This window comes from Chrysemys picta, chromosome 5, assembly GCF_011386835.1.
Source record: "Chrysemys picta bellii isolate R12L10 chromosome 5, ASM1138683v2, whole genome shotgun sequence".
NCBI lineage: Eukaryota > Metazoa > Chordata > Testudines > Emydidae > Chrysemys > Chrysemys picta.
The window spans coordinates 68,928,122-69,216,479 of record NC_088795.1 but is presented as its reverse complement, the minus strand read 5'-3'; the positions used below and the strand labels follow the sequence as shown (position 1 = coordinate 69,216,479).

General features: G+C 40.1%; 2 protein-coding genes across 3 annotated transcripts; one reads left to right on the top strand and one right to left on the bottom strand.

Annotated features, from left to right (window-relative positions):
* Positions 1–16,937: 16,937 nt before the first annotated feature.
* Positions 16,938–19,442, top strand: LOC135983670 (SRRM2 protein homolog rsr-2-like). The gene is made up of 2 exons (XM_065596523.1): positions 16,938–17,857; positions 18,928–19,442. The coding sequence occupies exons 1-2, from the start codon at positions 17,314–17,316 to the stop codon at positions 19,440–19,442; spliced, it is 1,059 nt and encodes a 352-aa protein (XP_065452595.1). The 5' UTR covers positions 16,938–17,313.
* A 36,543-nt stretch (positions 19,443–55,985) lies between these two features.
* TLL1 (tolloid like 1) lies at positions 55,986–252,091 on the bottom strand. 2 transcript variants are annotated; one of them, XM_005307446.5, is made up of 22 exons: positions 251,200–252,091; positions 250,364–250,982; positions 162,178–162,288; positions 155,298–155,378; positions 151,612–151,764; positions 149,410–149,527; positions 134,480–134,658; positions 128,952–129,057; positions 125,346–125,470; positions 113,817–113,932; positions 107,007–107,109; positions 105,177–105,293; positions 103,756–103,901; positions 97,280–97,475; positions 95,553–95,678; positions 91,532–91,692; positions 88,419–88,599; positions 78,376–78,501; positions 77,293–77,420; positions 69,351–69,564; positions 61,620–61,870; positions 55,986–57,981 (listed from the first exon to the last, which is right to left on the bottom strand). In XM_005307446.5, the coding sequence occupies exons 2-22, from the start codon at positions 250,518–250,520 to the stop codon at positions 57,847–57,849; spliced, it is 3,030 nt and encodes a 1,009-aa protein (XP_005307503.1). In that variant the 5' UTR covers positions 250,521–250,982; positions 251,200–252,091; the 3' UTR covers positions 55,986–57,846. The 2 variants fall into 2 exon arrangements, with proteins under 2 accessions (XP_005307503.1, XP_065452596.1); XM_065596524.1 differs by lacking the exon at positions 251,200–252,091 and adding an exon at positions 80,956–81,078.
* Positions 252,092–288,358: the final 36,267 nt, after the last annotated feature.

The window sequence follows — 288,358 nt, the reverse complement described above, 5'->3', positions numbered from 1 at the left end:
TTCCTGAAAGGGTCTCAGTGAAAACTGATAAAAACTTCATAATTTGGCTTTATAATCCTAAATTATTACCTTTTTTGGATTCAGGCTGCCATTAGAATTTTCCTGGTGAAATAAATTACATAAATAAAGGCCAAAGAGGAATATCATGTATGGTTAGATTTATACATTGCTGTTCAAAAAGGATGATCTTCCAGCAATCAATTTTGAAACATCACAGAAACATGGTTTTCATTTTACCTTTTAAAAAAGAATCAAATGGCAGCATAAAGGAACGTGACATTTCAGGTATTGGAGCACCTAAACATAACCACAGAAGCAACGGTGCTTCTTCTGCCATTATTTCTGCAGCAAGATTTCTCATTTGCTTTCAGTTCCAGATTAGTTTCAACACTCTCCCCACTTCTTCCCTCTGCCTGGCAAGAAGTGAAGATATCTGATAAGTGATAATGCCTGGTTTAAAGATGTGTCACTCATTTCAGAGTGACTAGCTGAAGAAGATAATGATTGTGAACAAACTGGCTATCAGATTTCCAATAAGTGAAGGTCAGGCCAGCATCCCTCTGTACCTAGTTTGCTGTGCAAACTTAGTGACAGTTTGAACTAGGATGCTGTTTAAAAGTAAACCAGTTTAGTGGATTAGCTAATGTAAATATTTTGAATAAACTGGTCTATGAGTCAAAAGAAGCAACTTTGATCAGAAGGCTGTTTTAGTGTGGAGGGGAAATATTCATTCTCCCCAATTAAACATTTTATATATTTTTTCTAGTATCCTTCCATTTTTACCAAGTACTTACGAATTTTTTGCTATAATTCTAGGGGTTTCTCAAGAGGAAACATGAATATCTTTTCTTAAAATATAGTGAAAGACTACACAACAAGAAAGATTGCTTTCCTGTTCTGAGCTGAAACCATATTTATTTTACTCTGAGGCAGTAATACAAGGCAGAAACCTTGTAGCACACTCAAATCCATACTGCACTTCGGGCTTCATGTGCAGCTGCTTCTTTCAGCTTTAATTTAATTTAATTTTGGTTAGAACAAACACCCCACAGATATAATCCCAAAATGCCATCTTTAATTATTCTCGATTTAAACTTTTTCCTCTGTGGATGTCCAGTTTAAAATCAGCACCTTTTGCATATTTAGAAGAGTCATGAATTTTCCTCCCCTCTTTCCTCTCTGTGTTCTTCCTCCATTCCCAGAATCCCTGGTAAGAGCTGACACACTGAAAATTAATTATCTTTCAGACATAGTCTGCATGAGGAATTAAGACATCAGTTGTGGGCTGGAAATCCAGCACTTGCCAAACCATCAATTTGTGCCCAAGCTCTTGACCTAGCTGTAGTGCATAAAGATTAGACATGATATTTGTTAGTGTTTTAGTCACACTGATTGACAGCTATGACTTTTGCACATGAATTGGTGTTTGGATACTCGTACATACAGAACAATTACTTTGACATTCTCATTAACTGGTTTAATTTTAAAATGTTGCTTTGCTAAAAAAAAAAACCCTCTTGTGTATTGTAATTTCTCTTCTCTGTCACTCAGAGTGTCAAACGTGTTTTTTCCCCCTAAGCACCCTATTCTCTCCAATTGCATGCTTACGCTTCTTTCAGGGAATTAAACCTTTTACTTTACTGCACTTAACTCTACTAGCTCATGGTGGCTGCTGACGACTGTCATTCCTGAGACTATAAAGAGACATAGCCCCAAGACATCCTATAACAAGAGAAAACAAATGGGACACCACAGATAGCAGAAAGTACACTTTCCACTCATAAAACTGAAGATGATGGACAGGAGTCATGCTTAGCTCTTGCAGCAGAGGAAGGATATATAGGAGGTATTGAAGAGGTGTGGTGTACTTAGTTTTAACAGCCTCCAACTTGACACACACTAAAATTGTTCCAGTGCTAACATGTCACATTACTCCTGCCCCGATTAAGCCCAGGGCAACACTATAATCTGAAATCCAAATTCAATTTTATTCAGTAGTTCAAGTATCCCATTTCCTCTCACTCAACAAAAGAAGGCACAAGCAAGATCTTTTTTTAAGCTAAGTATTGAATGACATAGACTCCCAAGAGCGGAAAACCATGGTACAATGAGAATCATTAAATGAAATGGAGGGCAACCCCTTGAGGTGAAATTCTGGCTCCAATGAAATCAGTGGGAGTTTTATCATTGATTTCAATGGTGCCATAATTTCAGCCTGGATATCTCACCATTGGGGAATAGTGCAAGAAGTTACAAAACAGTCTTACAAATATAGGTTGATCCTAGTAGCTGGTAAGTGGGCAGAAACACACATTGCTTGAAACACAGAGAAAAGGACTACATAAAAATGTTCAACCATGTCTATGTGCTGAACACTCCCATAGATACAAATAGCTGATTTGGTTGTGACAAACTTGGTTGACATACACTGTCTGAAATTTACTCCTGTGTGGAAAGCCAAAACAAAGCCTATTAAGTGGGATTTTAATTGTCTCATAAGCCTCCTTCTATCTCTCTATATGGGGTGAATTTCACCCTTTCAGTCTAATGATGATGGACACATTCTAGAATACAGCATGGTTGCATATCGACTTTTGCAATGTTCTTTGGCAGATGCATTGGGCGCAGAACCGTATACCTATGTACACACCATTTGCTACAACTCTGCTGTCAGTCATAGGCTCGTATATGTCTTTGTACAATGTAGCTTCTGGTGATTATGACGAGATAGTGTTTGTACACTTCTGTGGGCAAAGTTTGTTATCCTGCTGCTGGTTTCTTCACATATAATGTTGCAGATTTTTCAGCTTGCTTGCTCTTCCTCATGTATTAGCATCATAAAACCCTGACTTAGTATGAAAAGGATGTTTTCTTAGGATCATTCATGTTCAGCCTGATTTTGAAATAAGACCAGTTGATGCAGCAGCTTATTTTTTTCACTATCCAGAGATGATATTTGGCTTTTTAGCTATTATATTACAAGTGTCATAATAAAAAAAAATGTCATGTCATCTATTCGGCTGTCACACAGCTATGGGGAAGCATTAACACAGTGGCCAGTGCCCCCTATACCTAGCAAAACCACAAAATACAGTAGGGCTGCCATAAAGCATTTGCTAACAAGCTTTTTCTCAGGCTTTTGAGGTTTATGATACAGAGTGAATCCAGTAATGAAAATAAAAAAGCTCATATTACAGCAGTCATGGAAGGAAATGAAATCCTGAAGATATTCAATGCCTCATTAGGTGTTTCTTTAAAAGTAATATGTAGAGGACACTTAATTATAGAAAAGATTCAATACATATTTCTCACAAAGTCAGTGTTCAGCAAAAGCTGATTCCCAATAAGTCCTGTTTCTGTAGGCTCAGTAAAAGTTATGTGACCGCCTGCTAGGGGAATTCTTAATCACATTTATGACATATAGTAAATAATTCAGAGCTCTTTCTGTAAAATTTTCAAAAAAGGGACACTACAGTAAATTTATGGCTGTGGTTCTGCCGTGTAGTCAACTCTCCCTTCCATAACTGCAGAGTCCAGGCCAGGACTTCTGCTGAAGGATTTGCGGTGCAACACTACGCAGCATAGGTTGTGTTTTATTAGTCAGGAAGCTAGTAAGAGCCAGAAAGAACTATGGGTCTGGCCATACTCTGAGTAAACAAGACCCTCTATATTAATTATGGGACAAATGAGTCTCGTCTCATCTCTACCATGAGAGACACTACAGGTTCCTCTAATAAACTGAAATCTTCAAAAGTGATTTTGTGTTATCCTGGTAATATTTGCTAAGGAAATCCTACCGGTCTTGGGCACTCTTGTATGTGTGTGGGTGCGGGAGGGGAGTACGCATATACTACAGTAATGAAGGCCATATAAGTACCTGCATAGACAGAGACACTTATTGCATTTCCTACGTGTCCTGTTGCTCAGGACCTTTGTATGCTAGCTCTCAGACTAACCCAATCAAAGGAATTTTAATTAAATGCTTTAACACTTTGTACACTAGCTAACAATAAGATCAATACCACCGAGCAACTGGTTAATACCTAGAGGCTGGAAGATAACATTGAAGGGGATGTTGTGGCAGGGAGGAAGCTAGGACTTCTGAGAGCGCTTCCCCCCTTCTGAGTACCTCCCCAATTCTAAAATCTGCGCTCTCTCATCATAACTTGCCTCTCCCTTCTACCGCTTCCTGTTGCCTCCCTCAGGCTGGGAACCAGAATGGGGAAAGTGGTGCACAACAGAAACTGAAACGGATTAAAGAGCTACTGGCATGGATCTCAGAGCAGTCCTGTGGACAAAGGTCAGCTAGCAGATAAGGTTAACATTTCCTGCCTGCAGGAGAAGAGCCTTTTCCATTGCTCATGTCATGAAGGCGTGTGGGTGGCTAGGAAGAGGACCACATTTAATGATAATGGAATATGGAGCCTTTCATTTTAGGTCACTGATTCATATCCAGCCCTGTTTGGCAGTAGCCTATAGTTATTACCAGCTGGTAGCTAAATGAATTGGTCCTCTGTCTAATTCCTAGTGAAAACTAGTACTGTTTACAGATAAATTCAGCATCCCACATTGCATGAGGTGACACCCTCAGCAGAGTGGCCAAGGACTAAGTGGACATTGATAATAAATTACCATCTCTCCTGTAGAGGTGGTCCCTGCAGTAGGAATTTGAAGCATGGTAGTGGGGAAGCTTGCACTGCTGCTTTTCATATTGTATCTGTTGTGCAGGTAAATAGAGGCTTTCAATCTCCAGGGCTGCCAGTATGGCACCTTTCATAGATGTTAAGCCCAGAAGGGACCATTATGATCATCTAGTTTGACCTCCTGCATAACAGAGGTCAATAGATCATCCAATAAATTCTGCATCAGTGTGACAGCTGCTGTTTGAGCTCTAGCATCTTTTAGAAAGACAGACCATCTTAAAGACTGAAAGTGATGGAGAATCCACCACATCCCTGGTAAACTGTCCCAATTCTTAATTACGCTCATTGTTAACAATCTGCACCACACTTCTAGTCTGAATTTGACTAGCTTCATCCCTAACCACTGGATCTCATTATGCCTTTTTCTGCTAGATTAAAGAGCCATTGACTATCAGAAATCTCTTCCTCACATAGGTATCTGCAGACTGTGATCAAGTCTCTACTTAATCTTAAACTAAATAGATTGAGTTTCTAATGTCTCACATTATAAGGCAAGTTTTCTAGATATCTTACCATTCTTACTACTCTTTTCCAACCCTTTCCAATTTTTCAACATCCATTTTGAAGTGTGGACACTGGAACAAGACCCAGGATTCCAGCAGTGGTGACATTAATGCCATATACAGAGGTGAGACAAACTTCCTTGCTACTACTTAATATTTCTTGCTTATGCATCCAAGGATTGCATGCCCTCTTCAGCTACAGCATTGCACAGAGAGCTCATATTCAGATGGTTAGCTACCATGACCCTAAACTTCTTTTTAGTATCCTACATTCCAGGATACTGTATCCCATCTTGTATGACCTACACTCTTTGTTCCTAAATGTATTACCTGGCATTTAGATTCATTAAAACACACACAGGTCTGTCTCATCTTACGCTGGGGTTACGTTCCGCGGTCAGCGCGTAAAGCGAAAACCGCGTATAGTCAAAATTACATTGAGTGTAATGGCGTGAAGAATCGCCCGCACTACAGGAACAGTATTTAAATTGTTATTTTTCTCTTTTTTTGTTTTTGCCGACCGTGTAAAGCTGAATTCACACATGTTAAATGCGCGTAAGATGCGATAGACCTGTATTGCTAAATGAGCCCCCCTTACAAACAATCCAGATTGGTCTGTGTAAATTACCTTATTATTACTGATCATTATTTGCCAATCCACCAATTTTTGTGTCATCTGCAAAATGTACCAGTAATTATTTTATATTTTCTAATAGATCATTGATAAAGATATTGAATAGCGTTGAGACAAGAATAGAACCCTGTGTGATCCCACTAGAAACACTCCAGTATGGCTGCTACTCTGAATCCAGTATGGTGATGATTCTCCATTTACAATTATTTTTGAGATGTATTGATCAACCAGTTTTTAATCCATTTACTATAGGTTATATTGATTTTATATGGTGTTAACTTTAAAAAAAAAATCAATGTCATAGACGATCAGGGTTGGAAGAGACCTCAGGACGTCATCTAGTCGAAACCCCCTGCTCAAAGCAAGACCAACACCAACTACGGTAAATCATCCCAGCCAGGGTTTTGTCAAGCCGGGCCATAAAAACCTCTAAGGATGGAAATTCTACCACCTCCTTAGGTAACCTTTCCAGTGCTTCACCACCCTCCGAGTGAAATAGTGTTTCCTAATATCCAACCTAGATCTCCCCCACTGCAACTTGAGACCATTGCTCCTTGTTCTGTCATCTGCCACCACCCAGAACAGCCTAGTTCCACTCTCTTTGGAACCCACCAGCAGGTAGTTGAAGGCTGCTATCAAATCCCCGCTCACTCTTCTCTTCCACAGACTAAATAAGCCCAGTTTCCTGAGCCTCTCCTCGTAAGTCAAGTGCCCCAGACCCCTAATCATTTTCGTTGCCCTCCGCTGGACTCTCTCCAATTTGTCTACATCCTTTCTGTAGTGTAGCCCAAAGCTGGACGCAGTACTCCAGATGTGTCCTCATGAGTGCCAAATAGAGGGGAATAATCACTTCCCTCAATCTGCTGGCAATGCTCCTACTAATGCAGCCCAATATGCCGTTAGACTTCTTGGCAAGAAGGGGACACTATTGACTCATATCCAGCTTCTCATGCACTGTAATCCCCTGGTCCTTTTCTGCAGAACTGCCACTTAGCCAGGTGGTCCCCAGCCTGTAGCAGTGCATGGGATTCCTCCATCCTACGTGCAGGACTCTGCACTTGTCCCTGTTGAACCTCATCAGATTTCTTTTCACCCAATACTCCAATTTGTCTAAGTCACTCTGGACCCTATCCCTCCCCTCCCAGCTTAGTGTCATCCGCAAACTTGCTGAGGGTGCAATCCATCTTATCATCCAAATCATTAATGAAGACATTGAACAAAACCGGCCCCAGGACTGACCCCAGGGCACTCCGCTTGATACTGGCTGCCAACTAAACATTAAGCCATTGATCATTACCCGTTGAGCCCCACGACCTAGCCAATGTTCTATCTACCTTATAATCCTTCCACCCAATCCATACTTCTTTAACTCGCTAGCAAGAATACTTTGGGAGACCATATCAAAAACTTTGCTAAAGTCAAGGTATATCACATCCACTGCTTTCCCCATATCCACAGAGCCAGTTAGCTCATTATAGAAGGCAATCAGGTTTGTCAGGCATGACTTGCCCTTGGTGAATCCATGTTGACTTTTCCTGATCACCTTCCTCTCCTCCAAGTGCTTCAAAATGGATTCCTTGAGGATCTGCTCCATGATTTTTCTGGGGACTGAGGTGAGGCTGGCCTGTCTGTAGTTCCCTGGATACTCCTCCTTCCCTTTTTATAAGATAGGCACTACATTAGCTTTTTTCCAGTCGTCCAGGACTTCCCCCGATCACCATGAGTTTTCAAAGATAATGACCAATTGCTCTGCAATCACATCAGCCAACTCCCTCAGCATTCTTGGATTCATTGCATCCAGTCCCATGCAGGATTAAGTCAAATACGTTACAGAAGCTTAAGTATATTATAGCAACACAATTATCTTCATCAAACTGAAAAAACATATCAAGTTTGTTTGAAAAGACCCATTTCTCCATAAATCTATGTTGACTATTATTAATTATGCTACCATCCTTCAATCTTTTACACATTCTGTCCCATATCAGCCTATGCTTTTCTTTTAATACTCTTGTGTGTACATATCTGGTTCTCATGATTTTAAAATGTTTAATAGTTGCTATTTAGTATTCTCCCATTGTTACTCATGGAAAAGAAAGTATTTCATGATCACTGGATGACCTGAATACACCATCCTGATTCTTTCCTAATACAGAATAGAAATATGTATAGACTTCTTGTCCCTTTTCTGCATCATAATTGACAATTTTACTATCCGTATCTAGTATCAGACTGTAGTGGGGCTGCTGCCCCACTCTCTGCGAGTTTGGGCTGCAACTGGCCAGTGGGCCTGCACAGATAGGGAGCCAATCAAGGAAGGCCTTATAGGGAGCCAATCAGGGCCCAGATTGGAGGGAGCCAATCAGGGCCAGGCTCAGCCCTATAAAAGGCTGCTCAGGAAGAGCAGCAGGCAGTCTGTTCTAGGCCTTTGACAGAGGAAGGTCTGTCTCTAGAGCTGGGAGACTAGTACCTGGGCTAGCGTAGTGCTGGGCAGGCCTGGAGGAGCACAAGGTAACTCCAGCCTGGTGCCTGCCAGGCTGCAGGCCCTGAGGGGAAGGGCCTAGCCGGTGCGAGGGGCCGAAGGGGAAACGGCCCAGGGATGTGGACAGATAGAGGGAGAGAAGGAGGGCAGGATGGCTGCCACTAGAGGGTCCCTGGGTTGGGACCCAGAGTAGTGGGCGGGCCTGGGTCTCCCCCTCCCCCCTTTCTCCCTTGCAGTACACCCAGCCATCGGCCGTAGGGAGCAGCCATCGTAGATCCACCAGATCCCTGACAAGAAGAGATTAGACTCAAAGGGTGTGGTTGGTCATGGTGGCTGGACATAGAAACTGCTGATCATACCCCCCCCCCCCCAGAAGGGGGTGAGGATGGACTAAGGGACACAGCTGGAGGGCAGTATCTCAAAGAGGATGCCATGCGCTTGGGAGCAATGCGGGTCCAGACACGCCAACTGAGGGCGAGATGATGGATGGTTCACCACGAAAAGGGGGTGCCCCACTAGACAGAGCTAATTCCTGGAGCAACCAGTAGGGGGCATCAGGTGGTGAGTCCCAACCTTGTGCAACAGTCCTACAGGATTTTTATAGTAGATTAGTATTTCATTAGTTCCCAGTATATTAAAATAATTCATTCTCATTGTCCTTAATCTTACTGGCCATATACTTTCATTGATGATTTTAGCTTATCAATTATCTGCATTTCTGAATTAACAATTTGTACTCATCACTATCAACTATGCCATTTTTACATTTGTTATATATGTTTGTTTTTTAATAATGGCTATATTCACTCCCCTTTTAGCCAAAATATTCTATTTAAAATAAATAGACTACTTACTATATGATTGCTGAATTGTGTTTTTATTTTTCCCTGGAATCTAATAAAACACTCTTAATCAATTTCCAATTATCACTCACATTTTTGTTTAAACATTTCCTCCTATTTAGTTTTACTAATAATTGTTTTCAGATTTGGGAAATTGGCCCTCTAAAAGTATCTAGTATCGCTATTATGGGTTGGAGAATGTTCTGTTTGCACATAAGAAATGAAACTAGGTCATGATTAAGGCTATGATTTAGTCATGGGTATTTTTAGTAAAAGTCATGGACAGGTCACGTGCAATAAACAAAAATTCACGGCCCATGACCTGTCCATGACTTTTACTAAAAATGCCTGTGTTTAAATGGGAGGAGGCACTGTGTGTGTGGAGGGGGCTTCTGCTGGAGGAAGTCAGGGGGACAATGTTGGGGGGAGGTTGCCTGGGGCCAGCAGCTGCCGGGGCCCACAGACTGCAGCTGCTCCAGTTGTCTGGCTGGGGACTGCTGCCCGGAGCCATGGATGCTCTGGCCAGCTGGCTGGGAACTGCTGCCCCATCTTCCCCCTTTATTTTCAGAATGTTTTGTCCACTCTTCTGAATGTTGCAAGCTCTAAATTCACACACAAAAAATAAAAAAAAATTAATTCAGTTGCAGAGAGATCTAGAGAAATAGTGAGCATGTATCTTCTTAGCTGATACCTTTTTAAACAATGTTTCAGTACATTACGTTGTTAGGGTGATTTCTTTCATATTAGTCTGGACAGAACATTACTTTGTGGGATTTTAATGAGTCTGGGATTTTAGCGTGACCAGTTATTGAGATTTGGCATCAGTATGCTATACAGGACCAGCTCCACATTCTGAAAACTGCCAAAATTTGGGGTGTTTGGATGTGTGGGGTTTGTTTGAGCCAACATTTGATGAAGACTTGGTATTTTCTACAGTAACATTCCCAGCTGGAGGTAATCAGATACCAGCATGAATACTCCACAGTAGACACTAAGTCAGAGTGATTTACAGGGTAAAAGGCCTGAAAAATTAGGCTTTCAGTTTTTGCACTGAGCTAAAGGAGAAGCTCCTGTAGTTGACACCAAGAAACACTTGTCTCTTTTGCATTCAGCTCCTCATAAAATTATAAGGTATAAAAACAAGGATGAATCTTTCAGGAAGATTTTGGTGCATTGGAGGGAGTTATGTCTGTAACTAAACAGTTCAGGATTCCAGCATGACCCTGATAAAATGTCATGAAAATAATTAATGGTGTAATACATGTCTTTTAAAATTAAACTTTCAATCATGTTTAATTCCTGTGTAATCCTGGTATTTAGACATGAATGTGTGAAATTCTCTTTAGAAATACAAATGCAGATTTTCATTACAAATTATCTTACTACGTATAGTTTATAGGCGATCGAAATCCATGCACTATGTGTTTCTTTATTTACATGAAAATTGACCACCACGCTTAGACTATATAAGTATCACTGAATCTCCGTTCTATTAGCTGGAATTCTTCATGACGACTTTCCTTCTAATAAAACCTCTAACTATGACATATTCTGAGGGCATGTCTACACTTGCCATTTAAAGTAGAAAGTCCCTTTTTTGCACAAAACCTACACTTGCCAATGACTTTTTGCAGTGAAACTCAGAAGTTTCACCGGAAAAAGAAAACCACCTCCATGAGAGGTGTACAGCTCTTACCAGTGACGCTTTTGCGGTGATGTGCAAGTGTAGACATGTTTTTCCTGTTTACACAGCTTTTAGCCTCCTGAAGATATCCCACAGTGCCTAGGTGACCACTCTGGCCACAGCTCTGCTGCTCTGATGCCAGGTAAACTGACATCCACCTCTCCCCCTGTAAAGCTCCAGGAACTTTGAAACTCCCCTTCCTGTTTTCTTGGCAAGTGCTCACTTATCTGGCCAGGTGACAATGCCTGCTCTGCAGAGCAAACAATCTCCTGCCTGGAGCAATGCTGAGCTAGTGGAGCTGATCAGTGTTTGGGGAAAGGAGGCTGTGCAGTGATCCAGGATGCCCCGCGATCACCCCCCATTCCCACAAGATCCATCATCAAAATGGAGAGAGGTGCACTGTGAGATAGCTACCCTCAGTTTGCTGCTCTCATCCTCTATGGAAGTGCTGCAAATGTAAATACTTTCTGACGCCTGTGGAAGTAAGTGAGTACGCAAACCAGCGCTTTTCTTTCACCGGTTCACTATCACTATTGAAACTGAGAGCATAAAAACTCTGCAAGTGTAGACATAGCCCAAGTCTTTTGTTGGCTAAGAGTTTAATGAAACTTTCTGAGTTCAGCAAGAAACATGTAACTTAACATCTGACATCAGCTCAGATTTTTAGGTTTCAAAGTTCTCACCATCAAGCATACATTCAGTACTTTAACTTGAAGGCTAAGATTCAGACTCTTCAACATCAAAGGCAATACTTCAGAGAGCTTTTATTTTGTCACATATGCTCTGGCTGACACAGCTAGAACAAAGGCTTTTCTAGCTCACCTGAATTTGTTTGTTGTTACTGAATTGCAGTATTCAATCTTAAAAAAAAATTAAATCTTCCTCTCTATGCCACCCCAACTCTCCTATTTTCTTTGGCTTTTGCTATTTCTTATGTTAACACAGAGAAGTTAGATAATAACATACTGTACTCGGGCTGAAAGGTTGCAACATAACACTACTTTATTGCTTACAATTCGGAGTGATAACACACAATACCCCCAAAACATAGAGACACACAAATCAGGCTGTTCCCTAAATCAGAGAGGCATAATTTACTCTACCTTATTGTAGGTGGTCAGTCTGCCAAATGACTGCTGCTTACACAGTTCCCTACAAAGCCCCCCTGACTGCAAGCAGGACCAGGGAAAAAACCCTGAGAATTTGAAGTTATAGATCATAAATTATAATACAGTTTTCAACACAATTAACTATTCCTTGCCCATTTCCATTTTTGATCTGTTATTAAATAACTTGTCTGACTCTCCCATTGTTTGTTCTGCCAATAATTTCCTGCAACTATAAAAATGTAATTTAAAAAATATACAAAAATGCTTAAAAATATTATCCGTAAAAAATCATTAAAAAAAATTCTGCCAAGCCTAACTAAAGTCTTGATGAAACTGTAGACCTATTAAAGCATTGTGCTTGTTGAAGCAATTGTCTGCATTCTTCACTCACCTAAGTATGTTTCTTCCCTCTGACATACACTGCTGTTTTTACACTAAATAACATCTTAGCATATGAACAGAGCAGAATTTTAACATAAAGAGATGTTCAGAGCCACAGTCTGGCTTTAGATACATGTGCATCACATTCACTGACTTCAATGAGAGCTGTGTATGTACCCAAAACCAGAATATAATCCTCTCTTTTTTTAGGTCTGAATATATTATTCAGACTAGTCATTGCTTATTGAGAGAGCTCTGTACTGTGTGATGAATCTCCAGCTGGATATTTTAAACCCTAAAAATTGATAGGGAAATATCCTAAACACTAGTCTAACCCAGCATGATTGATTCTATAGGATCTTCCCCCTACACATTTTCTTAGCCTGCCATAATCTCAGTGAAAAGTGCAGGCCACATTAGGATAATGCCAAAACTAGTCGCCTCTGCCAGAGGAGTGTGTGTTATACAATGGCCCTTGGTTTCTCCATCCTCTCTTACCTCCAATCCCCACATGCAAAACAGGGCTGAAGCTAAGCTCCTAAATTCTGGAGGAATGGAGTTCTGGTCTATGTTGAATACCAGGTGAGAGGACTCAACTAATGGAGTTGGTTCAGCTGGTTCTAGGGGCAGCACTGTAAATCTCTCCCTATTCCTAGTCCTCCTCCTCTTTGCCAGGACCCATTTGGTTCTCCCCGCCTCAGCACCTTGCTCTGTCCTGGATACTGAAACTCTACTTTGTGTCAGGATATCAGTTGTGCAGGACACCTAAGTTTTGCAGGAGTAAAGTTCTCATGTAGCTGAATCCCTGTTTACTGAAAAGTTTTGGATGACCCCAGACATGATCAAATAAACAGGGTTCACCTGTACCAGCCTTGAAACAGAGCAATTGTGCAAGCTTCTCTGTGGTATGGTAGTTGCACTAACTGCTCTAGAAGCTGGGAAGCCACAGTCCAAGTCCCAACTCTGCCAATATCTCATTGCATGTCCAAGCTTCTTAATCACCTTATGCATCGGTTACACCAACTTTGGTAAAGCATTTGAAGTTCTTTAGATGAAACACTATCAAAAGTGAAAATATTATAATGAGAACTTCTTAAGTAGATGAGAATATATAGCAGGAGAAGCTGGAGCAGGAAGCTACATTACAAGGAAACATCTTAGACTGCGCCTTGATTAAATAACTTGCCTGTCTTTGTGTTTTGTACTGACGGCTTCTGGTACAGGTCAAATATGATTTTCTTTAGGACATTATTTTCTGTCACTGAACAGAACATTGCTGCTTGAGAAAATCCATTTCCCTGCTGTGTATCATTTCTATTTCCACAAATAAAAAGAACATTTCTTATCCTGGTTAAATGTTCTTACTACAAGATTACATGTTCTTAACAGCATGTACTGCATGCTATTGATTGATCAAGAACTATGCCTACCTTCTACTGTGGGAGTCATTTTTTAAAAACCAGAATTTCTCTCTGGTTAAAAGCATACAGTGCAGGTTTTTGACTGTATTTTCCACCTCCTTGTTTCCTTATTTCTGCTGTTTAACAAGAAAAAGGTTGAGATGCTGTTTCTCATTTATCTTGTTATTAGGCTGCCCCCCATGTGCAAGCTCCACAAACAGCATTTTTCTCCAGAGAATGGAATTTAATAGGCAAAAAGTACACAGTGCCCCTGCTGAGCCCCCCACACACAGAATAGCTTGTGTTTAGACAATATCACTCTTATCAATTAGCACTTTGACAATTAGCCAAGAGCAGGGTGCAGGCCCCCTGCAGCAGCTGATGCAGAACTTTCAATTAAATCTTTCTATTTCCCACAGCCCAGCGATGAATTAGTTATTCACTCCAAGAATGCCGGTGGCGGCAGTGATAGAAACAAAGATATGGATTAGATTTTAGTAATGAAATGCTTAGTCTGAAAGGGAAAACTATAGGGGAACGACAAAACAGGACAGCCCACAAACTTCTTGGGATGCAGGGCTGGCTCCAAGGTATAGGTTGCCCTGGGCAAATTAGAAAATACTGGGTTTGATTTATAAACCACCTTACATCTACTCATGGCTAGTTGCGGGCCTTTAGAGTACTATGCTCTTGCAAGTCCAAGTTTCTCTATACATCTATGGTGTTGTGTACACAACGTAGGTGCACATTTTCTGACTGAAAAGAGGCCTTGTGTGTGTATATATATCTGTTCCTCTAAGCCCTTGCTGCCAATCACACACTAAACATTTCCTGCTATTATGGTCCCTTAGACCAGGGGTTCTCAAACTGGGGGTCAGGACCCCTCAGCAGGTCACGAGGTTATTACATGGGGGGTCGCGAGCTGTCAGCCTCCACTCCAAACCCCGTTTTGCCTCCATCATTTATAATGGTGTTAAACATATAAAAAAGTGTTTTTAATTTAGAAGGGAGGTCACACACAGCGGATTGCTATGTGAAAGGGGTCACCAGTACAAAAGTTTGAGAACCACTGCCTTAGGCAGAACTAGACTGATGTTTGCTGACAAGGCCTTTGCCCATTTTAATCCTAAAGACATAAATGGTTAGTAAGTACAAGAGCACCTTTGAATATGTTTGAAGACCACCTAGCACAATGGGCTCCAGGTCCGTAGCTCGGGCTCCTAGGTGCTTTGGTAATACAAATAATGACATAATAATAATTGTTTATTTTAGAGAAGGTCAGGTACATGTATTATAGGGGGTATTACTGCATAATCTCTTTTTTTTCCTCACAAATGCGAGAGTGATGGAGCCCTTAGGTAAAACTAAGTAGGAATGGCCAATCCAATCAGGGTCCATCTGAGTTCGCTCCCTTTGTCATAGGATTTCACTCAGCACTGCTGGCAGCTATTTCACTATGTCTGTGCTTATGAGAGGCAGCATCACATGTTAGTGCTGGGTGGAAAAGGAAAAAAACTCTTGAAAAAAATCCTCAGAACTTGTCACAAGAATGTCACAAAATGCATATGAAAGTGTCATTTAAATGTGATTTTTGAAAGTTTGGGAGAAGTTTTAAGTGGGGGAGGCTGTGTGTAGTGAAAGGCACTCCTGCCAAAAGGCAATCAAGGTGAATAGCATTTAAAGGGGGAAAAGAGAAAATAAAGATAAATAGTTTAGCATTCTGAGTGAGGGAATTATTGGATATTTTTGTGTCTTTGTTTTCTGTGTAGCTTGAGACTTCTGGATTTGCTGGGTGTTGACTGATTCTTTTCCGCTACCCAGAATGCACAGGTTCACAAACAGACTCTTGACCTGAAGAAGTATGTTGTTTATTTGTTGCTTCAGTGAGTGATCAGTCCACTGAAACAGGGCACAGCACAGGGTTAAACACAAGCACACACCCACAACTCAGGCTAGGTCTATACTACCCGCCTGAATCGGGCGGGTAGAAATCGACCTCTCGGGGATCGATTTATCGCGTCCCGTTGGGACGCGACAATCGATCCCCGAATCGGCGCTCTTACTCCACCAGCGGAGGTGGGAGTAAGCGCCGCCGACAGAAAGCCGCAGAAGTCGATTTTGCCGCCGTCCTCACAACAGGGTAAGTCAGCTGCGATACGTCGAATTCAGCTACGCTATTCACGTAGCTGAATTTGCGTATCTTAAATCGACTCCCCCCTGTAGTGTAGATGTACCCTCAGTTGTTTACCTGATCAGGCTGCAGACTCAGTTCACCTGCGTGTTCTCTTTTCTTGCCAGAGAAACAGACATCTTTTCACATGTTCCAAACACAAAATATTCATTCTACATATCACATACTGCACCAGGCTGTTCTGATTGCAACAAACCTGAATATTACAACAAGGATCCCATTTGCAAACAGTTTGTATTCAGCCTTCCACATTTTCCGTGTATGGTGGTTGGAATTTTTAATTTCAGATGACATTTTACAACAATTAGATGATTCCGCCAGTTTAGCTGATCTCGAGTGAACACAGAGAATGTGTAGGGGAGGGGAGAGCATAAGTCTACTCTCGATAGTCCCATGAATATATTTTTGATCATTCGCATCACATGCATGTCTCTCATAAAGGGAAATTACTGAGAAGCATTCAATGAAGGTTACAAAGATCAGAGTATATGCGAGGAAGAAAGGTCTTACTGTTAAGGCACTGGAAAAGAACTTGATCCTTGTGTGCACCTGGGCATGTCACTCACCTTTCTCTGGCGCTCAGTCCTGTATCTGTAAAATGAGCATAAAACTTCCTTGCAACCACTCTTTGTCTGTTGTGTCTATTTGGCCTCTAAACTCCTCAGGCAAGGACCGTTATTTACAATGCATTTGTACGGTACTTAGCATAATGGAACCCCAATATCTGTAAGAGTCTCTAGGCATCATCACTGGAATCTAATTAAATAATAATAAATGCATCCTCTTTTCTCTTATGAACCTCTTCTCTTTTAATAAAGATTGATTTTACTCATCATTTTCATTCAGGCAACCACACATTAGTGGGCTCACTCATTTTAGCCCCCCGAGTTTACCATCCCAACTTTCATGCCTGTCTGTCTCCTGGTCCTATACTGAAAAAACTTGCCTTCAGATTGAAAAGAACATTTTCAGAGTCATCAGTGCCATTGTGAAGTCAGACAGAGGCCTGGTCTACACTACGACTTTAATTCGGATTTATCAGCTTTAATTCGAATTTACCCTGCAACCGTCCACACAACGAAGCTATTTATTTCGATGTAAAGGGCCCTTTAAATCGATTTCTGTACTCCACCCCGACGAGCGGAGTAGCGCCAAAATCGATTTCAACATTTCGAATTAGGGATAGTGTGGCTGCAATTCGATGGTATTGGCCTCCGGGAGCTATCCCACAGTGCATCATTGTGACCGCTCTGGACAGCAATCTAAACTCGGATGCACTGGCCAGGTAGACAGGAAAAGCCCCGCGAACATTTGAATTTCATTACCTGTTTGCCCAGCGTGGAGAGCACAGGTGACCACAGATAGCTCATCAGCACAGGTAACCATGCAGGCTGATAATCGAAAAAGAGCACCAGCATGGACCGTGAGGGAGGTACTGGATCTGATCGCTGTATGGGGAGAGGATTCAGTGCTTGCAGAACTTCGTTCTAAAAGACGAAATGCAAAAACTTTTGAAAAAATCTCCAAGGGCATGATGGAGAGAGGCCACAATAGGGACTCTGATCAGTGCCGCGTGAAAGTCAAGGAGCTCAGACAAGCCTATCAAAAAACAAAGGAGGCAAACGGTCGCTCCGGGTCAGAGCCGCGGACATGCCGCTTCTACGCCGAGCTGCATGCAATTCTAGGGGGGGCTGCCACCACTACCCCACCTGTGATCGTGGATTCTGGGTCGGGGATAGTCTCATCAGCGACGCCTGAGGATTCTGCCGATGGGGGAGAGGAGGAGGAGGAGGAGGATGAGCTTGCAGAGAGCACACAGCACTCCGTTCTCCCCAACAGCCAGGATCTTTTTCTCAGCCTGACTGAAGTACCCTCCCAAGCCTCCCAAGCCAGTACCCAAGACTCTGACCCCATGGAAGGGACCTCAGGTGAGTTTACCTTTTAAAATATAAAACTTGTTTTAAAAGCAAACGGCTTTTAATGATTACTTTGCCCTGAGGACTTGGGATGCATTCGCGGTCAGTTCAGCTACTGGAAAAGTCTGTTAACGTGTCTGGGGATGGAGCGGAAATCCTCCAGGGACATCTCCATGAAGCTCTCCTGGAGGTACTCCAAAAGCCTTGCCACAAGGTTTCTGGGCAGTGCATCCTTATTCCGTCCTCCATGGTAGGACACTTGACCACGCCATGCTTGCAGCAAGTAATCTGGTATCATTGCCTGACAAAGCCTGGCAGCGTATGGTCCCGGTGTTTGCTGGCATTCAAGCAACATCCATTCTTTATCTTGTTGTGTAATCCTCAGGAGAGTGATATCACTCCTGGTAACCTGGTTGAAATACGGGAACTTAATTAAGGGGACAGAGGTGGCCGTTCCTACTGGGCTGTTTGCCTGTGGCGGAAAATAAATCCTTCCCTGCAGTTAGCCAAGCGCAGATGGGAAATTGGCCCTGAGTTTTTCGCGTTTGGCTAGCAAGGATCTTCCCTGTTACCAGCCACGCGGTGGGGGGAGGGGTACCGTGATCATCCCAGAGAATTCATGGCGGGAGGGGGGCGGCGGCGGGGGGGGGGGGTGTTTAGTTTGGTGCCTGCAGGGATCTTCCCTGATACCAGCCATGCGGTGGGGGGGAGGGGTACAGCGATCATCCCAGAGAATTCATGGCGAGAGGGGGGGTGGTTAGTTTGTATTCTGCTGCTGCTGAATGTTAACAGAAAAACCGCAGCACTCTACAGGCTATGCTTGGTATGTGGGAAAGGAGGGCGCAGAAGCTGTAAGACAATGGCTTACCATGGCCGCATGCAAGCCGAATTCTGTTGCCCAGACCTGTGATCTCTAGCAGCAAAGCCACAGGCACTCAGCATTAAGAGGCAAAATGCGACCTTGCACAGAAATCACATGTGCTATGTAATGTGAATAGTGATGGTCACCGTGAAAGAGTATAAGCATTGTCCTGCAAAATGTAGCTTTTTAAACAATTCTCTCTTTTTTCCCCTCCCTACAGCAGCTGCAAATTCCTCAAGCCTCCCTCCTCCATCCCGAAGGTTATCACAGATAAGGCGTCGTAAGAAGAGAACGCGAGACGAGATGTTTTCTGAAATTATGGAATCCAGCCGCAGTGACAGAGCTCATCTGAATGAGTGGAAGGAAACAGTTTCAAAGTATAGGAAAGAAGCCAGTGAACGTGAGGACAGGAGGGACCAACGTGAGGACAGGAGGGACCAACGTGAGGAGAGGAGAGACGCTCGAGATGAGAGGTGGTGGCAGGAAGATCAGAGGAGGCAGGATGCAACGCTGGGGCTGCTGCGTGAGCAAACATACATGCTCCGGCGTCTGGTGGAGCTTCAGGAACGGCTGCTGGAAAACAGACTGCCGCTTCAGCCCCTGTTCCACCCTCCCCACTCCCCATGTTCCGTATCCTCCTCACCCAGACGTGTAAGAACGCGGGGGGGGAGGCTCCGTACACCTTCCCATTCCACCCCAGTAGACAGTCCAAGCAAAAGGCTGTCATTTTTTTAACCTTTTCTTAGTGGCTTTTTCCTTCCCAGCAATCCTCCTCCCAAATACCACCCGGGTTCCCTCCCTCTTTTTCTAATCTATTAATAAAGAATAATTGATTTTTAAATGATAGTGACTTTATTTGGTTTGAAAGAAAGCTGGGGGAAGGGGGAGGGTGGGTTCCTTACAGAAAATCAGTCAATAAAGGGGGCGGGTTTTCATGAAGGAGAAACAAACAGATATTTCACACTGTAGCCTGGCCAGTCATGAAACTGGTTTTTAAAGCTTCTCTGATGCACAGCGCTTCCTAGTGTGCTCTTCTAATCGCCCTGGTGTCTGGCTGCGCGTAATCAGCAGCCAGGCGATTTGCCTCAGCCTCCCACCCCGCCATAAAGGTCTCCCCCTTACTTTCGCAGAGATTGTGGAGCACACAGCAAGCAGAAATAACAATGGGGAGATTTCTTTGGCTGAGGTCAGAGCGAGTCAATAATGATCGCCAGCGACCTTTTAAACGGCCAAATGCACATTCTACCACCATTCTGCACTTGCTTAGCCTGTAGTTAAACAGCTCCTGACTCCTGTCCAGGCTGCCTGTGTACGGCTTCATGAGCCATGGCATTAAGGGGTAGGCTGGGTCCCCAAGAATAACTATTGGCATTTCAACATCCCCAACGGTTATTTTCTGGTCCGGAAAGTAAATCCCTTGCTGCAGCCCTTTAAACAGAGTAGTGTTCCTGAAGACGCGAGCGTCATGAACCCTTCCCGCCCAGCCCGCGTTGATGTTGGTGAAACATCCCTTGTGATCCACAAGTGCTTGCAGCACCATTGAAAAGTACCCCTTGCGGTTTATGTACTCGGTGCCTTGGTGCTCCGGTGCCAACATAGTGATATGGGTTCCGTCTATCGCCCCACCACAGTTAGGGAATCCCATTGCAGCAAAACCATCCACTATAGCCTGCACATTTCCCAGAGTCACTAACTTTCGTAGCAGCACCTGAGTGATTGCTTTGGCTACTTGCATCACAGCAGCCCCCACAGTAGATTTGCCCACTCCAAATTGATTCCCGACTGACCGGTAGCTGTCTGGCGTTGCAAGCTTCCACAGGGCTATCGCCACGCGCTTCTCAACTGTGAGGGCTGCTCGCATCTTGGTATTCTGGCATTTCAGGGCAGGGGACAGCAAGTCACAAAGTTCCATGAAAGTGCCCTTACGCATGCGAAAGTTCCGCAGCCACTGGGAATCATCCCACACCTGCAACACTATGCGGTCCCACCAGTCTGTGCTTGTTTCCCTTGCCCAGAATCGGCGTTCCATGGATAGAATCTGCCCCATTAACAACATGATCTCCAAAGCACCGGGGCCCGTGGTTTCACAGAATTCTGTATCCGTGTCCGTGTCCATGTCCATGTCAATGTCCTCATCATGCTTGTCACTGCGCTGCCGCCGCCGCTGCCTCCTCGCCTCGTTTTTCTGGTCCTGGCTGAGCATAAACTCCACGAGAACGCGCGAGGTGTTTACAATGTTCATGACTGCTGTCTTGAGCTCAGCGGGCTCCATGCTTGCCGTGGTATGGAGTCTGCAGTGTTCACCCACCCAGGAAAAAAGGCGCGAAAATGGTTGTCTGCCGTCCGTTGCTTTCATGCAGAGAGGGAGGGAGGGAGGAGGGAGGGAGGAGGTGAGGCTGTACCCAGAACCACCTGCGACGATGTTTTTTGTCCCATCAGGCACTGGGATCTTAACCCACAATTCCAATGGGCGCGGGAGACTGCGGGAACTATGGGATAGCTATGGGATAGCTACCCACAGTGCAACGCTGCAGAAATCGACGCTAGCCCCGGTACTTGGACGCACACCACCGAATTAATGTGCTTAGTGTGGCCGCATACATTTCGACTTTATACAACCTGTTTTTCAAATCCGAATTATATAAATTCGGATTAATCCCGTAGTGTAGACATACCCAGAGTGACAGACGCGTCGCCTACCACCGGAGGGTCATTTAGTGAACTACACAAATCAAAGGTGAAAAATGTGAGGCATGCCAAAAGCATACTTGCTCTCTTAGCTGGAGATGCAGAATGGCTGCTTTCCTCTTACAAGCGCTCAGGGAAGTGACTCTGTCCATGCAGAATCCAAGAACCATATTTGGAAAAAATCTCACATTGTAATTTATATACCTAAAAAAACAACCCGTGCAGTTCATTACTTAAAACATTTCTTTTTGATTAAGACTACAATCATAAAAATGTAATTAATCTTCATCTAGCTTTCTTGAAATGCTTCAACCTCATCATTAGCAAAGGAATTGCAAAGTAAAATGGGAAACAGCAGGTGGCATTTTAGAGCACAATTTTAATACAATCTTGCATACGTACAGTCATGCTATAGTGAAATGGTAATCATGGGCTACTTAGCAGGACAAAGCAATAATTATTCCCTGTTTTCTATGCTAGCTCGGCTAACTCAACAAGGCACTTACCTCAGCTACCAGAAAGAACCATGCTATCAGTATAGCTTTGTCATTTCAATTTTTCATACAGTGTGTGTGTGTGTTCTGTATCTCACTACAGTCTAATCTCCCCAGTCTCCTGCCATATACATTAGTTTGTAGCAAATCCCTGTATATCAAAAATGTCAAACATAATGAAAAAGGAAAAAAAAAACACTAAAGAGAAAATTGGCCACAGACTTTCTTAACGGTTTCCATTCTCCCAGGCTTTGTAGGCTCTTTTGGCTCACCAACCAAACCCAAGTAAACGCTACTGGTAAGAATTCTCCTCTGTCAGTTATTGTTATTCTGTCCTACTTTAAGCTGTTCTATCTTGCTGGGATAAAAAGACCAAGGGTTGTTCAGATACAAAAAAAATCAAACAAAAATCAGAAAGTGCCAAATAGACTAGTCAAATAATAAGAAGCAGCAATAGTTGTTGCTGCATTTGTTCCATTTCAAAATGCTTTATAGCATTTTGGTAGCTTGGGGAATTTCTCTTCCCACCAGAAGACAGCAGGGCATCCTAGGCAAAAATCAATCTCTCTCTGAATTGGTGAAGAAATATATAAATACTATGAAAGGTCTATGTATTCAAGAAGAGATCTCTATCTACCTAGGTGTGGTTATACTGTTGAGAGAGAACTGGATTTGACATAATCCGCAGCCATCTTCTGCATTTAACCCCCCACTTAAACTGGAAACGAGGACACCACAGAGTCAGGAGAAAAATCTGGCCTTGCTTAGGCAGACAAAAACAGCTGCAAGCCGCAGTTTTACTGACTGGAATAGATAAAGTGAAAGGACAGATTCATGAGAAGGAGGGGAAATGTGAAAAACTGACCTTGATTCTGGTTGTGTGTGTTTATAAGGTTTTTTTTTTTTTTTTTGCTGAAGCTGCTTTCCTGATAAGGAGGATAATTAATTGTTATTGGCTGTTGCTAGGGAAATTGTTAACCTATTAGGGGCTATTATGAGTTATGTGCTTTGTTCAGAGAAATTCTATAATGAGTTTAATTAGAAAGTGTGCTTTGGAGCAGTGCGAGGGAACTTTTCTTTGGGCAAGGAACTGACACCTATGCTCCCCAGCAGCTCGACGGAAGGAGGGCCTCTAGGAAGCCTGGCTGTTGATCACTCTAACCATCTCAGACTTTGGGTAATTATAAATATTTGGGGTGCTCTGAATCTACTGCTACAGAATATATGTGTGTGTGTGCTTGAGATCTAATAAAAGAGGCGTTTTTATGTAAAAGCCCTTGCGTTTGTACCCATCATTTATCAGACAGAGGAACTGTGTCCCCATTGATTTATTCCTGACACCGCATGGAGAGAAACAGTTAAGTTCCCACTGCTTTGGATCCAGAAAACACCAGGTAACAATGCAATGTCCAGCACCGTGGCATGTGAGCATCTAAAAATGGCTTTGTTTCACTAAAACTCTGAAGAATATCCTTAACATCAAGCATGAGCTTCTGTCCATCCCTATTCAGGAATGCATTTAAGCACATGCCTGAGTCCCATTATAGTTCTAAAGGTCCACCTCTACTTAAGAGGGGTCATTAAAGTTAAAATTGTAAACATATTCATTAATTTAAAGCAACATTGTTAGATCATCGATTGTAGTTAACCAAGAAATTCCCTAAAAGCCCTAACTGTGAACCTGAATTCCCCTTCTCTGTCTCTATGTAGGGATATTGCTATTTTATAAGTATTGTAACAATTTTAGAACCTGGTTATGCCATTAACATTAAATGAAAATGTAACATTCTATACACATCCCTCAGTAAATTTCAGTGATTGCTGTACTCTGCCATCTGGCGATTCAGATTTGAAATCTCCCTTCCAATCTCTATTGAAATTTGGATTAGAGCTTCCAATTTTGACCTCTGACTAGTTCTAATATGAAGGTAAAAAATGTGTAGTTTGGCCAAAGTCATCAGTTCGTAACAAAACATCAAATTATATCAGGCTTTCCTGAGAACTACTTTAAATGCAGTGCAAAAATGAGCCTAAATAATTCTAAAAGTACAATACATATATTGATAATGAGAAATTACCACCAAATGATTGGATCTGGCACACACTACATGTGATTCACCCTACCTGTTCTCTTTAGATGTGTTTCAAGTAATTCTAATGATAAGAGATTTATTAGGCACTTATTATTTTCTGGGGCTTCTTTTTACTGTGTGTGTGTGTTTGAGAGAGAGAGAGAGAGAGAGAGAGATGTACTGTAAATTGTTTTATTAAAACTTGTGGCATATTTACTTCAGCAGCAACATACTCTGTTTATTCTTCCAAGCCTAGTCTGTTTTAAATATGACTGTGACTACTGAACTGATTCATTGCCTGATGCATGTGCCATCTGGTATCTGTGCATGAAGAAAAAACACACACTGCCCTACATCCACATGTACAATTCCCACTGACCTCCATCACAGTTCTTGCAGTGGATCCAGGGCAGTTATAAGTCTTGGGAGTCATTACCCCATACAGATGTGTGGAGTGAAAATACATTCACAAAACAGTGTAATTTTAAGCCCTATAGAAGTTGGATTTTGTTCTCTATAAAAGACGATGATAAAAAGTACAATATTAGATCAAGTTTGTACAACTACCAACAGAAGACAGTGCCCACTCTTTTGGACTACAGTGGATGCTTTGTGTATTTGAAATGGCTGCAAGGGGCTCATGGATTTTAACAGGGCTGAAATAGTTTGGATAGAAAGCTCTTTTGTGCCACCTTGTCTAGGAAATCTGTAAATAATTTTTGAAACTCTTCCCCTTCTACAGAAATAAAAACTACATATGATGAGCAAAAAATAGATGACCTAACCAACTAAAATGCATGCTCTCTGGCTCGTGCCTGTGCACTTGGACTGGCTAAGTAATAGAGAAACTGCCTACTTGCAGTGATTTGTTTTTTGTAATCTTGAAACGCCTTCAGCTCAGAGTCTGTATGAGAAGGAAGTTGAGTTTAATTCACTGCAGTTAGTTATTGTTCAGGATAATTGCTACAGTGGAATAGTACCTTTGGGATGCGTGTGTGGAGATAGCTGTCTGATCCTCTCTAGGAATGCAACTTCCCATCTTATACATCTTATACATTACAGCAAGAGGAGTAAAAAGCTCTTAAAAGTCCAGATCCATGAAATCTTAACTGTAAAAGAATCATTCTGAATGAAAGCAACATTGTTAAGCAAGATCTCCACTACAGTTGTGGTCAATACTCACTGCATTGCAGTATTTTCTATTTTTATTTGAAAAGATCAAGGGACAATTTTCCCTAATGACTACATCCTTGAACCCTGCAAACTCAATATTCCATTTGGCACTGGAGTTTTTAGCACTGAACATTATCCTGGCACTGTCTCTATGTTGGCCAAAGGAACCTACACTTTGGTACCTGTTGTTTAGCTGGAAGCAAATGGTTCCCCAAGACAAGCCTCCCTGTTTATTTGAGGAAAAAAAAAAAAGTATGGCCTGGACTTCCCTTTGACCCCACTTAGCAGCTGCTCTTGAGATACTATTAACAGCTTTCTGTGCTTCAAATGTAATGTAGGTGCATTAGTAACAACTGGGCAAGCGTGGAGGGACTCAGTGGGTAATCTAACGTCCCCTTTTTATAGCAGTATAGGCATCCACTTTATGTGACTGTGTGAGAGCAGAACATCCCAGTGTGAAGGCTACTGAGCTGACTGAAGAAAACAAATCAGCCTGTGAAAGAGAGAGTAATTTTGAGAGAAATACTGGCCATGGCCACTAATGCCCTGGTATAGCTGGAGGAAGAACTAAGTTAGAGGCCCGTGAAGCAGCAGATGCAAAGGCATTAGGTAGATTTGGAAAGGTACTAAAGGAGGACAGGAGGCATATCAGAGATCGTCATGTAAAAGACTCCGCAGGTTTGGCAGGTGTGTATGCAAAATGGACTCATCTTTTCAAGTCAGAAACCTCAACTCACAGCAGAATTCAGGAAACATTTTGGGACTACCTCTTCTCATTCCAAGCTCCCCTTTCTGCATTAACATACTAGAGGTGCTACAAATCTATCTATCCAGTATTTATACACTGTTTATCTTGCCAACAAACTCAGACAAACAGAATTTCTGTCAAGCACACAATATAAACAGAATAGACAAGATGGTCTAAGACCTCACCACCTTCAGAGCTCAGTGCAAAACTAATTCCTTTGACTTACACCTTATTGCCCCCCTCAATAAGTTCTTTCCCCTTTCACATAGACACACACTAATAGACTACCAAACAACCTGATAAACTACTCAAGCCACTTCTCTTACAGGCTGGAAAGAAAGACAGAGAGAGATTGTAATTTTTATTTCTGCTTTTAATACCTGAGAGGTGCTTATATACTAGACTGATGGAGACCACATAAGTAGATAGACGGCTGGATGCCTGGGGAGAATTTGGGATGGAAATCAAAGAAACCCAGAGAGGAGTGGAGTAAAAATGGGTTATTTGAAAAGCCAGGAGTGAAATCAAAGCAAATGATTTTTTTCAAAGGCAATAAGCCCATTAGTTTGAACTTGTCATCAGGATAAACATTTTGCCACAGCAGCAGCGTGTGAATGGAGAAAACAGAGAGTTGGAATGAAGCAGCAAGTGTTTTCTTGTATCTTAGTTCCCTGCCTCAGGGAGAAGAGAACCCGTTTGGAACACACATTTTCCTACAAAGAAAGCAGACTCTGGAATTTCTACCAAACCTCTGCAGTCTTAAAGTAACTATTGCTTAATGCATATCTCATAAAAGCAATATTATTTCTCAAATAAATGGAAGCACCTTTCATTCCAGTTCTGTCATCCTCCATTCATTTGCACACACTTTTAGAATGGTTAGTCTAAGACAGAGCAAGGTATAGGTGTTCATCTGCTTGCATAATAGTAGCTTCACTGATACTATGATTTTTATTTCTTTTGACATACATATTCTTTCACAGCACGTAGAGACATGAAACAGAGCTCCTACCTTCCATCAGCTAGATTCCCCATCATTGCACTATTTCTATACTGCTCTGTACACTACAAATCTTCTAATGTGAGATTAGCTTTGAAAATATTCATGACCACAGAGATAAGGATATCCTTGTGCCTTTCCGTTTTCTATAGAAATGCAATGGCTTAAATGCAAGAAATGTTTTAAGGAAAAATGCATCATTCTATGATATACTCACACAGCAGTGTCTTTTCATACAAAACAGTTTCTCAGCATGGCTAGAGCATGACTTAGCAGTCATCATGAAATAGCCACTTCTTTTTAGGAAGAAAGAGCAATAGTGACATCTAGTGCAGTAGTGCTGCATGGCAGGGTTTGGAATTTTCTTCCAGGTTTTTATTTATTCTATTGCAAAGGCAAAAGTTAGGGCAGGAAACTTGTCAAGATCCAAACTGCACCAGCAGTACAGATTAAAGGATCTGATCCAGAATTAAACTGCTAAGTGGTACATTGGGAAATTATCCCAGATTTTAAAATCTCTCCTCTTCCATTAGAAGAATGAACTGTCTATTTTTTTAAAAAAATGTTATTTTATGCCTGAATATGTCATGATTTCCTAACAATGGTGCAAAGACTAAAAAGATTCATAGATTCTGAGGCCAGAAGGGACCTTTGTGATCATCTAGTCTGACCTCCTGTATAACAGAGCATTTCCCCAAAAGATGCTGAGATCTCTCACTGGATAGCCTTCAATTCCACAAGTGATAACTGCAAAGCTTCCAGTGAACTGTTAAGCCTAGTGGGATGGTCTTATTGAAGATGGCCCTTTCTGAAGGGTATCTTTGTAATAAAAGGGAGTTGGTCTAAACCAAAACTTCATTAACAGTTGGAACAAAAGTATCAAATCTCTCCAAGTTTTCTACGAGCAAGGGAAGGTGCAAAGGGTAGAGAGAGATAAGACTATAGCAACTAAGGGTATGTCTGCACTACCCCTGTTACAGCATGGCCGTGGCCGCGCTGACATGGGCAGCATAGTCATGCTTTATCACTGGGGGAGAGCTCTCCCGGCGATAAAAAAACCCCACTCCAAACGAGCAGTGGTAGCTTTAATCAGATAAAGTGCGGTCTATACTGGCGCTTTTCAGCGCTAAAACTTTTGTCACTCAGGGTGGTGTTTTTTCACACCCCTGAACGACAAAAGTTTTAGCGCTGAAAGTGGCAGTGTAGACACAGCCTAATCCACCCACATCATTTATTGGAGTGCTGTCTATCACCTACTACCTCTGGAGTAACCACAACTTACAGCCACCAAATTCTTTTTATGTGGTTTTTGTTATTTAGGACTAGTCTACACTGGCAATGTTAAAGCGCTGCCGTGGCAGTGCTGTCACGGCAGCACTTTAACATAGTTTGTGTAGTTGCGGCAGAGGGGTGCGGCTCCCAGCACTGGTGCACTGTTTACACTGGCGCTTTACAGTGCTGAAACTTGCTGCGCTCGGGCGGCTGGGTGTTTTTTCACACCCCAGAGCGAGAAAGTTGCATCGCTGTAAAGTGCCAGTGTAGACTAGCCCTAAAATGAAAGCAAATTCCAAACAATCCAGCTCACAGTGAATAATAGGGACTAGTGGCTAACAAGTAGAGGGAAGGAGATAATGCATGGGGACATACAGTCTTACAATCCACCAGGAAAATGACCATATACTAGACCTATGAGAAACAGCTGTGTGATGTGAAAGGCCACCACTAGTGCCTCACAGGTGTTGAAAGGGGGAGGGAGTGGTACCGCGGAAAATGAGGCAAGAATGGAAAGATTCTGAAGCTATGATTGTAGATTCATAAGAATGTGTAGCTGATAAGAGAAGTCTCAAGCCCAATAAGGGATATGAGGTTAATAAAACTCATGTTCACTGTTACAACATTAAACAGTTGTGTGCTCCGGGGCATCATGTCAGGTTATCACTGGTTTACTCCCGCTGTAACAAGCACCATCAAAAATCTTTTCCCTCCTTTTTCAGGGTCTTTAATAACAGCTTAAAAAGAAATAATACTTTATCCAGCTAAAGGGAAAGGGATCAGGGCATATTGGTAAAATGAAAGGCTTATTCAGAGCATTTGGAATTTAAGAGCCCTATCTTAAGCCCCTGTTTGATACGTGTTCTTAAAATGCTTTTAATGATGGTATTCACTGTGGTTTTGGAAGGAAAGAGGATAAGTTAGTTTAGATCAGGAGTGGGCAAACTACGGCCCGCGGGCCAGATCCGTCCCGTGAGCCGTTTTAAGCCAACCTCCGAGCTCCCACTCGGGAGCAGGGTCTGGAGCTTGCCCCACTGTGGCACTCCAGACGGGGTGCTGGGTTGGGGGCTGCGCCACACAGCATGGCCCTGCTCCAGCTCCTACATGTTCCAATGGCCCCCTCTGGCGCTGCCTGCAGACGGGGCAGCTTGCAGAGCCGCCTGGCTGCGCCTTCACATAGAAGCCGAGGAAGGGACATGCCACTGCTTCTGGGAGACGCTTGAGGTAAGCGCCGCTTGGAGCCTGCACCCCTGAGCCTCTCCCCATACCCCAACCCCCGTCCCAGCCCTGATGCCCCTCCCACCCTCTGAACCACTCAGTCCCAGCCCAGAGCACCCTCCTGTACCCCAAACCTCTCATGCCCAACCCCACCCCAGAACCCACACCCCCAACGAGAGCCCTCACCCTCTCCCGCACCCTAACCCCAATTTTGTGAGCATTCAGGGCCCGCCATATAATTTCTATTCCCCGATGTGGCCCTCAGGCCAAAAAGTTTGCCCAGCCCTGGTTTAGATGATCTGGAACTCATGTGGTTGTTGAAGTCCGATCCTTTTTCCTTTAAGTCAAAACAAGACAAATACACACACAAGGGAAGAGAGGAACAGCAAAGACAGAAAATGCTGTTTCTGCCTCTGGGGCTGACTTTCACTTTCACCCTCATTGCTGGAGAAACACAAGTCTTATCAGGCCCAGCGAACTGTGACTACCATTGGGGCTGTTTAAAGTATTCCTTTTAGCTGCCTCAGGTCACAGCGCTGTTGCAAAAAATGGAGTTGTCTTAGCAGCTAAGCCAAAAGAGTCTTTTATTGGACAGAAGGCAACCGAAAGACAGGAAAGATGAGAAGTAAGTGGGAAAGGAAAATGACATGAGGAGACCGGATGACAGCAGGAACCCAAGTCCGCATCTTAGGTGTGTTCAGGATTTAGCTGAAGTCAGCAGAGATGGAGATGCTGTCTGCTTCTCTCTCTCTCCAGCCTGGTCCACTCAGGGTGCATTTTAGGATCAGAATGATGAAGGTCCACCAGTGTCCTGGTAAATCCTGGGCATTCTGTGTGAAACATAAAGAGAATGAGAGCCAAGACATAGAACATTCAGATTTTATTCCTTCCTTCACCTATACTAGTCTCTCTCATGAAACACTATCTGAAAGTAGGGTTCCCTAAGTTCCTAGACATAATCATACTACAGCATTCCCTATGTAAGGCTATTTATCATATCACTGGGTTCCCAGTAAATGCCAGCTCTTTCCAGTCCATCCCTCCCACTGTCCCCAGATAAGCAATGTCCACAAAGGAGCTGCAACCCCATCTCATTCAAATTAACCAAAAACAATCATCAAAATGTGATCTGTAGCTCTAAATATTTTCTTCTGTTTCTAGAATCTTTCAACTCATTGTCAGGCCAAACAGTGACTTCAATAGAAGCCTTGAAGATGCTATTTCAGAATTTTTTTTAACTGAATCCAGTTTGTAATAGTTTTTGTATCTGTTTCTGACTTTCATAAACAATTCTATGCAACAGTTTGAGCTGGACTTTTGTTACCATGGGCAACTTAGTGTACAGGCCTCTGCACAACAGGGAGTAACTGGTTTCCCACTATAAACCCAAATTTTATCCCCCACCCTCATTGCCTCAAAAAACAAAAATAAAAACAAAAAGACATGATTTCCACCTGAAATTTCTAATGCGTATTGTCTAGACAGAGGAAAAGGAAGCTTGAGGTTAATCAGAAAAAACACTTTTTTTTCTTTGAAAAAAAAAATGAGAAGAATTTCTATTGCAATCAGCTAACTTTTTTGGAAAGTAATTTATTTTATGTTCCCCCAAAATAGGCTTCTTCTAGAACCTCCATTGCTTTTCTCCTCAATAAGAATTAGTGCCTCTGGGTAGCTGATTTTTAGAGTTATTTGCCATAAAACTTTAAACTTTCATACACTCTGCCATTTCCTGTTGAAGCTTATAACTTTGACACCAAACCCTCTAGGTGTGAGTGCTTATCTAAGATTTCCTTTAAAAAGTCAATTTCTTGCTCTTTTCTTTGCAGAGGCCGCATAAAAAATATAAACAGATCTCCAGTTCTAGACTGAAAGTTTATTAGAGTAGTGTTTTCTCTCTGCAGCTGCATCCTCAATTGTCATGGTAACCCACTTCCTACCACAACAGCTGATAGCTTAGCTGGAGTTCCCACTCCTACCTGCCAGCATACACTCCATCTCTATCCCAACAGGCAGGACAGGCAGTGTGGAATCTTCAGGACACTCTCCCTTCCCCCAGACCCTGCTTGCAGAAGAGTAAGCATTGTCTTGTGGTTTCAGCCATTGTAACCACAGCGTAGACACAGTGTAGACACAACTTACATTGATAGGAATGGTTTGTCTGTCTACGTAGGTAATTGACCTCCCTGAAAGGCTGCAGCTAAGTCGATGGAAGAATCCTTCCATCGACCTAGTGTTGTCTACACAGGGATTTAGGTCAGTTTAACTACACCGCTAATGGGAGTTTGTGGATTTTTCAGGCCCCTGATTGATGTACTTAAATTGACCTAATTTTCTAGTGTAGCCCAGGTGTAAAAGTCAGACGTTCTATATTGAATTCCTTGCTCTGCTACAGGTTCCCTGAATGGACCCTGGGCGAGTGACTTAATCTCTCTGTACCTCGATTCCACATCTGGAAAATGGAGAGTGCTTCCTCTGATGCCTTTTGGCTTGTCTATTTAGAGTGAAGTCTGCTCTGCATCTAAAACTTCTATCAACTTAGTTATGTTGCTCAAGGATGTGAAAAATTCACACTGCTTGGAGACATAGTTAAGCTGACCTAACCCCAAGTATAGACACTGCTAAGTCAACGGAAGACTTCTTCCATCGCCCTACCTTCCACTTCAATGGGGTGGATTTACTACAGTGACAGAAAAACTCCTTGTAACTGTAGCAAGTGTCCGCACCACAGTGCTGTAGTGTAATGCCGTAGCTGTGCCGCTGTAGCATCTATAATGTAGACAAGCCCTTAAGCTATTTGGGACAGGGATTGTCTCTTACTACAGCATCTAGTACGATGGAGCCCTGCTCTCAGCTGGGGCCTCTAGGCACAACTGTAGTACAAATAACAAAAAAGAAATTTTACAGCCCCTGCAAGGGGAGCAGGAAAGCATTTACAGAAGTTTCACCCAAGGTGCGACAGAATTCCCTATCAAGCACCCAATGCTAGTGTGGTTTGGAGCCTAGAATGCACTACTGCATGTAGATCTGGAAGTTGTTGTAGCAGCCACTGGTAGCAGTGCTTCACTGGAGGGGATTGGGATGCAGCCTAGGGAGTCTCTCTTTAGCCAGTTGGGGTTCTGGAGGGAGTAAGGGAAAGACAGGGCTCACCTCTCCTCCTCCCCATTCCCAGTAGGTGTCATCTTTTCTTTAGCAGAACACCACTTCCACCCCACCCCCCCCATTCAGTCTCCACTTTATTTAAACCTTTCAGTGCCACAACTCATGCACCTTCTCCCTAGTCACTCTCCAGTATACATAATCCTGGCAATGCTACAGCACAGGCATAACCTTCCCTCCTCCATTCACTCCCCAGAAGAGCAGCACACTGGCCCTGGGTCACTGACCATTTGAAAAGACACTCTTGTTAACCTCCAGGATTGGTGTGTGTTAAACACCACTAGGAAGCTAGGATTCTCAGGTGTCTCATGATGTAAGGGAGTGTTTTCTAGCCCATATGTTTTGTGAGGGTGTTAGATATTAAGGTCATACAATTTCTACTAACTTTAATTGGGAGCTTTAGTAGTCACCCTAGAACTGACAGAGCTAGAACCAATGCTGTGAACTAGCTGAAATTTTCTAGTCCCAGTATGCTATTAAGTATTTATCTATAATTCTAGAAGGAGGAGTGTTTTGTTTTGGTTTGGTTATTTTATTTCAAAAGTAAAAGCTAGAAAAGAAAACAATCTGCTTTCAAAGTGAGGGTGCTGGCTAATTCATTACCTCCTTTTTTCATCTGGTATTTTTATAAATTGAGATTGACAGTGTAAAACTTTTTAGAAGTGTCACAGACCTTCCTTGTTCACCCTTAGCTATGAGGTGACTCCCTCTCCCAGCAAAGTCTGAGAGGTTGTCCAAATCCCAGGCTGTTGCTGTTGTCACTGCAAGCAGGTCCTGTCTCCATGTTCAACATGCACTACAACTGCCACTATGACAAGTGTCACATAGCATTCAGGAACAAAAATACTGAAAATAATAATAAATAATAATAATAAATTATCTGTCACTGATGCTTTAAGGGTCAATGATTTGTGACATGCCAGGACAGAGAAGCACTTTGTCAAATCACATATCCTTACAGGGGCAACACAGTTGTTTAAACACTGCTCATTTGCTGCTATCCAACAGACTTTGAAAGGGGAAAGGATGAATTGAAAGCTTTGTAGGCGTGTGAGAAGTGGGGATGGAAAAGAGTAAGACAGAACGGAGCAGACTGAAAGAGTGAGGGAGTGATGTGACAAAGATAAAGAGAACAAGGAGATATTCAGGAGAATTAGCCTTGAAAACTGCCATGTAAATAGGACTGAAAAAGCTAAATAAAGGGGTCATATGACCATCTGATTTTTTTTAATATTCTGACAAGTTTGTCACCCTAGTTATAAAAATCTGTGCCCTAAGCAAAATTAAAAGCAGGCTCTGTTTGTTAACAGCACAACAAGTAGTAAATCATAGGACAGCTATAACAAACCCAGAGAATGTGTTTCCCTAAATTGTATGCAAGGTTCCATGCACACATGCTTGCCAGCTGGTCAATAACCTCTCTCCTCAACCAGAACCTTACTGCTTAATGGAATTCTAAATTAAATCCTCAGCATCCTCTCGCTGATTTCACCATAGCAGCCGCCTTTCACTGCTCATGACTCATTAAATCTGCTCTCAGCAGGAAGCAAGGCAGGCTGACATAGAAACCTTTGCACAGGCCCCTCGATGTTTAACGAGTGTGAAGCTTTCACTTTTTTTCTTTTTATAATTGATTGTTTAAAGCTTTCACTTTTAAATCCTGCTGTGCCTGAGATTGTGACAGTTTTTAAAATGTAGGTTTCCCTTGTCGAGTGTGGCATGCGCTAATGGTTCAAGTTATCTACATGACTGCCTCACAGAATACACAACCTCCTCCCCTCCTTGAGACTTTTTTCATTTTCCTTTGATGTCACTGCGATCCTACTTGCCAACCATGCTCACAATCTGGGCTCATATTTGACTAGACGCTTTCTTCCTCCCACTTCCAGGCTTTTGTCATATGCTGTTCTATTCTTCTGATACTTCTGCCAGGTTGATGCCTTCATCTTCATCCCTGCCACCAACCCTTTACCCACATCTTGGACATCTCTTGCCACAACTACAACTTCCTTAATCTTTCTGGCTTTCTCACATCTCATTTTAATTTCTCCAGTGTACAAGACACACAGACTTACCTAGCTAAATTCTTGATCCTACTCTTTCCAATAACTTCCCTTTCACTGTCTGCATCAAATTCAAGGGTCTCATTTTCTCCTTAAAGGCCCTGTGCATATCTGTCCCACCTCACAGCAAAAATGCAATGAAAACATCAGTTTTGGATGGGGGTTGCTTCACTTCCAGTACTGTCCAGGAATGTGGGGGCATTGTGGGACTTTGTGCCCAATAATCACCTCTTTTTAAATCTGTAACACTTTCATCACTCAGGTATTATACAGCAATTAACAGTGTTTCATGATATTCTGTATCAACACTTCTACTATTTTTGGACTCTTAGCTGATAAACAGCTGAAAGGTGCCTTCCTGCTTAAGGGTGTGATGTAGTATCAAGCCCCACTGTATGCCAACATGATTTTATTTTTCTGAGTACCAAACATTACTCCAGAATAAGTCCATTTTGCCAGGGCAAACTGCTCAAGGCTATTGCATGCTAAAGTATGCTATATCTGTGTTGACAAAGGCAATCTGGAGGTACTTTGAATACAAGAACTGCATGCAGTGCACTTCAGCAACTAGGGATGTGCTACCATTGCGAAACACATTTCTTGGGAGCATAATACATTATATGGGTAGTGTACCAGGATGGAACTTGGCATGAAAAATTTTGGGCTGGGGTCTAAATTATTGTGCCAAATTTCAAAGAGACTATTTTGGCCCTTTTGAGTTAAACAGTAAAGACAATATATATCTAATACCTTCAGATGTCTTGTTCTTATGTGCTCACTGTCTTTTTTTATTTAATGGCTATTTTTCAGGACATTAGCTTAGAATGAGGCGTTGCATCTCTGAATTAATGCAAGTTGTGTCATTTAAAAATGTACTTTACTCTAAATGTGTACCAATTTGATTTCTAATCAAATCTTATAAATATATAAGATCTTATATATAGACAAATCTTATATTGTCTGCATAGACAATTCCTCTGATCTCTGATTCTCAGACACACAGGATCTTGGATTGGACAGCATATCGCACTCTGCCTGCTACTCTGACCTGCCCATATATAGAATGTAGGGGAACACAGAATGTGCGATTGCATAGGGTAACATTTTGAAAAAATGCATAAGGGGCCTGGGAGGCTAAGCCTCACTGCAAGTATAGAGGATTTAGGCTCCTGAATCATGTAAGCATTTTTGAATTTTTTTACTCACAATATACTTTGAAGGAAGGATTTGATGTGGCTGTGTATTTCAACAATTTACAGCTAGGAGTTTTTGGAAATTCCAAAATATTTACCTCTCCTCTTGTAACAAATGCATATCCCCCTAAAGCATTGCTGTGGTCACAGTGCTGCATGCTCTGGCCATCTGGAACTTTGGTATGGTTGTGGGGATAAAACCTCAGTCACTCTTGCTGCAGAAGCTTACCACTTACGCTAAAGGAAAAGCTCTGTGTGACGGGTTGGATCACAGAAACCCCCTTGGGAGCTGCCACCTGATGTGCAAAGACTACCCCTGCTTCTGTTTTCCCTGCCAGCTCAGGACTCCAGCACCCTATCTTGCTGAGCCAGACACTCCCGTCTGGCTCCAGACACAGATCCAGGGTCTGAATCTCCTGTCCCAAAGCTGCAAGTTTACCTGAAAACAGCTCACAGTAGTGTGCTTGTCTTTAGCACTCAGATGCCCAACTCCCAATGGGGTCTAAACCCAGATACATCCGTTTTACCCTGCATAAAGCTTATGCAGGGCAAACTCATAAATTGTTCGCCCTCTATAACACTGATAGAGAGATATGCACAGTTGTTTGCTCCCCCAGGTATTAATACATACTCTGAGTAAATTACTAAATAAAAAGTGATTTTATTAAATACAGACAGTAGGATTTAAGTGGTTCAAAGTAGTAACAGACAGAACAAAGTAAGTCACCAAGCAAAATAAAATAAAATGCGCAAATCTATGCCTAATCAAACTAAATACAGATAATCTCACCCTCAGAGATGCTTCAGTAAGTTTTTCTCAGACTGGACATCTTCCAGGCCTGGGCACAATTCTTTCCCCTGATACAGCTCTTGTTGCAGCTCAGGTGGTAGCTAGGGGATTCTTCATGATGGCTCCTCCTCCTCTCTGTTCTCTTCCCCCCTTTATATATCTTTTGCATAAGGCGGGAACCCTTTGTCCCTCTGGGTTTCCACCCCCCCTCACTGGAAAAGCACCAGGTTAAAGATGGATTCCAGTTCAGGTGACATGATCACATGTCACTGCAAGACTTCATTACTCTTTTGCCAGCACAGACATATACAGGAAGACTCACAGGTAAATACAGCCATCTGCAGACAATGGGAGTCATCAAGATTCCAAACCATCATGAATGGTCCACACTTTACACAATTACAATAGACCCTCAGAGTTACATTTTATATTTCTAGTTTTAGATACAAGAGTGGTACATTTATACAAATCAGATGATCATACTCAGTAGATTATAAGCTTTGTAATGATACCTTACAAGAGACCTTTTGCATGAAGCATATCCCAGTTACGTTACATTCACTTATTACCGTATTTTCTCTAAAACTATCTCAGTTACATTATATTGACTTATTATCAAGTTTTTATAAAACCATATAGACTGCACAACGTCACACTCTGTTAGATGTATAAAGCAACAAAGAGTCCTGTGGCACCTTATAGACTGTCTGTTAGTCTATAAGATGCCACAGGACTCTTTGTCGCTTTTTACAGATCCAGACTAACACGGCTACCCCTCTGATGTTAGATGAATGAGGTTTATGAAACCTAGTCAAGCAGTTCTGATTCTAACCAGTAGAGGGCATTGTACATATGTACACCAACCAGCTCATTTACTACAAGTTACTGCATATCTCATGCAATTGTGCAGGTAGGGGATGATTTTAAAAGGTCCTAGATTCACAGGCATAATGCATATATTTATAATGATCCAGCCATAAGCTAAGTAGTTAGTGTAAGTCCCTATTTTACAAGTGTGCTTAAGTTTTCATTGCGGTCTAGCATTAAGAACAGAGACTGCTGAATTACAGTTATCAGTTGACCACCCCCCCCAAATTCAAAGCTGAAAAAATAAACCCTGAATGTATTTAATCTTTGATTAGACAAATACCTTAGTCAAACTAATCATGACACAGGGGGGAAAATACTATACTTTCAGATAGCTTGGCACCAATGGAAAAACCAGGCCCTTGGTTTTAAGAGGTACTTAATTATCTGTAGAGCCATTCACAGTCATTATATATGAGGAAATTGTCTTGTCTGCTTTGGATATAAGCAAGGGTAAACTTCTCTATTTATGGCATTGTATTATATTGATTTAAGAGCTGTTTGCTTTTAGTTCTCATTTATAAATCAATCAATCTAAAGTTCTGATCTGAGCATGGTCATGAATTTGAGTAAGCCTTGGGATAAGCAGTTGTTTGTGCCTGAAGAAGGAAGAGAAATTTCTGTTCAGAGTAAATGAAGATAGTTTGTTAAGGTAATGTAAAAGTATGTACATATAACAGTATGCATTCGTTCAACCTTTGGGCTCCCCCACCCGCCATTCCCTATCCTGCTTTTACCTGCAGACAGAGAAACCCTGCTAATTTATAATAATCCCATTCTCCAACATCAAAGAAGAAAATTCATTTAATTAACACTGAAGAGAAAAGGTGGTGGCGATGTAGAAACAGGATGAGAAAGAGAGAGACAACTTTTCAAAAGCAGTTTTTGAATTCTGGCTTACAATTTTACACATCGTGTAATCTGTTGTTGCTTTACACATGTAAAGCACAAAACATGGGACAAAAATTTTCACATGAAAAAACTTGGACATGAAAAATTGTGAGTACAATTTAAAGGCTGGTTTAAGGTCCTTTGCAAGATTGGGTGAGAAATGCATGTAGGGTTTACACAGACCACACACATAAGCTGTGGATGCCTAGGACTTCATGTTTACCACGCATCCATTTGGAATTTCATAGCAACAGCAGGAATATAAATCTGCACCTTCTGCTCCAACAGCACACGCTCCCACTACCATAACTAAACGAGAATCTTTATGTTGTAAGTAATATGATAGACAACTCAAACTCTAATTTTATCCAGTAGAGGGCAGTAGTAAAAATGCACATTAGTCAATCGCTGCATAAATCGACAGTGTTTTCCCTTTGGATTGCAAATTATTTTGGATTTTTTCCTAATCTTTTTTCTTTCCCTGCAACTAAATTGCTACATTTAAAGTGGCACTCGCACCATCAAAGAACACAGCTTTTAAAGGCCTTTATTATTTTTAAAGCAGTATTCACACCTTGACTTGGAGTGACTTCATTAAGGCCTTTTTGTGATCTTTAAGAGCTTAACTATGGCTTTTCACAAGCAAGGGGCATGGTGTTGTTACACTGTCCCAGGAGAAGGGACATCACAATTAGAGCTGGGTGAAATTTTCCATGCAAAACCTTTTTTCAGCGAAAAATACAGATTTGAATAGTTGAATAGTTCATTGAATTGTTTAGAGAAAAAATCTGAAAAAAATCATGTTTGACATGAAATGCTTCAATCTCAAATAACTTTGATTGTAAATTCTCTGCAGTTGTACACAAAAAAACCCTGTTAAAATCTCCCAAATGAAACATTATTTTGTTCTGGGTCAAACACATTTTTTTCAACTTTTTCTGTTTGTGGAAAAAAATCAAAATCTTTGTTTCAGGTCAATCCAAAACTAATTACAAAAAATCAGTTTGGCCAAAGAACTGAAAAATAAGTTATTTGCACAGCTCTAATTGCAGTGTTCCTCCATGTCTCCTGGCTGTTCCAGGGAGAGTATGAATGGCACAGGTACATACTCAGTGCAGCATATAGTCCCTGAGGAGCTCTCACAGCTCCATCTGTGGACATGTAGGGTGAATGGAACCACCTGTAAAAAAAGGAGGGAAATATGAGCTTTGCTGAGACTCTCTTGCATTGCTATCTGTGATGTCATTAGCTGGTATACGGGGTGTCTTATGCCCCATTTTCACCATGCTTGTGGGTCACCATTTGGCTCTAAATATTAAAATAATAAAAATCCTTCTTTACATTAATACTGCTAAAGCTGTATTAAAGTAACATGGAAACTAGTTGACAGTCTCTGATATTAGGCTTCCATATACTGTACCCTCAGAAAAGATGTCACTTTTTCAGCAAGATGGCTAGCAGCACGGGGAAATTCAGATTTGACACTTCAGCCAATGCTTACTTTTGAAATCTAATTATCAGGGGGCCACATTCCATTTTCAGTTATACCCAAGTACCTTTTGACTTCAGGGGGTTTGCACAGACCTAGCAAAGCCAACCTGGTTTTAGTATATTCAAAGGAGAGGAAGATCCTTTCATTGTGTGAACATTCAGAATCTGGTGCTGGAGGGAAATGGGGCTAGATTTCTCTTTTTGTATTGCAAATAAGTGATGCCTAAAATTTTTGGGGGGAAATTCTGCCCTCCATTACTACAGTGCAACTGAGCTGAAAGGAATTGGAATTTGGCCAGTGATACTAATTTTTAAATAAATACCAAGCGCCTTATCTAAATTTCATAATCTCCAGACGTAAGAGCCTCCAACAATTTTAATATTTCCCCAATTACAATATGCAGTGTTGAAAATATTGCTACAAAACTCTTCAACTGAAATCAGGCCCAGAGAATTTTGGAATGGGGCTTAAACCATTTCAGATAATAAATCAACAACAATTCCCTTTTTAATTCTACCCATCTGCTATGTGCTATGGCACCAGGTACTGTACTCATCAAAAGCAGACAGGAGAGCTATAAAGAAATTTTACCACTTTCAGTTCTTTCAGTCCCTTCTTACTACCTCAAATTTGGGCTGAGGGGAATTTTGGTGACCTCAAATCCCTAGTAATCTCAGCTAGAAACATTTGAAAGTGTTAATGAGATTTATGAGACTCAATTTTAATTAACTTAATTCAAACGGACTGCTTGATTCCTTTTTCCCAATGCCCCTTCTCTCTCCACTACACCTGTGGGAGATGATCACTGTATTAGCGATTCTTAATCCAAATGGCTTTACCAACTGATCCCCAATGTGTCTAGTGTAAAGCTGGCTGAGCCAATGCCCTAGCAACTTGCTCTGCTTTCCTGAAATACCCTTGATTAACTCCCCTTCCCCCGCAACCCATAGAAAACAATTAGGCATGAACAGCAGGGCATTCAGGCTACTTGGACATCATCCAGCACAGCTTCACATCTAGAACAGGAAAGAAGTCACCATATTAATTTGAAGACTAGCTATCTCAAAGATTATAACAAGATGCTTGTTTAGCTGAAGACTTCAAGAAAAATTGGAGGTTACAGAAATTGAAGGTGTGTGTGTGTATTTGGATTGGGTAAACTGTATTCTTTCATCACTGGGGAAGAAATGCATTCCAAAGTTATTTAAACACATTCAGCTTAAGCCTGAAGTGATTATTTATGTATTTGTAATAGCATTACACACCGGATTATGAGTTAAGTGGTTAACAGATGGGAGGACTGCAATTTCCAAGTTCTTTTGTTAAAAACATTTCAGCTATTCTTCACCACTCTCCAAAGTGGCATTTATATGTTAAAAGACCTTTGACCTGATCCTGCAGTCCTCACTCAGTTAAAAATCCCTGAGTTTATAAACCCGCATCGCGGCATGCCTACCTGTTTCACTGATGCATGAGTATAAATATCAAGCAGAAGCATCTCAAAACTGCCTTCAAGTCTGATCACAAAGGTATTCATTCCACACATGAGCCCCAACCACCTCCTTTAAATGCCTGGCAAAGCTCTCATTGGCTCCCTATGGGAGCAAGAGGGAGCCCCAGCTCACTAACAAGGAAAAGTCCAAATTTCAATTAACATTTTTATGCTATTTGCAGCCTAAGGCGAACCTTTACTGAGGGATTTTTTTCTTAAACTTGAGTGATCTATGAGATCAAACCCTCATGCAGAGGTAATTGCCACATTTTATGTTGTATTGTTTTAAACTCTTAACAAAATTGAAACTGGTGCTTCATGAAAGTAAATCTCAGTAAAGATGTTCTTTTTTTAACCCATTCCACTTAATAAAATGGGAAATGACTAGCACTAAAAGAACAACTAGAAGTATGTGTTTGGGAGATGTAAGAAATACTTCTTGGAATTAGTTTACAAGTCAGAGGTGGGTTTGTTTTGGCTTATTTGGCTTTTACAACTTATTCTAATGTATTGCTGGAGTACGATCAGCTAATCATGAAACCCCTGCAGAATTACATATCTGTGGTTTGTGTTTTAATACAAGCTTTCAGCACACCCAGAACAGTGCTCTAAAAACTATTCCAAACTAAAAACCAGCACTGGCAAACAAGGTGAGTCCAACAAGTTGAGTGAGTCAGGTGGTGAAAAAATGTCCAAACATTTTAGTTCCTGCAGAGCTTCAGCGACTATCTATACTGCATTCAAGCATCTGAAAGCAAAACATTAGCTTCCTATTCAGTCATTTTCAAAGTTCTTAAGTATACCTCCTGCTTTTTGGAAAGACAGGATAAATGAAAGAAAATTGGGAATAAGTATAAATAACAACTCAGTTTCCCCCCCCTTCCACTAGTACACTAATTCTGTCAAAGAATGCAGGGCTGGAAGGGCATCTCAAGAGGTCATCATCATCATCTCCCCTTGCTAAGGCAGGATTAGGCCGGCATCTGAAACCTTATGGTTGTCAGCTCTTCAGGGAAGAAATGTCTTTTACTTTTTGGCCAAAATGTTAACCCCCTGCTTTCCTTCTTGTGTATTTACCTGTATATATTCTTGTGCATTCTGTCATGAGCATTTTCAAAAGTTTTCTTTGTTGCTTATTTTTTAATGAAAATTAGATCAGATAAATGCACATGCAGGTCAAGTGCTGTATCTTCTGGGGACTGTGAGGGTGCACCTATCTTGGATTTTCAAGAGGGTTGTTAGGAATCATGTATTTTTTCCAAAATACATTCTCAGTATTGCTCCATCTTTCTGTTTCTATGGAGCTGGTTCGTGAAGTCCTGTTGATACAACTAAAGTAACACTAACTTAACTTGCACCTTTTCTGCTGCAAGTATAGGAACATGTTCACAGATAATTTAGCTGAATTTTTATTTGCTGTGTAAGATCAATTCTTTTAATCAGAAGTTCCCAATAATGTTTTAATGGAAGCTATGCAGAAAGGACTCTGGGGTGTGATCAAGCATTGCTATGGGAAAACATTTTTCTGGTTTGTATGCTACTTGCTAAAGGAAATCACTGGCTAATGGGAGGGGAGTCTGGGTTCACTGGAAGGCTGTTTGCTATGCAGGTTCTAAATCCACAAATACTGTATGTTTCTTTACAGACCAACCAGACCAGCAAAAACAGAAACCCACTAGTTGTTGCCTCCACCAGCAGTGGCGTTATCTTGCCAAACAAGAGATCTTATACAATACGGTGAATGGCTGTCTAATATAATATGCCCTGGAGCTCTTTGAAAGGATAAATGGCAATATTAAAGTCAGATGGTGTGGGTGCGCAAAAGCTCACTGGTGATCAGGGACTTTGACAAGGGGCATTCTTGTAGCAGATAGCAGTGTAGGATGTTTAAGAGGCCACAAGAGGGTCTAGAAGATATTAAGAAGATGTGGAGAGCACTCCCACCAGGATGTAAAGAAGAGTGTGGCTGCGGCTAGGAAGGCAGTTTTGACCACAGATTAAGGCCCGAGGCTCTTTCAGAAGAGGAGACAATGGAGGTCTGGACTGTTCATGGAAAAAATATCCATGGAAAGGAGTACTGGACACCACTCATGCTTCCAGCAAGGTGGCAAGAGTTCAGAAATTGTGCTATGATGTAATTTGTGCACTGGATTGTGTGCTTTGCATTTTAAAACACTTTTATTCCAATAGCTTCTCCTTATCCTGCTCCAGGCTGCCCTACTGTACAGAGAACGTAGCCAGAATTCTGATTTTTATTAACAGTCATCACCTTATGCCGAGGCAGCAAATCCTCAGCTGTCTTCCCCACTCCCATTTGAGCATCAGCCAAGATTGCTTCTTTGTGGGTAGCTGTAGCCAGATGTTTAACCCAGTAACTAGTGTCCTTGAGGCTTGTAATGGCTTTGCCTCTTCCTGTGTGGATAGAATTTGTGGTAGTCTGTTTTTCATATTCATCCAAGAACACTGGAGCAGAATCAGCCCCACAACCCAGCACTGGACAGAAGATTTAAGGCCCACCAGAAGCATTCACCAGCTAGCCATGAATGGGTGACAGCACTTGTGAAGATGAGGAGATAACATAAGGGTAGAGGATGAGCCATCACAATACCCTCACTTCCTTCATCAGGCAAAGCAGTTCCCCACCCCATGGACCTGAGTACAGATGAGGGGAGATCTGCCCCAGTATTAAACACCTGCCCCACAGCATACACCCAACTGGAGAACAGTGTCACTTCATGCAGGCTCAACAACAACTGGAGCATAGAAAACACCTGGCACTGCCATATTGGCCCAGCGCCTCCTCCCCAACATACTATAATGGGTGCAGGGCTACAACAATAGGCTCTGCAGGAACTGAAAGCACCGACATAGAAGCAGAATGCCTGGGCCAAAGTGCAGCTGAGAAATGGTGTGTGTAGACCACAAGAAGGGGGTGGCCAGCTTCCTGTGGCAAAGGCCATAACTAATGTGGCTCTTTCCTTGAGGGAATCTGCAAGAGTCAGTGAGCTGCTGACCAGAGCAATATGTGCACACTCTATCCAACAGGGTGCCCACTCATGTGAAGGAGCCCAGTGAGTGCACAACCCTTCAAATATGATCCTTTTGCTGACTTATAACCTACTAGCATCCCCAAATGCATTGCTCTCTGCTACCAGCACACTTGGGAGAGTCACATCCCCCTGTCCAGTCTCTAAGACAAGTCTGCACACATCTGGGCAACCAGTACATGAAGGGTACATCCCAACAGGTCCCTGCAAACAGGTGCAGCTACTGTGCAAATGAGAACTTCTCATTCCCCTGGTCACTTCTTCTTCTTTCTTCCACTTTCTGGTACAGTTCATCACACCTTGGTACACAGTAGATGGGCTCTTTCAGATTTGGTTATGGGATAGGAGGTAGTGAAGAGTGAGTTCATTTACACAAAAGAAAAAAGTTGTCAGAAATGCAAACATATCTCTATTAAGATTACAATTTACTCTTAGCCTATAAATTACTTGGCATCTATTTCCTTTGACAGTTAAAGATTACACTGAATGTCAGAGATGTCTTATTAGTCAATCTGTGGTGTTGAAAAACAAGCCAATGAGAAGTAATGAACCCTTTTAATTCAGGAAGGATATTGGGTGATAAACTGTAAGGATGAAATTCTGGCCTATACAACTCCTTTGGACGTCTGTGTAGCACCTCATCTTGACAGCTGTACAAGAGACTAAGAAAACTGATTTCTCATGATCCCCGGGCAAATAGAATGATTGACAGGTAGATAAATAAAGAACTAGAGTTCTGAGAAATATGGACAAGACTATCTGAATTACAGGCATTGAGAAACACAGAAGGCGGCCCATTCCTAGCATGGCTGAAATACAAACTAAAGTATACAAAGAACAATAGTAATTAATTCTTAGATTAAACAACCATCAGAAGAAAGGGAGAAGAGTAAATTATTTTAAATCATAATGTTCACCAAACTCTGATTAGGAACCAGTAGTCTTCAGACAAGAGCATAGATCTTCTCTGAAAATTGGGCTTCAGTAAAATTAGAGCAATGAGAAAATTATTTGTTTCTTGGTTCTGAAGCTAATAAGGTGGTCTAACAAATAAATTGCACCTGGAAAAAAAGGGTGATGTGCTCAGAGTACTGAGACACATTCCTGAAATGAAGCCCCTTGGGCATAAAATATCCTCAGTCCCTAGATGAATATTTATTATAATTCATTTAGATTTCTCTGAATATGTACAAAAATACTTTTCTGTTCATAGTAGCTTTGAAGATTAAGAAGTGTGGTAGGGAAAGGTATAAAAGGACTTCTTTTTGAGCTATCTTCAAAGAAAAATTAACCATAAAACGCTCTATTATTGCATTTTCATAGAATAGAGATCACAATGACCATAGAACATTGGTGGAAGGTACTGCTGCATATTTTACTGGCATATACTTCAGCCATGACATAATGATTGCATGTGGAAAAATCCACAGTGTCCAAGATACGGTATTTCCAAAGGCAGTTTTATATTTTAAATAAAGATTTCTAAGAGAGACTAACTATCCTGCTGTCTACAGTAGGTTTCATAACTGATTTTGTTTGCTTGTTTTTGTTTGTTTTGGTCTCATTTAGCCATGTCTTTTTTTCCTCAATAAATTTGAGGAATAGTAAATATACTGTTGTATGAAAGCATCCCAGGTAATTATTTTTTGCTTTTTTAAGCATTTCTGTTGTTAATACTAACACCCTGCTATACACTTAGTAAGTATAAATTTAATTTCATATTTGTAGATTATATTTTCTTTTTAAGGGACACCCAGCAAGAAGACCAAAAATCAAAGTTGAGCATGATCCCTGGGTTAAGTCCACCACATTTTCTGCAATCATTTTTTATGTATATTTGTTTACAATGTATAGGAGTAAGATAGTTAAAATGGTTCTCTCCACTCACCGTGCAAATAGCACCTCTATTCCATATTTGTAACCACTGAGCTTCCATTATCACCCATCATGACCTCTGCTTTGCTGTGTGTATATAGGATAGGGTTGTCCTGGATCCAGATGAGAAAGAGATCAGGGGAGGAAACTCCAGGCCTGTTGTGCTTCCATTTAATCACACACCTCTCGAATGGATGACATATGGAATGGTGCCCTGGCATGGACCATGAGAGTCTGTGATATATTGATGTCTCTATATTATCATCTAGGGAAATCTGAATTCACTGGATTTAGAACAAAAGCAAATAAGTACATGATGTTAATGCCTGACTTTTGAATTCTGGCAGGCTTTGCCATCCATCCACCAAAGACTAAAAGATTTAGAAAAAGGTAATGGATAATGAATGTCTCATGAGTAGAAAAGGAAAGAATAATGTACCCATTTCCCACAAAACTTCTGCAAAATTATTGTCTCACTGTCTGAATGTCTATGGAAATGTGGGAAGGGAGCCCATTAGTGTGCTAGAGGGAGCATGGTTGAGTGGATTGACAACAGGACTTTTCTTGCCTTGTTTAAGATCAGTCCTGTCAAATTGTTTCAAGGTGTGAGGAGGCTTTATGATGTGGACAAAAGCTGTGTGATGGTTTAAAATGCCTACCACGTTCATTTGATTTATTACATGAGCCATATCATAAACCAGAATGCCAGGAGTAAAATGTTGGCACATCATGAACACATTGTACCAGTTAGCCCCAGAAAATAATTATTTAGTTTTTACATATATATGATGCATCTATCTATAATCTCCAGAGGGATTTAAAACAACAGTTAAAAACAGTCCAGGGCATCAGTGAACCAGTGCTACAGTAGCTACTGCAAAAATAGATTTCCCCAACCTCTTACTGCTTCAGACACCCCCCTGAAGAAAAAGTCCAGTTAAACAGATTGGTATGATCTGCAGTTCAAGAAAACTGAGTTTTCTTAGGAGCAAAATAAAGAGCTGTGACCCCATTCTATAGACCTCCTGCCTCACCCTTCAAGACAAACATATTTGGGGACTATCAGATCAGATATTTCAGATAATCTCAACTCTCCAGGCAGGGAATGAAGACAGAGAGGCAGATAGTCTTTAAAGTGCACTGGAACCAGATCATAAAAAGGAATTTATAGATCAACATCTTGAATTATTGATTCAAGGATTATGCCCTGATCCTGCAAACAAATACTTAACTGTAAGCATGTGAGTAGCACCAGGGAGTACTATTTCTTAAAGTGAAATATGTGCAATAAGTTTGCAGGGGCAGGGCCTTAATGCAGAATGAAATGCTGCTGCTGTTGTTTTTTTAAAAAACCACCTAAAAGCCTTTATACTGAAAGTTCCCAGGCATGTAAAAGCAGAACAGAGGCAATTCTCAAAATTTCAATGAGATCTTAATGAAATAAGATGAGGCAGCTAATTGCATTAAAACTAACTCATGTTTAGTGAATCTGTCCCAGAATACCCTCCTCAAAACACAGATACTTTGTTTCAGACGTTAAGGAAATACACAGAAGCAGCAAAGCCAAAAAAACCCCCATGCCACCTACCATAATTTTGTTCAAGATTTAATCACTTAGTTGGTATGAACAAGATCTCATTTCCCCAAGCCCACTTTTGCAGAATTAAATACAGCTGTATGGAGAAGATCATTTCACTCAACGGTATTTCTAATAGGAAAATAAAACTAAGTTAAAAATGATAAATGCTTTTCTGCGTAGATTTGTAGTTCAGCAAAGATATATGACAAAATACAAACCAAGCAAGGGTGGCAATGTAGTTTGGAGAATACTCTAGTTCCTTGACAAAGCTGTATTATTTGTGCCAAAGGTTCATTTCATTAAGCACCTCTGATGATGTGATGAGTTTAACTGCATGTCTGATGTATCTGTCTGATTTCCACAACTTTCTTTTTTTTTTTTAACATAAAGAAAGAAAACAGGAAACTAAACAACAAATATTAAGTATTCCCAAGTCACAAGTATTTAAACCATGAGTATTTAACATGGGTCTATAAGAGGCATATACCTCGCTTGTTTCTGGATGCACATCAGACAGTAAGAGTATTTGAACACTATTTCTAGAGACCATTTCACTTGAAACAATCCATCTTGCTTAGGATGTGCACAGCTGTTCTTCATTCAACAGCTTCACCCACCACATGGGATTTTCGAACAACCATTGGGATATTTTCCATGATCTTACAGCAATGAAAATCATGAACAAAAAGAAAAAAGGCTTTCTCTTGTCTTTCAGAATTAATGATACCACCACATTTAATCACCACTCTTTCATTCTTCAGCTGTCTCTCTCTCTCTCAACAGCGCTTCTTGTTTTCAAATTCTGCTTTGACATTTTAAGCCTCGAGTGGTTTATTAACAGATAGATCAAGACAAATCCAAATAATTTACAACAGCAAAATACGAGAAACTCGAAAGCTGTTTTTCTTGCTACTTGCTCTTTTTCAAGGTCATTTGTTTTCAAATCTCAGATAAAAGTACTGAATTTGTATCTTCCCTAGTCAGCCTCTTTCAGTAAATGGAATATATATATCATATTCAAGAAAGGGAATACAGCAAATTTTTTCACTGTATATAGAATTTTAACTAAATGAGGCGTCTTATATCAAACACTCTGAGGTCTGGCTTAAATGACCACTCAAACGAGGGACAGATAAAACACTGCTTGCCGAATACAGCAGGTCACTCAGTAGGCAAGATACTGGGATCTGGCCAAGCACTAAATGCAAGTTGTGGGGGAGGGGGTGATGCAAAGGTGGCTTACTGCACTCCCAGCTCATAGTGCCACTACCTATGTGCCAGTCGTTCCCAACCGTTCTAACTTGAGTTGGCTTCCAGTGGCTCAAAAGGGCCATTACAACAGCCTATCAGAGGGATACCCTGCCCAGACTCTTTTCTCCCCATCCACAAACTCGGCAGCAACTACATGGAATGGGGTGGGGATAGGAGTCACTACAGTGCACCTATATCACAGGAGGTTCCACTGGGGGATCCTCTGACATCTGGTTACGGTGGCTGTTGGTCTACCAAGAATGAGCAGAGTGGCACAAAGCTATTTTAACAATACATATTGGAGGATCTGACCTAATATGTGTTAGGTGAAACTTTGATGTTGTCTCTTAAGACAGGATGAGGCCTAATAAATGAATTTTAAATGATATCAAACATTAATCTCACTGTATCTTGTAATTATGTAAAGAAAACAGATTCTTATATGACTAATAAAGCAAGTCATTATTTATTATCTGGGTATGCATTTTCCTGCTTTAAGTATAAATCTGAATGCTACCTTAACTACAGATCCACTAAGGTCCCTCCTTGATAGTCAAAACAAGATTTACTAACTGCTGATTAGCCATCTGAAAAGATGGTAACTGTCACCAGAACAGCTTAACATTTGAAATTTGATAAATAAGTAAGAATGTCATTTATTCAAAATTATACAAACAAAAAGCATCAAGTCTTTATTGGTGATGACATATGGTTCAGGAATATCTGAAAAACTAATGCTTTTTAAAAAGTGTGCATCTGAAAGGTGTCTACATTCACTTTGCTAGTCACTATTATAGTGTTACTTCTGGAATTAAAGTGTATGATTCTGTCTTTAATGGTATACATCAACATATCTAAGAATTATGCACTTTATGAAGTCATTTTAATTTATAACTCTGCTCTACAAATGACTGTTCTAGGATAGAAAAAATAAAAAACCCTTAAGAGACATAGAATACCTACTTTGTTATTAATAGTACATTAGATTATATATTCACAATATTTCCTGAAATTTGTTTCTAGACTCTACTGTAGAGCACAACACTGTTTCCCTTAGTATGCCTCATGTTAGTCCAAAGAGTTCTGACAAATATGTTAAAGTAGAAGTCCCTTTCACAACATCTAGCATTTCTTCTATTCTTCTTGCATACATTTAAAAAAAAAAATCAAAGATACTCTCAATTTGTCTAACACATCTTGAAGTCTTTTCTTAGTTTTTAAACAATGTAAATTCTCAGTTGGGATTTGCAGTTTAACCTCGTTGTCCTTGGTGTGGTATGACAGACATCCCTTGATCAAAATTCAGTTTCATGCTTCTGGCAATTCTGTGATATCCAAGTGTTGGATCCACCTATAAACTCAGCAAACTGAAGAAACAGTGGGTGTGTATGGGGAAGGGGGGGAATAGTTAACTAAACTCAGAATTAAAAATAAGTTACAAGACTGGGTGGCAGATCCTCCAGTTTTCAGAAAATGCACTGATAATTAAAAAATGTAAATTGAAAGTGTGATACACTTGAATAGAAAAGAATAAAAATAACCTTAAACTGAGTAATTTGGTCTATAACACGTTATTAGTGGGCAGCATGCTGCCCCTTGCATATTGTTGTCTAGTAACAGAACTTTGGCAATATCTGTACCATTGGGGATAAGGGTTCCATTAACTGATGAACTGGAACAGAAGGCTAGACCGATGTGGGAGCTGTGAATGGATGTAAAGTATTTAAATACCTGTTAGTGTTTCATGAGTACACAGCAATCCAAAGATTTCACTAACCTTGGACTATATTACTCACAGGCAATTTCAGGCTCTTTTCTTCGAGAATAAAAATAGTGTTAAAATTTCTCATAAGGCTTTCTATGCTTTTACAGATAAATATTATACAAATGTATACTTAAAATGTGGAGACTTTAAAGGATAAATTTTTAGTGACTAATAGTGGGAGGCAACAACCTCCAATTATTAATAGGTATATTACCACACACTAAGCTAAATATGTACTCATAAAACTTCCCCAATATAAAGGTTCTCCTCACATCATCAGAAAGATCTTTTAGCTGTACAGCTGAAGCCCATTTTTGAAGGTTTTGTGAGCTCAGAGTAGCACTGAGTCATGGTAATGACCATTTTATGTGCCGTAGAGAAAGTTGGGCCCATGGTGTTGCAGTCCAAAGGAAGTCTCAGGGTGAAATAGTGCTCTGATAGTAGAGCAGCACTCTTACAGTGCCATGTTCCCCTGAAAGTCCCATCATGTAAGCTAGAGAACAGCCATCTATATACCCTGAGTCAGACTACAGGCAGTAGCTGAGAGTAGGGAGAAGGGCTGCCTCAGCAGTTTAGCAGGTTAACCATTTTTTTCTTTTAGCTGGAGAATGTCATTTTTTTCAAGGTAGGCTGTAATGTTCCTGGCCTGACGTGGCTACTGAAAATCATATCGCTTTTCAAGTTTGGCTCCTAACTTAACCCTATGATGCTGAGGTGACTTGCAAAGACTTGCTGTACTATAGGATTAGGGGTTTTTTTTTATTTTCAGTATTAATATGGTTGAAATTTCAAAAGCTGTATTGTGCTCTCTTTAAAATATCCAATGCAAAAGTGCCTTTTTTTAAAGGAAGTCAGAATTTTCCTAGAGAGCTCAACATGGCTTTATGATTAAGATGGAGACTGGGGAAGGGAATTCTATTCATGGCTCTACCTTAAATGTACTATGTGGCTTTGAACAAGTCACTAAGAGCCAAATTCATACAAAAATGTGTCCTTTAATTTAGAATGCCTCAGGTTTTGGATCCCCAAATTGAGACATCGAGGCCCTGATTTCCAGAGGTGCTGATCACCTGGATTTCCCTTTGACTTCACCTCCTTATGCCTATTTTCTCATTTGTAAAATGGGGGAATAATACTTATCTCCCTTATGGGGATCTTTTGAAGCTAAATTCATTAATTTGTAAAGCACATGAAGAGTCAAAAATGAAAAGTGCTATATGAATTTAATCCTGCACCACTCAAGTAAATGGAAGCTTTGCCATTAAATTGATCAGGTGCAGGATTGAACCTTATAAGTCCAAGCTATTACTATTGTCATTATTTAGTATACTAATCGCTTGATAACTAGAGCTGGGCAGAGAAAGACAATTCTGATTCGCAGAAGATTTTGTTATTTCAAAATCTGGTTTCATGATGATTAGGAACAAAACTTACTCAGTGGGTCAGGTAAGGTAAAGAGTAAGGTATTTAATGCCCCTTTTGCTTCAGTCTTCATTAAAAAGGTTACTTGTGACTAGATGCTGAATATAAGAACATAAGAACGGCCATACTGCGTCAGACCAAAAGTCCATCTAGCCCAGTATCCTGTCTTCTGACAGTGGCCAATGTCAGGTGCCCCAGAGGGAATGAACAGAAACACGTAATCGTCAAGTGATCCATCCCATGTTGCCCATTCCCAGCTTCTGGCAAACACAGGCTAGGGACACTATCCCTGCCCATCCTGACTAATAGACATTGATGGATCTATCCTCCATGAACACAATTAATATTAACAACAAAGGGTAAAGAACATAAGCCAGAATAGAGAAAGAACAGGTTAAAGAATATTTAGCTAAATTAGACATATTCGGGTCAGCAGGGCTGGATGACATTCATACTACAGTTCATAAGAACCAAACTGAAACAATCTTGGACCCATAAGAGATTATCTTTTAGAATCCATGGAGGAGAATGATGTCCCAGGGGACTTGAAAAGGGCAAACATAGTTTAAGCATCTTTAAAAGGGGGGACTAAAAGGACACGGGGAATTATAGATCAGTCAGCCTATGGAAAGATACTGGAACACAATTACACAATCAATTTCTAAGCACCTAGAGGTTAAGAGGATAAGTAATAGCCAAAATGAATCTGTCAAGAACAAATAACACCAAACTAACCTAATTTCCTTCTTTGACAGGGTTACTGACTTTATCTTAATTACAACATGCATAAGAACATTTGTGTTACTTCAACTCTCTCTCTCTCTCTCTCTCTCTCTCTCTCTCTCTCTCTATTTGCCCCATGAGCTAAAATTGAGACCTCTAAGGGGAAAAATTGCATTATGGCATTAATTATGCTAGTAAGGAAACGATTACTCAGGATAAGCCTTTTTTCTTTTCTTTTTCTTCTGCACATGGGTTGGGTTGCAAGAACTTAGCTCACCATATAATTCACTGACTTGAAAACAGATCATTTTTATGTTGTCTACAGTTCAATAGTAGTTTCAGGGATGACAAAGAGTAGTGACTACCCTACACATCTAGCTAATTACATAAGCCTTCTTTAGCATACATGGAAGCAATATAGTACAAAGCATTCTAATGCATATGAAAGATTAATTGGAGGATTAGCACATCTGTTACACAAAAGTATTGGTTTTAAACTGTACGTGCCTTCACTCAGCCTTCATGAAATAAAATACTTATAATGTAATTCAGCCAAATTCCATTAATCATTGCATCACTGCAACCCCCTGGGCTTTGAAAAAAGCCAATGGTGTTGCCAGGGTAAACAGAGGGCAGAACTTAGCCCGCTGAGATCTCTTTCTTTTTATAAATTGACTACGTATCTCTTCATTCTAGTGTAATTATATTTTTAATCTTCTGCGGGTTTTTTGCTCCTGTCATTGCTATAACTTTTTTTATGCTCAGATTTCATTCTTCACATTTATATCTAATTAATTTTACAAGCATTTAAATGAAAAACATATTAGTGACGCTTTAATTTAGACAACTACTAACTTATGCAATCACATATGTCTCCATTACCTTACTCTCCCACTCTTACTCATGGGGCTTGATCCAACATCACTGAAGTCAATGGAACAGTTACCATTGAGTGCAGTGGACATTTGATCAGTATTGTCTATATCCAGCTCTCTGGAGCAGGATCTATGTTATTTGTTTGTACAGTGCCTAGTACAATGGGATCCTAACCCCAATATGGGATCCATAAATTCAGCACAACAAAAATATTAATAAATAATGACAACAACAACAGAAGGGCTGGGTGACCACTCTCAAACTGCGGCCACACTCAAATTATAATGAGAAGGTGTGGCACGGGGACTACAGGGCCAATATATAATGCTTCATCTTGAGCCGAACAGAAATCGCTCAGTTCAAGAGTTAGCATGGCTTTTATTTTATGAGGTCAACAGCAATTTCCTCCATTTTATAAAAATTAGGCCTGGCCCTTGATCTCCTGGCACATTGCCAATGTAGCCCTCCAGTTTAACAAAGTTTGCACTCAATTATTTTAATTATTTAAGCTTATAAAAGTTAAGCTTTTTTAAATACAAAACCAAAGTTATAGTAATGTTAAAGATCTGATCTGGCTATCACCCCACGCGTAGGTCACTGTATAGTACTTCGCCATATCATGGTTCTCAGAACAATGTGGGATTATTCACCAAATGTGTAATACATACAAGGACAAGTTGAATAACTACCTTACCCCAGATTAACCTCACTTATGTTAGTTTCTGTGCGCTCTTTAGGACTGATGTAACAAAATAAGTTGAATTCAATTGCCACTAGTTGTGTATTTTTATATATATATAAATTAAGAGGTGAAAACCTTCCAGGGATATACTCCCCCTGCTTATTTGGACATGGAGTTAACTGGATCAATTACAATTCTTCTACAGGAGGACAGGGCCAAGGCACAATGCCTAAGTGTTTGGGCTCTATTACGAAGAGCAAGGAGGGGTTAGGGAAGTGAAATGTACTCCCCTAACTCAATGTCAAGAAGCATAGCAGCCCTCTTTCCCCTCTTACACACACAGTTGCTATTCCAGTATGTGTGTCAGATCCTCCGTGCCAAGTATGCGCAGTGATGGAGCTAATGGATATGTGGAAACATAGCTCCTGTGCAGGGCCGGCTCTAGGCACCAGCGTTCCAAGCATGTGCCTGGGGCGGCACTTTTTAAGGGGTGGCATTTTGGCCCATTGAGGGTGGCACTTTCAAGGGGTGGCACTCCGGCTGTTTTGTTGTTGCTTGGGGCAGCAAAAAACCTGGAGCCAGCCCTGCTTCTGTGGCTGCTCCAAGACTGTACCCCAGCTCTCGCATATTGTAGCTTTCTGGATGGACCCATCTCAGTTTGCTCACTTCTTTCCTCAACTTGCCCAGTCTAAACTGTCTTCCTCAGAATGGAGGTGACTGACCACCCCAACTGCCCACTGGAGATTCATGCATGAAGGAGCCCCTCCCTACATAAACCTGGGATGATCCTACCAAATAACTGTCATCATCTTGGGCCAAGTTCTGTTGCCAGAAGAAACTTCACCAAGTGGGAAAACATGTAGCATGTTGGTGGAGGAGAAAGGAGTGAAATTCTCCTGTGTGGTTAGGGCAAATGCTGTTCAGTCTACACTACACAGAACTTAGTAAGAAAATATTGAGATGGGACCAGAGGGAAAAAGTTAATGAGGGAAAAAAGATGACATGGAATAATGTGGAGTGAAAAGAGCCCAGCAACCTGCCCTTTACCCCCTCCTTAAACCCTTCTTCTACTCCTTTAAATACATTATTTTAATAAAATGTTTTCCTAAGCCATTCCGGAATAGAACAAACTATGCCAGTATATTGTGCATTGAAGTTAAAGCATAGTTTTCTGCTACGTTAAGTTTTATGACATGAGTTTGTACGGAAAGGTTTTAGGAGCAACTCTGTTCCATTCTGCCAGTTTATGTTGTTCATTTCTTCTTGTGCAAGCACCCTGAAAAACGATCCATAGAAAAGTAAAGCCATGCAATATTTAAAAAGCACAATTATATCCAAAGGAGGAATAAAAACGATTCATTCTTTGAACTTCACTTGTGAGAGTTTTCTGGAAGGGAAAAGGGAGATACAGCAACATAAATCAGTGGTTAATACAGCCAAAGACGCCTACACATCTGTTTAGTTTTTATTTTTGTAAAAAAAAACAAAAAAACCCACCAGATTTATTAGTGCCAGTGAATGTTCATTGTAAGGTAACAGGAACTAAGCTAATCTGAGTAGCAACTTACATCAAAGGATATCAAAATAATATTTCTTGTAAGTGAAACATAACATTTCATTTTAACTCTGTTCTTGCTGACTAGAAGTCCCACTTACCTGCCTATGAAACCTTTAAGTTGCTACAGTCAAACAGGGTTCTGGTAGAACTTGGCACAATTTAACTGTTCATCCATACAACACCTCTCACCTTTCTGGAGCACTCATTCATACATACTTACATAATGCATATACATCATGACTAAAGCCATGTATGGCCTAAAGCACATAGAATAGTTCATTCTAAAATAACATATTTCTACATCAAAAGCAGGTCACTGTATTTACAGCAGATGATCTAAGCTTTGCAGATGGGCTTTTGCTTGAAGATCTTTTCATTGACATACATTAAAACGTTCAAGTTGTCAAATTATTTATCAAATTAAAGATGTATCTACAGGAAGATCTGTTTGATCATGTGCAAGAATTCTAAGGCAATAGTAGTAGTTGTTCCACAGGACTAGTGCTGCCATTGCAATGATCTCGTCATACGTGTAATAAGTCTTTATTCTTCAGATGCAGCCAGGCATAGTGAGACATTCATGATCTGCAGGTTGTTGGCTCAAAGGTCTAAAACGTCTTCATTAAGTGTTTAATATTCATGGAATAGCACCATAGAAATTCTCTTTCAACAACAAATCCTGTTTGTTTTTTGCCATTACAGAAATTCTTATTTTCAGAAAACAAATTATACTGTTCTTTCAACGGGTTGGGAAACGTTTTTTTTGGATAGTACTTTCAGCTTTGTTTCTGATTAGCTAAAATGGATAATTAGCTCATTCATAAAATGTTCCAAGGAAATACAAGTTAGCAGCAGTTATAATTTTACTACTGAAAATGAAATCAGTAATTGGAGTTTCAGATGATTCTATTCATGATTATTTCTGTTTCCCAGTGGATAAAGATTTTGATTTACAACAGGTCTGTTAAACATTAACTCAGTCTCTTATCTGGCTCAGTGCAAAATAAGAGCACATCATCAGTTATAGCTTACTTAACCAATACACTTGACATTTTCAATTACTTACTATCCAAATTCTGAGTGTACTAATAATGGCGATGAATAAAATGTTTCAGACTTTTCAATATGCTGGTAAAATGAAATCAATTACGCTTCAGGAGATGTGATTTTCCAGTTTCAAAATATTGGTAAACTAACAGGAGAGATGAATCCCTACCAAAGTACAAACCAACCTCAGAAGACTTTCCCATTTCATATCTCCTTTTATGGCCTTCGCATGCATTGTATCCTTGATACAAAGCCAAAGCAATTTCAATAATATATAAGGACAGTTTTCTGTGTGTGTGACCTGAAGGAGCATTTTTTCTCCTGGACCAGATAATTTTCAGAAGGAAGAACAGTCTGCAAGGTCACTTCCACTGAATTTAAGTGATTGAATCTGCAAGCATCTATACAAACATCAAGCTGGAAACAAAAGCTTTTATAGTTTCCCTGGAAGCATGCAATGCCCTTTCACCAGCTTTGCAGAGACAGTCAAGCATGGAGCCCACATGTCATCACCATGTCCATTCCATTGGGATAGGTGAAAGTTTCATTGTGAACTAAAATGTTTCTGGTCATATACGTTTTGCTTCCAACTGAACCCATTATATAAAACATTTGTGCTAATAATGTCAGTAAAAAAATACGGCTTCCTTCCTCTCCATCACACTAATTCTCTCTTTCTTATTTTCTGGCATAGAGGTTCTTGCGTTATTTTTTGGTGTGAATGCTATCTTGATATTTTATACTTTTGTATCGTATATGAAATCCTTTCTTGTTGATTGTATCATCAGTATGAAAATGGAGTAAAACGGCATCCCCAGCTGAATAAATTTCTTCTGGTGGCTAGAATAAATAAATACATAAGTAAAGTTATTTTTTTCACCTTTTACTCTATTAGTTCTTTTTCAGATAAGATCTTTTCCTATGGATTTTTTCATTCCTCTTTAAGCAGTATAATTTAATAGCACCATTCACAGTTGATAGAACCAATACCACCACTCAAAGTGGATACAACACCTTTACACAGGCAGCACTAGGTCTTAGTCTAACATTATAAAACAATGCAGCAACAAATTTCAGAGACTCATACAGCATTTTTCCAGACCAACATAGTGAAAAATGGAATAGGACTATACATACTGGAACAGACTCATGGTCTATCTTGTTCAGTAGCCTGTCTCTAACAGTGGTCAGAACCAGATGCTTTAGAGGAAGATGGAAGAAACCCCACAGTAGGCAGAGGTGAGATAATCTCCACTCCAAGAAAGCCTTCTCCTAGCCCCTAAGAGGATAACCCTGAAGTATGAGGTTTTAACCTTTTTTAGTATTAACTATTATAACTGGAAATTCTTATTATCCATCCAGTCCCTCTTTGAATCTTAAATTCCTGGCATAAATGACATCATGTGGCAATGAGTTCCACAGCCTAGCTATGTGTTGTGTAAAAAAGTATTTCCTTTATCAGTTTTGAATTTGCCACCTTTCCATTCTATTGAATGTTCCCTTGATTTAGTATTATGAGGCTGGCAGAACTGAAGCTCCCAATCTATCTTCTCTATACCACTGATTATTTTAGGTAGTTTTATCACATCTCATTTTATTCATCCCTTTTTAAAGGGAAACAATCCCAATCTTTTCCGTTACTCTTTATGTGAAAGTTTTTCCATGCCCCAAATCATTCTCATCACCCTTTCCCGCTCTCCCTCTATTCTGCTGTATTTCCTATGGGGTGACCAGCAATGTACACAGTATTCCACATGAAGATTAACCACTGATTTATATAATGGCATTATGTAATTTTCTGTATTGTTCTCTACCCCATTCTTATGGTAGCCTAACATTTTGTTTGCTTTTTTCACTGTAGTTGCACCATGATCAGAAGCCTTCGTTGAGCTGTCCACAATGATGTCCAGGTCCTTTGTCCTAAGCTACACTCTAAGGGTATTAGTAGTTCATGTTTTTTCCTCTAATGTTATTACTTTGTATTTATCAGTATTGAATTTTATCTGCTATCATGTTTCCCATTCACCTAACTTGAGTAGGTCTCTCTGAAGTCTCCTCTGGATAGACTAACTTATATAATGAAATTATAACAATTCAATACACCAAAACATAGTTGGCTAAATTCTGCTTTCCACTGTACTGTACAAATCCAGAGTAATCTCACTGAAATCAGAGGCGATAGTCTGGAATTATACGGCCATAATGGAGAGCAGAATATTGTCTAATTTGGATGCTCTGCTAAAAATCCATCCTAGTACAGTAAAGTCTAGAAAAGCCAGATGGCAACTAAACTGTGTAATGTAGACATGACAAACTAGAATAGCTGGCCTCAAGAAAACTAGTCATGGGTAAATTTTTAAAGGTTAACACATTCAGTGCAGTTAGAATGCTTGTTTGGAGTGGATCCAAACTTTTAGATTCCTACTCTTTCTATCTCCACAATCGCTCCTACATACCACAATTAACCTCTCTCCCATTCATGACCACCCCTATCTTCTGATGATCCCATTGCTTAGCACAGCAGCTCTATTGGGATCTGGTTTATACTGAATTCAAATTTTGCCCCACGTGAGGCTGTGTTCCCAGAGTGCCTATTGTGCCCTTGACTGCATAAGGTTTGTAATTATTGGTGGTCACACTAGCACTGCAATGAGATCAACAACATATGTATAACTGTAAATACAGACAATAGAGACTGAGCAAGCAGAAGGCTGGGACCCACTAGAGGGTCATAGCTTAGGAAGGATTCTATTATCTATAAGAATATTGCAGGGTAGGGAAGTGAGCTTCAGGTGTGTTGGGAGTCCAAAAGAAGAGTTAGAGTTTTCTGAAACGTGCATAAAAGGTTTGAAACTAGGTCAAAAGGTCTAGGCCATTTTTTTTCTGAACTACCTCTCCCTTTATTAAAGGAGGTTAGTTTAGTATAAACTAAATATAAAACCTGGAGCGTGCCACTTGAAAAATATTTAAGATTTGTATTAATGTAGCCTCTGCTGTTCCTTGTACTGACAGATCAGTTATACAAATGATGGACAATAACACATCTGGAGCTTTTATACTACACTATGATGTGATCAGTTTCATTTTTATAGCAGGTAATAGCAAGAAGGATGAGATGAGTGAATAGCTTTAGAGAAAGCTAAAACAGTCAGAACATTTACCCCATCATAAAACTATGAATTGTGTCATCTGGAGGGTGGAACGGGGCTCTGTTCTGCCACCTTTACTCATATTTTGGGACTACTGATAAAGGTACTGAGGTACTGCTCAGTGTAGAATGTCAGAATTGGGCCCCTAGCAGTAGTTTTGTTGTTTTGAGGGTTAGTTAAGGTTCTATCATTCCCTCAAGCTTAATATGCTTAAAAAGGGGTTGATTTGGCTCTGTTCAGAGCAAGTCAGCCTGAGGTTGACATCTATCTGGATCCCAGGGCCGGCTCCAGGCACCAGCTTAACAAGCAGGTGCTTGGGGCGGCCAAAGGAGAGGGGCGGCACCTGCAGCAATTCGGGGGCGGCAGGTCCCTCACTCCCTCTAGGAGCGAAGGACCTGCCTCTGAACTGCCGCCGCCGATCGCGGCTTTTTTTTTTTTTTCCAATTGCTGCCGCCGATTTTTTTTTTTTTTTTTTTTGCTTGGGGCGGCAGAAATGCTGGAGCCGGCCCTGCTGGATCCTCATACTTCATAGGCCCAGACTATTCTTGGTCCCAACATGGCTGTGCAGGGGAGTAAATGCTACCACCTCATGTCGGATCTTGTCAAATCCTGGGTCTACGTGCAGTGAGAGAAACAGAACAAGAAGCAAGAGCTGTACACCAGATACTTACCTTCTTTCCCTGTGAGCAAGTGGGTGGAGCCCTGACTCCCCTTTCCTCAACACACTGGGCCTGCAGAGCTAGGCCAATGCAAAGGGAGACGTAAGTTGCACCCTTTCAGGGGGGCAGTAAGTTATCTTCTCCCAGGAGCCACAATTCCTTTTCAGAGATCCTACTTGGATGGCACAGTGGCACAGCTATGCAAAACTGCCTACTTAAGCTAAAATTATTCTCTCATTCTAGGCCTATATTTCTTTAGAATCAGGTTAGAAATCAGAATGGAACAAGAGAACAAACCATGTGACAGACGTTAGTCACATTGCTTAATGCAGTACTACAAAGTGCCCAGATATTAAAGTGACGAGTGCAGTATAAAAACCTATACAGAACAGACTAAACAATTTTACTTTCAACTTCATATGCACTAGCATAATGATGCAATACTCTGGCTACAAAGACCACAGAATACTTATTGACTGAAAATATTTCAATGGCATATTTTTTGAAATCATAAAAACATATCTATTGTTCCCAGATTTTGGAAAAATATTTTATTTATTTTTGACAAAACCTACAGCTTGGAGAAAACTACCTGACAGTGACCCTGTAAGAATTTTTATTTTGTAGCTTTTCTGTGCATAAATATAAGCTTCAGTTACTGATTACTTACCCCCGATCCGCAAAATCGACCAAGTCTCACACCTGTTGTATCATGGCCATCAAAGAGTTCAATGTAGTCATAACCACAATCTGCCTCTTCTTCCACCTCAAATGTCTGAAATGTTAACTCTACTCGGTAGCCACGCTCTGATACTAACAACCACTCACAGTCCATTTGAACTGGATAGTTGTTGTCACCAAACTGAGCATGAGAGTACAGATCTCTAGGCTTCGATTCAGCTTTCAGTCGACCACCACACTCTGCATGAAGGAAACAAATAAAGAATAAGGAAAAGCTTGCTTCAGTACAGCTCATCATTCCCTTTTCCTGTAAGGCTAGCCTTGCTCAGGATGAGTAGGTCCTTACCACACAAATAGATCTATGGAAGTTAATGGGACTACTTTGCACAGTGAGGTACTACTCTGAATAAGGGTGGCAGAACCTGGCCCATAATGTAAAATTTATTTTTTAAAGTAAATGGACCCAATTCTGCTTACTGTGCCTGAGTAGTAATTTACAACTTCAATGGAACTTCTTGGCTATAAGGTACTAAAAGGGAGCAAGGAAACCCTTGTGCCCTGCTAAGGTCCAAATGTGGAACTGAATGTGAGGTGAAGAATCAAAATGAGAGTCCAAAAAAATTTAAATTGTAATAAAATACTGCAGAATTCATTCCTTTCCTCTTTTTATAGCCTTAGATACATCATTTCCCGTTATGTAAATAACTTTTAACAAAAGAGGACAGCAAATTTGCAGAGAATGTAGATAAACTGTGTGATATCCTTCATAATATACATTTGAGATGCACATAAGGGCAGCCAAATCAAACTTTATACTGGGGCATTACATACTGTATGTCAATATTTTCATAATATATCTATTTATATGACTTAGTAAATTTCTAATTATATGGGTTAAGATACATGTTGCTTTACAGATTCACTCAGGTGTAGCTTGTCAAAAAAATTCTGAGTTTAAAAATGTGTATATTACAACATTTTATAGAAAAAATGGTTTTGAAAAATGTTACATTTCACTTCATGAAAAAGAATGTTAAGACCCATAAACTGGGCTACAAATAGTTTGCTTGACAGAAGCAGCTATTATTGTATATTTGAAGATCAAAACATAACTATGTTTACTTCTTCTGTCTAAACATTTTAACTAGTTTCAATTAATAAATATTTGTTCATTATACATTTTCATTGTGTTTAGCTTTCTATACTACATCAGTGAGTTAAAGTTAAAGGCACTATTTAAAAGCAGCTAGGAATACATGTAAAACTGTATTTTGAAAAAAGGTTTGGCTGGGTTCTTTTAATTTTAACACCTATGGAGATTTCAATTAAAACAGATCACTTATTTTTACAGGTTCATCTGCTCCTTATTTCTCACCAGGCCACAATCGTCTGCTTATGACATTCATTTCTACAGTAACTATAACAAAATCTGTTTATGTTAGGATCCTGCACAGCGGCATTAAATTTTATGATCAGCTAAAACAAATCCCAGAATCCAAACACAGCTGAGCTCTGGACAAGAGAGGAGCTGGTCATGAACTCTGTGGATCAGGCCCAACTTTAACAACAACAAATTGTGATGTCATATGTTAAAGATTCTGAATTCAGGCAGGAAATAATACTGGGAACACATGGATGCTTAAAACTGCATTTTTATAGTATTAATGAAAATATGTCTATTGAGAATCAAGGGAAGCAAAACAGAAAATATTATATAATATGTAAGTGGAATGATTCTATTAAACTTGATTTATAGCTCAACATAGGATTTTAAATTCTTCTAGACAAGCATGTATTAGAATAAACAGTAAAGTGAACCCAGTTGAGGCGTCTCATCTGTAGCTTTGATAATGCACAGTTGTGAAATGGGAAAAAATGCACACAAGTACACATGTATGAAACCTCATGAAGGTATCCCACCATAGCCGATTCACAGGATACACATGTATGAAACCTCATGAAGGTACTTGTGTGCATTTTTTCCCATTTCACAACTGTGCATTATCAAAGCTACAGATGAGATGCCTCAACTGGGTTCACTTTACTGTTTATTCTAATTTACTGGCTACTTCACTTTCTTGTGAATTTAGTTACATTTTTGCTTTTGACTGGAATAAGAGGGTTGTAAGAGGGTTTACACATTTAAGACATAGAACAGCTGTAAAAAAGGAATACTTTTAATCAACTGTATGTACTGTTTCCCCCAGATATGCTATTGTTTCTATGAGGTTAAAAGAAAGCTCCATCCATATTACCAGCTGCAAAAATTTTAAAGCAAGAAGAATTTCTCACATTTATAAAAGGAGAACCAATTTAAGAAATAAAGAGGATTTTTTCACAAGATCTTAAGTGTACTTTTCCAAAGTGACTGAAGCACTTAGGAACCTAAATCTCATTAGAAATCAATGGATTTAGGGCCTGAAGTGCCTATATCATTTTTGAAAATGCACACCATACTCCAGTCAGCCTTTGAGATGGAGAGGCTTTCTCAGGGCCATTAGGGGAAAGAAAACACTTGGCTCCTGTAAGGATTGACCCTTTCTTGTTTCCTCCCCTCCCCATGGGCACTCAGCTTCCTTGTGAGCTTGAGAAGAGTAGGAAGGGGGCTCCTTGACTTGCAAGGGTGCAGCATAAGCCTATTGGTTCCCATGCACACAAGCAAAGGGCTTATAAACCCTTCACCCTGCCCAGGGTCCAATTCTGCACCCTGATCAAAATCCGCCCCCCGTACTCACTGTGGGCATCATCCTAGTCACCTTTTTAGCCAGATTGGCCTGGGCAATGTGGGTTTTTTTGTTTTCCTCTCAGCAGCCCAGGAACCAGTCGATAGGTTGCACTGCAAAATTCATGTTGTTGCAACTCAGCAGGTACCCAGTGCAGCTAATTGTTCAATGGAGGGTCCAGTTCCCTGATAAACTGGAATTGGAAGTGGACTACTAGAAGGGTTGTCCTAAAAAAGGTGGGGAATTGAACCAGGACTCCTAATGTCTGGTACAGCAAGGAGACAAACCCACTTATATGAAAAAAGATGGTAAGGTCCCAGCAGTGGTGCTGAGACCATGCTCACAGTGTGGAGGGCTGATGGCAGCCCTCTCCCAGGTGGTATGGGTTACAGAAGGAAGGATGACCTGCACCAAAAGAGCTATTGCTGGATAGTTCCCAGGTGTGTTATTCAGTAAATCTGCAGCCTAGTGTCATTCCTGGTGTCTTGTCTTTCTTCCTGTGCTGTCGAGGACAATGGGAGTTATACTATTTGGACACTTAAGCACTTTTGAAAACTTTACTCTAGGACTCATTTATATTATGTCAAAACTGTGGTAGAGAAACTGATTTAAAAAGTTGTTTAAAATGTGTTCAGGCTAATGCAGTTTAAACAGTTTGCTCTGTATGGAATTATCACAACCATTTAAAAACAATGTTTAATCTCCTGGTAGATGCATGCTTTTAAAAACATGCTTCTAAATAGATTATACCCCTTTATTATGGGCAGGAATGCATTAATTTTACATTATGAGTACATTAATTTTAGTTAAATACTATTTTTTTAATTTGTGCTGCAGACATGGATTTATAGTCTCAGGAAATTAATATTTTAAATCCACTGGAATTGTTTAAGAAATTGAACATATTTAGCTCCCAAAATACTCATCACTTCCCAAGTCTGACAAATGCAAACAAAAATAAAATGCAAAAGAAACCCCAAACCCAACCAAAAAACAACTATGATTGGAAATCTTGCATTAATTCACAGGATCTGGGGAACTGCATATTTAATATGAGTCAGCAATGTGATGCAGTTTCAAAAAAGACTAATATCATTCAGAGACATATTAATAGGAGTGTTATATATAAGACATGAGAGGTAGTTGTCCTGCTCTACTTCACCCTGGTAAGGCCTCACCCAGAGAACGGTGTCCAATTCTGTGTGCCGCACTTTAGCAAAGATATGGATAAATTGGAGAGCATCCAGATGAGAGCAACAAAAATGATAAGAGGTTTAGAAAACCTGACCTATGAGAAAAGGTTAACACAACTGGGCATGTTTAGTTTTCAGAAATGAAGACTGAGAGGGAGGCCTGATAACAATCTTCAAGTATGCTAAGGGCTAGTATAAAAAGTACAGTGATCAGTTGTTCTCTATTTCTACGGAAGGTAGGACTAGACACTCGTCCGTTAGATATTAGGGAAAACTTTCTAACTATAAGGGAGTTGAGCTCCCGAATAGGTTTCCAAGATAAGCTGTGGAATTCCCACCTGTGGAGATTTTTAAGAACAGGTTGGACAAACACCTCTCAGGGATGGTCTGGGTTTACTCGCTCCTGCATAGGGGTTTGGATTAGATGAACTCTCGAGGTCCCTTCCACACCTACATTTCTATGATTCTATAATTGTCCAGAAAATCTGGAAGGGAATACGAAGTTTAGTGGCATGAGTTTTGGATTCCGTGTCAGACTGCTCCTTCTGAGATTACTATATGACTCCTGGCCTTGTGCCAGGGAGTGTAAAGCCAGAAGATTGTGTCCAGTACGGAGAGAGGGAAATGGCAACTTGAGCTCTTTCTGCCTGGCCTTGCACAGTCACGCAGGGTTAGGTGTAACGCCGACAGACCCTGGTCGTCGGCAGGCAAGATTGAATCTGGTGACTCTGGAGCTTAGTGCATGAGCCTCTATCACATGAGCTAAAAGCCAACTGGCTGTTAGCTAAGGCTGTAGAGCAGACTCATTTTCTCTCTCTCTCTCTAAGTGGTCTCGGTGCCTCTAGATGGGACAGAACATCACACCCAGGTGGTGTGGGGGTTACATAGGCATGATCTTTTTACTACCACCCCTGATCTCACCCACACAATCTAGCCTTTTTAAATTAAATATTATTTATTATTATGTTATGGAAGCAATAAAATGAAGAAAAATAATATATGCTTTGAAAACTCCTTGATTATATATTCATAAATGCAATGTCCATAAGGATATTTATTCAGACAAAACTCCCACTAAAATTAATGGTTATGCTTTCATCAAGACTGCAGAACAAAGTCCGTATTCTGTACAAACAGTACATACAAACTGTATCCCTAAACACTTCTTCACTATGCTATCAGTTAACTTAATGGACATTTAGGAAACATTTTCCTTCAAAAATTAACTTTGAACTATATATGAGCAAAAAATGCACCTTTTTTATTCTACATTCTTAAAAAGAATCAAGCAGATTTTGTTTTTCAACATTCTGAAGGAAAACACTGTACCTGTGTTGAGATATCATACACAAAGTTTCCACATCAAGTTGAAGTTATAAACCTCTTCAAACAGACATTTATAAGGGAAATACCTGCAAGCCATTAACTGTACAAAAATTATTAGGGGGTTGGGGCACATGACTTACGAGGAGAGGCTCAGGGAACTTGGCTTATTTGTCTGCAGAAGAGGAGAGTGAGAGGGGGGTTCCAAAGAGGATGGAGCTCATCTGTTCTCAGTGGTAGCAGGTGACTGAACAAGGAGCAATGGTCTCAAGTTGCAGTGGGGGAGGTCTAGGATGGATATTAGAAAAAACTATTTCACTAGGAGGATGGTGAAGCACTGGAATGGGTTACCTAGGGAGGTGGTGGAATCTCCATCCTTAGAGATTTTTAAGGTCTGGCTTGACAAAGTTTTTGCTGGGAGGATTTAGTTGGGGTTGGTCCTGCTTTGAGCAGGGGATTGGACTAGATGAACTCCTGAGGTCTCTTCCAACCCTAATCTTCTATGATTTTATGTAGCAATGTAACTGGTAACACTTAGAAATACTGTGGGCATAGATTTTAATTTCCTTTATGTAATGACTACTGCAATTGTGTAAATGGAAAGAAGCTACATAAATCAGTAGTATTACAACACCCATCTTTACCAATAGTTTTGGTTTTTAATTATTTACTGTAAAATTGTAATAAGGACCAATCAAACCTTTTATATATAATTTTGTGAAAATCATAATGGTCATTGTGTGGTAGAGAAGACTGGAGGGGGTAATACAAATGATCTGGTAGGATTTGGGAAGGATGAAGTAAAGCACATGATACATTTTTCAGTCCCTCTTAAGAGTTAAAATGTACATGTGTAACACATGTGGTTGTAGATATACAATTGTAGCAGATACAAAGGGAGATAAGGAAGGGCCTGATCCAGCAAACACATCATGAGTGTACTACTAAGTGTTTGCAAATCAGGCCCTATAACAAGAAAGAGAAGTACACTGAATGTCAGGTTAAACAAAGCTTTCATTTTCCAGCATCAGAACACAAAAGGTGAGAGAGAGCCCAGGCTCTGCCAAAAGGAGAAATTAATCACAAAGTATCAAAAATTATTTCTCTGCAAAAATTCAAGGAGAAAAAATCTAATTTGAATTTTAATATTAATTTACAATGACTCGATAGTTGCACACACACTTTCATGTTGCATGTGATGTTTTAGACAATGTTAAACTACATGGATACAATATAGACTATTCATCCTTATACTTAAGATTAGGGATTTTTGTGTGTCAGCAAAGCCTTAGTATGCTAGAAGTCATATTTATAGAATATCCACTTTAGTATGCAGTTTACAAAATAATCCCTGAGTAAGAATTGATTGTGGTAAATGAAGAAATATTATTTCTACTGTAGAGATTGGGGAAATATTATTCTCTTCTACTCTAATGTAGGTGCTGGAACTAGGGCTATTGCTGCAACCCTTGGCTTGAAGTGGTTTCCATTGTATACGGGGTTTACAGCTTGGTTCAGTGGCTCTCAGAGCCCCCACTCTACAAACTGTTCCAGCGCCCCTGCTCTCTACTATTTTCGAATGGCTCCTCTTCCCTTTACAAACATGTCTTGGAAGTTACAATTTTTAGAGTCACCACTAGGGGTCATTGTAAGCCAAGCAACTTCAGAAAATTAATGTTTGTAACATGGAAAATGTCCTAAGCAACCGATTAATGGAATTTCAAAACATATTTTGAATTCCAATAATTCCTATCAAGCACCGAAACTAACTGCTAAGTCTGAAGGAGACTAAACTTTTTAAAACCTTGTTTATTTTAGCAAGACTGTCAATTTTCTTTTGCTTATTTTTTACCTTTGCTTACCATTCCTTTTTTAACTGTAGAAGAAATAGTGTTACCTGTTAACATAAAATCCCATGTTTTATTTAAAGCCATAGAAGACAAAAATCAGAGACTATTTTGGTACACAGCACACTACATTAAAATAGCTCCACTGGAAATGCAATTAGAGGCTGTGGAATCTTTTATAAGTATAGTCAGTTATGGCATTAATTATAAGAATACAAATTTCTTAAAAACCTGTTTCCCAAATCTGCTGAATTTCAAAAGTAATCATGCCTTTCCTTAGGAAAGAATTCACCATTGTCTTGCTTTTGGCTTTTACTAGATCTTTTTCCAAAGTAACTGATTACTTTTTAATGACTGTCCAGGAACAACATTAAGGTTAAAAAAAGAAAAAAGAAAACAATCCAAAACAAAACAAAAAATAAAGTAATAAGATGGCAAAAAAGAGTTAATTCTAGAATCCTGACAATATTTCCTTTCATCTCTGAGTTTAGATTTCATCTACTGCCACCAAGGATTTGTTCAGATTTATTCGTAGCACTGATTTATCTACTAAACAATTGCTCATAGAGCGAGAAAATCCCAAATGTCTCCATCCAGGGAAAATGATCAGTAAATGACATCCTGATTTTCTAACCTGTAGAGTGTGTGGCTTGGAAGCCTTTTCTTTGTACTGATGCATCAGAAACAAACCGGAGGAACATTTTATTTCCAGTAGCCACAAGAGGATCTGGTATCTTATTGCCACATAAACGTCCCAGAATTGGTGACTTTTCTGTTTCTCCATCAAACACTTCCAAGTGGTCATAAGCACATTCCTGATGTTGTTCAATCTCAAACTCATTAAAGGTCTGAAAAGAAAGCAAAATAGTGTGTTAAGAAGGACTCCAATACATATTATATCTTATACATAATAAAAATGAACTGTATATAGGTTTCCAGCATGCAGTCTGCTTGCAACTGAGAGCACATGTAATTTTGTTGCGGTTATAAGCTTGGACCTTTGAATGACATACTCACTCTAAGGAAGCAGAGTAATAATAAAGACAATAATTTTAACGTTGGCAGGGCACCGCTTCACATGAAAGGGATTAGGACAATTGTGTCCAATCCATGGCAGAAAAGAGAAAATCTGGAACACCATAGGCATTCTGTTGAATTCATACAATTAGGTCCTAGGATTATTCCAAATTTCACAGAACATCCAAAACCAGCCAGAAAGTAGAAAATCTACTGGTTCCTTTTATAACTGGGGCCCTGCAACATCTGTGAGACCGTTGTGCTTTTATATATGTGCTTCTTCAATGCAGTTTAAACCAATGAAAACGACATTTCCACATGGCCTTTTGTAAGTAAAACATATACAGCATGGTCCTTTGAAAATTATGCCATATAAATCAATTTTTATAACTACAATATTGGTTATATTTAAGGCTTCACTCAGCAAATTAAAATCATCTTTCTCCAGGAAATCAGTCTAAGAAAGCTGCAAAAATGGTTTTTGAGTGAATTTGTAAATAAACCCCAACATAACTCACTTTTACTTGTCACCAACTCTCAAAGAAAGAGGAACATTGCTGCAGTTATCTTAAAGTTCACAAATATTACTTACTTTCAGGTCTGTTGTATATTTCTTCTCCACACAGCAACATTTATTTTAGTGTTTATCTGAGCTCCTAGAGACTCACAACTCTCCCCAATGCCCTGGAGAGTGGAGTACAGTTGTCCAAGATTTTAAAAAGTGACTAGTGATTTTCTGTCCCTCAATTTTAGGGTATCCAGCTGAAGATACTTTGAAGGTGTCTGATTCGCCGAGTCTGGCCCCTACTCTCTGAAAATCAGGCCCTTTAAACTGGCTGAAGATGTGGGCACCTGAAAATTGAGGGACCCAAAAATCACAAGTCACTTTTTACAATCTTAAACGTATTTGTCCACAGAACAGGTAGCTCAAAGGCAGTGGGAGTTTCTGAACCATATCATCAGAACCTAATAATAAGGGACCACTTCCAGGAGCAAGGAATAGTTCAGTCTCCAGATCCTTCTGGTCTTCTCCACTGAGACTGCCACCTAGTGTTCCAACTCATGACAAGTGTGCTATGTATGTGATATATGGATGCTTCTCTATTCAGGACTGGACTGAGATCACCAAGCTTATTACAAATGGGACATCAAAAAGCCATGAGATATAACTTCTGGTCACTACTGACCTGTACTAGATTTGAACGAGAACCCTAAGGATGAAAGGTCATAGAGAACTATGTATAAGCATTGAGAGGCTGAAATACTTCTCTGAACATTTTCATTTTAATTAACCTTTAAATTGAAAGCTCATTCAGTTCAGTGGAATTTATTTATTATTATTATTAATAATTAGCAATCTTATGGTTCTCAAACTATGTTTTATTAATACAATAAAATATCACAAAAGCACTCTAGGAATTAATGCTCCTAATTGTACTCAGTGTATTTCCAGCAAAGTAAGCTAAAAGATTCAGAAGCAATATTTAAAAGGAATAAAAGCAAACAGTCTAACTCTGAGCACACATAATAACTGAGCATTCTGTCTGGTACACCAAAGCAAGTCTAATCTACTGAATCCCTGATGGAAGTCAGCCAATATAAAATGTGATGGCACTTTATATTACCAGCTGTCCTAAAGGAATTGCATATAGCTGAAGCACTGATGTTTTGGCAAATGAGAAAGAATACTCAGAATATCAGTTTTAGTTCACAAAGAACTGAAGAGTGAAAAGATAGTACTGGATGGACACAGATTCATTTTATAGGAAAAGTTGACATTTATATGAGCAGAAGGAAATCACAGATGTAATAAAAACAGATGTGCAGCAATCCCCGTTGCCACTCTAAAATTTCAATCAACCATCCTATCTTCATACGGCCAGGTATGTGTTGTCATTGGACGCCTAATAATATTTGATTAATTAAAAAAAAAACCCACACACTGAGAGGCTGTAAGAGCTGGTTAAATATACAATTGAGTGAATCCAATGTGAATATCAATGGGAATTCTATATGTGCTCTAACAGTAGTCTATAGTTCTGAGTTTGATTTTTTTTGTTTTGTTTTGTTTTTAAAAGGAAAATCACACTGTATTTTATTCAGTTGTGCAATCTGAAAGGTCAGTTGTTCAGAGCACTTCTTACAATCAATAACCTGTGAAATTTATTATTTTAAATGTTTGAATTACAATTAGAGTTTATGAGCCTAATGCACAGAAGCTATTTTCCTTAAAAGATATGTTATTTTGACATACAATATAAAGTCAGTGTCCTACGCAAAGAGAATGCAAAGAGTTTCAAACCTGTTTTAATAATCATTAAACAATCATAAACAGAACTAGAGGATTTAAGAAAAAGCAAATATTATATATTAAACTATTTCAAACATTAAAACAGTTTGAAAGAAATATTAAACAAAGAAATTGGCTTAAAGTTTTATCCATAGCATCCCCACATTTCCAGGGACACAAAGAATTTGCTTTTCAGCCGCCTTTATTATTATTAAGCTCGGTAATAAAATTTTGAAATAAAAAAACTTTAAATACTCTTCGCATAATTTAAATCAAGATGAATAAAGATTAACGAGCATGTGGACAAGGGGGATCCAGTGGATATAGTGTACTTAGATTTTCAGAAAGTCTTTGACAATGTCCTTCATCGAAGGCTCTTAAGCAAAGTAAGCTGTCATGGGATAAGAGAGAAGGTCCTCTCGTGGATTGTTAACTAGTTAATCGATAGGAAACAAAGGGTAGGAATAAATGGTCAGTTTTTAGAATGGAGAGAAGTAAATGTTGCGTCCCCCAGGGGTCTGTACTGGGACCAGTTCTAGTCAACATATTAATAAATGATCTGGAAAATGGGGTAAACAGTGAGGTGGCAAAAACTGCAGATAATACAAAACTAATCAAGATAGTTAGGTCCCAGGCAGACTGCGAAGAGCTATAAAAGGATCTCTCAAAACTGGGTGACTGGGCAACAAAATGCCCAATGAAATTCAATGTTGATAAATGCAAAGTAATGCACACTGGAAAACATAATCCCAACTATACATATAAAATGATGGGGTCTAAATTAGCTGTTACCACTCAAGAAAGAGATCTTGGAGTCATTGTGGATAGTTCTCTGAAAACATCCACTCAATGTGCAGTGGCAGTCAAAAAATATATAGATAATTCCAAAGATATATTGGAATTGGAAAAAGTTCAGAAAAGGGCAACAAAAATGATTAGGGGTATGGAATGGCTTCCATATGAGGAGAGATTAATAAAACTGGGACTTTTCAGCTTGGAAAAGAGATGACTAAGGGGAGATATGATAGAGGTCTATAAAATCATGACTGGTGTTGAGAAAATAGATGAGGAAGTGTTATTTACTCCTTCTCATAACACAAGAAATAGGGGTCACCAAATGAAATTAATAGGAAGCAGGTTTAAAGCAAACGAAAGGAAGTATTTCTTCACACAACGCACAGTCAACCTCTGGAACTCTTTGCCACAGGATGTTGTGAAGGCTAAGACTTTAACAGGGTTCAAAAAAGAACTAGATAAATTCATGGAGGATAGGTCCATCAATGGCTATTAGTCAGGATGAACAGGGATGGTGACCCTAGCCTCTGTTTGCCAGAAGCTGGGAATGAGCGACAGGGAATGGATCACTTGATGATTATGTGTTCCGTTCATTCCCTCTGGGGCATCTGGCATTGGCCCCTGTTGAAAGACAGGATACCAGACTAGACGGGCCTTTGGTCTGACCCAGAATGGTCGTTCTTATGAACTTGGGAACTTTTAGGACAATAGGCTGAGCAAAATTATTGCAGTTTTCTTTAACTCATTCTTTTTTCTATGTTATCTAGATTCATTTCCATGCATTTGTTCAAAAATAATTTTATATATGTTCCTCAAATTAAGCTTCACTTAAACTAACTTCCAAAATTGAAGTGTCAAATGAGCTTTTAAACTCTCTCTCTCTCTCTCTCTCTGTGCTGTATGTAGACAGTTTCAAAAGCATTTTTTTTCATCTGGATATCTAAAGTTTAAAAATTACACAGTGCATGTCCATTGTTTCCTGGAGACCTTGATTACACAGAATGCTTCATTTTACTGTTACCCGGGAAAGACTCTGCAATGATTTATCAAAACTAAGAGCACTCACAGAAGAAGATTAGGTACACGGAACTTCAAAAATAACGCACAGCTTCAGGACTCACTTGGTTCATTTGGTGTGCAGAAGCTTATCTTTTCTGTTCATTGGGCACAGGAAAAGTAGGAATGAACTTGAACTTAGTTTGGAAACAAAATAGGAAATATTTATAAAATGGAAGTGCTGCATTAGTTTTATTGGTATATGGGTCAAATACAAAATAAGTGATAAGCAGCTAACAAGATTGTGAATAAAATAATGTAATGTGTTATCTTTCCATACAAACATTTAGCACAGTTGAGAAATTCTAGTTGTGAAATGTTTTGCTAATGAGTGTTATACTTGTCCACTATACTAGATGGTGAGATTTTCAAAAGAGCTTAAGGGAGTTAGGTGCTCAGCTCTCATTAACTTCCAGTGGTTGCTGAACACGTCATTAGGTAAATAAAGAAGCCAGTTTTGTTTGATTAACAGAGTTTCACTATTCAGATCAGAAAGGATGATAACCCTTTAGCTCTCTGATTTTTTTTCAAGGATGGAGGACAATATGAGTCAACAGTGTGCCCTTGTTGCCAAGAAGGCTAACGGCATTTTGGGCTGTATAAGTAGGCTCATTGCCAGCAGATCGAGGGACATGATCATTCCCCTCTATTCGGCATTGGTGAGGACTCATCTGGAGTACTGTGTCCAGTTTTGGGCCCCACACTACAAGGAGGATGTGGAAAAATTGGAAAGAGTCCAGCGGAGGGCAACAAAAATGATCATTTGGCTGGAGCACATGACTTATGAGGAGAGGCTGAGGGAACTGGGATAATTTAGTCTGCAGAAGAGAAGAATGAGGGAGGATTTGATAGCTGCTTTCAACTACCTTAAAGGGGGTTCCAAAGAGGATGGATCTAGACTGTTCTCAGTGGTACCAGATGATAGAACAAGGAGTAATGGTCTCAAGTTGCAGTGGGGGAGGTTTAGGTTGGATAGTAGGAAAAAAATTTTCACTGGGAGGGTGGTGAAGCACTGGAATGGCTTACCTAGGGAGGTGGTGGAATCTCCCTCCTTAGAGGTTTTTAAGGTCAGGCTTGACAAAGCCCTGGCTGGGATGATTTAGTTGGGAATTGGTCCTGCTTTGAACAGGGGGTTGGACTAGATGACTTCCTGAGGTCCCTTCCAACCCTGATATTCTATGATTCTATGATTTTTGAAAACACTTAAATAACTTAGGGGCCTAAACCCCATTTTCAAAAGTGATTTAGATGCTTAGGACCAGATTTTCAATAGTATTTAGGCACCGAAAGATGCAGGTAGTGCAGCCTAGTGGGATTCTCAAAAGCTCGTAGGCAGGTTAGGCACATAACTCTCATTGACATTCAACTCTCACTTCCACTGACTTTCACTTTTGAAACTGGGCCTCTGGGGTGCTTTTGAAAATGTTTACCCAGATTCTATTTCAAATGAAAAAGGAACAGTTGATAAAGATTTAAGAATGGTTTCTTCTGGAAGAGAGAAAACTAAAATTCAGCAAGGAAATCCAAATGCATGAGCTTTCCTGCTGAGTTTACAGGCACTCAAAGTGCTTTTATAAAAATCTGTCCATGCCTCTGGCTAGATAAGATATACACAAAATAAAAGTTGTTCATATGGGAGAAGTTCACTTGTTGGGAATGAGCCAGCACAGGCCCACCCTCCCTCTCCACTCTACTTGAACACTCACTGAACCCAGTGAATGGGCAGAGCATTCGTCCCCTCTTTGCATGTAGGGTTTAAGCATTTACAGCCAGATCCACAAAGGGACAGGCATTGCTATGCTCAGTTAGGAGCATACCCAAAGGCCGAAATTTAGGCTTTTAGTGTAGAGTGATTATGTTAGTGTTGCCTTAGTATGTTTTGCAAGTTCTATTTTCACACCGCCCTGTCTCTGAAAAAAGTGTTTCCTACTGTTACGGTACATTTTCGTCCCCTGTTTGACCAAGACTGTTTAAGAGAAAACTACTGCATTGCATTTTAGGTGAGATCCTTACTCCTGCTCGGGCTTCTTTATGCCAGGGGAAAGGGTTGGAGCAGCATAAAGAGGACCTAAGAGTTCAGTAACCGACTAGGGGACAATTCTTCTGGCACTAACACTGCAGAAGATGGCTATAAGGCTGCATCCTGAGTACCGTTCCACAAGCCTTAAATATAGGGGACATGCCGAAGGTTGGAAGGGCATGTTTGGGGTGCGGACACAGCATGCAGAGCTGATGAGATGCTGGGCAGTGCCAGGGATGGCTCCAGGCACCAGCTTAATAAGCAGGTGCTTGGGGCGGTCGAGGGAGAGGGGCGGCACCTGCGGCAGGTCCCTCACTCCCTCTAGGAGCGAAGGACCTGCCGCTGAACTGCCGCCGCCGATCGTGGCTTTTTTTTTTTTTTTTTTTTTTTGCGGCAGAAATGCTGGAGCCGGCCCTGGGCATTGCGATTCCCAGAGGGCAGTCCAGGGAATCTGCCATAACTTAAACAGGCCTCAGGGCTGTTTCACCAGGGTCCTCTCCAGCGCCTGGAACAGCTCAGGGTCAGCAGGGCACAAAGTTGGCTTAGGCTACGTCTACATTGGACTCTGAGGTATGACTGCAGCACAGGTAGACAAACCCACTCTAGTTCAACCTGCACTAGACCAGCTAAAAATGGCAGTGTAGACACAAGGGCATGGGCTTCAGCACAGACTAGCAGCATGAGTATGTGCCCAAGGGATATGTACCCATGTGCTTATATAGCCCACAATGAAGCAAGTGAAGACATGGCAGCACAGTTATTTTTAGCCATTCTAGAATGGGGTAATGCTAGCATGTCTATGTCTATCTGAGCTGCAATCAGACCTCAAATTGCAGTGAAGACACACCCTTAAGAGCATCCCACCTCTCAAGCTCAGTGCTGTACCACAATAATGAGGTGAAATCTAAAAAAAGCTGAGAATCCAAGTGCAGAAATCTTGTACAGTGAATCTGGAATGTCCATGTGAATTATGTACATGAAAGTGTCCCAAGCCTCTGAATCAATTATATATAATCAGACAAAAATAATACTCCAAACCAATATCTGAGATTAAAAAAATCAGACCTTTTGAATTTTCATCTAAGTATTATGGAACACTCACTGAACACTCTTAAAATAATTCTTCACTGAGGGTTAAATTTCATATTAATCTTTGTTTTAAAATGTTGATATCTTCATAACACATGTTAGTAAATATTCATTGTTTTAAAAATAATGGGTTTTATTTTAAAAGTTAGTGGATTCTTACTAACTAGTGTAATATAAAGAACATACTTTTTGACTGCCAATTGATCAGTGAACATAGATCAATATTATTTTCATATAGTGGACTGTGAAAGTAGCTGGACAGCTCAGGAGGAAATTTGGTTAAAAAACAACAACACTTAAATAACTTACTAATTTGACTCTGTGACCAGGAGTGGCACTGATTTCCCATGTGCATTCCTTCCTACTTGGGTATTTGTCTGGCCAGTTAGGACTTGTGATGACTCCAGTCGGACTATGGATCTTCTGTTCACACTCAGCTGTGCCAATAATGATAGCATCAGTTAGTTTGGAAATCTGTGTTAAAGATGTAGTCAGAAAAGCAGACTTTTTATCAACTGATTCATTGAAAGGAAAGGATTTTCAGGAAGCTAGCTAATCACCTCTTCAGTATCCAGTATCATGTTCATCACCTTTGGCAAATACATCATGGAGATTAATCTAGGACTGCTTGTTTACTGATTGACCATTACATTTACAGTGTTGTTTACAATGGATCACATAAACCTTCTATAAACAAACTATATATATGAATGATATATCTAAACCATTTATCTAAATGAAGTCAATATTTTGCCATTCCCACTACTAAGCCTTCCTCACAAATAAAATTAAGTAGAAAAACCCAGAATGGAATTCCTTCCTGAAAATTTCATATTTTGCTTTTCTGCCCTCCCACTAAAGCAGGCATTAAAGGTACTGAACCTTGATTTTGGTTGGGAAACCATGATTAATAGAGAGAGAGAGAGAGATACTGTTGTTGGCAAAAGACTGCGAATGAATCATGAATATCTACTGAGAAATGTCTGACTATACAAGGTCTTCTTTGTCCTAATCAAATTAGTAGAAGTCCCTCTCATTAAATAAATACTAACATTTAAATTTAAATAAAGTGAGGATAAAATGATAAAACTACTTCACCTTCTTAAGTACTTTCCCTTCAAGAATCTCAAAAGACTTTATATACATTAGAGAATTAAGCCTCACAACACACTCTGAAGGAAGGTAAGGGCTTGTCTAAACGGCACCACAGTTCAGACCAGAGGGATGTGATTTGTAGAGTGCTCTCACTGCCCCATGTAGACCCTGCTGGTTTGCATTAAAAGGTACCTCCCTTTTCTACATAATGATAACTTTCTACAGAGATGAAGATAACTTTCTAAAAGATAGCCGGGTCGTCTCTACTATCTGCTGTTCAAATGCCCTAATCCTTACCTTCCTTGCAGTCATGTTTATTTTCATGTAGCACAAATCCATTGCGGCACTGACAGACATAGCTTCCTATAGTGTTGATGCATTCATGCTGGCAGCCACCGTTGTCCTTAGAACACTCATCCTTGTCTAAGGGATACACAACATGGTTCTGTGAGCATCACATCTATAGCTTGTAGAATGTAGATAACATTTTTATATGAATGTTTAAGTCCAGAAAAGGGTAAACTAAGGCACAGACCTTATTCTTCTCAGCATGGCAATTTAATTGTACCTTAGTTCTACCCATTCATTGTTCAGCCTGCAACCTTGCACTATGGCACTATTATTTTAGTAAATTCCTATGGAAAGTGAGGTCTATTTCTCAAGAGACAGAACAAAGTAGTTTCAAGAAAATAAAAGATATAGAACAAATGGCTAATATTACTTTTTTAGCTAGTTTTATTGATATAGATTTTATAAAGTATCTCTTCAGTGGCCATAGTTCCATGCACAACAAGGAGTTTTACTATCTGGACAAACACATAAGGTATTTCCACCTCACACCAATTCTACAATGTATTTAAATTGGATGTTCAGGCCAAACAAGGTTTCAAGCTCTGCACATGTTGATATTAAAAATAAGTTATTCATCATAAACATTATTAATTAGTTATTTTGTTCAAGCAGAGTGAAAAATGTGCTTTGATTTTAATGAATCTGGACATTACAAAACATCTCAAAAGGGAAAATACATTGTTAAAAAACACAGAAAAGAAACCGATGTTAATTGTTTCAGGGAGATCTGCCATATAGCATGCAGTCCTGTTTATTAACAAGTAATCCTCTCTAAAAAAGCTTTTAGCGTGTTAGAAATCAACCAGACGGTAGGGGAGAAAATATGAGCTACATTACACAGCCACCAAATTCACTGCAGGGAAAAAAGCCAAACTAGATTAACAGGCAATCATTACAGCAGAAGGCATCAGCTGCCACCATTCTGTGTCATTTGGCTGTTGTCATTTTAGGTGGGGCTGGTCCATTAAATCAAAACTGGCAGACTGTTCCTGACATACATATATAATGCCATATCACACCGACCTCTGTCGTTTCAACATGCAAAAAAAATGTGAACAAATTATGGTCATATCAGAAGTCAGACTGTTTCAGAATTGGGATACAGAGCATGCATCTCATTTGCCCTCAGATTTCTTAAGACATACGAAAGGGAGTGTTATTTCTTAACAAAATTAATATGCAATATTTCAGACTGTGTTTGGCTCAGTAGGAATTTCTACAGAAACACAAGCTGTCTTGTATAATTTAAGCTTCTTGTTACTGTTTTACTCATATTGTATTACTTCTCCCTACCTTTGTTGAAGCATATGTATAGTAATACAGCAAAAGGAATCTTTATTGTCTAAGTACTTACACAATACCTGAGTTTTACCTGCCAAAATGTACATGAAGCTTGACTTGTTGACTTGCAAGCCCTTCAGTAAATCTATTTGTATTTACAATACATTGCTGTACAGCAACATGATGATGATATATATTCATAGGAAAATCCTGCAAGTCAAAACCAAGTTTCTACTGCAATTTCATTTGTACTATAAATCTCAAATCTGTTTGCATTGAGAGTGCTTGGGAGCTTCCTGCAGATCTGAACAGATTTGAATGTGGAGGAACAGTTTTTTAAAAGTAAATACACTTCACAGAAGCGGTTTATATTTGTGATCATTTAGAAAAACATAAAAACTCAGAAGGATACTTCTTGCAAATTTTCTAATAGGAACACAAAGTCAACATCATGCATTATTTGATTTCAAGCAAAAGTTTTAATCTCTCATCTTTGCAAAAGCAAGCACTAGCACATACTCCCTGTTGCAAGCTTAGAAGGGTGACAAGCAAATAAGAAATTAGTATGCAACTAACAATAACAGAAACTTGTAAGCATTTCCTCTCCTATATATTAGTATCTACTTTCTATTTACCTAGTGAAAAGAATGGAAGGTAAGATCAAATGCTTTCATCAAAGGTAACAAACAAGGACATTCCAGTCAAGTTTTGTAATAAATAAAGTAAAGGCCCTTTCCAGTTCCCCATCTGCCAAATTGTCTGAAACAGAAAAGTCTACTCTCACATTAAATAAATGTGTATTATTCTGAAGAATAATCTCAAAAGGGACATGTGCATAAAGAAATGGGCCTATGATGGATCCCTTCAAAGATCAGCTCTGTGCAAAACAATAATCAAAAGGTAGAAGAGATCAGCTTAGTGACACTAGGATGGAAATAATTAATTGCACACTTAATGAAGGATGCAATTGTTGAACAAACCTTATAGATGTTGAATAAATCAGTATGGATTTTTCCATCATATTTGTAGCTCAGTTTCAAAATTAGTCTGTATTAGTTATAGAAACAAATGTTTTGCTGAGTAAAAACAAAATCATTTGTTGTGCTGACAGATGGAAATCAGTCTCCCAATTTTGAATGGATGCTTTCTTCCTTTTTGTGTGTTTGTTTCAATACTCAGTATAGGGAAAGATCCATTCTCAACAAAATGTTAGATTTTAACAATTTAGAGGACATGTGGTCGTACCTCTGAGACCCCCAGAGGCCACCAGTCTGTGAATAATACGTACTCGGCCTGAGGGGGCAACCTGTATCAAGTCCTTGCATGATTCAAAAACAAAAATTTTCTCTTTGCAGGCAGTTTTCTTGTCTGTGGAAATAAATGTACCAGGATAGTGCCAGAGGTGAGTGTGTGCTCCAACATGAATCTGCTCAAGGGTAGAAACATTTAAGCTTTTCTTTTTTAACTGCTCACTGAATCATAACCCACCAAAAAAACAAAAACAAAAAGACCCCAGTAAAATTAATTCTTATCATGCATCAGACACAGTGACTGTTTTAAATGAGCATGCATAACATCATATTTATTCAAAACCACAAAAATAACTCTAGAGCACATGATAAATGGAAGCAGTTTAACAACAGGTTGCTACCAGTGATTAATCATACTATTGTTTAAGAGCCTTATTCAAAGAAATGATTATAGCTGCTCCCATGACCATCACCTTTCCTACACAGAAAATCAAACATTGTTTTTTTTTTCTGAAGCAAGGCCATGTTGAATGATTCAGCAGCCTACTTTTCCTTGTGTGCGCACAGCAAAAACCTTGCAATAGGTTGCCCAGTTATCCACATGAAGGGCACAAAACTTGTAATAGGAAGTTTTATGCTTTGAAACTTAATATTTAATTTAAAAAATATTGACAACTATTTACAAAAAATATCAGTTACCTGCAGCCCCAAGATGGTTTTAAATTATCCCTTCCCCCTCCTCAAGACACTAGATTACATCTATACAACAGCTGTTCTGCTACTTATAGAAAATCACCCTGAAACATCCCTCAAGTCACAGCACATGAATACACTCACACATAAGCATTCTTGGCTAAATATGTGCGTTCTGGAACACTATGAAAATTTGGGTGCTGACTGGCTAGTGAAGAGATAGGAATTTATTATTAGAAAAAATGGGTGTGTGAATGGAATTCAGTTGTTGACTCAGTCTCTCTGATCCTCTAAAATGTATACTTTTCTATGACCATGTTAAACTTGGTGCATAAACCTTTGTTTTCAGAACTCTCCACTCACATTTTGTTATGCATCTACAAACACCTATTAACCATGGCAACCATGCAAGATTATCCTTTTATCTTGTGTTTCTGAGATTCCCAGACTCCAAAGCCAGAAAGGACCATTGTGATCATATAGTCTGGCCCCCTTACATGACACAGGACAAAGAACTTCCCCAAATAATTCCTAGAGAATATAGTTTAGAAAAACATCCAATTTTAATTTAAAAATTGTCAGTGATGGAGATTCCACTAAGATCCTTGGTAAATTGTTTCAATGGTAAATTATTCTCACTGCTAAAAATTTACACTTTATTTCCAGTCTGAATTTGGGTAGCTTCAACTTCCAGCCATTGGATCATTCTGTACCCTTCTGTGCTAGATTGAAGAGCCAATTATTAAATATTTGTTCCCCATTTAGATACTTATAGACTGTAATCAAGTCACCCTTTAACGTTCTCTTTTTTGTTAAGCTAAATAGATTGATCTCTTTGATTCTGTCACTATAAGGTATGTTTTCTAATCCTTTCATCATTCATGTAGCTCTTCTCTTAACCCTCTCCAATTTATCAGCATCCTTCTTGCATTGTTGGCACCAGAAATGGAAGCACTATTCCTGCAGCAGTCGCAACAGTGCCAAATATAGGGGTAAAATAAATTCTCTACCCCTAAGAGTTCCTGTTTATGTATCCTAGGATTGCATTACCTCTTTTGGCCACAGCGTGACACTGGGAGCTCATGTTCAGCTGATTATCCATCATGACCTCCAAATCTTTTTCAGAGTCACTGCTTCACAGGATAGAGCCCTCCCATCCTACATTCTTTGTTCCTAGATGTCTACACTTACATTTAGCCATAATCAAAGACTTGTTTGCTTGAGCCCAATTTACCAAGCAATTTGGATTGCTCTGAATCAGTGACCTGTCCTCTTATTTATTTACCACTTCCCCAATTTTTATTCTATATTTATTCGTTCCATTCTATATGCATCCGAAGAAGTGGGCTGTAGTCCATGAAAGCTTATGCTCTAATAAATGTGTTAGTCTCTAAGGTGCCACAAGTACTCCTGTTCTTCTTTTTGCGGATACAGACTAACACGGCTGCTACTCTGAAACCAATTTTTATGTCAGCTGCAAACTTTATCAGTGATGGTTTTATATTTTCTTCCAAGTTACTGATACAAATGTTAAATAGCATATGGCCAAGAACCAATCCCTCTGGGATCCACTGGAAACATATCCACTCAATGATAATTTCCCGTTTACAGTTATATTTTGTGACCTATCAGCCAGTTTTTAATCCATTTAATCTGTGCCATATTAATTTTATATTGTTTTAGTTTTTAAAATCAAAATGTCATGTGGTACCAAGTCAAATGCCTTAGAAAAATCTATATATATTATGTCAACATTATTACCTTTATCAGACAAACTGATAATCTCATTAAAAAAAAAGCTATCAAGTCAGGTTGACAGGATTGATTTTCCATAAACCCATGTTGATTTGCATTAATTACATTACCTTTCCTTAATTCTTCATTAATTGAGTCCCAAATTAGCCACTCCATTATCTTACCCACGACTGATGTCAGGTTGGCATGCCTATAGTTACCCATCATCCCATTTACCCTTTTTTAAAATTGGCAGTTGAGACCTGACTGTAAGATGCTGAAAGGCCTGTATGGCACAATTGATTATGCATGGGTTTTTGGGTCAGTATCAGCTTAGCAAGAATTGTTTGTGGGATGGGATTGTCATAATTTTGTCCACCAAATTTGACTACATGAGATGTCTTATACAGAAACAGGTGATTTGTTTCTTGGCAATTCATAGGAACATCCTATTGGATCAGACTAATAGGCCGTGTCATCCTGTATTCTGTCTCCAACACTGGCCAGGATCAGCTGCTAAAGAGGAAGGTACAACAAAACCCCACAGTAGTCAGTTGCGGGATAAATTGCCCCCAAGGAAATTTCCCTACAAAGGTCCAATAGTTAGAAATGGGTTTATACCTTAAATAGTGAGTGTTTATATCCCTTCCAAAACTTTTTCAAAAATATATTTACTAGTCTAACTCTAGATAACTCCACATAAATGTCTAAGTTTTTTTTAACCCTGCTCAGCTTTCAGCTATATCAGTTAATATGCTATGGCAATGAGTTCCATCATCTAATTACGCATTCTGCAAACAAGTATTTTTTTATTTGGTTTGAATTTGCCATCTTTCAAATTCATTGAATGTCCCCTTGTTCTTGCATTTTAAAAATGGAATACAAGCTCCTGATCTACTTTCCCCAATTCGTTATTATGTGGTCTCTTTATCATGTTCCTTCTCATTCATCTCCTCTCTAAGGTAATCTGTCCCAATCTTTTCAGTCCTAGAAGGGGTTGTGCAGTGTTACTTTTCCACTTTGCTCATTCCTGGAGGGGAAAAACTCAAAGAAGGTGGCTGTGGATACCTACACATCTTCCCCTAAGCATTCCATTAGATCCCATATACTTGTGAAGTGCTTGGAGAGAACAAACAGAATGGTGGTATCACTGGAATGCTTATGATAGAAAAGAAGGCATAATGCTGTGTATCTGCCCATGTGTTCAGCTAAGACTGTTGAAACCATTCCAGGAACGACTGAGGTGATGTTCCTGGGTAAGACTAAGTGTTCTGCAGAACTTATTGGCAGTATGCACATGCCTTTTATTCTGACAGTATGATTACTACCTGTCAGACAGATACAAAAGTAAGAGTGTGTGTGTGTGTGTGTGTGTGTGTGTGTGTGTGTGTGTGTGTGTGTAGGGTCACACTTGAATATATTTCATGGAGCTCAGTGTTTCCAGCTTGTATGGAAAGTTTCCTCAGACATAAACCTACCCCAGTCATACTAGACTTTGTCAACTCTCAGGTAGACTACTGTAATATGCTTCTAATTGGACTTCCTTCAAATTTGTTCCATTGACTGGAAATGTTACAGAATATAGTTGCTTGTTTGTTCCTTCAGGTAGCACCTGGGAGTCTGTTACACTCAAATTCTAGCCAAAGGACATAATTAAAGTTGTAATATTAGAATATAAAATCCTTCACAATTTAGGTTGTCTTTTGCCCTGTACTCAACAGTTACAATCTGTTGGGGTGGGGTCCACTCACAGAATTTAGGCTCAGCCAGTAATGAGCTAGAAGGTAGGCAAGGTTTTCATGGCTGAGGACTCATAGTTGTGGAATTCCCTCACAAAGGAGTCCCAAAATAATCCCTTGGATGTATGTAAGAATGTTGTACAGGATGGTGCCCTTTTCTTTTTTAAATGTCTTGGCTCTCTCCCTCATTTTGTTAATCTACTATCCTCTTGTTGAGCATTGCATGTACCTATTGCTGGTGGGTGGATTGCCAGACAGATATTGGGTTTGCCCTTTTGCTAGATTTTTTTGATGATGTCTGGCTATATAATTAGAATTGTGAAGTTTTAAAGAGGTTGTATTGATTCTATTATGATTTTAGTGCAATGCTTAAAGGCCTTCCAACACAACTTTTAAACTGAAAAATAATAATAAATACATGCCTAAATTTTCTAATCCATACATTGTTTAATTGTAAACTTTGCTAAAGATAGTCTTGTATTTTTCATAAGGCATAATTAAATGAGGAATTAAAGAAGAACATAGGGTCAGGACAAATGATGATCTAATGTCAACTTTCAGAAGTCAAAATATATGTGCTGAAGATTTCAATACATATAGTGCCCTCAATGCCTGGATCAAGAGCACATGTTGTCTATAATGATGAAAGGGTGACTAACTGCCAGTGCGCTGATAAAGAAAAAACAAGCTTCTTTTATGTACTTTCAAACTCATTTGAACATCTTGGATTCAAAAGTTTGACTTAGACTAAAATATTATGAGGTGGGTGTTCTGTGATAAAAGGAACAAAAGCCAGTCATATAGAAGAAAACAACTAAATGAAAAAGGATGGTGCGAATGGAACCGAGTGGGAAACAGGGTGAAAAGTAAATACAGACAGACTGTGAAAAATGAGCAGAGAGCAGAATGGAAAAGAATTCTAATGAAAAATAAATGCACAGTATTCAGTGAATATGGAATACCCATGTGTGCCATCCAGTTCTTTTGAAGGATCAGAGAGAGAGAGAGAGAGAGAGTTTTTTCTATCCCCACTACGCAAAACAGGTTTCCCTTTAACCAGAAAAACATTTTGGTTCAGGTTCATCGCTAGTATAAGTTCCCTGACTTTAGTGAATTTAATCCAGAGATAAATTTAGCCCTTTAAAAAAAAAAGTGAGTTTAAATTACCAGGAAAAAATGGTTTGTGAACTAAATTAGTTTTCAAAACAGAGACCAAAGAAAAATAAATAAATAAATTGTCACAGAATTTGACAAGCCCATCCTTTGAACCCCATGAACAACAACCCTCCCCAACACACACAGTTGTTCTGAGTGCTTTTTAGTACAAACCTTGACTACTAATAGAGTTAACATGCATCCGAAGAAGTGGGCTGTAGTCCACGAAAGCTTATGCTCTAATAAATTTGTTAGTCTCTAAAGTGCCACAAGTACTCCTGTTCTTCTTTTTGCGGATACAGACTAACACGGCTGCTACTCTGAAACCATTCTTTAAACAATTCATCTACACTTAAAAATGTAGAAAAAGAGATTGCTTGTTAAACAGAATCTATATTCAATATGTTCATTATCCATAACTTCTGGGCTACAGCTAATAAGCAGATTACAGTGAATACCAGGGCTACTTTTGCTATACTGCACCTCTATAAAGGTATCAAAATAATAGGGTTTAACTCAGAAATATGTATACTGAATACTACCAGTGATCTGAAAATGTAGGACTAGATCATGCTAGCCACTAGCCCTTGTTTACAGGATAATATACACTGCCTTTAATGGGTAACCCTTAAGCATGTAAATAAAGACTATTCACTCAACGGTTTGCACGATGGGCCTCATAAGTTTCATGTGCATAGATATTTAGGTACAAATACATAGTTAACCTTTACAGCTTTATGACAATCTAAACTGGCATTTTACAAAGAAAAGTAACCTTCTGTGACCTTAAAAATGTCATTTACATAAACCAGAAACTGATCTCAATGTGTCTGCAGAAATGTGATTATCAGCAAATAAAGTATGTTTAAAGCTTTCAGGAGGTAAAACACTTGTTAATATCTTTGTGTGATGTATGGGAAATATCATTTACTTTGCTCTTTCCTCACTGCTAGAATAAACCATCTGAGAAGGCATAAAAGAAAACATCAGACTTCCTTTCGGGGCTGCTAAACTTTAAACTTCTTGTCTACGTACATTACAGCTTCTGACAGATATTTTTCCCACTTTGTAAAAGATCTAAGCAACATCACTTACATAATATGCTGAACCATACTGTTTAACTTTCCTACAAAATGTATCATGCATTCCTCAGTTACTGAAACTATCCAGACAGAAACTGCGTTTACTTAGGCTTTTACAATATAACATTTAACCAAAAGCACAATAATAAAATAAGCTAATAAAATATTTTCTACATACTAAACTTAAGTATATTTCTAGCTCTGAAGAACTTGAATTTCTTATCAGAAAATGAGAGGGTAAAATTCAACTCCTAGATGCAGTAACTGATATTTTTAATTACACAAGAAGAATTCCAGTACTATTAACAGAATGTATCCTGTCACATGGAAACATGGTTATAACAGAGTCCTAAGTGGGTGATTACTATGGCTGTGCTCTTCAAACATTTGCATACAGGCTTTATTCATATGAATAGTCCCATTAAAGTCAATGATGCACCCATGCACTTAAAGATACGCATGTTCCTAGATGTTTTCAGAATCAGGACTGGTTCTTCCATAAACCTTTAAAACGTTCAAAATCAGGCAAGAAAGATTCTACAGTATTTAACAAATACCTAGCAAGAGACAAGTCATAAATAATGCAATTTAATAAGAAAAAGAGATAACGAAAGCAAAATACAAATGTACTTATATTTTGTAATAAATAATTTACATCACATTATGATTGGGATTATTAAACAAACAAACAAAGAAAGAAACTGGGGTAACAGAAGTCTGTTGTGGTAATTTCTGGGCACACACTTTGAGGTTTCCCTTCTCTTTTACCTCCCAGGTTGTGTATATCTGTAGAATATGGGTTTGGATTGTTAGGGAAAAAAAACCCTCCTATTTCAGCTATTTCCCACAATATACATATATTTCAATTCTAGATAACTATTGTTATATTTTATTAACTTATTAAATTGAACCAAAAATTAAAATTGTAATCAAAAGGAGAGAGGCCTTTCACATTCATCACCTGTGCAATGAAGAACACAATCTGTGAAAAAGATTCACTGCATCTAGACACTCTATACTCAGAGTATCCATAGTACATGAGTGATTTTTAATACCTGAAAAGAAGTGGGCCTTGAAGCCTTTCTTTGAGACTGTGTTGTCAGATCTGAACTCAATTCTCATATTGTTGTATTGTGATGTGATAACTTCAGGCACTTCTGTACCACAAAATTTACCATGCAGTTTGGAATCAGAAGAAAGGCCACTACGAATCTCCACGTAATCATATTTGCAAACCTAGGAAAGAGAAAGATTTTTGTATTGGTTAGCCAAAAATAGATAAAAATTCCATACAAGTGCCTTTACACTTAAAATGTAAGCTCTTCTCTTGATTTATGTTACAAAGTTAATATTTTATTGACTTTTCAATATTTAATATTTTTTGCATCTTTTCTGATACTCCTTTATAAATGTTTGTTGATTTTGTTTCAATATAATTTTAAACACTACAACATATTTAAGTTCTTAAATGACATGTTTTAAGACAAAGTTCATGCATTAATATGTAGTGTCTACATTGTCTACATTTTAAAGTGTTTAATAGCTCAGCCATTTTAATTAAAAAGGAAAAACTCTGAAGACATTAGACTGAGGCCTCCAAATGTTCACTTTGAAGAATAAAGTCATCTCTGAGTCATAAACATTTATGGGTTCTGTATGCTTGCGGATTTGTTATTTTTTTAACATCCTATAATCTAAAATATATTACCTTTAATTCGGAAATTTTTTAACATCCTATAACCTAAAATATATTACCTTTAATACGGAAATTCTGCAAGCCAAGTCTTTCCCATTGTAAATTTAAGAACACGTTATTTTCTTGTGAAAGTATAAATCTGCATTGTTAATAGTGTCACTTCTTTCTCAACAGTGGCACTGATATAATTTAGAGGACTCATTTGTGTCATTTTCACTAGGAGGTTTAAAAAAATCAGCCCTTATGCAAGGCCTACTACCCAGGATAATACTTTCAGTGCATAATCCCATGTCTATATAAAACCTTCCACTTCAAAAACTTCTAAGCTTCTTAGGCTCAACTATCAATCATTTAATCAAAAATGTTCCAGTTGTATGCAATTAATAGCTTAAGAGAAAACAGTGGCCGGGGGATTCATACAAGGCTTAGATTGTGCATGAAATGAAAGCATGAATTTTATAAATCACAATCTTTATTTTTTTAAACCACACAAAAAGATTATTTTGGCTTTTGTTACTATCTCCTTATGGACTATAAAAATGATTTCCAATGTTTTGCCATAATGGAGGGAAAGGTTTAAAGTGCTTATAACTACTGGAATCACTTTCACATGTTACCGCTGTGGAATGCAGCTAATTCAGTCATAATAACTCCACTTAAATAATATTAAGAGTCTTGCTTAATGCAACAGGCACAAGGAAATACTGAGTTACAACTGGAAGTCTACTTTAACTCACCTGAGTTAAATTCTCAGCTTGATACCTGGAATTTTCACATGCAACTCCCAATAATGTGAACACTGAAGATAAAACCCAATATCCACTGCTAAGCCTATCAGTATGCCTTAAGGTGAATCTTAATGCTTTTGTGGGTTTAAATTGGACATGTAATATTATTTGAATGTAGGCTTAGTGATATAATTTCTGTTATATGGCATTCTGTTATATAAAACATTAATAGAAGTACAAGTATATTAAAATTGTATTTATTAGAAAAGATGTATATAAATATATCCAGCTAATTTAAAATTATTTATTCAGCAAAAACAATTTCATAGTTAATTAAGTCTCATAATAAATAAGTATTTAAATCATTTCTAACATGCGGACTGTAGGTACCCATTTTATGTCTGTATTTTTAGACACTATATAAAATATATTAGTGGCCTGATATACTATAACAGTTTCTTCTGGATAACAAAGTACTGACATTCACAACTTCTGTTAGTATTATCCATCTAACATCTATTTTTAGCAACACAAGAGAGGAGAATGGCCTTATGATCAAAACACAGGGCTGAGAGTTAGGAGATCTACATTTTTTTTTCCACAATCTGCCAGTCATAAATCCTGTGTGACCTTGGACAACTGACTCAGTTTCCTCATCTGAAAAATGGAGACACAAACTTAGAGCTGGCTAGAAAACAGCAATTTTTGGGGAAAAAAAGTTTGGGGAGGATGGAGACACAATAAAAGTCTTCAAGTAAGTAAAAGGTTGTTATAAAATGGAGGAAAATAATTTTTTCTCCTTATCCACTGAGGACCAGATGAGAAATAATGGGCTTAAATTGCAGCAAGGAAGGTTTAGGATTGATATTAGGAAAAACTTCCCGTCAGGGTAGTTAAGCACTCGAACAAATTACATAGAGACACTGTGGAATCTCCAACATTGGAGGGTTTTAAGAACAGGTTAGATAAATTACATGTTCTATGGGTATTCTCAAGACCATTTAGGGATGATCTAGACAATAGCTAGTCCTACCTCAGTGCAGACTAGATGACCTACTGAGGTCCCTTCCAGTCTTACATTTCTATGATTCTATGTCTGTAAAAGACTGAGATGCTGTATAATTAATTATCTGAAGCCAGGGAGCTTAAAAAATAATAATAAAAAAAATCAGAGAGTTCATTCCACAATCCAAGTAGAAAGTTTATTTTGATATTCAGTCTACATGCTTTTTTTACTTATTTCATTCCATTGTTCCTTATTATACTTCCTGTTCCACTCTAAAAATTACTTTCCTTTCCTAGGATTCTCACCTTGAAATGGTTATAGATGCCTATAATGCTCCATTACTCCTCATTTAACCAAGTTATATATACTCAGTATTTTTATTCTCTACGCCTAATTCAGTTCCTCCAGATTTTTGTCTTGTCTTGAATTCTCTCCAATTAGTGGCTCATCCATTTGTTTTGTTTTAGTTTGTTTACAAAAAAGCCAGCTGAAGCTCAGCAAAGACATTTATTTTAATAAATATACATTATGATACTCATATTTTAAAGAGAGCAAGCCATGCTATGCATGTTTTGAAAGACTCCAGAAACAGTCCCAAACTCAAAGTCAATGAAAACAAGATTTTACATGGAAATTGTCAGTATTTGAAGCAATGGTGTTATATGAGACAATTTCTATTTTTGAACAATCCTGCAACAGTTGACGAGTTTGTATAATTCTCAGTTCATGGTTACTTACTTCATTCCCTTCTAATTCAAAAAACTCAAACTTCATTGAAATTCTGTATTGAGTGGGAGCAACCACCTGCCATACACAGTTTTTGTTTGGAGGATATTCTTTGGGCCATCCTGGCGTGGTTATAGTCCCATTTAGCTTTGTCAGAAGTCCCCCACAAGCAGCTGTAATGTAAAATGAAAAGGAAGCACCTCACTTGTTTGCAGGCTCCCCTGAAACCACATTTTGTTATTAACAGAAACATATGAAGTAAGAGATTCAGCCCTCTCAGACATTATTTGTATTACAGTAGTACCCAGAGAGACCAATCACGATCAGGGCTCCATTGTACTATGACACGAACACAAGGAAAGAATAGTCCCTGACTTCAACAGCTTACAATCTAATTTAAGACATTTGAGTGCATTGAAACACTACACAACACTTTATATCACATTCACCCTTTTCTCTCTCACCCAGTTCCATATACCCACACAATCCTCCCAGATCCTGTCTCTTCATCTGTATTTCCCAGGCTCCATGGGACACATCACTCTCTGCTTCCCTCACCCCTTCTCCTCTACACACTTTATCCCTGATGCAAAATCTGTAAGGGTGAAAGATTTCAGCTGTCCTTTCAGCATAGGTTGTATAAAGGTGCCTTGTCCTTGCCAAAGGGGCTCTTCCCCCAGTGATGGTTTATTAATGATATGAATGATGGGATGGATTGCACTCTCAGCAAGTTCACGGATGACACTAAACTGGAGGGAGAGGTAGATACACTGGAGGGTAGGGATAGGGTCCAGAGTGACCTAGACAAACTGGAGGATTGGGCCAAAAGAAATCTGATGAGTTTCAACAAGGATAAGTGCAGAATACTGCACTTAGGACAGAAGAATCCCATGCACTGCTACAGGCTGGAGACCAACTGGCTAAGCCTTTTCTGCAGAAAAGGACCTGGGAATTACAGTGGACAAGAAGCTAGATATGAGTCAACAGTGTGCCTTTGTTGCCAAGAAGGCTAACAGCATATTGGGCTGCATTAGTAGTATTGCCAGCAGATCGAGGGAAGTGATTATTCACTTCTATTCGGCAATGGTGTAGCCACATCTGGAGTACTGCATCAAGTTTTGGGCCCCTCACTATAGAAAGAATGTGGACAAATTGAAAAGAGTCCAGCGGAGGGCAACAACAATGATTAGGGGGCTGGGGCACATGATTTATGAGGAGAGACTGAGGAAACTGGGCTTATTTAGTCTGCAGAAAAGAAGAGTGAGGAGGGAATTGATAGTAGCCTTCAACTACCTGAAGGGGTGTTAAAGAGGATGGAGCTAAACTGTTCTCAGTGGTGGCAGATGACAGAACAAGGAGCAATTGTCTCAAGTTGCAGTGCGGGGAAGTCTAAGTTGGATATTAGGAAAAACTATTTCACTAGGAGGATGGTGAAGCACTGGAATGGGTTACCTAGGGAGGTGGTGGAATCTCCATCCTTAGAGGTTTTTAAGGCCTGGCTTGACAAAGCCCAGGCTGGGATGACTTAGTTGGGGTTGGTCCTGCTGAGCAGGGGGTTGGACTAGATGACCTCCTGAGGTCTCGTTCAACCCTAATCTTCTATGATTCTACGGTGCTCAGGTATTATTCATGTACAAAGGTTACTTTTGTTAAAAATACAGCTGTTCAAATAATATGGTGAAAAAATCAGAATGTATTTGGGAATAAATTATCCAAATTCTATTCTACGCTCTCTTATTCATGGGGTTCATACTATTTTATTCACAAATATTTACACAATCATCAGGTGTTTCTAAAATATAATGAATACAGAAAGTTTCATTGCTTCACCTTTTTTCAGAAGAATTTCTGCTAACCTTATTAGTCATTCATTATTCTCCTGTTAAAAAAATTCAGTCATCCAATCAGGCCGCAGAAGTGTACCATATGACCAAACACACAGCACAAATAGGAAGGAGTGACTAACTTTTCAGCCTGAGGGTCAAACTCCTATTTCAAAAAAGTCAAGTCAAAAGTCACAAGCAATATTTTGGAGGCAGATTCTTTACCCTGATTCACTACATTTGTGACACTCAGGCATTGCTAAGGAACCTGAAACCACCTATACGTACTCCCCCACCCAGCATGGGGGTATAGAACCAGCATATCAGCTCCTAGTGGTGCAGAAGGTGAGTTGAAAGCTGGATGTTGGTTGGAACATACTGCACTCTGGTTATTTCCATCTGGTTTAGAGAGCCTTGGGGATCATGGTCAGTTGGCATAAGTTAGACAGATCCCTAAGCTGCTCTAACCTGGGGTGGGACAAGAATGAGGGGAGCTGCAAGTGTCACACCCCAGGGACTCCCTCCCTGAGGGTCCCATGGGAAGGCAAATCCCCATTGGTAACGAAAATCTGTCACACAAGTGGCTGTTCATCCTCAAGTTCTCCTTTCTTTTCCCTCTCCTGGATTAACCTGAGTGACTGTGTCAGGAAGGAGGCAATGGAATAGCCAGAATTAGTCTCCTACCTTCTCTGAAATATAGCCAGAGGGGAAGCTGTTGAGCAGGTACACTAGGGAAGGGATAGCAGCTCTCAAGAGTGCTTCCAGCTCTCATCAGAGCTGCTCCTGGTTCTGTATGGGAGCAGTGGGAGGTAATTTCTCCTGAACGGTCTGTTTTAGGGAGTTTTCTGCAAGACTCTCCTCTCTTCCCTAGTCTTTACTGATCGAGATAGGCACCCAGACAAAAAAACACTTTTTACAATTGGATTGGGATACACTTGTTCTGGCTTCCAGTATGAATCAGCAGACAAGCCCTGCATCTCCATGCAGGATCCTGGAACCAGACATCCCATGTCATAATGCGTATTTGGAATATAGGGTATTTTTCATGTGTATGTTGAGGAATTTGAAACAAAACATCATGATGGACTCTTATGAGCCGTAGTACTCATCATGTCAATGAGCTAAGGATACTGAAATGTCTCATACATTTCTAATACTATCTTTAAAATAAAGCTCAAGGAAACTAAATACAAAATAAATAATGAATGTTACTGTCATAAATCTGGTTTAATCCCACAATATCAAAGAATTCAGAGATAGTACCCATTAACTTCATCTAAAGAGAGCCACATCACTGGGCAATGTTCTCAGACCGCTTACAATACTTAGGCAAAATAGATGAAAGAAGGATGGTCTAAAATGTCTCATGTCTGAATTTACTAGTATTTGTGAATTAGCATATGATTATCGCTATTTTAATGACCGTAATACTGAGCATCATTTAGTGTGCATATATTCAGTGTTATGGGCGAAGAAATATCTTAATCTAACCCTAGTTTTGCAATATCTTCCATTTAAGGGCCTTTTTGATTTCTTCAGATGATTATTAAATCTAGTTTCCTTGCTTTTAATAAAAAGCTTTGATATCAGATTATATTTCAAACATGACTTTTTAAAATGAAAAGATAAGTAAAAGGACACTTTAAAATAACAGTAGAAACCCATTGCAAATCATTAAATTTTGGCAAACGAGGGAGCAAGTGAACAAATGTAGTTATAAAAGCAAGGATAACATATCACAAACCAGTATTTCATTCATTTGACAAGTGAAGCTTAGTTTTAATTACAATACATTGTAGCAATGTATATTTATGTATGGAGTAAATTTATGTCAGATAATTTTATAAGAATAATGAAGTCTTTGAAATATGAAATCTCAGTGTGTTGCTATGCTGTTAAATCCTTCCTAATACACACAGAGAAAATGCTCTTTTCTGAAGGCGAATTATGTAGTGTATGGATCAGTGAAGTGTGAATTAATAAGGTTCTACTGTACATAATTTTCCAGTTGAATAACAATAAAACTTGAACAGGATAAATTGGTAATTAATACTATTATAGACAGACATTGTACAGTGGAGGATATTTTCCAAGCTGCATGCCAATACCTATATTCACTAATGCATAAGCTTTAGTACGCAAAAAATGGCTTTATAAAATGACATACCTTATAAATTTTAGGACTTCTTTAAATTAGCAGCATACTGTACCTTCACAACTCTTTTTGTCAGGTCCAAGTTCATAGCCAGGATCACAAGCACACTGATAACTACCCAAGGTATTCACGCACCGCTGTTCACAGCCCCCCTTGTCAGGTTTGGCACATTCGTCTTCCTCTATGAAGACATAAAAGAATGGAAAAGGCATTAATTAAAAGTCTTTACCTTCCCCATCTCTAATTGTTGAACAGATTGATATTATCTGCAGCAAGTGGTGTGCATGCCAGTGAACTTGTCTATATAGCACATCATCTCCACTGACTGGAGCATTTTTAAAATCTTAAAGACCTGAAACTGGGTAAATAAAACGTATGTTCCTCTTTTCCACTACAATAGCAACTGACAGCTACAGACCTAATTTATAAGCACTTTGTGGCCAGCATACAATGATTTAGGCAGCAGCAATCTAAAGGTTGTGTAAAGTACTGAGAGAATGATTGGAAATCCTCAACAGGGTCACTTGAAGGGCACTTTTATCTCCAACAGAATGAATTTGTACGTTATCCTGAACTCATACTCAAAACCAGATTAACAGAATCCTCAAATCCCAGTTTTCATTCTACTGATATTAAAGGAAACAAGATGCATCAGAAAAAATGGAATACAGAATTATCTCTGCTAGCTGTGAAACATGCTCATAATATTCAAGCTCAAATATGCCTGAGATGTAGTATATATCATTTCCTTGCACAGTGGCAAATATGAAGAATATTCTCATTTGAAATAAACACTGACAATTATTTTCTCCTCTCCCACATCTGTATAGAGTGAAAACTGATGGTAAGGGCTAGATCATCACTAGCCCTTTGTGGCTGGGCAAGAGAAGAATACGGGAGAGTAGGTTACCTGTACCATGGGTTCCACACAGCTTCTACATCCATACCCTGTGCACACAGGCATCATCATCATCATTATTATTAATAATAATAAATACAGGGAGGACTGGATGGAGCATTGGCTTCATGCTCCCACCACATTAATGTAGTGACTGTGAAAGCACTGGCATGGCAAGTGATAATACTACACCAGGCACTAATCCTGCTGCAGTTTATTTCCTCCCTGGAGCAATGAGTAGACTGAAAGGGAAATTGTGACTCTCAAAGTCAAAATACGCTTCCTGAGCTCTTCCCGGGGCAACTCCAGTATGCCCTTGCCCTTGCTGGTGGTGGATAATAAAGTGACAATGACTTAAGCGATTAGAAAAAATGATACATTTTCTATTTAAGAGAAAGCACAAACGTTCATAATAATGAACCTCTCAGACAATACCATTCCTATTCAAATTTTATTCTTTCAATTATTTTTTATAGACCCGCAACATAATATTCCTCTAAACATATTTAAGAGGAGTGATTACATCTCTATCAAAATTCAACCAATCATTCGAAGAAATTAGAAAGACAGACTGGGTTTGATTTTTCACCCCCTTGCGCCTTGGGTAGTCATTTACATGTGTGCAGAGTGAGTGTAAAAACACTGCCATTTTGATCGGTTAACATTTTACACCCAGTTTGCCTAGGTACTGATGACTGAATAAAAAAGAGGTAGTAAAAGGTAGTGAAAAATCAGGCCTCTAATCAGAACAGAAACTAAACTAATATTAATTTTGTATTCTACCAATATTACATCCTTAATGTTCTGGGTAACAGAGCAGACAAACATTGTAATTCTTCTATATTTCAATACTATAGGAGAGTCAATCCCCATATAATACATACCTTTAAAAAAGTTAGCAGCAAACCCTGCTTTGTTAACTGTTCCATCAGAAACAAACTTCATCCACAGGGTATTAGAGGTAGCTCTAATATCTTCTGGCTTATCATAGCCACAGAAATGGCCAATCAAACGACTATTTTCGCTGGTTCCATCTCGGACTTCTAAGTAGTCATAGGCACAGTTGTCATGTCTTTCGATCTGTAAATATACAACAGTGCTCTGTTTAACCAGGGACTAACACATAACTAAATAAAACTCCTTTACATTAAGTGGAATAGAAAATGTTCTTTCCTTTGGAAGACCATATCTATGGTCATAGAGAGTATAACAACTGATGGGACAAAAAAGAAACGTTCTTGATAGGTCTGTGTGTTACTACACTCACTTTCATGAACAGAAGCAAAATCTATTGAGATGTTGATAAGATACAATAGCTTAATTGCAAAAAATCAGCTGTCTAAATAGCTACAAAACAAGGCCCCATGTACTCCACAGTAAGCTTGATCTAAACTCTATGGAAGACCTGGTTTCTGCACAATCTAGTGCAGAAGACTAGTGATTCAGTGGCAGTTTTTGACAAATAAAGAAATTTAAATTTTATTGAACTGAATATAAAAATGAACTATAATCAGGAAAGTATTATTTTTGTGTTATTTAATTTGATGTTAAATTCAATTTATTTTATGCTATCCTTTCATTTTCAATGTAGTGCAAAATTCTGCATTACTGCTTTCACCCTGCATAACTACATTCTAGAATTTGATGTGGGAAGCTAGACGTACTGGCAGTGAATAGAGTTTTAGGCACCTAGAGAGTGTGGGAGGCAGACTGGAATTACCCACATTTGCTGTTAAATGGTGAGCAATGAAATAATTAATAGTAATGACACTTAAAATGTCATCATTACATCTCTGAAGCTGTTAAGTTTCCTGTTTCACTTTGGAGACTCCTGATTTCAGGTGACCTCTCTTGACTCTTCCAGGCAGCTGACTGAACCTTTGACATATAACGGGAGAACCCTAGCAGGACTAGAAATATGTGGGTAGGACATCTCATCCACACATCCTGCCAGAAGACCTCAGACCATAGACACAATTTTGTGTATGTCTTAGGTTAGAGTACCTCACACTCCCTACCTAATAGTGTGTAGAGCACCTGTCAGAGTGGGAGTTGCAGCAGAGAGTAAAGCAGCCGTAGGACCTGGAAATGAGCCTTATGATCTTATATCTCAGGAACTGCAGATAGACTCCCAAAGAGAGAGACAGAGAGAGAGACAGACAAAATCTCCCCCTAATGCAACCAGAACTCTTATGGCTGCTTTACCTTAGGCTTACCCCATAGTTTTAGAATTATGGAATACAGGTGCATGGAATCCTGCCTATAAATAAATTAACTAAATCCAGGAGAATAAAATTATATCTTCTGAGAAAACCTGTTATACAAACAAATGGCAGGATTTCTATTTTAAAAGGAGATTTCTTAGTTAAGCAGAAGGCTCAAATCAAATCTATTAACAGAACCACCCTTTTAAAAAAATACAAGCAAACTAAATCTCATCCCCAAATGGATTTTTTTGTAATATGGAATTAAACCTATTAATATAGTCTATGACAGTTTTGCTGTTCATTCATTTGGTTGCTGAAATACTATACCTACTGTGTATTATGAGCAGAACTAAGAAGCTTTTGCTTAGTACATTAGGATTTCTGATTCTTTTATGCTCAGTTTTGTTTATTTCATTTTTTTTAAAAAAGAACAAATTTTGTCCCTCTTGTACAAAACTTGTTAATTTTCTTATCTAAGTCTCCAATATTGCATACACTTAAACATACACGTAACTTTCCCCGTGCAAGCAGTCCCATAGAAATGAGTAGGACTACTCACATGAGTAATGCTACAGGGGCTTATGTGTTTCCAAGCTCAGGGCCTTAATTAATTACAGATATCCATTTAGGCATTTTGATCATGAGCAGTATCAGAACCAGAGTGAGGATGGTGAGTAAGAAATATCATAACCTGGGGCACAATTATCGCTGTACTGACTTCAATAGGAGTTTCACGTGGACAACTAACGTTGTGGTCATGCATGTGTCTATCTGAGCACCAGTTTTTCAGAGATGTAGAGGGTAAATTTTAAATGTATTTCGCATTCCAATTTTTTTTAAAGTTATTAAATTGACAACTTTTTAATGTTAACAATTACAATATGCAATTCTGTTAGCATTATTGTATTAACAGCAATAGAGTAAAAAGCTATTACATTCAGATGTAGAATCATAGAATATCAGGTTTGGAAGGGACCTCAGGAGGTCATCTAGTCCAACCACCTGCTCAAGGCAGGACCAATCCCCTGACAGATTTTTGCCCCAGATCCCTAAATGGCCTCCTCAAGGATTGAACTCACAACCCTGGGTTTAGCAGGTTAATGCTCAAACCACTGAGCTATCCCTCCCCCCCAGAGGGGCTAGCGGCCTGCTCCAAAGCCCATTAAATCAATAAAGGGTCTAACTGTATTATTTTTTGTCCACAGTTCATTTTTACAGGAGCATAAGTCATTCAGCAATTCAATTTTTTTCTCTGATAGAGGAACATTGTTCCACTCTATAGGGGAGTTTGGAAAATACTTTTATGGGCCAAATTCAGCTCTAAATTTCATGTGCCCAACTCCCATTGAAGTAAAACACTAGAATTTCCTTTCTGAGCATCACCTTTCATTTTTGGCAGAGGAAGAAAGATAAAAATCTATTTTGGGCAGTGGTAAGTTGCTAAACATCTAAGACTATAAAAATCAACCAACTTATAAAGTGCTATTGATTTACACCAAACATTCAAGTAAGGTGATCATTTGACAAGATTAATTTATTTTTAGTTCAATACCACTGCAAGTGGTTCCAATACTAATAATCTTTAGAGATTAACTAGTTACAACCTGAAATACAAACCAGAAGTTAAATATAGTGTTTTTGGACAAGTAATAAGTAACTTTAAAACCCTTTGGCAACAAATAAAAAGAACTGATTTGAACGGTGTTTTCCTTATCTGAGTCTCATATTTTAGGACATTATGGTGTTGTGTTATCTGGCAGCACTGCTGTGCAAAGACCTGCTATGCTAAACTACAAAAGTCTGCTATGCTTCCCAGTATAGAGTTTGATCCAACACCTATTTAAAGTAATGGAATGACTCCCACTGAGTTCAGATTGGGCCCATAAACCTTGCTTATTGGAGGGTTAAAATGTCATTCCTTCAAATTACATGTGGGTGAAGAATGTGGAAATTGTTAGTAAATAAATAAAACATATTTTAATTTTTACAGCAAAAAAAAAAAAATGTAGATGTGTTGGTAGCATCAGCAGCTGAAGGCTCCTGAAGAAAGTCAGGGCAGCATGACAGAATGAGGATGAAGGAAAGCCAGAGAAACCCTCTCGATGGAGGCAGCAGAAGTGGCCGGAATGGGGTCTCCAGGTGGGACTGCTTCAAGTGGCCATGGGGACCCAGAGAAACTGGTTGGATATGGTCCAAAAGAGGTTACGACAGGTGGGAACTTGGCAGGACACTGACCCATCCTCCCAAACCAACCTGTTCTATATTATCTCTTCCTTTCATGCCCAAGGTGAGTTAGAGGAGGGTTCTCACCAGATCTAATGGTTTGGTGAGACAAGCAGCTCAAGTCCAATTCAGCTTTCTCACATTTAGTGTTTATACAGTGTGTGGCAATTGGAGAAGTAAAAAGTAGGAATGCACAGAACTCCAACTTTCCTTCCCCGTCTGGAGATAACACCACTGGCAGAACAGTCTGGATTCTTATTTTCAAAATTTTTACTGTCTCAGACAGTTTCTCAGAATTTATTTTTCAGCCCCAGAATAGTCAATAGCCTAGTGGAAGGGATGTGGAAAATTCACCTTGGATGTGGAAAATTCAAGTTCAAATCTGTGTTCTGCATGATTTGGACTAGCAACTTGGGACTCCCACATTGCAAGTGAATGCCCTACCACTGGACTATAAAGTCACTCTCTCTTCTGACCCAATGAATAATTATTTATACAAAGTGGAACATCTCCAGCTAGAGAGACTCGGAGAGATTGAGAGAGACTGATTAAGTGGAGTTAATTATGCTAATATTTATGCTGCTCTGCCTAAACATCACATAGTACAATTCCTCTATTCCTGCTAAAGAAGAGCAGGTAATCCTACACTATGCAGAAGCTGCAATGCCCACAGCAGGCAAAACAAGATGACTCAGTGATAAAGTCTGAAGTTCTTGGCTTTTCTGGGGATTTAATTATAGACTGGAGGTTATTTATAAAGTTATTTCACTGCATTGTGTGCAATCAGAATTTATGAAACAGAAAAGCACCTTTCAAAGGACAAACACATTTTCTCACAAACACAGTGTAATAACTTCTGTCTGCCCTTTACTATTTTTGGACACAGGGACTTCTGATTTTTAAATCACTTTTCTGTTTTGCTGGGCAATGCACCAAGTATATAGAAATAAAGTGACATATTTGAACTTATATTTGAGATAATTTTGCTACAGTACTGTTATCTATTTAAGGATATCTGATACCTTTTGTCATTAGCAACAGAACATTCAAAATTTTTCTTTTACAGATACATACGTTGCCTACAATAAACCTTTAACACTCATGAATTAATACATTTGGGGGAGGGGTGGATTACAGTTCAGCCATAAGTATATCCAATATTGATTGCATTTCTTTTTTTCATTTTATCTATTTCTTTGAAATCTTTTCCAAACACTTGCTGTCTCTTGAGTTTTCAGCACCAGAGGAGGTGAAGCAAAATTTCTTGAAAGAAGGAGTGAAACCAAATTATGAGTGGCTTAGTAAGCTATGCTGCCAATATAAGCTTAAAGTTGGACATTGCTTGTTTTGTTTATATGCCGCAAAGGGATAATCTGTTGTTGTTTTTTTGCTATTTCAGAGAAGACAAACTGATTCCTCGCAGGTAGTAATAAAATCAGAACCACTGCTCTATATTTTTGTTAGTATAGCTATTGCAGGAAAGGCATTCCTTGTCCATTAAACAAAGTAATCTTGTTTAACGTCAGATTTCATAGAGCTGTCCTAATCAATCCTGATCCATTATAACAGACTCTCTGTATTTTGATATAGAAAGGTATTATTAAGAACTACAGTATTACTGAAAATACTGTCCATTTAAAACAATTTTCAACTCTGAGCCAGGACAGTGAAAGCCTAACTAGCATTCAAAATGATCCTTGGGCAGGGGAAGAGCCTCCTGCCTTACATGGTATGGGACATCAATTTAACTGACAAAAAGATAGGAGACTGCAGGTAACACCTATGAATGTTTATAATGTTTTCTAATGTTTATAATATATGGTCATTACAAATGGTAAATTTTGTCACTGAGGCCTGATCTTTTGATAATTCCATGCCAGAACTTCCATTGATTTTCAAGGGTGGTACATCATTTAAAGGCTGCAAGACCAGGAACAAGAGAGATGAAAGAGCCAGATGTTTTTTCACGGATGCACAAAGGGACTTGGGCATTGCAATGCTAAGAGTCACTTTTAGGCAGATAGGAAATCAAAGGAATACTACTGAGATCCACAAAACCTGAGTTAGTCACCTAAGCTCCCTATAAAATGAATGGAGAGAGATAGGGACCGAAGAATGCAGTCCACAAAAGCCAGCACAATAGGCTGGGAGCCACCTAAAATACCCCGTGGGAAATGTAGATTGCAGTGGAACCAAAACTGTAATTAAATCACCAAAACGCAAGATTTAGGCACCTAAGTATCTTTGTTAGTCTGAGCCCTAGTTCCTAAATTCATACTCTAGTGAAATATTTAAACAAAAAGAGTAGACAGAACAAGTATTACTAACTTAGCTGTGAACTTATAGTATGTATAATGGGTTGTATGAAATATCAATTGCCTGTGTTAGGGACAAGTTTGCTGGCCTGTACCATTCAATAAAAATGTTTATAGAGATCCACTATAGATATGTTAAATTTGAAAAAAAAAATATGGGCTTTTAGACCATTTTAAGAATTTGGCTTTTTAAAAAATACAGTACTTGTTTCTGCATAATAAAAACAGAAAATAGTGCTTTCTTTCCAGAAAGGCATTCCTTTTTTTAAACAATTAGATTGAGAAAAGAAATAACAGCTCTATTATTTAATAGAATCCTAAAGCAGTCTTGCGAAACAGGATTATGCATTTGTCAAAAGAAACTATTGTCAGTATTTAAAACATTCCAATTCAAATAGCACAGATAACGTAAAACCCCTTTAATCTTCTTGAAAATTTCTGCAACAGGAAAGGTCCCAAGGAAAGTAAACTTCAGCAGTAGACTTTTTTTTTTGGGGGGGGGGGGGGGGCAGAGGAGAGAATTCTTTGTTTCTTCATTGGTTTAATGAGGATTCCCTTAAATGGCACTGTCAGTTATCCACTAGCTGGTTTGCTGAATCAGTTAAATGGCTTTACCTCAAATGCCTGAAAGGTTAATCCGACATTGTAGTTCTCTGACACTGTTATTTTCCACACACATTCCTTCATTGGTCTGTAGTCATCAGGGTAATTAGGAGACTGGATCTGGCCTTCGTTTTTGTGGATCTCACCTCCACAGATTGCTGATGAGAGCATAAAACTCAATCTAAGTATATTTTCAGGACTGACATTTTCCCTTCTTCTTGAACTGACATATTTTATGTGGTGATGAAATTATACAAGAAAAAATGTACAAACTTTAAAAAGGTCAAATTGCTGAAATCAAGCTTGGTTGTATAAACTACTGCACATTTTCACAGAATATTTAATGTTTTTAATAATGCAGTACCTTTAACACTGGAGAAGACTCCGGAATCACTGATATTTATGATTTGTGACTGCTTAAAAAGGCATTAAAATTGTCACAAAATAATATCACTTTTTATATGCTTTTAGGGTTATGTAACATACATTTCCCATCAATAGCCATGCCCATATGTAGTTTATTAGCCTCAGTAAAACAGAATATTGAGACAGAAACTTCATTCTCTACATCTATGAATTTTTACCTACAAACTACAGTCTGCGCCTGGAAACACAAACATTCTGAGTTCAGTGAAACAATTCACATGAGTAAGGTTACTCAAATGCATAAGTGTTTTCAGGATTCGGGCCTACCCTCATATACTAAACATCTACTCTTTTCTATTAAACAGTGTTAAACTGGGCTTCACTGGTATTTCAAGAAGGTATCTATTAACGTTCTCATTTACTTAAACTACAGTGCATGCAAGAACAGAACCAGATTTTGTGAAGGAAGGTGGAGAAGTATAGAACTAAAAGTATAGAACAAAACATTAAATACATTTTCTCTTCAACGCTACCTCGTAAACAAGACATCCAACAAGAAATGTGCAAAACTCCCCGCTCCCAAAATTTCCCATGAAAAAGAGATAGCCACATTAATTTCCAAGGTGTCATTAACAAAATGGACTCAATACACCTGAACTAAAGGAAAATGGAAATTTTCCTATGTTTGGTAAGCTCGGTGCAGAAATGTAGGTATGTGCTAAAGAATAGATCTCAAAATCTATTGAGAAAGTTTAAGAGAGTTTCCAACTACCATTTAATTAAGAATTTTAAAATGTGCATGATATACTTATGACCACCATTACTGATGTTATTGGAAAGGATGATGTCTGTAATGAGATCATATTGGCAATTTCAAAATTATACATCTGTGAAGTTGATGGCCCATAACAAAACAACCAAAGTGTTTTCTTAAAAAGTAAGAAACTAATTTCAGATGAAGTTAATTTAACTATTTATCAATGCCCATATTTGTCAAGATATTAATGTGTTTCTTGTTAATCGTTATCCATATGATTAAGTCATCTTTAATATTCATAGTGACTTGCCTTCATAAACTGCTGCAAAACCTTTTCCTACCCAATTGCTGCTGCTACGGAACTCTATCCACATTCTGCTGTCAGTAGATGTGAGTACTTCTGGTAGTTTGTCACCACAGAACCTGCCTAAAAACAAGCAATGAATAAGCATACTTTATGTAATCTTTCAGGACCAAATCCTACAAGCACTTACATGTGGGTTTATCTTTATAAACAGGCTTGGAAGGATTAAATTTTTATCAGTAAATGTTGATTTCACCATACACACAAATCAACAAAAATATTTCCATTGATAATAATAGATATGTACAGAAAGGCAAAGTAAGAAAAAATGTTCCTTGAGAAGTTATTAGAGTTTGATTTAACAATATTTACTTTGTACATTTTGACATATGATGTTGACAGGGTTTAATGGTTATAAAACTTTACTTTTTAATTCTCAACAGCTACTATCATTAAATAATTATTGTCTGACCTCCTCCCCCCTGTTGCCTGACGCCACCCTCCCTATAATTTCCAACCATGAACATTTAAATTCAGTAAAAATGCTTTAAAATACATTGTAGAGAGATAGAGAGATTTTATTATAATATTGTTGGTGCTATTTTTCACAATTCCCAGCTCCTTTAGTACTATGAGACCACATGTAAAAGTCTAGAGGGATTGGGGGGCAAGAGAGTGTTCCTCTTTCTAACCATAATGAGTCAAACAATATCATACTTCAAACCTGTCACTGATCTAGAATTGAGCATTATGCATCCTGGACCTCATACTGGAATGTCAGCAAAAATTGAGGAAGAATTCCAATTTTGTGGGAGAAAAAATGGTAATGTTCTCTCTATATATTTTTTCTAAATTTAAAAATGACAGCTTTTTGAAGTAGATGGGATTAGTGGGTAGACTGCAAGTATGCTGGACAAAGACGTATAATATAGATAATTTATCATATGGATCTGTACTTTATCACATGGACATGAATACCATTACTGTATTTGTGGTAGCATGCAATATATTTCTCAAATTCCACAGAATAGCTTTGGCCTAAATTTTATTAGTTAAAAAGGCCAAAAATATATAATCCAGTTTAACAACTCTGTTGTTTGCCTACATTCTACTGAAATACAACCTGAAGCAATAAGTACCCATGCCTTTAAAAAGGATGTGCATGCATGCAATACACACTACATGTCCCAGCATACCACGGCCTGAGCATGGCATGTTGGAGTTTCAAATCTTCCCAGCTAAACCTCTATCTTTTTAATGAAAAGGGTGTCTCATGGGCTGCATTATTGACTTGCAAGAAGATATTGGTGCGTTGAATGTCCATTACTCAAACTGAAAGTTCTCCTCTCGTAACCACAATAGAAAAACTACAGAGACAAAGCTGATGAGTAGAACTTTACGGCTGGTGTTCTAGTCACAGCAAGTCAGTTACCAATTATGTACACTGGTAGTGCATGCGCCACTGACTACTTACTCAAAAAATTATTCCTAAAGTTCTATAATCAAATCTATAGCAACCTAGATATTTAAAACACAGAAATACTGCATGAGCCATTATTTTAAGTACACACATAGTTATTTGTCATGCTCAGATTCAAGCATCTACTTAATAACCGCTTGTTCCACTGAGATAAAAGTTTATTTCCTTTTTTGTTTGTTTGTATTTGTTTGTTGTCTGAAGGGGGAATTTTTATTTATTTTATTTATTTATATTTCCTGAGCATTTTGCAGTTTTTCAAAGATTTGCAAAGTTATTGTGAATAGAAAACAAGGAGTTCAATTTCTGCATGCAAACTATACATTGAACAACAGCGGAGTGGGAAAACGGTTTCATACCAAGCAGAGGTGATTTTCTCCAGTAGCCATCTCTTACTTCAATATAGTCATACCAGCAGAGACTGCTCTTGTACAGGTCCATTGTAGTAAAGTTTAAAACAATCTGCAATGCAGAGGAGAGTAGCATGCCATATAATTAACTTGGTTGTAGTTAGCACTAGAATATAGACAGCCCAACCAATATGCTGTGAAACCAAAGTCATACTGATCACCCTTAAAGTCTCGCCAATTGCCTAGATAGTTAAATAGCTAGTCCTTTGGCAGTATCCAAGTTATTTACTATAGTAAGTATAAGAGAATACCACAAGTACTGATGTAACTTTGTGTAAGGTAAACTGGCAGGCTTAAGGTTGACCACTTTAGCTTTACAGTTTCCAGAGTGTTTTTACTAAGAAATCCAAATGTGAAAGTGACAATACAGTAAAATGTTGTTCTAACATCATCACATTACATTATTGGCTATTACTTCATCCCAAGCCTTGTTCCATTCAGTGAATAGGACTTTAGGTCATTTATAACATCCCTGGGTATAAATGTCATTTATGGACATAAAATCACCACGATTCTCTTTCCCTTACTACTTTGAGAACTTGCTCTACATTCAAAAACTATGGGGTGTGCATTCAGTGTGATGACATGACCCGTGTTGAACACAACACCATTTAAAAAAAAATTGGATATACTGTCACTTTTTGAACAAAACCTAAATAAACTTATAACAGAGTTTCACTTAGCAATATCAGAATTTGGTGTATATGTGAAACTTCAGAACTTGCCGCTTCTGACTCACGCTGAAAAGAACTGAGTATATCCATAAATACACACACATTTTTTTAGTTAATGACACAAGCATTGCTGGAGGAGCATTCAGAATAATGCATCAGAGCATCCCATTTTCTCCAGAATTATTATACCCTATATCATCATAACATGTAGCTTTTCAACTGAAATAGTTAATTGAGGCCACACATTCACAATGGCCATAGGTTGGTTCCTAGCTCACTAGCACTGCCTTAGCAGTCTGGCCTACTCTATGTGAAGCTAAGTATCTCTCTCTTGTAGTGGTGGCATTGCTGTGAAATAATGGCTGTAAACATGTAAAGCATTAGGAGCATTAAAAGAAATATTACTGTAATCCATTGCTAAGGTCAAAGTTAATACATTTTGGTTTCACTTAGAACTTATTTTGGTATCCTGAAATTAACATACTTTGTAAGGGGGATAAAGGCAAGAGCACCATCACGTAACGATGATTCTTACAACCAGGTCAGATTTAAGAGAAGGTCAGCATAACAAGAAGATAAAGCATCACTCATTGCAAGTTTAGTCTGTAAAATAGTTCCTGGAATTCATAGGCTTTCATTCGCTTTCATTTTCCTTCTTTCCCCTTATTCCTTTTTTAAATGTAGGAAGTTTGATTCTGAACATTCTGAACGCTGGAAGCGGTTCGGCACCCTCGTCATATGGTTAACTCTTCATGATTTCAGTAGGAGTTACACACATGTAAATAAGGATAAAATTGGGTCCAGTGGGCAATGGGGAAAGCAGCCCACTTTATTTTCTTGCAACTGCATTTTGTTTAAGAGATCAAAAGTCTTTTTAAAACAATTCCTCACCAATTCCTTACCAAAAATATTCAACAAAAAGACTGATCTGAAGCATACTTGCACAACAGAAAATGTCATTACAGACCCTGTGCTACAGACCATTTTTGTGTGTGTCATGTGACTTTAATACTGGGTACTCACATTTTAAATATGCTGTTAGAGAGGAAACATTTGCTACTGTGCACTAATTTAAATTTCACACTACTACAATATATTCCCATGGCAGCCACATACCAGCTGCGTTTGTCATTTAAAACTGTCAGGGAACTCTCTTACTCCAACTGTGATGAGAAAAAAATAACATTTTAATCTGAACAACGGACCCAAATAGTCACTTAAAGGTTTGTTTTCATTGCTTCAAGGTGTACTATATATCCCTTTTAAGGAACATACAATACAGTATTTATCCACAAATCACAATCTTTCCCAGGCAACTTGATCTTGTAATAGAAGATAAACAATTAGATATTGTAGGCAAACTAATATACAGCTTAAATATAAGTGACTGAGAGCAATTGAATACCAAGAAAAGGAAAGAAGTTTCAAGTAAAGAAAAATTGGTTTCTTTCTTATTTTGGATAGCCCAACTTAAAAGTTAGGCAGTACTGGGAAAAAAGTTAGACAGACACTCATTTAAAACACTGGGTAAAACCTCCCCAAGAAAATGAAACAATGGGATTAAACAAAATCAAGGTTAAATGCACTGGTGCACAATCTAGCCATCTTTTAATGGCTAGATTGTGCCTTTAACACAGCCCTGCACAGGGGTGGTTCAGAGCACCAGGGTAAGCATCAGAAACCCTTTCCCAGAGCTCCCTGGTGTGCTACAGGGAACATGAACTGCCATGCCCACTTAATGAGTGCAGCAGTGCTTTATGCAGCTGTCCAGCTTCGCTGGCTGGCAGTTTGGGGCGGAGGGGGGAAACAGAGCATGCTTCTGCCTGCTCCCCATCCACTTAGGGATATTATAAACTCTGTGGAAAGCATCTTGAAAACAGACCTGCACTCCTTTAAAAGTGCAGGGACTGCAACAAATCTGACCAGTCCTTACTTGATCTTTGTGTCCCTTCCCCCTTACTGTATGGGACAGCCAGAAACTAGCATTAAATTCCTCAATCTGCAAGCAAAGAATTAATATTTTCAGTATAAATTTTATAAACTGGAAAACATAAAACATTTAGGTCTCATTTCATCATCTCACAAATGAACAGTTGTAGGAATTCCGGGTCATACAATAGAACCTCAGGAGTTACAAACACTTCGGGAATGGAGGTTGTTCGTAACTCTGAAATGTCTATAACTCTGAACAGAAAGTTACAGTTGTTCTTTCACAAATTTACAAATGAACATTGACTTAATACAGCTTTGAAATTTTACTATGCAAAAGAAAAATGCTGCTTCCCCTTTATTTTTTTCGTAGTTTACGTTTAACACAGTACTGTACTGTATTTTCCTTTTCTTTTTTTTTTCTGCTGCTGCCTGATTGAGTACTTCTGGTTCCAAATGAGTTGTTTTGCTGACCTGTCAGTTCGTAACTCTGAGGTTCTACTGTAGTTATTTCAGAAGCTAAAATCTGTAATGATGGAATATTAATCAAATTATATACTAGGCTTAAAACCTGAGCCTAGGGATCAGAACTGAATACTTTAAAATCAGTCACAATTGTTCCTGAATCTGCTGTACATTTTTCTTTATTACACAATCAGTTAACATCTTTTCATAGAAATTGTATTAATTATTTGCATTGGAAGATATAAAGTTTTAGGTAATATTTTAGCTCTATTTTCATACTTCAGCTGTCTATTTTTTATCTGTTGAATCACCTTTCCATGAACTTCAAAAATAAAAGTAAATATAGTCTTAATGGAAAACTAGTTCTAACAATCTCTTTCCATTAGGTAACATGCAAGTGTTGATAAGACCCAGGATGCATTTATAAATGTCTAATTCAAAGAGATAATGAAGAACTTTAACATTTTATTCACTCAATGAATGAGATGACAAAGAGCTTTTTTATGGGAAACACACCATATCAGAACTATAGCTTCTTATAATATTTCTACAGGATTCCTTCAATGCTACTGTATTAGGTTTTATGGCTGTTGAACTACTGAGCTAAAAATGGCATGATTCGTGGTCAGAAATCAACATGAATATATTTAAGGTTCCATTTTGCAACTCTGCAGAAATCTGGAGAGCTGGAGACAGGCAGCACAACAGTTCAAGGGGACAGGATGACTGAAAGTCTCCAGAGAAAGACAATCAATGAACATTTGTCAGCACAATTAAGAAATTATTGGTTACATAAGCAAAGTCAGTCATGCCATTGCAGCCTCAAATAGAATAATATATCATGCCTCTTATTTGCTGGGATGAGAAAGAACAAAATACATTGTGGAAACGGGGCTATTCTATACATTTCTGCAAGGATTTTTTTTAATTGAATATTACTTTCGTAATAGTTGAGGATTAGTTATCCTCTTTAAGCAGCCATATAAAGGCTAAGGAAAAAATAGAGAATATTGAATATTGCATATTCAAAGGGCCAGATCCAGAAAACATTGGTACAGTTTAGCCCCCTATGCTAACTAAATCCTCGGAGCCAGAAAGCAGGGATTCACCCTTCAGTTGGCAGTGCTTGTTACCAGTACCACCCCTTGGAACCTCATCCCTCTTAATTTCCTACCACCAGTGACCTCATAGAGGATCTGTGTTAGCATAAGTCAGTGTGGATTATGGAATGAATATAGGGAAAAAGTAACACGCCACCAAACTATGTTGAAACAATATACTGTTCCGTCCAAAGAAACCAGAGCGCGAGAAGCCAGGAAGTTTGGAGTTAAGACTTCTCAGTCGATCATTAGGTCACATCTTATTTTAGGGGCAAATGAGTATGAATGCAAAATCCCAAAACAAACGGCACTTAACATTATTGTACCATTTATTTCAGTGTTTAAAAACAAAGGAAGTAAAATACAAACATAATTATGTTTCACTTGTTCCTTCATAGGGAATACAATGAAATAAGAGACTGATGTTCTACCATCATCCATATATTTTTGATGAAATGGACCTAAATATCTGTTTCTGAGGCATTGTGTTGTGTATGTCAATTAATTCTTAGACCCTGATTCTGCCAACCCTTGCTCACATTAAGGACCTTACTCTACAAGTATTCCCATTTATTTCAAGTAAGATACAACTTAGTGTGAAATGAGGCAGAAATTAATCCTTTGATTTTAATACATGGAACACTTACACAAAATGTGCATATTCTGCTCTCAGCTGCTACAGAAATCAATGGATATTGTTTCAGAGCCTGAGGATGGAGTTGAGACTGATAAATACTATATGTCATATTAAAGTATATTTAGGGAATCATTCTCTGTCCTTCATCTGTTTTTTGTCTTCTTATACTGTAAGATCTTCAGGACAGGCGCTCTTTCTTGCTATGAGTTTGTACAATATCTAGCATAATAGGCCCCAATCCTAGCTGGGGCCTTTGGACTCTGCAACAACATTATAAATATATTATAATAAACCTAAGGTCCTTAGAGCCATTCATATAAAATTGCATATGTCCTAGAAATCCTCAGAAAGAACTGCTTTCTAACTTAAACAAAACAGCAATGATTAAACCCTAAAACTTTATATATTTATTTATTTTACTGGAGAAAAGAAAAGAACGTAGGGCATTACATTTTTGCGATGGTAGCATTAACTGTGTTGCAATGCAGGTAGTGGGGATGTAAAACTATCCCTCCAGATGTATTTGCTTCCTTTGTGCAAACCTTCTCCTATTCAGCCGTTTTTATTTGCCACTCCCTACCAGCCTGCAGTGCCACCAACATCCTCCGAGCATTTGAGACTGCTTATTTTTCATCCTGTTTCACATGCCTGCCAACAGGAGGAGTAATACATTCCAAAAGGCTTTGCTTTTATTCATAACAATGGCAATAGCTCTCACATCTCTCTGGGATCTATCAGTGCATCAGAAAACAAACATGTTCATTAGGCTGAAGAGACACAGACCTTGAGAGAACTAAGAATATAGTAATTTTGTTTTAAGAGAAGGAATGGGAGAGCAGGGCATGGCCTGAATGCAATATCTGGTGGAGTATGGTGGATTTGGGTTTATTTTACTCTAGTATGAAGGGTACTTCTTAGTTCTTATAGCTCTCTCTTCAAAGCTGTATCAGTTTGCTTAATATTGCCCTCCTAATACCCTTTCCATCTCTTTAAAATGTACTTGTGTATTTTTTTCTGCACATTTTGTCTATGGGAAAACTCTCCATACCGCCCTTCATCCCACTGAAACTGTTTACTTGGAGGGAGATCAATATCCTAGTAAATAAATGAGAATAAAATATGGTAAAAGCTGGAATGCCCTAGAAAAGAAGAGCCGGCTTGTGCCTTCAATATCACAGAAACTTTGCGAAAGGAAGCCTCATTTCCTTCCCCTACTTAGTACCAGCCCAATAATTTTCTTGATCCATTTTTTCTAAAATTTACACCCAGGCTGAGAACTTGGACTCTGCTTCAGCATCATGCAAACTTTCACAATGAGACAAACTCCTGAAATCAAGGTATACAAATTCTCCACTAGAACACCACCAGAGAACACTTACAATGATACATTTAAAACTCTTGTAGCTTCTTCTTACTTTCCATCGTATTATATTCAATTTACAAATATAAACCCACTGACTGCATTAAAAGTGCTGGTATTAGGTAGGCTGCACAGTCAGTCTGGGTTTCCCCATGCTGCACAACCAATGTACCTCAGCCCCGTCCTGGAAGGATCATCCATGCAGATGAGAAGGTATTTGAAACTCCATGCCCATTAAACCCCTCTGCCTTTAGGCTGAGGCTGTCAATGGGGACGCAAGTTTTGATGGGTTTTTGTGATATGAACATCTACCTACTAAGAAGTGGACTAAAGCCATGAACTTACTTCATTTAAACAACCATCAGATGGCAACAACCTTGAGCGTCTAATCACATGGGCCAAAATCAAATCAATTGCCTACAGTCCAAAGTCTGTAACATATTGGCTCAAGGGACTGAATTGGTTCCTGATATTATGCAAACTTTAAAAAAAAAGTAAAAAGAAAAGCTAAATAATCAGGGAAGAATATCTTTTAGAAAAGGAATGCTTGTGTTTATTTTGAGGGACAGAGGTGGTGAAATAATCGTTAAGTACCTTCTCCCCTGGGGTAACAGAGATTCGCCATATACAGTGTGTGTAGGAAGGATAACCATTTGGAAATCCTGGAGAGGAAAAGTTGCCTGTAGATTCTTGCAGTGTTTCTCCACATGCTGAAAAAAACAGAACATGGTAAAAACAGAGAAATTCATGTGTCTTATAAATATAAGGCACACAGGAAAAAGTGTCTCCTTTATAATATTTATTTAGAATTGATTTGATTCAGTACAGAGGCAGAATGAAAAGTGGTCTAGTGATATTATGATTTAGTCAAAAGCAATGATTTAAACCAGTCTGCTATACATTTTGTTTTATACATAGTTTTTTCTTTCCATGAACCCTTTCACTTATGTGCTGTGCAGCTGACATAACCAAAATTGTAAGAGTCTTAAAAAATTTCATAGCTGACAATCACATGGCAAAATTATACTTTATTTCTGTACAACTTTCTGAATTTACATGCAGTACCCACACCCATGCCCAAATTATCTGAGAAGAACTAAAAGAAAAACACAGTGCTTAAGTGATTGACATATGAGAAATTAATCAGCAGTTTCATTTAATAATTTACATTGTCCAGCATTAAGGCTGAATATGAACTGATGTATTCATTCATATTAGAATAGGAAACCTAAATCCTAAATTCAACAAAATCTCTTGCACAAAAATGATTTGTGGAGGTAGTAATAAAGAGAAACAAATGTAAATACCCATAATACCAAAAGCTTTGATATTCTGTATTACTAAAGCCTTTAGCTTACCTGTCAATCATGCTGCTAGCTGCTGGGTTACTAATTAATAATTCTTTCTTCCCACTGAGCTATATCATCACAAGCTGCTGCCATTCTCTACCATTAAAGCTGATTCAAGTAGGATTCCTACACCTTAGTCAGTCATCTTTGTGACCTTCAATCAACAAGTTGTTTCACCTACTGATTTTGTAGGTGTGATCGGAGAAATGTGAACTTGAGAATATTACCCCGTGACTGACAGTGTAATCAGATCTGCAATACTTTTAAATTACAGGGCTACAGCTGCCAGCAGGTGAACCACTGTATCATCAAAATCTCAATGAATTATAAATGATCTGGAAAAACCTTTAGATAAGAGGGTACAAAGGAGGAGACTGTATTTTGAAGACAGACAATGCAGCTATAAAGCTAGATGCTGCCTTGTTAAAATGTGTCCAAGATTTAATCTGACAATTGTATTGTAAAAGCAGGTTTAAACTCCATTCAAAGTACTAACCATGACTTCTGAAGATTTAATAGTGATTGTGATAAAGGAGAAAAAAAAGGACTCTCATTCCATCCGAAATTTCCAATGTCAAAGTGGCATAATATTGTGTCCTTTAGGAACCAAATAGAGAAAAATCTCTTACTGCCTTTATTTTAAAAATATGTTTCTCTCTCTCTCTCTCTCTTTTTTAATTTACAGACAATTATGTAAAATTACATACATAGAAAAGCTACTTAAATGTTAAACAATTATTTCTGTACAAGTCATTTTTAGAGAAAATTCTCTACTATAATTAACAAGAGTTTATTTTAACTCAGCATGAAAGAAAGTTCAAATAAATTGCAGAGTACTGTACTGGATTTCCCTAGTGCTGACTGATATGAAACCAAAGCGTTGCCTACAGATTTAAAAGAAGCCTCAGGACACAATAATATTGCTTCAAATGCAATGAAGCAGAACCAGAATGGTAGCGTGGTTCTGCCCATGAGATCTGTGTGGAATTCAGGAAATTCGTTGGCTCCAAAGGTACTGCACACTATCTTCAGAAGCCCTGCTCTTGCTCCTCCACCACCTTCACCTCCCCATCAGAGTGGTTTTGATGGGATTACAATGCCAAGGCTTCTCCTATTAGTTGCTTCATTCTGAACCTCTCTTGAGGTAGAGAGGAGGTAGTGTTCTTACATGTCATGGAGAGGATGTATGTAACGCAGATCGAGCTGCTTTTCATATCAGTCTACCTAGGTAAGTATACGGCCCCCATCCCCATAGTAACTAAGCACCTTTTCAGCAGATTACCCATGAGGTCCATGGGAGGATAACATATATACTGCATCTCCCACCCGTCCCGTCCCCCCCCAACCACACACTCCTCAAAATTCTCTCACCAGCTGCAAACCCTAATCCTGTTAAGAGTGCTCCCGTGGTAGGATGGAGCTACAGGGGTCTCCTCCTCTTCCACAGGTACAAGAGATCGGTATGGAAGAATCCAGGCCTTTGCTTAAAAATAATCTTTCATGGTAAATTATCAAACCATATATTATTTACCCGAGAGACACAAACAACTATCTTCAAATAACGATGCATCTCCCAGAGAACCTGAACTGTTGTAGTCTCCCCTGCTCCGATAAGGTGGATAGAAAGCTGGCTAAATCGTCAGGCTCAATGGATAGTGATCAATGGCTCCATGTCTAGTTAGCAGCCGGTATCAAGCGGAGTGCCCCAAGGGTCGGTCCTGGGGCCGGTTTTGTTCAATATCTTCATTAAAGATCTGGAGGATGACGTGGATTGCACCCTCAGCAAGTTTGCAGATGACACTAAACTGGGAGGAGTGGTAGATACGCTGGAGGGTACGGATAGGATACAGAGGGACCTAGACAAATTAGAGGACTGGGCCAAAAGAAATCTGATGAAGTTCAACAAAGACAAGTGCAGAGTTCTGCACTTAGGACAGAAGAATCCCATGCACTGCTACAGACCAGGGACCGAGTGGCTAGGCAGCAATTCTGCAGAAAAGGACCTAGGGGTTACAGTGGACAAGAAGCTGGATATGAGTCGACAGTGTGCCCTTGTTGCCAAGAAGACTAACGGCATTTTGGGCTGTATAAGTAGGCGCATTGCCAGCAGATCAAGGGACGTTATCATTCTCCTCTATTTGGCATTGGTGAGGCCTCTTTTGGAGTACTGTGTCCAGTTTTGAGCCCCACACTACAAGAAGGATGTGGAAAAATTGGATAGTCCAGCGGAGGGCAACAAAAATGATTAGGGGGCTGGAGAATATGACTTATGAGGAGAGGCTGAGGGAACTGGGATTCTTTAGTCTGCAGAAGAGAAGAATGGGGGGGGGGCGGCATCTGATAGCTTCTTTCAACTACTGGAAAGGGGGTTCCAAAGAGGATGGATCTAGACTGTTCTCAGTGGTACCAGATGACAGAACAAGGAGTAATGGTCTCAAGTTGCAGTGGGGGAGGTTTAAGTTGGATATTAGGAAAAGCTTTTTCACTAGCAGGGTGGTGAAGCACTGGAATGGGTTACCTAGGGAGGTGGTGGAATCTCCTTCCTTGGAGATTTTTTAGGTTAGGCTTGACAAAGCCCTGGCTGGGATGATTTAGTTGGGAATTGGTCCTGCTTTGAGCAGGGGGTTGGACTAGATGACCTCCTGAGTTCCCTTTCAATCCTGATATTCTATGACTCTGTGATTCATGCCTATACACTTAGGATGTCTGTTGTTAACCTACAATATAGTTAAAGTCATTCCAATAATAACTACATAACAAGTGTATTACAACTAAAAATACCGAAGCAATACATTTCTGAAACTAATACAGTAACATATAAATATTTCATCATCATTACAGTCCATACATTGAGGCTGAGTTATTAACAATATTGCAACATGTAAGGGGTGGTTTGTTTACACACAACCTTAACTTTGAACCACAAAACATAATTTAAAAAACCGTTCAATAATTCAATATATACCTATAGATAGATATATACATATTACCGTGTAATATATATAAGAGGACTGAAGTGTATAAGGTATATAATGGAAGTCAGTTAGGAACTCCACAGTTTATCAAAAATAGAGGGGGACACTGAAGTAACATAGGGAGTCATCAGAGTTTAGCAGCTTAGTAAAGCACACAGAGTTAAGATATGGAGATTTACTCTATTCAGATCCTTAAATTATATTGTGTGACAGACCCAGACCAGTGTGGTACAGGAGTCTGGTAGAGGGCAAATATACTGGTCACTGGATGAGTAGTTTTCTGTTCCCTGAGTGACCAGAGCAGGGGCTGCACTAGAGTAATCAGGAACCTGCTAGAACCAGTTAAGGCAGGCAGGCTAATTAGGACACCTGGAGCCAATTAAGAAGAAGCTTCTAGAATCAATTAAGGCAGGCTAATCAGGGCACCTGGATTTTAAAAGGAGCTCACTTGGAGTTTGTGGTGTGAGTGTGAGGAGCTGGGAGCAAGAGGTGCAGGGAGCTGAGAGGGTGTGCTGCTGGAGGACTGAGGAGCACAAGCATTATCAGACACCAGGAGGAAGGTCCTGTGGTGAGAATAAGGAAGGTGTTGGAGGAGGCCATGGGGAAGTAGCCCAGGGAGTTGTAGCTGTCATGCAGCTGTTACAGGAGGCACTATAGACAGCTGCAGTCCACAGGGCCTTGGGCTGGAACCTGGAATAAAGGGTGGGCCTGGGTTCCCCCCAAACCTCCCAATTGACCTGGACTGTGGGTTCTTCCAGAGGGGAAGGTCTCTGGGCTGTTCCCCAACCCACATGGTGAATCTCTGAGGCAAGAAAATCCGCCAATAAGCACAGGACCCACCAAGATAGAGGAGGAACTTTGTCACAATTGTTATAAAATCAACCTCAGCCAGTTAAACACCACAGCTCCTAACATTTCATTTAAAGAATTTCAGCATCTACCTGACTGAGCTATGAAATAGCTTTTTTTTTTTTTTTTTTTTTTTTTTTTTAAAACACCTCTCTGAAAAGACCTAATAGTAAAATTTCAGATCTCAGATTTGGTGGTTGATTCTCCAGTGTGGTGAGGTCACTTCAGCTGCATATAAGTGGATCAAAGTGATCTCCAAGTGGCTCAAGTTTTGCTCCTGAAGAATTCCTCCTGTACCTTTAAATTACACCCAGGCCATGTGACTGACAATCACGGAGTCCTGTAAGGGGACAAACCACAACCTCCAAAACTTTGGATAGAGTGAGGGGAGAGTTTAAAATCAGATCTCTTATAATAAAATTTTATATAAGTTTTAAACTACTCTCCTGTGTCCTATATTTGACAATATTTACTGTTTAAGTTAAACATCTCTTTTCAGCCAAGAAAAAGAGATTGTAGATAAGCCTCTTCTACTTGTTAATCAAAGTCATGTATTCACATGATTTGGTCATTTTGCTTTACATTATGAAAGCTGAATTAGTTTAATGACCTATTTGTTAATTTGCTCTAGTAACGTGGACAAACTGAGTCCCAAGGAGAACAAAGTGGCCTGTGGCAACTTTCATCTCTAAAGACACTGTTCACTTAGATTAAACTAGAATAGGATGACATACTCCATATTAAAAATAAGGGCAGATACAATCTACTCCATATGTCACACAAATCAGGCACAGCCTTTGAGTCCCTGGCCAGTTTCCAAAGCTGCCTTTGATTGGGCAATATTTGGGCACCCCCTCCCTTGTTTAAAAGCACATTTCTTTTCAATGGCTCAGTGGTTCTTGAAGCAGTTAGTTAAAATTCCATCACAAGAGAATTCAGAAGGTTTCTTTCCATAATTGGACTGCCAACAATTACATTATTTGTGATTAGGCTTATGAAATGCTTCACTATAAACTATTTCACTGACCATTGCAGTCCATGAGTAATGGGCTCCACTATTAAAAAGAAATGTGACCAGATGATACAATTAAATGTATGGTGACTTATTTACATTTCCTAAGAACCAATTTTAGTATTTTTCATGCCAGAATAAACTAATTACTACCTCTATGTTACACACCTCTGTTTTTACAAAGATCACTTTTACTCCCTTATTAAAGGTTAACATAGCTGGTATTTCCTCTATTGCCTGGCTTCTCTAAATGTTATGCCCTATTTCAATTTTATTAGGTTAGGCATGTAGTGGAAACAAAACTGCAGTCCTTCCAGTATGGAATGGCAATCTGTTTATTTTACAGCTCAAGAAGTATGGACTTCTAACACCCCTTATAGAAACCAAGAGAGTTCTGTGTGTGGGGGGTAAGGAGAGAGAAATTATTTCTGCCTCTTCCTTTTGAAGATCAGCAATTTTTACAGATGGCAAACAGATAAAAGGACATTTGTCAACATTTCATTAATTATATAGCATGGGTTAGTAAACCCTGGCATGTCTGCAACGTTTCTCTGACCTGACTTGCTCCCTCCCTGCTTAAGAGTCAAATTGAAATGTGAAAGCTACAAAGCCCCTAATAGTTACAAAAACATGGAGCATAATACTGCAATAAAAGATGCCTTTAAAATACCTGCAACAGATATGGTATTTATCTTTAAACTAAAAAAAAAAAACCCATAATCAGCATTTGCTACATACAAGTGTTTGAGATGCTGCAGTTCTCTCCTTTTACAGTTATTGGGGAAATACTAATAAGACTCTCAGTACCACTGCATGGTAAATGTGTGTAAATAGTAACTGATTTACTGGTGGCTTACTTGTATAAAAATGTTAGGAAGTATTTTAGTTTCCTGCACTGAAGCTGGAGTGGAGAATAATATTGGTGCTGTATGTATGTATTTCAGGTTGCAAAGCCAAAAACTCAAAAATTGGGAAATGCCTAAATGAATTCAAGTGCGTGCACATGCATTATGATACAGCCTTTAATTACATGATCACTTAATATTTTTTCCACAGGACCACTGCCGCGTTCAGTTCGCAAGATGGATGGTGTTTACTGAACGGGTAGCTATTCAATATATCTTTTTATCCTTCTGTCCTTTTATCATTCAGTGTGTGGCCCCATGGGCTTATTTGGCACACACCATTTAAACAATGCATTGAATACAGAATTATTAGTTTCCTTATGGGTTTTTCAATGGCATTAATCATCACAGTGACTTTGAACCATGACCTATTTGTTAATTTGCTCTAGTAACGTGGACAAACTGAGTCCCAAGGAGAACAGTAATTAATTTATCTTTACAACACCCCTGTGAGGTAAAGTGGCATTCCGTATCACCATTTTATGGGTATGGATCTGAGGCACATGAGATTAAGGCTAAAATTGTCAAGCATCCACTAATTTTGGGCAGCAAACCTGATATGCCTACGGCAGGATTTTTCTGAGCGCTTTACTTTTTATATGTTCAAAACACAGCTCCTATTGACATCAGTTGCAGCTGTGAGTGCTCAGCACTTTTGCAAATCAGACTCCAGGTGTCTCAAGTTGGGCACCAAGAAAATAAAGAACATAGAATTAGTGGCCAACTATTTCTGACTCACCAGGGAGGACTGGGCCAGGCCCCAGGAGCAGCAGGCTCTTCCTCAGCAACAGCAGGAATGGGAAAAGGAGAAGCTGAGGCCCACCTTCCCTCCCTCCCAAGCCTCCAGAGATGGAGAGCTTCCCTTTAGGAAAAGCCCTCTCAGGCTTATCAAGCTTCAGAAGCCTCTCTTCTCTCTCCCTCGACCAGCTATATAGTATAGAAGAAGCAAAACTGGACTTTCCAGGGATTAAATCTAGGAACAGCGGAGACCACTTCAGCAGCAGCAGGACAGAAAAAAAACTGGACCTCCCCCTCAAGGCCTTCACAGTCCCAGTACACCAATGATGTGATTAGACTGCTTTTCATAATTTAAACTCTGAAGACTGGTTGTTCGGCAAACTTCTTTCCTCCTGCCTCTCTCCTTCCTAAACTCTCTACTGCCAGCCTTGCTCCACTTGCTCCTCTCCATTTTCTCCCCTCTTTCCTTTCCCCCTTTTTTCCTACTCATCTCTTTTGCTCTGTACCTATCAATGTCCATCTTCTCCTTCATTTATTTTTCCTACTCCTTTTTTTCTTAATCATATACGTGTAAGATTTCAAAGACTCAAAGTCTGCACACCTGGGCCAAAATGCGGGAAGAGTATTTTCTGTTTACTTAATATTAAGAAGTAACTGTGCCAAATCGGTAGCTGTGTTTTCCTTGACAAGGTCACCAAAACCACAATCCAAACTAAAAAGTACAAACAGATCAAACTCCTATCTTATAAATCTTATAGTCCTGGCACCTTCACACCTGGTGAAAACAGGACATATCATTCTATCGCCCAGTCTCTCCAAAGTTGAAATATGTCTCTCATCCTGTAGAAACTTTCTAGGATAATGACACTTAATTAAAACACCAGTGAGGGTGTTTTCCCACAGGCTAGAGAAGCTGGAGAAAAAGGAACATTCACCCAGCAACTCTTCAGGTGCTTTATTCTAAATAACCCTCAGTGCAGGTAACTGATCATGGTCAGGATTCCATACGAGTATTTGTAATCCCTCAGAAGCAATAGATGGCTTCCTGAATAGTGTCTGTTTATAGGAATAATTGGAGATTTGCCACAAGTGGAAATATCAGGATGAATACAGTCAAGCACATAAGAATTCCTTATAAAGCTCCCAAATTGAACATATTCCATAAAAATCATGTCATTTAAATGATTATCTTCTGTGTCTGTTTTATTATATTAAACTTAATGTAATTAAAATATAGAAGTAGAAAACTATGCAAATATTCATACTATTAATAACACTGATGTTCTACCACAAGCAAACATTGTGATTAGCATTTTCCAACCCATTACAGGTAATATAGCACAGCAATAAAATACAACAAACATCAGAAGTTTCACAGCCTGATATATTAACATGATCCCATGTTTCACATGAAACAGAAAGCTTAATATGTCTCTATTAACTCTTAATATTCCTTACCGACTGCAGTGAAATATATTTTTAATCACAATAGTATACCAGTTTCTGAAGGTTATTTTGTTTATTATTAGATGTTAATTTTCAAAATCTTTGCTGTATGTTTTGCAATTTACGTATCTTTCATTTTTAATATTTTACTAATGGAGAACATTTACCATTTTATATTAAATAATATTTTACATTAAGAGCTAATCCTGTGGCTTTACTCACATGAGCATTCTTACTCATTGTAACAGGACTAACTCATGCAATTAAACCAGATACTTATACAACACCTTTCATCCCAAAATTTGCCAAAGGGTTTCACAAAAAAGGGACATACTCCTGCATCTCTTACTCATTCAAATAGTCCCATTCATTTCAATGTGTGTATTAGTCTATCAGTGTTGCAAATAATAGCTACTATTTTCCAAAGCATATTATTGCAAAACAGAAACTTTGTATGATATTGTAAAGCCAGCAGGGCTGGCTCCAGGCACCAGGCAACCAAGCATGTGCTTGGGGCGGCACCTGGTAAGGGGCGGTCAATCCTGGGGTGGCGGGGAGCAACGCGGCGAGGCACTCAGCGGCGGGGAGGGATTCCGGCAGCGCGGCGCTCGGCGGGAAGTGTTTGGCGGCGCGGCGTTCAGCGGGGGGGTGTTTGATGGTGCTCCGCGCGGGGAGGAGAGGGGCTTCAGCAGTGCAGCGCTGCGCGGGGGGCGGAGGTGTTCGGCGGCGCGGTGCTCGGTGGGGGTTTTGGCGGCGCGGCGCTCCACGGGGGGTGGGGGTGTTGGGCAGCAGGGCGGGGGGTGTTCAGCAGTGCGGCGGCGTGGCGCTCCGCGGGGGTGTTCGGCGGTGCTCGGCAGGGGGCGGGGGCTGTTCAGCAGCGCAGCGGGTGGTGGGGGCGGTTCGGCAGCGCTCTGCGCGGGGGCGGTTCGGCAGCGTGGAGGGGGGTGGGGGGTGTTCGGCAGCGCGGCGGGGGGTGGGTTTCAGCGGCGTGGCACTCGGTGGGGGTGTGTTACGGCGGGGCAGTGCTTTTTTTTTTTTTTTTTGCTGCTTGGGGCGGCAAAAACGTTAGAGCTGGCCCTGAAAGCCAGACCGCTACAGACCCAAAGATCACTGCAGAACAAAACACTGACAATATCTATGACCAGTAATGAATAATTATCATGATGAACAGAAAAACATCTTTTCCCTGAACATTTGTTTTGAGGTTAGTTTTAGGAGCATGCTACCTCTTTTCCAAATAGATTGAAAAAACCAAATGCATTTCTGGGGTGTCATTCAGATGTAATACATATTGTCAGAATAGAATAAGGTGTTTACTTCATTCATTTTGATCACACAAATACTGACTGAATGCACAGCATTCTTGACTCTACTGACTCTCTTCATCTTCAAGAATTTCTCTGGTGTCTGTAGGTGTATATAATTCCTAAGTGCTTGTAAGACAAAAAGACTCCCTTCCCCTGTGCATATTTTACTCTTTGTCAATCTATTGAGTAGTGCATAATGTATGTATGCAAGTATCTTATTCATTGACCTCTATTTATATTGTAAAAATTAACAAATAACATTTTAAAAATTACTCCTAGAGGGCTTTTGAAGGCTGTTGAAATGATTTTAAAAGGAAATTATAGAAAATGGTTTCCTTGGTCGCCCTACAACTCTGTACAAGTTCAGTGTACGTGGAAGAACTTCTTAATTCACCAAATCAATGTATAACTGTTAGCTTTCTGATAACTCTCATGACACTTACTTTGTGTTGTGTGCATACAAACATCTTGTGACAGATTCTGATTCCACTGACACTAATGTAAATCTCAAGCAAATCCACTGGCTCAATCCTGAGTCCTTTTGTGGCTCAAGTGGTACAAAGTGGCCGTATAACTGGCTTCAACAATCAGGTGGGAATTCTCCCAGTTATCATGTCCTTCTTAGCCCACCATATAGGGGGTGGTGAGAGCATGCTGCACTCTGGCAAATTCTGGCTGGTAGATGGCCATTGTGGCCATCTAAATTGTGTGCTCTAAATTACACTAAATTTGAACTGGCCCCCAGCCAAACCCAGAATTGGGAAATCACAGCCTACTATCCCATCTCTGTCATGCACCACAGTGGTAAAGGACTGAGCCCCATGGCTTAAAATGAGTTGCTCTAGATTAACATCAGTGTCTGAGAGATCAGACTATAACTCTACTTCAAAACTGTTTTAAAATAATTGGTATAACTAGGCTGATGACATTCAAACACTGACTATAATAGAAATGTAACTGTATCTGATCTGATCAGTGGACTTATAATTCACTTAATTTGTAGTTTTAAATTGCATATTTTCATGCGCTGAATAGGCAAAATGTATCTAGAAGATATAACTCACTGCAGGGGTGTAATCTGTTTATTGATTAAAAATGTAATTTCTGCACTCCATTTATACTTATGTGCACACAAAAATGTTGAGAATGATCCTTTGGAGGATACTCAGATTCCAATATAGTGGTACACTACACATCACTATCATCTATCTAAGTATAGCTCAGGTTTTAAATTACAAAATGTAAATAAGAACTGACAAAGTAGTATGTTGTTTTTTCTAGTCACTGAACAACTAAAGCAAGCAAGAATGGAACTGTCATATGAGTAAATTCAGTTTCAGGCAGTTTATCTACACGTAAATGCTTTCCATTCCACAGTCCTCACCTACACAACATTTTTATGATCTGATTCCTGAACTGTACACATCACTTGCCAGCATGGAAATGGGTTAGTAAATGGCCTACTCAAAAGATATATTATTTCTCTTAAACAACATAGTAAAACGTGCTTTTGTGTGTGTATGTATTTTTATGGTGAAATACCTGGACATCTGTACAGCTTTCTTGCCTGTGCAATATCTCCTTTACTTAGACGAGTACGCTGACCAATGGCAGGTCGTATACCATTATCATCACGGGAAGGAAGAATGGTGTCCAGAAACATACCCCTAAAAAAGGCAAAACAACAAAAATCGACTCATAAAACCTTAGCAATTTTTTTTAATTAAACTATCCGTGTTTTTATATTATATAATATTTATTTTATAAATAATAAATATTTTGGCATAATTTAAAAGGTTAAATGCAAAATATGAAAGAAGAAAAGAAAAAGTGAATGGAAGAGAAAAATTCCCCAAGTTGAAAAAATGGCTTAAACAGTAGCATTGATATTAGAAAATACTCTTACTTTAATGCAAACTGGCAACTAATTTTGTATTTTAAATAAATAACAACAGCCCAGAAATTTCCTATTCAAATTTAAATTAAATGGGAAAAGATGGTTGGGACCTAGTACTTGTCACACTGAAGACAGGATCTGTTGTTTGCTTAATCTGTTTTGTCTGCCTGGCAACAACATGAACAATTACACATTGCCTTGTTGTCAAATTCCTCCTCCGAAGTCCCTGTTCCGAATGAAATTTCAAGGACGTGTTAAAGGTCTGTCTTACATCCATGAAAAGCAGGGTAATTCAGAATTAAGGCTGCCAATGCATCTTTAATTCATAAAACTGTGCTAAGCTATTTCAATGTAAGGGTAGGTAGTAAGATCATTCTTCTGTTGTGTGTTAGACCCCTGAGCTATCCTTCTGCTGCTAAGACATGAATGGTGAGCCAAATTCTACTTTCTATTACAATGATATAAATCCATGCTAACTCATTTGACTTCAGCAGAATTACTCCAAATGACTCTGATGTAACAGAGAGCAAAATTAGGTATTAATCTCATCTCAGAATGTCCTTGGTTTGGTGGGTTTAAGTCTGATATTATTTAAATCTGAGTTTTTATGAGCTAATTATGTCAGTATTAAATTAATATGAGGAGCAATATGAACAAAGAAATATGTTCCATTAACATGCTACAGAGTCTGAAAACCTTTGAATTTTGATGTGATATCACTGGACTTATTAAAAATTTTGCTAGATTTTCTTTCTTATCTTTGATACTCATTTATACGTGTAGCACATACACTGAAAGCTAAAATCTTGTATTACCACTTATCAGTATTGACTGCATAATGTTGTTTCATAATACTCAGTGCTAAGGCAGAAATCCGAGCCTAGGAATAGAGGCTGCTTTTTGAAGTACACTAAACTGGCCATTTTGAATGTTTGTCCTATATCCTGCTGTCATTGCACACATAAAACTCCCCATGACATCACTGGGATTATTCCATAAAGACAGACTGCAGGAAATACGTCTATTTTAAATATTAGAAGAAACAGTTCATATTACTAACTGACCATCTGAATAACTATTTCTAGGAACAAAGTAGGATTTTGTAAAACAAAACAGCAACTGTAACAAAAAACTATGATTTTATTTTTCCACTGGCATAACCTGAAAATGACCAATCAATAGAATTTAAAATTTGGACAATAAGAAATCATTCCTCTTTTGCATTCTCCAGCACCACCTTAAAAAGGCTTATGGAAATAACAAGCCCTCGATAGTCTTAACACTTATCTATATGTTGTGGCTATTACTTCATGAAGTTTTGTGGTCTTTGTTGACCTGGTCCTGGTGGCTAAAGGAAATCCTAGTTACTAACAGATGTTAAAGTTCCACACTGAATAGGACTCCCCCTCCCCCTTATGGGCCTTAGGGGCTTCTGTAAGTGATACAAAACACTCTCTTCTGCCTAGGGGTAGAATACGATTCCCTATAGCACTCTCAGGCCTGGTCTACGCTGGGGGGTGGGGGAATCGATCTAAGTTATGCAACTTCAGCTACGTGAATAACGTAGCTGAAGTCAACGTACTTAGATCTACTCACCGTGGTGTCTTCACTGCGGTAAGTCGACTGCTGCCGCTCCCCCGTCGACTCTGCCTGCACCTCTCGCGGCGGTGGAGTACAGGAGTCGACAGGAGAGCACTCGGGGGGTCGATTTATCGCATCTAGACTAGACGCGATAAATTGACCCCCGCTGGATTGATTGCTGCCTGCCAATCCAGCGGGTAGTATAGACATACTCTTAGTTTCTGCCAGCCTGGAGCATCTGAGACTAGGATCAGAAACCAAATCCTCATTTTGTAGTCATTACAGAGCACTAAGACTATGGTTATTCTTTTCTCTTCTATAAAACTTCTTACACCACCTTCCTCAATGTAGCATTTGAGCACCTTCTAGTAGTGCATTAAACAACATCTATCATGTGTGTTTCGTTCCCACACTCATCTTCTTCCTGGAGGAGAACTGTGTGTGAAGTGTTCTGTTTTGGTAGGTTGTTTTTTTTTAAATGTACATGCTGCTATGTGCTTATATTAGAGAAGGCAGGTCAAAAAAGTGTTCCTTGCACTTATAGTGAAAAGTAGTGAGACTGATGATGGTCTTTAGTGCATGTAAGAGTTCATTCCATAGTCTTGGATCAGCCCCTGAGAAAGCTCTGTCTCCTGTATCATTGAGCTTTATCCATCCATTCATGGAACATATATGGTCTCCATCACCGTAATATCTGCATGCCTCACAATCTTAATGTATTTATCCTCATAGTACCCCGTGAAGTAGGAAAATACTATTATTCCCATTTTACAGATGGGCAACTGAGGTATACAGCAGCTACACAATTTGCCCAAGTTCACACAAAGTCTGGGATGGAGCAGGGACTTGAACCTGAATCCTCCTCCACAGACTTTAGCCTTGTGGGGTCTATTGGCATTACAATGATAACATTTATATAGGGTGGTTAGTGGCTGAGCTACAGGGTATGAAATATAATCAGCACTATGGGTGAAAGACCCTTCCCCACACTCAAACTACATAGGCAGGCTGTGCAAGGATAACCAGCAGTGGAGCAGCAATGTGGGAGCACCCAGTGTGGGAAGAATGGGATTCTTGATTGTGTGGCTCTAATGCCACTAACACCACGAACAGCACAGAATGAGCTGCGGTCTCTAGTCTAGTTCAGCCCTTTCCCATGGCCCTGGTTTTTGGGGTACATTTTCCAGACTTACATCTCACTCACTACACCCACAGAGGTACACAATTACTTAGACTTTGTGTATTGAAGTGAATTTCACTCGTAGAGAAAGGAACACATACCTAAATATTTCATGTGCTTGATTCTTCTAAATTTAATTTTTTTGCAGCATATGAGGCTTTACAAAATAATAGACAACTATTATGAAATGAGGCTTCCAGGTTATCTTTACATTAAATATAAATTAAAACAAGATTAAAGGCTGCTTTGAAATTGAATATCATGTGGGGACATTAAGCAATGTCTTTCTAAAAAATAATCAAATTATCCTACGTAGTTGGATTTAAGGAAAACCAACAAGCTGTGTTTTGACTTCTGTTGGAACACTTTCTGCTGAAGGAATATAATATTTTAAAGCTGTTCTGGAAATGCCATTGTTAAATCTATGGTTCCTAGTTTTCACACACAGGAATGGAATTAAAAGTCAAAAGGTATAACCTGAGACTCCAACCTTGAGAAGGTGTTCCTGGCATAGTGCATAATGCTGTCAAAATCATATGGTTCCCCAAGGGAGTTCACCTCTCCAGGCTCCATCTTCAGGAAGTTGTATTCCTGACCTACAAATAAGTCATAAGTAAAGTCTCAGATGAATCTTTTGATAAAGGTGGGGGAAGGGGAAAAAGAGCTACAATGCCATTCACAGAAACTCATGGATCTTAGTGAATCTAATCTTTAGAATAGTTAACTTATTTTATTAACTGGATGAAGGGAGGAAGATCCATGCACTTAGAACACCCACTACTAACTTTATTCTACTATACATATAAATTAGCTGTTTCATTCACCTATGCACCATAAGTGAATAAGAGACAGAACACCAACTTATGACAAATGTGGAGGCCACAACATTCACTAACTTAGCCATCAATGGTAGAAGAAAAAAATCCACCTCATCACAAACAGCCCAGCAGAGACTTTTTGGGACAAGGGCCACATCAGGGTGGGGAAATTGTATGCAGGGCCAGGGCAGGGGATTGGGGTGCGGGAAGGAGTGCGGGGTGTGTGGAGGGAGTGCAGTGTGCAGGGCAAAGGGATTGGGGCAGAGGAGAGGTGTAGGGTACATGAGGGGGCTCAGGGAAGGGGGTTGGGGTGCAGGAGAAATGCGGAGTGCAGGAGGGGGCTCAGGACAGGGGTGCAAGAGGGGTACTGACTGTGGGAGGGGGCTCAGGGCAGGGGGTTGGAGTGCAGGAGGGGTGCAGGGTGCGGCAGGGAGCTCAGGGCAGGGGGTTGGGGTGCACAGAGGTGCAGGGTGGAGCAGGGAGCTCAGGGCAGGGGGTTGGGGTGCAGGAAGGGGTGCGAGGTGCAGGCAGGGAGATTAGGGCAGGGAGTTGGAGGGTGGGGTGCAGGAGGGGTTCGGGCCCACGGGGGGAAATCCCGCAGGCCAGATCCCTCGGGCCAAAGTTTGCCCACCCCTGAGATAGCTGTTCAGTGGGGTTTCCTCAGGCTGGCTACCAAAGTGACTTTGCTTAAGTAGAGGCTACCCTTTCAGTCCCCTTCTACCACAACAGCTATTTGGGCCAACTTCCAACTACCCCTCCCACCCTAACCTTATGCAACTGTTTGGGACACATGTGAGAGATGCCCTGATCTGTGTAAAAAGTAGAGGCTCACTTCCAGCCCTTCCAGCAACCTCAGGTCCTGGCCCAAAGCCACTGGTCCATGTCAGTATACAAATATGCAAACTGGTCTTTGCTCAAACCCAAATCCACTGGACTCCTGCCAAAAGTTGTTACTTACATTAATGAACAATACTGGCTAAACCTCCTGGACACTAACAGAAAATCAAAAACACCCTCACTGCACATGCCAATTTCCTCTTGATGGAAATGCCTTTCTGACTCCAATTACTGAAGACTAAGCCCAAAAGGTCTGACAAGAAAGGGCATTAACAGCTTCATCTAGGAACTAGGGAGGAAGGTGGAAGCTTGCAAGGCGAAGGGCGGGTGGCCTGAGAATGGCAGTCCCAACCCAGGAGGAAGGTAAATACTGTACCCATTCACATACAGGTCTGGGTGGCAACAAGTTCTCCCTGTGACATGAATCCACCAATCACAGGCAAAGCCTGAAGGAGGACAAGGAGCAGTTACTGCACCCAACCCCTTTTAGCATACATAGGCATCCAGGATGCAGCACACAGAAGTAAGGAAGAGCATATGTGCAATGTGTGGACTCAAAGGGTAGTGGGAGAAGAGTCTGAACCTCTTTCAACCCTTCAGATTAAGAACCATGAGATGTGTCTGTTCCCTGCCAGTCCTGCTCAAAGTCCCATTCCAAGGAGTATGGTGGGAATCTTAACAGCTTCATTGCACCACACATTAAAATATTTAAATATTGCTTTAAGACCAAGAAATCATACAATGGCTTTTTCAGGGCACAAACTTTAACTCTTAGCTTACATCAGTTGCATGTAGTGCAATATTTATCACATAATGAGACTGGCTTAGTTTAAAGAGATTTTCGAAACTGCATGTTATGTTGTGCGTTTTTAAGAGCTGTGTAATTTAGATTCTTCTTTTACCCAAGCCATCTGGTAAAATAAGGCACTAAAAGCAAAATAAAACACTGCTGCACAAACACTGAGCAATTGGTTAACAAATAAAACAAAAGCACTGTGAAGATGAAAGCAGAAAAACCCCAAATACTGAAAAATAAGTTCTCTTGATTTTATCCTGTTAGGCTATTTATTTTGTAGGACTCTAAAATATCCTATATCTGTTTAATCTGTATCTTCATATTTCTTTTAAGACTTGATCCGCTATTATAATTCCATTCTGAAAATGTTTAAAAGGGATTTAAGTTGGTTAACTGTGACACCCTCTCCCACAGTGAAAATCCTAAAAAGCTAGGATATGCCAAATTATAGCACCCTTCTTAGACCACACAGGATGTTTCCACTGACAGTAACAGACTGTTTGTATCATCAAAAGGAACTCGACTCCAACTGTTAAGGAAACACTCTAAAGACTACACATCTCCCTCACAGTACAATTCAAAACTTTAATTACAACCCCATACGACCCTCACAAGCACATAACACATTGCACATGTGTCAATCCTGAATATGTGCAAAAGTTGCTGAGGATGTATTTATTATGTATGTATTATTATGCAAATATAATTAAAATTATGTACATGTGTGAAAAAGTTAGGGAGTAATCATAAGTTATCAAGTCATCAGTGCGTGAGCAATAAGGACAAAGTTAGGTAAGGTAGGGACCTTCCTTGAGCAAGCCAACATTTGCGCTTCTAGTACAAACCTTTGCTTAAGGAATATAGCCCAGATCCTCAAAGATAATTATGTGTCTAATTCCCATTTAAATCAATGGGCTTTAGGTGCCTAAATACCTTTCACAATATGGGCCCAACTCTGCTTATTACTGTGAGTAGTATAAATGATTTCAGTAGGCAGGGTTTGCTGACTGGCACAATCTGATTAGTGATTGTCAACCTATATTATAAAAGGGGATAGAAGGTGTCGGGGGGAGGCAGAGCGAGAAAGAAACTGACAATGAAAGTTTGTTCTGCCTCAACCTGTTGTCAGGAGAGGGAAACTAACAGTCTGATCTTGCTATAAGGCAAATTAAAGGATGAAATATTGCTAGTGCGTATTAGGCATAAAAGAAGTGACAACAAAATTAGATTAGAGCATAGCTGTCATCTGTTGTCTCTTGCAGAATGCTCTGCTGTTGTGACTGGAATAGCTAATAAATAAATATAACCCTTTGCTCTTGCATAGTATTTTTCATCTGTAGATCTCCACATGCTTTCCAAAGCAGCTAAGTATCATTACTTCCATTTTACAAATGATGATACTTAGGCAGAGTGAGATGAAGTGACTTGACCAAAGTCACCCAGGTCAGAGACAGAACCAAGAATAAACCCCAGGCATCCTGACTCTAAGCCCTAGCCTTTAGATTACATTGCTTCTCATGCTCAGCATGATCGCCCACATTTGATAATAAAAATGAAAATTGCTGATAAACCAATTTAAATTGCTTGTTAACTATAATCTATATTTTACCAAAAGCCATTTTTATCTCCCAGAAGTTTAAACATAATTTTGTATTTCAAACTTGTTACTGTGCCATGAAGAACTCACCTGAATTAAATATGAATAATTTGTAAAACTAAATGTATCGGCAGCAACATAGGCTTGTAGAATCAAGTACAGTATTTGCATGCTAGCAGAAGTAGCAATTTTTATCTTCTATGAGATGCTCTTCTGTCCTTGTCTCTGTTGGCCAAAATCAGCTTCTGTAGCCCAACTCTGGTTCCAACAAGAATAGGTCAGATAAGCATTGCAAAGAACATTTGATAAGAATAAAACTTTCAATGGTATGGGCCAGATTGTAAACCTGATTTGTTTATGCATTTAAATCTGGGAGTATAAATGGCTAGTCAGATAACCGCATATCAATTTGCATACCAGTATTGATTTTGTGTATACAATCATCATAACTGTGAATGCAAATTTGATGCAAAATTGCAAAGGCATATTTCCATGTCAACATGGGCTTCTGAAGTTTTGAAAATCAGGCCTTTAGCATCTAAAACATCAACTTTGAAATACAGAGTCTCTGGAATCATAGGTTTATATCGTGACAAGATAATCTCAACCTCCCTACTTCACAATTAGGTAAATTTACTATCATACAAGTCACTTTTAAGGAGCAGGGTTGTCAAGCAGGGGCCTCCTACTTCTTCCACCTGGAGTAGAGGGTTTTGCAGGATGATCATGGTACATAGTCATGTGTGTGCCACTGCAGCAGAGGGCTTTATGGACTTGAACATGTGTGTGATAGAAATGAGATCATATATTTATTTAATGAGTGGGTAGGGAGAATGCTGTCCAGCATGACTTTATTGTTGAGCAAAACAGCATTAACTATTTTATTTAGGAGTATGGGAAGTGGCCCAGTACTCATTTATTGGAGGCAGCATGAATTAAGTTAGCCAGTGTTATTTGAGTGGGCAGCATTAATTAGAAGAACTGAGTTCACCCAACAGGCCCACACCCAGTAGTATATAATCAGTAGGAGAACATATAGTAGGGGGTGTGGCTTGGTGCGGGTGAGGCTTAGGCACCAGTATAGGTCAGCATGGTGAATAGGTTTAGACTCAGGGCAAGTAAGCATTGGATGGAGCTGGTCGGAAAGGTTCTCCTCCACAGAAAATGTTGACTTTTCATTGAAAAACCAAACATTTTCTGACTGAAAACAGAAAACTTTTGATTTTTGATGGAAACGCAAATGTTTCCACATAAAGCAGACACTTGTCACAAAAAAATAGAAGAACAGGAGTACTTGTGGCACCTTAGAGACTAACAAATTTATTAGAGCATAAGCTTTCGTGGACTACAGCCCACTTCTTCGGATGCATAAATTTGTTAGTCTCTAAGGTGCCACAAGTACTCCTGTTCTTCTTTTTGCGGATACAGACTAACACGGCTGTTACTCTGAAACCTCACAAAAAAATGTTACTTAGAGAAAAACTAAATTTTCTGTCAAAAACAGTTTCTGTTAGTGTTTAGTTCATTTTCCAAGCCTTGTCACAATTTTACTTATCTTTACCATGAAACCACAGTCCTGCCTCCACTGTATGAACATGAAAGGTCCCACGGCTCTTTTCATAAGACTAATGGTTTTCCCTGGAGTCCCTCCAGGTTGTTTAACTGGCTGTCTATTTGGCTGTTTCTCTCCACTCCAGACATGATTACACTTTAGTGGTACTGTATACACAGTATATAGTTTGAATCATTTTGGGATCCCTCCAGATAAAAAGAATGGTGTAAATGTAAAAATGTTAATTTTGGCTAGTTTATTAGAATGTTGAATTTTCTAAGAATACTCAAAATCTCAATTGTAATTATTTTAATTGAAAAGACTCATTTAAAAAGTGTAAAAATTGTTACAATCTTCAATAGAACAAAAATAAACAGTGAAATAATATAACCTAAGAACCCTTATCAAATTGTCTCACCTGGCTGGATGTTTTCTCTAATGATGGTTACATGGTCATCTCGGTCTGGTCGTGTGTGTTCATGCCAAAAGCCTATCACATGCCCTAGCTCATGAACAACAATTCCAAATTTATCACAGTTCTTGCCAATAGATATAGCCTGAGGACCATTCCCCCTTCGACCCACATAAGAACAGCACCTGTAATCAAAATATCAATAGAGATTAAGACTTTCAAGAAAACAACTTAAAAATAAAATTTTGCTAAAGGGTAATTTTAAAAAAATCTATACAGTACATTATACGACAGTGCTACAACACGCTGAAGTTAGTATTTACAGTAGTTAATACAGAGTATTATTATATATAACTATTAGAATGAATTTCTTTATCCAAGGTGCCAGTTGTGACCTAATGGACTGTTATTTGTGTCCTTGGAGTCACTCTGAAAAACAAAGGAGATTTGTACACCAAAACAAATAAAATAAAATGACTGTGATTAAAATCAGTCTTTTTTGCGGTGTTGTGCTGCTTCTGTGCTGTCTTTCACATAAGAGTAGCACATATAACACCACTAGGTGTGCAGGGGAAGTGATTGGCCCTCTACTGCTCTGCTTGGGAGTGGAGCATCTACTGCAGTCATCTCTGGATCATTAGGAAGTTCTGTCATCAGCTTTTTCAAATTCCTCTCCCACATTCCCTGAATAAGGATCCATTAAGAAACATCTTCCCCCCCCTCCCCAGTAGAAGAGACAGTACACACCAAAAACCCTTCACCTCTTCATGCTTTCTGGCTTGGAGAGAGAGGTTGCCCTCTCTCAAGAAAGAATGGATGGGGAATGTTCCACTTCAGTATGCAAAGAGCAAAACCTATTTTAAAGTCTAAAAATGCTTTCTATGACAAATAAATAAAAAATAAAAAAAGAATAAAAGTAAAGTCTCCATGACTAACCATACTGGACTTGAATCTTCTCTCAGGTAGTCTCCTCTCAATAGTAAAACACTAGTTTTCATACCACTGTAACTCCATTGATTACACTGGGACTATTCATATGCTTAAAATTAATCATGCACATAAGTGCTTTGATGGGTTGGTGCCTAAATCACATCAGAAACTGAATTAGAAAACTATTGTGTCTACATCTATTTCCCCAAACCTTTCACCAGGCCCCACAGACTTGTGTCTCCATAAAATCCCACAACTCTAAAAACACGCAACGACTCACCCTCTATAGCATTCCTGTTGTATTTCTGACTCAGTCCAGAATCACCAAATGGTCTGAGGCCAAAGTTTTGTTTCTAATAAGAACACAAAAGCTATGAGTTTGGTTCCAATACCTTAACCTTTCAACCAGACTTTCATAGCTGGGAAGGCCAGGAGCAGGGGAAAGTGGAGAAGAAGCAGCAGGGAGCAGGGGGTAGATTCCTGCTGTGTCTATCTCTGTTGTACTTCTTACCAACACTCGTCCAGATTTCATAATCACTCAACTCTGGTTGGCTAGTAGGTAAATCTTTCCTATTTAATCTGAAAATTCACGCTACTTCATTAATTATGGTTGCAGGGTTTTAGAAATGTTAAATGTTAACGATACCATAACCCTTTTAAGATTTACCTAACATCTGTTAACTCACAGAAGAAAGCACAGAAGAAAGATGAATACTTTGTAGATAACCCTGAAATGGAGTGAATGAGGTTTAGAATCCCAGGATACTCCTATGCTTGAGTAAACAGGAATGCCATCTCTCCTCCTCCCCCGCAAGATTTTTCTGGGTGTATGTGACAGATAATGTGGCCTACAAAAGTAATCTTTCCATACTGGGAGATTGTAGTCCAGAAATAAATGGTCCACTTGTTCTCCCTCTCCCTTTTTCTTGGATAAGAGTCTTCAACCTGAAGAGTTATATTTTTCTGAGGGAGTGGTAAAAAAAAAAGCCAGCTTCACAATTGCTCTCATTTTTCATTCCTGTTTTTCTGTGCTTTCATGATTCCAATGTAATCTAATGGAGCTGGTATGCCCTTTTCAGCATCCATACTCAGCATTCTTCTGAGATGTCTGCTCTTTTGGAAGGGCTTGAAAAATGTAGTCTGCTCACTAGGACAGGAAAAGGAAAGAATACAGATTAGAGCAAAACCTATAGGGATGGAGAGATAATTGGGATCAAATGGTTGGCTGAGATTTCTGACGCCCATCTATCTCTATCATTTTATCTACTGTGTACAATATAGCAAAAATAATAAGAATATGACTCCATCACAAGCTCTTTAATGACCTTAAAATAATAATAATAAAAATAGAATCCTAAAAAAAGTGAAAACATGGATGAATTGCTAAGGAGCAGTTCAGAGGAACAGCACAAAGATGTAGAGACAAATCAGAAAAGCTAAGGCACAAAATGAATTACACCTAGCAAGGAAGCAAGAAGAGAGAAGAGGTACCAGCATAATGTAAGCACCTCCTCTCTGTAACCCTCAAGTGATCTATACACCATATTTCAAAATGCAATCTAAGGAAAAAATAAACTAAAAATAATTAACAGTTTAACCAAGATGGTACCATATTACTGCCAGAGCTCTGTTACTGGAGGGTTACATGACTCTGTTAACTCAATTGCAGACGAGCCTCAACAATGGGTAACTGAGACTGCATATTTAGGGGGAAAACATTTTTTAAATATAATAAAACATATGGATTGGCTATTTTAGTTTGAGCCAATTCCCTTGTATTTACAAAGAAGGCAATAGCGCCTTCAGTCAGTATTATACCAGCCTATTTTGAGTCTTATATCCCACCATCAATTACTTTTTCAAATCATGAGGCAATAGCATAGTCCAATAAAATTCAACCACAGTCAATACTCTTCACTGTTTTGTTTTCTTCTTCTTCTTCTTCTTCTTCATTCTGTCTCCAACAGGAACATAGAACCTTTCAAGATTCTGCTCTATTAGTTTCGAAAGTTAGGCAATGTGATTTGAAAAAAACCCAAAACATCGGTAACAGCACATAAAAATCACATAAAATGTTTGAGATGTAAAACAAATACTAATTATTTGCCTTTGAATAACAGTAGTGTAAAATATTGTCCTAGGGACCTTTGGGTTTTATATCACAAAATGAGGTAGCTTTTTATAGTATATTCCTTGATTTTGTGAAATTTTACTGCTATTCCCACTAAAGCAAGACAATGTGGCCAAGATTTTCAAAAGTAAATAGTAATTTTGGGTGCTCAATTTGAGATACTTTAAAGGTGTCCTGGTTTCAGAAGGTAAATGGACAGGCCTTTCTGAAAATCAGGCCCCTTCAGGTGTCTCAAGTTCAGTAACCAAATTATGTTAAAAAGAGTATCAGCCTATTTTTAAAAAATCAGCTGATTATGGCAATTTCTTAACTTTGATTACTAAATGGAGTTCAAACACGTCACACAGATTGCAGGCAAGCTCTTTGATTATCTTTTTCTACTTCAAAGGAGAACAGCAGTCAACAGTAAACACTGAGTCTTAAAATAACAGTAGTAGTCTAGAATACGGGAGGGTAGGGGTGTCATTAGGATTTACTGCATCGAGTGCCCTGCCATGCACACATCAGATTCATCCAATTAAGTTACAACATTCTGATCACTCAAACAACAAAATGGAGTCAAAGGGTCAAGAATATTAAAAAAGTGATACATCAAAAGGCACTGATTTGCAATACCTTTGTTGTGACCACATATTTAGGTGTGCTTGGCACAAGGCCCAGGCGTCTCTCTGCAGTATGAGCACTTGTCATCCTTCTCAAACTCAGCCAACAGGCAGACTTTAAAGCTTCTGATCTCTTTAATCTTTATTGCATCAGACAGCAGTTGAAGATGGTAACTATTTATGAATCTCTAATTCCAGTAATCAGTCTAGCTGATCAATAATGGTGAGCAAAGAGAAACAACTGGCAGAGAGAAAGTGCAGTGATTACTACCACTATTCTTTGAAAAAATAAGGGCCTTTTGAGCCTCACAGAGCTGCCATAAAATGTGTCTTAAAATTGATGAGTGGGAAGGGGAAACCTGTGGGATCTTAGTCTCAGTTTTTTGGCGGGTTAAACAGCTGCACACTACAGAACATGATACTTTAAAGCACCCTATTGAATGATAATAGCAGTTCACCATGACATTAACTGCATGGTGCTGTGGATGAAAATGATGCAGAACTCCACAAACCCACTAGGATTACACCCTTTGCTCTGGTTACATAGAGAGGAAAACAATCTGTAATTCACAAAAGAGAACTCAATATGAAGCAATATTGTTAATCACTTTACTGGTCAAAGCACACCCCTTCCATTCACAGTCCAAAATGCCTCTAGGTAAAGTGGAAATTAGATTGGCACTTGTATAGAAATAAAGTTAGCAATAGTGGTCTGCCTTGGACATTTTCATCAGGAATAAAATTGTAAGGAAAATTATTGTTGGTAGTTTTCTTCCCCCTTCAAATATAATGCTTGGTAAAAGTCTTGTAGTCAAAATCACATTATTTTCCTTACATTCATTTTGGTCTATATTTATATGCAATTTTTTGTTCCATTTGTTTGTTCCAACTCATTTATTCCCAGACTAGGCTTTAAAATGGCACATGAATAGAGAAGGCCAAATAGTTGTTCTGATTTGATGAATTTATCCCCTTTTGGTTCCTTTCCACAAATTGTCCACAAATAGATCATGATTTTTACTGATTTGTTTGATATTCAAAACTATTCTGTGATAGTTTACTAGACATAATTTCAGCTTGCTGAATGTTTGCAAACTGTGTAGAGTGGGCATTCATTCGATTACTCAATATTCAGAAATGCCAGCCACACTCCTCAACTGGTGGGGGAACTTGATGCTCCTGGCAGAGAAGGACAGCCCCAGCAGGGAGGGAGGGAGTCACTCACCGAGGAACACGAGGTAATTCCTCCTCACCATCCTTGGAGTCTCTGGCACCCATTGGGCAGTTAGGCGGGGTGGAGGGGGAAAGAGTGCTATTTGGCCAGCATTCCCAAGCTCAGAAGATTTAACTTGGAGCAGGTGCCTGCACTTCAGCTCTGTTCCAGCAGAGAAAGGGTTACTTACCATTCCAGCAGCAGCAGCTGCTGCCAATAGTATGCAGAGGAAGACAGGTAAGAATTATCCCTTCCCCCCAGCATGGAAGTTCTGACCGCTATTGGAGCAGGAGCCCCCTTAGGGAGGGATTCCATGCTGGTTTCCCTGCTCAAGGGCAGGGAGGCTCAGAACTGCATGGGGAAGCTGATGGGCAGCTGGGTTCCAAGGTGGTGCAGCCCAGGTTGAGCCTGCAACTGTGGCAACGCACACACATCCCTGCTTGAGGGGGTTTGAGGGAAACAGTAGGTCATACGATGTCACTAAGGCAGCTGCAAAGGGCCCTGTGTCCTTGGGCAGCCCTGCCAGGGCCAGGTCTGTGGCAACTGCTCCCCCACAACCTGCTCATGGCAGGGAAGACCCTGGGTGTGCTGTGGCTGCTGCAGGAGGACAATGCTCCTTGTGTCTGGTTATGCCCCCTCCCTTCCTACTATGGGTGGTGGAAGGGGAAGGGCTCATGGGGCTTCAGCCAAAGGTATGGCCAGCAGGTCTGCGGGTGCCCAATCCAGGAGCCACTCTGAAGGAGTCAGGCAGAATGCTTGGTCCCTTTCTCCACCCCCACCCCTCCGAGTGAGGTGGTGGGGTTGGGGTGTAGGTAGTAGGGGTGTCCTTGGACATGCATTGGAGCAACCCAGCCTGGGCTTACTGGAGGCTGTGGAGGAGGGTGAGGGTTCATTCTTCAGCAAAGTTGCCTGAATTGTTGGCCTTGGATTGCCATTCCAGGGGGAAGGATCTGCTCAGTCTTCACAGGAGTGAAGATAACTGACGCAGATAATGGCTTGAAGATAACTGATGCATATAATGAGTCAGGGAATGAGAACAGGTGGGCAGGACTTTGGTGGTGGTGGGTCAGAGGAGTGCATTCCTCTCGGATGGGATCCTGAATCCTTTATACAGGAGGTCCATGGGTCCATGGGAAAGTGAGGGTCCAAGCCTCAGGAAGGTGGACGAGGAGTAGGTAAACATCCTGGGGCCTCCACTTTGCCCCCATAACCCACCAAGAGTCCATCAGGGATACAGCAGTAGGGCTTACCAGCAGCCGGCACATAGCAAAAGAAGGGATTGCAGCCCTTGGCACTCAGGTGCAAGGGTATCTGCCTACGTCACTCTTCCCTCTGACACCCCTTCTCATGGGATGGGAGGGGTAAACCTATTGAAACCATTGGCATTGTGGCCCATAGGCTGGGCAGCTTTCCTGAGAAGGATGGGCCCCTCTCAGATGAGGGTGTAATGATGTCACAGGTTTGGAGCGGGACTGATATTCCACAAAGGTATACAGAGCAGTCAGGGAGGGCCCCCCCACAATTGGTCAGCAGCATTCTTAACGAGACATAAGTGGAAGAGAGGGCAGGTAAAGGCCCTTGATCTTATCAGAGATCCAATCGGCCCCTTGGGACTCATCTCTCTAAAGAGGTTAAGGTAAACATTTGGAAGGGAGAGTTTGTGGATTTATTTACCTTGCAGTTTATGGAAGAGCAGACCGAGGAATGGGAAAAAGGACAGAAAAGACTAGGACAAATCCCACAGATCTAAGGCGCCTCAAACTCTTGAGAACTGGACCACGGACTTTCACATTCATGTAGGTATAATTTGTGTGAGGAACCCCGAGAGATGTATTTCCTTGTTCAAGTCTGAGGACTTAATAGAGAGAGCATACACAACATACAGTGGGGAATTTAAACAGTGGACAGCAGAGGAACCTGAATTACCCTGGGGTAAAATAGACCAGGAATTTTGTCTAGAGTGTCAAATATCAGAGGGTTAGCCATGTTAGTCTGGATCTGTAAAAAGCAACGAAGAGTCCTGTGGCACCTTATAGACTAACAGACGTATTGGAGCATAAGCTTTCATGGGTGAATACCCACTTCGTCAGATGCTCCAATACATCTGTTAGTCTATAAGGTGCCACAGGACTCTTTGTCTAGAGTGTATGACTCCTTATCACCCCATCCAGCTGACATTCACAGAGGGTTGCCAGTGCCAAAACCTCGGTTTCAAACTGCAGATTTAAAAGTGAATGTATGCTTTGCATTTAACAATGGGAAATATTTTTGCTCTCAATACTAGTGCAGACACCACTGTAGGAGGCAGGATGGGGGTCAGCAAAGCACCCTCTCCTGTTATAGGGGTAAAAGGCAGTTCCAAGAGAGTGGTAGGAAAGGGAGTCCACAAGGATCCAGTGTTTTGGGAGGTGCTACAGGGGAGGCAGTAACCATGGAAAAAGGTTTCTTCTCCAATTAAGGTACAGGTGTTAGGGAATTGGTTATGGGCTACCCCAAGAAAAAAGAAACAGCTTATTTATGTAATGGATTTTCAGCTATTTTTCAAATCCAATACATGAGGGAGTGAGATGCCATCCTAAGCAGAGAATTTGAAGTCTGTTAAAGGCTTTGAGCATATAATGACTGTGAAGTTCGCCATTTAAGTGACAGCAGGGACAATACCTTGTGTGGGTTTCAGTTTGAAAGCCATTATTTTGATAAAGCCATGCCCATTGGGTGCTCTGTGTCATGTACCACTTTCAAAAGATTCAGCTCCATGTTGGAGTGGGCAACTGTGCGGGAGTATAGCATGTGTTATAGGGTGCACTAGGTTGAACTTATTTGCAGGTAGGGTAGATTAGGGAAAGGCAACTATGAGTACTTGCTCAAGGCATTCTAGAACTTGCCGAGTGCCCAAAGGTCCCCCTCGCCATGGAGAAAATAGAAGGCCCTGCTCAACCTTTAAACATACCTGGGCTTAGAACTGGACACAGTTCAGGGTGTTTCTAAGGTTACCTGTAGAGAAGGGCTCTGACGTGGACTCTCAAAGGGGTAAAGAAAATTGCATTGCAGGAACAAGTAGTCAGGGGGCACCTAAAGTTCATGTGGGTGGTGGCTCCTAGTCAGGCATTCTGCACGCATCTGGCATCAGGTTCTTCTGGATTGTACAACCCCCACCACTGTCAGAATGACAGGGGAAATGAAAGGAGATTTTAAAGTGTGAGTAAGATTTCTGGAGGAGTTTAATGGGATTTCAATATGACATTTGGACTGGTTGCTCGAGACTGAACTGCAGATACAATCTGACATCTTGGGAGGCATAGGTTTACTGTCAAGGAAGGTGGTGTGCACATTACAAGAGACATTACCTTGCTCAAGTTTTTCCTATACTGCTGGCAGTCACTATTTGGGGAGAAAGCTTTTAAAATAGAAAGTGCGTTTCTGGTGCAAAAAACAATCAGTGGTCCATATTGTAAATATACAGTTGGCTAAGACTGCTCAGGTAATGAAGCTGGTGAGGGCCTTCATTTTACACCTGAGCCTGAATGTCTACACCGCCATTAAACAGCCCCTTAGCCCAAGCCTTGTGAGCCCTCGTCAGCTGACATGGGCAAGCTGTGGGTGTATAACTGCAATATAGACATACCCGCAGGGCCTATTAGCCAGCCTTACAGAATTCATGGCATTTAGGGCTCAAGCAGGGCTTCATCATGGGTGACCCATACCTACACACCAGATGGTGCAATATGGGGTGTCTCTGACCCATTGCAGGTTGGCTCTCTCCCCTGTATCTGGTGAGATAGCAGGCCTGTCCTACTCAGGTAGGCTGGTGGGTTTCCCAGACCCAGGCAGGCATTTTTTACTACAGAAGCTCTTAGAAGGGTGGTACAGGAGGGGTTGGCACTAGAGGGACAACATTACCTATAACAGTGAAAACCCAGTCTTAAAGGCTTTAGGATGGGTCTGCAGCTACGAGAGGGAGGCCATTTTTTTTTAGGATGGCATTCATTTTTGCCCTCTTTGGCACTTTCAGAGTGAGGGAACTAGTGCTTTTGGCAACTGTGGGAAGGTTCCAGCGAGCATTGAATTTAGCAGATGTACGACAATTGAGAGGAACAGTGTCCCGGCAGTTAAGGTCCTCAAAAAGACCAGAAGGGAATATGTGGTGTTGAAAGAATGTTCGGATGAACATTTGTACCCTGTAAAGGCAGTGAAAGCCTTACTAAAAATCCAGAGCCTGCAGCCGTCCATACATGGCGATAGCAGCTTCCTAACAAGATACCAATTTCCTGCGGTACTGAGAAAAAACCTTGCGCTACTGTGTTCTTGACCTCAGTATATTTGGCATTCATTCTTTCAGGATTGGGACAGTGACATCAACAGCTGCAGGGGTTTTGGTCCATGGAAAGTAAAGGTGATAGGGCACAGGAAATCAAGGTGTTACAGGACGTATGTCCACACCAAGGAAAAGATGGCAGGGAACAGTAAAAAGTAACTAACCCCATGAGCTTTTTTGTTTCAGAGGATATCCAGAGCATACTTAATATTCAGATTTGAAGCACACTGTAGAAGAGGGCAGCCAGGATGGCGGGCAGATCTCAGCTAGGCTTCAGGTCCGAAGCTGTTTGCATCCAGTGGTTCGGCAGAAGAGGCATGCAGTGGGATCAGCTCATGCCACTTCTGCTCTCATTGTTGAGCAAAGCAGACCCCCTCACATGCTGGCTATTCACCTCAGGAAGAATAATCTTGAGGGCTGCACAGGAGTCAATTTAAGGGATAGAATCCAGAGGGATGTTAGCTTGATTAGGCAATTGTGGCTAGTGGTTATGTTAGTATGGTCAGAAACGCTCACAAGATGGGTTTGGTAGAGAGCTGCAGATCAGCCTGTGTGGACAAGACAAGGAAGAAAGTGAATAGAGACGTCACTAGGATATTCCTGGAGACAGGGAGTTCAGTGATACAGCATAGGGATATCTATTACAAAAGGCCTGGATTTTTCAGGGATTATGTGCACATATGTCAGATGGAGGCACTGACAAATGGTTGTGGAATGTGAGGGCCTGGATTGGGCAGTAGTTGGGGGAGGAGAGGTGGGGATCAAGATGGCACTCCCTGTTCCCAGTGGGGTTAAAGGATAAAATGAACAGTTCCTAGAGGTAAAAACCTGGGATTTTGGTGATGGACCTTTGGCTTACAGGATATGGTCAGACTTTGTGGAGGTCCCCACCCTTCTGCACCCTCTGTCCCGCTCACAGTGAGCTGAGTCCTGGGAGGTAGACTGAGGAGAGACTACCCTGAGTTATGGGTCCTATAGTAGGAGTGCTGTAACACCTGCCTGGTATAGGAGAGTATGGGTGATGGGTGGGTAGAGCCCCTCCCGTGTTACAGTCTGCCAAGTAAAATCCATCAAATCCCCAAAATCCCCACCCTCCCCCAACACTACTTACCCAGCTCTACTCGTGATTATGACTTGAAGGGTTATGAAGGGCAAACGACCAGAGCTTCACTATGACCTACCTTCAGCAGCAGATTTTTTTTCTTCATGCATGACTGTGGTAGTCATTACTAACATTAGAGACCTTTTAATATGATTATTTTAATATAAATATTACTTTTTTGAACTCCATGAAAGAACTGTATAGCCTGTTTAAATAGCCAGTCATTTCTACATGCAAGAAATAAAGCTACTAAAACAAAACATTAAAGCATAAGTATATTTTTAAAGACAGAATATAACTTTTATCCATTTTTTAAAAATCCAGTCTGTAGTGTGTAGCATGTAAACATGGCATTTTGTTAATACAGCTTCTGACCATTTAGAAGCTGTACAGATTAGAGCATATGGAACATGATATGAAAGATATGAGTTTTCTTTACTTCAGACAACTTTGTCAAAGACCCATACTGAAGGAAATCAACAGTGATTGTCCTAAATCACATGAAGTCTGTCATAAGAAAGTAGTTAGGTGTGCAGGTAAATAACCAAAATTGCTACAAAGATCAAAGGCATGTTGCAGTGTGAAAACAATGTGACTTATTGTTCCTCTTCAGACTCACTACATACAAAACAGACTTGCTCTTTTTCTCAGTAATATTTATTGTGAGCATGAGATTAAGTGCCACTTGGAAAAGCTGAGCCCTTTTTTGGCTTCCCATACAGCATAATATAGTGACTGAATCTCCAAGCAGTTTCCACATACCACCCAGGAACCATAAGCAGCAATTCTTTAAAGAATATTACAGATTGTAATTACCAACTAGCGGTTTACACAACATCACACTCTTGCAACCTGTTTAGAGATGAAAATGTTACATGCCACAATCAAATAACTACATCCATATTTATTACCAGTGGACAAGAATAACAATGTACATTGCTTTGGTAACATAATCATAAACCCTATACTAAAAATCCTTATTTTCCAATGCTCATACTGCAATTAGAGGGTGCAAATGACCACCATCCACTAACTATGGAATTTCAGCTCACCAGTGTTTGCCTTTTCAACTGTAATAGATGATGAAACAATACCTGGTCCCATCTCAAACAAGGTGTTAATTAAATGAGACATGATGAGGACAAACCACAGTTCAAAACAGAACCTAATAAAATGAATAATATGAGTAGAGGAAATTGCTACAAGCCTTCTGACGAGGAGTTACCTGATCCATAGGTAATCAAAACCAAAAAGGTTGTGAATGGGCAAACAGTAATGGAAGCTTTGAATTACCCAGCTATTAAAAAATAAAGAACATAAATGGAGATGAAGTTGAGGAGCTTCTAAGTAATAATTATGAGAGTACGATTTTTATTTTATTTTAATAAAAGTGAGCAAAAAAAAAAATATGGATGATGAATATCCACAAAGTACATTTTGAAGAAAGTGAAACAATGGTGGGAAGTGGTGGATGATAAGTGGGATAAAGGGAAAGGGCTAAAAAGAAAATTGCGTGTATTAACAAATTCATATATGGCCATACACTATTAGCATTAATTACAACATAAAAAACAAAGGCCAATATGGAGAAGCAGAAGATGCAAAGAGTAATCAAAAGTGGGAAATGAAACAATGCAGTTTTCTTCCCTTTGATACAATCTCTCACTTGGTAACTGTACCCTTTATGTTAGTGATCATATTGCTCATAATGATATGCCATCTCAAAAAATTCTGAGCTGAATTTCAGAGATTCTGAGGAACTGCAGTTCCCACAGAAATCAATGCTCACTACTTCTGAAAACCAGGCCAGTTATGATTAAACAGAGATTAGAGAAGCAATGGATCAGTTGATGTGTATATAAATTTAAGATTAGCATAGCAGAATACTATACCTCAATATATAAGTTATCATTTTTCTGTTTGTTTCCTTGTGAAATTCACTATAATGCCATTTTGGGAAGATACTACAGATTTTCTAAAGAGGAAGGATCAGACTCAGAAATAGCTCAGCACTTCGGCCCAAAGACTGCCCTTTGTGAAATAAGAAGGAACACATTCAGATATGCCATAAGAAATCTCTATAAAAATATATGCAAAAACAAATTCAACTACCATTTTTATGGAGATGACATACAGATCTATGTGTCTACTCCAGACCTGTCTCCTTCCATCCAAACCAAAAGCTCAGCCTGTCTCTCTGACATCTCCTCATGGATGTCTAACCACTAGCTCAAGATCAACATGCTAAATCAGAGCTCTTAATTTTCCCTTCCCCCAAGCTCCTCCTGCTACCTCCCTTCTTGATTACTGTGGACAACAGCACCATCCTGCCTGTCACTAGGGTCATCACCTGGGTATTATCTTTGACTTAGACCTCTCTCTCTAGGTCCTCATATCCAGGCTATGTCTAAATTTTGCCAATTCTTTATGCATAACATCTCTAAAATACAGCCTTTCCTATCCATCCACACAGCAAAAACTCATTCAGGCTCTCATCCGCTCTCATCTTGACTACTGCAATATCCTTCTCTCTGGCCTTCAAAAATGTCATCTTGCCCCACTCATTCAGAATACAGTATTTTCCTAGCCCCTTGCTTTGACCATCTTCTGTTGGCTCACCCTCCTCTATTGCATCAAAAATTAGCTACTTGTCTTCACTTTCAAGGCCCTTCATGGCCTATCCACACCGTACCTATCATCTCTCATTCACCGTAAGATGTCAACCATCACCTCTGAACATCCCATGATAACAATGTCAATCACCCACTTGTTACATTTCCAAACAAGCACTTTTGTGCTTTGTCTCCTTCTGCTCCCCATGTTCGGAGGAGCACCCTGTAATCATCTGCAAATACTCATTCAAAAAAAATTCTTCTTAATACTCTCCTTTGCCTACAAAAATTTTCACAACGGGTCACTGGTGATAACAATTTGCTGAGAAATCAACACAGCAGCGTGCCATGAGAAAGAACCAAGATAAGTTCCCGATGTGTCAGTCCTGGAGTGGAGAGTGAATACAAATGGCTTGGTGTCTCTTTTGACTCAATCCTTTCCATAGAAAATCCTGTGCCAGACATAGTACCAAAGTTGTTTGTGCATACCAGACCTTATTTATCCAAAGAGTCTATGCTCTTATTTATTTGGCGAGGTGACAACCTTACTGAAGTAACTTACGCTTCAGAAACATAAGAATAATTAATTGTCATTTTCTCCTAGCAAAGCTTCTTCAGCACTTTTAGATAGCTCAGAATGCAGCAGCACTTTTGCTCATTCATTTAAATAATTGTAGGCATGTAACACTCTCCCTGCATTCTTTATAATTATCTGCTGATACAATTACAGATTAGCTCTTAGCTCCATTTCCAACAGTACTACGTTAACATGGACTAGGGAACTTTCAGTGCACACCACCAGGATCTACGTGATCAGTTAGTGGACAATGAGCTAGTGTGCATTAAAATTTACACCCCAGATGGTGCAGACTAAGGCACCATGTAGACAAGCCCTAAGTATAAGACAAAAGACAACAGATGAATAAGGACAGATGGAGATTACAAGAAAACAATAAGACAATATTGGTCAGCCTGATACGCTGTGTCTCAGCACACCAGCAGCCTAACTGTTGTCTTCTTTTTTCTTTTTGTAGGCACCACATCAAAGGATCATTTTAAGGATGATGAGTTAATTTGCAGGTGTTTACAGGGGTAATCAGCCCCAGGTGAAGTTAATATGGCATATGCAGTAGGGTCATTGACTGATTTGTAAAATCAAGAATTCTTGTTCAGAAAATAACTGGAATAATTATCAACGGCATTTATGAGAAGCATTTCAGGATGGAGTGAGGTAATTGATCACAACGATCAGTAATAAGACCTGTTTTGTTCACTGTATTACATTAGTGACCCGGAAGAAGGATTGTGCGGAAAAGTCATGAGGTTTTCTGTTCAAACAAAACTAAAGTAAGGACAGTCAATACAAAGGAAGAGTTAATATTTTGTATGATTAAACTAGACTAGGAGCGAGGCAAAATAAGTGTATTATGTAACTCACCATAGAGATAAGTGAAATTAATAGAGCTAAGAATTAATAAATAAAGCCCATATGCTAAAAGTATGAGAAATATCCACCAATATATCTGGATTTTTTTCCATTATATACCCTATGTATCGCTAATATACATTATACGCTCATACACACATACACATATATTGTACAGTGTATTCTTTATATCTCAGTATCAGTCAAGTTTATCTAGTGCTGTTGTATCTGTGTTGGTCCCAGGATATTAGAAAGACAAGGTGGTTGAGGTAATATCTTTTATTGACCAACTTCTGTTGATGAAAGAGACAACCTCATCTACCTTGTCTGTCTCATTTTATCTTGTGTCACATACAAGAAAAGAGGCATAAGCTTAAAATCCTTCCTACGCACCATGTAGATTTTCTCAAGAGTCAAAAATATGGACTGAAAGTTATTAGAGAGCCAATTTGAATGTGTGCAGGATTCAGACATTGAATACATAGCTATTCCCATAGATGTTAAATTGAGAAAAAACTGACAAAGAACTTTAACAAATAGCTGTTTACTCTTTGGTACTCAAAGATATACAGTACAAATACCCATTAACACATGTACCTACTTACCCACAAGGTCTGTATGTAAATACAATATAACTTTCTTCATCGCTTCGTTCAATGAATGTAACACATGTGTACTTTTCCCAGTGCCGCATAGCCTGTTTGAACATTGCTCGCTGGCTGCCTGGAAGAATTGTGTAACATGAAATAAACAAGGTTTTCAAAATTGCATCCTTCTTCTCGGCATTACATTTTAATCTTAGTATGACACACTGCTGCAAAAACCTAGAGATTCACTTACTTTAAAATGTGAGAAAATGCTTACCTCAGGTTTTGAAAGGTAAGGGAAGAAGGAATTGGTATTCAAATAATTTTTTCTGTAAATATATCTGCATTTTCAAAGTCTATGCACAAAGGGCCACATTTTTAAAAATCAGAAGCAAAGTTATATATCCAAAACCAGACAAGTGTGTAGTTCACTAGACAGGGAAACAAAGTGTGCACCTGAGAGATTTGTACCTTAAAATGTGGGTTTATGAGCCCATTTTTTAATCTTTATACAGTTGGAATTTAGACTGTTTTTTAACAATTTGTCCACAGCCTGTGATCATTTGGAATCTTGAACTATGTTCTCTTTTTTTCCTTTGCGTGCATGTGTTTGCAAGAGAGAGAGTGAGTTAGTATGAGAAAGAAAATTTAGTGATGATGAAAAATACCAGACTAATAAGCCTGGAGAGGGACAGTTGATGAGTGGGATTTTCAAAAGCTTTCAGCATTAGTTTATCTCCACTCCCATTGAAATCAATTGAAGTTTTACCATTGATTTCATTAGAAACACAGTTCAGCCAGCTTCTGAAAATCCCACCCTTTGTCTCTAGGACCAGACCACAGAACAGAAACCACCTAGACAGCAGCTGTGTTAGTTTCCTTGTACTCTGCCAATGTGTCCAAATCCTGACCTGAAGGAATCACCTCAAGGGCTATAGGAGACAATTCATTCTCTATACCATTACATACTTAGCTCTTTCAAACTGACAACAAGCTTGCAAATTACTGTTGGTTGTGATAGTAGTTTCTGTGATACAGAGACTTATCCAATAGGAAGATTTTTGAGACTAACACAAAAACTGAAGACCCATCATATGGTAATAATAGTTGGCCACTACCAAACTTGGTTGGATTCAAGTCAGTGACCTAAAGATGAAAGATCACTGCTTCCCCGTCTCTCCCTCATCCCATCTATCAACCCCCCCCTTTTTTTTTTCTTAAACACACACAAGCGTTTTGGAATTTACCTTTCAGTATAAGAAACTTGTAATGTGTGTAACATTTCGCATTACTTATTACACTTACTTGTTCAGCACTCTTTAATAAAATGTCATTCCTAAAACAAAGGTCATGTTCAGTGAAATGTGGTGTAAATCTCCAAACTTCAAGTCTGACCTTCAGCTATGAGCTTTGGGGCAATTTCTTTGAATATTTTTTAAATCTTTCTTGACTACATTTCTTTTCCCAAGCTCTTTCAGTTTTCTGTATACCCTTGGGGCACAATTAGCAAGATGTTATTGCACAGCACTGCTGGTTCTATATTTCTCTCTCTCTTTTTCAATCCTTTTTTCCCCCGCAACCCTTTTTTTTTTAAATGTCCTTCTTCCTCCCCATTAGTATTTATCTGTTTGCAGCTTTACAGGGTGGTATTTATTTTAGGCTTTTATAATACTGTATTTAAAAATTATTATATTATTTTAAAATTATCTCTAAGAAGTCACAATCTTCCCTCATATATTTTAAAGTTCCATGGTCATTCCCAATAATATTTTATGTGTGCATCTATGAAGTACATTAAAGAATTATAGAACAGATGAATTGGGCCCAGTTTGTTCATGCAGTCAGTTGAACAGGATTCACCTTACTATCAGTCAAGCCACTTGTAGCCTTGTACTGAATATGCCACAATAGTTTTGAGCCAGATTTAACTGTATCCTGCTACAAATAAATAGCAGGAAATTAGACAATGAAAACAAACAAACATTCTCACCTCCTCTGAAACATCATAGACTAATTTTATATATAAATTGCCAAATTGCCTTTGGGAACAATTTTTTAATGCACTGATAAACATTTACAGAAAAGATTTACTTAGGGACTCATCCAAAGCCAACAGACATCAATAAGAGTCTTCCCATTGACTTCAATTGGCTGTACATTGGCTCTCCATGAACCTGTTTTTAAAAAAAGACATTCATCCTTCTTCTCCCTTTGTCTTACCAGTGAAATTTCCACCTATAAAATACGGAATGACGCCCCCTGGCCATATTCTTTCTGTTCGTGACGTAGCAGCTCTGGGAAATCGGTTTTTCTCATTTTTCCCTGAGAATTTTACAGTTGAACTTCCTTTAGAAGAATTGTTTTGCTCAAAACCTGTAATGATATTTTAAAAAACACTATATGAGACAAAAGAGTTCACAAAGGAAAACATTTGTTTTCTACAAGGCCAAAGCTCCATGTTTTTGTTATGCACTTTAATAACAGAACATAGCTTTTTACACAGCAATTCGGCTTTTCAGTGCAACGTAAAAACAATAATATATTTGTTAGAAGTGCTTGAAATGGAAAGACTCAATCTTCATTATCATAATTTACATGCAATGAAGCAAAGAGGCACTTTAACACCTTAAAGAGACATTTCTAACATGATTACTTCTAGACTCTCCAATTAAAAACTATATCATTTTTCTAAAACTGCTTCCTCTAAGTAATATGCCTTGACTTTTTTTTTTAAAATACCTTTTAAAAATTAGGTGGGTTTTTCTTTTCCATTGATGATGTTTAGAAGAGTCTGTTGGGCAGAGGCAATACCACCAAATGTGCTTAGGCCTGTTTCACTTCTATCCGGGCAAATGCCTGGTTTTAGTTTTAGCTACTTTCAGAGATAACCATATTATTTCAGGGCCTGGGAAAGAGCAACCACATGCACTGCTGTAGGGAAGCACTGTTAGTTTACTTCATGTCTTTTGCAGCACTTTGTGCATGGGCCATTTAACTTTTTTACTGGTGGCCAGTCACACTGGATGATGAACTCTTTCAGTGTAGTGAGCTGTCTTAGGGGCTAATTGTAATAGCAATAGACATAACATTTTCAGATGGAAATAGGAGTGTCAAGTACTTGAGGACATAGAAAATATATTCTTCAGAAACTAACTGTTTGGGATTCTATGGACATACACTATATATGTCTTAAATTGTCTTGAGAAAAAGATCCCTACACCTTGAAAGGTCTGGTGATATAAAAAATTTCTATTGTTTTGAGAGATATTACCAGAGCCAACAGTACTCCCAATTTTAAGTATTGGTAATCTCTCTCAAATAGGTAGAAAGTTAGGGTGGGATTCAAAAGGAAGATTTAGGCACTGTAACGCTCAGCATTGCAGCACCTAACTTTTAGGTGCCCTGCCACCTGTGAAATCCACAAACCCGAGTTAAGAGCAACAGAGAGTCCTGTGGCACCTTTAAGACTAACAGATGTATTGGACCATAAGCTTTCGTGAGTGAATACTCCAATACATCTGTTAGTCTTAAAGGTGCCACAGGGCTCTCTGTTGCTTTTTACAGATCCAGACTAACACGGCTACCCCTCTGATACTTAAAACCTGAATTAGGCACCCACACTCTCTGTACATTGCATGGAGAGAAATCGTTGCCTAAAAATAGGATTCACAGAAGCCAGCAAGCTAAGTGAAGAGCTGCCTAAGCTCTGTCCCTCAAGGGGACTTTGGCATTTAGCTCCAGGACCAGATGGAGGAATCTTATCTCCACTCCATGAGTTAGGCACTAAAGCCAGGTCAGTCCTTTGTCAAAAATGAAAAACAAACCAACAAAAAACATTGTAGTCTTGCATGAATAATAAAAGAAAATAGAACTACAGAAACAGAGGTTAATAATGGACAAAGCATAAACTCACAAGTGGCCTTGTAAATAACAAGTAATTAACAGTTAAAGATACAAGAAGAAGAATGATGAGTGATAAGCTTGAAGCTGCTGCCCACTTATAAAACTGGTATAGCATTCTGTAGGAGACCTGGATTCAATTCCCTGCTCTGACTAATGTGGAGTAAGGATTTGGACTTGGGTCCTCCAACTCCTAGGACTGTGCCCTAATCACTAGCCTATGTCTTTCTCAGTCATTTCTATTGATACTGTCTACTATGTATAAATACTTATATATTCATTGGCACAAAGGGACTGGAATCTGGGTCTCCCACCTCCCAAATGGGTGCCCTAATGCCCAGATTAAAGTCATTTTCTCTCTCTCTGATCCAATGTAATTATTATTATAATCTTTACTATTATTATGAAGATGAATGCAAGGACTTGCATACAATACAGTTACTTGTTTCCCTTTTCTGAAGCAATTTATAAATTAGTATAAATATCATGGTGGCAGGTTAAAATGGACTTTTAGCAAAAGCTGATCTGTCTGTCCTATTCAATAGTGCCCAATTCTGCCACCTTCACTCCTGTTGAATAGTACCTTTCTCTGTGAGCAGCCCCACTAAAATGTTCTGAACACAAAGTGACAGTCTGTTAACAGGGATTCCAGACAAGTGAGGGATATAACAGAGAGACCAGGAAAGATGTCAGGTCAGGACAGAAGCAATTGTGGATGAAAGGTAAGAGGCCAAGGGTCTTGGTACAGATCCATAAGTCAGCATGGAAGCAAAGAAGATACAAAAAGAATAAGGAAAGGTGCAAGAGCCATGAAAAATGGGAGAAAAGTTTCAGAAGCCTGGGCAGAAAAGTAAGATTACTTATAGATTAACTCATTGTACAGTTTAAGCAACATCAAAAACCACACAGAAAGTTGTTGGGTTTAGGAAAATGTTCTATGTCCAGAACACCTATATCTATGTTAAGCAAATATAATTTTAAATTTACTTCAATCTTTTGATATTAAAATAATGAATTTGTTACTGAGAATTATTATACAATCTACGACACAGGTAATCTATTCAAATGTAAATCAAATTGGAATCCCAGACAGTCATATGTACTTCTTCATTACTGAATAATCTGATGATGATGTGTGGGTGGCTTACATGATAATATGGTCATTTTTACCATTGCTTATTCTTTCAGCCAGCTTTGTTCGGATTAGATAAAGGTAGACAGTTACGCAAAACTAAGGGTCTAGTTCTCAGATCAAGCATGCAGTTATTTACTACAATATATCGGTAATGTCAGATACTACACTGTGGCTATTTTTGCAAGATACGGGGTGATGCACTCCCACATGCTGAACTGCGATTAAAACTGAGTTTTACATTTTCCTGCAGATGCTGGGGTTTAATGGCACCAGAGTTAAGTCATGTTGCACCAAACATAGTGAATAAACTTAATTCACTATTAATGAAGATGCCATAGATACTGCCCACTGAATTCTACTGAAATTTACAACATTTAAAAAATGTTTTCATGAGGTGAAACACATCATAAATGTTTCACATGCAGTATGACTCATCACAGTGTCCCATTGCCTAAAAACCAACATAGGCCATTAGCAGTTACTTGCAGCTATCCATTCATGCATAACACATACATAAAGAGTACTGTAATCTTAATGAAAATATATCCCAACTGCATTCATTACTGTGAATACTATTGGTATTCTAATAGTATTGGTATTCTAGTATTCTAATACTACCTAGTGATTTTTTAAGAATTTAAAATAATGTATTTTAGGATTTTAGCTTCCAGTAATAACTTTTCTAGTGCTTACATGAAATATGAGCTCTCTGACAAAGTATAGATAGGAAAAGAGCTAATCTCTTCATTACTCTTGTTTTAATAGTCTACAGTAATACTGATATAGACTGGGTTTAAGGTGTTAAAGTACTGTCATTAATGTTAACTGTACATCACATCAGGCAGTCTGCTAATTCAAACAATGAAAATACCAGAGCCAAATCTTCTTATCCTGTCTATAAGCTGATAGAGAGCACCTCGTTTTTTTGACGTCCCATGCTCACCAAAGCCACCTTTAAAAAGAAAAAGGAAATATTATGGAAGTTAAACACAGAACATTACACATATAGCAAATATCTTATGGAGAGAGATTAGGAATTACTCTGTAGAATATGCAATGTATCTTTAAGGAAGTTTAAAATTCTTTAATGACCCACATACAAATTCTTCAAGCATTTTTGACAATGAAACAAAACCACATTTGTAGCTGAAAGATTTTCTAGCATGCATTCCAGAACGTAAGCCAATGTGTCTTTGTTATTCAGACAAGTCATGACAATTACATCATCTAATTATTATTTGAAGCTTTTTTTCTTCTCCGTGACCTTGACATCCTTAGTGCCATATTGATTGACAGCTAGATGCCCTGCTTTCACAGATATTTCCTAAATGTATACCACAATGTTCCCATATCTAAGGGCGGGGGGGGGTATGTTAAGACCCCAAGAGGAAACAAACAAACAAACAAACAAAACAACATGATTTAAAAAAGTAATATGATTGATTTTATCCCAAAAGCTTTGCAGTTCTTTGTTAACTTGCAAATGGATCTTTAAAGCACAGTCAGTCACATAAGGGTGGCTAACCTATCAAATACCAAAGTATAGTAACATGACCTCTGAGGCATTCCTGTGGAGCTCCAATAATCAACGAGTGAGAGGGAAGCAGAAAACCTATCCAAAGAGGCAGCTGGAGTTTCATTGTCTGAACATTTACCATCCCACTTACAGGCATGCACCAGATTAATTTAAACCACATATGCCATCTATAGCAGTCTGTTGACTACTTCGGTTTCATAGTGGTTCTGATACTTTAGTTATTATTGCATATCACCTTTAAAAAAGATTAGTAAGCAAGAAAAAAGAATGCCAGCAGTACTGTGGTGTGCAATGAATAACAGAATATCTTAAGAGGTTTTAGATAACTTTATAGAATTTCTAGAAGTACATTTTTTTAAACAAAGCAGTATTTGCTGTGAAATATCAGTGTTTCCAAGCTACTGCAGCAGGAAGAGGTGGCTAAGAATAAAGGATTGCAGAAGTCATAATTAGCCATACTAGTTCCAACAATAATTTCCTCAAATTCTTTTTCCTCTTACATTTTTTTCACAACAATTTCTGCAACATTTGAGGATGTATTTACCACAATAAATAAATAAAATAAAATAATAATAAAGATATCCTATCTCCTAGAACTGGAAGGGACCTTACAAGGTCATTGAGTCTAGCCCCCTGCCTTCACTAGCAGGACCAAGTACTGATTTTGCCCCAGATCCCTAAGTGGCTCCCTCAAGGATTGAACTCACAAACCATGGGTTTAGCAGGCCCATGCTCAAACCACTGAGCTATTCCTCCCCCCTAAATAGCTGTTCAAAAGGCAGATTACAGACTACACAATGCCATAAAAGGCAAGTAAGTTAGCATGCTTACTCAGTGAATAATAATGTGCCTAATTATTTGGATTACACTGTCATATACTTGCTGGATCCCTTGAGAAAAATTTTCCAAATTTTTAAAAACATTTTAGGAAGATGAGGTAATACTTCAATACATTCCTTCCCAAGGAATTATTTGGTTAGCTATAGTATATGCCATGCCACATACATGCATTTCACATTGCCCATTATTAATGCAATTATCTCATGTTAGCATTTACTTTGCAAAATTATGTATGGAGTAAAAAAATCCAGACAATTGTGAGGGGGGAAAAAAATCTTTAGAAAACAGGCAAATGTGAAAGAAATAACAGTAATAGAGAGGAATCCATGACCTTATTGATATAGGAAGCTATTATTCCTTTATTATCTATAGTTATTACAACAAAAATAAGGAGTAAGGTAGTACACTAGTAGTGGTAGTCTAATAACACACACTATGTATTTTGTTTGATGTACAAAAGGATTACTGTCAAATAAGAAATTAAATCAGAATATCTTAAAATAGCTAACCTGACTTATTTTATATGACTAATGCATATACTATAGAAAGTACATGTCAAGCCTCAAGCTAACCAAAAGTGAATTTAAAAAATCTACAAAAAGAAGAACAGGAGGACTTGTGGCACCTTAGAGACTAACAAATTTATTAGAGCATAAGCTTTCGTGGACTACAGCCCACTTCTTCGGATGCATATAGAATGGAACATATATTGAGGAGATATATATACACACACAGACAGAGAGCATAAACAGGTGGGAGTTGTCTTACCACCTCTGAGAGGCCAATTAATTAAGAGAAAACAAACTTTTGAAGTTGATTATCACTTCAAAAGTTTGTTTTCTCTTAATTAATTGGCCTCTCAGAGGTGGTAAGACAACTCCCACCTGTTTATGCTCTCTGTCTGTGTGTGTATATATATCTCCTCAATATATGTTCCATTCTATATGCATCCGAAGAAGTGGGCTGTAGTCCACGAAAGCTTATGCTCTAATAAATTTGTTAGTCTCTAAGGTGCCACAAGTCCTCCTGTTCTTCTTTTTGCGGATACAGACTAACACGGCTGCTACTCTGAAACTTTTAAAAAATCTACATGTTTTAAGTTGGGGGCAGGGAAATAGTATTTTTGGCAGATATGTAAAAATTATCTACATAATAGCTCTTTGTTGTTTATTAAACTATTATTACTTATACAGCACAATGTATAAGTGTTGCCTCACAGGCCAACAAAATGTCAGGGCCTTGCCCTGCGAAGCTCATAATGGAATTGTCTGAACCTGCAAATCTAAGAAGATAATCCTTACTCAACTGAGTAGTCCCACTGCTTGAGTCAGAGTTTGGAAGATCAGGCCCTGCACTATTATTTACAATACAAGAGCCAAATCCTGCAAACACCAGTCTAGCTATTATACTCCCCCATGGCTAGTTTTTCCCACATTATATCACTTTGTCTTCAATAGGAATTTACATAGGAACAAATATACACAATTATACAAGTAACTATTTGCATAATCAGGACTGAAATTATTTTATTTAATTGTGACAAACATCTGTATATAAGGCTTTTTTAAAAGATGTTTTAAATTGCCCTGGTAAACAATAGCAAAATTTTAAAGAATAAATATAGTTTGAGTTCAGAGATTTTACTTTAAACAGGCTACTTAATTTTTTCTATTTAATAACCGTTTGCACTTTCTTTTCTCAGCTGCTTGGTCATGTCACCCTAACAACCAGATGGCAGAGGAACAAAAAGGTATACACAAAGGACTTAAACATCCACTTAACCTTAAGCACATACTTTTTGTAGGTCCATATATCCTGCAGCCAGACAAGACCACTGTGATCATCTAGTCTGATCTCCTGTATTGCACAGGCCATGGACCCTCCCCCAAAATAATTCCTAGAACAGAGCTTTTAGAAAAACATCAAATCATGATTTTAAAATGGTCAGTGTTGGAGAATCCACCATTGCTCTTGCTAAATTGTTCCAATTGTTAATTACGCTCACTGTTAAAAATTTACACCTTATTTCCAATCTGAATTTGTCTGTCTTCAACTTCCAGACATTGGGTTATGTTACATTTTTCTCTGCTAGATTGAAGAGCCCATTATTAAATATTTATTCCCCAAGTAATACTTGTAGACTAATCAAGTCACCCCTTAACCTTCTCTTTGCTAAACTACCGTAAATAGATTGAACTCCTTGAGTATCACTATAAAAGCATGTTTTCTAATCCTGTAATCATTCTGGTGGCTCTTTTCTAAACCCTCTCCAATTTATCAACATCTGTTTTGAATTGTGGACACCAACACTGAACACATTATTTCAGCAGCGGTCACACCAGTGCCCAATACAGAGGTAAAATAAACTCCTTACTCTTATTTGAGATTTCCCTGTTTATGCGTCCCAGCATTGCATTATCTCTTTTGGCCACAATGTTGCATTAGGAACTCCTGTTCAGCTGATTATCCACCATGACCCCAAAATCTTTTTTAGAATCACTGATTCCCAGGATAGAGTCCCCCATCTTTTATGTATGGCCTACATTCTTTGTTCCCAGATGTATATGTTTATATTTAACTGTATTAAAATGTGTATTGCTTGCTTGCACCCAGTTTACCTAGTAATCTAGATTGCTCTGACTCAGTGACCTATCCACTTCATTACTTATGACTCCCCCAATTCTTTGTTATCTGTAAACTTTATCAGTGATGATTTTATATTTTCTTCGCGGTCATTGAAAAAAAAAAATAGTTAAATAGTGTAGGGCCAAGAACCGATCCCTGCGGGAGCCCACCAGAAACACATCGAGCCAATTCTCCAATTGCAACTTTATTTTGAATCCTGCCAGTTAGCCAGTTTTAATCTATTTAATGTTAATTTTATATCAGTCTAGTTTTTAATCAAAATGTAATGCAGTACCAAGTCAAATAACTTACAGAAGTCCAAGTATAATCTGTCAACACTACTATATTTATCAACCAAACTTCTAATCTCATCAAAAAGATATCAAGATATTGCAATGAGTGGCAGTTAACCACACATTTAAGTGTTTTGTTAAATATGGGCCAAAGTGCCATTATAGTATATACATGTAATAATCTGAATTTAGAAAAATCATGTATTTATAATGTAAAACGAGACCAACTTTTTCAAACGTAATATTCTAAATCTATCTGTCAAAACAAAAGTACAAGTCTTAAAATGATCACTTAGGGCCCAGTCCAGCTCCCAAGATCTGTACCAGAAGTTGAATCAGTGCTTTAGGGCCCGGTTCTATTTCTATTATTCCTATAATCTCCCAGTGGGGACTACTGGAGGATTATGGTTGACAGAATCTGGTCCTTAACATGGTACCACAATCTGTCCCTGAAAAGAATACTCCCACTTGGCTGGAATAATGCACATCCCCCAACATAGGGAGGAAAAGAAAATTAAACTGTAGAACATTAAATATGATAAGAAACAGCTTCAAAAATTATCTTGCATCTGTCTGGCAATCAGGGCCAGCTCCAGGCACCAGCTTCTCAAGCAGGTGCTTGGGGCGGCCACTCCCGAGAGGGGCGGCACGTCCAGGTATTCGGCGGCAATTCAACAGAGGGTCCCTCACTCCGCCTGGGAGCGAAGGACCTCCCGCCGAATTGCCGCCGCAGATCGCGATTGCAGCTTTTTTTTTGTTTTGTTTCGTTTTGGCTGCTTGGGGCGGCCAAAACCCTGGAGCCGGCCCTGCTGGCAATCACCAGAAATATCTTTGTCACTTTCAAAGACATCATCAGAGGTATTAAAACAAGTCTGCATGTCAAATAAATCACTCAACTACAGCTACTTTAAAGGGAAATTACTGACCTTGCTCTCTATATTTTGTCAGCAAAACCAGGACCTGAAATACTTCAAAGCCAATTAAAATGATTTGTTTGAGAAAATGTTAATAAGAGTCAGTGAATTTTTTCAATCCAATTTTGATCTAGAAAAGATCAAAGATGATCCTGCCTAGAACAAACAGGTGGCTTAAGAAGAAAATAAAAGAAAACGCCAGGATAATATACAGATATTCTAATTATTATATGTAGTTACAAAGAAGAGTAAATCCGTGGGAAAAAAATATTTTAAACATATTTATAAGAAAAATTAACAATTAGAAGGACCATCTTCATCTGAACGGGCCCTTTCCTTCAAATCATTCCTCAAGACACACTTCTGTTGCAACATCTATAAAAAAAATCACCAAATTAATGTTGGCAAAGTTAGAGGGTCAGATGGGGGCAACTGAAATTTACATATATATTTAAAAAAGGAAATGTATTTTAAAATTTTATGTTTGCATTTCAAGTGGGCTGTAGTCCACGAAAGCTTATGCTCTAATAAATTTGTTAGTCTCTAAGGTGCCACAAGTACTCCTGTTCTTCTTATCATTTTTCTACACTCTTCATATGTCACTTGTCTTTTAAATCCCATTTTCCACAAACTACCCCAAATACGACTAGAGAAGACTGCAAGACTAAGGCCTACAGCTATGCAGCAGAAACTTCGTTTTCCTATGTGCATGTACTGTACCTAACACAACAGAGAACTAAGCCTGATTGCAGCTTCTTGTACTTCTGCATTATAAATACATACACACATAAATAATAGCAGATACACACACACACACTTGTCTAGTAAATATTTATTTGGCCATCTCTAAGACCAGTTTTGCAGTCCAACATTGAAACAAATAAAGAATTTAACGAATAATCAAGCCCCATGGTATTTTGACAAATTCCTGGAGTATTCCATGAAATGAACATTCTAGGATGCAAATCATACAGGAAATCACGGTTCTCTATTGAAAATTCCATATGGGCAAGATTGTTACTATATGCTCTGCCCTGAACAAGGCACAACAACATGTTGTGGTGTATCTCCTGGACCAGCCTAAGAGGGAGACTGTGATTCACTGAGGAAAATCTCCCTTCTAGTTTCACATCAGTATACATTCCCCAGCAGGTCAGTGCAGCTGTGCCAGATGGCATGTGAAGGGGCAAAGCCAAGACTTCACCCATTCCTGAACCTGTCCTGCCCCCCTGCATAGGGACTTACTCCTCCTTACTCTCTTACGCTGCCATGATTTGGCCCCAGCTGAACACTAAACTTTATTTTTATGTTCCAGAGAAGAATTTTCATTAGAAATACCAGGAATAAAATCAAAATTCCATGACTTTTCATTGCCTTTTAGAAAGCAAACTTGTAATGATTAAACAACTTTATAAAGTTTAAAACCAATATTACCCCTAGATGATACCGTGTTTTGTAGGTTTAAAGCATGGGTTGTGTTCTGTGAATGAATAAATATAGGTTAAAATAAAAATTTTGAAAGTCACACCTTTAACGTCATACCTGTGTTATGTCCAAGTCTTTCATTTGAATGCTGTGTAAGGTCAATTGTCCTGTCAATTTGAAAGATTTTTAAGTCTTCATCATCTAAGGCAATATCTCCCCAAAAGACAGCTTTAAATAAAAGAGAGCAGAATTTAATTAAACCATTTACTTTAACATTAAAACCAATCTGAAGAATACATTGTGATGTCACAGCTCATGAAAAGATATATACCCAGATTTTATAATGTTGACTAGTTCATAAAAACCTCGGGAACATGCATTTTAATCCACTCCAATATTTCCCCATTTACCTTTAATATCCCTTTAGCTTTAATTATTTATTTTATGGACATTTTAATTTTGCTGTTGAATTGAATACATGCAATCATACAAACATGACAGTAATCTTAAACAAATCCTTCTATTTTTTCCTCTATACACACAATAAAGAAAAATAAAACAGGGAATTAAAGTTTTTTTTTTTTAATATGAAGTCCATCAAAACAGGAATTTCACAAAGATACAGCCCATAATATAATATAGCCTGGAAAATGAAGACAGAAAAGACTAGTTTGTCTTTAATATGTTTAGTGCATATTTTATAACGTGTTATATATATTCGTCAGATTGTTTATCTGTTTCACGAAGACAAAAAGTTTTCTTTCCCATTATCCTCCTGCTTGACCTATATATTTCCTTTACATGGTTTAATCCCACATTTTGTGTTCTCTGGCTACTCTGGCTTTCATGGCTTTATAATCTCCTGGTTTTCTTCCTACCTCTCTGTTAGCTTCTGCTTTGGTGGCTCTTCCCTTCTACTTTTCCTAATCTCAGTAGCATTCTCTCAGGTTTTTGTTCTTGGTCTCTTCTTCTTTCCTCTGTACACTTGTATGATCTCATATATCTTAAATTGTCATCCCTTTGCTGATCCAAACCAAAGGGCCAGGAGCTTTGAACAGCTAAAGCTGAGTAAACTAGATGCGTGCTCATCTGTCTTTAGCCCAATCTCTCCCTCTCTTCAGGATGAAATATCAGCAAAAATAGATGCAAAACTAAAGTCCAACTCAAGCTTGTGGCAAAAGCTAAACTCAGCAGGCCAGACGCTCAACTGTCAATAGAGCTTTGCCAATTTGCATTGGCTGAAGTTATTGTTTATGATCTTTTCCCCAAATTCTTCCTTTTCCCACAACTGAAACCCTTGTCCACACTTCATCCACTGCAATACTTCATCTCTGGTGTCCCTATATGTTCATTCAAATCCATGCAAAATGTTTTTGTTAATGCTTTCCTTTCCTATTACTCTAACCATGTAATTCCCCTAGATGAAACCCCTTCTGGCTTTTGCTTGCTGTAAAGATTACATTTTCTTTTATTTATTGATGTTTTGTTAGCTGTTATTTAATCAAGTTTGCATCATAGAAGTCATTATTTGTAGGGTGTCTTTGCTGGGGAACTCCTGTGCAGTGCATACCCATTCCCTATATCCATAGCACTCACTCTTGAACCCAAGGCTACCAGGAAAAACAAATCACATTGAAAATAACTTCACTATTTTTTGTAACTGGAATGGCCACATAGAGTAACCATCATAATTTGATATACATTTTACAAAGGTTGAGTACTTTACATATTAAAAAATAGCTAAAAATCAGTAAAAAAAATAAATAATAAAGGGCAGAGAGCCAGACAATACTAAGTAGGAGGTGAAATAACTCCAGAGTTATAAACCATTTTTATTTATAGTACTTGGTTCAAAATTAGGAGCTGAAGTACAAGCCTCATCTTGCCAGTTTTGTAAGCGTAGTAAATTGCTTCTTTTATTCTTTAGGGAAAAAATCCCAGAATATCTACACTACAGGGTGCAAATGAACGCATTCATTTTAAAACAAAATGTTTTAGAACCTTATGCGTAATGTATTTTTAAACTTGAACAGTTTTATTTATTACATAAAATAATAGCCTTCTAGAAACAAATTTGTGTATTTGAGGGCATTCCAAATACCTTTGAACTATTCAGTCACTCTCTATATATATCCTTTTAACATCTTCCTCCTAAGAGGCACTGATTCAGCAGAAACATTATCCCTTCCAGTTCACCTCATCAGTAGTACATATTATGGACAGACATCATTTTACCAGTGACCTGTTTCCTGTGACTGGGATTCACTATTGCAGTCTCAGTGTTACAGATGGGAAACTGAAGCACAAAGAGATTATGTGATTCGCTGAGGCTGCGTAGGAGGTCTATGGCAGAGCCAGGAAATACAAGGGAGATTTTGATCATATTTGTGCTAACACTAAAAAGAAGAGAAAAAAAATCACTGATGCCCCCTGATACTAATTTTGTACCAGTTTCCTAAGCTTTCACAGTTCATATTTAATTTTTTTCAGACTTTCAGTTGCTAGTGACAAGGGTGCTAATTGGCAGCAATAATTGCCACCTGCTAATGACAGCAATGCAAAGTACTTGTTTAGTATTGTTCTATGAGACGTCTGGTTGACAATTTTGAAGCAGAGCAGCAAAAAGGAAAGCTAAATTATAAAGAGAGAAAATTGTAAGCAAGTTACTCTAACTTACTAACTATTTCTCTACTGGTATTATTTCAGAATCATCTTCCAAAGACACTGAGCGACCTTCTCAAAAAATGAAAACCAAAGTGAAGATATGGATATGAATTTGTTCCCTCCAGAGAGGGCAGAAGGAAAGGTACATGTTTCTGAACTCCAGGACACTTTTCCTATCACCTTTCTATACAGAAGGCAGAGAGAATAGTAGTGATAAAGAGGATAACTTTGCCGTTAGCATAGCACAAAATCCAGCCTTCTTTGATAATGGAGAAGTTTCATACCCAGTGTATTGACAAAGGTCTGTTCAATTTTCAGAATTTCAGTGACAAATGTATAGCTTCCAAATGGGAGTACAAACTTAAGAAATGGTATCTCTCACCTCTTGTTTTTGAATGAAAACTACCAAATGTTATCAGAGGCATTGGTTGATTATTGTATTCTAAATCCACAGTGTGACAGGGTCGGTAGCTCACCGGTGTGGCGCCTCCTCCTGGCCGCTTTGGGGAATTAGTTTTGCACCAGTAGAGCGCCCTCTTTGGGTGGCATTCCGCCTGTCGTCTCGCCTCTGTGGGGTGCACGGACTTGCGTTGCTCCCGACGTCGGCGTCCTCTTCTGGAGCACTGCCCTCCGACAGTGTCCCTTTGTCCAATCACACCCCCTTTCGGGGGGTGGTTACACAACAGCCCCACACCCTCGAGTCTGATCCTCACAGTCCAGGACCTGGTGTGGTTCTGACCGGCCACTCCCTGCGGCCCGTGGCTGTGCGTGGGGCAGCACAGCAAACAAAGGGGGAAAAAGGGGGGGGGAACTCAGGCCCGCCCACTACTCTGAGTCCCGGTCCAGAGGCCCTCGGGTGACAGTCTCACTGTCTTCCTTCTCCTTCCTCCTCTGACTATCCCTCTGGACCGCTTCCCCAACAGCCCTTCGCTACGCTAGGCCTCCTCCTCCCAGGCCTGCCGCCTAGCAGGCTATGGAGTAGGGCCTTCTCCCACTCTCTCAGGCTGGCCTGCACTGCGCTGTCCGTGGTGCTGGCCTCCCAGCTCTGGAGACAGACCTTCCCCTCTGAAGGCCTGGGACAGACTGACTGCTCCTGCTCTGGGCAGCCTTTTATATGGCTAAGCTGGGCCCTGATTGGCTGGCTCCAATCTGCCTTCTTATTGGCTCCCAGTAAGCCCTCTCCTGATTGGTTGGGCGACTGCGCAGGTGCCTAGGCCTGCTGCAGCCCACCCTCTCTGAGTGTGGGGCAATCGCCCCACCACACACAGGAACAGTATTGTTTTGCCTGCAAAGGCTTTTCATCACCTAACAATCTTAGCACCTTCATGACCCCAGACATTTCTGACTGGAAAAAAGCAGGAGAAGACTTGCTCTCATGCAAAAAGCATGGAGCATTGCAATGCCATGGTAGCATGACTACCACAGTTGCAAGACAGGAATCACATTGACAGAAAGATCGTACAGTTGCTTCTAATGCAAACTGCTTTCTGGAAGGAAGTTTTAAGGCATACTGTGACAGTTGTTGAGCTTCTCACTGAACACAGTTTAGCATTTAGAGGAAGGGAGGAAGTTATCATCAGTTCGCCTCTGAATGGAAATTATGTAAATATTCTTGAAGCTATTGCTGAATTTGACCCATTTCTAAGTGAGCATATCAAATGCTATGGAAACAAAGGGAAATGTCACCCGTCCTACATGCTGAAAACCATCTGTGATGACTTTACTGAGCAAATGGGACGTAAAGTTTTGGAATTCATTGTAAATCTAGTCAAACAGGCAAAATGCTACTCTTTGATAGTAGACTCAGCTCCTGATATCGCTCATGTTGATCAGTTACCAATCATTTTAGAATATTGTTTACATGGTGCCACATATGAGCATTTCCCTGGGTTTACAACAATTGAAAGCCATACAAGAAAGTCACTTTTCCAGACTGTGAAGTCTTTATTGGACACAAACAACACTGCTATTGAAAACTACAGAGGTCAGTCATACGATAATGCAAGTAACATGTCTGGAAAGTATGAAGGTCTTCAAGTTCAGATCAAAAGACTAAACTCAGTAGCTGTGTATGTGACATGCACAGCTTATTCTCTGAAACTCACAGTACTGATTCTTGCAATCCAACGTTTTAGTTTTCTTCAGAAACTTTTTTTTGTGTGTCATCCCCCAGGCAATGGCAGCTTCTGTGTAACAATCTTACCTAGAGTGAACAAGAAGCTCTCCTAGTCCAAAAAAACCCTGTCAGATATGAGATGCTATCATGCTGAATCTTGTAAAACAACTGTAGTGAACTATGAGGGCATTCAACATTGTTTGAAAGAAGGAATGGACAACGCCAAGAAAAACGATGAAACTCGAAGTGAAGCACAACTATTATACAAGAAAATGTGCCAACTGGAAACTGCATTTATGAGTATCGTGGGGAATGTGACACTAGAAAGGTTTGACAAAACTAGCATAAAGTTTCAAAAGCCAGTTTGTTGCTGCTGATTTACCGACTTCCTTGGAAGAGTTTGTTACAAGCTTACAGTCTCAGTTTGATTATTTTGAGGAGGAAGCAAAAAAAAAATCGGGAAGTGAAGTTGATGAGTCCAACCATGAAGAATACAAATGTACTGTAAAGCAAAAATCACACTATATTTTGAGAAAGAAGGAAATTTGAGGCTGAGTGCTATACCTTGTCCTTGACAAGCTAAGTTCAGAAGTAAAAATAAGTGAATATTGTAAGGAAGCTATACCTTGTAGATAATCCAGCACATCTATTGATCAAGTAGAAAGTGAAGAGGAAATAAAAAAGATTCACTCAGGCATAGCTTAGCACTTACCTAAATGAACTAGAGCCTTAGCATTTCACCAAAATTTATCAATTTTCAGCATTTATAAGATATTGTGACATGCAGGATAAAAGTACTACTTGAATCATTAAATTTTTGCATGACAAAGATCTATGTGATGTCTTTCTGAATATTTTCATTGCATTGAGATTGTATTTGACTGTACCATTGCTAACTGTGAAGCAGATGAGCATTCTTGAAGCTTGCTTTAATAAAAAATAATTTTCTGTCAACTATGGTAGAAACAAAGCTTAATGGGACTTACTTCCGACACTGTTTGAGGATACACTAACATTTGTAGCACTTAATGCTTGCAGGATGCCAGTTTAAACACTCAGCATTTCATCTGACTCGTAACTTTTTATGTTTATCCAATTACTATATAACCTGTTCATTGCCACTGATTTTCTTTTGCTATTTATTCAGTAATATACATGACTTGTTGATTGTCAGAAGCTGGGGTACCTTTTTTGCTTTCATTAATAGCATATTCACAACAAAAAAGGGGCCTCTGAAAAACATTAGTCCCAGGTCTCCAATCTGGTTAATGCGACCCTGTTGGATTGTCCATCTTTTGATGCTTCCTTAAAGTATAAAGGGAGCAACTTCCTGATAATTGCCTTTTTCTGACAAAAAGGTTGGGCGTGTCATGAACAGAAGGCATATCCTTCCATTAATTTTTGGAACAAAACTCCCAATGAATGCAATTAGAGTTTTGCTCAGCAATCAGCGGAACATATCCCTTAGTTAGTAAAACTAAACAGAATATTGCCACCATGAATTTCTGAAATTTTATGCAAGAGTAGAGGTTCCAGTGCAGAATGCATATCCCTCCCCAGTTTTAAATTTCTTAGGGACCAAAAACATTTCAAGAATGCAATTCAGGTGCTGTCTTCTCGTAGAATGCCTAACTTGATTTAGTAAGAGTAAGCAGAGGACTCCTTGCGTGCATGTTTGTGGTGAGGAGATAAACAGTTAAGAATTCTGTTGATTCTCCTTTTGCAACTACTGGCAGGACTCACCTGTTTGGATATGTGTGTCTATTACTCCTTGTAAAGATAACCTTCTCTTTGATAATTTTGCTCCAAGAAATGAACAAGAATCAGATCATTTAGTGCTTCAAAACAAAAAACAAAAACTGTGGAACAAATCATTTGAAATGACCAAAACAAAACTGGAAGACTTGGAGGTATTTGTATTGGGAGGCAATCTCAAATTAATCTAATTTCTTATCTTGCATACTATTCTGTTAACAACAACAACAAAAGGAATCTTAAACTTGCTGTTTACAGTTTATTCTCTTCATTTGAAAATGTTAACACTGAAATTAATTTACAGAAAGTATTATAATTTTTTTGTATCTGAAACAATAGATACAATAGAAAAAAAGTACTTCAGCCATCACATTATAAACAACCTTTTAATGGAATCAGCATCCATGAGTCCATCAAAACTCGCATGCTTAGGAAAGAGCTATTGGATCTGTTTAGGTAAAAGTTAATAGAGAGCAGATCCTGACTAGTTCTAGAGCAATATGTACTTTTAATGTATTTAGTGTCATATTTAGCCAATATTCACGTTGTACCTGATAGTTTATGCACTATGTACAGAAACCTTATTGATGGAGAACAGGCTCAGACAAACCCCAATAAATTCATTGATGAGGACAAGCCCACATAAAATCTCTATTGGGAGCTAGAATTTTCTGTCACAGTGGAGAAGCATTTATGCACACAGGGCTCATGATGTTGCACTTTTGCATCCCTACAATCTGCACTCTCACCCAATCAATCAATCAAGTCTTAAAGAACCCTAGAAAATTAATATACAAAATGCAGTGGTGCAGTTAGCATTGCTACAGACACACACACCTGACTCAAACCCACAAAAATGAAGAAATGAGATGTTAAGCCACCTAACCGTACATATCCTCTGTTCCTCTATCCACAGGCACACACACCGTAACAGTACTACAACTACCATGCACCACAACCTTAATTTTGTCTCCCTAGGATGCCAGCCTCTTATTATCCCCTTTTACTACTGTACTGCGCACATCTCTTTACCAAGTTACCTTCCCTCAACATGACCAACTATTACACCAAATATCCACAACAAATATCTAGTGTTGGGGCAGGGAGAGGGGAGGATTTATTTAGTAAAGGGATGTGTGAAGAAGAAAAAAAGGGGGGAGAGTTAAGGTTGGAATGTGTGGTAGAAACCACACATAGTTCCCAACAAAATTTTGTGTATTGACATGCATATGTACACGTATGCACACACACAAATCAATATCTATATAAACAAAGACTGAATGTTTTTCTAAAAGGTATGCTGCAGTTCAATCACAAGTTATAGGCTTAGAGTAGAAGTCACTTGGTGAAATGCTATGGGCTATGTTATGCAGGAAGTGAAAATAGATAAACATGACAACCCCGCTCCAGCACTAAGATCTATGAACAGGTAAACAAACATAATATTTAATGTAAACTGAATACAAATAATTATCTGATGTGAAACTTGTTTGGTGTTCATACTAATATTTTTGCAATTTATTACCTTTTAAATAAAAAGAAAAATATAAATGTTCACAGCTATTTTGTAATAAGAAAAGCATATTACAGACAGTATTAATATTGACATGAATAAAAGTATAGATGAGAAAAGGTTGTTGGCATTTGACCCTAAAACACAGCAGTTAATAACACCAAAACTGACTATACTTAGTGACACTGCAATTGACTTACTTAGCTACCAAGGACAGCTCTAAGAGGGTTGGGTTGTAGTATTTCACTGTGATCCACCAAATATTTTTAGCAAATGTAGACATCGGTTTCATTTTTGTATGTGTTAACCAAACTTTCCAGTCAGGTGGAAAAATGCTCCTGTTTGGAAAGCTATGCTTAAAACAGAATTACAAATGCTGGAATTGCAGCATAATGGAGGCATCAGCAAATCTCTCTCAAATTAGGCTATAAACAAATTACGTTGTCAGTACTGAAAATGGGGCACAAATTGAAAGATAAACTATGATTTGTTCTGAGAAAACATGCAGAATTTTGAGAAGAGAGATTATCCCTAAATATTTTGGAGAAATGCCAATGTTAGGCTTAAGGAAATTTTAGAAGACATTCTTAAAGGCAAAACCCTGAACTTTGTTGTGGTGGTAGAAGGCACGAGGAGCTGCGCTCTCATCCTCTTCACAGCAGCTGTGAGAGACTGTAGCTTAACATTAAAGAGTGCTTTGTTGAGGAGCTAGCTAGCACCCCCTGGCCACAAGGAGAATTATCTGCTGTTTTAGGGACATAATGAGGCCCCTAGTTCTCTACTGAATAATGGGCCAGATCTGACAAAGTTTTAAGCACAGTCAGCTCCCAACAGCAGGAGTAGAGGGAACTCTGCATCTTGTAGCATTGGGCCTACTAACTAAACAGCCAGGGTACACAGGACTTCAAAGGAGCAGTAGGGTGCACCCCTACCTAGTCCTCAAGAGCCATCTTACCCAGTAGCACCTGCTCTACAGTACACTCTCCCCAGTGTGATTCTGACTGGTAAGAGGATTTTGATCTAAGTGTGCAAAACTGATTCAACTCATTACAGAATATGATATTCACTGATTATATTTATCCTGCACCCCTGGTTTAAAGTCACACACAATGTGGGAACATTTCCCTTCAGTTCTGCACCTAACTTATCTCAAGGATCCTAACAATCTCAAGAGATGTTCTATGCAAATTAAATAACGAGACAGAGAAAAAGAGAAAGAGAAGAAAAATTGCATTTGACATGGAGGCCTATGATATCAAATTGACTTTTTAGTTCTCAGGACAAAGAGTCTGGGGTGGAGGAGGATTTGGATTTGGATGTTTTCTTTTTGTATTTTGTGTACAATACCTATTGTAACTAATTATTATTTTTATTTTGAAGTTTTTATATAATAAACACGAACAAAGGGAAAGTAGAGCAAGCACTGAAAACAAGAATTAATCCTCCTAATTGTTTAAATTACTTAAATTCAATAAGGAAGAAGTTTAAATATTAAAATGAACAAAACCAAATGAGCATAATAAGCCACAACAATGTTAATATTTGATCTGAATTTTCAAAATTGTTTATAAATCCATTCAAACTACAAATGTTTCCATTTGGAACTTCAGTGGTGGCAAAACAATGAATTTTCTTAGCTAATGGATATAGATTTTATGGCTTGGCCTTTAATAGACTGAGTTTCCTTGCAATAATATTGATAGAGAATATCAGGAAAGGTTATAAAAAAACCTGAAGTGGAGTCAAAGCTATTTTAGTTCTTAAAATTACTGGATTCAGGATCAAATCTGTAATTTTCCTATCAAGAGTGCAATGCATGGTAAAATCCATTAAAACAATACTTCTGTATATCTGTGAAACAAAGCCACACAGTCTGATAAAACTAGAGTTTTAACCCTGCACTTCCAGTTGCACATAATGCATTCTAAAGTATTATTACTCACAGTTACTAATATGCAGTTATTAATGCCAAGCCAAAGCATTCTAAAACCATGTGTTGGACCCCCCGAAAACTATGGTTTAAAAAAATCAATCTTAAAATCACATTGTTTTTCACTTGCCTCCTGATTTTTTTTCATCTTTAGGTGGAAGCTGCCCACCCCCAATTTTTGTGTGATCATCTCAGGTTCAACATTCAACCCTAAGTACAAATGCACAAATCTGCAGACCACCTGGTTCACTATTTAGAGTGCTCTCTCTCTCCTGTTCCCTGAGGTCCACAGAGCTGCCATTTTGTCTATGTCCTTTCTGCCCTAAATAGGATAGTCACCTGCCTCACTCATTCTCCCTCATAGTCTAATGTTCCCTACCCACACCTACATTCACTTAATTCCCATATTTCCCTCCCTTTTTCCTCACAGATACAGGAGGGATTTTTTTTTTGACATTGCACAAGACACAAAAATATCTGGGACTCATATGTATGGACATAAGCATATGTTAAAACTAGCTACATTGGTCCTGGCTAACTAAAACTTTAACAAATACAAACCCTTCCACAGCTATATGCGTCAAGAGAAATCAAAGTGTATTCTACATTGCTATTGAAATGTAATGTGCTAAAAAGACTCTTTCCTATGTCTTCAAGAAACTTAATATTTTTTTATTTTTCCCTCCTCTTCTTTTTAAACTACTGTTGATTGGAATAAAAAACAAATAAAAAATTAAGTATTGTTAGGCGGAGCAGGTAAAATGTACAAACATCTAAAGAAATAGATAAAAGTGCAACTGGCACTATGTTGAGGTGAGGAGAATCATATTCTTGTAACTCTTGATACCTCAAGGGAATGAGCAAGGGCAACGGGTATACCAAAGTTCCTCTACATCTAAATATTAATCCATAAGGATGGCAGTGGAAGGGACAGAATTTGGAGGCAAGGCTGGGGTGTATAAAAAAAAAAGCAACAAATAAAGTGGAGTGAGAATTAAAAATTATTTTAAATACAAAAGAGTTAGGGTTAAATATAACTAATAAAAATGATAATAGAAAATGGCAAGTTCTAAAGACAAAAAAGGTAAAAGCGGAAAGATTTTTATGTCATGGTTAAACATTATTAAATACATTAAAATACAGATATTTTAATACAAAAAATCACAGTATTGTATGTCAGTTAAGGCTGGACAACAGGTTATGTATCTAACCAAAACCTCAATAAGCAAGTGAATTTAAAATGATCCTTGTCCTCCTTCACTCAGAGTACACATTTCACTACTAATACAACTCTATACCCAACTCATCACAGCCTTAACTCTGCTCCAGAAGGGATGCCAACTTTCCCCAAAATTCCCACCATAAAACATTATTGCCTTCATTCCTACAAGTCTTTACATTTGTGGAGCAGTGCTGGAAGACTAGTGTCCCTGTTGGGACAGAGTTAAGGTTGTGGTGCATTGTCTGTGGTATAACGTGATGGTTCTATCATTAAAATGTGTGTTTCTGGTTTGAGGATTAAGGGTATGTACTACTAGATGCCCTAACTTTTCATTTCTTTGTTTCTTTGATTAGGCATGCTTTGTGTTAGTATGTTATGTGCAGACCATCCTAAGTGACACACAATGTTGTATTAATGTCCCACTTTTTATTTTTTTTTAATTAAGGAAGTCTCTGACTCTCTCTCTCTGATTACTTACACACAAAAAAGCAGGATCTCTGTAAAAGTTCCCAGCCAACACAGGAATTCCACTTACACAAAGAGGCATTTTCATAAGAACCTGCTCTCTATGAAAGTAGCCACTTTGGTGAAGATCTTCCTCTATCGCACAACACAAATGCTGCTGATCTACAAAAATCCATTTATTTGCACTGTGTTAGCCCTAGTTTCACATGGACACATGTAACAGCAGTATTGTATTGCTCTTCTAAAGTCATTGAAAGAAAGCTGATTGAAAATTTTTAAACTAGATTTTTCCCATGACAAAAGTATTCTGAATACACGTTTTCATAAAACCATTTTCTCAAAACAATTATTGAAATGTACATTTTTGTCCAATTTTTCATTTTTCTTTAGTAAACTAGAAAAGAACAGGATCTTCAAAAAGCAAAAGTTACTTTGATGAAACAAGAATCTTAGTTAAAGCATTTGACTGGAACGAATGCTCCACTCCTGAATCAGCTGAACAGTTTTGTGAAGAACAGGATGTTCAACAAAGAACAAGCTACTGTGTCAAAGATTCTGTTAGTCATTCAATGGTTCAGCCAATTCAGGCTGAATATTTTCACTAAGAACCTACTCTTCCAAAAAAATTTCATTCTTTTCTCAAAGATCTTCAGCATAACACAAATGTCCCAGAACTAGCAAAATCCAATACACATCACTGTGCTAACTGCCAATTTTGGATTCAAGGAACATTAGTGGGAGCATGTGACAAAAGGCAGTGTTGTATTCCTCATCTAAACTGTTCAAAAACATTTCTGCATGCCACATTGGAGAATGGAAATAGTTAACATAATCCTTGTTCTTCATCACTAGACATTGCACATAAGGATTTGGTTATGATGAAAATTGAACAAATTATCAAAATAATTACATAAATCTGCCCACAAACTTTCACTAGGTACACATTTCTGAATTCCTACTTTCTTCTACTTTTAAAGTAGAAGGATCCAAAAGTCTTGAGTCTCAAAATGTGAACTTTTCTTAAGGACAATTTTTAACTGATTGGAAGTGAGAAACCTGCAGATTTACTTGAAAAGTTTCCAAAAATCCATATTGTGTGGTGAAAATTTGGGCCATTTACACTGCATTTTCATACAAAAAGAGGGAGTTGAATGTCAGCTTTAAGTGAAAACACAACCCAGCCTTAACTATGGCATCATTCCTACTCCTCCATAAAACACATAAACACCTCAGGTGGGAAATCACTGTGACATTTCACTCCATATTCTTTATGAAAACATGCTTATGATATGAATATGACATAACTAAGATGTACTTTATGCAAGATGGGTCTTGTAAGATATCATTGGAAAGGTTAACAAATTTATTAGAGCATAAGCTTTCGTGGACTACAGCCCACTTCTTCGGATGCATATATCCGAAGTGGGCTGTAGTCCACGAAAGCTTATGCTCTAATAAATTTGTTAGTCTCTAAGGTGCCACAAGTACTCCTGTTCTTCTTTTTGCGGATACAGACTAACACGGCTGCTACTCTGAAACCTGTCATTGGAAAGGTTATAATTTACTGAATGTGATTATCCAATTTGTATGCCTGTATCATTTCTGTATCTCAAGTTAGGAATATTGACTATGTATCGTATTTCAATGTCAACTTTGGGTTATGCCCACTGCTAACACTTCAGGTACAACAATGGAAAAGCCAGACAGGGCTGATGGCCCATTAGCGAGAACAGTGCACTATAAAAAGACTTGGCCTTCCTGCAGACGCTCCATATTGCCACTGACTCATGGACACGGTGATACTACAGAGTCAAGTGATCTTTTCACCTAATACTAAATGTTACCTGAGACTTCTTGTAACTTTCCACTGGAAGGGAAAGGGGGGGGTCAAGTTTGGGAAACAAAGGATTCACACCTTATGTAAATCTTATTTAAAGGTGGGGAGGAAGGCAAATGGGGCTCCTCCACTCCATGGCCTGTTTGCCCAAGAAGAAAGACTGATAAAGCCACCTGAAGGAAAAGGGGGAGGGGGGGAGGGAGAGGGAGAGTCCAGACTGAGACAGGGATCCAGTTTGAAAAGGAATATAACTAGAACTCTGAACCACAGAAACTTTGCAACCAGCCTCAAACAACATTTAGGGTGAGAATTTACATTTTTTAACCTGTTTCTTAAGTATATTGAGCTTAGCTTAGCTTGCATGTTTTGCTTTATTTGGTCAGTAATTTGCTTTGTTCCATCTGTTTTCTTATATTCACTTAAAATTCAGCTTTAGTAGTTAATAAACTTATTTCTTGTTTATAATATAACCCAGTTTAAGTAATTTATAACTAGGGGGGAAAGAAATTGTGCACATCTCCCTCCACATTGAGGGAGGGGGCAAATTTCATAAAACCTTTGGGTTTGTACCCCTTAAAGGGAGTGGGCACCAGAGTGTTGGGGCAAGCCCCTAAGGCTGAATCTTTCCAGAACGGATCTCTGTCTCTCTGTGCAGCTGGGTGCGGCTCTGCCTGCGTGCTTGGCTGGAAGAGGCTTGTGAGCCTAACCCAGCAAGGCCAGGTAAAGGGGACCCAGACTGGCAGAATAAACTGACTCAGTGGCATCCCACTGGGATGACATCAGGTGACACCCTAAAGGGCCCAAACCCATTACAATCATATTCGGCTTCAGTTTTCAAACTGATTCAAGACACCCTCCCAATTTAAACCATTCATGTGTATATAAAAATATCCATATTAATGAGGCTACAGAAACACATTATTAGTGTACTGTTTATGTAAAAATGGAGGGACAGCTATACCAAAAGCAACAGTATAGTGAAAAAAAATACTGTAATTTTCCTTAAATATGTCCACCAGCTAGCTATCTTATGTGTAAAAATATCATGACTGTCAGAGTTAATTTCATCATAGCACAGTGCCCCAATCGATCCCATATTATAGACATGCTACAACAACTCATATTTTTATTTGCTTTTGAAAATTCACATTCTTGGAAACAGTGTTAGGGCCAGATCCTGCAAAGTTACTCATCTGAGTAAATTTACCTTTGTGAGTGAGACCTGACTCCACGGAGCAAAGTTCTAGCCTTTAAAATGTAATCATTTTTAAAATTACTTTTTCTGACAATGAAATTCCAAACTAGATCCATGTCTTCAAAAATAAGCTGCAAATAAAAGAATGAAAAAATCCACAGCAGAAACAAACCTTTGTGTTTTTCATTTGCCACCTACATAAAACAGCTGCTGTAGCTAGAAGACAGACAGAGCAGCTGTTGCAAGCTCCACTAAAGATGTAAGTCACAGATATTCTTCTTTCGTCCAGAAAAAAGACAGTAATTTCACCAACTCAAACTGACAGTCAAAGAAACTGCTATTACTCTATGCAAGGATAAGGATTAAATAGAACGTTCTTATTTTTGTTAATATTTTGTTGTTACACCATTGTTAATCAGCTATAATATGCTGGAGCTGTGTAATGTCAGGGGAATCTGGGTAAATTCAGGCAAACAATTATTTTCACCCAAAATCAATTTATTATTTAGCATTTTAAGAAAACGTTTTAATTGTACTTTTCTCATCACAAAACAATTGGATCAAAAATCTGAAGTGTGGGTGAAATCTGTTCATAATATAGACTACATAGTATCATGCGCAAAAATTGTATTTTATCTTTTTATGATCATTACAAAGATTGCTCCTTCCAACCTATTCATGCTTACAGCATACTATCCTTATGCAAGCTTATATTATCCAATATGACGTGAGACCTTCTAAACCTATTATTTACTGAGATATATAATACAATTGTGACTACATATGAGACACAATCTGTAATTTATCCCATATGATTCTAAGTTCTTAAATTACAATAGAAATATTTTATTTTGTGCTTTATTTAATGCTTTTACTATCTCAAATGAAGCACAGTCTTGTTTTCCTGGCTCCATAGACTCAGCACTATTACTGAAGATGCTCCTTTTGCTTGGCAACTTTCCAGCTTTATCTTTCTTCAACCTGTGGAGGTTGAGCAGGCCACTGAGAGCTTTAAATCAATGTTAATGGTGAAGCTGAATTAGGCATAAAAGATCTGTGATGCAGTGAACACAGAAACAGTTATCGGCCGACTAGCTGCAAAGTGGGGAATTCCAAGAGGAAGAAGGTTTAGTGTCTGGACGCTGACAGGTCACAAGCGTAGAAACACTAATCAAGTAAACGAAACTGTGATATAGAATGGATACCAAGGGAACAAAGTGATCTGAAGTGGAAATTGTGAAAAGCTCATTTTTGAACAAAGACCAGCAGAGCAACATTTGTATCAAAAGTGCATGCTCGTTCTTCTATCTCTAGGAAAAGACATAGGAGTTCAAACAGCAGCTGAAAGAACTAGAAAGAACCAAGGAAATCAAATTAAATGAAACACAAAGAAAAGAGCTACGAAGGACACCACAAACTCAGACAATGGATGAGAGTTATGGAGCAGCAAGAAAGGAGGTGAAAGAATGTGGCAGCTAGGAAGGGTAGTAACCAAGCAGAATGAAAACATCTATGGAGCATTTCATTCTAATCCCCAACAATGAGCATTCTACTCTTGAGGAGGAAGAGCAGAAGCAGACTGAGAATTAACCAAATATATGCCAGATCATTACCAAGATGACAGACAGAGAGCAGACAGGAATGGAAGGGAACAACCAACAAGAAAAAAAAGGCAAGTAATCCCCACTGGGGGAGATAATCCTTCATTCCGCAGAACCCTGACCAAGACTTCTGTAGCCCAGATTAAAAAAGATGATGGGCTGCATCCCTTGGGCCAGGACTTATATCACAATAAGGGGGTTAAAATATACTGAAGGATGATGGGGAATTCTCATGGATTGTAATCTACATGGAAACAAAGCACTCCAATGAAGGAAGATTTGATACAGAGTCACTTCAGGGCTCATGCAATGCACTTCAGGGCTCTAACATTGCCAGGTCTCACAGAAGAAGAGAAGACTGAAAGATCATCTCTGATGGATTCAAGCATTTTGGATCACAGGGCAGAAGAATGTCTTTTGTGAAAAGAGACATGGGTGTGACAGTGGTCAGACAATTAAATAAATTATTGCAGTGAGTCACTGCAGCAGACAAGGCCAAGATAATTTTGGTCTCCACAAATAAAACATTGCATCTGCAGGGAGGTAATGTTTTTATATGGCTTTCATCCTACTTCACCTAATAACATGTTTAGTTCTTAGCCCCTCATTGCCAGAAAGATCTTGACAAATTGTAAAACGTTCAGAGAATAGCAAAATCCATTTCCCAGGAGTACTGGGATTCACTTGAGGAAAGATTAGGTGTTAACTATGTTTAGTTTAGCAAAGCAGCAACTGAGATGAGAACATAACTGTTTTGGCCACAATAAGGTATATTTAATTTCCCAGGATTGTGTTCCAGTGTGGAGTGGAAATTATTAGCCCTAATGTGTTGAAGGAAAAGGTTGATATTAGTCCATTTTAATGTATTTTCAAGTACTTTGTGGTACATGCACCTAGAGTTTATGAGGATCACATTTTGGAAATCAAAACAAAAAATATAAGTACTTGAAGGGTGTAAAACAATGAAGAGAGAGAAGGTTATTTAGAGTACTACAAGGAAGCAAAATTAGGGATGGCCATGAGATGAAATTAAGTTAAGGAAAATGTAGACAGAGTATCAAGAAAAACGTTCTGACAGCAAGTTCTGCAAGTGTTAGATTGGGAAATAGCCTCAACAGTAGTAGTGGAACACCTATCACCTAGCATATTCAAAGCCATATTGAATAAAGTATTAGAAAATGTACTGTAGGGGACAACTGTACACTGGCAGGGGATGTATTAGATCAAGGGTTCTCATCCTGGCAATCACAACTTCCTGGGAAGTTACGAACAGGTATCAGGGATCACAACTATCATGGCCTTCCCATATTGCTAAATGGGAAGGTGTTATTGGTATGGAAAAGAGGTTATGGTATAGAAAGTGTTGAGATCCACTATGCTAGATGACTTAATAAATCTTTACCATGTCTAATTTTTATGATTTTATGAAAATGATAGAGAACAACATTAAAAAAAAAAAAAAAAAACCTGGCACTGGAACTTAATAATGGGCAAAATGAATATTGTAACTCATCAGCATCAACCCAGACTGAAGTCCCTTTTTTTAACTTTTTTACATTCATAGAGAAATGATAGATAATTTATTTAATTTTCTCTCAGAGAGATATTCCAAGAAGCAAAGTAAACCAATATTTCTAAAATAGAAAATCCCTAAATAACCATTAAATTATACCAAAAAATATTACAGAAAGTCAAACAGCAGAGAATGGAAAGTGCCTATTTGGGGGATAATGTGACATTCAGGATCATGGTTCTCTTCATGCCACATGGAGTAATTGTCGCCCCATTTTATACTGTATTAAACTTGGACATAGAGAATTATGCAATTAAATCTAAAGAAAACCTTGTTAGGCTTCAGAAATGATTTCATTAACAGCTAAGGCTTCCTGCTTCAGTAGCTTTTGTCGTGTCCCTCATTTAAGTCACCTTATCCTACCACATGGCCCTCATTTTTCATAATGCCCCCTCCCTTTTGTTTTTTGGTTGTTGGAGGAAGTGGGCACTGGTTCTGGACTTACGATGACGGATTCTGAACCATGGATCATGATAATTTTTTTATCCCCGTCTACATATTTAGCAAATGTCTCCAACTCTGTTTTCTTCTAACTAAGGCACAATTCTGGTTTCTACAATAAAGAGGATGAAGCATGAAAACTGTACTTTGCATCATCCAGATCATGTTATGGTTTAAAATGGCAATTATAAGTCTCACTTTTTTGCTGGCCCATTCCTGATTACTGATGTTTTCAACATTTGCAATTTAAGTGTTTTCCATGGAGACACTGCACAGCTGCTGACTGTGTTTTGGATATGGCAAATAAAACAGAATTTGCAAAGAATTTCAGACTATTCAGTCAGGCAATAGTAAATGAACAATTGCTGGTCTGAACAATCACTGCCACTTTTTAATGCCCAATAATGAGCTAACTATCAGGGCTAGAAATGAGTGCTGTACATACTTTAACTTTTCAATGGAATATAGCATTTTTTCTAGCCATGGTGGTTCATGAAATCAGACTTTCTATCACATAATTCTAGCATCTTGTCTTCCCTGCCACAGACTCTTCAATTTTGACCTTATTTTAGTTTTTGCTCTCTCAAGAATCACTGCACTTACTGTTAAACCAATGCTGTGTGTTATCTGAAAGCTTTGGAATTACAGTTTTCAAAGGGTATTAAGCAATAACTGCTCATGAGAATACTGGAGTAAGCAGGTAGAGTTCCCACCCTGCTCTAATAAGAATGCATACATGCTGTACACAGTGCAAATTTACCCCCTCCCCGGGATTAGGCTTTGCTGGGAACTCAAGTGACACTAACAGAACATAAACTTCAGCCTAAACTTTCTTACTGAGGTTGGTTCTTCTACTTTCCCTGCAAGACCTCATCTGCCCCAGACTCTCGACACACCAAGCCCTCCTATATTTTGGTTGGTGCTCACAGGCTACACCCAGCACATGAGTCAGAAATAGTTATGCTATATTTTATGCATATATAAAACTCCTGACTAGAGGGTGACTTAGACTAGCTCAGGCTGGAAATAAGACATACATTTTGAACAGGGAAGGCATTTAACCAATTAAGCAACTTAACAAGGGTTTTGGTGAATTCTTCATCACTGGCAATTTTTAAAATTGCATGTTTTTTCTAAAAAAATATGCTATAGTTCAAACAAGAATTATTCTGGATGATTTCTATGACCCATGTTATACAGTAAGTCAGACTAGATTACCATAATTGTCCCTTCTGGCCTTAGAATCGATGAATTTATGAACAGAGAAGCCTTGAATTCTTATGTAGGGTCTTAAAGTCTGCCACCTCGTTACAACTGGCTGCTAAAACTGGCTGAATTTAAATGAGGCTGCAGAGGAAAATCATATGATAATCTGAATATCCTGATTTTACTTCTACTTCACTTACTTGTATTAAGAGATATTTGCTGTGTTAATGGTAACTATGTAAAAGTTCAGGAATTTCATAAAACTTAAAAGAAAGCAAATACTTTCCCCACTGCTACAGTTCCCACTCTCAAAGTCTGAGTCTCGCACTGATCCTGTTTTCATAAGGAATTCTTGTTTGTATGTTGGAGAAACTACAGTGGGCCAAACAAAATATTGGATTCTATCTTTTTCACCAACTGTGTTATCTTCTCTGCTTGCCTTCATCAGGCCATTATAGTTCCTTTTGAACTATTTACAACAGGGTTTCTCAAACTTTTCCATGGTGTGGCATACATCTTACTATGAACATTGTCGCATACCCCATTTCCCATCCCACTCATGATCATGCATACCACTTCTCCTCTGATTCAAAATTGCATAACATCCCTGCTACAACTGTTGTTTGCACAGGTACCTGTACAAGGAACAATAATATTAAGAAAGTATTTAACATGTTTTAGCCGTGTGACAGGGTCACCATTAACCAGGCACCAGAAATGTTCCCCCCTCTACTCCCTCTCTTCAGAGTCCCTTGGAATCAGCATATAGTCTTTCTTGGGGCTATCACCAGCCTTTCCTTGAAACTGGATCAGAAGCCCAAAGTAATTCAACATGGTCCTCAGTGCTCCAAACACAAGATCCATCATAATAGCACCATAGATCATCATACCCACATCTCCAACGCTCCTATCATCCACAGAGACCTTATTCCTCTTAGCAGAAGCCTAGCCTTCTGGCTCATGGTGCCTTCTTTTGTCTGCCCCACCTGCAGCTTTCTGCTGCCTTTTATATTGGCATCATCTGATTCCTCTCATTTTAGTCTCTCTCATAATCAGGGCTGGCTTAGCCTTAGGCTCTCCAGCCCAGGGGTAAGTCACCCTGTTTCAAGCTGTCTTTTAATATATTTTAGCAGATGAAAATGAGGAGAAGATCCAAATGTGATGTGAACAGCTCTCCATGGACCACCAGCGAGTGCTCTATGGAACACCAATGGTTCGTCTTATGGTGCCGTAACAGTGATGACCTCAAATGGCCCCTCAAGATTTTTCTGGAACGGGAACCACAGGAAAGGTACAAATATTAAGCTTTCCTTTAAGTTTGGATATTTTATACAGTTAACATTCAACAACAGAACAAATAGCTGACATCTGGCCTTTAGTATTTCAAAGCCACCAGTGCTAATACTACTTTGGAAGATGTGTAAACTTTCAGAAAAATATTTCTTTCCTAGATTATGGCTGATTGGTTTCCCAAATATGGCTTCATTCTTTTAAGAGCAATTCTTCACTACCTACATAGGGGGAGGAGGAAGAAGATAAGGGAATGTAAAATGTCAAGTAAATTAAAAACAAATGATCAAAGAAGAAGATTCTTGCCCACAGAAAACACATATAGCTACATACATAAGAGCCACTGTTCTTATTGTGCATATAATGCATCGTGCAAGCCTAGGTGCAGTGTCCAAATGGTATTATATGACTAGTCATATAATAGCTGAAGGCATAGTGCTGTAATTATTTGGATGAGTTCTGCTAAGCACATGGAAAATATTTTTCACAAAAAACACAGAACTTGTATACCCATCTACCTTGCCAATAAAATAATATAAATGTGTTAATCCAGGGCTCTCTCTAAGGTTAACATTTTAAGATTTGCCATTTATTGATCAAAAGTCCATTACAGTACACAGTACACTTGCAACATTTGGGAAAAATAAATGTTTTCATTCACTGTGCTGGTGCATGTTGCAACAAGCAATGAACACTGTTTCCCTGGGCATGGGGAGATGGAAGGATTTACCTAGTCAATGTTATTTAATCAGTATTGGTGATCTCCAGAGGGAGCCCCGTCTAGTACTCCTGGGGTATAAGGACAGTGGTTCTGAAGTGATGTTCTGCTGAGAGGAGGAACAGTTAAAGTGTGTGATTATAAGACATCCATGGAGTTCTGAAAGGGATGGAGGGCACCTTGTCTTGTGCTGGATGTATTATTCACAGTGAACAATATTTTTTTCTCTTCATAAATAAGCCATGAACATACTGATTTTTACAAATCAGCTTATTATGAAAAGTTATTCTAGAAATAGCTACATGAACTATTTCATGCTGTGGATAGCTCACAAACTATTCACTGTAAGTATTGGTTCAAGTATTTGATATTCATAATTCACTATTCATACTGTGTGATTCAGTTAAGTCTAAGGTATATCTTCTGCTCCCTGGCTGGATGACTTCCAAAACCACAAAGAGCTTACAAGATGACCATGTAAACACTTATGGTGTGGATACATAAAAATGAGAATTCACAACACTTTCTTTTCACAAATATTCTTTCTAGCAAAAATTAACCTTTGCAAATGTTCGTGAAAAGCAAATAAAAGGGATTCTGAATATCATGAAATATATTTACGTTTTTTGTTTGAATAACTGTTGGATGTGGCTTTTTTTTCCCCTTGCAGTATTTTCTCTACTCTAAACTTATCCCTCCATCTATCCTAGAAGAGAAACAAAATATATTTTAAAGAGATTTGATATTTTGTATGTGTTCTGCAGCAGTATATGTATATTGTCTAGTTACTATTAGAGATATTCTGTAATAGGCAGTTATTCATATCTTCTAGAACTTTTTAAATAATTTTTTATTTTGGAACTGATCTTTGACATGTACAAAACAATATCTGACAAATTTCAGAAAAGGTAAAGTGTACAGTACTCTCACATCATTCACAATGGACAAAGATTCAGCTCAGAGTCCAGCATAATGTAGGCATTGTGCTAACGATTTAAATATTATATATAAACATATTTAAAGCAAGACAACCAGAAATCTGCAATTTTTTACCTATCAGCCAGGACTTTAGTTCAGAGTTCTATGTTTCTCTTCTTAAAAACTCCTGTTAAATACCTCTGAAAAATACCTAAACAATAAATCTTATAGGATCCTTTATTAAAGAAAAAAATTAATTTCACTACCCCATGTCTCTGCACTATAATACCCTTTCTTAACATGTTAACCTAGTTTTGGAAACCCATTTTTGCAATCTCTTTTCCCCTTTATATTTTCAGTGCATGTATGATCAAGCTATGATAATCAAAAACACTCAATGTTACTTAGAACCATGGTAAATTTAAAATAATTTAATATCAAAAGCAGTCTCACAGGTGTGAATTCCAAGGTATGTTCAATACAAACCACCAATTAACTTTAAATGGTCAAATATACATGACAGCTAATAAAAAGGAATCAGTTTAAGGAGTGCCTGAAGAAGCTAGGCCTGCCTGAGTCCCCATCACAGGATGGGCTTTAGGTAAGCTAAACAGCCACGTAGACTGTTTTAATATCCTTTTCTCTAAATGTCTTATTCCTATTGTTCAGATTAAATACTTCTGTTTTAAAAAGGCTATCTGGTCAAAGGGAAGACCCACAGGTGCTGAACCAAGTCAGATCTGCTGAATAAGCATGGTCAATAAACAGGGTGGTATAGTCCAGAGACCAGTCTAAAAGTGGAAGAATAGTGGAATTGCACTCTAGGATAGGTAAAGGCACAAGGGGGCCGGGGGAAGGGTGGTACATTCAGAGACCAGACCAGCTACTGGGGCTCAGCAAGCCCTACAACTGTAATGAGGTGTTTCAGCATAATTTGTTGTCAAAACCTTTATATCACATTTTGAAATAGCTACCATTTAGTAAGATGAAGGCCATCTAAAGTTACAGTAGTTTGCGTGAATCATTCACCTTGTTATCTATGACTAGCCTGTTTTCAGTGTAAAGTGTCCTTTTGTTTTGTTTTTCAGTTTCAAAATTTAGTAAGTAATTGAGTTTAGGAACTCACAAAACTTTTCCCCAGTGTTTAAGCAGAGAGCTCATATAGATCTAAAGAGTTTATCCAAAATATAAGTCAGCTGTAAATGGGCACCATTATTATGGTGTTTCAAAACGTGGACCATAAATTATTTGGAAAATGTTTCTGTGGCAATCAAATTACACATGTGCCTTTGCAGACACATACATTTTTCTTAAAACATTCAACAATAAATCTCAGTACTATATTTAAAGGAGAAAGTATTTTTTATAGTCAGGGACCTCTGATTTCCCCAGTTCTGCAGCCACAGAATAGCCTGTAGAAGCCCTGCAGAATACCAAATTCTCTCATCAGCTTGGAAATGCATCCAAACTCAGACAGGTCACCTGGGGGTCCAGAATTAAGTTTTGAGAATTGTTCCAGCAGCATTCCCTGTGACTTTTTCTCCTTTCCACACCAATTTACTCATGAGAGAGTTGAGCAAGCAAGAGAAAGAAGGAATCATATATTTCCTCCTAGTCCCAAGAGAAAGATTTCTGGGAAACAGGAAGGAGAAACAGAAGAAATTGTGTGCGTGACCCCCTCACAGCAGAACAAGTATGCCAGAACCAGGCAGAGGAGAGGAGAGAAGCAGATGCATGTGCCTTCTTCACAAAAGGAACAGTAGAGAGAAGGAGCTACCATGACTCCCTGGGACAAAGGCTACGTCTTCACTAACCGCCTGAATCGGCGGGTAGAAATCGATCTCTCGGGGATTGAATTCTCGCGTCTCATCGGGACGCAAAAATCGATCCCCGAATCGACGCTTATACTCCACCAGCGCAGATAGGAGTAAGCGCCGTCGACGGGGGAGCCGCGGAGGTCAATTTGCCGCCGTCCTCACAGCGGGGTAAGTCGGCTCGGATATGTCAAATTCAGCTACGCGAATAGCGTAGCTGAATTTGCGTATCTTAAATTGACCCGTCCCCCGTAGTGAGGACGTAGCCAAAGACTGAAGAACCATTTAAAAGAAAAACCGTGAAGGGGCACTTCTCTATCCCAGCTGCTAATTCTCCCTACTCCTGTAATAAGTGCCACAACTACCTCAATCTGACCTCCAGTACCTATTAGGGTCAGTCTAGACAAGAACAAAGAGGTTTAAAAAAAAACAACTCATTAGCCAACATATTTTAGCTAACAAGTTGTATGTTACCAAGTGATAGCTGATCAAGGAGAACCTTAGCCTCGTGTTAATTAACATGTTTATAAGAAAGTTTATCCTAATCCAAACAGCCCTGTAGCTGCCAAACCTGTCACCAATTGTCAACAGGCATGGCTCCCCACACACCCACCATAATGGCAGCTCACTTCTATTTAGCTTGTATGCATTAGGTTGAGCTTTTACCTCTTGACAGTAAAGCTTAATCCTTTTCTCCCAGTTTTACATGAAGTTTTCAGTCTCCTAAGGAATAATAATAAATAGAATAACATTTAAGAAAAAAACACAATGGAAACAGAATGTCCCTTTCTGATCTCTGTCACATCAAATACCCTGTTGATCTGGCAATGAGTGTGCTCTCTCAAACATGCCTTTAAAATCATAATGATTCTAAAGAAATGATCTGGTCACCTTTGTGACCTTCTGCTCCTTTACAGCCTCCTAGATCATCTTCTGTCTGGTTTTTGACCCATTTATAGTACTCGGACTCCTCTTTTCCAGGTAGTTAATGCCTAATTCTTCCTCTCTTATCTTATCCCCCTGAGCTCAATGTGGCTTTTGTTGATTGCTTTATCTTCCTTAAGTGACTGGAGCAAGAAGCTGGTGTTGCCAACATTTTTCTTTCAAGGTCAGAACCTTATATTTCTAATCACTCCTATTTAATTGTTGGTTGAGACCTTACATTGTCTCTTCATCACCCCTGCTATGGAGTAGTCTGAGGTCTTTGTCCATCTCTTTTTCTCTCTGAGACACCTCACTGTTAACTTCAACTTTGTATCACTTCTGTGTAGATGGCACCAACTCAACATCTTTTGGCATATAACCTGACCATTTTCTCTCTCCTTTGGATGCCTGTCTAGACAGTTTCAGCTTCTATCTACTCTACAGCTCACTGTCACTGAAGGCTTCAATCACTGAAATCTGCTTTGTTCTAGGATTCTGACTTCACTGTGACACTTATCTTACACCTGATTATTATTTTGTACTCAGATTTTTATAGGTAGAAAACCTTCTAAAATGTAGCCCCTTTTTAAAATATTAAGCTAGACAATGCCATTCAGGGATAGATGTGCAATGCAGAGCCACACCATCATCCAGAGAGCTTGAGTGCTCGTTGCAGCTGCTTGGCTTCCACTGCAGGCTGCTCCTCTTAGGGTACATCTACACTACAGGGGGGAGTCGATTTAAGATACGCAAATTCAGCTACGTGAATAGCGTAGCTGAATTCGACGTATCGCAGCCGACTTACCCCGTTGTGAGGACAGCGGCAAAATCGACTTCTGCGGCTTTCTGTCGGCGGCGCTTACTACCACCTCCGCTGGTGGAGTAAGAGCGCCGATTTGGGGATCGATTGTCGCGTCCCGATGGGACGCGATAAATCGATCCCCGAGAGGTCGATTTCTACCCGCCGATTCAGGCGGGTAGTATAGACCTAGCCTTAGTGTACCTGGCTGGCTCTGTGCGCTGCTATTGAGGGAGAGCAACACAATGACCTACCTCCTCTTTACCGCCTTGGGTGATGTGCAGCCCTGGGGCATACAGAGGGAACAGTCCCTGCACTCCTGAGTATGAGGCTTACAATTGACCCTGGTCTTTGCATCGAGTGTGGAAGCAGGAAAGAGGGGGCAAGAATCCTTTAGTCTCACTGCTCTACACATCCACACCAGGGTAATCTAGCCCATGGTCTTAAAGCCTTCCCTTTTAGTTTATATTTGACTTGGTCTCTATAAAGCCTTGTGCATACACTATGGAATTGTAACATATCGTCTAACAAAAACATAAGAACATGTTACTAACAGAACTGGGCAAAATATTTTCAGAGGAAGAGTTGCCCACCTTGTAACTTTTAGCCCAGTGGTTAGGGCATTCATCTGGGATATGCCGGAGACCAGCTCTGGAGCAGGGATTTGAACCCAGACTCCCCCTACCAAGTGAGAGGCTACAGAAGGGGTGGGCAAACTACGGCCCGCGGGACCGTCCTGCCTGGCGGCCGAGGTTAGCCCCTGGCCCCTCCCCCGCTGTTCCCCCTCACCCGCAACCTCAACTCGCTTGCTCCGCCCCCAGCGCAATGCTTTGGGCGGCGGGACTGTGAGCTCCTGGGGCAGTGCAGCTGCAGAGCTCGTCCTGACCCGGTGCTCTGTGCTGCGTGGTGGTAGCAGCGGCAGTGTGGCCCGGCTCCATCCAGGCAGCGCGACTGTAGCGCCTCCAGCCACCGGTGCTCCAGACAGCGTGGTAAGGGGGCAGGGAGCCGGGGGGGTTGGATAGAGGGCAGGGGAGTTTGGGGTGGTGGTAAGAGGGTGGGGGTGTGGATGGTGGTTGGGGGGGAAACAGGACGTTGAATGGGGGCAGGAGTTCAGGGGGGCAGTCAGGGGACAGGGAGAAGGGGTTGTTGGATGAGGCAGAGGTCCCAGGGGGGGCTGTCAGGAATGAGAGGAGGGGTTAGATGGGGCAGTGGGCGTCCGGGCACAGTCAGGGGACAGGGAGCAGGGGTGTGTGGATGAGGCAGGGGTCCCAGAGGAGCCATCAGGGAACGGGGGCGGGGGGGGGGGGTTGGATAGGGCAGAAGTCCTGGAGGGGGGCAGATAGGAGGTGGGGGTCGGGCCAAGACCCCCTCCACTAACCAGCCCTCCATACAATTTTTGAAATCCGATGCGGCCCTTAGGCCAAAAAGTTTGCCTGCCCCGGGCTATAGGCTAATGTGGGGTGTCTCTCTCTCCATTTCTCCTGTAAAAGCTTTTCCACTTTGTATACATAATTAAATATTAATTGGAGCAGAGTTATCGAGTCACTCTCACTCTCGCCCTGGCTCGATGACCCTACATATTTCATTCAACCCAAAACAGATTTTTTCAATTGGCAAAAAAAAAAATTTGAATTTTCCGATTCAGTTTGACCCAAACCATTTTTTTTAAACTGCCACCAAGCTGAAAAATCAGTTATTTACTCTGCTCTACTCACTAGAGAGATACAAAAATAATGTTTTCTTAGCGTGCACAATCCAGTGTTTTTAATTCCAGACCAGAAGTATAAAAATAACCTTTCCTTCAATGGATTATATTCTTTTCCATTTGGCAAACTGATATTTCCCTTTCTCTATGTTTTGAATAGAAATGAAATTAACAGGATTAGTTTGTTTGTTTGTTTTACTTTATCTTATTGATTTTTTTCTTTTATACAACTCCCAAAACACAAATACTGAGTTTTGCAAACATGAATTATGAAACACTGCCAACAATAACCTGATCCATAAGCTAATACACCTGTTATTTTTTCCAAATTGGTTTCCAGTTTTTCTCAGCTAATCTACGCCTATAATATCAAAGTTAATCAAAGTTCAATGACACGTCCAATCAAAAAGGTACTTTTGACAGAATAACCCAATTGTCAAATCTTCCAGTGAGTTAGCTGTTTTTAACAAAACAGCTCTTAGGATTTAGGTCTGTAGTTTTGTTAGTCTGGGTTTTAGTCATTTTTATTAATTTCCTGGTACTGGACTGTTAAACTTTCAAAAAAATAGACAGTAATTTGAATTTAGAGAAGTTTTTTCATCAGATTTTACAAGTTTTTAAGGCTGGGTGAGTTGTGGCTCTAAAATATCTTGATAACAGCGTTACTTTGGCTCATTAAGTTCATAGTAAAACCTTTGTGTAAAGTACATATCTACTATTTTAAAATATTTACTAAGTGCATTTAACTGATAACATGCTTCATACCATGTTACCCATCCTGAATTAACACATTGCAGATGATAAAGTCCTAATTCACAGCAAGATGCAGCCAGTTAATGCTAAAACAACAGGCTAAGTAATGAAGAGAAAGGAATTCTTTCATGAAGACATGATGATAACAGGGGTTTAGCTTATCAGTTCTAATCAGACAACTTTAAAGTCAGAGATAAATTAAACAGCATTTTTTAGGGTATCAGAATCTCCAGTTTAAGATAAGATTGTGTTAAACTGAATTTGTCTTTCAATTTGTTAGCTACTGTACAGTTTTATTACAGAAACTAAAGGGTTTTCTATACCCACTTAAAGCAATTACCTATACATTTGTAGTATTATACAAAATTGATTGTATCAAGTTAGATTTAAAACTGGCTAGCTGACAAATGAAGATATAGGCCTGGTCTATGTGAATAACATAGCTGAAGTCGACATACTTAGATCTACTCACTGCGGTGTCTTCACTGCGGTGAGTTGACTGCTGCCGCTCCCCCGTCGACTCTGCCTGTACCTCTCGTGGTGGTGGAGTACAGGAGTCGACGGGATTGAGCTCAGGGGTCAATTTATCCCGTCTAGACTAGACGCGATAAATCGACCGCCACTGGATCGATCGCTGCCTGCCGATCATGCGGGTAGTATAGATATACCCTTAGTTGATAAAGTAATCACTGAATGGGGGTGTACTTTGCAGGAATCTGTCTGAGACCAAGCTACTCAACATTTTTATCAAAGATCTGGAAGAAAATATAAAATCATTGCTGATAAAATTTGAAAATGACATAAGATTGGTGGAGAAGTAGCTAATGATGAGGACAGTTTATGAATGCAAAGTAATCTGAATTGCCTGGTAAACTGGGTCCAATGAATTTTAACATAGCCAAAAGTAGGTCAGACTTACAGGAAGCAGATGTAACATGGAAATCAATGCCTCTGAAAAGAACTTAGGGGTAACTGGTAAATAACGAAGTGAACATGAGTACTCAATATAATGCTGTGGCCAACAGAGCCAACATAAACCTTATATGTATATAAAGAGGGGCAGAGTAGAAGCACAGAGGTTATATTATCTCAGCATATAACACAAGTGAGACCACTACTAGAATAACATGTCCTGTTCTGACGTCTACACTTTCAAAATGATGTTGAAAAACTGGAAGGGGGTCCTAGAAGAGCTACAAGAATGATTTGATATGCTGCAATGTGAGACTTAAGGAGATCAATTTACTTAACTTATCAAATCACCTTCATGAAGAAAAGTTATATAATACTTGACAGCTCTTTAATCTAGTAGATAAAGATGTAATAAAACTGAATGGATAGAAATTGAAGTTAGAAATATTCAAAGAGGAAAGAAAGGGGAAAATTAATTAAAGCAAAGGTAATTAACCTTTGGAATCACTTACCAAAGGATGTAGTGGACTCTCCAAGACTTGATTCTTTAAATTAAGACTGAAGGTCTTCCTAAAAGATAGTTCACCCACAACTGATTGAGTTTGATGCAGCAATAACTAGGTAAAATTCAGGAGATCAGGCTAGAATTCCGGGGAGGAGCCAGCTCCGGAGACAGAGAAATTCTCAAGCTGGCAGAAGCAGATACAGAAGCAAATGAATGAATAATGGAACTATATGGCATTCACAAATCATCGCTTCATTCATTCTATTTGTACATTGTATTTAGGGCTTCTATTTTTCAGAGTTTGTTAATTTCATTGGGGGGGGGGTATTTTTAGCTACCAACTTTTGTGTTTTATGTAGCTGTCCAAACATTGGAATTTTGGGGTGCTCTCTTTGTGTATATTATAACGTATATACCATACTATTCATTATTTATTACAGTAGTTTATACTGTAATGATTAATCTCTTTGTAACATTCCCCAATGTGCCTTAACATAGTACTGTTGCAAACAGCACTATATTAAAGCTCATTCGGGAACATTTAATGCACACCAACAGGGTCAAGGAAGACCAATAAATGTGGAAACATTAGTGCATGTTAGAAATCACACCCTAGAGTCTACACTAGTACTATATATAGCCAAGCCCTTAGATCCAAGTAACCATTTCCAGTGTTTATTGGATAAACACAGATTTTTTTTCTGTGTGTCTCAGGGATATTTTATTGGTGTTTATTGATTAAAACCAAAAACCAGAAGCCCTTGTTCTATCCCTTTCTGCGACCCTGTGTCTTTCCAGTCTATTTAGATTGTAAGTTCTTTGGGGAAGGAACTATCTATTTTTAGTTATGAACTTATACACATCATCTCAGATCTTAAACAACAGGCAGTGAAGGCACATCTATTGGATTGTATGGCTGATGTAATTAGTTTCATGGTTCACATTTTCAGTTTAAAGTTGTAGACTGGACATCTGACCTGTCTTATTCCCATCACACTCTACGTGTTTGTGTGGGTAGACTGGATAATGTGAGAACAACAATGAATTTATGTGTTTTTGTATCTTCAAGACTGGGGGGATGTGGGGAGGGCAAAAGGTACAGAAATATAGTTTCTTCTAGTGATGGGAACTGTGCAGCACTTCACACACATCTTTAATTAATGATCCCTATACTTTAAATTAAATTTGGACGGGGGAAGGAGGAGCGAGAACACCTCACATTTCCATAAGAGCTAAGGGCCCAAAGTGCATCATTGACATGAGAGCTGGTAAGGCATCATGGGAGGAGCAGGATTCTAGGTGCACTATGTTTTTTGGGAAATGGGGCAGGTTGGGAGAATTGCCAGTTGTTTTGCCACTGTGCAGATCTGGTCATTCTTCATGCCGTTTCCCACCCCCAAAAGTCTTATCTTCATTGTTCAACAGAAGTAGTACCTCCTCTACCTTTTCTGGCCACTGTGAGGCATGTACTTCTAGAGCCTCAAACTAACTCTGATGATTTGTAAGTTATTTTAAGACTAATGTAAAATATTTAATACAAGTAATTCATACAACTTGCGTCTAAGCAAACAAACAAGAAAAAGTTAAAAAAGGGGAGGGGAGTCTTTGCTGGTGTGGCAGGGTCACAGAGGCATGGTAAAAATTGTCCTTTCTGTGTCCTAGTTGCTCTAGTGCAACCTGTTGGAATCCAAGTTGCAACAGTCTAAAATTACTAAGTGAAGAGAAACAAGTTGCATTGTTTATCAAACACATCAAGTCAACAATGACCAAAGACTCTCTTAAAAAGGTAGGGTGGTAGAACTTCAGTCAGGAAATATCTTATAATATCTTTTACTTAATATAGGTAAAACACAAACCAGGGCAAGTATGCAAGATGACATTGTCCCTGTAAGGTGACTCAGTCACCACACTAAGATGGACAGAATTACCCTTGTGTCATCACTTAGTGTGAGGCAGGTAAAGAATTCACCAGAGGACAAAGAGGTTCTGTATTCAATGGAGCTAAAAGTTTGCTTTCTCTTGGTTATTAACTGCAGCCTGACATCTATGGAAAGGGCTCAACCTCACCATTAGTCAGTAGTGGATGTGGCAACCAGGCCTCAAAAGTAGGAAGCATAATAAATCTCACAAGAACACCTGTTGTCAACGAGATTCTATGTCCATTTTTTTATAACAGAGTTTTGGCATAAGTTAGAATGAGGTCCAAAGAAACATCTATACTTCTTGGTACTTGTCCATTCCAAACCTTCGGAATAAATGTCATTTGCCCATTGTTAATACTTTTGCAGCAGAAGATGCTACAATATATAATCACGTAATCAGAAAGGAGAATAAATTACTAAAATACATTGCAGTCTTTTATGATGTATGGAATACTCAACTGTTTTGAGCTATGAAAAATTCCTCTGCACAAATACATGGGTTTTTTTTCTACAGGCCTAAGATAAGGACACTAGACAGTTTTTAAGGTCAATGCAAGTAAAAACATGTAGCAAGATCTGATTGTGTGGAAGTTTTTAGAAAAGCAAAAGTCTCTTGGACATAATCAGCAGACATATGAACAATTTGATCTGTTCATTCTTCTTTTTCCCCTCTTCCTATTCGCTCTGTCAAAGTAGTTTGTGAGTGAAGTAAATGGAGCTTTTAAGGAATGGCATCTCTGGTATTTCTGCCCTGGTGCACTAGTATGTTTTTGAGGTCATTCTGTATTTTCATAATCAATTAAGATGACCATTAACATACACAGCACTGCATTTGTATACACTGAGATTGTTAATGCATCACTAGGCAAATTATTTACAAAAAATGCAACTCCCAGAAAGCGCCACATACTTCAGCAGAAAAATGCTGTAGCAGGGCAAAAATTCCATGTCAGCACTCAGCAGGAATAAGGGAAGCACATGGCTAAGACTGCCTCTGCCTTGTCAGTGAATAAAAAAAAATAAGAAAGCAAGTCCTTGACGAAGTAATTATGTCATCAGGAAGAAACAAGAAAAAATTGAAATCAGGTTTTAAATGTAATAATGTTTAGTGGTAAACACCTACCAAAGGTAATTGTTTCCCCCCCCCCCCCCTGTAAATATTACCTAATTTATACTGATTTCTTTCCCAGTATACATACACATTTCTCACACTGTTGTCTTGCTGCTCCTTTAGCAGTCGACTTCACCACTCCTACATTACACAAATACCTTCTGAGCTAGACATTCTTTAGATTAATATTATGGCAATTATCTCTGAGAAAGTAATAGTTTGTCCTTTGGGTGTCAGTGCCTGGAATCTATTACCTTGAAAGCATTTTTAAAAATCATCATTGGATTAATTTTTGGAACAGGAAAATTAGCTTAAACTTGTTTTTAATACATATACTATCTTGTGTCAGGTTTGGATCCCAAGTGTAACAAAAATATAACTTGTGAAATTCTGACATTTCAAGAAAGCACTTTAATGCTACATTTCAAAAACATACTGTTTTAATTTGTGAGAACACCACTTTATGGTATGCATTTCAAATCATTAGAAACTTGAAGCAACGTGTACTGAAATCAGTTATTAAACTATAAACTATCATTTTTGGTGCTTCATCAAATGCCATGTAATGATATACTAATATGAATTACTATTGTTCTATATTTCTTTTCTACTATTTCCATTCTATATTATTCAATTAAGTACAAAATGGGCAGATTAAATCTGAACATCAACAACTGGAGGTAAATTAACTACAAAATTATAGTGCTGAACAAGCCTAGTTGGAAAGAACACAGTCACCATTGAAATGTAAATTAAATATTAAAACCATTCAAAAAATTAAATACTGATGCTTCCTAGATATCATCCCATTTTTCCCCAATGTTCCCCACATTAGATAATTTTTCCACATCTTTTTCCTCACATGATTGTGTGTGTGTGGGGGGGGGGATTCCCCAACAAAAGCTTGTTTCAATGTGTCAGTGTTTAGAATACATTTAATTATATTTTCCTGTGCACACTTGCATATTTCTGTATACAACTTTAATACAAATAACTATTAGTAGGAAGCATGAATGAACAAGAGTGTGTGACATTTCCAACTAAGTGGCAGGATGCAGACTACCAGGAAGAGATAACTAAGTCAATGGTGAGTGCTTGCAAAATATAAGCAAGTTTGGCAGAACCCAATATTGTACTGCAGTCGGGAAACTAGATAACAAAAGGTTGGCAATGTGCATTCTGCTCTTTAATAGAAAAGATGATATCTGATAAGCAAACAGCCAAATATCCACATCATGTCTTTCCTAACAATAACATGGACAGGAATACCTGGCAGTGCTAAAATTTCATGGTATTTTGTTTGGAAGAAAATCTACTTTGAACATTTGTACACTACGATGAACTTTTGTTTATCCAAAGTTATAAAAACTACTCCCCCTCATAAAAGCCAGCATAACTCATTAACAAATTACTTTTTTAACAGCTTTACTTAGTTAAAACTGTTTGCAGTGTTGTTGAAGCCATGTTGGTCCCTGGATATTAGAGAAACAAGCTGGGTGAAGTAATAGCTTTTACTGGACCAACTAGGGTTACCATACGTCTGGATTTTCCCGGATATGTCCGGCTTTTTGGGTTCCAAATCCCCGTCCGGGGGGAAAGCCCAAAAAGCTGGACATGTCCGGGAAAATCGGGACATGCCGGCCGGCGGTGCGGGTGCTCGGGGGTCGGGCCGGGTGCTCGGGGGTCGGACCGGGGGCTCGGGGGTCGGGCCCGCGGTGCGGTGCCTGGCCGGGGGCTCCGGGGCCGGGCGCTCGGGGGCTCCGGCGGGGCCGGGCCGGGCCGGGGACTCGGGGGCCGGGCCGGCGGTGCCAGGCCGGGCCGGGCCCGCGGTGCGGTGCCTGGCCGGGGGCTCCGGGGCCGGGCCCGCGGTGAGGTGCCTGGCCGGGGGCTCTGGGCCGGGGGCTCGGGGGCTCCGGCGGGGCCGGGTCGGCCGGGCCGGGGGCTCCGGTGGGGCCAGGTCGGGTCGGCCGGGCCGGGGGTTCCGGCGGGGCCGGGCCGGGTCGGCAGGGCTGGGCCGGGGGATCGGGGGCGCCAGCCGGGCTGGGGACTCGGGGGCCGGGCCAGGGGTGGTGGGCCGGGGGCCGGGCCCGGGGCGGCACCCCAGGGCCGGGGACAGCCTGGGCCGCGCCTCCTCCCCCCACACTCCCCCTTACCTGCTTCAGGCTTCCCGCGACTCAAATGTTCGCGGGAAGCAGGGGAGGGGGCGGGGACTTTGGGGAGGAGGCGGAGTTGGGGCGGGGCCGGGGCCAGGGCCGGGGCCCCGTGGAGTGTCCTCCTTTGGGAGGCACAAAATATGGTAACCCTAGGACCAACTTCTGTCGGTGAGATAGACAAGCTTTCCAGCTACACAGCTACCCTAACCCTAACTCTTTTTCACATATGGGAAAGGTACTCAGAGTGTCATGGCTAAACCAAAGTTTTAGTTAAAACTGACATATATACCTCTATTGCTATCCATCTCTTCCTCTTAACATTTAATTAGTGTTCCTTGTTAAAAATGACATGGGTTTATGAATAAAAAATGACATGGGTTTTAATTTTCTCTTCCTGCCAATAAAATTCAAAGGATCTATTTAATGAGCAGGTACAAGAACACTTGTGGCAATCTTTATCGTTCCATTTAACTTTAATTCAAACTTGTTTTCTGTGTGAATTTTAAATAATCCTGTTAGTATATTTGCACCTACATGCTGACGAATAATCCTCCCTCCCCCAAAAGTTTTCCCAAAAAATATTATAAAAGAAAAATAAGTGTGAAATATAGGGTGAAATTAAGTGCCTAGGCTCCTTATACAATGAATGGGGAGAGGTAGGTGCCTAAGAATTGGATCCATAAGCCAGCATGCTAGGTGGGAAACAACTTAAGCTTGCCAATGGAAATGCCAGCAAGAGAGGTATGTCTCAGAGATAGGCAGCTAAGTCTGGGCTGAAGGGAAGTGCCTATCTCTGCTAGCAATCCACAAACAGGAAGCCACCACCAGCAGTCAGGTGCCTTAGACACCTAAGAAGCTTTTTGAGGGAATGATTTAGGGCACCTGCCTCACTCCACATAAAATGGTCAGAGGTGGTGGTGGGGCCAGTGCTTAACTTATAGACAGTGATTAGAGCACTCACCTGGCATGTGGGAAACCCAGGTTCAATTCCCCCTTCTCTGCCAGAAGAGGGGTCTCCCATCTTGTAGGAGAGTGTTCAAACCACTGAGCTATGGGATATTCTCATGTGGGACTCTCACTCTCTCTCTTGTTGAAGCTTTTCCACTGTGAATGAATCATGAAAGAGTGGTTGGCACAGAGGGACTGGACCCAGGATCTCTCACTTCCCAGGTGAGTGTCCTCATCACTGGACTTTATTCTGGGTGTTTTAATTAATTTTAAAAGTTGCCTGTGCTCTTCATACATACATTCCAGGAAAATGCAATTTATTTTTCTTTTCCCCTCCAAACTTACTGATAATTTCACAATCACCAGCAAAAAAAAAAAAAAAGAAAAATAAAAAGATTGTTTTACCTGTTACCTCTTCTCTGTGATTTCACAAGACTCTTTCTTTAAAGAAGGACACAAGTATATCCCTCAGATTGATCAGTTCCAGCCTGACTTCTCTAATCTACCACAATGATGTGCAGCCTCCCTCCTCTGGGGAACCTATAGCCCAAAGCCACTCTCTTATATGCGAGTTTTCTAGACTACCAAGATGCCATCTAACATGATATGGGTCCAAAAAAGTGTAACCTTTCAAAAGGTTTCCATTATAGAGCCACCAGTTCAGTGGTCTTTTTACATAGGATAATGACTGCAGAGTTTAGCTCTTTGCATGGCACAGTTACTATTATTAAGAGGATAAAGCTGGTGCTAGGTCCCAGCAACAAATCACCAGGGCCGGTTCCAGGTTTTTTGCCGCCCCAAGCGAAAAAAAAAAATGTCGGAGTACCATTGCCAAAGCAAAAAAAAATAAAAAATGCCGGAGTGCCGCCCCTTGAAAAGGGCCACCCCAAGCACACGCTTGGAACGCTGGTGCCTTGAGCAAATCAAAATACAAAGGAGGCTTATACAGAACTTTAATGATAATTTTATTTTCTGATAGAAACATTAGCATGTTAGCTAAAGGTGTCAGAGCTCCCTTCTCATATAAGCCAGAGGGAGGCATTCAGGAGACAGTGACACGATGCATGATGCTGCAGCTCCGGTGACCTTGGGAAATACCATCCGCCTCTCTTAGCTATCTTTAGAAAGCTTATATTGTTTATTGATGGTTTTGGCTATAGCTAAATTGAGACTTTCAGCAGTTTTTGACCATATTCTGGATGGTGGAATGGACTTGTAATGATTTTTCATAATTGTATGCATGTAAAAAGGACAGGAGATGCTTTTCTTTCTAATTTTCCATATGTTAATGGAGCTGCAGGGCACTGGAAACATCTTTAACCTCCACCTACGTGAGAATGTTTTTGGGAAGGTTCTTCGATCTCATTCTAAAGCTCCAATTCCTTACTAAAGTTTCCCTCATTCCATACATAAGAGGGAGGGAGGGAGGAAGGAGTTGTGTGAGCATTTTTCTTTTTGACTTGAAGAAAAACACACTTACTGGAGGATTAATGCATTGGTGGTCAATTTAACGGGTCTAATGAAGACCCGCTAAATCGACTGCCAATTGCTTTCCCGTCAACGCCTGTATTCTACCTGATCAAGAAGAGTAAGGGGAGTCGACAGGAGAGCGTCTCCCGTCAATGTTGCGTAATGTGGACCCTGCGGTAAGTAGATCTAAGCTACGTCAATTTGAGTTAGGCTATTCATGTAACTCAAATTGCGTAGCTTAGATCGACTTTTCCCTTTACTGTAGACAAGGCTCTAAATACCACTGAGGCCTAGTCTACACTGGGGGCGGAGGGGATTGTTCTAAGATACACAACTTCAGCTACGAGAATAGCGTAGCTGAAGTTGATGTATCTTAGATCGACTTAGATTGACTTACTTCGCATCCTCGCGGCTCAGGATCGACGGCCGCCGCTCCCCCGTCGACTCCGCTTCCGCCTCTCGCAGCGGTGGAGTTCTGGAGTCGACAGGGAGCGCGTTCGGGGATCGATTTATCACGTCTAGATAAGACGTGATAAATCGATCCCCAATAGATCGATCACTACCCGCCGATCCGGCGGGTAGTGTAGACGTTCCCTGAGGAGGGACGTTCAGAGTACCTGAAGAGTTCCTCTTAACATGCTGGATCTATGGTTTAGTATGCTGGGCAAGCTTCAAAGACTGAATCTAAACACCCAATAATCCCTTCAAGGATTAATAATTCTCCTCAAATGCTGGTGGAGGAATTAGCACTATCTAGCAGTCCTCAACTAGGTCTATCAAAGAGTCATCCTGAATTGGAAAGCAGGCTAGGTGCTTGCTGAGAAATGGAGACACTGAGGAACAGACTTTCAAGTGATGCTGGTGAATGTGCATATGCAGTGAAGAACAAGTATACAATGGAAGTCTGGCACACCAAACAGTGAATGGAAGTGATGCACCTCTGGCTTTGTTCCCCTTCCTAGAATCCATTTTTCAATTTTAGAACTAAAATGAACTTCAAAAGCATAAATGAATAGAATCAGCAAATAGCTGATAAAAGGTACTTAAAAGAGAATGAGTGAAAAACAACAGATTCAATGCCTCAGACAGAAGTACTTCCACTTAGCTGTAAGGAATCAAATAAAACAGGAGGACTACTGCTGAAAAGTCAATGAAGCCAAAGAAGAATGGAGTGGGGGGCCAGGGAAGGAGGGAGAGAGCAAAACTCAAGCAATAGAACTGCTATGACCTAGAAGTGGGGCAGCACAGTATAAGTACAAAAAATGCTGGCTGCTGACTACCTACCTGGCTGATGATGTGTGAGAAGTTGCTAATGCTAATGCCACAGCTGGCAATGAAGTCCCAGAAATCTAGGTGAATAAATGTCAGTTTAAAGTGCAACAAACTTACAATGATCAAGAAATTAATACTGCATTGTCATACAATTCACAGACATCATGTCTCAAAAGATGCTGTCCTATATAAGGATGACTCAGAACAATACGATCTACACATCACTATGGTACTACCTGGCTATTTTTATATCATATGGGCTATAAGATCTACATATAACTCTGAATTTCACCATTTCATTTGAACTCAGCGGTTTCCATATGCGTAAGTCATTTTGCTAAATGTAACTGTATGTATAACTGTGTACCCGGTTTGTGTCATGATACCTGCACACTTCATGAGAGACATAAAAAGCATTAGTTATGTAACTGATCATTTGTGCATATGCATTTTTCAGAATATGTAAGACTAAATGTATGCATATGAGATTAGAGAGACAAGGTTAGTGAAGTAATATCTTTTATTGGACCAAATAGATTACATCATTCACCTTGTGTCTCTAATATCCTGGGACTGACATGGCTACAACTACACTGCATACATACGAGATTATCAGGAGAAGAAAAATTCAGGTTCGAGATTTAAAACAATAATATTACATTAAAATACTATTGACCTGAAAAATTCTGCACATTTTTTTCCATACACTATCTATTTCTTCTAATTGTTTTTTAATTTAAATACATTTTGAGGCCCTGTCATCTTAGCATATACATATAGTACAAGGCACAAAAGTAATAACTGCTTGGGTTGTTTTGTTTTTGTTTGTTTTCACCTTAATAAACATTTGTCCTGACTATGAATAATACACTTACTACCTGAAAATTACCCAGGTGGTTCCTGTCAAAATTATTTCTCAGCCTTAGTCAAGATTGAGAAATATAAGTAGATAGTGACTTATTTTGGCTACAAAGACATACAAACAAATGTTATTTTGGATAGACGCTTTCATACACACTGTATCACAAAATATGATAAATAATAAAAGAATAGATGTTATAAATAATTTCAAACTTCTAAATATATATATTAGCCTTTGGTCTAAGATAAGTGTATCTCATATTATAAGCATATAATAAATTTCAGGCCAAAAGGATAAAGTTTAGAAGGAATTCAAACCTTGGGTTTAATATGAAAACTATATATCAACTTTAACTAAGAGCACAAACATAAGTATGTAATTACAGAAAACAGTGCAAAAGCATTAGGACCAAATTCAGAGATATTACACAAGGCGGTGTAAGTTAGGCTCCCTGATACTAAGGCCTGGTCTGCAAGGGAAAATTTTACCAGTTATACCAATAGTTTTACAGGTATAGCTATACCGGTATAAGCCCCCCCACCTCCCACACACATGCACCAACCCTTAGTCCTACTTACACCTACTTTACTAATGAACAAGGGAATCTAGGGCCTTGTCTACACTGGCAAGTTTCTGCGCAGTAAAGCAGCTTTCTGTGTTGTAACTCCCGAGGTGTACACACTGCCAAGTCACTTAGTGTGCAGAAACTGCGCAGTTGCAATGCTGTAAAAAAAACCACACCCGACGAGAGGGGTACAGCTTTCTGTGCCAGGGGTACAGCAGTGTGGTGCCAGTGTAGACACCCTGGTCAATTACAGCACTGCGATTGACCTCTGGGAGGTGTCCCACAATGCCTGTTCTCACTTCTCTGGTCATCAGTTTGAACTCTACTGCCCTGCCCTCGGGTTTCCAACCATCATCTCCACCCCTTAAATTCCTTGGGAATTTTGAAAGTCGCCTTCCTATTTCCTCGATGATGCATGCAGTAGTCTCAGTGCATCTTTCCAGGTGCTCCACGCACCAGGCGATCCCTTGCTTGGAGCCATGACAAGCTGCTGGACCTCATCAGTATCTGGGGAGAGGAGGCTGTCCAGTCCCAGCTGTGCTCCATCCATAGGAATTATGATACCTATGGACAGATTTCACGACACAATTCAGTGCAGGGTCAGTGAAGTGAAGGAGTTGCGCAACGCCTACCACAAGGTGCGGGAGGCAAACCACAACTCCGGTGCTGTGCCCACGAGCTGCCGGTTTTACAAAGAGCTAGACACGATACTCAGCGGCGACTCCACCTTCACTGCAAAGACCACTGTGGATACTTCAGTGGCTCCCATGCCAGTCAAGAGTGGACCAAGCCAGAAGGAGGAAACCTTGGATGAGGATGTAGAGGGGGAGGGGGACCCAGAAGCAGAGGATGACTCAGGATTAGAGATGCATGAAGCCCAGAGCTTTTCTCTACCCTTGAGGAGGCTAGCCAGTCACAGCAGTCGGATCCTGTCAAAGCACAAACAGGAGAGGAGGCCGCTGGTAAGTGGTTTTGATTTTGGGAATTGCTGAAGTGAGTTGTTGGGGTCAGGAGGGTTACAGAAAGCAGGCTTGTGTCTGTATTATGTGCGTACCACCACATGCCTAGTCTGAGCGGTGGAACAGGGTGTTGATAGACTCCCTCACTTCACGGAAATCTGCCTCAGAGATCTCCAGGAAACTCTCTTGGAAATACTGGGCAATCTACTGCCGCAGGTTCTTTAGCAGAGCTGCTTTGTTTCTTGCCCCATTAAGGGTAACTTTCCTACGCCACTCTGCTGTCACTTTGTTATCGCCGGCTGAATGCCTGTGCAGAATTAGAAAGTGGCCACCAAGAATTAACGAGGACTTTCTGCATGAGATCATGATGCACTTCGCGGCCGAAAAACAAGAACTGAAGGAGTGGCGGGACAGTAAGAAGAGGGAACAAAAGGAGAATGTGATGCACCAGAATGACGTCATGGAGCGACTCTTAAACGTTATGGAGCACCAAGTGGACACTCTTTAGGCACTACTAGCACTGCAAACCGATCAGCTCCACACCCACCCTCCCCTGCAGCTGCTGTTGCAAAACTCTTTCCCATGCGCCCCCCAGACACCACCTACCCACTATTATCAACCTCCTGGCTCCAGTCTGTACCTGCGGCATTCCACTCCTCCCCTGTCACTGCCCAGCACTGCGGACTCCCACTATCCACTGCACTCAACACCCATCCCTCTGCAGTTTGGCCCTGATGCAGTACAGTATCCGCTGCATTATACTCCAAAGAAGAAGGTTGGATATGATCCCTGGACATATACAAATCTGTAGCCATTTTGGGACCGCACCTCCTCCTGGGACCTTTCCTTCCCCCACCACCTCACTTACTCTGTATAAAGCTTATATGGGGTAAACTCATAAATTGTCCGCCCTCTATAACACTGATAGAGAGATATGCACAGCTGTTTGCTTCCCCAGGTATTAATTACTTACTCTCGGTTAATTAATAAGCAAAAGTGATTTTATGAAGTATAAAAAGTAGGATTTAAGTGGTTCCAAGTAATAACATACAGAACAAAGTAAGTTACCAAGCAAATAAAACAAAAGCACACACGTCTAAGCCTAATACAGTAGGAAACTGAACACAGGTAAATCTCACCCTCAAAGGTATCCCAATAAGCTTCTTTCACAGACTAGACTCCTTCCTAGTCTGGGCCCAATCCTTTTCAGACCAACATTGTGGCTTATGGCTTGGGTCCAGCAATCACTCACACCCAGGTAGTTACAGACCTTTGTTCCAGTTTCTCTCAGGCATCTCTTTGGGGTGGAGAGGCCATCTCCCCCATCACAGTCCAGCACCTTGGACTCCAAGTACCCACTGCACTCAACAGCCATCCCTCTGCAGTTTGGCCCTGCTGAAGTACAGTACCCACTGCACTGTACTGCAAAGGAGAAGGTTGAATATGATACCTGGGCATACACAAATCTTTAGCCATCCCGGGACCCATCTTCCTCGTGGGACCTTCCCTTCCCCCATCCCATGCACTGCCGATGTGTTTTTTAGTTTGTCTCTCTCCTCCAGTTTTTGTTTTTTAATAAAAGAATTGTGTTGGTTTGAAAGCAATCTTTATTCCATTAATTGAAATAAACCGAGCCCTTCAAAGCAACAAGCAATTTTTTTACACTTTCATAGTGCATCGTCTGCACCAATCACAATCACCTCCTAGCATTACAAGCACTGCACTCCCGAGCATAGCAACAAATATTAGTTGCTTTCAGCTTCAAATTGCTGCCTCAAGGCATCCCTGATCCTTACGGCCCTGCGCTGTGCCCCTCTAATAGCCCTGTTCTCTGGCTGTTCAAATTCAGCCTCCAGGTGCTGAGCCTCAGCGGTCCAGCCCTGAGTGAACCTTTCACCCTTCTTCGCGGCTATAAGCATAGGAATATTGTCATCGGCCAGGTTCAGCCTCCCATATAAGCAGTGCCAGCAGTCCTTTAAACAGGCAAAAGCACACTCAACAGCCATTCTGCACTTGCTCAGCCTGTTGTTGTACCGCTCCTTGTTGCTGTCGAGGTGCCCCATGTATGGCTTCATAAGCCATGGTAGGCGGGGTCTCCCAGAATCACAATGGGCATTTCGACTTCCCCTATGGTGATCTTCTGGTCCGGGAAGAAAGTCCCTGCTTGCAGCTTCCTGAACAGGCTAGTGTTCTGAAAGATGCGTGTGTCACACACCTTTCCGGACCAGCCTGTGCCTGGTCAAACCATTGAGAAATATCCCTTGTGATTAATGTACTCAGTGACTAGGTGGTCTGGTGCCTGAATTGAAATATGCGTGCTATCTATCGCCCCTCCACAGTTAGGGAAGCCCATTTGCACAAAGCCATCCACAATGTCACACACATTGCCCAGAGTCAGGGTCTTTCAGAGCAGGATGCGATTAATGGCCCTGCACACTTCTGTCAACACGAGTCCAACGGTTGACTTTCCCACTCCAAACTGGTTAGCGACCGATTGGTAGCAGTCTGGAATAGCCAACTTCCACAGTGCAATCACCACATGCCTCTCCAACAGCAGGGCAGCTCTCATTCTCGTGTCCTTGCGCCACAGGGCTGGGGCGAGCTCATCACACAGTCCCATGAATGTCGCTTTCCTCATCTGAAATTTCTGCAGCCACTGCTAGTCATCCCAGACGTGCATGACGATGTGAGCCCAACACTTAGTGCTTGTTTCCCAAGCCCAAAAGTGGCATTCCACAGTGGTCAGCACCTCCCTGAATGCCACAAGCAATCTCGTGGCGAAATCAATGTCGCATTCCTCTTGCCTTTGTAGTTTAAGGAATAACTCCACTACCACTTGTGATGTGTTAGTCAGAGCAAGCACCATATTGGTCAACAGTGTAGATCCATTCCTGCAGACTGAAGAGGCAGAGCGCGCAGTACACAAACTGAAAGATGACGCCAAATATGGACGGAAGCACAGGGATTGCTGGGTTGCGAAGTAATGCATCATGGGGCATTGCGACAGGACCCAGGATGCCCCGCGACCCCCTCCACCTTCCCACAATTCTTAGTAGCAGAAAAGGAAGAGATACTCTGTGGGATAGCTATCCAGAGTGCACTGCTCTGAATACCGCTTCAAGTGCCACAAGCATGAACATGTTATTGCGCAGGTAGCTGACAGTGTGAACACACAACAGTGGTTTCCGTTCAGCACTCTCTGAGCAGCACTGTAACTGCCAGCACTGTAACTCTGCCAGTGTAGACATACCCTAAGTTGCTACAACTCAAGCTCATTGGAACTGGAAGAAGGTGCAAGTTACAATAGTCGCTATATACTTTTATGTGCAACTATATCCAAGCACAGTGAGAAGGAACATCATCCATTGGTTTCAGTAGGGCTTAAGCGTCAGGAATATACGGTTGCATTTCTAACTTGTCTTGGGTAATTTGCAGTGTTGTTGCAGCTGTTTTGATCCCACCCACTATGTCTCACTAATATCTCTTATTGGACCAATTCCTATTGGTGAGGAGGCAAGTTTTCAAGCTACACAGAGCTCTTCCTCGGGTCTGGTCTTGGATAAGTCATTTAACTTATTTTGTGTCTCGGTTTACATTTTTGAAAAAAAAATATTCAACACTTAAGAGGAGCATTGTAAGGCCTAATATAAAATATTTATAAGATGTTTGAGATCCTCAAATGAAAAGCAATATCCTGTATAACTTTAAATTTGGGTTATTATATTACACTAATTCTCAGCTGGTACAACTTCAATGAGATTCAATTTGGATAAGCAGCAATTTAGTAGATGCTGAATTGCTAATTTGCCTACATACAATGAAATAAGTAGTCACACTCTTCCATTAGTGAAAGAAGTATCATCAAATGACACATACTTGTAGGTGAGAACAATTTAGCCTGCATTGAAACTACCTCCTGAATTGCAGTACTTCAAAGCAGAGCTTGAAAAAATTAGCATATAAGTTATGTTGGCTCCTGACCAGAATTCCCAAATTAAGTGTAAAATCCAGAAGCTGAAATACTTAATCCTCTTACATCTTTATTAATCCATTTTATTCAGAACAATGAGGTTACAACTTAGCTTTTTCCTTAAAGACAACCACTAGAAAAAAGCTCATGTTTGACAAATAAAAAGCAACTTCATTAAAACCACATTTTCTACCAGGAGGAAAGTAAAACCCATTTGAAACACTGCCTGGGAGAGATAGGCTTAGTAACGTTTACTTAATCAACACTGTTAAACAAACTTGTTTAACAGTTCTTCCCTCATCAACATCTATTGTGAGAATCCTTAACTCAACAATCTTGTAAAACGCTGAACAGAAACTTGTCGAGATAAAGTGTAAACAAACTAATACATACATGGCCAACGTGCTAATGAAATGAACTCCTTTACAGAACTGGTAACACATAAAATTCAGAAATGCCACACTTTCATCCGCAGCACCTTAAAGCAACAGGATATACTTAGCACTATGGGATTTGGGATTTGAAACAGCAAGACCCTTACGCAAAAAATCTGTTTAAATTATAGGCAGTCATACAAAAACAAAAGCAACAGAACACACAGTCATAAAGGCCAGCTAAAAAGAATAAAAATCCAGCCAGAGTAAGCAGCATGTTACATTAGAATGCAATGAGACATGTTCAGAAGCAATCTCGAAACTTTTATGCTCTGGGCTGATAGCAATCAGCTACATTTCCAAAGGGATGGCATAGACTCTAAGTGGTTTATTCTCCCTTTGATATGTGTGATTAAGTCCCATTAATGTCAATGGGAGTTAGGCACACAAATGAAGGGGGAAAATAGCCCCTTAACACAACTGCCAGTTACACCCATGCTGCCCTGGGATTAACAGAGAATGAGCACTGTGATGGAGGCAGCAGCTGTGAGAAGAGAACTGAGAAAAATATATGCATCAGAGAAAAATGACAGTTCCCAGAACATGAGTAAAGCTCACCATGTCATTGGGACTTAATCACACACATTAAAGGGTGAGCAGAGGAAGTGAAGTGGCCCCTAACACAAATAGTATGCTAAGCAGCAAAAGGTAAAAAAAGACTGAAAAATAAATTCTGGTTGTATAATGAACAATGAACTGTGCAAGTTTCCATCGTTTCAAACTCAGTGGTGTAACCTTTTCTTTGAAAAAATGACAGCTCCAGAGTGAATCACGTAACCGCTGCTAAAACAATCATCAGTTCTGTAACAAATAACTGGCAACATTTCCACCAATTGGTATTTAAGAGACCTTTGATTATTTTACACGAAAGAAAAAAATATTTCATATATACTAGACTAAATTAATTAAAAGGGAAAACGGAATATATTTGTGTGTTAAATGTTGACCGATTTCTCTGATACTCTATGGAGTTTCATATGAAACTCTAGGAACTGCATATGTGGAAACACAGAAGAAGAGATTATCGGAGTCCAGCATGTGGGGCAGAGAAAAAAGTTGCCCTCAAAACCTCATGGGTATTTGTATATACAAGTACACAGCGTTTCTCAAACTGGGGGTCCCAACCCAAAAGGTTTTTCAAGCCTATTGAAGAGGTGTCGCAGTATTGCCACCCTTACTTCTATGCTGTCTTCAGAGCTGGGTGACCGGAGAGCGGCAGCTGCTGGCTGGGCACCCAGGTCTGAAGGCAGTGCCACCACCACCAGCAGCACAGAAGTAAGGGTGGCAATACCATACTATGCCCCCTTACTTCTGCGCTGCTGCTGGTAGTGGCACTGCCTTCAGAGCTGGGTGGCTGGAGAGCAGAGGATGCTGGCTGGGAATCCAGCTATGAAGGCTGTGCTGCTCCCTTCAGAGCTCAGCACCCATCCAGCTACCCAGTTCTGAAGGCAGCGCAGAAGTAAGAATGGCAATATCACGACACCCCCCCACACACAATAGCTTTGCAACCTCCTTTTGAGTCGGGATCCCCAGTTTGAGAAACGTTGACTTAAGGGCTTTACATGTTTGTATTTTGCTGTTTTTAAATACATGTTCATCCTTTGTTACAACACCATGAAATTTAAGATTTAAATATCTGAAATCATAAAATTCAAGTTTTGTAAAATGCTATGACCATGATATTTAAGAATATAGACCATGAATTCAGTACTGAAACTCATCGTGCAACCCATTCTCCAATAAGCATTTCAAGCTTATCAGTCCGTGGATACTTTGCCAGTGTATGGCATGCACCAACAGCCTCACGTAAAGGGCCAACTTTTCCTCATAGATTGACTCTTCCATGCAGGTAGAACAATAAATGTAGATAAACCCTGGGGAAGGCACACATACAGAACACCAGAGCTACCAACTGTCTAACTATTATTCTAAGAAAAGATTTTTGCCCTAAAATGTAACAGTTAAAACAATCTATCCATGAGCACTTTTCATTGAATAGTTCCATTTATATGTGCCTCACTGGGCATTTTGCCTGTGTAAGGATTTACAGACTTTATGAATAAATGTCATCCTCATTTATTTACTTTCAGATTTTAAATAAATTATTTTAATTTTGATTTCATTATTCATAGCAAAGCAGTTTATGTGTAGATAACACATGATTTGATACTTATGAATATATATAATAGACACTTTACAAAACTATTCAAGATAATTCGTTACTTGCTTTCTTTGAAGTAGGGGATGTTTCTGTTGGCAGTGGTGGTGTTTTGGCGGTTTTTTGTTTTAATGGCTTGAGGACTATGGAACACATTGTATATGTACAAAAATAATGAAGCTGGCGTAATTCACCATAGCTACACTTACTTCAATGGATTATAACACCACCTGATAATCTAGCCCTAGAACTTTGACAAGGGTTGCCTGAAGCTTGATTGAACAGGTCTCAAACATATGATGTACGGATGACCATGTGACATTTATCTTTATCTGACATAACTCAATATACTAATATATCAATATAGGCCTTGATCCAGCAACATCAGGGTACAAGAATAGTCCCACTGAACTCAAGATGAAATTCTGGCTCCACTGAAGTCAATAGGAGTTTTGCAGTTGATTTTAATAGAACAAGGATTTCTCATGCACTAAGTGTTTAAAGGATCTAGACCTATTTTAGTTTATCAGTAACATGCAATATGAGTTCAAGGGAATTGTTCATGTTCATGAAGTTATGTTCATAGCATTTGCAGGGCTTACTTTAGTAACAAAGATAATGTGGTTAAATCTAGTAGTCAAAGAACGTAAGAAAAAATGCATGTTAGTATTATTCAGTTACATCAGCCTGGGATCTCAATCATAATGGAATGAATTTCACTGAAATGAGCTTTTCAGATCAAACAATAATGTAGGTTAATGGAAAGTTTTTAAATATCTTATCTTTATGTGCCCTTTTTCATATGATTAGCAGCAAAAGCACTTTTGATTTAAAGTACTTGTTTGTTTTTTCAATTAAACTGGGTCAAATCTTGTTCATAACAAATAAGAGTCTTCACTGTAAAAACTAGGCAAAGTAGCTTAGTGAGAGCTAGCCCAGTGCAATTTAAAAGAATATTACTTTTAATTTAAAACATGTCACCTTAGCTTTTATAACATATGAAAGGTTTTTTTATATTTTAATGTTATGTCAACCTCTAAAACTAATATGTCATAGAAACAAGCTGCTCTTTAGACAATTTCTCTCCAACCAGATATGACCCATTCAGATTAGTTCATGTTCCACATAGACTCTAACACATGCAGGTTGCCTCTTACCCTATTGAGAAGTCAGGTACTATGGTCAACTGCCTGTAACTCACATAACACTCCAGTTTGGTAAATATGATCTCACAACATCCTACTTTCTGAGACTCTTTTTATCAAAACACAGACTTTAATCCCACCTAATACTAAACTAATTTAAATCCCAGTAAAACTACAATCTGTGTTAGCCTATTCCCTTTTCTGCTAAACAAGGTCATCTCAATGGAGGCATTCATTCATTTTCTCTTGATTCCTTCTGAAAAAAAACTGGATTACTTATTTGCAGCTGATGATCTGATGAGCTTGAATATTTTTTAAAAGCATGTTCAGGAGTTGAATGTCACAAAATCACACTAATGTCATTTGTTTAATGTAGTCTTTTGGCTCATATGTGATCAAACAGAGACTTTATGCAATTTAATAAACTGCTTGCAGTCATTTAACTTCAGATCATGTATGAGGCAAATTTACTATTGTGTACATCTGTTTAGTAAGAAAATTTAGTAGATATTATAACTACAAAAGTCCATATTCAGGTTTTTTTGGCACTCCTGGGGGCTAATCCTCTCTCCAGATCCTTAGCACACATGAACATAACTTTAATATAGAAGAAGGAATCACTATTTGGGCACTGTTTTAAGTGGTTTTCAATAGAAAACATCTCTAGTTTAAGTACAGAAATGTATTTTGCATACAGTGGATTGTACTTAAATACAGATCACACAGGCAAGATGGACAAAATATTTCCTTATATTTACTTTTTCAGAAAAATCTTACTATTCTGTGAAGCATTCTAGACATAACGACTATACAGTAACTCCTCACTTAACGTTGTAGTTATGTTCCTGAAAAATGCAACTTTAAGTGAAACGATGTTAAGCGAATCCAATTTCCCCATAAGAATGAATGTAAATGTGATGGTTAGGTTCCAGAGAAATTTTATTTTGCCATACAGTACAGTACTATAGTTGGGAGGTGCCCCCGCCTTACCCCACACAGGCACAGCCCAATGGAACTGGAGACAATGAGGCAGGCAAAGAGGCTGAAGGTGCTGTAGGCTAGGAGAAGCACGTTGCACAGCAGCAGCTTCCCCTACTCTGCGAGCACCGGGGCGGGGGTCTCAACCCTCGGCCCGCCCACGCTACCACTTCCCCCAAGCCCCCACCCTTAATCCGCCTCTTCTTCCCCTCCCTCCTCCCCCTTTACTCCACACGCCACGTCCTCTCTCCTCCCCCTTCCCTCCCCTGCCTCCTGCTCATGGCAATCAGCTACCTTGCAGCATTCAGGAGGCAGGAGGGAGGGGGGAGGAGCGAGGACTTGGCGCGCAGGCTCCCCCCTCCCTCCCCTGCCTCCTGTCCACGGCAATCAGCTGGCTTGTGGCATTTGGGAGGCGGGACTGGGGTGGGGGAGCCTGCGCGCTGAGTCCTCGCTCCCACCCCCCTGAATGCCACAAGCCAGCTGATTGCCGCAGGCAGGAGGTGAAGTGGGAAGGCGGTGATCTGCGGGGTCTGCCGGTGGGCGGGAGGCACTGGGGGGGGGGGGGGTTGGGGAGCTGATAGGGGGGCTGCCAGCTGTAGACAAAGCAGGCAGCCAAACGACATTATAGTGAAGCATTGCTCAACTTTAAATGGAGCATGTTCTGTAACTGAACAGGGACGCAAGATCAAAACAACGTTAAGCGAGAGGACATTAAGTGGGGAGTTACTGTACACAAAAATTCTATGTTTGTACTGCATTATTTTGTTGTGTTGTATTCGCTTGGACCTCTCGTTTGACATAGTTCACATAAATGTTAAGTGACAAGTTTCCAAATCCAAATTGAAAAATATCAGATTTTATGGACACTTTCCCTCCCTTCTTCCTGCAGCTTCCACCTTTCAGCCTACACTCTACTTTCTACTGCTTCCACTACAAAGCATTAAGCAAGCTCCTGTTTGGGAAGGATGATTTCTGAAGGTAAGAGAAAGAGATGTAATTCAATACAAAAGCCTTTGGCCTTGTCTACATGAGAAAGTTGTACCAATTTAACTAAAAAGATTTAGAAACTGATTTAGTTAATAAATTGGTCCAAAGCCCTTGTGTAGAGAGATTTATTTTGTATTAAGTTTAAAATGTAAAGTAATCAATATAAGGCCCTCAAACCAAAATAAGGGTCTATAGAAGACAGTTGCATTTGATTTAACTAAATTGATCTTTAAACCAATTTAATTAAATCAGTACAATTTTTGCATGCAGATGAGGCCTTTGTATAGTTGTGGTGTCTTATAATGTATGTAGAGCTTCTAGTATAGCATGAGAAGATAATACATTAAGGATCATGCACCTTAAATGAGTTTCAGGTTAGGTAGACTAACTGGGCTTTGCCTGACTTTTTTCTCTTAACCAGCTTCCCCTATATTAACAGCTGTCAGGGCTGCTACACTTGCACGACAGAAAAGAACAGACTTTTAACTAGGCAGTGTACAGACTAAGGGAAAAAACATGATTTTTCAATCATGTAGCAATGTATGTGAAAACTTAGATGAGGCACTGCCAGGTAAACTAAGATTTTTCCCAAGCCTAGACAAAAACAAACAAAGTCTTCATTCCACCAGAGATTTTTAAATTGAGAATCCAAAAAGGACCTTTCCTTTGCCCAACTCATTAAGCAAAATAAACAAAAGCATGTCTTTATGCAGCCAAAATTCAAGTGCAAGTACTCTACAAAGAAGCCTTTTCCAGTAGCATTTCTCCTTTCCCGCACATGAGGGTCTGGTTGCTAATGCAGTTTCTCAGTGCACACTCCTCTTACAATGCCTTTAGAGAACATAATTCACTAAGGCTGGGCCCCACCTTACTTCCCTCATGGGCAGGTGCCTGACAATCCTTGCACTGGGGACATGCAGCTGTAGTTCTCCCTCTCTTCTGAAAGAGAGTTAACACTGTCCTTGCCGAGGGCTGCCCAAGTCTGATATGCAAATCTGAATGAGTCTACACATCCTTTCATATGTAATTTCTCCTCCTTTTTAAACTCATAAACACCTATTTTTTCCTTATCCCTTTTTTATCTTCATACATCTTCCGTGTTTTTTGTGTGTAATCTGAAGGATGACTTCTTTAACCAGTCAGTTTTTCCAAACTGTTTCTCTTTTTTTCTCCCCATTCTCTTCCTCTCTTGTTTTCTGTTTTTTATCTCCCGTGTTTTTCTCTCTCTGCTTTTATGTTTTATTTTCTCTTGTTTCTGCTTGTCTTTACACTCCCTAGCTACTCATTATACCTCCTCTTTTCTTGTTTTCTCTATTTTCTCTCCTTTTCCTTGCATTATGCTACCTTGTTTGCATTGTACTCAAGAGCAACCAACATCAAGATCCCTCAAAGTCAGAGAGGAAAGAGGCCACTTAAAAAAAAAATCAAGCCAAATTGCAGAGCAGATTTGAAATATGACCCAGCACCTGAGACTTAGATTCAAATACTTCATTGAATGACTATTCCATACTAAAAGGATGCCTATTATTACAGGACTACACATCTCCCGCGTGGAATGCCTCTCCTCCAGAGATCATCAAACAGGATTCACCTTCTCCCACAGTATATTTTAGCATTTCATTCCTCCCCTCTCTCTCCTTTAGGGAAAAATGAACACCAAAAAAATCTCAATATAAGAGCTATCACTTTTCTTCCTAGTTTTTTCTATAGCATCCGTCACGCATATCTCAGTGTTTTGGAATTATAGCAAAATCTCCTCTTTTTTTGGTTTAGAGAAAAGAGGGAAGATTATTTAATAGTGAGCACTTGGAACAACTAGTAAATAAATGACCATATCTTGCATATTGACAGACTCCAATGGAGCTTGATGTATTTTGGTACAAGCATTCCCTTTCACTCCCATCAACCAGATTATTTAAGTTCCATTACTGAGATAGCTCAGTGATATCATTCTACTAACATTCTCCTATTTGCAGTAGAAAAATTGTTCTTCTTGCAGTCTCCACATTGTCATTCATAGTTAGATAAAAAGCGCCCAAAATATTCCTGAAAAAAACTCCAACATTTCTATTTGCTTTTGTGCCATTTCATGTATACAGCACATATGGAGACCAATATCCATGCACCACAAAGGGCCAAATTCCATGTAGTACTTAGTTCCTGATGAACACCCTGTGACAGGTTTGGTCACAGAGACCCCCTTGAGACTGTCACCTAATATGCTGAGACTACCTCTGAGCCCGTTTTCTCTGCCAGTTTGGGCCTTCAGAACCCCGCCCTTGTTGAGCCAGATACGCTAATCTGCTGCAACACAGACCCAGAGTCTGACCCATGCCCCCAAAGCTGCAGATTTAACTGAAAATGACTTAGCAAATGCTCCTGTCTCCAGCACCCAGACACCCTGCTCCCAATGGAATCCAAACCCCAAATAAATCCATTTTACTCTGTATAAAGCTTATACAGGGTAAACTCATAAATTGTCTGCCCTCTATAACATTGATAGAGAGATATGCACAGCTGTTTGCTCCCACAGTTATTAATCACTTACTCTGGTTAATTAATAAGCAAAAGAGATTTTATTAAGTATAAAAAGTAGGATTTAAGTGGATTCAAGTAATAACAGACACAACAAAGTAAGTTACCAACCAAAATAAAACAAAATATCAAGTCTAAGCCTAATACAGTAGGAAACTGAATACAGGTAAATTTCACCCTGAGAGATGTCCCAATAAGCTTCTTTCACAGACTAGACTCCTTCCTAGTCTGGGCCCAATCCTTTTCAGACCAGCGTTGTGGCTTATGGCCCGGGTCCAGCAATCACTCACACCCCCATAGTTACAGACCTTTTTTCCATTTTTTTCAGGCATCTCTTTGGGGTGGAGAGGCCATCTCTTGAGGCAGCTGAAGACAAAATGGAGAGGCTTACAGGGCCTTTTATATTCTCTCTCCTGTGGGCGGAAACCCCTTTGTTCTTCTGTGCAAAATCAGAGCAACAAGCTGGAGTTTGTAGCCACCTGGGCAAGTCACATATCCATGAATGATTCAGCTTTTTGCCGGCCAATGCCATTGTTTACATGTTAGTTTGAACATTCCCAGGAAAGCTCAGGTATGGAATGGCTGTCTCCCAAAGTCCATTGTCAGTTAAGTGTTTCTTGACTGGGCATTTACTCAAGAAGCTGACCAAATGCTTTATTGATGCTACTTAGAATCAAACTCATTGAGATACAAGTATATAGCCAATATTCATAACTTCAAATACAAAAATGATACATGCATACAGACAGCATAATTGTAACCAGCAAATTACAACCTTTCTATAGACACCTTACTTGACCTTCTTTGTACAAGATTTGGTGCAACTATAGGACCTTGGTTGCAACAATGATCTATATGGTCACAGTTCATGTCAATAATGTCACACACCCAGAGTTGCCACTGGCATCAGTCATAGTTTTAAGCAATCAGCAGGTCTCAGGATTTGGCTTTGATATTGACATTCTAAGCCAGTAGTTTTCAACTGTTTTTCATTTGCAGACCCCTAAAAAAAATTGAAGGGAGGTGTAGACCCCTTTGGAAATTCAACCTGTGGTCCACACATCCCTATCATAGAAGCCTTACACTAAAAACTTACAACAGAATTCAACTATAAATGTTCAGCCTGACAAGTGACGCAGCATGAGAAAAGGCAGTGAACAGTGGACTTCTATGGTAATGACAAAACTTCCAGGTTTGACCTGTAGGTGGGAACATTCACATACTTTTGATTGATCAGAAAAACCTAATATGCCTCTTCTGGGATCATAGTCACCTTTTGTGGATCCCTTAGACATAGTCTGTGGACCTCCAGGAGTCTGCAGACCACACACTGAAAACCATTGTTCTAAGCTCTTCAATACTAATACTGTATAATTGGCTAAATACCTCTAACCTTATTACTGGGCCAACCAAATTCTCAAATCCTAACTTCATTTTTACATAAGCAAACTCCAGTTTACTTCACTGAGAGTTTACCTGAGTAAAGGCCAAGTAAAAGCTAAGAAAGAAACTCAGGATCTGGCCCATTTATTTTACACATTGCATAGATGTGCATGGCACTTCACAGACAAATTAAAGACACAATCCTTGCCCTGAACAGCTTAAAATGTGGATGACAACAGACTAAAGGGAAAAAGCAGGAAGGATTACCCAGTAATATATTGTGAAGTTATTAGTTTTCAAATTGCATGTATCACATTGTTTCCTTTTGTGTCTGTATGTGTTTTTGGTAGGTTGGTTGGTTGGTTTGTTAAGCTAGAATGGGAAAGGGATTCAGTGTTGAAGTGATAATTGTCCAAAGTGGGTTCTCAGAAAAGATTTGAAGAAGACTACATAGTGTATGGGATGCAGGAAGCCATTTCAGGCATAAGGGATGCATTAGCAGATGACCAGAGTCACTTGAAAAGAGACAGAGAATGATGCAGGTAGAGAAAGGAACCTTGAACTTCATTCAAAAGAAATAAACAAACACATAATAAGTAGCAAAGGTCAACATTTGAAAGAGTTTTCTTTTGAGCTCATGAAACTAACTGAAGAGTTATGATTAACATTAAATTCACAGGAACACATTTTCTTAAGGCAAAACCTTTATTTGTCTTTGTTGTCTATGCTAGAGCACATAGCTCTTGAACCCATATAACAGAAACATTGTTCATTCTTTGCCCTAGTATCTGAAAAATGTGCATCAGCCTTTCCCAAGGTGCTATATTTGTGGACAGCAGTGGCAAGGTCGCTGAAGTGTTTTGGCATAGAATATACAGTAACAATGAATTCTTTCACAGCACTTTGCTTTTTAACCCAGAGCTAGTATTGGAATGCAGCAACCAGAACTGTAATAATACTTTGCACTTATAGGGCCAAATTTTCAAAACCAGTTTCTAATGTTACACGTGAAAAAATGTGAATATAATTCTTTGTGTGTGTAAACATTTCCATTTATGTTTTGCAACAGACATATGTACATACAAGTTAGGTACTTGCTAATTTTTCATGCCCAAATGTCCATCTATACCTGCAAGTGCAAAACTTGCAGATACACATTTAAATGGAGGGTTGAGGTTAGCTCTAAATTTGGCCTATACAATGCATTTTATCTGAAGATTTTAAGTCACCAGAGTCCTGATTACCATTCCACCACTTGAGCCATTAAACAACACTCCCACACTTGAGTAGATGCTTCTTCTTAGCATACTCCTTCACCTGATAGTAGACCCACTGTTCTGCATATCTTCTTGAACTTCTTGGGTTCAACTCAGCCACAAGTGCACTGCTACCTATAGCAGCTGTAAGTCTCCAAGTAAAGAAACACATATATACCTAGCACCAGTAAAAATATCTTGGGAGATATTAAATGTGTGCCTAATGATTTACACTACAGACCAGTACACATCTATTAGGTTACCACACACTGTGATACTGAACACTATGAATTTTCAAAGGGGTTAGCACAAAGATATTTAGCACAAGTCTTCTGGCAATGATCATTCAATGGAAAAAATTCAAAAGGCCAAATTCTGGCTTCATAGAAGTCAATGGCAAGACTTACATTGACTTTTATGGGGCTAGGATTTGACATAAAGTGTTCAATGGATCTCAGACTAGTGCTTCTATTTGTTTGATGTATTTGTCTTGTGTTAGCACACAAAGCTGCAATAAAGCTAACTTGCTAACTTTTAAACAAGGAGCTCCCTAAAGAATTTCTACCTTAGTTAGCAATAGAAAAATTATCTTCGCCCGATACTCCAAAATCCATCATTTTCATACTTTTCCCTCATTAAGAAAATAATCTATCCATTCCATTCATTCCTCCTCTCCAGCCACTCATGGAGTTTCTGCTCTAGGAAACTCATCTACTTGGCAGTGGCTCCTCACAGCCAAAATGCAGTAATAGTAGTAGATGGGTCATCCTACAACCTCTGCCAGCAGCAATGATGGCAGATGGGCAGACCTGCAGGCAGTGCTGGTAGCAGTGGTGGTAAGCAGACCCTCCTGCACCATGACAGAGTGCCATGATTAGTTGTGTGGGGAGTGGGTCCCCCTGGTTATGGGAGAGATATGCAGTTGGGGAATGAGATTCCTTGGTTCTTGATGTAAGTGGGCCTTCCATCACCGCTGGTAGTGAGGAAGTGAGTGAGGGATCAAGTGGGAGAGCAAGTTCCCCCTGCCTACTGTGCTGGCTTTGGTGGAGCAGTGGATCTCCCCTGAAAGGCAGGAGAAAGTCTAAAAGGAGCAGGGTTCCAAACTACTTCCCAATCATCATCAGGAATCCCTCCATGTAGAGGATGATTCTCTTTCATGGATTGTCCATTTCAAATTATCTGTGGGTCCACTGATGGCTGATAAGACCTATTCTGGAGCTGCTGACTCTGTAACATTGCAGATGTGTTTCTGAGAAGGGCGGGTGAACCTGGAGTATTGGTTCAGGCCATAGCACGCTCTGTCACTTCCATTTTTCCATTACATGTAGTTTCATCTGATTCTTGAAGTGCTGAGTTCCCTGCCTCAAGCAGTTCCTCCATTGTTGTCAGTCCTGAGTTGATTTCAGTGTTGTATTTCCTCATATTAGCCTTGAGGACATCCCTGTAGCATTTTTTCTGTCCTCCTCTGGCATGTTTGCCTTGGCTGAGTTGAGAATATAAGACTTGTTTTGCAGGGCCGGCTCCAGGCACCAGGCACCCAAGCACATGCTTGGGGCGGCACCTGGTAAGGGGCGGCGAGGGGAGCGCGGCGCGGCATTCTGCGGGGGGGGAGGCGCTCCGGCGGCGCGGCGCTGGGGGAGGGCGGGCTCCAGTTGCGCGGGGCTCGGCGAGGGGGCAGCGCGGGGCGCGGCGCTGGAAGGGGGTTCTGGCGGCGCTCGGCGGGGGGGCGGGGGCGGGCTCTGGCGGCGCGCGGGGGGGGTGTTCCGGCGCATGGCGCTCGGTAGGGGTGCGGCGCGGGCGCGGTGCTGGAGGGGGGTTCCGGCGGCGCTTGGCAGGGGGCGGGGGCTGGCTCCGGTGGCGCAGCGCTCGGCGGGGGGGGCGTCGCAGGGCGCGGCGCTCGGGGGGGGGTTCCGGCGACGCTCGGCGCGGGGAGGGGGGGTGGGCTCCGGCGTGCAGCACGCGGCGGCGCTCTGGGGGGGGGTTCCGGCGGTGCTCGGCGGGGGGGGGGGCGGCGCGGTGCTCAGTGGGAGGGCTGGGGGGCGGCACTTTTTTTTGCTGCTTGGGGCAGCAAAAAAGCTAGAGCCGGCCCTGTTGTTTTGGCAGTCTGGAATCAGGCATCCGGACAACATGGCCTGCCCAGTGAAGTTGATGATAAATAATAATTGCCTCGATGCTCATAATATTGTCTTGCGAGAGGATGCTGATGTTAATGCGTCTATCATCCCATTTGATTTGGAGAATTTTATGCATACTGCATTAATGATATTTCTCCAGTGCTGTAAGATGTCTCTTGTACGTTGTCCACGTTTCATTCCCATACAGGAGGTGGGGAATCACAAAGCTGTGTAGACCATGAGTTTGGTTTTGGTTCTGATGTCGCAATCTTCAAACAACCTCTTTCTCAGACAACCAAAAAGCTCAGTTTGCACATTTGAGCCAGTACAGGATTTTTTCATCAATATCAGCTGTCTGAGAGGTAGCTTCCAAGATATGGGAAATGCGCAATATTCTCTACACCAGTGCTTCTCAAAGTTGGGCCGCCCCTTGTTCAGGGAAAGCCCCTGGCGGCCCGGGCCAGTTTGTTTACGGGCTGCGTCCGCAGGTTAGGCCGATCATGGCTCCCACTGGCCGCGGTTCACCGCTCCAGGCCAATGGGGGCTGCGGGAAGCGGCAGCCAGCACATCCCTCGGCCCATGCCCCCTTCCCGCAGCCCCCATTGGCCTGGGATGGTGAACCGCAGCCAGTGGGAGCCACGATCGGCTGAACCTGCGGACACGGACGGTAAACAAACTGGCCCGGACCACCAGGGGCTTTCCCTGAACAAGCGGCGGACTGGCTTTGAGAAGCACTGCTCTAGAGGATTATCGTGGAGCTGTATTGCTAGTGCTGGGAATTGTGCACCAGGAGCTTGCTGATGGAGGACCTTTGTCTTTCTGTCTGATGCTAAGTGTCAGTTCCATTTTCTGATATGCTTCAGCAAAGAAGTTTCCAAGTGAGCACACACTACAGCAGCATCCACATACTGAAGCTCAACAGCTGAAGTCGGTGATGTTTTGATTCTGTATCGGAAGCAGGCAAGGTTGAACAGCTTGCCATCCATTCAGTAGATTAGCTGCACTTCTACCAGGGTCTTAGCATCTCTAAGTTCACCTCCCAATATAGATGTTCCAAACTCCAGCTCCAATCTCAGATATCACTAATAGGTGAGTGTAATGGGGTTCATTCACCATTGGGGGTGCCCCTGCCCCATGAGGCTGGGTCTGGGGATCAGCGCTTGTCTGGTCTAGCGCCTTCTTCCATCTCTCACTCCCTCCGGGTCCCTCACTCTCCAGGAATCAGGGTGCTCTTTCTTTGTAACTCAGCCCCCTGTCCAGGTCACTGTACAGTCCTCTTCAGGGGTACCAAAGTCCCACAGGACAAACTCTCCAGATGCCAGCTTGGATAGTCCTCCATGCCAATTTTAAGTCTATATAGGTTGAACTTTCCCAAGGATTGGTAGGGAAACCCTGACCCACCCGACCCTCCAGGTTCCAGCCCAAGGACCCAGCAGCAGCTGTAATGATACATCATTGTTACAGTTAAAAATAAAAGTTTGCGGATATCTTTAAACTCCCTAACCTCTTGCTGCAAAAGTGGAGCACAGCTGCATGTTCCTCACAAACCCAAGATCAAATTACATCAGTTCATATCTGTTTACATTTTCAAGGTTGTCTTTGCAAGGAAAAGAGCTAAACCTGGTGTGGGGGGGGGGGGGGGGGAGGTAAATGAAAGTTGAGATTCTGACTGATGGGGATCTAAGGCTGGGTCTGTTAACAAGCAGCTAGTGTGAGCCAAACAAGCTCTCTACAGCTCATTTGTGCAGTATAGGTAGTAGCAGTGGAATATAAAAAATGATAGTATGACAAGAAGCTTATCCATGTTTGTAAAATTTTAACTGTAATAGCTGGACACCTGATGAAGAGTTTTTCCTTTATACTGTATGCACTTCTTGGGGTGTCCAACAAAAATTTTTATAAAAGGAACAATCAAGAGATTAAATGATACCAAATTTAGACCTATATCCTGTCATCATTCCACATATGGAACTGTGGCTGAAGGAAGTGGCCGTTTTGCTTAAAAATCAATGTTTGTGCATACATTTAACCATTAAGTCTCCTTACAACAGCCAAGCAAATTCTCAGTATGCCAAAAGTGTACATCACAAGAACAGGTAAAAAAATTATGTGGGACCTTGTGACTGGGATAAGTTCATAACACATACATCTACTAGCATACTCTGTTCTATTTATCTCCCAATACTTCAGTTAAAGCTTTGCATTTATTTAATCTGATAACTTGTCTATTTCTCCCTTAAAGACAACAAAATATATTTTACAATTATATAGTGCCTTTCAACGCTCGACAGCACTTTTAGAAATTAAATATACACAATTCTTCATTCAACCTATATAGAGAATTTCAATTTGACTATGTTCTTTTTCCTTTCACATTTGCTTTCTGTGAATATCCTAGAATTTGAGATTTACTAGTATGAATACTGCTGAAAAGCAAATTTTAAAACTCAATATTCAATGACACCAGATGTGAAATTGTATGCACATCTATTTTTCAAATCAGTACTATTGTGTTGGGTTAGTTGTAGAAACCATCCAACCAGAGAAGCAAAACAATACCCATGACTTACATAATTAACCATCTTTGTATAAACTGTGAACATTGTAAGGAACTGTGTACAAACAATCTGCAGAACCAGGATTGCTTGCTGAAGAAATTAGCAAATTCTTTGGAATAACTGATTAAATTTTAGAAGTTTTTGATCTGTCATGGGCATTTCTAGAACAGAAAATAATTTAAATTTGTCAAACAAATTATCTGTTGCAATTTGCTCAGGTTCTGTTGAGACATATTTAATCTTTTTATTTGAACATTTTATTTTTAACTAATTAATTTGGATAGTTCTGGGTTAGTCACTGGGAGAGCTGTGAGAAAGGGAAGACAAAGATATGCTAAGATATGCTTTTAGAATCTCCAACAGAGCTGCAATAGTCTCCATTTGGGGGCTAAGGAAAAGAAAAAGAATGTTAGACTCTAACAAAGATGCAATGCTGGAGATCTGTGGCCCAAACCAATGCCTTTGAAATTAGTGACAGTCTTTCCATTTGACAGGTTTCAGAGTAGCAGCCGTGTTAGTCTGTATCCGCAAAAAGAACAGGAGTACTTGTGGCACCTTAGAGACTAACAAATTTATTTGAGCATAAGCTTTCGTGGGCTACAGCCCACTTCATCGGATGCATGCAGTGGAAAATACAGTAGGAAGACATATATATACACACAGAGAACAAGAAACAATGGGTGTTACCATACACATTATAACGAGAGTGATCAGTTAAGGTGAGCTATTATCAGTAGCAGAGAAAAACAACTGTTTGTAGTGGTAATGCAAATGGCCCATTTCCAGCAATTGACAAGAAGATATGAAGAACTGTGGCGGGGGGGGCGGGGGAGAACAAACATGGGGAAATAGTTTTACTTTGTGTAATAGCCCATCTACTCCCAGTCTTTGTTCAAGCCTCATTTAATGGTGTCCAATTTGCAAATTAATTCCAATTCAGCAGTCTCTCCTTGGAGTCTGGTTTTGAAGTTTTTCTGTTGTAATATTCAGAGGGGTAGCCGTGTTAGTCTGAATCTGTAAAAAGCAACAGAGGGTCCTGTGGCACCTTTGAGACTAACAGAAGTACTGGGAGCATAAGCTTTCGTGGGTAAGAACCTCACTTCTTCAGATGCAAGTAATGGAAATCTCCAGAGGCAGGTATATATCAGTGTGGAGATAACGAGGTTAGTTCAATCAGGGAGGGTGAGGTGCTCTGCTAGCAGTTGAGGTGTGAACACCAAGGGAGGAGAAACTGTTTCTGTAGTTGGATAGCCATTCACAGTCTTTGTTTAATCCATTAATCCAAATTAATTAGTTAATCCATTAAACAAAGACTGTGAATGGCTATCCAACTACAGAAACAGTTTCTCCTCCCTTGGTGTTCACACCTCAACTGCTAGCAGAGCACCTCACCCTCCCTGATTGAACTAACCTCGTTATCTCCACACTGATATATACCTGCCTCTGGAGATTTCCATTACTTGCATCTGAAGAAGTGAGGTTCTTACCCACGAAAGCTTATGCTCCCAGTACTTCTGTTAGTCTCAAAGGTGCCACAGGACCCTCTGTTGCTGTTGTAATATTGTGACTTTTAGGTCTGTAATCGAGTGGCCAGGGAGATTGAAGTGTTCTCCAACTGGTTTTTGAATGTTATCATTCTTGACGTCTGATTTGTGTCCATTTATTCTTTTCCATGGGTCCAGATGAAGATGTCATCAATGTAGCGCAAGTAGAGTAGGGGCGTTAGGGGATGAGAGCTGAGGAAGTGTTTTCTAAATCAGCCATAAAAATGTTGGCATACTGTGGGGCCATGCAGGTACCCGTAGCAGTGCCGCTGATTTGAAGGTACACATTATCCCCAAATGTGAAATAGTTATGGGTGAGGACAAAGTTACCAAGTTCAGCCACCAGGTTTGCAGTGACATTATTGGGGTTACTGTTCCTGATGGCTTGTAGTCCATCTTTGTGTGGAATGTTGGTGTAGAGGGCTTCTACATCCATCTGGACCAATGGAAAAGAAGTCCTTGAGGAATTCCATCATGATTTCAACAATTTCTACCCCACCATCAACCTCAGCCTGGACCAGTCCACACAAGAGATCCACTTCCTGGACACTACAGTACTAATAAACGATGGCCACATAAACACCACCCTATACCGGAAACCTACTGACCGCTATACTTACTTACATGCCTCCAGCTTTCATCCAGACCACACCACTTGATCCATTGTCTACAGCCAAACTCTATGATACAATCGCATTTGCTCCAACCCCTCAGACAGAGACAAACACCTACAAGATCTCTATCAAGCATTCTTACAACTACAATACCCACCTGCTGAAGTGAACAAACAGATTGACAGAGGCAGAAGAGTACCCAGAAGTCACCTACTACAGGACAGGCCCAACAAGGAAAGTAACAGAATGCCACTAGCCATCACCTTCAGCCCCCAACTAAAACCTCTCCAGCGCATCATCAAAGATCTATAAGCTATCCTGAAGGATGATCCATCACTCTCACAGATCTTGGGAGACAGGCCAGTCCTTGCTTACAGACAGCCCCCAAACCTGAAGCAAATACTCACCAGCAACCACACATCACACAACAAAAACACTAGCCCAGGAACCTATCCTTGCAACAAAGCCCATTACCAACTCTGTCCACATATCTATTCAGGGGACACCATCATAGGACCTAATCACATCAGCCACACTATCAGAGGCTCGTTCACCTGCACATCTACCAATGTAATATATGCCATCATGTGCCACCAAAGCCCCTCTGCCAGGTACATTGGCCAAACTGGACAGTCTCTATGTAAAAGAATAAATGGACACAAATCAGAAGTCAACAATTATAACATTCAAAAACCAGTTGGAGAACACATCAATCTCCCTGGCCACTTGATTACAGACCTAAAAGTCACAATATTACAACAGAAAAACTTCAAAACCAGACTCCAACGAGAGACTGCTGAATTGGAATTAATTTGCAAATTGAACACCATTAAATGAGGCTTGAACAAAGACTGGGAGTGGATGGCCATTACACAAAGTAAAACTATTTCCCCATGCTTATTTCCCTCCCCCCGCCCCCCCCCCCTCCGTTCCTCATATCTTCTTGTCAATTGCTGGAAATGGGCCATTTTCATTACCACTACAAACAGTTGTTTTTCTCTCCTACTGATAATATAGCTCACCTTAACTGATCACTCTCGTTATAGTGTGTACGGTAACACCCATTGTTTCATGTTTTCTGTGTATTATATATCTTCCTACTGTATTTTCCACTGTATGCATCCGAAGAAGTGGGCTGTAGCCCACGAAAGCTTATGCTCAAATAAATGTGTTAGTCTCTAAGGTGCCACAAGTACTCCTAGTCTTTCCATTGACTTCCATTGGTACTAAATAAAATATTGTAGAACCAAAGAGTAGCTAGAACCCCCCAAAAAGCAGATAAAAAATGTCAAGAGTGAGTGAGGTGAAATAGAGTCAAAGTATTTTTATAAACTCCAAGAATAAGGCATCTCTGACAGTGATGGTTTTGTAGGCGGGGTGAAATCCATCAGAAACAGGGCAATCACCCCAACCCTCACTTCAATCTGCAGGCAGAATTTTAAGAAGGATCTTTCTTAGAGTCCACTCTACTGAAAAGAGAAGACAAACAGACTAAGGACTATCTGAATGTTTGCTTCCATCAAACCAAGGACAGGTTTGGTTTACTTACCAAGCCTGGAATGGAACTTATACCATTTTGAAAACTACACTAACCAACATAAAGAAATGCCAATAACTCTACAAAGCTATATAATATGTAAGTATCAGCTGTAAAATGGGCCATTATGGTTTTATGGAGTTTGTTTTCCTGATAGAAAGCAAAGGCCAAATCCACGCTAAAGAAATACTGTAGCTCAGGATTCACAAGTCAGGGTTCAATCTTTTCGTGTCTGGGCACAGGCTTTTACTAACAGTCCTCCTGTGTCCTGGACAAAATGAAAGGTTCATGATCACCTATTTCAGACTACATAATGTGTTCTCTTGAGAAAGATGTTTTTTATAAGGTGCTGGGCCAACAAAAGCTTTCAGGGACTATTCAGGAATGTGGTGAGCACAAGTGCTTGCACTATCAAGTAAAAGATTTCCCCAAATCTCATGCTACTAAATATAAAGTCAATGACCAATTATTTTTAGATTTTGGAGTCCCATGCCAAAGCAGAATGTAGAGAACTTCTAGGCTTAGTTAAAGACTTCTGGCTGAATATTTTAGCATCAATGTTTAGAAAGCTCAATGCACATGGACAAATATTAAAATGTCCCAGTCTGTTGTAGTTAAATGAGTGAGCGAGTTAGAGAGACTGTTTAAAGCCACATTGTAAAGACAAGATATCTTCTTTAAAAGTGACAGAATGTAAATGTTCCTTTATCTTAGTTCTAAAATTCTGTCTGGAAAAAAAAGGATCAATCAGCAGTCAAGAAAACTTTCATCAGAGGAAATAGACAAAGGACAAACCTCTATACTCAGTAAAGCTAAGCGTATTGTACCAGAAAATTTGGCTATGGAATTTGCAATAAAAATTCTATGAGAATGAAAGCTAAAAACCATGCAGAGAATTCTAACAGTAAAGCCCTAGATGATGGATACAACACAGAAACAACTATTGTTTCAGTGTTGTAAAGCAATCGTAAACTGTTTATCTTAATGCAGAGCTCTATTCGTTAAAATGGGTATTATATGGCCCCAAAAGGTTTTGTGAGTGCATAGTCTGACACTTGCATACACAAGTGTTGTTGAAATTGGCCTTGCTGCTGCAGGTTTTTGTCACTTTAAAGTGGACACACAAGTGCATACAAGCACAATTCTGCATGCACACAAATGGAGGCTGCCCTTTGAAAATGTATGCTTAAATACAAAATGCTGTGCTTTGGAAAGACAAGGTAGAAATGAATACACATCCACTGTGACTGTAAAATCCATGTTAGTGACTGCAAACTGGACACTTGATTGGCATGAGCTCATTCCTGTTTGCATATGCAACTTTGGGATTGTGCAGGCACACCTCTACTGCACTCTGCCTTGAAAATTTGTCCCATAAAATAATATATCAATACATTTACTGAACAATGTTCATTTTCCTGTTATTAGATGGTCATGTTTTATGTTTGGGTTAATATAGGGTTACCATATGTCCGGATTTTCCCGGACATGTCCGGCTTTTTGGGCCTCAAATCCCCGTCTGGGGGGAAATCCCAAAAAGCCGGACATGTCCGGGAAAATCGGGACATGCGGGGCCGGCGGTGCTGGGCCGGGGGCCAGGCCCGGGGACAGGCCGGCAGTGCTGGGCCGGGGCCGGGCCGGCGGTGCTGGGCCGGGGGTGCTGAGCCGGGGGCCGGCGGTGCTGGGCCGGGGGCCGGGGCCGGGCTGGCGGTGGTGGGCCGGGCCGGCGGTGCTGGGGCGGGCCGGGGGTGCTCGGCCGGGGGCTGGCCTGGGGCCGGCACCCCAGGGCCCAAGCTGACCCAGGCTGGAGATGCCGGGGTGGCCAGACTGGGCCGCGCCTCCTGCCCCCCCCCTTACCTGCTTCAGGCTTCACGCGAATCAAATGTTCGTGGGAAGCAGGGGAGGGGGCGGATTTGGGGCAGGGACTTTGGGGAAGGGGTGGAGTTGGGGCGGGGGGCATGGGCGGGGCTGGGGGCGGGGCCGGGACCCCGTGGAGTGTCCTCTTTTTGGACACTCAAAATATGGTAACCCTAGTTAATATAGCTAACAACTCATCTGTCCCTTGCAGTCAGTTTGGTCTTGTCCAAACTGCTAATGAATCAAACCTCCAGGCCAAATTTTGCCATTGGATGTTAATTCATCTCCCACTGACTTTGCACATTCCCATCTGAGGACAGAATTTGGACCTTAAGCAGTATATGGGATGTTAGCTGGTGTAGCTACTAATACAAAACATGTAAGTTTCTATGTAAGAAATGGTTTAGACACAGTATATTTATGACACCAACTAATTTATACAACATCCTTGTAACTTTTATCCAGCATTTACACTATTCATTTGCAATTCACTCCTGTATGCTTTGTTTGATTATCAAATGAGTTCCTATACCACAAGCAAAAAAAAATTTTTGAGTACAGTATTTGGAACAAAATAAAGACCCACTTTGTTTCCAGGAAAAATATGCATGATAAATAAAACAGTGAGCTTTTAAAGCAAGTCTTCTTCAAATTGTAAAGTGTCCCCAAGGCAAATTTTACTACTCTTATTTTAATAACGTTAGGCTATTTTATAAAGCAATGAAAAGTTGGCAAACAATTCTGCAAGATTTTATCAAGAACATATAGTGATAGTAAATTCTCATTTTTCATTTATACTACCAAATTCCAGAAAATCTCCACAATGAAAGCTCAAGTTCATGCACTTCTATTGTCTACAGATTATTTATCAACTGTCTCTACAATAACATATACTGTAGCTACAAGTCCCAACAGTCTCTAAATTTAATTGTCCATTTCTGAGACGAGAGCCCTAATGGAACCCATACAAACAGGATGAAGTCTCCCTTTGTAATAAAATATGTTATTCATTTCAACAGCATGAATGAAAGAGACATTTTACTAGCAAGACATGCTGATGTGTTGATTCAGTAAGTATCCCCATTCTGATCTGAATTGATCAAAAACATGGACATGATTACACATAAATGTGAGAAAGAAAATGAAATTCAATAACACACATCATTAAAATGAGATTTTTAGAGCCATCAAAAGTCTTGAAATTCTGATCTTAACTTCCCTGTTGAACACAACTGTCATAGCTCCTGCTAGCCTTATTCACTCAAGCAGTTCTACTTGGATCTACTTTTACCTTGACTACACCAGTGTAAGTCGGCACTCTTACACTGTTGTAAATGAAATCTGTACCTGACTCATTGACTTCAGTGGGACTGCTCACCCGAGTATGGCCAAGAAAATTTGGACTCCCAAATCTAAGGCCTTGTCTATAGTACAGGAGAAATTTGATCTAAACTACGCAATTTGAGTTACATGAATAGCATAACTCAAATTGACGTAGCTTAGATCTATTTACTGTGGGGTCCACACTACGTGATGTTGACGGGAGACGCTCTCCCGTTGACTCCCCCTACTCTTCGCGATCCGGTGGAATACAGGAGTCGACTGGAAAGCAATCTGCGGTCGATTTAGCTCATCTTCACTAGACCTGCTAAACAGATGGCTGATGCATCGATAGCCACTCGTTGATCCCCCAGTAAGTGTAGACAAGCCCTAAGATAACCTAATGCATTGAGAATTCCCAATACGGATTCTTCATCTACTAGAGCTATTACATCCAGGGAAGTGCTAGTGATATTTAAATATTATGCTAATGTGTATTGTATTTAATGTTCTAATTATTTCTCTATCCACAATTCTCCATGGAGCAACATTCTTGCGCACTAATTATTGTGCTCACAGTTTTCAACTTAACTTGAGCATTTATTTATTTACTTATTGATAGATTTATAAGTATTCCTTATTAACATTTCTTTGCAACATGTCTTCAGCATATATAATGTCTAATAAAATGTAATACTTTATCATCACTGGATCAAAAAAGATCATTCCCCAAGCCAATATACAAATATCACATACGTACAAGAGATGTACCTACTCACATCAGATTTGATTTATTGTGTGTCTACTGAAAAGTTACTGTTACCTTTATAGGCCAGTAAGAAAATCTTTGTGAAAGTATGTAACATAATTCTTTGTGAAGTAAAGGAATAACAAAAACTTTAAAAAGGACACACAATGAAACATATAAGTGGTACATCCATGGACATAAGACGTCATACAAGGAGTTCAGCATGATTGGATACATATCACTGCAACTGAACAATATGACTATAGCTGATCTCACTCAAACACAATAGGCCAAGATTCAAAAGCACAGCTATTCCTCCCTGCAAACTCACTTGTAACTTAAGCATCCAATATTGGATACAAATCCACTTTTTAAAAGTCATAACACTGGAAGAATGTAAATATTTAAGCAATATTTTGCTCTGACAGACCTATAGCTAACACTTCTGCAGCCAAAGGCAGAATTAGCTAATTTTTCCTCCTTTCTCCCATAAGATACACCCACTTTTCACATAGGAATTCATGCAGTTCATGAGAAAAGAGAGGTGGCAAATGCTTCCCAGATATAAAACAAACAATTGATGCATAACAAAAAACAGACACAGAATCTGGCACCACATCTGTAATTATTTAGCATGGTCCCGCCATGCTTTAAAGGAAATCCAGTTTTAACATGATGATTCCCTAGACATCATCTGTTCAGACAGCTTTGCTAAACAAATGAAACAACAGAAGCACCAAATAATTAATATTACGGTCTACAAAATTCAGCCCTTGCGTAATCAGGGGCAGTCCCCGCTGAAGACAAATGAAGTTACGCAAACATCTGGTGAGGCTGAATTTAGCCCTATTTGTCCATGTAGAACTTATCCTTGGTTCTTCAAGAAGCTACCAACATGAATAAAATAACTATTTTGTCTTTATAACCCTACATTGCAGATGCTTTAAAGCTGCATTTTGTGTGTTAACTGATCTTTCCCAGTTGTTACATACTTGGCAATTTATTTCCATGTCCACAGCTGAAAGCATACTTTATTCTTATTCTTCCCTGAATAGTTCCCTGAACTATACAATGTATTATGAGCTTCAGAGCTTTAAAAACTATATTCTTAAAATATTTAAGATCAGCCAGTTTTCCATTATCTTTTACATATAACCAACTAAAATGACAACATACTTTCTTAAACTAGTGACCATACAGACTTGACAGGTTTCAGAGTAGCAGCCGTGTTAGTCTGTATCCGCAAAAAGAACAGGAGTACTTGTGGCACCTTAGAGACTAACAAATTTATTAGAGCATAAGCTTTCGTGGGCTACAGCCCACTTCCTCGGATGCATCATACAGACTTGCAATCTTAAAATGCCATTACTTTCTCCAGTAGTGTAATTGAGCCTCTTCCTCCAAACACACTTACCTATATATATATATATATATATATATATATATATATATATATATGTGTGTGTGTGTGTGTGTGTGTGTGTTGTACAAGCCCTTTACAATGGGACTTTTGAGAGCCCTAAGCACTGAGGTGATTTTTTTCACTAATTAAGAAAAATGTGTGGCTGAAGTTTAATTGCGGACAGTGCCTATATTGCCACATGAACTGTGTGCATCACCATTCTTCCATTTTACTAGCTAAATCCTACATGTTTGTCACCTCTAAAAGCTGGAGATGAATTAGAAACAAGTTTCACACAACTACCAAGTTCTGTGCAGTTCCATATGCAACATTTCTCAATGGTAAGAAAAACAGTGGGAGCAGGTGTGGGGGAAGCAGGAGTCTATTCCCCACACTCCTCAGAAGCGGGGGGGATTTGTAGCCGGGGGAAAGAGGGAAGCAGCTATTGAAGGGAGTCTGGGCAGGACTGTCAGGATGAAGAAGCTTGGATTTCTGGAGCAGTGGGAGTGGGAGTTGCCAATCTCAACCAATAAAAAATCATGAGTCAGGCCCCAAAATTATGGGATTGGCTTAAAAAAAATCAAGCATTTTAAAATATAATAGATTTAGGATTCTTTTTTATTTGCCAATAGGGTTGAGTCTTTGGGATGCACACCCATTTCTCATTTTCAAGTCCATCCGCCCCCCACAATCACAAACAATTTGGTTTTGAACACTTGTTTGATGAGACTCACAATAAAATTACAAGAGTTGGCAACAAATTGCCTTGTACAGTCTAAAGAGGGGAGGGAGAGTGTTATATCCTTGGTGGCAACAGTTTTAGGAAGAAATCACTGGAGACACAGAGAGCTGTAAACCTCGAAAGCAGCCATTTATTACCACACACTGAACTAACCAAAAACCAGCCAAAACTGGCTGGGCTATCCCCTAATAATCTAACTCAGTTGCCATAGCAACACAAGATTCTATTACCACAACAACCAAATACACAACAGAGAGAATGGGTTTTTTGGGGGGAGGGGGCAGTGGAAACAGATTGGAAGGGGCCATTGTGGAGCCTCTCCCATTCTGACCCTGTACTCTGCATTTCATCACACTCTCCAATTGCTTCATCTTCCTGCTGGCAACGCACAGCAACTGCCATCTCCTCCTCCCCTAGTGCCATGTTCCACCTTGGCCAGGGGCCAGCAAGGCAAGCAGGGAAAGAGAACTAGAGGGGCTGCCTAACTGTGTGAAAATTGGTGCTGACAGCCCGGCTATGGCTCCATGTGGAGCCCCACTGCGGGGCGCTGACAGCCCTGGCTGTTGGCTTTGCTTGGAGCCCATAGCCCAGGCTGTCAGCACCTGGCACGGAGGCTCACAGCTGTGAGCTCCGCAGGTGATGTATGTAATGCAGTGTCTGCACAGACACTGCGTCACCCTAACTACATCGACCTAAGTCACCTACGTGCAACGCCTCTCCTGGAGGGGGAGTTATGAAGTCATTGTTGTGGGGGACTTACATCTGCGGGAGCATCCCTGTAATGTACACCTGGCCCAGGTCTCCTTCAAGGGATAAAGCATCAGCAGAGACATAAGTCAACCACAGATCTCCTGCCTCCAGTGAAGCACGAGTTCCTTTCTCTTTGCATCTCTAGAATCCACTGGGTCAGGAAAACTTACTCGAGAACTCAGCTGAGCCCCAAATTGCTCCCACTAGAGAGGAAAGTTAGTGGGGAAACTGTGAGAGGAATCTACATTTTCCCGACTCAGTGGGGCATACTTCTCAAGTCTTTTTTGCAATATAGCCAAATTCAACGAATTCAAGTTGACAGTGTCCTTTGTTTGGCTCTGTGGCTTTTCTTTGATGTGCAGCTGAGATTTATTTGCCACTAATGTTTTATTTGTTTCCTCATACATGTTAGGAAAAGAGTGCTAGATAGAGATAATAAAAGGACAGAGAATGGGGGGGGAAATCCCTATGCAGGAGGCAATGGGGAAAAAAAAGAAGTATATGGCTTCAATACGTCCTAATATTGTGCCTCTTATTTACCTGTTTCACAACACTACATTACAGTGCATACAATTTTTACCACACATTTTTTATAATCTATAATGTAACTACAATTAATACATCAGTATACATACTAGTTATCATAATAAAACAATCAAAACAGCAATTTAATTATCTATTTTAAAGCAAAGATTTTTTTAAAATGTATTCAGTGTATCTGTCATGTTTTATAAAACATTCCATGCTATTTTTCATAGCACATGACTAGAGCAATGTCTCCAATATAAAAACACAGTTCCTTGCAGGTAGGGAAAAATGTACAGTGAGACTTAAAACAAAAACTACTTTTATTCCAGAGGAAATAAGTGGTGGATTTGTATTAATTGCAAATTACACCCTCTCACTACTCCCTGAACCCCTCCCACAAAAACACATACAAGTATGTATAAGGAGACATATGAGGACTCACAGCCCTGCAGTGTGAAGGAGGAAGTTGCCTTTCCCACTGCAGGCTGAGTCCTGCTCTCCCAGAAAATGAAGCCTGCATTCAGTACCCTCCAGACCTATGGGGAGTTGCAGGATTTGTCCCAAAGCACTGTATGAAGCACAACTGTCAGAATGCAGCTAAAAAGGAGTAATTTAGCAAACGTGCCAGCCAAGCAGGAAAGTGTTCCCTTTCTTCTGCCATTCATTGACATCTACGAGGAAACTGAGACAGGAAGTCAGACTTCCAGATAATAGCAGTGTTCTTAGTGATGTACCTTGGCTCTGATTTAGAACAGTTCCTCTATGCTGAACCTCACTCCAATGACTCCTTTTTATTCCACTCCCTGTGGTGAAAGGGTAAGTGTGCTGTGCTAATAGTGACACAAGTATTTTAAATCAATTTGCATCTGTGTTCTGTATAAAAGCTCCCCAGCAAAATAACTAATACTACTATCCCCTCTTCCTTACTCAGACAAGCAATTTTTATTTTAATTAATTGTTTCATATATACCAGTAATGGGGATTAATTAAAATGAATGTAATGGCAAAATCTCCAGTAGATCAGGCCCTTAGTCGTGGATAATAAAATATCCTAGTCTGAGGTAAGATTTTCCTTCTGCAATGTTAATTAATGTATTTCACAAATTCACAAATCACAGGAAAACTGGTTTCAAAGGAGATCAGAGAAGAATTTGGAACTGACAAGAAGCAGCACTGTGGGTCACATTCACCCCAGTATAACTATTGATTTTCAGTAAAGTTATATGAAGGGTGAATTTTGCTCTGTAGTTAAGGCAGCCAATCAGCGGGTCAGATTCTCCAGGGTCAAATTCTGCTTCCATTAAAATCAATGACAAAGTTTTCAGTAACTTAATTGGGAGCAGGACAGAGCCCCAATGGGATTGCACTGGTGTAACAGAGAGGAGAATTTGGTGCACTGTCTTGAGCGCCTGCAGTGGGCAGCAGCATATAGACAAGCAGACACACATTTAGTTGATTGTGTTAACATTTTTAAGTGAATTTAAACGGTGATTAAATCATCTCAATTTTGTAAGGAGTTCACTATTTTACTACAAATAAGGATACATTTCACCTCTCTGATGGGATAACTGTACTGCAGACAAATCTCCACTGTACGGTCTGCACCAGAACCAAACTCAGGTAATCTCATGCCATAGGCACACAATGGTATGGGGTTTCCCATGGCCATGCCTCTATGCTGTGGCCATATCCCCACTAAAGGCTTGTCTACACTTACAACAGTGCTGCTGCGGCACAGCTGCACTATTGAAGCTGCACTGCTGTAGTGCTTAGTGAAGATGCTACCTACTCCAGCAGGAGAGCGTCTCACATTGGTGTAGGTTCTCCACCTCCCCAAGAGTCAGTGGCTATGTCAACAGGATAAGCCTTCCCACCAACATAGCACTGTCTACACTGGGAGAGTTGTTTGGTATCATACGATTTTTCACACCCCTGAGCAACTTAGTTATACTGACAGTAGTATAGACCAAGCCTAAGAGTGGTGGTGGAAGGGCGCCTCCTCCTCTCCCATAGAGGCAGTGGCAGTGGTAAGGAGCCTCCTTCTCCTCCCAGGAATGGCAGGTAGGGCCCCTTCCTCTCAGGAATGGAATCGGACTAAGCAGGAGATCCTCCAGTACTGGTCCTCCAGTATTAACCCCATGCGCTGGGGTGGATGCACCAGTCCCACATCACTTCTTGGTTCAAGCTCTCAGAGCTGATATTTCAGGTTGTCTGCAAACTCAGGCAAATGATACTTCACTGGTTAAACTCAAGTTACGTTTGCACCATGAGGGCTAGGAACTTATACTTTTTTTTAAAAAAAGCTAAGATTCTGATATAATCATATGAGCCTAGGAACCATGACACTAGGTGTGGACCTATAGTGATATTCCTTAGCCCTGGGATGAGTGTAAACTGGCAGAGCTCCATTGAAATCAATGAAGATGTGCAATGGTGCACCAGCTGAGAATGTGGCTTGGAGATGTTTCTTTCTACATACAACAATTGCTTTTTCTCTAACAACAGTTTCACATATAACTCAATGTTTTGTGTGGGTTTTTTTTTTTGTTTTCCCTCATGGCCTTTAAACTCAGTCTTTTCATGTTCAGGAAAGATGCAAGAAAGGTTTACATTTATAAGCAAGTCTTTCCAAATAATTCAGGAAACCTTTGGAGTTCCTGTGCATACCCAGGTCCAGTAGGAATATCTGAAAAGTCAGCATAAATACCCATCTATGACTGAGAGCTTTGTATCATGCCCCAAAAGTAATCTAATGGGGATTTTTAATTTATATATGGAAAAAACAAGGAAAAGAAGACCCTAATCAAATTTAATTCATCCAAGCTAAGAATTCATCATTATTTTCAATGGGCCCCACGCACAGATGACTGAAATCATTTAAAAACAGTTTGCATTTTTCTCTAACACAGAGTTATCTCTCTCCTGTAATCCACATACATGGCATCTCAGGATTTGAGCTCCCCTCCATAACTGCAGAGGTTCCAATATCATAGGCCAGGTTTCCATACTTTTATAGATTCCAAGGTCAGAACAGACCACGGTGGCGATCTAATCTGACCTCCTGTATGCCACAGGCCATAGAACTTTCCCAAAATAGCTCCTAGAGCATATATTTTTTAAAGTCAAGATTGGATGTTTTGCTAAATGTCAGTGATGGAGAATCTACCATGACCCTTGGTAAGTTGTTCCTATGGTTAATACACTCACTGTTAAAAACGTACTCCTTATTTCCTGTCTTAATTTGTCTAGCTTCAAGAGCCAGCTGTTAGATCATGTTATACCTTTTTTCTGCTAGATTGAAGAGCCTGTTATTCAATATATGTTCCCCATGTAGGTACTTATAGACTAATCAAGTCACGCCTTAATTTTCTCTTTGTTCACAAAATAGATTGAACTCCTTTAGTCTATCACTATAAGACATGTTTTCCAGTCCTTTAATCATTCGCATGGCTCTTGTCTGAACCCTCTCCAATTTATCAACATCTTTCTTGAATTGTGGACACCACAAATGGACACAGTATTCCAGCAGTGGTCACACCAGTGCCAAATAGAGAGGTGAAATAACCTCTCTACTTCCCCTTGCAATTCCCTGTTTCTGCATCCAATGACTGCATGTGCCCTTTTGGCCACAGCATCACACTGGGGTCTCATGGTTAGCCGATTTTCCACCATAATCCCCAAAAATCTTTTTCAGAGTAACTGCTTCCCAGAAAAGAGTCCCTTATCTTGTAAGTATGTTCCTAGATGTTCCATTTATAATTAGCCATATTAAAATGAATATTTTTTGCATGCACCAAGTGATCCAGATCTCTGTCGTCTTCATTATTTACCACTCCCCCATCATCTACACATTGTATCAGTGAAGATTTCATGTTTTCTTCCAGGTCATTAATTAAAATGATAAATAGTGGATGGCAAAGAACCAATGCCCACAGGACTGCCTTGAAACACACCCATTCTATGCTGATTACCATTTACAATTTCATTTGAGACCTATCAGTTAGCCAGTTTTTAATTCATTTAATGTGTGCCATGTCAATTTTATATGTTTCTAAGTTTTTAATCAAAATGTTTGAAGTAATGGGTTATGTGACTGTGGTTCAAGCACTATATATGATTTGACTGTAACTAATATTCAGTTCATCTATTACCAACATTATGGAGTAAAATGTTCAAAATGTTCTCCACTCAGTCTCTGATTCTGCACTTACAATTTTGTGTGTAAAAATGTTGCACCCCCAGAAGCCTGCACACACATAAAACTATAAGCACAGGTTTATAGGCCTATTTTTTAAAAAAACTAGCCCACAAAATAAAAACACAGTATATCAGGGTACCCATAAGTGCTAGGAAGCAGAGCCCACTGCTTCTTCCATGCAGGGTAAATTCTCACCCCACAAGAACAATGTAATAAAATTCCATTAGGCGGTTAAGAGAATTTCCTTTACCCAGGCCTCCTCCCATTAAGCCATTTTCATGTATGATGTATAATTCTTTCCTAATAAGGATCATGGGATATAATTATAGCTAACAAAGCACTTGTAAGAAAACATAACAGGAAGAAAAGCTGAAGTTTAAGAATCCTAAAACAGACTGTCTAAAAATGGGATTTTGAAGTGGTGGACTATCACATATGAATTACATTCTTCGTATTCTTCTCCATCCTATCATTTTGTTAGCTTTTTTTTACCATAACTGCACAGTGCGCATATGTCGTCATGGAGCTGTCTACAATGACACCCAAGTCCCTTTCCTGAGATGATACAGCTAATTTAGAACTCTAAGACACTTGAGTAGTTTATTTGTCCCCTCTAATATGCATTACTTTATTTTTATCAACAATAAACTCCATTTGCAATCATGTTGTCCATTCACCCTCTGAAGCTCCTCACAGCCTCCTATCGTCCTGACCAACTTAAATAACTTCGTGTCACCTGCAGATTTTATTATCTCACTCATACGCCTCTCCCCAGATCATTAATAAATTGCTACTAAACCACATGGGATGTAGTAAAGAATCTTGAGGCACCTGACCATTAACTTTTTGCTTGATGAAAATTGTCCATTTTAAGCCTACACTTCATTTTCTATCTCTTAGCCAGTTTTTGATTAACGACAACACTTTGCCTCTCACCCATGGCTATTTAGCTTCATTAGTAGTCCCTTGTCCGGGACTTTGTCAAAGGCTTTTTGGAAGTCTAAATAAATCATGTCACGAGTTCTCCTTTATCCACTATTTTACTGACATGTTCAAAGAATTCTAAGAGACTAGCAAGGCACAATTTTCCTTTACAGAAACCATGCTGGTTAGACCCTATCATAACATGATCTCTCATGTGTTTTGTCACTCTACTTTTAATTACTATTTCAACCAATTGGCAGGTATAGATGCAGGAATTATTAGTCCATAAATTCTCCAGATCATCCCTTTTTAAAATAAGGTACAACATTTACTATCCTCCGCTTACCAGAAAGGTGGTTAGGCAGGGTGTGTTTGGGGTATTTGAGGGCTAGCAAGATTCTGATATGGTTTGTAACGTGTTTTTGCTGCTTGATGATAGTGCCAGGGGATGGCCTTTTGGTTTTGTAAAGATTATTACACTGTATTTTTAAATTATGGCAAAGGCATCTGGAAACTGGGATAGGCCTTCTTTTATGTGACTTTATTTAAATTACAGTAAATATATAAGACTACATTTGTTTGGAATGTAGGTTTGTGAAGAGTGACCCAAAGTGCTTACCCAGGACCAGATTTCAATAGAACTCTTTGTGGAGTAAGATACTAATCAGCATGAGTACAGATATTAGAATCTGGCCCTCAGAAGTCGTGGTAGTAGTTGTTTTCTTAGTCCTTATTCAGGCAAAAGCATTTATCTATGATGGTTTTCACACCACACTCATTATCATAGTGTATGAGATATAACTAAATAAAGATTCCAGGATTTGGTCCACTGTGGATTTGTCTTGATATCTGTGGGTTCTAGAAAAAGAATAAAATCTTCTTGAGGACAGTAAGGTATATAACACTTAGACACTGGTACCAAAAAGTATAAAAATCACAGAAAGAAATACTAAGTCTCTGTAATAGGATAGCAACACTGAAACACTTCACCCTCTTAGTGGGTATTGATCCTTCGGAGAAAGGGTTATGGGGATTCTCCAGTCAATAAAAGTCAAAAATCCTAAAATATCCATTTGTGCTCCAGTATCCTGCACTTTGACTAGGAACATACATAATGGTTATGTTAATTACAGAAATATTCATCAAAAAATTAATTATTGGTTTAATCAATTCAGCCAGTATTGGATAAAAATCCTCCTAAAATAAAAATGAGCCAAAGCATAAAATTAAAGTATCAACTTTGAGAAAGAAACAAATTCTATTTGATGGGTGCCTGTGAAAATGTATGCAAATTTGTTATAAATGCAATAAGGGAATTTTACCAGATGGCGAAATTGGGCAGTTGATAATCATCATGTTCTCACACCCACTGAGTTGTTCTAAAACTACTTTTTATGAAACCAAATATAATTGGCTTGTGTTAGTAAACTGCTGAAACAAACCTTGATATTATGTAAGGACCATCTGAAATTCCTTTCATAGCTTATTTGAGGACATCATATGGGAATATGCAAAAGCTATGCAACTTGTACATTATTCTTGGCATTATTGAACCTTATTCCCTGTCATTATTCAAAATTGTGCTTCTTTCTTCTATTAATTCATTTGCAATGGACAGTGAGGAATTCCTGCAGGTTCAGACTGACACAAAATTCCCCTTAATTTTACTGTAGTACTTGGTCTATATAATTATTCACTTTTGAGCATCCAAAAATTAGACTTCTTAAAAATATACTCTTAGTGATCTCATGTCATTAACAAATTCATGTTTTTGTTTGATCATAGTTAAAAGATGTTATAAGAATGTATTACTTTTAACATTGGCAAGGTGGTCCATTTGTGTTATTCCTTAAGTATATTATTCTAATTCACTGTCCATGCCTCACCCTCTCTTCCATAATCTGGTATTTTAAACTACAAATAAGGCCCCACTCCTGTAAAGAGAACTACCAAAGTGGAGACCCATTAGTTCCATCTGGGTTTAGAGATCCATCTGTGCCATATCAGGGCCTAAATGTACATTAAACCCACAAAGGACAGCAGCATTTTAAAGCCTCAGATTTTTGCTCTCAATTGCAATGAAAATTTATTTTTAAATTAACATGTTATTGCTTAATGTTGACATTCTTGAGGACTCCTTACTGATTAGACAACACATTCAGTGCTTATTATTCCTCACTACATTTTTAAAAGCACAGAAATTATCAATAACATGTCAGAATAGTGACCAAAGGAATCTCTGAACCCTGAGGAGATGTGAAAATACAGATATTCTGTCATATCTTAGGACAGACAGTTATAATCATGGTGTACCAGAGGTAAAACTTTTTTCCCGGGGTGTCTTTTTCTTTCAGTCTGATTTATATCTATTTTTAAATTAACCCCCCGCCCCCAAATATACATGTTTCTTAGGCAATTGCTTTTTAAAATCTGTAGATCTGTTTCAAGCAGCACAGGAATTGTAGGTAGGTAAGAGCATTTATATATTTACATGATTTGGAAAACATCTAAAAAACAGAATATTGAAACCTTATGAAATAAAATTGTTTTGTAACATAATTTATAGTCATTGATGCTAATACAAACATTTCAAAATCAATTCTGTATTCAATTATTGGTCCTGCTGTCAAAAGATTTCATCTTAACAATGTAAAGTCTGCAGAGTGGCTGGTTAAAAAACAACAACACACACTGTGCATCCCTTAGGCATCATTTTTCACATACCTCAAGAAAAGAAGATTCTAGGAGCTATTTTAGAGCAAAATTGATTTCTGGCTCTTTTAATCCTGACAATCTGTGTTTTTAAATATTGAAGGGAAAAACCCACAAGCCTGCATTTTGGTGTCTCTTTGAGAGCTTGTGGTTAAATGTTCACTCTCTTGCACGTATGTCAAAGATCAGATCCAGGCATTCACATGGTTTAAATCTGCAAACTCCTACCCATGCACATAGGATGATTTGTATGAGTAAGCATGGTAAATGTAGGAAAAGTCATAATCAAACTGTTCTCCGTGGAACACTGGTGGTCCACAGAGCACCGGATGGTGGCCCTGAGCGCCTCCAAAAGTTGGCTGGTCACATACTGCTGTCTCCTCCCCCTTGTTTCCAAATGTTTTTACAGTTGCCCAGTCTCTTCATTGAAAGAAAGGTTGGCAGGACTATAAAAGCAGGTTGGCAGGATTATAAAAGCAGGTGAAACAAAGATAAAGAGCCAGCCTAGCTGCCTGTACTAGGAGGAGACAATGTTACATAAGAGATGGTAGGAAACAGGAGCAACCTCTAGGAAATAGAGCTGCTAGCCACAAGCAAGAAAGGAACATCCCGGGAGCAGGGTGGAAGGGAATGGAATACTTTGACAGTTTGTCAAGGGGAGCAAGGGGAGAAGAGGACAAGGTGGTTGAGCAGTATGAACTGAGAGAAAGCAACGAAGGGAAAGGAAGCCTGTGCAGAGGGAAAGGAAGAGCAGGCAATAGTGAAGTTTGTAGAGGAAAACAGTGAGAGAGGAAGGGACAGAACAGATCAGATGGAAGGTGGAGATGAAATGAAGAGCTAAGTTGACATGATTAACTTTCTTCACAAAGAGAGCTAAAAATACCAAAATACTTTCCTAGTGTTACTTTTCTATGTAAGCAGTTGCTATAGCTGCAAAAGAGTTGTAATGCTAATGTAAACGGAGGTTGTCTGTGATCAAGAATGGAAGGGGAGGAAATCTGTACAATTCTGAATAGGAGGAGGAGAACTATACAGTTGTATATGGGAGGGGACAGGCCCGTAAGTCACACTGTCAAATGCGGTCCATACTATGAAAAAAATTGAGAACCCGTGGCTTAGATTTTTTTTTCTTTTTGAATTTGGTAAAAGCAGCTAAATCCTTAAGACTCAAGCAGACAGGAAACAGTTCTGCTCTTGAATACTCCTAGAACCTTCTCCCCACCCTTGACAGGTTTAAAACAATGTCTGCTACAGTGTCCCTTCCGTGAAGTGCAATTTCACTATAACCTTGCACAAATTATTATAAACTTTATTTTTCATTAGTTTATAACTAATGATATGACATCACTTATTTCAATGGAATCACTCTTGATTTACAGTGGCGTAAGCACATTCAGAATCAAGCCCCTGTGGAAAGTGATCTGAATGTGAAACTAAGGCCTAGTCTACACTACAGTTAGATCGACATAAAGCAGCTTACGTTGACCTAATTATGTCAGTGTCTACACTACAGCCTTGTCCCACCAATGTAAGCGCCCCTACTATATTGACTTAGGCTATGGCTACACTGGCGCTTTACAGCATTGCAACTTTTTCACACCCCAGAGCGAGAAAACACCCTCCTGAGCGCAGCAAGTTACAGCGCTGTAAAGTGCCAGTGTAAACAGTGCCCCAGCGCTGGGAGCACGGCTCTAAGCTAATCTCCTCAGGGAGGTGGAGTGTGGTCGCTGGCACGGGACCACACTCGCACTTCAAAGCACTGCTGCGGGAGCGCTCCTGCGGCAGCGCTTTGAAGTTTCAAATGTAGCCACGGCCATAGTAACTCCACTTTCATGACAGGTGTAGGGCTTATGCTGATGTAGTAAGGGCGAGGCAATGTGTGTGTAAACACTGTGTTACTTACATCTGCAGTTAGCTCTCTTGTCAGTTTCAGGGCTCCAGCAGAGCCGTGAAATTGACAAGAAAGCTGGGCAGCTAGAGCCCAGCTGCCCTCTGCTCCCCTGGAGAGCTGGGCCCCTGGAACCAGCTCCTGGTTGGGAGCCAGGGCGAGACGCCTGGGTGGTTATACCCCGCTCCCAGCTGGGAGCCAGCGTGAGAAGCCCTGGCAGCTGGACCCTGCTCTTGTTAAGGAACAGGGAGGCAAGAAGCACTGGGTGGCTTCTTCCCTGCCCCCACTCCCACCAGGCTGGGAATGTTGGCTGTTTTGTCAATTTCATGGCTCTAGCATGAAATTGACAAGACTGCCTGGCTCCTGGTGGGAAGCAGGCGAGGGGGAAGGGGGGACCCAAGACGCCCCAATGGCTGGATCCCATTCCCTGCGGGGAACAGGGAGGCAAGAAGCCCCAGGTGGTTTCCTCCACTCCTGGCAGGAAACAGGGAGCCAGGAAGCTTATGGGGCAGCTGAGCTCCCAGTAGGGAGCTGCTAGCGGAGCTGAGAGACCAGGTTCTCAGATCCCCCCACTGCCCCTCTTAGGGTGGTGGAAGCACTCCTTGTGAGGATGCACACCACTAAACCAAGGAGGGTAGTGTGGACTGCAGTGGCTGTTAATTGACCTAATATAGGTCGATTTAAGTTTTTAGTGTAGACACGCCCTAAGACTTCGGCATGATACAGCGGACACATAGCTGAAATGTAAAACCCTTTTTTCAACCTAGCTTTCCCAAAATATTACTACCAACAAAATCCTATTAACTAAGGGATGAGGACGGGAGGGCAGGGGAGAGAGATTGAGAGGAGACCTTTATGTTCACACATATATGTAAATTGCTGGGATTCCACAGCAATGGGCATGGTATAATAGAAAGAAAGAATGCTGAACTGCAGGAACAAATCTGATTTAAAATTAAGTTTGTTAATCAATCAAAGTGAGTCCAAATCAAAACTGAGAAGCTATGCAAGGGAGCTTACTACTGTTCTGCTTCCTATGTTGTATCTGTCCTATGGAAAAATAAAGGACTTCAGACTAATTCTGTCCATCTGGCATATATTATGAGCATTACATTCTCTAAATAAAGTGTTTACATAGTGCACAGGACTGCTCTCATCATTTACAGCAACACTTAAGTATATAGAGAAAGAGCTTCACCGTATAAATTACACAACAGATTTAAATGTGTAATAAGTTACTTTAAAAGACTTCCCAATTACCCAAGAGCATATTAGAGCCTTTGCAGTACATGAAAAACAAAGATGTGTATGCCAGAATACAAGGCACAGCCCAACAACAGTCTTCCAGCCGCATATGTTTCATAATCTCAAAAAACAACTTTTGCAAAAGGTGTTATGACATCAATAGACAAGAGATAGACTGTGGAGTTACAGATGACATATTATAATAATAATCCTATTATTTTGTGTTTTTCATGCTTCTCATGTTCCAAGCACTTTCCAAAAACACTATATAATCAAGCTTCACAACCCAGTGAGGTAAGAAGTATTATCATCCCCATTTTCCAGATTTTTTTAAAAATGGAAGCAAAGAAATCAAGTGACTTGTTTAAGACCTTAAAGGAGTCAGCACTGGAAATAGTAAGCAGGATTCTTGATTCTCATGCTCAGATCACTAGACCACCACTCCCCATCCCCACCTGCTCCACACACACTATTTTTAACCAGCCACTCTCAACCTCATTAACTCCCCAAAACTACCCATCTGTAAAGATGATTATTGTTATTATTCTTTGAAGATAATTATTCCTTGCTATTTTTATTAGCAAAACAAAAGAAAATACCTTCTTGGGTGCCCAAAATCAAAGCAAGTTATACATGCACTGACTGTGTATCTCAGCACATATCTGCAGATTTTATCTGGTGTGTTTATTATAAGCTTGGTTTTGGCTGCTTTATAAATATGCTGCTGCTGTACTAATCAGACAAAAGAAAAAAACAACAATAACAAACAGACTCCTGAGAAAAACTTCTAAATAACTGTCCAGATGTGACAAGGTGGACAGTACCCCTTTATTGCTGACTACTGGACTTTGTTTCTGGAGTAACATCCCATTTATACAAAGCTTCTTCTTATAAGATGTACATTCCTAGATTCTTCATAGCACCTTTACAGGGTTACTGCTGCTATTGTAATGAAGACTGTCTCAGTATTTCAACTTTCAGCTAACTAGATCTGGAAGTTGAACTCAAAATGCCCTATTGAAGTTTACCATGTTAAGCACTGAGGGCAATATGTTCCTCTCCTGTGGAGAAACAAGGAAATATGTGAGGCATCAGAAGCACTGAAACTGTGCTACATCACATCCCACTGTTTCAGCATGCCAGGGTGCTTGTCAGAAGGGGAAGTGACATGAATCAAAATTCATGCATAGGCTATAGGTCAGTAGGGAAACACACTAGAAACCACACAGATCACAAGCTTAACATGGCCTTCTTACAGCGCCATGTTCCACTCATAGCCCAGCACTGTCAGCATCCCTTTTTCTCAGGTCCTTCTGTCATTGATTCCACTTACGGTAGGGTTCTCAGGATGCTTTGAACAAAATAATGCTATGCTTCCTTTGCACATAATATCTGAAGTTCGGGCTGTAAATGCACACGAGCTAATAGTCACCAATATGACTTTTCCCTACCAACCCAGGCCCTTTCCACATGTCTGCAAAACTTGTGATGTGTGTATTTCTGCTTTCATTAAGTTGGAGTGATGTGTCATAGTGCAGAGGTACTTTCTGTGCAGGGTATTTTTCCTGTTTCTATAGCATTTTTCACCACACAAGCCATAGAAGCATCTGAACCTAGCTAGCAGTGTCTTCAGTGCATCCCATTCTTCCTGCTTCCCTGGAAAGAAATCACATCTGCAAGAAGATTCACATTCACACAAGCACCCCAAAACAAAAAACAAAAATCACTGACCTCTCACTAGTGGGTTTGCAGTACATTTATCTATACTCTTCCGTAAAGAGTATATGGCCCCCTCCTGGTGTCTTTGATACTGTAGTAAGAAGAGAACCTACTAAAAGACGGGGGGGGGGGGGGGGGGGAGATTAACTTCAATGGACCTATGACAATTTATGCCAGCTAAGGATCTGCCTCATGGTGTGCATTGGATCAGGAAATTATGGACATTTTCCTTTATATTCTTATGAAAGCACAGTGAGCAGCTAGTCATAAAATGACAGCACGATGATAGTAGCTGACTGGGAGAAAAGCAGAATGGAAATGCCCACTTTTATTTTTTAAATCGAACATACAGTTAAGGAATCCTTAGTTGTGTTTGGTCAGAAAACATAAGTTTTATGTAACAAGTTAAGCCCTTGTAATCAGCACGTCTTCCAGCTGAAAAGCTATTATAAAGTGTTCTTATTTATTTCATGTTCCTCTTCTCCTCCCTTTGCTCTTGTTTTACAACAGGAACTCCCAAATACTGAATTCATCCTCCACATTCTCACAAATTACAACAGGTAATGTTACTCTGCTAGCTCTCCTAAATCTGCTGTTTAATTCCTGAATATTTGGAGTATGTTACTATGTAACATGTTAGTTGTTTTATGGTGTTTCTTCATGTAGAAGAAGTGAGCAGAAATCCATATAAGTATGGGACATAATTGTCCTCATCATAAACATTTATAGAAAATAATTGTGTACTCTTAGTTATAGTCACTGAAGATCTAGCAAAAAAAAGCGAACATCTACCTTAATTATATCAAATATACATACTTAGTTTGCAATGAATACATTTCCTGGATGAGGTTACTTTATTTTGTCCTGTTACTTTACCCATGGCACATCCACACAAACCTGGATGTACTTCCATGCTCAAAGCCTGATTTTGGCACCCTTCCTTACATTGGGTGGAACTTTACTATTGAAGTAGTCTGATTGACTTCAATAGAATTACCACTCAACAGGAATAAGGGAGTAAAATCAGACCAAGAGAGAATAAAAGTTTAGGATATAATCCTAAAAAGTGCTGAGCATCCATAATTCCTATTAACTTCAGTGGGTACTCAGCAATGGGTAATCAGACTATTATAGTATTTAGGAAAGCTCAAACAGAGAAAATTTTCAGTGAAACTTTTTCAGGGGTATCAGTCTCATTTTCATACATGGAGAATTACTCATGTATACACAGTGACTGGAAAAGAACCCTCAAATAGATGGTACAAATCCAATATACAATGGTATGTATGTTGCATTTGGGTTTTCACAGTTACTGTACATTCAAAAACTAAAGAGGATATTGAATGTGTAGAGAAATATGGAGGTGATTCAGTTTAAGATTAATGGGAACTATACACATGTAAATCTATCATGCATCTATCTTACACGGTTCTCATCACTATTATCTGAGCACATAAGGGAGAGTAAGATCCTAAGTAAGAGAATGGCTCATTTTTAATCATTATAATGACTGAATATATATTCATGGATGATTTTACATGAAATATTAATTTGGACCCAAATAGTCACCTTCTTCCTGCCTTCTCAAAAGTAAAACAAAATGTAACAAAAAAGAGAGCTGTCACATTTAGCACATTCCAGCTGTCTTTCAGCCACAACTCCTTTTCTTTCCTACCTATGATACTTATTTAAAACTCACACATGCATAATTTTATAAAATGAAACAAAAAGTACAAAAAAACCTACAAGCATTTCACTTCACTGAGTGTATACAAAAACATTTCTTACGAAAGAAAAAATTAATGAAATCTCATTTAAAACCTGTCCCAGAAAACATCAAAAGAATTCAAATCAATTGTGGTCAAAATGTAGGTAACTGTCTTTTTTATACAAAGTTTCTTGCATGTTTTTAATGGGAGTAAATAAAGATTTGTTTGTAGCTGATTCTGCTGTTTTTGAACTTGTACATTCCTCAGCTCTAAGCAAAGAATATTAGCAATTCACACCTCAGAAAGGAATAGTTTTGTGATTAGAAAAACACAGTGTCTGCATATTTGGCATATGTATTCACCGCATTCTCCTCAAATTCAGCAAACTCACATACACACAGAGAACACAACCTTTGGCTGAACTAGGTTTCAGGATATAGAATAACTAATTAATGCAAAGGAGACAGCTACAAAACCAAAACACTTATTTTACACCAAGGCTGATGTGAATCAACCACCATGACTTTAGAATAGGTGTCCACAACAAATTTTGCAAGTAACAAGGTACACTCTTTCATTTAAGTAACTTGTGAGCTTGCTCCTGGTCCCAATGAAGTCAATGAGAGTTTTGCAATTAACTTTAATGGAAGTAGGATTGGACCCGATATTATTTTACTCACTTACAGAACCTTACCTATAAACCTAAAACCAATGTCACCCAGTCAGCAAATACTATAGAAAACCAGGTCTTCCCTTTGCAATGGCAAATGACAGAAGTCTAATTGGGAATAAAGAAAGGAGATTATTTCTCGAGACAAATCAGTACACAGAATACAGACAGCCCAGATTTCTATTTGACTGTGGCTACCAACCTGATTACACTGAACCACAACAAATACTAGCCAACGATATAGTGAATACAACCAACGAATGTGGTTTAAATGTAGCAATCCCCCGACCCCCTCCCATTCATTCTCCTCTCCGGCTCTGTCTGTGTAAGCATTGGCATAAATACACATAGGAAAACCAGTCTGAAGAGACCATCCAATGGACCATCAAAGTCAATCCACAAAAAGAGCTGTCCTTAACTAGAACCCGGCACAATTGTGATGGAAAGCCGGGAGACACTTTCAACTGGTAGCCGAGGATGGGGAAAGAGAGGCCGCCCATTGGAGGTGGCTCTTTAGTGCAAGACCGAGACACTCACACGGGAAACGTATTGCTTCTAGTAATCGCTCAACGTGAGTGCTAGCCGTTAACAATGGAAGAGACAGACAATGGGTCAAGAAACAGGTTGAAAGAAAAGAGAGACAGCCAGACAGGCTGCTGAAAGGAGGAGGGGGCCACAGGAACTCTCCTCACGTGGTGGCAGCCTACAGCATGTGCGAGCAGCAGCCTGGGGGGGGGGGGGGGGCTTGCTGCTGCTACCCCTGGCGCTCAAGCAGAAGCCAACAAACCTACAGCGCGGTATGTGGGGCCTGATCCTGCCTTTCTGGACGGCCAACATTCCTCCTGACTTCAAAGGGTAGCTTTGATTGTGCAAGGAAGGCAGGGCGAGGCGCACGTTAGAGCTAATCTCACTGGAATCATCCACTTTCAATATTTAAAGTGGCCTTGAAACTTACAAGTTCTTCTCAGCTGTTCCCAAATCAAGTGGCTGCCGATGGGAAGCAGCAACAATATTGCGCTGTAAATAGAAGGGGGGGGGGGATGCTGAAGGGGTTGTACTTAGCGATCAGCCCCATGGACCAGTTATTCTGATAGCGCTATAACAAGGAATGAGGTTGTGTCCAGTAGCCTCTCTACAGGTTTCCTTTCTATCCAACCCAAGACTGCAGTGACTGGAAACGTCTCCCGGAGAGCCCAATTCTGGGATTTATTCGAGGCTTTCTAATAAATCGTGGCGGGGGGGGGGGGGGGGAGAAGCATCTGCTGAAAAGTGCACTCAAAGCACTTTGTCGTCCAAGCACAGTTGTAAAGTGCAAGGAAAGTGGAAACTCTAAGCCCTGAGAAAGCAGGTCTATAGAAATCCCACCGAGTGACACAGCAAAGCACTTGAGCCCAACTCCACTTGCTGCTGCCGCTCAGACTTCCCCTTGGCCTCGCCTCCCAAAGAGGAGGAAGCAGGTGAGCTCCCAGCTTATACACACATCGGAAAGAAAAAGAGACAAAGTCACCACCTGGGGGAGGGAGTGGGGGGGTAACAGTTTTAGCCTTGGAAGTCACTTACCGGCTTTACAAGGATCCTTATAATCTATCGCCTCAGCTTTATCCTCTTCATTGAAATCGTAAGTGTAGTCATAATCAAGGCCAGAGCAGGAGGAGAGCTTCCCCCAGGCAGTCAACCCAGCCAACCACAACGCCACCCTCCAGCAAAGCATTTTCATCCTCTACCACAGAGGTGGGCAAGGGGGCAGAGAGGAATTAGGACTGAGCTGCTGCCCACGCTGGACCGATACAGGAAGGCAAGGGGTGGAGGGAAAAATTCTCTTCTCCACCTAAAGGCTCCGCTGAGATGCTGTGGTCTCTAGGTGTCCCCAGTCATATGGGCATACCATAGAGAAGGAGAATGTTGCTTCCCCTTCTCCACCCCCTCCCCTTGCAGGGGAGAAGTTGCCGGGTGGGTGGGCGCGGGGGGGGGGGGGTGGATTCTGACTAGGGATCTCGCCTGTCAGGGCGTCTTCTCGCCTCTGTCAGCCCCCAGCCAAACTTTCCACCGCTGCTGCCAGGGCTCCGGGGCCAGGGTAAGTAGGATCCTTTCCGCCGGCTGCCTCCTCCCGAGCGCTCTGCTGATCCCGTTGCTGCTGCAGCTGGTGCGGGAAGATGAATCCGGTGTGCACATCGGCAAACTACCACCAAGAGAAAGAGAAGAGGGGTGCTAACAATAATTTCCACCACAGTGATGGGAAGCAGCAGCAGTGAAGGGAACAGCGAGAGAAAGAGAGAAAAAGTGCAAGGGCTTCCCCCCTCCCCCCTTTGCTCTGTGTCTCTGGTCTCCCCCCACCCCCTCCCTCCCAGCTTATAAAAACCTTACAGGCAACTAACAATCGTCAGCATCCTGCTTACTTATTCATACAATCAGGGTCAGGATCCGGGCTGCTTCTGATCTGCTCTCTTGATAGTCTTATGAAAACACATACGCGCTCACTGTATGCCTCTCTTTCCATATAGCTTTCTCTATAGATAAGAAACGCATGGTATTTTTTTTAAGAGGAGGGAAATCTTGCGGGAATCAGATAAAACACCACACGGGTCAACTCTCAGCAGCGAAGGAGACTCAGGGGAATCCGTGAGGATGAGAAATCACTGCAATCTGTCCCCCCGTCTCTAAAGAAGTGCCTGTGTGTTTCTCCCTCTGCTGCGGCCGTGCAGCGTTCGCCCCATGAGCAGGGGTGGGGGGAGTTTAAGCGTCCATAGTTTGTTTAAATACGGGCAGGAGATATAAAAGGTCCATTGATCTCCAAAGTTCAGCCAAGGAGCTGAGGAAGCAGTTCCAAAATGAAAGTAAAAAAATTAAAAATAAAAAGGCAAATGCAACGTAAAATTACAGATTGCAACAGGCAACGCTGAGCTCTTGCAGTCCGGCTTTGCTTTTTTCACGTGGATCTGAAGAAGAGTTGTAAAGATTTATTTTCAAAAGTTCCCGTAGAAGCAGCAGACGTAGCAGCGCCAGCTCGCTCTCTTCCTCCCTTGCCTTCAATATGTGACTGTATAATTCAGCCTGAGCATTTAGTCACTAGCAGTCGGTGAGGGTGAGTTGTTGGTGGGTTGTTGTTGTTATTGTTGTTTTTAAAGCCAGAGAGAACGGATCAACACCAAAGCCTCCTTTCAGCCGATCAACCTGGAGAAAGAAAGCGTGCTGCTGGAATAAAAATAAAGCGATAAAAATACCATGTGTTCATTTAACTCCCTGTCTGAGACAGAGTGATTCCGATCCTGCAGTCACGCCTCAAACTGTAAACTAAGGTGAGATTTTTCCCTAACAAACTCCTCCTTCTTTTACAAATTTCCATGGAAAGGAGGGTGGAGGAGAGGAGAGGAGAGGAGGGGTAGGTAGCTGGGAGTTTCTGCTGTTCAAATCTCGTTATGGTGTCATATTTAACACTGACTTTTAAAAGGACTGTGAAAATGCTGTCTTTATTTTACATCAGAGCCTTCAAAAGTCTGGTATGCCCTAACAACTTCCCCAGGCAAGAGATAGTCCCTTCTTCCTTAGCACGTGAACAGGATACATGCATCTGCTCCTGTGCAGTGCAGACAGGGACACAGTCATTATAAATAAAACCAGATTGGACTGAACATTTATAAGCACTTGTTTCATTTTCTTAAACTTCAGTACTATAGCAATTGCTGTTTCTCAAGGCTTAATGTTTGGGAAGTTAGATGTGTGATCTACCTTCAAGCTGTGGCTGATTAGAGCTGTCTGAGAGGAAGGTATGCAGTGTTATTGTAGCCCTGTTGGTCCCAGGATATTAGGGAGACAAGGTGGGTGAGGTAACAGCTTTTATTGGTCCAGCTTTCAGTTGGTGAGAAAGACCAGCTTTCAAACTTTATACAGAGCTCTTCTTCAGGTAGTGGAAGTTTGGGGAAGAGGAGCAGGAGACACAAATGTGAGACTGGGGGTTGTGATTCTGACAGCCAAAACTGGATTAATTAAAATAGCCTCTTATCTTCACTGCAGTTATTAATGTATTTTCTGTGACTACATAATCCTGGCTATTAAAAAAGAAAAGAATAGTCACATCTATCTGTCCACTATCCAGTTTATGTCAATCTATTTTATCTGAGCCCATCAGTGTGAGATTCATTTACTCCTCAAAGATGAATCTTGGGTGTTGCTCTGGTGCAGTGCTATAGATAGATACCCTGCCCCCCAGTTAATGCAATTAAAACTGGGAAGGAGTTGCAAGTGGTAGCTTGCTGCCTCATACCACATTCAGTGTCAAACATCAATTAACGTCAACATTTTCAGAAGCATTCATTAATTTTGTATGCCTCAATTTCAGGGGACCCAACTTAAGAAGTTGTGTGCCTTATTTTCAGAGGCGAGGAGGACCAACAGCTCCTCTGACTTCATCTGGTCTCAAATCGGTCAACCTAAAGTTGAGACCTCAACATGAGCAAACACTGCTAAAAATTGTGTCTGTAATGTTTCTTAAAAGGCAATTTACTAGCAGTTCAGTTTACTGTGGGTTACAGAAGCCTGTGAAGAGCATGTTACATCAGCTCACAAACAAGCCTGAAAACAAACTTAGCAGCTATTTTTCTCCTTTCAGCATAGTTTCCATGACCAGCAATCCTAACAGTTCTGAATACAGGCACATTAACTCACAAAGAGGAATCAGAGAACATTTCTATCAAAACCATCAAAGAAATGCTAAAATATAATGACTTGTCTTTATCCCTATGATATTTTGGACTGGTGGGCTGCATCTATTAACAAATACAGTATTCTACAGAGGGGGCTTGTGTGCCTTGATCAGAACAAAAACCTAACTTCTACTATTTTATATTATACTATGTGATATTTGTTCTAAAATTTTACGAGTCACTTTTTTAGTTCACAAATTGGACATCAGTAATCTTGTCCCTAAGAGAAACAGATTTCGTTTATTGTCCTGATAATCAAACCTAGTTCTGTACACAAATATAAATAGATATACCTACCTTTGAAACATTAATTTTCTTTGTAGTTGCTGTGGATCCCAAACACAAAACAGAACTTGTCTTAAACCTATAAAACACTCTACAGACACACACATGTATGGGTAGAGTGTTAGTAATTGTGGTATTTGCCCGTTCTTTTGTAGCCACGGAAAAACAGTGTACAGTATGTGATCCCAAATGTGCCAATCTCCTCAGTGAGATGATTATTAGACTGTCTCTCTCTCTCTCTCTCTCTTGCCAGTGGGAGATTAACTCTCTCAGCAAGGTACGCACTGACGTCACCCTTAGCCTCCAGCCGACAATCTGCCCCTGACCTCAGCATCACCAGAAACATCAGAAAAGCACCAGCCGCTCGCAGGCTTGAGGACAGTTTGCCTGGTAGAATTCTGACCAAGATAAGAAAGAGACCCAGACATACACCTGTGCCAAAGACATAGAAATAGATCCTCTGCATCTGTCACAGTAGATGGGGATAAAATGTAAATGTATGATGTGTGAAGAGCTAGTAAATGTGATTTACAGGTTCAGGACAAGATCTGCTTTGTGTTTGTTATCCATAACAACTACAGATTAAGTTAATGATTCAGATTTAAATGTAAAGCTCTTGCCATTTATAAGATACGCATCACTTAGATATCACAGTGATGCGTATTCTAGAAAAATGTAAGATGGAGAAATAATAAATGTATACTACTACTTGCATCCATCACTTTAGAAAATCCTTCCTCATATTAATAGAAATTATTTTCTTGGTTTACTTAAATAATTTGGTTATCACGTCATCATTTCCTAATAAAAATTTTCAGAAGTGTAATCTTCTCCATATTCAATATAGCTTGTTTCTGGCTGCACAATTTAAAAAACACCACTTTAAATAGAAGGGGGAAAATATCACACTTACGTCTCTACCACTCCAAAATGCGCACAGTTCTGACAATCCATGTGACAACACAATCAATCAATCAAAATACATCCTACAGCCGTTTCCAAAGAAACCAACACATAGCCAAAGAGACAGATCGCATAAGCTGGAAGGAAACCAACCAAAGGAACACAACAGCAGTGGCAACAACAAAAACCCCAACCTGAAGCATTTCCTCTTTTCTCCAAAATGTTCAATATGTTATAAACCAAAAATACTGAAAATGCTATAGTATAAATGATATACAAAACATAATTCACTGGAGCTGGGCTATAGAGCCTCTCTTCCACCATAAAAAGTATTAACAAAAAACCCCAAAAGAAACTATCAAAAACAAAAGAAATTCACCAATCATGGAACTGAAATGATAACCTTGAAATGTCGCTGTTCAATCATTTATGTTACATACACCACTCCTCCTTTGTCTGTGTGTCTGCTGCTTAGGCCTCAATTCTGCCCTGAGCTCTGAGAGTATGTTTATACTTATACTGCAGCTGGGCACACATTTCTCAGTGAGGACACGCACACTACCTCTGCTCAAGCTAAGGGTAGCACAAGCAGTGGCTCGGCCCAGTTGCCCAAATACGTATGGGGGGTGGAGGGGGTGATAGGGGTTGTACTCAGAGAGGTGCTCACACTACAACTGAAATGCTCATGCAACACTGCTATTTTTAGCGTGCTAACTCAAGCAGAGCTAGCATGTGTCTCTGTACCCGAACTGGGTGTGTGCACCCCTGCACTTCATGCAGAGCACAATACAGTCCTCTCTCCCTTAAAATCCTGAAATTCCAGCCCTTATCTGGAAAGTGCCTAACACACTTCTGAAGAAATATGAATAATAAATTATATTTAATGAGTTTCAATTTCTCTCTTCATTGATGAGACAGTGAGGTTGAAGGTAAAATAATAGTCAAAGACAAAAAATTGAAAGACCATTATTAAGGTTGCAAAGTTAAGAACTCAAAAGTTAGGAAATGCCAGAATTAACATTGCCTGTATGGTCTTAATTCAGATCTCTTTTGCATACGCATTATGATACAGTCTTTAATTACATGATCACAGTGCTTAATTTCTAATGAAAGAGGTGTCAGGGCTCAGGCAATTTCTTTTACATTCATAACTGATGCAGCAAGTGCAGAGGTGCCACAGCTATGAATTGGCAAGCATTGGCACAAATAAGAACTGCATGATCACATACTAGTTTCTCCACAGGACCCTGTTTCATTCAGTGCATAGAACAGACAGTGCTCAATTAATGAACAGCTATTCAATATTTTGTTTTCTCCTCATTCTTCAATGTGTTTCCTAGGCCTTATTTACTGCAAACTATTCAAACCCTGGTTTTAAGGCAGGATTATTAATTTCCTTGTGTTTTTTTTCTATGGTGCTTATCACTAGAGTCTGAGTGTTTCACAAATATTAATGAATTTATTTTCACAATACCCAGGTAAGGTGAAGAAGTATTATCCCCATATTACAGATGGGTAACTGGGGCATAAAGAGATTAAGGTAAACAGTATTCACCAATTATGGGTGCCCAATTTGAGACACCTTGGGCCTAAGTTTTCAGAGTACTTAACAGAAACAAATTTGGTTTAAGTGACTTTACTAGTATCACATAGGAATTTTATGTCACAAGCAGGGGTAGAATTCAATTCTCTAGAATAGCATTTAACTGTCTAAACCATCAGGGGATAGCTGTGTTAGTCTGTATCCACAAAAACAACAAGGAGTCCGGTGGCACCTTAAAGACTAACAGATTTATTTGAGCATAAGCTTTTGTGGGTAAAAAAACCACTTCTTCAGATGCGAATAAGTGGTTTTTTTCCTACAAAAGCATATGCCCAAATAAATCTTTAAGGTGCCACCAGACTCCTTGTTGTCTGAACCATGAGATTATCCTTTCTCTTCCTCCCTCCTTTCTACACACCTTCCAACTTCTGCAACATATAAAGCAAAGCAGATTCATCCTGTGCACTGAATCAGGGAGGGATCCTATGGAAAAAATAGCATGTGACCCTGTAATTAAAGACTATCATCATGCATCTGAACAAGGGGACCAAATTAAGGTTGCACAGGCAACTTTTAGATCCATCACACAGATCTCTGCTACTTGAAGCAATGGAGTAACTGATAGCAGTAGTAGTTTGTCATCTTGCATGTGGACCAACACCAGAAGAGGATGAGATGCTTTGCCAGAGGGTTTCACAGATATTTGCTGACAGCAGAGGAATGGTGACATTCAGGAATCTTGGGTTCCATTCCAGGCTCTGGAATTGAGTGTAATCTATTGGACGCAGACTCTTCTGCCTATTCCCTCTTTTGCCCTGTCCCTGTCCTGTCTCTTCCCTACGCCTGGCTCCTCAGCCCAGCCCATTATTCTCACCTAGTCACTCCCAATCTCCACTAAAAAGCTCATCCTAGTTCTTGCCCAGCAAGTCCTAGTCTCACCCTCTCCACATTTCCATTCCCAGTCTCCTTGTCCAGCCATTCCAGTTCCACCCCGACTCCACCACCTAGCTCCTTGTCCACATCCTCTGTGCCTCACAACCCCATCACCCTGTATCCTCACTCTTAGGCGCCAACTTTCTCCGCGCCCCCCGCCCCTTTCCCTGCCCCTGGCCCCACCCCCATTCCAACCCCATCCCCAAAGTCCCTGCCCTAACTCCTCCCCCTCCCTGCCCCTATTGGATCCCTTCCCCAAATCCCTGTCCCGGCCCCGCCTCTTCCCCGAGCACGCGTTCCCCCTCCTCCCTGCCCCGCGAATCAGCTGTTTCATGGCGCAAGCCGCTGGGAGGGAGGGGGGAGAAGCAGGACGCAGCAGCCCACTCGCGGAGGAGGCGGACGCGGAGGCGGAGGTGAGCTGGAGCAGGGGGATGGGCCGGGGCCATAGGGAGCTGCAGGTGGGTGCTGAGCTCCCACCAATTTTTTTCCATGGGTGCTCCAGCCCCAGAGCACCCACGGAGTTGGTGCCTATGTCCTCACTGGCTCCCAATTCCAATCTCCCTGTCCAGGCTCCTTCCCCAATCTCAGTGTCCTTATCCCTCCCACCCACCCTCCGCACTCCTTGGCCCAATCTCTTTGCTCAGTCAGTGCCAATTCTTGCCACGCACTTCAGTCCTTCATCAGATCCCTCTCCCCACCCCCTTCACCTCTTCCTCCCTACCCCATTGTTTTTCAGTGTCAGTTTCCTTGCCCAGCCCAGCACAGCCTCCTATCACACCCCAGCTCCCAGTTTCCCCTCTCCTCTTCCCACCACCTTCCAGTCCCAATTTAATACACTCCCCGCAGGCTCCTTGTCCCAGTCTAGTCCCCATACCCCTTCTGCCAGTCCAGTTCTTGTCCCCTCTATATTCAAATCAGGCAGCTTCCTCTTCCAGACTGTCTAGGCCCAACAGGTGGGTCACAGAGCACAGGAGAGTCTCCCTGCTCTCAGCGAAGGTACCTGGATCTACACCTAGCATGACCAACTATCCAGATCTACAATGGCAGGGAAAATCCTGCTCAGCCCTGGAGCATGCTCAGTGCAGATTAAATCTGCAAGGAATTTAGCCGCTAAAATCTTAGAAGTTTCTACTGAGCATGTGCAACAGATTTTTCAAAGGTTTATATTTTTGGGCCTATTTTCACGGGGATGGCAAAAGGCACATCCCTGATAGAAAGGCCACCCTCATGCCAAATTTCAAGTCCCTGTTCCAAAACATGGGGAAACTACAGCTGTATGAAGAAAAGGTCACTAATTTCTAACATGGGCAAAACTACATCTTTTTCTTTAAAAAGAACAGGAGTACTTGTGGCACCTTAGAGACTAACAAATTTATTAGAGCATAAGCTTTCGTGGACTACAGCTTTCGTGGACTACAGCTTTCGTGGACTACAGGAAGTGGGCTGTAGTCCACGAAAGCTTATGCTCTAATAAATTTGTTAGTCTCTAAGGTGCCACAAGTACTCCTGTTCTTTTTGCGGATACAGACTAACACGGCTTCTACTCTGAAACCTATCTTTTTCTTTGACCTCATTCTCAAAAATAGCTGGACCATATTGGTTGATATTTAAAATAAATAAATCAGTCTGAGGGAGACACTCAGCAGGGAAAATGTCAGCCCAAAGCTTAAAGTTCAGCAAAGTTATAAGTAAGTAAAAACAATGTCTAATAATAGGAAGTGTCAGGCAACCTTAATAATGGGCAGTGCTCCTAGCTACACCTAAAATATGATGATTGTATCCTCTCTCCATTTCTTATATTATATAAAATGTAAAAATAAATACAAGATTAGCTGTAAAATTTGTATGGATGGTAAAACAAGCAAATAAGCATAAAACAGATTGTTTAGTACAAATATCTAAATCAGAAACCGCTGTTCTCTGGTGTTTGGTCAGCATCCCTGACTCTCCTCAGGGAATAAATCAATTTGCAGCAGCTGTGGACAGCTATTTAGATCCAGGGCCAGAAGAGCTTAATTGGGAAGCAATGTTCAAACTTAAAGGGGTCAGATTATCTTATATATACACTTGTCTGGAGCACACTCATAGATCTGTATTCTGAGTTTTAGGAGACAATTTGCCTTCTTTTAGTTAATAAACAGTGTGCATAAACGCCAATTTTTGCTGATTTGTTGTCCTTCATTAGGTTTTCTGACTCTGAAAGGAAATGTAGATTGCCAGATAAAAAACCAAATCTAAGTATTTGTTAAGTGAATTTAATACACTTATCAGTGGTTACTGGTAGATTTATATTATTTTAACTTCTGACACATAGCAAACTCAGGACAATTCCTGCTTACCTTATTCATGAAGCCTATAGAACTATTTGTGAAAATATGTAAATCAAGCAAAATTTGGCCCTCAACCTTTATCTAGTCTTGGCCTTTGAGTTTGTAAACTTAGTTGGTTTTTTGGGAATACAATGAATATTCTTCCATTTTGGAATAGTAATAAGTTATGTCTATAAAAATGGTGCTATGTCTATTGTCCACTTTTATAGTCACAACACTGTGGTCCTTTTTAAAGGTTGTTTAAGACTTTCATTTTAATCTTGAAAAAAATAGCTTTTGTAATAAGTTTTTAGTTACAATTCTAGACTATTCCGTACTAATAGCTTCCTTTGCACAAAAATATTAATACTGAGACAACAGCCTCTTTGCCAAAAAAAAAGCAACCTTGACTAAGTCTGAACTGAACAAATGTTTAGTTAGTATACTTAATTATATGTCACCTTCAAGCAAGAATGAAAAATCTACTTTTCAAATAGTCCAAAGGAGTTGAATTAGAATCGTCTATTTCTCCAGTAATCATTGAAATCTTAATTGCCCGCAAGCAATAGAATGTTTTAAACCAACTTCATATCCAGTCATGTTACTATATATGAATCATAGACTGTGAGTGTATGCTGAATTTAGGCTGAGTTTGCCACAAAATAAGTTTGTGCAATGCCAAGCACCCTGATAGAACTCAGTAAATAATAAACAACAACAATTGTAGGGCAAAAGCATCCTATGTCTGTTTCAGCCTCAGTAGGCTAGATTCTGCCACCCTCACTTACATGTAGTAGAATCAACAGAAGTGGTTCCACTGATTTAATGGAGGCTTTTTGTGAAAAGTGATGCTCAAAGTGAGTGAGGGTGGCAGAATCTGGCCTATTGAGGTTGTACCAGATTTTTTAACTCTTATTTATTGCCTATCACGGTTCTACTGAGTGACTACAGCATGCCCTCAAATAATAGGTGTGAAAAGAACATTGGTCTAAGAAGGTATGTTTTGAATTCTGTGCACTCCAGATCTATAATTAAACATTGTTATGGGACTGACTAGTAAATGTACAGGGTTAATTCTTCCCTTCAGTACTCAGCATATTGTCAAAATATCAATTTCAAAAAATCAAACCCAGTGGCTAACCTTTGACAGGAGAAAACCCACAATGGGTCTGATCTCACAAGGTCCTGAGCACTCCCTATTTCCAGTCACTTCCTGCTGGCTGAGGATGCTCAGCCCCTTGGATCGGCATTTCAGATGAGAACCTCTAACTTGATTTGCGTGATCAACCTTTTGGGTATTAAAATAGGCTATCAACAACTTCTTTGAGAAATATTCTAACGTAATGGGCATACAGAAGGAAGCTTGCCAAGAGGTTTCATGTCTGGAATCAATATAATTGGAGATATTCAAGGCAAAACTAGGAAAGGAAGAAAGTTATGAAAATAATCCTGCAGTACTGCCTGGGGACAGGAAGATATCCTCTCCCAACTCTAGTATCTATGAATGAAGATGAGAACCTCAATATAAATAGGGTAGCTAATTTCTAATTAGTCCTTCTGAACAGATACAATGGACTGTTAAAACTCCGGATCACCAGTAATAAATAAAACACATCCAATATGCACAGAACTTGGAAGACTCTGCCAGTTGTCTTATGGTAAGGGATAAGAAAATTAGATACACACTTTATCAATGACCACAGTGTTATCTGTTATGTGTCTTGTTCTGCTGGCAGCAACAACATTTATATAAAGTTAGCTACACTGCAATCTCTTTCTTCTCTCATATACAATAGAAATTACCTAGACATACATTTGACTAATAGGGTGCATGATGCCTTTTGGGCTTGGAACTCAGAGCTCTGATGATTTTGTTCCAGAAAAACATCATATAAATGGTGTGACTTAGGGTACGTCTAGTCTAGAAACAATACAGAGGCATAGCTGCAGCACTGTGCCGCTGTAGCACTGCAATGTAGACACTTACTACAATGATAGAAAGGGTTCTTCCATTGCTGTAGTAAATCCACCTCTCTGAGAGTTGGTAGCTAAGTTGGTGGAAGAATTGACCTTGTGCTGTCTACACTGGGGCTGAAGTCAGCTTAACTATGTCTCTCAGGGATAGGAATTTTCCCTACCCCTGAGCGACGTAGCTAGGTTGACCTAACTTTCTAGTGTAGATCAACTCCGGGACATCTTTTTCTGATGTACAGTACGGTAAAAATCATGAATGTCTATGGGAAAATTAATTTAAATGTTATCCATAGAATGCAGCTGCTCTATCATATTACTTGTACTGTGTGTATTAGTCTCCTTTATTATTATGGGCCTCTTTCCTAGGTTGTGCTGTATAAAGCTTCTTTTATGGGACACTAGTGTGTCAAGTGCCAATAATTAATTACCCGTTTCTGAAGATTTAGACATCATACTGTAACTCAGAGATAGTTTTTTTTTCAATCATCAAAGCAATAGTTTTGTGCTATATACCCAACCACCAATGAATATTTGATGTAAACTATACATATAATAATATACACACATAAAATATGTATAGTATATACACATATTGCAGAGCTCAATTATGCAGTTAATTCTATTAATTCAGTGGACTTCCACTTTGAGCAGCTGCGGAACTAAGTCCATACAGTTTATACAAAATATATTTTTGAAATATTTCTTTTTTACCTGCCTATGAAACTACATATTGGAGGATAGTAGAGGTGTCAAAGAAATATGGATGATTGATGGCAAAGAAATACCAATACTATAATTGGCCCAAACCAAAATCTGATTTCCAGACCCATCCAGAATTCAAATCCTGACCTGGACACACATTTCACATCTAGTCTGTATCTCTATAATATGCTGAACTGGAGTTACAAATCTGAACCTAGGGCTTTGTGAAATTTGGGTCAAGATCTAAATTTGGCACTTGAGTTTATCATTCGGTAAAACGTTACCACAACAATCACGAGCAGCTTTTTAACTATATTTACACTGAAATGCAATAGAAACAAAAGGATTGTGATGTTTTGATTACTAGGGCATGTTAAAAAATTAACTTTCTTTACTTTCCAACAAGTAGAAAGCACTAGCTGCATGTTTGAGCCATCCTGCCACAGTGCAACTTGTGTTTCTGTGAATACTGCATTTACAACAGCAACAGTCATGAGTTGCAGGTAACAATTTACAGGATAGGCTACATGTAAACATTTTAAAGCACAACTTCAAACACCAAATGCAAGACAAATTCTAACCTAAACCCCCAAATTTCACCTAGGTTTCACAAATGAAATATATAACAGTGGGAATTGACAGAAATCTTCCTGCTTTTAAGGGATAAGCTTATCAAACTCTGACACTTTGGAGTTACAAGAATCATCCTCAACTTGTGAGAATATGTCATATCCCCCTCTGCTTCCCTCCTCCCCCCGCATTATATTTAATTATCTATATATATACACAGGCAGATATGCAGAGGTCTGCTATTTTTTTCCCCTCTCTACCCTCCCTTCAGAAATCCGAGTCGTCTGTTCATTCATTTTCATTCTGATATTTAAAAGAAAGAACAAGGTGAATTAGGCCAGAATATATTTACTGAAAGCAGCATCAGACATTTTGGTATTCAATAAATTCAGAAAAGAATAGCTTGATGTATTGAGAGCATTTCCCCACCCATACTCCAAATTCTGTTTTCCTCAATAAAAAAAAGATCACTTTAGTTTCATTCTCAACCTCAGTCTTGCTGTTTCTTGTGTATTTGTATCTGTTTCTATCTAGTACTTATATAGCCCCCATCACCACATTAACTGTGTGTCTGTTTCCCCAGGATATTAGAAAAGCAAGTTAAAATGACAACCTTGTAGTATGAAAAACAAGGGCTTTGTTTTTAAAGTAGTGAAGAAATATAGAAACTCTCTTTTTCGAGAGCCTTAGCTGAGATTGTGTTTTAATATCAATACTTTATAAAGTCAATGGTTAGAAATGCAATTGATCAAATATTATATAGAGGAAGTCCAAACATGCTACTCAGATACCCTGCTCTAAAAGTGCAGCAACAGCCGTGCCTCTGGCAGTGACATGATCCTAAGAGAAAGATCTGCTTTTTTGAACCAAATGTATTATTCATTTACAGTAGTGTGTGTCACTGGTTACTAAAAATGACATTATAGGATATATGGAGTCTGACCAAATCTTTAGTTAATATCCTGATTAAATGCAGCAGCAAAGAAAATCTCTCATCTGTGTCAACTTGAGATATTTCCTGCAGTTGATCTACTGCATATATTTGTTAAAAATCAGATGCCTTTTACCAAGACTTAAGGCTAATATTCTGCATACTCAAGGTTTCATCTAGAACCAGCGCCACCAGGATAGAGGAAAATGTATGGCCCTAATGTGCTGTCCTAATTTGCGAGCTTTCCAAAGGATTACTCTCAGTTTGCAAATGATTGCATTCAAGCTGCTTTGCACAGATTGGGTATGGCAGCCTTGTCCTTGCTGACAGATTGATTTTTTGACATCCTGCGACCCCTAGTGAAAGCCAAAGGTTGTCAACAGCAGCAGGCTCTTCGCCTCCAGCCTCTGTTCCTATTGTACCTGCCTGGGGACTTCTCAGGGAGCTGGCAAACACAATGAGGTCCTTGCAATGCATTAACTATTTCCAGGACACAAGTTGGAGAAGACAAAAATGTACCTGTAATAAGTTACCGAATAGCTATTAGAAAACAATATCATTAATATGCTGCCACTAGTCTTATTAAAACAATGGTTTTATTATATTGCAACAGTAAGAAAAAAGAAATGTTTATGAAACAATGTCTTCAGTGAAGAAGTAGTGTGAGGAGCAAAATCCACTCTTTACATACTACAGTAACATTAATAAAGGAAGCTGTAGGTTATACTTAAGCAATCATATCTATGTAACTAGGTCTGTGCACAAAGTAATGCCTATGCCTTTTCAGTAAGGCCTTAATCTTCATTAGGAAGACCAGAAGATAAGTGTTTACTTGATAGTGTAACAACAAAACTAAGGCTGGGTCTACACTACCCGCCTGAATCGGCGGGTAGAAATCGACCTCTTGGGGATCAATTTATCGCGTCCCGACGATCGATCCCCGAATCGACGCTCTTACTCCACCAGCAGAGGTGGGAGTAAGGGCCGTCGACGGGAAGCCGCAGAGGTCGATTTTACTGCCGTCCTCACAGCGGGATAAGTCGACTGCGATACGTCGAATTCAGCTACGCTATTCACATAGCTGAATTTGCGTATCTTAAATCGACTCCCCCCTGTAGTGTAGATGTAGCCTCAGACCATAAATTAATTTTACTGCATCCTAGATTGGAGGTCAGCTTTACCACCAGTGTGCTCCTGCTCAATTCCATCTACATTAATGGAGTTATATCTGCTTATGGCAGAGGTTTCTGGTTCAAAAATATACACTAATGGCTGCAAATTTAAGCCACAAAAGACAGAAAAGTAAAAATGATGTTTCCCTTAGTAACCCAACTTGGTCATAGTGCATATATTTAGCATTTTGTGTTAGGTATACTGTTACACTTATGATTTCATGTGTATAAACATACAACCATGGGTGCCGAAACCTCCATGGGGCGGGGGGAATAGTTATTCTTCCCTACCTCAGCCAGGAATATTGATCTGAAGCCTTTGGAAAAATGGGGTCTTGGATGAAGGAAGAGAGAGCCAGTTGGATATGCCTTTAAAGGAGACATGCTCTGTGAGATCTTTAAGACCCTGCAAAACTCCAGGTGACATAATTGTACTATGGTCAAGCATTTTGGTCCCATGAAGTAAAAATGAACAGGATTGTGTTGTAATGTTTTTGTGTACTATATAAATAATAATTTGGAAAATGTATGTTGATTAATCTAAGTCACATTCAAGGATAAAAACTCAACATTCTGATTGGCAGATTAGAAAAAACTGCCAGTGTGTTGCTAATTTCCAGGTAAGGAGACTCTAGACTACAAATCTACCTTTCATTCAGAGATAACTTGTAGATCTAACATCTTTCATTATTAAATGGGTATTAGTTGGGATATTTTTTTCTTTTATCTTGTTCAGAATTGTGGCCTTCCTTATTAATTATGTGGAAATTTCTATAGGCCTTTTTCTGTAGGGCATAGAAGCTATAGAGCAGCAAATCTATTATCATTCTATATGGCCTATAACATTATTAATGAAGATCAAGTGCTATTTATAGCCCATTTAAGAAAAGAATATAGGGAGGTAAACAGAGCAAGAAGCATTCTACAGTAATGGCTTTAACATTTATTTGGAGTAGAAATGCCATTATTGTCTGCAAGTGCCAAACCACTAACCTACAGGGACACACCAGAGTTTTGACTGGCTCAGGACCAAAATTCTGAAGTGCATTGTATTTTAATTCAGCCATGGGTTTCACCCTTGACATTTATTTGCATATAAATTATACTTCAATGTGAAGATACATCTTCTTTAGAAAAAAATGTTTTTAAAGATTTGTTTAAACCATTATGCTGTTTTTCATTTTCCTCTCTCTGATAAATGTGTCTATAAGATGCGGAGAGCCATACAGATTTATTTTTAGGTTGTCTCAAAACGTACTTAGAAGCTCCTATTGGTACAGTAGAACGCTGAGTTTTCTGTAACTCTGCAGCTGCAGAATCTTGTCTCTCCCGTACATTTGCCCTTGAGCTGTAGAATAAACAAAACAAGTATTTATAGCCATCCCCATATAGACAGATTTGATCACTGAAAAAGAAGCAAGAAATTACATGCCACTTTCTGTAGCTATCTGGGGTTGTTTCTAATATTATTGTCAAGAAGGTTGAGGTCATCTAGAATATCATAATCTCTTCTTCTTCTGTACATCACCAGTTAGGACTAGAAGATTACTGTTTAAGTGTTTAGTTTAAGTGTTATTTTTACACTTAATTGAATTTATTTCCTTTACCTGACTGATTTAGAAACAACTTCCACTTAAATTATACTGTATTGCTACTGTTGACGTAGAGTCACCAAACAGGAAAGTCAGAAGTACCACAGGTAATGGGATTCTGTCCAATTGCAATACTTTAAGGAACCAAAGAATGCTTCCCTGATTTCAAAAGATGCTTACACATTGATCTCGCAATAATAGATATTAGACATGTAGAGGACCAGCATTAGGTTGTCTAGTACATCCATCTGCCAGAGCAGGCTTATACCACAATGTCCGTTTCTAGCAGATTATTGGGATTTTTAAAAGTAGACTGAATAAAGCACTAACCCCTTTACAATAGTAAACAATTGTGCACCTAGAGGATAGACTACCGGTATATAATTTAATAGACCTTTTCCTAAACTATTTTTTATTCTTTACATCCAGGGATCCTTACTCAGGACCAGACTTAGACTTTTAAGCCTGAACTAGGGAGTGCAGTGTGGCTGTGCTGCAGCGGGGGACAGCATTCCTCCTAGATCTCCCAGTTTGCACACAGCACCATCACTCTTTCATTTGTGCAGAATACACTCCCTCTGTGCTCAGCTAGCTTTGCAGGCCAGTGCAGCATATGGGAACTACCCTCATTTTGAGGCTTCTTTTCAAACCAAGATTGCATGTTTTTCTAAAAGATATACTTCAGTTCAGTCAGGAATTAATTTAGGGAAGTCCTATGGCCTGTGTTATACAGGAGGTTAGACTCTAGATGATTATAGCAGTCCCTCCTGGCACTTTATTCTTCTCAGACTTTTGGGGCATTCTACCACTAATGAGTGTGCCAGCAAGGAGTGTGCTTGCACTTCTCAACTGGATTGTGCCTGGCCCCTCTGTGGGAGTTCAAAGTGATTGGGTAGATTCTTTGCCTTCCACTGGTCCCATGCCCATCCCCTATTGCACAGCTCAGGTCAAGTGCTAGTCATGCTAGTGAGTAATTATCTGAGGAACGACCTCCAGTTTTGACCCTATGATTTCATAATTCTCCAAAGCTGATGATTAATAATCTCTTAAAAAGCAGGAAAAAGCATTTTCTGGCTTCTGTAAAAATATCAGAATTTGTACCGATTCCATCAGAGGTGGTGACAGTTTGTCTCTATAGTAGCACAATCACATTTCTTTACTTGCCCCATCCCTCCACAACAGAACAGCTTTGAGTGTTTGAGCTAAAAGCCTTTTTAAAAATTGAACACAAAGTTGTTAGTGATTCTGGAGAAAGTCAACACAGAGCTTTGAGGCATGTCTGGACTTACGGTACAGGAGAGACTGAAAAAAATAGAACACTAGCTTTGGACTTCAAAACTTTTGCCATTAATTTTATGATGTCTTATGTTAAGAGAACAAGGGATCATTTGATGAAGTTAATAGCCATTTAAAACAATGCTAAAATTTTAGAAACCTCTTGATATTATCTAAAAGAAAAATCTGTACAGAATAATATAACAGTTTTAAAGTCAGATATCTCAGGAGCATCCAAGACTATGGATGATCTTGGGGGGCTAGGAATCTCCTCTTTGCAGTAATATAAGGTTCCTATTTCTATTCTTTAAGTATAGCAAGGTATCAATCCTAAAACTCATCTCTAGTCAAGGACTGACTATTGTTTCACTTGCATCTCAGACCAGTGTAATTTGGGAGAAAATCTCCCTTTGGAGCAGGCACTCCCTCTTACTAGGTGTTTGTGTAGTTCCAAACACAGTGGGAACCACATCTTGGTTAGACTTGCGTGTAATAAAAACAATAACAGACTCCAGTAAGATTATTCCTTATTTATACCAAATGTGAGAGAGGAGAACTAAACTTGGTGGCTTCACTTCACTGGTGGTTAAACAGATTTGTAAAATAAGAGGGAGTCACGAACACCCAGAGGACTGAATTACAATGAGAAGATTATAATTGGGCCAGGTGTGAAAGATGTGTGTGAAATGTGATACTGGTTATATCTGGGAGCTGTTTGTTTTGTTTTGTTTAAATTCCTTTACAGATCAAAGTATGCTAGATAAAGTTTCCTTTTTAACCATTTGAAAAGGAAGTTCTTCTCAAGCGTAGTTTGATACGTAGTGAATACTACAGCAGGAAACTTGTGTTTACAAAACAAATTCTCAAAACAAGTTAGCAAACATGTAATTATAAAGTCATTTACTTTGGACTGTGCTTTGTGTTTTTCTGTAACAATGAGTGTTGAAGACTAACTTATTATGGTTAGTAAACATATTTGCTTGATAGCTGGGAAAACGCTATTCACAGATTACATACAAAAACATTAAAAGAACATAAAACTTGCAAAGATAAGCACTGAAAAGTTAGCAAATGCCAGAATTAAGGTTCTTTGAACAGTTCAGGCCCCATGTGCATATGCATTATGATACAGTCTATGGTAGGACACAGTATTTTCATTATATGATTGCATACTATTTTTTCTCTGCAAGTCTTCTGCCTCATTCTGTGCACAGGGGTAGGCAACCTTTCAGAAGTGGTGTGCCGAGTTTTCATTTATTCACTCTAATTTAAGGTTTCGCGTGCCAGTAATACATTTTAACATTTTTAGAAGGTCCCTTTCTATAAGTCTATAATATATAACTAAACTATTGTTGTATGTAAAGTAAATAAGGTTTTTAAAATGTTTAAGAAGCTTCATTTAAAATTAAATTAAAATGCAGAGCCCTCCAGACTGGTGGTCAGGATCCAGGCAGTGTGAGTGCTGCCGAAAATCAGCTCGAGTGCCGCCTTTGGCGCGCGTGCCATAGGTTGCCTACCCCTGGGATAGACAGTGCTCATTTAACAAGCAGCTATTCAATATTTTGTTGTTTTCTCCCCATTGTGAAATAAGTGGCCAAGGCCATATTTACTACTCAAACTATTCAAGCCATCTATAGATAGTATTATTAATTTCCTCATGGTCTTTTCTGTGGCACTCATATAATATAGTGACCGAGTGCTTCATAAACATTAATTAAATTACTTTCAGACTACCCTATGAGGAGAGGGATTATTATTCCTATTTTAATGATGGGTAACTGAAGCCTAGAGAGATTAATGTAAAAATGTCTACTAACTTAGGGTGCCCAATTGTAGATGCCTAAGGCATGGGTTTTTTGAGATGATAGCATACAATATCACTTTATTTGTTCACAGCACAGCTCTCGTCTTCAGTTGCAATTGAGAGTGTAAATCAGATGCCAGGTATCTGAAGTCAGGTACCCAGAAAATAAGGATCAACTTAAGGTTACTTGTGAAATGCTTGGTTTTAGTGACTTGCCCAGCATCACACAGGAACTCTGTATCAGAGGCAGAGATAGAATATAATTATCCAGGGCAGGATTCAATTGCCTTAACAGGAGACCTTCCTTTCTCTTCCTGCAATCCCTGCCTTATTCATTACACATCCTCCAACTTCAGCAACAAATGAGGCAGGGATCCCGCAAACCACAGTCTCATTCACTTCACAACTCTGAGTCATTCCGTGAACACTACTCATCCTGTGCACTGAATGAGGCAAGGTCCCATGAAAGAATAGTATGTGATCACGTAATTAAAGTCTATTATAATGAATATGCACAAGTGAGCTGAATTAAGATTGCAGCCTTAATGTTCTTTAATGTTGTTTTTGTCATTTTCCTAAGTTTTTAATTGAGGAAAGTGAAAAAACAAATTCCAGCATGTGAAACTATATTCAGTCCCAACTGGTACATGAGTAGGGTTACAACCTTTTGTTCCACAGCACAGACCTCTGCCTATTGAGCTAAGAAAGTAACTGATAGCAATAGCAGGTTATCATCTATGTGGACCAACATTAGAGGGAGATGAGGAACATATTTTGTCAGTGAGATTTACAGCTATTTGCTTATAGCAGAGGAATGGTGAGACTCAGGGATTTTGGGTCTAGTCCAGGCTCTGAGGGGAATTCATCCTCATGGTAAAAGACCATTCCAGCCCTGTCTTCCAAACCCTGAACACTTCTTCCTTGGTCCATTAAGAGTCTCCTTGTTCCAGTCCCCGTCTCTCCGCCCACACTCTACCATGACTCCAGGTCCCAGTTTCCTACCCCCAACTTCTCATTCTAGTGCCTTGTCCCACTGTCTCCCCACACCACCACAGAGACATGGCTCTTCACTCCTCTGTATTCTACTCAGGCAGCTTCCACTTCTGCTCCTTCCACCTTGCCCTTCCTTTCTCTCTTACCTTCGTAGTTTATGTTTGTCTAATCTGAATTGTCAACGTTTGGGGCAGAGACTTTGAGGGAGATCCTCACCACCACTCCAGCCCCTTTAGATTGGGTAAAAGAGGCAAAATGGCATAAAAGGGGCCTTAAAAACCCTGGTTCCACTTGAGGGAGGATTTTCCCACTGCTGTCACTGCAGAAGACTGCCCCTAAGGATGCCCAACAAGGAACCTCTGGTATACAGGGTGGTGGTTGGAGGTGGTTTGGGGAGGGTTGCAACATGCAGTACCATAGAGATTCCAGAAAGCAGTGGTGGGATGGTGTAATTTAGGGTACGTCTACACTATGAGAGTAGTTCGATTTTACTTAAATTGAATTAGTGGAACCGATATTACAAAGTCGAATGTGTTTATCCACACTAAGAACAGTAATTCGACTTTGTGAGTCCACACTAACGGGGTAAGCGTCGACATTGGAAGCGGTGCACTGTGGGCAGCTATCCCACAGTTCCCGTAGTCCCTGCTGCCCATTGGAATTCTGGGTCGAGCCCCCAATGCCTGCTGGGGAAAAAAATGTGTCAAGGGTGGTTTTGGGTAGCTGTCGTCATTCAACCGTCACTCCCACCCTCCTTCCCTGAAAGCGCTGGCGGGCAATCAGTTCGCGCACTTTTCTGGTGAGTGACAGCGCGGACGCCATAGCACTGCGAGCATGGAGTCCGCTGTGATCATCGCTGCAGTTATGGCCGTTGTCAACACCTCGCACCTTATCAGCCACCTTTTTCAGAGGCAGATGCTGAGAAATCGGGCGAGGAGGCTACGGCAGTGTGGTCAGGACATTAAATCTGAGAGTGGCACAGACCTCTCGCAAAGCATGGGACCCCGCGCCATGGACATCATGGTGGCAATGGGTCATGTTGATGCTGTGGAACAGTGATTCTGGGCCTGGGAAACAAGCACGGATTGGTGGGACCGCATAGTGCTGCAGGTCTGGGATGAATCACAGTGGCTGAGAAACTTTCGTATGCGTAAGGGAACTTTCCTGGAACTTTGTGAGTTGCTGTCCCCTGCCCTGAAGCACAAGGACACCCAGATGCAAGCAGCCCTGACTGCACAGAAACAAGTGGCCAGAGTGGCCCTCCGGAAGCTTGCAACGCCAGACAGCTACCGGTCAGTCGCGAACCACTTTGGCATGGGCAAATCTACCGTGGGGGTTGCTGTGATGCAAGTAGCCAACGCAATCGTTGAGCTACTGCTCTCAAAGGTAGTGACCCTGGGAAACGTGCAGGTCATCATAGATGGCTTCGCCGCGATGGGATTCCCAAACTGCAGTGGGGCTATAGATGGAACTCACATCCCTATCCTGGGACCGGAGCACCAGGCCAGCCAATACATTAACAGAAAGGGCTTCTTTTCAATGGTGCTGCAAGCACTGGTGGACCATAGGGGACATTTTACCAACATCAACGTCGGAGGGCCTGGCAAGATTCATGACGCTCGTGTTTTCAGGAACTCTGGTCTGTTTAGATGGCTGCAGGAAGGTATTTACTTCCTGGACCACAAAATAAGTGTTGGGGATGTGGAGATGCCTACAGTGATCCTCAGGGACCCAGCCTACCCGCTAATGCCCTGGTTCATGAAGCTATATACAGGCACCCTGGACAGTGAAAAGAACTCTTCAACTACCGGCTGAGCAAGTGCAGAATGGTGGTGGAGTGTGCTTTTGGACGTCTCAAGGGGAGATGGAGAAGCTTACTGACTCGCTCTGATCTCAGCGAAACCAATATCCCCATTGTTATTGCAGCTTGCTGTGTGCTCCACAATCTCTGTGAGAGCAAGGCGGAGATGTTTATGGCGGGGTGGGAGGTTGAGGCACATCGCCTGGCTGCTGATTACGCCCAGCCAGACAGCCGGGCAATTAGAAGAGCCCAGCGGGATGCGCTGTGCATCCGGGAGGCTTTGAAAGCTAGGTTCCACAGTGAGCAGGGTAACCTGTGACTATTAAGTTTGTTTAAAGAGAAGCTGAACCTGCCCCCGTTTCTTTACCCACTTAATGTTGACTATCCTCTCCAGTTACATACCCCCTTCGCCCCCCTTCCAACACACCTTTAAAAATAAAATAAATGGAACTTTGTTCATTAACACTGTTTTCTTTATTAAGGGTTTCGTGGTAAAGGGTTGAAACTGGGACGCAGACTGTGGTCGGGAGCGGGTGTAGTGATGGAAAGGAAACTTCTAAACTCGAGGAATGACAGGTTCCTGCTCCTAGAGCGGTCCGCAGTGGTGGACTAGTTGTTTCAACGGAGCCTGCCACCCCTCCTTTTCGGAACTCTGTGTGTGGGGGCTATGTGACTTTGTGGCGGGGGAGGATGGTTACAGATCCCCTGCTGCGTGGCTCTGTCATCCAGGCTAAGGACCGCTGCATAAGATCTGTAACCGCCCTCCCCCGCCACAAACTCACATAGCCCCCCCCACACACACACAGAACATGAAAACCACCTCCCAGACTGACCAGGGTGCCTAGTGACTGCAATGTGTGTGTGACCTGCTGCTGAACCTGCCCCCATGTCTGTACCCTGGTAAAGGTGACTGTCCTCTCCAATTACCAACCCCCTTTCCCCCCTTCAAACACACTCTCCTCTAAAAGAACGTGATGGAAACAGTAATGAACAGAAACGTATTTTTTATTAACAACTACACAGTTAGGGGATGACACTGGACGGGGGCTTGGGTGAGGTGCTTTTGGAGTGAAGGAAATGACTTATCAAAACTTTGGGAATGAGAGTCGTCTGGTACTTGAGCAGTCTGCAGGGGTGGAGTGACTGTTTTCATGGCCCCTGCCGCCCCTCCTTCTTGGGACTTTGGGTGAGGGGGGGGATGGGACTTTGTGGCGGGGGAGGGTGGTTAGAGATAGACTGCAGCGGGGCTCTGTCCTCCTGCCTCTGGTCCTGCAGAACATCTACAAGGCGCCGGAGCGTGTCCATCTGCTCCCTCATTAGTCCAAGGAGCGTTTGAGTTGCCTGCTGGTCTTCCTGCCACCACCTGTCCTCCCGTTCGCTGTGTGATCACTGGTATTGCGACATGTTCTCCCTCCACTGGGTCTGCTGTGCCGCCTCGGCTCAGGAGCAGCCCATAAGTTCGGAGAACATCTCGTCCCATGTCCTTCTCTTTCGGCGCCTAATCTGCGCCAGGCTCTGGGAGGGGGATGCCGGGGTAGGTCGGGAGACACTCGCAGCTGTGGGATGGGAAAAAGGGAGTGAATTCCTCACAAAGATACATTTTTGTGAACAATGAACATAGTCTTTCTCTGTGAACAAGACCATGCACAGCACCTATCACATGCGCACTCAGGACAAGGTCGAATTTTCGGCCTTCGCATTCAGTGCCTGGGGTCTTGGAGTACAGATCACACAAGCAGGGCAGGACAGCGGAATTCGGCTAGCAGGCAGACATGGTAAGCCGTAGACTTTTGGCTGCTGAAAGCTTAATTTATAGCGGTGCCCTCCTTTCACGTTCAAAGCAGTGCCCCTAGCGTTGGCCAGTTCCTGCTGCCGGCAATCCGGACAGCATGAACTCTGTCCGTCCCACCCCCCTTGCGGCTGTCCCCGGGAAAGATCCCTGTATGCTGCCCGTGTCCCACCTCCACTGCGTGGCTGTAAACCGCCGGTTACAGTTATGTAAAGGAACAGGCAATCAGTCCCAATACTAACATTCCCCTAATTTAAAGCAGGTAACCATGAGTGATATCACTCTGATGAGGATCTCGGATACAGAAAAAGACCACATGCTGCATAAATGCTAGCAAAAACCAGGGCGGTATGCGGCCATGCTGTGCGAGGCACTGATCCCGGAGTACTTGCTGCTAGCCTGGCGCGGAAAAGTTTCCTACCATGGAGGACGCAATAAAGCCGCTCTCCCCAGGAACCTAATGCAAAGGCTTTCAAATTACCTCCAGGAGCACTTCGTGGAGATGTCTCAGGAGGATTTCTGCTCTATCCCCAGACATATTGACATAATTTTCCAGTAGCTGCACTGGCAAGGACTAAAAAGTAGAGCGCCTAGGTCAAAGTAATCATGCAAAACCAGACATTTTGAGATACTTTGCAGTAGTTGCACTGGCAAGGACTAAAGTAAAGCGCCTAGGGCAAAGTAATCATGAAAAACCCATTGTTAATATTCCATTCCTGTTCTGATCAAAATATATGTTTACATGTTTAAAACACTTACCGACTGATCCGTCCCCTGATTCAGGGTCAGGGTTAACGCCTTGGGAGGGTTGGTAAGGGATCTCCGTGAGGGTGATGAAGAGATCCTGGCTGTCGGGGAAATCAGCATTGTATGTGCTGTCGACTGCCTCGTCCTCCTCATCTCCTTCCTCATCTTCCCCGTCCGCGAACATCTCCGAGGAAGCGGCCGTCAACAATACCCCATCGTAGGAGTTCACGGTCACTGGTGGGGTAGTGGTGGTGGCCGCACCTAGAATGGAATGCAGTGCCTCGTAGAAATGGCATGTCTGGGGCTGGGATCCGGAACGTCCGTTTGCCGCTTTGGTCTTCTGGTAGCCTTGTCTCAGCTCCTTGATTTTCACATGGCACTGCATTGCATCCCGGCTGTATCCTCTCTCCGTCATGGCTTTGGAGATCTTCTCGTAGATCTTAGCATTCCGTTTTTTCGATCGCAGCTCCGAAAGCACGGACTCATCGCCCCACACAGCGATCCGATCCAAGACTTCCCGATCAGTCCATGCTGGGGCCCTCTTTCTATTCTGCGATTGCATGGTCACCTCTGCTGGAGAGCTCTGCATCGTTGCCAGTGCTGCTGAGCTCGCCACAATGTCCAAACAGGAAATGTGATTCAAACTGCCCAGACAGGAAAAGGAATTCAAATTTTCCCAGGGCTTTTCCTGTGTGGCTGGTCAGAGCATTCGAGCTCGGACTGCTGTCCAGAGCGTCAACAGAGTGGTGCACTGTGGGATAGCTCCCGGAGCTATTAGCGTCGAATTCCATCCACACCTATCCTAATTCGACATGGCCATGTCGAATTTAGCGCTACTCCCCTCGTCGGGGAGGAGTACAGAAATCGATTTAAAGAGACCTCTATGTCGAACTAAATAGCTTCGTTATGTGGACAGGTGCAGGGTTAATTCAATTTAACGCTGCTAAATTCGACATAACCTCCTAGTGTAGACCAGGCCTTAGACACTCATCTCCTCTTCCTCTGCCCCGCAAGGGCTGTCTAAGTTACATCTGAGACCTCTGCAGTCCCTGGAGGATCCCAGAAATGGGAGGGTCTCACAATGGTTTAAATCCCCCCTTTCCCAGAACTGTGAATTTTGTGCTGAACCTCTAAGAAGTGAAACACAGAATCTCACCCTGTGTTTTATTTTAAATTGCAGTAAGACACTATGCAAGATTATGGGGCTTTATTAACTTCATTCTCTCCCCATTGATGAATCATTTTATTCCTGATGTACAGAAACAAAATTGTAAGGGGCTGATCCTCTGCCAAGCAGTCAGCCTGAGTAGATAAGGTGGACAGATGCATGGAAGAAAGAGGAATCTGCACTTCCAGGCTCCAGGGCTGCTTTGTGGAGGCTACTCCAGTCCATTTAACTATAAAGGGAGCTGTGGGTGCTCAGCACCACTGGAAATCAAGCACTTGTTTAGGTCCTAAATATAGATTTATAAATAGATATATTAATGTAGGCACCTACTGTATCTTTCATCACTCATGACTGAAAGTTTTGACCTAAGGAGTGAGTGAGTTTGCTTGGGGGGAGGGGACGTTATTGTTTTGCACTTCTATAGTAATTTCTGCCAAAGGATCTTAAAATTCTTTGCAAATATTGTCTAATTAAGCCTCACAACAGTCCTGTGAATGCATATAGAGATAATTTCTCTTGCTACTAAATGGCAGTCACATCTAGGGTGGAACGAACACTGCCCAATGTTCTACACAACAGTTTACAGCAGATAGTGAAGAAGAATGCCATATGCAATAGAAACTTCAGGGGGAAGGTAGGATGCAATTACCTGAGTTTTGTTAGGACACCGGGATTAGCATTCCTATTCTTATGAAACGTGTCATAAGATATTTCATGCCCACCTGTGGTCAAAGCCTCAGTTTTACATCTCATCCAAAAGATATCGGGTCATGTTTTTCATTTGCATTCTGGCCCCTTTAAGAAGTGATTGGAGATCAATCAGAATTTTCTCAGTATGGACAAGCTCTCAGTGGGTGTGTAGCCACTATAGCCAGTCTTTGCACCAACGTCCCCACTCTGCACAGCTCAGGGAATTTATAGGAACAGGCAGGGGCATGGTCAAGGAGCACTGAGCTCTGGCTATGCACAGCTGATGTATTATTTTTTTCAAATATCCCAGACAGCCAACTCCTGATTTTAATTTGCTTTCTCAGTGGTATATTACACAAACACATGCACCTATGTGCATATATATTGTATTCTAATTATTATTTAATATTATGACTTCATGTCACACATTCTGTAAATATCTTATTGAAAGATCCCATCTATTTAAATATATGTTAAAATATAATGAAATCAATTGCAGATATGATGGACAAGAGAGTATCCTTATAAAAATCAGGCTAAATTCAGCCTTGGCATAAGAATGCACAGCTTTATTCAGCCAGGGCTAAATATAGCCCTTTATTTGGGCTTGCCCAAAAACTAAAAGATACTGGGGTGAGGACCTTAATGGAATTTTTCAAGCAAGGAAGATTTGGCATAATGCGGGTTAAGAATTGCCAGCTTTGCCACAGCCATTTCTGCTAAATGATTTTTTCATGCTGTAAGATCTGAATAAAACTTCTAAAGAATAGGTGGTTTCCACTGCTTTTTCTGATGCAAAGAGACTGAGGCTGAGGAAGTGTAATTTTCCACTAATTGAAGATTAAGTCTAAAAAATGGTGGAAGCAGCCTCAAATGAATACCTAGAAATTAAATGATAAAATAATAGTTAATAAGTTATTGTCAGGCATTTATAAAGGAGAAAGGGGACTGTCATGTTAGATGGATAAGAATTTAAATATGTTTGAGGTGCAGTGAAGAAATGAGAGTATATTCATGTTATCCTGACCAGTTTATGTATTTTTGGTGTTATAAGTCTGCACTGTAATTGATTATTTGTTGTACTGTAGTTATATTTGGATGTTTATTTTGACAAACTTTTAAAATGTTTAGAAAATGATCAGAATTCAGATACTTGTATTTAAATTAGCAAAATGGAAGTTTCTCTACAAAGTTTCAGGGCTCTAAAAAGTTTCACACTATTGTGGTAGTGTGACTAGATACCAGATGCGCAAAGAAGATTAGTACAAATGAAAACTTCAGGGCACACTGAAAACTAGCATGATTTGGAATTTTGAAGAGATTATTATCAAAGGTTTGAAAACTATAATTGGATAGAGGTGAGCATTTTTGTTTAGCAAAGTCATAGAAAATACAATAGAGAATGGAACAAGTTATGTACTGTATATCAAAAAACAGTCCAACAATTCTGCATAAGCATCAAATAATTTCTTCCAGTTTTGGATGAAACCTAGCAGTCATTGTAAGTTGAACCAGGGTGCTGAACTTGAACCACTGTAAGAGGTTCAACAGCAGTAACTACTGAATATATCTCGATAGCAATATCCGAATGAAGAGAAATGTTCACCAGTTTTGGAGAATATAAAATATTTTTTTGGGGAAAAAAACACAACACGACCAAGAAGAATCAATACATTCTAACATTCTGTTTTTCCCCTAGAAGAGGCCTAAGAAAAGTAAGCTGTATTGTAGCAAATGTAGAAAAATAAGTTTTCAACACAAATATCAGTCAAGTCCACTGTCAAGTCAATAATAAAACACAAAAACCAATTCTGAACTTGCACCCAAGTCCTCCATGTGCATGGAGATGCTGAAGAATTGGTGCCATTGGGCATTTTTTTATTTTCATACCGCCTCCACTGTTCAGCAATAAGACAGTAAGGGAGGCAGTATGTTTTGTACTCTTTTCCACATAGGTCAATGACTAGAAAATGATGGGACTGTAATGTACTGAGGTTTTTCAGAAGACTTTTACATGTAGTACAATCAGTCTCTTTCTCTGGTGTTTTTCCTTTTGTAGAGCATATTACAAAAATCCTGGTTGGTGATCCTGTCAGTTTTCTCTATAATAGTCCAGATGTACATTAATACATAAAATACTTGAGATCATAGGTCTCTGGAAAAGGTCAAAAATGGATCACACATCACAGATCTATGAATTACAAAGGCATTTTATAAAGCAAGCTGTACAATAGAAACTCCTTCCTTTAGCATTTTATATCACAGCTTTTCATATATCTTTGCATCCTGAACGTTTTCAATTTCAAAAACATGAGTATGTCCTGATCCCACCAAACGAGATACTATTGTAGTTTTATCATATACTGTGGACTGGTATTTCTTATCAGTAAACATCAGAGTTGTTGATTAGTTCCTTACAGTGCAGTGAAGTGTTTTCCTGATTTTTTTTTTTAGGCTAGCTTGTTATGTTAGATAGCTTCTGTTTTGTTTTCTGTTGCCACAAACTTTACTGTAGAACAATACAGCAATTTGAATAAGGGGCTATATATCAGGATAAATTTGATCCACACAGGAATAGTAGGCAGAGTTCTCAAGGAGAGTGTGGGATCACAGCCCATTTCGTCTTTTGTTTTCAAGTGTGGGTGGTAGCCAAAAGGTAATCAGTTGGATGTCTTTTCCTGCATACCGCAGGTTGCATTGTGTATGCTCATTTAAATTTCCAGCAAGTTCATAAAACTTTAATTTCATAATGGACTTACTTTATGGAAGAATACAGGACATTTTCTTACATGGCACAAAGCAATTTATCCGTAAATACATGGTTACTAAAGGGTGCAAAACTCTGTAAAGAGCTCTAGAAAGGAACTAATAAGGAATTCAGTCAGGGGCCCAGTTCTTCAAGGTGAAAGAAATAGAAGTTGATGGCATGCAAATTACAGACAGTGCTCAGCACAATGTAGGATTTGGCCTCTCTTTTAAATGACTTTTCATTAGAGTCTAAGTATCACCATTATAAAATATTGTTAAATACTGTTTTGCCAGTTGCATTGAACAGTGTTGCATGTGTGTGCACTACTACCCTCTACTGGATGGAGTGGCTGAGCTGCACAAGTGCATCAATTTGTAATTGTTTTGTTCTCTAGAAGAAATCCAAAACACCATTTGTAGACAGTATGCTCTTTAGAGGAGGGATTATGTATTCCTTTGAATTATGTACAGCACCAAGCACACTGCCAGCCTTCAATAAATAACAGCAGTGACAACAAATAACCACCTGTAATATGAATGGAGAAAGGGAAAGAACCAGCCAGGAATATGCAGTCAGTTAAAGCTTGCAAGGAAAATATTAGAGTAGCTGAAAAAGCAGAATGAGTTAATGCAAGCCAAGGGATTTAGGTGAGAGGATTTTATTAATATTTCAAGATAAAAAGAGAGAGAAACATATATTAAATGTATAAGAGGACATACAATTAATAATTTTAAATACTGACCTACTGAATGGCTTAAAAACATAACAAAAATATATAGAAAAGTAATGAGGACCTTGTAAATACTCTGTCATTTAATAATATATGTATAATGTATATAAATATAAAAATGGAAAAGTAGATAGCAATCAATACAATTAGAAGTTATAAAGTTTACAATAAGGGAAGCTAAAGACCCCAGGGGAAAAGATCTATAGCTAACAAAGTGAACATCAAGGAGGTTTTTGTAAAATATATCAAGAACAAAAGAATTCCTAACAGTGGCATATGCACATTACTAGATAGAGACAGTACATTTTTTAAAAACAATACAGAAAATATTTCTGTTCTGTGTTTGGAAAGAAGCAGGATGATGTACCTACATCTCATGAGGATCACAAAGTACTTTTCAGTCCATTAATAAATAAGGAAGATGTTAAACAACATCTACTAGAGATTAATATTTTAAAGTCAGCAGGCCTGGATGACTTACACTCAAAAGTTCCAAAAGAGTAGGCTGAGGAGATTTTTGGCCCATTGATGTTAATTTTTAATAGAACTTGGAACTTCCAGAAGACTGGAAGAGTGATAATGTTTTGCCAGTATTCAAGGACGGCAAGTGAGATTATTTGGGTAACAATAGGCCTGCTAGTCTAACATCAGTCCTGGGAATGTCTGATAGGAGTTTCTATCAATAAATATAATTAAGGCCAGTCAACATGCTTTTATGGAAAATAGGTCTCATCAAAACACTCCTGATTTCAGTTTTACAAGTCTGGTTGGTAAAGATAACTGCATAGATATAACATATCTGGTACTGCACAACATTCTGATTTAAAAATTAGCACTATACAATATCAATAAAGATCGCAGTAAATTGATTCAGAACTGACTAACTGGCAGATTCCAAAAAAGTAGTTGTCAATGGGGAATCATTAATAAATGAGGGTGTTTCTAGTGGGGTTCCACAGGCATTGGTACTAGGCCTGTGGAACCCAGATCATCAATGATCTGGAAGTAAATATAAAATTATTGCTGATAGAATTTGCAGATGACACAAAGATTGGTGGAATGGTAAATAATGATGAGTACAGGAAAGAAACAGAGCAATCTAGATTGCTTGATAAACTGGGTCAATTGAAACAAGATGCATTTAATAAAGCCAAATGCAAGGTCATACATCTAGGAACAAGGGATGCAGGCCGTATCTACAGACTAGATGGACCATGGCTCTGATCCAATATGACAATTCCTATGTTGCTAACAAAACATAACCTTCTTTGTGTAGGCCTTCTCTCAAAGTTTGTCTATTCTTTAGGACTTTTCTGCAGCATCTCGGCCCCAGTTCTCATTACCCACACATGGGGATATGTCCTTTTTACATTCCTAGAATGGACAGAACTGGACACATCTGATATAACCTATGTGTGAGTTAGCACAAACATTTCTGCATCCCAATGCAGGTGTTTAGCACTTGAGTTTAAAATGGCTTAAAAAGGAGCCCTGCATTCTTATAAAAGGTCTTAGACTGACATCCTGTTACAGATCGTCTTTAGCAAACCACCTATTCTGGTTTAAGCAACCACTTTAAAATATCCCCAAGTGGCTACCAATGCATTTTCATTTAACATTTTAAACACACCTCAATGTGTACGGAGTTTATAAAAAAATCAAGTGCTCCAACTAAATCTTACACCTATTTCAGAGAAACAATCTTGGACCTTCAGCTACAGAAAAATACGCATCTACCACCTGAGATGAAGGAGAATCTCTGTTCACTTTTGCTTTCAGTACTTTTATCCTGTTGGTAAGCCAACCAGTAGAGGGCAGTGGTATGCATGCATACAGTACCAATACAGTATATTACATACTAAGACTGAAGTAAAATTTCCATATCAACATCTAAAATCAAGCAAAACTGATCTCAAGTTCACCAAACCCTTCCACATCCAAACAGGCTATAATGTCTTCTGAAGGAAGGAGAAGCAGGAGTCTTCACACCTCACAAATCCCCACATCTTTGGAAGCAGCCAGTCGGTCCCAATGCACTAGGGACCCACTGCTACGCCGAGCTGCATGCAATGAGTCCTACTGCAGTGTGGGGACTGCAATACCTCAGACTGCACTGATCAGTCATGAGGCTGAACATCTGGGAAAGCCCAACAGTATGGTTATGACGCTGTGGAACAGACTCCCAAGGGAAGTAATGGAAATTCCATCATTTGAGTCATTTAAAATTAGACTTGACAAAAAAACATTCAAGAATATACTACAGGAAATGATCCCAGCAGAGGATGACATAAGTCTTTCCCATCTCTGTGATTCACATAGCAGAGACCTATTGTTATGTTTTCTAAACATTAAAAGCAAAACACGCTCTTTCAATTGGGATGGTTTTTATTTTAGATAAAAGTAAAAACACCAAAGAAAGAAAGAACAAATCTTCATATGAAAGAGAGATAAGCACGGTGTGCACCTCCTTTACCTCAAATTCTTTTACAACTGTGCAAGGTGGAGAAATTTAAATCAAGGCAATTAAATCACTAATTTTAAATCTTTGGATTTTTTAAATTCATTGATTTAAATCAGGTTGAGGCTTTGCAAAACTAAGCTGAAAATTTTTGCTATTGCCATGTTAGATTAAAATGTATCAGATTAAATTATATGTGCTTTCATTAAATGCCACTACTGGTATCTTATTAATTTTTACAGAACTGTTATAAGCAAAAACAACAAAAATAAAAATGAAAAATGAACTCATCCCCTCCCCTGAAAACAAAGGCCCTGATCCTAAAAACACTTAAGTAGGTAACTTTAAGAACATGAATAGTCCCCTTAACTTCACTGAGACTATTCATGTTCCTAAAGTAAAACATGTACGTAAGTGTTTATTGCATCTGGGGCTAAAAATGTATTTTTGTTAAAAACTTTCCTCTTAGTGGCATAAAATCTTTGTCACTTCAAAGCAAAATTGATTCAGTGGTAACAGTGAAACATTACTTAGACTTTCAATACATTACTAAATTTAATGTGAAATTTTGTAACCCAGCCAAGATTTTCAAAAATAGGACCCTAAAATTAGGTTCCTAGGTCCCTATTTTTAAAGATATTTAGGTGCTTGAAGATACAGATAGGTACCTTGAAATCAATGGCAGTTGTGTGCCTATGTGCTTTTGAAAATTCCACTAGGTGCCTATATGAATCTTTAGGCATCTTATAGATGCATAGAATTGTAGGCCTGGAAGGGACCTCGAGAGGTCATCTAGTCCAGTCCCCGGCACTCAAGGCAGGACTAAGTATTACCTAGACCTTCCCTGACAGGTGTTTGTCTAACCTGCTCTTAAAAATCTCCAGTGATGGACATTCTTCTAAATACCTTTAAAAAAAATCACATATTTAGTCACCTAAGCATGGGATTTTGAAAAGAATCTAAGTGACTTAGAAGCACAAGTCCTACTGACTTCAAACATCAAAACTTGATGGAGGAGTATAGCCTGGTCAAAGCATTTCAGCTTTCTTGAGTTGTAGAAGTCAGAAGTTGGTGTTAATTACAAACATAGATACCTATTTGCTTATCTATTTTGTGTATGTGTTTGTGTTGTCCTCACAATAAGGATGTTAATGAGACCTTGGACTGTTTCATCATAGATGAGCATTTTAAATGTGAAATGTCTTAGAAAAAAAATCAATGCAAAATTTGAAATTCTATTAACAATTAGGAAACTATTTAAGGAAACAAGTACAAAACCTTCACATTAGGAGCTTAAAGCTATAAAATAGGAATAAGGCAAAGAATTAGCAATATGTAAATATAAAAAAACCCTTTGAAACGAGTTCCCCAAAGCAAAGTGCAGTGGATGTCGCTTATTAGCAACCTCTTGGTTCCCAGAAAAAAGTTGCTAACCGCCTGTGATCCTTGTCGGCTGGCCCACCAAGCCACTAGGGGGCGGTGGGGAGCTACAGCGTCACTGGTCGGCCTGGGTCACGCCTCTGTCACTGAGAAATTAGCAGCGGGGAGAGCACCAGCAAAAGTCTGGAGCGTGCCCCTCAAGCAGGGGAGTGTCGGCAAAAGTCTGTGGTGCGCCCCTTAGGCAGGGGAGCGCCGGCGAAGGTTTGTGGCGCGCCCCTCAGGCAAGGGAGAGCCAGCAAAGGTCTGTGGCGTGCCCCTCAGGCAGGGGAGCGCCGGCAAAAGTCTGTAGCACGGTCTGGGTTTTGGTCCCGAGGCGGGTCGGCTGGGTAGTCCGCCACTGGCAGCTCCAGCTCTCCCTCAGGCTCGGGCTCCTCCAGTTCCTTGGGGTATTCAGCTGCTGGCAGTCCTGGTAACCCCAGTCCTTCCTGCAGGTTTCCCACTGTCCAGGGCCTCCCCTGGCGTGGCAGCAGGGTCTGAAGGGAGCAGCCCGCGGTCGGCATCTGCCTCCCTGCCTAGTGCTTCCCTGACTGAGCTAAGGGCCCTGCCCTTTGTACTTCCTGTCCCACCCCTTCCCTTCCAGGGGGTGGAGTGAGCTTGGCCTGGCCCCACCCACTCAGGCTGAGAGAGCGGCCCTTTAGCCTCAAGTTTGGAGGGAAGCCACCCTGGCTTCCTACACAGCCCAAAAGGCTCATGCCTGAGACAGCAGTGTGGGGAAGCACTGTGACCAGGGACTTGTCACCCACACAGCAGGTAGCTCAGGAGTCCCAGCGCTGCAGACTGGGAGGGGAGGCTGAGAGAGTAAGGCCTGGTCTACACTACGACTTTAATTCGGTTTTATCAGCGTTAATTCGAATTTACCCTGCAACCGTCCACACAACGACGCCATTTATTTCGAAATAAAAGGCCCTTTAAATCGATTTCTGTACTCCACCCCAATGAGCGGAGTAGCGCCAAAATCGATTTTAACATTTCGAATTAGGGATAGTGTGGCCGCAATTCGATGGTATTGGCCTCCAGGAGCTATCCCACAGTGCATCATTGTGACTGCTCTGGACAGCAATCTAAACTCGGATGCACTGGCCAGGTAGACAGGAAAAGCCCCGCGAACATTTGAATTTCATTTCCTGTTTGCCCAGCGTGGAGAGCACAGGTGACCACAGATAGCTCATCAGCACAGGTAACCATGCAGGCCGATAATCGAAAAAGAGCACCAGCATGGACCGTGAGGGAGGTACTGGATCTGATCGCTATATGGGGAGAGGATTCAGTGCTAGCAGAACTTTGTTCTAAAAGACGAAATGCCAAAACTTTTGAAAAAATCTCCAAGGGCATGATGGAGAGAGGCCACAATAGGGACTCAGATCAGTGCCGCGTGAAAGTCAAGGAGCTCAGACAAGCCTATCAAAAAACAAAGGAGGCAAACGGTCGCTCTGGGTCAGAGCCGCGGACATGCCGCTTCTACGCCGAGCTGCATGCAATTCTAGGGGGGGCCACCACCACTACCCCACCTGTGATCGTGGATTCCGGGTCGGGGATAGTACACCTGAGGATTCTGCCGATGGGGGAGAGGAGGAGGAGGAGGAGGATGAGCTTGCAGAGAGCACACAGCACTCCGTTCTCCCCAACAGCCAGGATCTTTTTCTCAGCCTGACTGAAGTACCCTCCCAACCCTCCCAAGCCAGTATCCAAGACCCTGACCCCATGGAAGGGACCTCAGGTGAGTTTACCTTTTAAAATATAAAACTTGTTTTAAAGCAAACGGTTTTTAATGATTACTTTTCCCTGAGGACTTGGGATGCATTCGCGGTCAGTTCAGCTACTGGAAAAGTCTGTTAACGTGTCTGGGGATGGAGCGGAAATCCTCCAGGGACATCTCCATGAAGCTCTCCTGGAGGTACTCCAAAAGCCTTGCCACAAGGTTCCTGGGCAGTGCATCCTTATTCCGTCCTCCATGGTAGGACACTTGACCACGCCATGCTTGCAGCAAGTAATCTGGTATCATTGCCTGACAAAGCCTGGCAGTGTATGGTCCCGGTGTTTGCTGGCATTCAAGCAACATCTGTTCTTTATCTTGTTGTGTAATCCTCAGGAGAGTGATATCACTCATGGTAACCTGGTTGAAATACGGGAACTTAATTAAGGGGACAGAGGTGGCCGTTCCTACTGGGCTGTTTGCCTGTGGCTGAAAATAATTCCTTCCCTGCAGTTAGCCAAGCGCAGATGGGAAATTGGCCCTGAGCTTTTCGCGTTTGGCTAGCAGGGATCTTCCCTGTTACCAGCCATGCGGTGGGGGGAGGGGTACCATGATCATCCCAGAGAATTTATGGAAGGAGGGGGGCGGCGGGGGGAGGAGGGGGAGTTAGTTTGGTTCCTGCAGGGATCTTCCCTGATACCAGCCACGCGGTGGGGGGAGGGGTACAGCGATCATCCCAGAGAATTCATGGTGGGGGGTGGGGTGGGGGGGTTAGTTTGTTTTCTGCTGCTGCTGAATGTTAACAGAAAAACCGCAGCACTCTAAGGGCTTTGCTTGGTATGTGGGAAAGGAGGGCGCAGAAGCCGTAAGACAATGGCTTACCATGGCCGCATGCAAGCCGAATTCTGTTGCCCAGACCTGTGATCTCTAGCAGCAAAGCCACAGGCACTCAGTATTAAGAGGCAAAATGCGACCTTGCACAGAAATCACATGTGCTATGTAATGTGAATAGTGTTGGTCACCGTGAAAGAGTATAAGCATTGTTCTGCAAAATGTAGCTTTTTAAACAATTCTCTCTTTTTTCCCCTCCCTACAGCAGCTGCAAATTCCTCAAGCCTCCCTCCTCCATCCCGAAGGCTATCACAGATAAGGCATCGTAAAAAGAAGACGCGAGACGAGATGTTTGCAGAAATTATGGAATCAGGCCGCAGTGACAGAGCTCATCTGAATGAGTGGAAGGAAACGGTTTCAAAGTATAGGAAAGAAGCCAGTGAACGTGAGGACAGGAGGGACCAACGTGAGGACATGAGGGACCAACGTGAGGACAGGAGGGACGCTTGAGATGAGAGGTGGCGGCAGGAAGATCAGAGGAGGCAGGATGCAACGCTGGGGCTGCTGCGTGAGCAAACAGACATGCTCCGGCGTCTGGTGGAGCTTCAGGAACGGCTGCAGGAAAACAGACTGCCGCTACAGCCCCTGTACCCCCCTCCCCCCTCCCCATGTTCCGTATCCTCCTCACCCAGACGTGTAAGAACGCGGGGGGGGGGGGGGGGGAGGCTCCGTACACCTTCCCATTCCACCCCAGTGGACAGCCCAAGCAAAAGGCTGTCATTTTTTTAACCTTTTTTTAGTGGCCTTTTCCTTCCCACCAATCCTCCTCCCAAATCCCACCCGGGTTCCCGCCCTCTTTTTCTAATCTATTAATAAAGAATAAATGATTTTTAAATGATAGTGACTTTATTTGGTTTGAAAGCAAGCTGGGGGAAGGGGGAGGGTGGGTTCCTTACAGAAAATGAGTCAATAAAGGGGGCAGGTTTTCATGAAGGAGAAACAAACAGATATTTCACACTGCAGCCTGGCCAGTCATGAAACTGGTTTTCAAAGCTTCTCTGATGCACAGCGCTTCCTGGTGTGCTCTTCTAATCGCCCTGGTGTCTGGCTGCGCGTAATCAGCAGCCAGGCGATTTGCCTCAGCCTCCCACCCCGCCATAAAAGTCTCCCCCTTACTTTCACAGAGATTGTGGAGCACGCAGCAAGCAGAAATAACAATGGGAAGATTTCTTTGGCTGAGGTCAGAGCCAGTCAATAATGAACGCCAGCGACCTTTTAAACGGCCAAATGCACATTCTACCACCATTCTGCACTTGCTCAGCCTGTAGTTGAACAGCTCCTGACTCCTGTCCAGGCTGCCTGTGTATGGCTTCATGAGCCATGGTATTAAGGGGTAGGCTGGGTCCCCAAGAAAAACTATTGGCATTTCAACATCCCCAACGGTTATTTTCTGGTCCGGAAAGTAAGTCCCTTGCTGCAGCCCTTTAAACAGAGTAGTGTTCCTGAAGACACGAGCGTCATGAACCCTTCCCGCCCAGCCCGCATTGATGTTGGTGAAACGTCCCTTGTGATCCACAAGTGCTTGCAGCACCATTGAAAAGTACCCCTTGCGGTTTATGTACTCGGTGGCTTGGTGCTCCGGTGCCAAGATAGGGATATGGGTTCCATCTATCGCCCCACCACAGTTAGGGAATCCCATTGCAGCAAAGCCATCCACTATGGCCTGCACATTTCCCAGAGTCACTAACTTTCGTAGCAGCACCTGAGTGATTG

What these genes read in the sequence shown, in the direction of transcription:
- LOC135983670 (XM_065596523.1), top strand. Translation starts at nt 17,314, where the DNA reads ATGCAGGCTGATAATCGAAAAAGAGCACCAGCATGGACCGTGAGGGAG. An exon ending in CCCCATGGAAGGGACCTCAG is followed by an intron (nt 17,858 to 18,927) that starts GTGAGTTTACCT and finishes CCCTCCCTACAG; the next exon opens with CAGCTGCAAATTCCTCAAGC.
- TLL1 (XM_065596524.1), bottom strand. Translation starts at nt 250,520, where the DNA reads ATGAAAATGCTTTGCTGGAGGGTGGCGTTGTGGTTGGCTGGGTTGACT. An exon ending in TAACCTTTCAGGCATTTGAG is followed by an intron (nt 97,476 to 103,755) that starts GTAAAGCCATTT and finishes GTATATTTACAG; the next exon opens with ATCGAAAGACATGACAACTG. An exon ending in TGACAAAAAGAGTTGTGAAG is followed by an intron (nt 91,693 to 95,552) that starts GTACAGTATGCT and finishes TTTACATTACAG; the next exon opens with CTGCTTGTGGGGGACTTCTG.